Raw genomic sequence first — 270,622 nt, 5'->3', positions numbered from 1 at the left:
TCAGTGTAGTACTTGCTCTTTTGGTGTCAATTGGTGAAGAGCTTGATGACCTCTCAAAAGCGTTAATTAACGTACTTGACCATTTAGAATCATTTTGCGCAAAAACTGTAGATATTTTAGAACCATTTGACAAAGTACTTACAGACCTTTTAAAATCATTTATCAAGGTACTAGATATTTCAATATCACTTGAAGAATTTGAAGGGCTCTCAAAAATATTTGTCAACATTGCTGAACTTTCAGAAGCATTTTGAGCCTGAATTGTAGATATTTTAGAATGATTTGGTGAAGTACTTAAAGATCTTTTCAAGTCATTCAGTGAAGTACTTGCTGTTTCGATGTCACTTGGTGAAGAGTTTGAGGAGCTCGCAAAAGTATTAATCAGCGTACTTGACGATTCAGAATTATTTTGAACACTAACCATAAATGTTTTCACATCACTTGGCAAACTACTTACAGTTCTTTTAATATTATTTATCAAAGTATTTGATCTTTTAGAATAATTCAACAATGTGCTTAAAGTTCTGTCAGTATTACTTGGTGTAGAGTTTGGAAAGATTTTAAAAAGATTTGTCAAAGTACTTCTTTCAGAATCATTCGGTGAAGTACCTGCAGACCAATTAGTGTAGTTGTGTGTGCTATTTAAAGACTTCTCAGAAATATTTTGTAAAATACTAATTAGTTCTGAATCATTTATTGATGTACTTACAGATCTTTCTGAATTGTTCAAATCTGTAGTTGAATATCTTTTAGATCCAATTGTCAAAGTATTTAAAGGTATATTTAAAACATATGGGACTGTATATAAAGGCTCTTCAGAAACACCAGGTGAAGTACTTAACAATCTTTCAAGATTATCAGCCCCTTCAGAGGTTGTGTCATGATGCGAGTTTTCAAGTTCTTCACTTTTTTTTGAAGTCTCATTATCAAAAGGTGATTTTAATAAATGACTTTCAGAAACAAATAGATCTGTAGGTACAATTTCTCTTGAAGATATTGTAGAGTATGAATGATCTGTTGGCTCAGAATCAGTTATAATACTTTCTTCAGATTCTGGTGGGAAAGTCCTGGCTGCGGAAGGATTTTGGGAACTGTCAGTAACTAATACAGAAGAAGGGGACAAGTCATTTTTTTCCATAGCTATGCTATTAGTTAGTAGATGCAGTTCCACTTCTCCAGTACTGGAGATATATGTGCTGTCATATTGAGAATCATGTATCCAGCTTTCCGACGTTATGCTGTGGCTTGTCTGGTTCCTCTCCCCAGGCCCTAAAAATCAAAGAACATAAAACAATGTGGTCAACACCAAGCATCTTTTTGCTTTATGTATACATACATTAGGGTGGTAATATGTGAAAACATATTACAGCTTCAAGAGAAAGTACTGTTTCAAGATAGTTTAGACATAATGCAATTTTCCAATTTTTACTAAAGAGAACAATAAAGAACAATACAGAAATGAACAGGTCCTTCAGCCCTCCAGCCAATACATTTTGCTCTTCCATACTAAAATTTGTCTTCATTTGCAGGAACTGTATCCCTCTAGTCCCTTCTTATTCATTGATTTGTCTCGGTGTATCTTGAGTGCTGCTGTTGTGTCTGCTTCCACCAAGTCCTCTGGCAGTGCGTTCCAGGTACTCACCTCCTTTTGTGTGAAAAACTTGCCTCACATATCTCTTTTAAACAGTCCCCCCACTGCACCTTGAACCTGTGTCCCCTCCACATTGGGAAAAAAACCTCACACTAACCACTCTATCCATACTATTCACAGTCTTTCCAACTTCTATTAGGGTGCTCCTCAACCTCATGTATTCCAGTGAAAACAATCCCAGTCTATCCAACCTTCCTTAATAGTTAAATCCCCCATATTGGGCAAACCCTGGTAAACCTTTTCTGTACCCTCTCCAAAGCATCCACATCCTTCCGGTAGTGCAGTGACCAGAACTGTATTCAATATTCCAAGTGTGGCCTAAATAAAGTTCTATAAAACTGCAGCATAACTTGTCTCGTCTTATACTCAATGCACCTTCCAATGAAGAAAAGCATGCCATAGGCCATTTTTTAGCTACCTGCGCTGCCACCTTCATTGCTCTGTGGACCTGCACATCCAGGTCCCTCTGCATATCCATACTCCTAAGAGTTGTGCCATTCACTGTGTAATTTCCACCTGTACCTGACCTTTCAAAATGCATCACTTCACATTTGATAGCTTAAACTCCATCTAATATTTTTCTGCCCCGACTCCAACTGATTATATCTTGCTGTATTCTCTGACAATCCTCTTCACTATCCACAACTTCAGCAATCTTCGTACTGTCTGCAAATGTACCAATTAGACCAGCTACATTTTTCTCCAAATCATTTATGTAGATCATGAACAGCAGAGGTCGCACCCCAATCCCTGTGGAACACCACTAGTCACAATCCTCCATTCCAAAATGCATCCTTCCACCGCTAGCCTCCATTTCCTATGACTAAACCAGTTCTGTATCCATCTTGCCAACTCGCGCCGATACCATCTGCCCTCACCTTTTGTGCCAGTCTGCCATGATGGACCTTCTCAAAGGCTTTACTGAAGTCCATGTAGACATCAACTGCTTTTCCCTCATCAATCATCTTTGTCACTTCCTCAAAGACTCAATCAAATTAGTGAGGCATGACCTCCCTGCTCAAAACCACGCTGTCTGTCACTATTAAGTCCATTTGCTTTTAAATGCGTATAGCTCTTGTCCCTGATAATCTTTTCCAATAATTTCCCCACCATCGATGTGAGGTGCACAGGCCTATAATTTACTGGATTATCCCTGCTACCTTTCTTAAACAATGGGACAACACTGGCTAAAATGTTGGGATGATGTGGTAAATGGCAACTAAAATGCCAGCCTCATTGCCAAGACAACTCAGCTTATCACATGTTAATCAGCTCACTAAGAATGGATAGGCCAAGAAAAGGCAGGTTTCTGGGCCAACTGAGGCATCCCACATCACTAGAAGCCGCCGGTCATCTGGTTTGCTAAAGTCCATTGATAAGCCTAAGCCTTGGGAGTTCCCATGGCAATGTAAACTCTAATGTGACAGGCAGGTGGCTGTGATTCAGAAACTGAATATACTCCATGCCTGTAAGCAAGGCAGTAGTTAGGAAGAAGGTAGGTTGAGGCTTTTAAGTAGCCAATGATTGACCAGTTAAGGGCCATAATTGGTGGGTTGAGAAACTACCTGACAGATTCTCAGCCAAAACCTAATTGTTAAGGTAGCAAGAAGTAGGTGAGTACAATTCCAGGACCAATTTGCTTGATTATTTCTTCTCTCACTACCTCCAGAGAGGGGAAGATTTCACCCAGAATATAAAATATTAAAGAATTAAATAATGCAGAAAGTCATTATCAGATCAAGAATTCGTGAATTCATACCACTGTAAAATTTCATGAATTTCATTTACTATTTTAAGGAGGATTAAGATACATCCCTTGATATTTAAAATATGTATATTTTATATATTCAAAACAATTATTATGCTGAATAGCAGCTAAATTACATAAGAATATACGAAATAAGAGACTCTTCTCCACAATTTAATAAGATCATGGCTGATCTGTTTAGTTTTGAATTCCACATACCTACTACCATTGACAAAGTTTGATCTCCTTGCCAAACACAAAACTATCCAACATATAATCCCATTCCCACTGTCTTCTAAGGTAGAGAGTTCCAAAGTCACCCAACCCATGAGAGAAAAAAATCTTCATCTCAATATCAAAAAAGTGATCACCAATTCTGGACTGACCTACAAGAGGAAATACTCTTGACCACCTTTACAATGCCATTGAGGACCTGATTCAATCAAACTACTCCTTGATATTTAAATCCCAATGGAACCAGATCCAACCTATTAAATAAAACTTGCTCATTTCAAGTTAAAATCCAGCAAATCCCCTGTGCCCACTTCCAAAGCATTCACATCCTTCAGTAACTAAGGAGTACAAAACTGCACACAGTATTTAAGATGTCATCTCGCCAATACTCTTTATAACTGTAGCATAATATGCTTCCTTTAATGCTTAATTCCTCTCATGCTAAAGTGTCCCATTGGCCTTGTTGTTTAATTGCTGTACCTAATACTAACATTTTGTGACTCATGAGCCAGAAAACCTAATTCCCTCTGCAGATGGGAATTCTCCAGACTTTTCCATTTAAGTAAAATTCCACTTTTTCATTCATCATGCCAAAATGAACAATTTTATATTTTTCTGTATTATATTCCACTTGCCAGATTTTTGCCTATCCATTCAATCTATCTGTCTACAACCTCTCTGTCTCATGTACATCATATTTTCCTACCTATCTTCACGTTATCTGAAGATTTAGCATAATCCTTCTCTTCCCTCATCTCAGCAATACGTTAATTGTAAAAAGTTGAGATCCCAGCACAGACCCCTGCAGGATTCTTTCATCTCATCCTGCCAATCAGAAAAGATCCATTTCTGCATACACTGCCAGCCGGCTAATCCTCTACATTATTCCCTTCAATGTGCTTTTTATTTTCTTCAATAACTTTCTCATGGCATCTTACCATGATCCATTTTATTTCCTCAAAGTATTCTAAGAAATTGCATAAATGTAACTTTTGTTTGACAAAACCATAGTAACTTTTTCAAATTACCTCCTTTTCTTTCAGTATGCAGCAATAATCTCTTTAACAATCAATTGTAATACCTTCCCCAGAGTGGCCTAACAACTTAACTGGCCTTCAGTTTCTTTCTTTTCTCCTTCATTCCCTTATTGAATAGAATTGGTATATTTGCTATTTTCAAGTCCAACTAAATCTTTCCTAGATCTAGGAATTTTGCAAAAATAACATATTCACATCTACTACCTCATTATACCTCACTACCTCAAAATAGAGGGGAGGTGACAGCCTTGTGGTATTATCACTAGACTGTTAATCCAGATACTTGGGTAATGTTCTGGGGACAAGGGTTTGAATCCTGCCATAGCAGATGGTGGAATTCAAATTCAAGAAAAATCTGGAATCAAGAGTTTAATGATCATCATGAACCCATTGTTAATTGTCAGGAAAAACCCATCTGGTTTGCTAATGTCCTTTAGGAAAGGAAACTGCCATCCTTACCTGGTCTGGACAAAATGTGACACTAGACCCACAGCAATGTGGCTGACACTTAATTGCCTTCTGGACAACTAGGAATTGACAAAAATTGCTGGTCTAGCTAGTGATGCTGAAATCCTACGAATGAATATTTTTAAAAAATTAGCTACCTATTTAAGACCCGAGAATGAAGTCCATCTGGACTAACAGCCTTACCAGGCCACAATTCCATCAGTTTGATTGATTCCACTTCTATTGTGACTGTAGTTTCATTAATTTCCTCACTCCTTTAAACATCCTCTTTCACATCTGTTACTGGTGTGTAATTTAGTATCCTCCACGCATTCAAAGTCTTTGAAAATTTCTTCTGCCATTTCCTTATTATCTATTATTAACACCCCATTCTCACTCTCTAGAGAACCGACACTCACTTAACTTACTCTTTTACTTTGAAAATATCTGTGGAAATTTCTGCTATCTATTTTCACATTCCTAGCTGGCTTCCTCTTATATTCTTCTTTCTCTTGCTTAACTGTTGTATGATTCTCTGCCTTTCTTAAAATTCCATTCAACCTTCAGATGTGCTACTCATGTTTGTGCTGTTGTATGCTTTTTCAGGGTCCTCACTTCTCCTGCACCCCTATGTGATGTGAAGTTACTGTGAGTATTTGGTAATCTAGATAAATGTTCTCCATCACTGAACTACATATTCATAAATGACACAGTATAATGAAGAGAAGAAAAAAATTTTGAAATATTTTCTCCAAAACAAAACAGACATGGGAATGTACAACACATTCACATGCACAGACCTGCTGCTTTTTAAGTATGTATTCAAAACTCATAAAAATTGCTGACAAATTTATATGTGTTACAGGATAGAAAGCAATCCCTCTTCTAAACATACATATGAATACAATGGAAGTAAGAACAAAATCAGAAGCATGCTTAATCCTGCATTTATACACAATCTATGCCCAAGTTCAGGTGGAAAATTGTACAGTAAACTTCGAATAGCACCCTTTTAAAGTAGGAACAGTATTACTCAGTGTCATTAAATATAAGGTGAAGATCATCAACATGAGAAGTTGGTACAGATATTCAAATCACTGTGAAGCCAGTACACAGTGTTGACATGAATTCAAAATCATAGTCCAGGCTATCATGTATCGCTAGAGCTCCAGAACAATTTAAAAATTTCAAATAAAAGCAAACTACTGCAGATGCTAGAGATCAGCAATAAAATTAAAGAGTGCTGGAGAAACTCAGCAGCTCTGGCAGCATCTGTGGAAAGGGAAATGAAGTTAATATTTGGAGTCCATGATGACTCTGCATATCATATAACAGCAATTTGATTTTTAATTTGACAAACCAAAATTGATTATTATTGCATAGTTGTCAGTTTTGTGGTGGGACCAAAGAAAGTTTCATCTTGTGGCTAGAAAAGTTATCAGGGAGAAAAATGTCCAACTTGAAAAAGAATCAAGAACAAGAGGACACGGATTTAAAATAATTAGTAAAGAATGCATAAGTGATGTGTGGAAAAATGTTTTCACACAAGTGGTAAGGATCTGGAATGCACAGCCTGAGAGTGTGGTGGAGGCCAATTCAAAAGAGGCACTTAAGAAGAATTTGAAAAGGAACAATGTGTGAGGTTATGAGGCGAAGACACCAGAATGGCACTCAGTGAAATGTTCACTTAGAGAGCTGATGCATATGAGCGTTTGCAACAACTTGTCACAATTCAGTGATTCTATGGTTCTATTAAATTCCATGAAGTTTTGCTTGTCATCCTGTTCAGAATAAATAAAATGAATCTGTTTTACACAAAACAGATACTTTGTATCATATAATAAAAAGTTACATTAATATAAGCCATCTATAAATTACATGATTCTCTTTTGGCAATCCAACATGTACCTAAATGTGTTTTGTTTTACATTATTGCCAGAAAGCCACCTAGTTATAAATATTTTAATATTGTGCATGGGGAAGAAAAAAAACTTTATGGAGGGAGCAAACGCCTTGTTGAAGCTGATAGAAAGGTAGTCACTTTTGTGGGCCACATGACAAAATCGAGATTGTAATCAATGGAAGCTTGGAAGGTGCACTTCAGTAATTCAACAAAGCTCCTTAAACAGCACCTTTTAAACTCATGACCTGTATAATGACAATGGCAATAAATGCATGGGAACCCCACCAGCAACAATTCTCCTTCAAGCCATCACCATCCTGCCTTGAAACTACACCATCATTCCTTTGCTGTTGCAGCATCAAAATTATGAATCTTCTTTCCAAACAGCATTGTGGAAGTCCCTAAACCTTGAGGGCTGCAGCCGATCGAGAAACTGGCTCACCCCTAACTTCACAAGAGAAACTAGGGATGGGCAATAAATGTTGGCCTACACATCCATTCCCATGTCCCACGAACAAATCAACAAAAGAGCTCAATAGTTTTCACTGCACTAAAGAACAGAATGGGAAAATAGATGAAACTAGAAAAATAAATGTTAAAAAAAAGTGAATTGTTCTTGTACTTTAATCCTCTATATATGTTCTATTTGATTTCATAAATGTTGACGTCTAAATAAATTCACATGGACAAATTATTTTAGACCTTCGTGGAAAAATGTGATTCAACTGACATCTGTTGCACAGAGAATTTGAATAAAGTTAAAGTTGTTTCAGTGTTAATTTACTCTGGCCAGTTGAACAACCACCCCGTGTTTTAGTCATTCATCTGCAATAATGTGTGGGGAAATTTAGATTTAGGTTCATGAAAATAAATTTAAAAACCGCTTGTACAGTCTATGTTGCCACAGAAGGTGGCGCTCTAATGGTAATTCATTTATCAACAGACAGGAAACCTTTCCAGTGGACTGTTTTGAAAACTTACAGCGGATGTGGTAATTAGGGGTGGGGAACAATTGGCAGCAATAGGGGGTTAGGTTAACAAAAGCTCCAGCACTAAATATGGAGTTTACAAAGTGCAAAGGGATTTGAGATTTCCTTCCTATTGTTTGTTCTTACAGAGACAGTGATTAGAAGTCTTCATTAAAAAAATACATTCCTCTCATACCTCAGACCCAACAGGATCTACAGAAAAGCAACTCCAGTTCAGAATTCCTTGTAGTCTTCATGTTAAATTTGATAACAAAAGCATTAATTTATGTCCAAAGTTCTGAGGCAAATTGTTTTATCATTTCCTTTCTTGGTTTATCCTCAAACAATAATGGGGACCCTTTTACCTTTTATGAAAGTTGGCCCCTTACACAATATATCATTGGCCTTTGTGTCAGAGATGCAGATTGCTTCTGAGTTAGAGGGTTGTAGATTCAATTCCCTATTTCAGGTAGTTGTGGCTGACATTTCAGCCCAGTACTGATGGAGTGGTACAATGTGGAGGAATTATCTTTTGGATGAGATGCTAAACTAACAGTTGTTTCTGGTTGATGTAAAAAAGAATGTGGTATTATTTCAAAAAAGGGGAGCGAACTTTCCCCAGAATCTTGGCTGACATTTATCACCTCAGTCACCAAAAACAGATTATCTGATTATTATTATATTGTTGTTTATAAGAAATTGCCAGGTCAAATTGACATCACAACACCTTAAAATCTTAATTGGCTATAAAGAATTTTGAGATGCACTGAGGTTGTGAAAGATCATAGAATCCCTACAGTTTACAAGCAGGCCATTTGGCCCATCGAGTCTGCACTGACCCTCCCAAGAGCATCCCACCCAGACCCACATACCCCCGCCCCCCACCTTATTCCTGTAACCCTGCATTTCCCGTGGCTAATCCACCTGGCCTGCACATTCCTGGACACTATGGGCAACTTAGCATGGCCAATCCACCTAATCCATACATCTTTGGACTGTGGGAGGAAACTGGAGCACCTGGAAGAATCCCACGCAGACACAGAAAGAAAGTACTAATTCCATACAGGCAATTGCTTGAGGCTGGAATTAAACCCAAGCTGCTATCTTAATAAACCATTTACAATAAGATGTGTTAACATAGCTCCATGATCAAAGTTAAAACCCTCATGTGAAATATCTTCTCATTACCAATGTATCCTGTTCAGCACAGAAATGATCTATGGCTAGAAATGAGCCTTAGGTCTCTTAAAAGCATATGCAAGGACATAATAGGTGCGTCAGGTGCAGGCACCAGACATCTATTTTTGTTTATATCAATCTGCTGAATGCAGTATTTCTGGCTCATAGTCAATGTGCCCGTGCTGCTGATTATATTAGACTCTGAGGTATCTATTTCGCACTTGGTAAATGGCCACAATATTGTCAAACCGTTAGGCCCTTACTTACAAACATAGAATCTTGACCTTTTCTGTTTGCATAGTTAGTAATATTCTCAAGGACTTCTTCACTGCTTGGTTACAAGCAAATACTGTGCCAATATGAAAACATTGGTAGAAAAAGTAAAAGTTCATTAACCAGGCAAATGATATAAAATGATTCTGTCTTCAGGATGCACCACAGCAAATCATCAAGGCTTCTTCTGCAGCACCTCACAGACCCTGAACACCCACTACTTAGAATAACAATGGCCAACAGACACATGGGAACCCACCAACTCAAAGTTTCCCTCCAACCCACGCATTCCCTGGTTGTGGACATATTGTGTCATTCCTTCATCATTGCAGAGTCAAATTTCTGGAAATTGCTAGCAAATAGCACTTTGGGATTAACAGCACCACATGGACTGCAGCCCATCAAGAAGGCGGCCAACATAAGTTTTCTCAAAAGCAACTGGACACAATTGGTAAATGATCATCTTGCCAGCAATATCAATATCTGGAGATTTAATTCCAAAACAATTATGATTCCTTTTGTACAAGAACATTTCATTAATTATACACAATATCTAAATGTGTGAAGAATCAGAACTACTCTAGTATTAAATTTATTATACTGAAAGGAAGCTAATAGTTCTTCGAGGAGACAAACACACCCAATCAAAAAGACTTTCCTGTCATTGATCTGCAAGTTCTTTAGGCATTACTATCTATACATTTTTAATTGTTATAAGTTGAAGAAACATACTTGTTTCATCTGCTACACAGCTGGAACAGTAATGCAAATGAACCATGTTGCTGAATTGCTGTACATCCATGACAGAAAGAGAGAGAGAGACAACTGTTTAAACCTACACATAGACTTATGCCAAAAAGTATTATTTCAAGTCTATGCAACACATGGTTCACTCTCCAACAAGCTTGCCTCACTTTGTCCCTCTGGAATAGATGTCTAATCTTATAAATATCCCTGAAACTCCTGTAATTCAAAAACTTTCCCACTGGAAATAACATTAAAAATTAAGTAATGTAACAAAACATCTTTAATAAACAATTATTATTAACAGAGTCAAATAACCAAGCAGGAACAATCATTATGCATAAAATAATTCAATGAAAATATGGAAAAGCAATATACAACGAATCCTTAGGCTAAATATGTTTCTTGATAACCTATAAACTAAATATTTTTTCAACTGCAAGTTGGTTATTTGTTTATTACAGATGTTTGTAAACTTTAGTAATAAAAACAATTAACAAAATAAATGCTAAATCTTGTGGTCACTGGTTAGCTGAAGTCCTATGAGAACAGTGGTGTAAAGGAATTCACTAACTTATTGCTCAGAAGGTTGTAAGTGTTACGGAATCATACTTTTCATACTACAAACTTCTTATGATTACAATGTAATATTTATGTAACGGTTGTCTGTAATTCTGTTTTGGGAATGATAATCAAAATAAAGTATTTATTTAAATTGAATAAAGCATCTTAGAAGTCAAAGGAATACATAAGCTAATGTGGCTTGTGAAATGACTCAACAGTAGATTGTTTCTCAGTACTTGCACACCCTCTGTCAGAAGCTGCAATTCAAACTCACATGCTGTCACTTCACAAGAATTGCCTTCTCTCAGCCAGGTCACAGCAGGGTTACACAGCGAGGCAGTCTCTATTACTGGAGGTAGGTTGAGGCTGTCCTGTAGGACCCGCTGGCTGATTATAAGAGCACAAAAACAGTTGCTATGGCAATGTCCATAACCCAGCTCAAAGAGGAAGGGTGGGATAGCAGGCAATATTTTAGGAAGCTAAAACAGGAAGTAGAAAAAGAAATCCAAAAGATCTAAGGAAAACAATGCAATACATTGCCAAAAGCAAGCCTCCACCACATGCAAATGAACAAGCCCCAATTTTAATGGGAATTGTGTGTGCTCACAAGGGCTTCGCTACATGCCACCACACTTACTTTGGCAATATAAAAACCAAGCAAATTTAATTCCCAGGTCCTACCTGCATGCCACCAGAGAGCTGCTTTTCCAAAGTGTCAAGCAGGATTGAATGAAATTTTGGGTGGGAACTTACACAGTGTTCCTTAGGGATCTTGTTATCAATGTTTGCCAAGGCTGAGGGATTACAAAAGTTTTGTCTAAAATTAAGACAGAGGAAACTTCATGAGAAAGGTTGAGGCCACTGTATCATTGACTGTCTCAATGCTGTGACACATATTTGCAGCGGATATCCTTACAACAGATGACACAGCTCTGACAATGGTACCAAGCTGGGCCGGTCTAGATTCTGTGAATGCATTTTCTCATAGCATTTAATTAGCAGAAACAACAGTGGCTGTAAGTGTGGCTCGTCACAACTTGGTAGATACTGGTAATCAGACTGTGCTATCCAATGATCAGAAAAAGTTTCCAACTGAAAGATATTTTGAAGCCAGCAGTGGTACTGCACACAAATTTAAAGAACACAAAAAGATTTGGAAAGTATCAAAATTCATTGCCTATAACCTGGATATGACGATGAAGTTACAGCCTGTTGTAAGCAGCAGCTACATTTATCAAACCCACCTTCATCATCCCTCACTCTTTCTTGGGCTGGTACAACTTCAGAACGTGCACAAGGGGGATGGAGACACAGTGTTACAGGTCTGTGCCCCATGTTCCTGTATATCCTGTATATCCTGTATATTATTCCTGGAATAATAAGCCAGCACAAACTGAAAAATAGTGTTCAGTATTTCGAGAAAGGAGGAAAAGTTAAAAAAAAAGGCTGAAGCGACTCTGCTCAGTATTAAATAAGAAAATTGGAAAGAAAGGGTCAGTATGCCTGAGGTTTTTAGATGCCCACAGTGCAATACCAATAAAAGGCCAACATCACTGTAACAAGTAATCCTCACATTTTTACATGAAAAGGTTAGAAACTCCCGAAGTAACCATTATGTTTTATGCTCCATTTCTGCTGCCTCTGCAGCTCCTGAGCAAGGCTATTGACATTAGGACAAGCAAACATCTTTTCATTTAAAAAATGTAACTCTGCATGCTACTGCCAGCCAAGTGAATACTATTTTTCTGTTCATACTAGCTCATTATTCCAGCTTATGAGTGTGACACACAGGAAATGGAGCACAGACCTGTAATACTGTGCCTTCATCGTTTTGTGTACACCCTGAAATAGTACCAACCCAAGGAAGGATGAGGGATGACAGGGTCAGGTTTGACAAATAAAACTGCTGCTTACAACAAGCTGCAACTTCATCATCATATCCAAGTTACAGTCAATGGATTTTGATACTTTCCATTTTGATCATTTTGTGTTCTTTACACCAACGTACAGCACCACTGCTGACTTCAAAATATCTCTCAGTTGGAATCTTTTGCTGATCATTGGACAGTCAAATCTGATTACCAACATCTACATGATAAGGGAAGGCAAGGTTCTAGGTTTCTATGACATTTGTATATGACTCTTTAGTGTATTTGAGTCAAAAGGTGTTAATCACATCTAGTTCCATAAATGTACTATGCTTAGCTAACTTTAAATTTAAGAAAAAAACTTTTAAAATTCACAGGTCACATGGGAGAAGTTTGCACATCTGCAGAAATATCACATTTTACAGCATAAGTCTATTGAGATAGCAAACATGGCAATAAGAGTGGAATAATCCAAGGATGGATCTTTCTATGTGTTGTGGAATGTTCTGGCGTAATACCTTAAGTCTGGAGTTATTGAAGTCTTATTTGTTGCCATGGAATCTGAGCATTTCTTTTTAAAGTCAAATATTCTAAGTATGAATTATGACGTAACATGCAGTAACTGAAACAGAATAACATGAGAAAAGGAAAATTTAAAACATAATAATGTTATGTATTGAGGCAGGCTGCAATGAAGTTTAGCAGGAGACATTGAGAATTATAGGTCACTGGAGACTAGTTTCAGCACAGCAGGCAAGTTGTCAAGAGTTTGACTACATTCTGTGTGTGCAGGCATTGGTTTTAAGGCAGAATAACAAATGAGCCCAAGCTTTTCAACACACAGTTCACAAAACAATCTGCTATATGAATTATCAAAATTATGTGAGTGCATCTCTAAGACTGTGTGCAATAAATTATGTATTACCTCTTTTTTTTCTCAATCAAGAGAAAAGGGCATGACTGGCTGGGCCAGCATTTATTGCTGATCCCTAATCACCTTGAAGGTGGTTGGAAGCTCCATTCTTAAATCACTGGATTACATGTGTCTGCTCCCCTTGTAATTTTAGATGGTAGTGGTCATGGGTTTGGAAGTGGTGACTAAGAAGTCTTGGAGAATTTCTGCCGTGCATCTTGTAAATGACATTGCTGACACTGAACATCAGTAGTGGATGGAATGAGTTTTGTGCTTGTGGCTTTTCATCAAATTGGGCTTGAAACATTAACTTTGTTTCTCTCAGATGCTGCCAGGTTTTCAGCATTTTCTAGCTTTATTGTTGCTAAGCTAGTGCAGCTTGATAGCACTGTTGATGATCCATTTCATCATTTACTGATGATCAGGAGTAGACAGATGAGGCAGTAAATGGCCAGGTTGCATTGGTCCTGCTAAGTTTTGCATACAGAATACAGCTGAGCAATTTTCCACATTGCAAGAAAGATTCATATCCTGGCTGAGTGTGATAAGTTCTGGGGCATCTTTGGTACTGTTGCTAGAATATTGTTAGGCCCATAGCCTTTGCAGTATGTAATGCTTGCAGCTCTTTCTTGATAACATGTGGTGTTCCCCAAATTGACTGAAGACTGAAGATGAATCATTGACTTGGCATTTTAGGCGAAAGAGTATTACAAATGTTTCAGCTTTATGTTTTGCACTAATAGGTTGGGCAATCCCATAACTGATGACTGAGATGTTTGTGAAGTCTTCTCCTCCAGTTGTTAAACTGTCCACCAGCCCTAACTGGATGTGGCATGACTGCAGGAATTAGCTCTGATCCACTGGCTATGGAATCACTTAATCCTTGGAGAATGTGAGGACTGCAGATGTTGGAAAGTCAGAGTCAATAAAGTGTGGAGCTGGAAAAAGCACAGCAGGTCAAGCAGCATCAGAGGAGCAGGAGAGTCAATATCTTGGGTCAGGACCCTTCAACAGGTCACAGGCAGCATGGTGGTTCAGTGGTTAGCACTGCTTTCTCACAGTGCCAGGGACCCGGGTTCAAATCCACCCTTCGACCACTGCTCACTTGGAGCTTGCACATTTTCCCCATGTTTAGTGGGTTTCCTCTGGGTGCTCCAGTTTCTTCCCATAGTCCAAAGATGTGCAGGGTTAGGAGAATTGGACATGTGTTCAGCAATGTGTAGATTAGGTACATTAGAGATGGGAAATGTAGAGTAGTAGGTTAAGGGAATGGGTCTGGTGGGATACTCTTCAGAGGGTTGGTGTGGATGTTTTGGGCCGAATGGCCTGTTTTCACACTGTAGGGATTCTGTGATGAGGACTCCTGATGAAGAGTCCCGACCCAAAATTTGAATCACCTAACCCTATCTATCATTTGTTGTTTATATTGTAAAGCATGCAAGAAATCCTATGCTGTAGCTTCAGGAGGTTGACATTCTTTTCAGATATACTCAATGCTGTTTTGAAATGCCTTCTTATAATTTTCATTAACTAGGCTTGGTTTGATGGTAATGGCAGAATGGGGAGGATATGGTAAGCCATGAGATCGCAGACTGCATTTGAGTATGACTCTATTGCTGCTGATGGCCGACAGTACCTCATGGATGCCTGACTTGATTTGCTACATCTGTGTGAAGTCTACTCCATTTGGCATGGTGGTTTTGCCAATACACATGGAGGGTGTTCTCCAAAGGAATGGTGCAAAGGTCACTCCTATTGATACAAACAAGGAGAGATGCATTTTCAATTGGCAGATAATATATGTTTTTCCTTCACCATCCACCACAGATTCAATGTGGTAACTATACCTTTTAACACTTGAACAGTCAGTAATAGTACTGACAAGTTACTCTTGAAGATGGATGCTGAAGTTCATATCCCAGAGGATGTTCAGCACCCTTGCCACACTCAGTGCTTCCTCCAACTGATGTTCAACATGGAAAAGTACTGATTCATCTGCCTGGGTTGGATCTGCAGTATAGGGTAGTCAGCTGGAGGTTTCCTTCTCCTTATTTTACTAGATGATATATGTCTTTGTGGGATATGAAGTAAATGCCATAAGACTGCAAGGATTTCTGAGTCAACATTAAGGACTTCCAACTATAAACCACTGTGTTACCATGTCTGCTTGATTCATTTCGCTGGTAAGATAGGCTGGGATGGTGGTGTCTGTGATATTATTTACATGGTTTGATTCCACGAGTACAATTGTATCAGGTCTTTTCTTGAATAATCCATGATACCGCTCTGCCAATGTTGACATGAGACCTCATAAGTTACTAAGGAGGACTTTGCAGCATTGACTGGGCTCAGTTTGCAGTTTCAGTTTCCTGTGGCTGAAGTTAATGCCAAATCATAGAATTCCTATAGTACTGATAGAGGCCATTTGGCCCAATAAGTCTGCAAAATCCTTTCAAAAAGCATCACACCCTATTCTCATAAACCTGCACTTTATGGCTAATCCACCTAACCTGCACATCCCTAGACACGGCAGACAATTTAGCATAGACAATCCACCTGACCTGCACATCTTTGGATTGTGTGAGAAAGCTGGAGCATCCAGGGAAAACCCATGCAGACATAGAGAGAGTGTGCTAACTCCAACACACACAGTAACCCAAGGAACCCAGGTCCCTGGAGTTGTGAGGCAGCAGTGCTAACCACTGAACCACCATGTTGCCCAATGGCAGCATCCAGATAGCACATCCAGTTCCATTCTTTTGAGCTCGTTCAGTGGCTATACACAATTCAGTAGCTTTCTAGGCATTTCAGAGGGTAGTTAAGAGTCAACCATATTTTTATGAGTCTGGAGTCACATGTTGACCAGACCAGGTACAGGCAGATTTCCTTTCCTGAAGGACATCACTGAATCAGGTGGATTTTCAAAACAATCAATAGTGGTTTATGTCTAACATTAGACTTTTAATTCCTGGCAATCTGTCATAGTGGGATTCAAACCCAGGTCCTCACACCATTACCTAGATCTTTAGATTACTAGTCCACTGACAATACGCACTATGGTATTGCCCCCATAACTAGCAATGTATTAGAAAAATCCTATAGTTGCTTCAAAATAATTATTTTACAATAAAACAGAAACGTTTGCATACCATAATGGCAGAATTCTTTACAATCTGCTGGCAATGTTTCTTTTCTAATACAATAGCAGTATCAGTCACTATGTTTTTTTATTGAGGATCTGAATTCTAAGCTCTCCAGCATTTCTTCCCGGATCCCAATTTCCCTAGAATTCCTAGACTGGACAGACTTTGAATGGACATTTGTGGTTGGGGAAGGGGATAATATTTTTTGCTTCAAACATGAGTGGGTTGGAGTCACAGGTTGAGGTCAAAGTATTTAAAATCAGAATTAAAATCTGGTTTTCATAAAGGCAAACAGTAGCAGGTAAGGAGAATTGGTTGGATGAATGACAAATCTGCATCGTGAACAATAGGTGGTTCTTTAATCATGAACCTCTTTTGTATTCACCACTTGAAACTTAATTCAGGTGTCCTGTATTTGGTTAAACCTTGCATCTAAAGCCAGGTTGCTGGACACAGTGCCTTCTTAGGCATGGTCACCCCTGCCCATTGACCCTTTCAATCTCTCTGTGACCTCTTGCACAATACCACAGATCTCCCCATTATGCTCAGTTTACATCTCATAACAATCTCTATCCTTTACTCTGCATTTTTTTTTACTGGAGCATAACACACAAGGTATAAATATGTTGTTGTATCGATCAAGTACAGGGGAACAACAGCATTAAACTTAGCAGTCAAATCCATGTCAAGTTTCAGATTTATAGTGTTTCCACTCAAAATAGTCTCTGCTATATATGTTCTTTATTAAACATCTTAACTGTATATTTGCTTTTGTACTTCATATTAATTGACTTTAAAGCCAAAAGAAACTTTGTTCAGATCTTTAGCCAATATTACAAGTTCTGTGAAGGGGAAAGTATGCTGGCAGTGCTCAGCTTTAAGAAAGCTATCATGGGTTATTAGAACAATGGAGGCAGAGAAGAGGGAAAACATCCGTGCTATAAAAACACAGCAGCTGGAGGAATGTAACTGGCTAAGAGCCTTCAAGCTGAAAGAACTCAATTCCACTGGCTTGTGTTAAGGTATAATAACTATGCATACTAGTCACATGATAAAATAAATCTCCTTACAGGGAAAAGTGGAAACAAGTGGTTAAAGTGGATGTTGGACTGAGCCTAAGTGTAACCTTGCAGATGTGTCATTCTGAGTAGTATTTGTAGCTGACCTAATCTTCAGCCACCTCCTGAGCTGTTTATTTGTCCACAGATTAGTGAACCACCCTTTATGTCCACAAAGCAAACCGATTGGTTTGTTTAATTTCCCTAGCCATTACTTTCATGGGATGAGCCTCAAAAGTTTAAACAAACACAGAGAGAAGCATTCCACTAATATAAACATTCAGATCCTCAGAACTCTTTGCAATGAAGCACCTCAAAATGTATTGGGGTATGAATCAATTCAGCAGTAGAATGAGCTGCAGGTTGATTTAGTTAATGAAAGCCTAACGAAAGCTAAATAATCCACTTTATATAATTACTTATTGATGCAGCACCGTTATTTTTCAATGGCACATAAAGACAACAGCTAAAAGCAAATTTAAAATACATATTTTCTGTGCAACCAGACAAGCAAGACTTCCCTGAATTTCACAGTCGCCACAATTGGTTCTCCCACCACCAAAACCAATAAAACAGGCCTTAAAGTATTTATTGCATATGTCAAGACAGCAGCAGCTCACCCCAGAGACAAAGATCAGACCTGAAAGCAAGTTTCTAACAACCCTCAAGCCCCTTGGTCAGAAGCATGCTGTTTAGATTAATTTTGCCCCATATTATTTCTAATATTTAATTTACTCAAACTCTTACATTGGAAGATCCAGTTTCTTGTGCACTCAACAAATCATCAATTTTCCTTATGCTAGATCACTTTGAAGCAGTTTCCCTTCTGTCGAACAGTGGAGAACTGTTAATGAAATGCGTACTGATTCCTTGAATCACAGAAATTCATTTATGACTTGTGGTGCTTGTATTTACATCTAGCCAGCCAAAAACAGGCGAGGGAAGAAAAAAAACAGGTGGCACAATGTCACCTCATGATGTTAACCTATCTTGTTCTAATTCAATAAAAAAGCATAGTGTTCAAAGCCAAAACCACAGCAAACTGAGCAAACTTACAGTCTTTCACAAACTGAAAAGGGTGTCAAAAAAGAAGCCAAATAAAACAGTGGTCCCAAGAAACCTCTGCATGCCACAGACCTAAGCATTCACGATACTAGGCATGATCTGCTCACATTGGATAGAGGATGACAACCTGTTCATTTAAGACTCCTTTAATTGAATAACATCAATGTTTAACATTAACTTTTTTTTTAAAAAGTGCCACTCTGGCACTCTGCAGAACCTCCTGTATTCCGTCAGTAGAACACGAATAATAAAGTTAACTTTATTAGTACTATCTACTCTGATATCACACAACGGTTACTGACAAAATCAAAAATATTGCCTTCACCTGCAACAATCAAAAGACTGATAAAAGAAAGAAGTGAGGTGAGAACCTTTTCCTTGAAGTGGGTGTAAGGCAGTGTGAAGAGAGTTAGATAGAGTCCAAGATAATCTGTAACCAATTAAGAACCTTACATCTGTGCATGTCTCATGTCTGCACAATGTGACTTAATGTTGTAATGTTTCAGTTAAGCATTTTGTACCACTCCCCCATTAAAATGCACTGTGATCACATTAATTCTGAGTTTATAATGTTACCTTAGAAAACTACAATTACACAGCCTAGTTGTTTGGTGGTTTAGTGTCGTGTTAAACTGTCTGAAAAAGTTCTCAGTGCCTAGGACTCACATCTCTACAATTCAGCAAATAGGATTTGATGTCAATCTTTAATCTTTTTAACCTCTTCTTAACTTCAGAAATGATTTTTTTTCATTAAACTGTTCTTCTTTAATAATTGTATACTTCCTTGATTGATTTCAGATCTTAAAGTTGAAAATGAGACATGCACATTAACTTTTCTCTCACAGCCTTTCCCTTCCTTTCACCCTAGCTGTAGCTTCATATGGTTTTAGTCAGATTTGAAAGAAACAACTGCAGTTAACAGTCGATCTGTCATTCAGAAAAGTGGAAGTAAGCTAGTACATGTTCATCTTAATTTCCATCTTGCTCCATGACATCCCAGTGCCAACTATATTGATATTTTTCTGATTAAACACCCAAATCCTATTGTCACTGAGCTCCCATTAACAGATAGAACCCAGGAAGCACAATAACTCAAAGCTAATCTCTATGAAATGAAGGAAGTTACTCACAACTAGATAAACCAGTTTAACATCAGTGGAAACAGATGTTAAAATAACCAATTTTGATTATGAAGTATTCCCACACCTATATGTGACAACAGAGAAGGATTGTGCTAGCATGGAGTGCATCACCGTATCTGTCCCAATGCCTCCATTTCCCTTCTCCCTCTTCATTTTTCCTTTTTTTTCACTCCATAGCCCATATCTCACTCCCCATCTTTCCACATACCCTCATTCTACCTCCTTTACTTCTCCACCTCCCTTTTCACTTTGGAAGCTGGAGGAAGGGTAGGATAATTTAACTAACACCATCCTGTGCTTGTTTCCAACCCCCAACCCCTCTCTCTCTCTAAGAATTCCACCCTGTGAGAAGAAGGAAATAATACATAACTTATTTCCACTGGAACCCTTATGGCATAGGTCTTGACTGATGCTCCTTACAACCCAGAAGCTGTCAGGCTTCAAGTCACAGTGTTAGATTGGGCAAAGAAAATGCTTAAGTGGTGCCTATCAGATGTGATACAGTGAGCTATCTCACATAGGGGTGATGGGTAACTTGCCTCTAATAGGCATGTCCCTACCTTAGAACAAAAAAAGGGAAAATCCTAGTTTGAGTCTTTGATTAAATTAGCTTTACCAGTTAACTCAGTTGATTTTTGCATGTGGTACTAAGAATGTTAATTGTTAAAGGCAAAATCAAATCAGGTGAAGAACTACTTAGGTAAATGTCAATCTGTGCTTACCCTCTCACCCAACGAATGGTACTTGGCAGAAAAACTTAAGCCAAAGTTTGTGTGGAGTCACAGAGATTCTATCCTGTATCTAAAACGGCCCTGGAATCTGGGCCCAGATGTCCCAACCCATTTCTGGCAGTTCTATTTTAGTTCACTGGGGAGTGGACGTGTTTCACACATGAGGAAATGGAACCTAGCAATGTCTTTTGAGCTCAGTGCCGAGTTCAAACAGACCAAATTTTCATTGGAGCAAATGCCTCACCCTGTATTGTGTGACTTATGATTTTTAAGGAGACAATGATCATAAAAACTGAGAAAGGTGTGGAAAGTCAAGTTGTCAATTTATTTATATCACCTGTTCTTCAACTTTTGAAGAAACAAAAAGAGACAGCCTGTGTTTCTGAGTTGTAAAATACATTTAATAGTTGGCTTGTTGGCATAGGCCTTACAGTATTATTGTTGTTTTTACAATCTGTTATTATGACATTGCAGGATATGGGTGCTGAAAGTTCAGTTTGATTGACAGATTTATGAGGTTGTAAAGGGATAAACTGACATTGATGTGAGACTATGAATAAAAATTTTGTTTTTATAAGTGATGAAATACTTGAGATTCAAATGTATCAAATTAGCTTTTATTATTGATCCTTTTATGTAATATATAGTGAAGTCTACTACTAGTATATCATTAATTTATTCAACCATTATTTTAGTTCATTTAATCTCTGTATGCTTTTTTAAAAAAAAATCACTTGTAGGACGCTGTGTTGCTGGCTGGCCAGCATTTATTGTCTAATATTAGTTGCTCTTGAGAAGATGGCAGTGACTTGCCTTCTTGAACCACTGCTGTCTACCTGCTGTACGTTGATCCAGAATGCTGTTAGGAAGGGAATTCCAGGAATTTGGCCCAGCAACAGTGAAGGAACTATGATACATTTCCTAGTCAGGATGGTGAGTGAATTAGAGGGGTAGTTGCAGGTGGAGGTATTCTTATGTAATTGCTGCCCTTATCCTTTGAGATGGAAATGACTGTGGGTTTGACCATAAGACCATGAGATATAGGAGTGGAAGTAAGGCCATTCGGCCCATCGAGTCCACTCCGCCACTCAATCATGGCTGATGGACATTTCACTTACCCGCACTCTCGCCAGAGCTCTTAATTCCTTGTGGAATCAAGAATTTATCAATCTCTGCCTTGAAGTCATTTAACATCCTGGCCTCCACTGTGCTCCATGACAATGAAGTTCCACAGGCCGACCACTCTCTGGCTGAAGAAATGTCTCCTCATTTCCAATCTAAATTGACCCCCTGTAATTCTTAGGCTGTGCCCACGGGTCCTAGTATCCCCATCTGAGTTGTAAGTTTCTATTAGATCTCCCCTCAACCTTCTAAACTCTAATGAATACAATCCCAGGATCCTCAGCCATTCATCGTATGTTAGGCCTATCATTCCAGGGGATTATCTGTGTGAATCTCAGCTGGACACACTCCAGTGCCAGTATCTCCTTCCTGAGGTGTGGGGCTCAAAACTGGGCACAGTATTCTAAGTGGGGCCTAACCAGAGCTTTATAAAATCTCAGTAGCACATCACTGCTTTTATATTACAATCCTCTTGAGATAAATGACAACATTACATTTGCTTTCTTAACCACGGACTCAACTTGCAAGTTAACCTTTAGAGGATCTTGGACTAGCACTCCCACATACCTTTGTATAACGGCTTTATGAATTTTCTCACTGTTTAGAAAAATAATCCATGCCTGTATTTTTTTTCCAAAGTGCAAGACCTTGCATTTGCTCACATTGAGGTTCATCAGTCATTTCTTGGACCACTCTCCTAAACTGTCTAAATCTTTCTACAGCATCCCCACCTCCTCAGAACTACCTGCCTGTCCACCTAATTTTGTATCATTGGTGAACTTTGCCAGAATGCCCCTAGTCCCTTCATTCAGATCATTAACATATAAAGTGAACTGCTGCGGCCCCAACACTGAACCCTGCAGGACACCACTTGTCACAAGCTGCCATTCCAAAAAAGAAGCTTTTATCCCAACTCTCTGCCTTCTGTCAGACAGCCAGTCCTCAATCCATGCCAGTAGCTCACCTCGAACACCATGGGCCCTCACCTTACTCAGCAGCATCCCCTAAGGCACCTTATCAAAGGCCCTTTGGAAGTCTCAGTCAATAACATCCACTGGGTTTCCCTGATCTAACCTATTTGTTACCTCTTCAAAGAATTCTAACAGGTTTGTCAGGCACGACCTCCCCTTACTAAATCCATGCTGACTTGTTCTAATCCGACCCTGCACTTGCAAGAATTTAGAAATCTCATCCTGAATGATGGATTCTAGAATTTTATCTACAACCAAGGCTAAGCTAATTGTCCTACAAATTTCCATCTTTTGTCTTGATCCTTTCTTGAACAAGGGGGTTACAACAGCGACTTTCCAATCATCTGGGACTTTCCCTGACTCCAGTGATTTTTGAAAGATCACAACCAATGCCTTTGCTATTTCATCAGCCACCTCCCTCAGAACTCTAGGATGTAGCCCATCTGGGCCAGGAGATTTATCAATTTTTAGACCTTTTAGCTTTTCTGGCACTATCTCTTTTGTGATGGATACCATACTCAACTCTGCCCCTTGACTCTCCTTAATTGTTGGGATATTGCTCATGTCTTCCACTGTGAAGACTGACACAAAGTATTTATTAAGTTCTTCAGCTATTTTCTTACTTCCCATCACTAGCCTTCCTGCATCAATTTGGAGCGATCCAATTTCTACTTTTGCCTCTTGTTTGTTGCTTATGTATTGAAAGAAACTTTTACTATCATTTCTAAAATTACTGGTTTGTTTACTTTCATATTTGATCCTCTCCTTCCTTATTTCTTTCTTTGTTATCCTCTGTTTGTTTTTGTGGTCTTCCCAATCTTCTGATTTCCAGTGCTCTTGGCCACTTTATAGGCGCTCTTTTTTTCTATGATACATTTCCTGACTTCCTTTGTCAGCCATGGCTGTCTAATCCCCTCTCCTTGGATAATCTTTTTTTCTTTGGGTTGAACCGCTGTACTGTGTCCTCAATTACAGCCAGAAACTCCTGCCATTGTTGCTTTACTGTCTTCCTACTAGGCTCTGCTTCCAGTCCAATTTCATCAGTTCCTCTGACATGCCCTTGTAATTACCTTTATTTAACTGTAACACCATTACATCCAATTTGCCTTCTCTCTTTCAAACTGCAGACTGAACTCTACCATATTATGATCGCTGCCTCCTAAGTGTTCCCTTACTTTAAGATCTTTTATAAAGTCTGGCTCACTACATAGCACTAAGTCCAGAATAGCCTGCTCCCTTGTGGGCTTCATCACAAGCAGTTCCAAAAACCCATCCTGTAAACATTCTATTAATTCCCTTTCTTTGGATCAACCAGCAACATTATTCACCCATCCATTTGCATATTGAAGTCCCCCCTGATCACTGTGACCTTGCCTTTCTGACATGCCCTATCTATTTTCTGATACATTTTGCATCCCTGGTCCTGACCACTGTTGGGAGGTCTGCACATAATTTCCATTTCTTTTGCTTTTGGTGGTTCCTCAACTCCACCCACACAGATTCTACATCATCTGACCCTATGTCATTCAGTTTGAAAGGTGTTATCTAAGGATTTTTGGTGAATTTCTGCAGTATGTCTTGTAGATGCATTAGTGATGGAAGGAGTGGCTGCTTGTGAATGCGGTGCCAATCAAGCGGTGTCAAGCTTACTGAGTGTTGTTGAAGCTGCACTCATCCAGGCAACTGAGGCTGAAATAGGCCCTCCTAGTGCTGCATCCAAGCACCAAGTAGACAGCTTATTTTGGAAGTCTTGTATCAGGCAGGCTGACAATATGCAAATGCAATCCAACTCAGTACCTTGCACAATGCCACATTATGGTCAAAAAAGAGTGACACTAGAAAAGCACAGCTGCTCAGGCAACATTCGAGGAGCAGGAGAGTCGACGTTTCGAGCATGAGCTCTTCATCAGGAATGGATGAGCTCTTCATCAAAGATAAATGGAGGGTGGAGAGGATTGGGGGAAGGTAGCTAGGAATGCGATAGGTGGATAAAGGTGGGGGGTGAAGGTGATAGGTTGGAGTGGAAGGTGGAGCCGATAGGTGGGAAGGAAGATGGACAAGTAGGACAGTTCAAGAGGGTCGTGCTGAGTTGAAGGGTTGGATCTGGGATAAGCTGGGGGGGGGAGTTGTGGAGATGTTCATGTAGTCACTGCTACAGATGCAGCAGCCAATTTGCACACAGCAGTGTCACAATGACCAAATAATCTATTCTTACAATGTTGTTTGAGGGATCTATATTGGCCAGGGCACTGTGATAACACCCCTCTCTTGTCTTTAAAGTGCTATGAGATCATTTACATCCACTTGAGAGGGCAGATGAGGCCATAGTTTGTAATGTCATTTAAAGAGGACCTCTGGCCAAGCAACACCGATGTGTCAACCTTGACCTTTGGGAGGACTCGAAACTGAGAAACCCTAATTCAGATGAGAATGCAATTAACTGAGTTTGGCTAAAATACAAATTCTAAAGAAAGAATCTTTCTTACAAAATGGAAATGCAAATAAAGAGAAGAAGCATTTTAAATCCGCAATTTGACTGTTCATAATCATACTGTGGAGAAATTATCTGGAAGTTTGCATTCTACGATGCACTTCCAGTAAATTATAGTGTGATTGACTCATTGATAGCATGATGCCAAAGTTCCTGGGAACCTATCCCATCAGCCTCACTGCGGGAATGAGGATTCCATAATCACAGCTCTTCATCTATCCTGATAAAACAACTGGCTATGCCTAATGTATTAGATTAAAACTGTTTTGATCATTATTAAAATTAGATTAAACTGAAATGTCATGAGTGACCTGGCAGCAACTTGATTTATTGGTGCAAGATCAGTTTCTAAACAAAGAGTTTTCTGCTCAGCTTTGCCCAGCTAATGCAAAAACAATTATCTTTCAGATGTATTAGCTGGGCCAGAATGTTTCTTGTAAAATGGAATTGAATATATGAAAGCCATTTAATGTTTATAGCGATTCACTGATATCTGATCACTTAGAACTGTCAATCGTTAATTTTAACACAGTGTATTGATCAAAATTCACATCTCTTTTGGAATATATATTCAGAAATGCATTCACTTCGAAATGAATGGCTCAGGTAACAGTCTATATTTTGTTAAGGTCTATTTAAAATATTGGAACAAGTATTTGAGATCTTGCAGCTTTTTTTCAATTAAAATATAAGAATATCTGAAGAATTATTAAATAATTACTTCCTGTGGTCATGGGCTACATACTAATATCCCTACAAATAACAGACGCATGCTTTGAAATTAATTTGCCCACCAATATATAAAATTTATTACAGTTTTACAACCTTCCATTTTATTCAAGGTGTATGTTACCACATGCACTGCTCATATTACACTTTCCAGAAAAGAATAAAATAAATACAGATGTACGTTAAATTCTCAATGTTAAAAATACACTGGTCCAATAGGGCCAATAATACATCAGAACTGAAAGTATATGTCTGTCATTAGAAAGTAGTTGTGTCTTTCTAGAATCATCATCTGCTTCTCTATGGCACATTCTATTGTCACGATTCTCACTGTATTTTATTTCATTGCTGCTGTCTTGTCTGTGATCTATTCTATCCTCACTGCCATTACTGTTTTATGTAAAACCATAAGGTGTAGGAGCAGAATTAGGCCAGTCAGCCCTTTTGAGTCTGCTCAGCCATTCAATCAAGGCTAATATGTTTCTCAAGCCCAATCTCCTGCCTTCTCCCCATAATCCTTGATCCCCCTTACTAACTATCTACCTCTGTCATACATGATATTGACTTGACCTCCACATTCTTCTATGGCAATGAGCTCTGCAGGTTCACCATGATCTGACTGAAGAACTTCCTCATCTCAGTTCTAAAGTGTCGCCCTTCATTTTGAGGTTGAGATTTCAGGTCCTGGTCTCTCCTACTAGTAGAAATTGCATGACCATTCTATCTAGGCCTCTCAGTATTTTGTAAGTTTCAATTACATACCCTGTCATCTTTCTAAACTCAATTGGGTACAGACCCAGAGTCTCAACCAATTTTCATATGACAAGCCCTTCATTCCCGGGATCATTCTTGCAAACCACCTCTGGATCCCCTCCAAGGCTAGTGCATCTTTCCTTAAAACTGCTCACAATATTCCAAATGTGGTCTGACTAGAGCCTTATACAGCCTCAGCAATACATTGCTGTTCTTATATTCTAGTCCTCTTGAAATGAGTGCTAATATCTAGGATTCCACAAGTCCATTAGAGCTTCAGATTTCTGATGCCTTTCCCTATTTAGAAAATAGAATACACCTTTATTTTTTTCCCTATGAAAGCGCATAATATCACATTTTCCCACAATGTACTCCATCTGCCATTCCTTTGCCCTCTCTCCCAGCCTGCCCAAGTCCTTAATTAGATTACTTACAGTGTGGAAACAGGCCCTTCGGCCCAACAAGTCCACACCGACCCTCCGAAGAGCAATCCACGCAGACCCATTCCCCTACATTTACCCCCTTCACCTAACATTACGGGCAATTTAGCATGGCCAATTCACCTAACCTGCACATTTTTAGACTGTGGGATGAAACCGGAGCACCTGGAGGAAACCCACGCAGACACGGGGAGAATGTGCAAACTCCACACAGACAGTTGCCTGAGACAGGAATTGAACCCGGGCCTCTGTGCTAACCACTGTGCCACTGTTCTTCTGCAGCCTCCCTGATTCCTCAAGACTACATACCCCTCCACTTATATTTGTATCATGTGCAAACTTAGCAACATTGTCCTCTGTTCTTTCATCCAGATCATTAAAATAAATCGTGAATAGTTGTGGTCCCAACACTAACCCCCTGTGCAGTACCACTAGTCACCAGCTGCCATTCTAAAAAAGATCCCTTTATTCCCACTCTCTGCCTTCTGCCAGTCAGCCAATCCTCTATCCATGCCAGTACATTGCCCCCAATGCCATGGATTCTTATCTTGTTCAGCAGCGTCTCATGCGGCAGCTTGTCAAATCCCTTCTGGAAGCCCAAATAGATCACATTCACTAACTCTTCTTTGTTTAATCTGCTTTCAGCTCTATGATCTCTTCTAACCTAACAATATTCCCTTCCATTATAATTGCCTTCTCAATGGTCTATTCTGTACTCAGTATCATCACTGTTGTATATTCAATTTCACATACATCAATGTTCACAATCCTCACTATATTATGTTCCATAATCTTCATCCTCTCTGTAGTCTATCTCTATCAACTCATACATCCCTGTATTCAATTATCACACTCTTTACTGTTGTGTATTCTAAAAGTATTACAAAATTGCAATATTTTGAAGAATTACTTTAAAGGAATTCTGGGTCATGATTTCTTGCAGTAAAAATTCTAATCATATTACAAAAATGTTGCAGTTCTTCAAGCAAATATAGAAAAGGCTACCTATTAACATGTTTTGTTTGATTGAGTCGTTAATTAACTTATCTGATACACTATTACACTTAGTGTTTTGAAAATTAAGGTATTCCTTTATACCAGGCACAAACAAGATTTATAGATTTGTTTGATTTCCTGAATTCACTGTTGTGTGGCAAAACATTACAAAATTAAGATAAAGCATGAACAAACAGGCAAAAATCTCCTAAGCTGTATAATATTCCTACGGCTGAAATAAGTCCCATATGCCATGCAAAGCAACTAATTTCTCTGAGGGTGACACCAAGTAAACAATAGGTACAAACAGCTGTGCCAAAACAGGCAAGCTTCCTTCAATAAGGAGAAAGAGGAAAAGGAATGAATTGCAACAATGAGAGAGGAAGATTTTTTTTAAAAAGTATTTGTTCTATTCATGCTATTTGAAAGTATTTACAGCTTTGAGTTTATTTTTAACTGTTCATATGTGCTTGTTATCATCTTGGTGGAAAACAGTAACATTTAAAAGAAATCCAGTGTCCCAATTATGAGCTGAAAGAATTACTCTGCATGAGCTAATCAAAGCAAATTGTACCATCTTAGACTCTAGACCAAGGTATTTGATTCTTTAAATCATAAAGCACCATGGATCATCTTCCAGCATTTTGGTTGCCTGTTTAACTTGTCATGATGCTGAGATTCCTGCATGGCACTAATGACTGCTGCTATGCTGAGTGAAGGACTAGCACTGACACCTTTTGCATCCAAACCATTGTCAAAGGAGGTGTGTAATCACCTGCATTTGTCTCGGCATTATCATCCAGCTCAACCAAGATGACCTACTACCAATATCATCTGGATGGGAAGGTCATTAAAACTCAGTTGTTTCCAAGCAAAAACAAACTCATCCTCATGGACATCAATGACCTTCAGTTTGCGGATGACTGCTATGTGATGTTTCCCCCACATAGAACATGCATAGGATGCTCAACTTCTTTAATATCTCATATTTGGTGATTAGCCTCTCTTTAAACATTGCCAAGATAATGGTCCTCCAGTCAGCTTTCCTGAATTGATTGAGCATCCCTGGTGTCATCAATGTAGATGGGGTGGCTCTGGGGTAGGTGCAACACTTCCCATATCTAAACAATTATCTCTCCCAGGGACTACAATGGTGAAGAATCCAAGGTAACTGTGACAGTATTGCCTTGTTCAAGTGAGATAACAGTGACATATGGAAGTCAACATATACTGGTTTATAAGGCTGCTGTGTTGACCATCTCTGTCTAATGGAGCAAAATCTGCACTGCCGACTGACATCACATTACAATCCTTGTGAGCTTATACCAGAGGTGCCTACACCGAATCCTAGGGATCCAATGGGACAATACACAAATCAATGCAAAGATCCTGTAAGAAACTGAATCTATCAGCATTAACGTCCTCCTTCTGAAGAATTTCAGTTATTGGGAAAATGTTAGAGTCTATTATAAATGATGTAATAGCAGAGCATTTAGAAATAAGGTCAACATGGATTCACAAGGTGTAAACCATGTCTGACACATTTGTTAGAATATTTTGAGGAACTAACAAACAGGATAAAAGGGAAATCAGTCAATGCAATACATTTGGATTTTCAGAAGGCATTTGATAAGGTACCATATATTAGGCTACTTAATAAGAACAGAACCAGTGGTTAACCATGTTATATTAGCATGGATAGAGCATTGGCTAACTAACAGAATAGAGTTAAAAATCACACAACACCAGGTTATAATCCAACAGGTTTAATTGGAAGCACACTAGCTTTCAGAGCGACGCTCCTTCATCAGGTGATTGTGGAGGGCTCGATCATAACACAGAATTTATAGCAAAGATTTGCAGTGTGATGTAACTGAAATTATACATTGAAAAATTTTTCAATGTATAATTTCAGTTCCATCACACTGCAAATCTTTGCTTTAAATTCTGTGTTACGATCGAGCCCTCCACAATCACCTGATGAAGGAGCGTCGCACCGAAAGCTAGTGTGCTTCCAATTAAACCTGTTGGACTATAACCTGGTGTTGTGTGATTTTTAACTTTGTACACCCCAATCCAACACCAGCATCTCCAAATCATAACAGAATAGAGTGATGGTATAAGAGGTGCCTTTCAGGAGAGCAAACTGTAACTAGTGATGTGCCACATGGATCAGGGCTGGAGCCACATTTATTTACAATATACACTCATGACTTGGAGAGGATATACTATAGTTAAGTTTGTGGGTGACATAAAAATAGGTTGGAAGGAAAGTGGTGAGAATCCCTCAAAGAGTCTGTGGAGAGACATAGACAGGTTAAATCAATGAGGGAATATAAAGTGGAAAAATGTGAGTCTAGGCTTTTTGCTAGGAAGAATAGAGGAAGTGAATATTATGTAAATGGGGAAAGGTTGCAGAAATCGTACAGCACAGAAGGATTTGGGAGTCCTTGTGCATAGATCACAGAAGTTCAGCAGGTAACAGGAAAGGCAAACGTAATGCTGGCCATTATTTCAAAGGGAATGGAGGAGAAACATGGTGCAGTCTTGCTAAAAGATATTTGTCAGACAACACCTGGAATTCTGTAAACAGTTTTCCGCCCCTAATTTAAGGAATACCACACTGGCATTTGAGACAGTCCAGAGACAATTCACTAGGCTGATAATGGGTAATGAGAGTCTGTCTTATGAGAAGAGTTTTAGTAGATTGAGCTGGTATTCACTGGAATTTAGAAGAATGACAGGTGACATAATCATACAGGATCCTTAGGGGGCCTAACATGTTAAAAGTGGAGAGTTTCTTTCCCCTAATGGAAGAATCCAGGACCAGAAAGCTTAAACTCAGAATAACGAATCATGCAGTTAGGACAGAGAAAAGGAGGAATTTCCTCTGAGAGGATAGGCAATCTGTGGAATTGTTTACTTGGGAGGGTTCTAGAGGATGGCTCATTAGGTATAGTATTCAAGGCTAAGTTAGATAGATTTTAATCAGTAAGAGAATCAAGGATTACAGAGAAAAAGCAAGAAAGTTGAATTGAGGATTATCAGATCAGCCATGATCTCATTGAATGGTGGAGTGAACTCAATGGCTGAATGGCCTATTTTTTCTCCTTTTTCTTATGGTTTAATTAAGATAACTGTAAACATCTTGTCTCCACCGAGAAGTGCAGAAAGAGGTCACTCATTCTTTAGTAACCTTTTACTTTATGCCGTTATTAAATAATCAAAACCCATTCTCTGAATTGTAAGTACTCCAGGTTTGTTTACCTGCTCCTCAACAGCAGTTCTTATTTATCATACATTCATAAATTTCAATCTGCAAAGTAAAAGTTATATTAACTAAAGCAAATACTGTAACTCATAAAATTAGATATTCATGACTGCATTTATATGATTGACTTGTACTAAATATAGAAAGGACTCTGTTCTACCAATTTTAGTTCCAATGTAGATGATCCTATATTTGCTTACATTGACATCTAATTCCTTCAGTTTTACCCATTCACTTAGTCCATCATTTATTTTATAATTGGATGCTTCCATCTACATCGCTTTTGATATCACCCATTTCCTATGTCCTCAGCAAATGTTAGATGTCTAGTTTTCAATACAACTAAGTCACCAATTAATCCAGTAAATAGTTGAGGCCTCAACACAAATTTTTGTGGGATAACCAGTCACATCCTGTAAATTCCCCACTATTTCTATTATAACTGAAAAATAATATGGATGCTGAGATCAGAAATATAAACAGAAAAGTTCAGTCAGTGACTGGAAGCAAAGGCTGGTAGAATGGATCTTTTTTGGATTGAGATGTTGTTGCAGTGGTGTTCCCCAAAGGTTAATATTGGGTCCATTTATAGAGTCATAGAGATACACAGCATGCAAAGAAACACTTCAGTCCAGCTCATCAGTACAGACCAGATATCCTATATAAATCTAGTCCTATTTGCTAGTATTTGGCCCATATTGCTCTAAACCCTTCCTATTCATATATCCATCCAGATACCTTTTAAATGTTGCAATTGTACCAGCCTCCACCACTTCCTCTGGCAGTTCTTTATTACATGCACCGCCCACTGCATGAAAAAGTTGCCCCTTAGTCCCTTTTAAATCTTTACCCTTTCATCTGAAACTTGTGCCCTCTAGTTTTAGTCTCCCCTATCCCGGGGAAAACACCTAGCCCATTTACCCTATCCATGCCCCTCATGATTTCATAAAGCTCTATAAGGTCACCCCTCAGCCTCTGATTCTCCAGAGAAAATCGCCCCAGTCTATTCAGCCTCTCCCTATAGCTCAAACCCTCCAATCCTGGTGATATCCTTGTAAATCTTTTCTGATCCTTTTCAAGTTTCATGGCATCCTTCCTGTAGGATGTTCTTCTATAAATTTTCTAACCAACACACTCGGGTATGAAGAATATTATTTAACAGTTTTCAGATAATATGAAACTTAGTAAAAAAGTAAATAGAGTGTAAATATAGGCTTCAGAATGTCATTGACACTATGGTGAAATGGGTAGATGCATAGAAAGTGGATTTCAGAAAGGAGAATTATGAACTAATGCACTTAAGATGTTTGAGAAACTAATGTGGAAAGATAGTAAACTACAAATGCACATTTAATAAATGAGCGTTATCAGAGAACTACCTGTAATTTGACTGCAGGCAGTTCAGAGAAGGTTCACTAAATGTTCCCTGGTATGGTGTGATTATCTTTTGAGCAAAGGTTAGACAAGTTGGTACTCTACTCACCAGATCTTAGAATGAGAGGTGATCCCATTGAAAGATTTGGATTCTTAAGGGCTTGACCGGATAAATGCTGAGAGGATGTTTCACCTCATGGGAGAGTCTAGGACCACAGGGCATTGTTTCAGAATTAAGGAACACCAATTTAAGACTGAGATGAGGAAGATTTTTTTTCCTCTCAGAGGATTGTGAGTCTTTGGAACTTCTTGCCACAGAAAGCTATGGGGGCATATCCCCTGTGCATGTTTAAGGCTAAGATAGATAAATTCTTAACCAGTAGGAAAATCAAGAGTTACAGGGAAAGGACAGGAAAGTGAATAATGAGGAATGTCGGAGTCGAGAGTGTGGTGCTGGAAAAGCACAGCAGGTCAGGCAGCATCTGAGGAACAGGAGAATCAACATTTCAGGCAAGAGCCCTTCATTAGGAAAATTCTGCATCTGCAGCATCTGTAGTCCTCACTTTCTCCCAATGAGGAATGTCAGATCAGTCACAGATCTTACTCAAAGGCAGAGCAGATTCAAGAGGCTAATCAGGCTACTCCTATTTCTTATAATTTTATGCCCTCATTTTATGTACATTGCTGTACATTTCTAGGTTTCAATTATTTCTGTGATTCAATTGTTTTGAGACAATTTTCAGAGAATTCTCTGCTGTTATAAACCTGAATGTTTGTTTCAAGGTGTTGTCATGTTTAGCTCATAAAAATTAACACATGATGTATCAAACTTTCCAAGGCATGTTATCACTGTCAGAGTGCTCCTTTTCACTGAACCTGCCTTGGAGTATAATGTTCCTGGCATGAGTTTCACATCTAGACCTCCTGAGAAAGTTGAAGTGTACCTGAGCCAAGAATCTTCTAATGCAGCACAGAGTCAACATCAGATGCCAAACTATGCCCTCTATTTTACAGGTGGGATGAGGAGGATGTAGTGTCAGGTATTTGATTGAGGGAGTAAGGGGGCAGGCAGGTGAAAGGGTAGGGTGGCAGGTGAATAGGGAGTAGGGTGGCAGGTAGGTGAGAGGGTAGAGTGGCTGGCTTTCTTGAAAAGGGATTGCAACAGGGGTGTGGTCAGATGTTGGAAGGACTATGGATTTCTGGGGGCTTTGAGTGTGGGGATGTTTTGCATTGAAGGAACACAGGTATGTGTAAAGACAGAGATGAAAATGTGTTGCTGGAAAGGCGCAGCAGGTCAAGCAGCATTCAAGGAGCAGGAGAATTGACATTTCGGGCATGAGCCCTTCTTCAGGAAGCCTTCCTCGAAGAAGCTCCCTCCTGCTCCTTGGATGCTGCCTGACCTGCTGCGCCTTTCCAGCAACACATTTTCAGCTGTGATCTCCAGCATCTGCAGTCCTCACTTCCTCCTCAGTGTAAAAACAAGCAGTTAGTCAAAGAGCGGCCGAGTATCACAGATGTAAGTATTCAGATCAGTAAGTCAGAACCCAATTAAATCTCTGACTCTAAATCAAATTTGAGAGCCATGTCAGATACCATGCACCCATCGGAAGTTTGATCTTACTGCGCAATTACCACATAATCATTCTGTTGGGACTTCCAAGAGATCCTATGGTGCTTCAATCAGGGTAAGTTCACTCTCCAGCTATCAGAAGATCAGGGCCATTATCTTATAGTCTTATTGAATATAAATTAATAACTGAAAATTAATTAACTGGAATGTTCTTTTTTGAATTAATTTCAAAACTTGTCCCCTGAGCTTTTCCTCATCACACACGAGAACAGGCCAAAAACATTTGGCAAGAATGTGTACAAATTAAAATTTGCCGCCTGTGGTCCCGGAGCTGGAAGAAAAATGTTAACCAAAGTAGCGAGTTTTCTATGTGGCAACATAATCTATCCAGGAGCTTCTAATGAAATCCACCTGTTGGTTTTTAGACAAATGTCTAGTAAAATGGATGCATATATTATAATAAGCAATTCCCTACAGATCTGACTAAAATATAAAACAGACTGAGTGATTATTACAGCAGTGAACACACCCACTGATCCACATTGCAGTCAACTGTCAGCAAAAGTAACAGCAGCTTGCACACCCATCTGTAAAGTATCAGAGTTCCCATATCATTGTACACAATGCAGAAAACTGACACTGGGAAAAAAAGGCAAATGCCTCATGCCTCAATAGCATCTCCTTCAATTAGTCAGTGGAACCAGTGCCACCGAGGGTAATAATAAATGATACTGTTGCAATGAAAGGTCATTGGCCTGAAACATGTACTTGGTTTCTCTCTGTCTGACCTGCTGAGTTTTTTGGATATTTTTGGTGTCATTTCAGTTTTCCAACTTTTGGAGTAATTTTCTTTTGACCTAATGATACCTTATTATTTCCAGAATCACACCAAATACCTTTAAGGGAATTGATGACCGTAGTACAACAATGAGGAAGCAGTTCCAATCTGTGAAACATCTTTTTGTTTATAAAACTGCAGGTTCCAGCACTAGATCTGCATTTGGTACCAGAGAATATTCTCTTTGACCCGGTGAAGAGGACTTTGATTTGGACCAAAAAGCAAAACTTTAAAGCAAAAAAAGTGGGATGAGTGTAGATTTAGTGTACTTTTGATAGTACAGACTCAATGGGCCATTGGGCTCTTCTGCACCAGATGATTCTATGAAAAATCAGAATTAACAGGAAAAGCCTCAAAGTGCCACTTACATATGTTGCTTCTGCATCATGAGAACTGAGTTATACATCCACAAAAAAAATCTGCATTTCATGGTTTTCTCCCAAACGGGGATGGGACAATGGGAAAAGCTTTTTTGCTCTTCTTCAAATGTACAATTGATTTTATTTTATCTCCATCTGAAATAATAGTTAGGTTCTTCATTTAACGTTTCATCTGATACATGGCACCTTCAACAATTCCTGAAGAACTCCACAAAGACTTTGGTCGAGATCAAAGATGCAGACTTGAATTCACAGCCTTTTAACTGAGCATGCTACCACTAAACTGCAGCTGACTACTTAGTACGTGGTAATACATAAAGTGAGAATTGGAGAGATTGCAAGTTGTAAATTTTGCCATCAGAGATAAATGAATGATTGAGAATTAATGTTTTGTTTGATTGTCCTATATTTACAAATGAATACTTATAAATGTTATTAAATTCAATATTTTTGCAACATACCCCACAAGAAAAGCACTAAGAAAAAAAAGCATCACAATTTCCCTACAGCTCAATAACCTGCTTTTATCAATATTATTTGATATAACATGCACAGTTTTAAATAAAAAAGCATATTTTTAATTCACTGTGGAACATTCACTGAGTTAAAGCGAGGCTTTCCTCTAGCTCCCAAAGGCAACATAATAAGGGAGTGGTTACTGGATTACAATAGTAACTAAGAATTTAACAACTGTTAGAAGATTAAAATACGTCAGCACACTAATAATGGAGATGAGAATCTCCAAAAGCTTCTTTTGCTTTATTCAGCTTTGTAAGGCATTTCCATTATTACTTGAACCTGGCTGCTGGGAAGCACATGTAATAAGATTTTCTAATCTTCACTATTACAGTTAAACATGTCTATAATGATCAACTTTGAAACTGACTTTAGTTAGTTCTTTTTTGTAGGCATCCCCAGATTTACAAGTGCTTAATTAATTAGTTCACAACATAATTTATCTGTATACACTGCTTTCAGAATTATACGTAACTCTTTGAACAGCCTATGGAGTTAACTGAATTCAGGAAATATCTAAGGTGGGCCCAATGCATAGCAGTTGTGATCACTATGCTCTGTCAGAATCTTTCCTATTTGGAAACCAGGGTTATTGTGACTGCAAAAAGTAAATATAAGTCTTTTCTTAATAATAAATTGAAAAATTCAAGGTGATTTCAGACTAACCCTATATCTAGCCACCAAACGTTTGTTCAACTTTTCTTCAAGTACAAACCATCAATAAATAAACATGATTGTGCGGGTGATAGCACAACGTCTTTTCAATATGGTTAAGATTTCTGCTTCTAATCATTCAGAGAAATTTCAATTCTGTCTCTAATGGGCAAATGTTCTAAGATTTATACTAAATTGCCAATGTTACTCAGAGGGCTCACATTAAAGCTGAAAAATATGCTGATTAGAAGCAATATAATTATGGCATATGTCTCTGGACCAGGCTACGGATCTATGAAAAGCAAAAAATTGTTGTTCATACACTTTGCAGGACTTCTAGAAGCTCTTTTGGGTTAGGCCTTTATTGTGGAGTTATCTGCATTACAACAAAGAGCTACAGAACAATTGGTACTTCTGAAGTTTCAGGGAGATTCCATATTAGTCATTTCCTCACAATGATTATTGGTGAAGCATTTAAGGGATGTATGCCAGTTGGACTACTGTAACTAAGAATGATAGTTCCACTACATTAGCGTTTGCAAAGCTTGTTCCCTCTTCAATAGATAGACCAATCAACAAATATCCAGATCTTTAGATCTGGCTGAAATCTAGAGCTTATCTCTAGATTCATTTAAAATATTGTGAAAAAGCATAGACATCAGGATGAAAATGGTGCAAAGGGTGTAGATTCTGATGTCTGACAAGGAGTGACAATGCATTTCTAAGGCTCTAGCTTTCATTTGAGATGTTGGCTCCAAGATCCTGAAAAAAACATTTGTTTTGTGGGTAATACTATTATGTTAAATAAAGTGAAAACTTCTCTGCATGCCTTTGGATGGGAAAAATTTTCCTGTAGTAGAATCGTAGGTAGCTAGGATAGTGAAGATGTTTGGTATGCTTTCCTTTATTGGTCAGAGTATTGAGTACAGGAGTTGGAAGGTCATGTTGTGGCTGTACTGGACATTAGTTTGGCCACTTTTGGAATATCATGTGCAATTCTGGTCTCCTTCCTATCGGAAGGATGTTGTGAAACTTGCAAGGTTCAGAAAGAAATTACAAGGATGTTGCCAGTGTTGGAGGATTTGAGCTAGACGGAGAAGGTGAATATGCTGGAGCTGTTTTCCCTGGAGCAATGGAAGCTCAGATGTGACCTTACAGAGGTTTATAAAATCAAAAGGGGTATGGATAGGATAAATAGACAAAGATTTTTCCCTGGGGTGGGGGAGTCCGGAACTAGAGGGCATAGTTTAGAGTGAGAGGGGAAATATATGAAAGAGACCTAAGGGGCAACTTTTTCACACAGAGGGTGGTACATGTATGGCATGAGCTGCCAGATGAAGTGGTGGAGGCTGGTACAATTGCAACATTTAAAAGGCATCTGGATAGGTATATGAATAGGAAGAGTTTGGAGGGATATGGGCCAGGTGTTGGCAGGTGGGACTAGATTGGGTTGGGCTATCTGGTCAGCGTGGACGAGTTGGGCCAAAGGGTCTGTTTCCAAGCTGTACGTCTCTATGACTCTATGACCCTATATGAAATGAAAAGACCAGAAAAAGAAGCTGAAATGATGGGCACTCTGTTATGTTGAGGGTGTGGGCTTTTTCAGTGATAAACAGATCCTTCAACATAGCTACAACACCATGGCATCCCGACTCTTGTAGTCAGTTCCCCGACCAATAAAAGCAAGCATGCCATATATCTTCTTTACCACTTCTGTGGCCATTCTCAGGGAGCTATGGACTTGAACCCCAAGATCCTTCTGTATATTAATGCTGTTCAAGGTCCTGCCATTAACTGTATATTTTTCCTTAACATTTGATCTCCCAAAGTGCAGCATCTTACACTTATCTGGATTCAACTCCATCTGTCATTTCTCCACCCATATCTGTGAGTAATCTATATACTGCTGTGCCCTTTGAGAATCTTCTACGCCACCCACAACTCCACCAATCTTTGTGTCATCTGAAAACTTAGTAACCCACCCACCTAAGCTTATATATTACATACAGTTAAGGATTTTCCCTATGTTAGAGAATATTGACGGTCTTTTTTCCACAATCCTGATGTGTCTAGTAAAAGTCAATTTCTGAATCTGTGCCAATAATTAAATGTAGGGACAAAGGAGGCTAATAGTCAATCAATGCAGCACATCATAAAGAATATAAATCAGTTGATATCACATGTACCCTACAGGATTTAAACTGTTGGCGTTTTATAGCACTTTCTATTGCTTGTCACAACTTAAAATTGATTGGCACAAAAACTACTACAAACATTTTTAAATTTGGAATTTTGATTTGTATTCACTTCTTTCAGGAGTTTTATTTAAACTCTGGTAACTCAGGGTGTTCTCTGGTGAACTGATCATAAGGCTCCCTATTGGTAAGGGTCATCCTCTGTGTATGTGTTGCGACAGAAAAGCTTAAGGCTGTCAATATTTCAATTAGGGCTGTATAACGACAGAGCAACATGAAGTTTTCACACATAAAACGTTGGAACTCCGCCGACAACTTTATTCTCTCGTGAGCAAGATGAGAACAATGCATTAATACAACCTCCAAAGTATTGGTAGTCGCTTCTTCCCGATTGTTCAATGTTAATATTCAACGATTTCCCGCTCGAAACGCTTGCCCTAAGGAGATGTGAAGTGTACAGGGAGCTAAGAGAGGGAGTTTCTAAACAAAAGTTTACTTTTGGATAAAAACACGTGTAGCTGCTGCTGTTATATGCGGCGGTATTAGAGACGAGTTGGGCTGGGCATGTGAAGCGCACAGCAGAATGGAATTGTAGCTGCAGTGGGCACAGTGGGGGGGCATGCAGAGGGCAGGACTTACCGGCACTGGGCACCGAAGGTGACAGTCGGAGATCATCAGATCTCGAGCCCGGGGTGGACAGTGAATCCGTCCCGGGGCTGAGAGTCCTCCAGTCGGGCTGCGAGCTTTCCGGGAAACTCACCCCTTCCCAGCCTGTCTTTTTAGCGGTAGAATTCACTGGCAAGCCGGTAGAGTCTGCAAAGCCTGGCCGGTCTGGAGAAGGGGTGTATGATTCACCGTGCAGAGGTCTGAAGAGCAGCAGGAGCAGCAGCAGGCTGCTGGTGGGGTAAATCACGGCGCATGGTGCCATGATGATGATGTCTGATCGCTTCGGGGGTCCGGATTCGTGTGCCAAACACATACACCAACACACGCGCGAATGAAACGCTTGGGAGACAAATCCGTGCGTCCAAATCCCTCGATCTTAAACCTGCCTGGATTTACACAGTCGGTCTCGCATTCTCCAGTTAGTTCAGCAGCTCCACTGTAGATGTAATCCAAGGTAATAATCCATCTCGAACTAAAACTCATCCGGCTGCGTGTGAGTGAGTGTAATAGAGAGAGACAGGCTGGACGATTAGACTGACTGACTCCTCCTAGGGGTAGGTGCAGATCTCCAGTTGAAGCCACGCAGCTCAAAGTGAAGAAACCACAGACGTGCTTTATCACAATAAAGTTGCTATCTCATTCTCCTGTAGAGAGTGGAACGCTCTATTTCCAAGATACATCATCATCTTGAGTTGTAAAGTGAGTTTTCTGTTTTGGGAAATAAATACAGGTTCCTTCCTGTAAACTGAGCAGCTTTCCAGCATACATGAAATCGACATCATTTCTATCTAGATTTACATTGCTTCGTCGGTTTCTTTTGAACTTCAAAACTTAGTAACACATTGGACCGACTCAAATAATTTTCAAACGTTTAAGTGAACTTTAACTAAACATATCTTGCGCCATCTAAGAGCCAACGAACGTGGTTTAGCAAGTATCATTTTGCCAACTTTGCACAACGCAAGTTTCACTGTCTGCAATATTTTGCTGATGCTTTATTGCGTATTGTGATATATTCAGTAACTTTTTTTTTAACTTATGCCTTCAAAACTCTTTGCAAAGCAATTTAACCTTTGCTGTGTCCGCTTGAGAGTAAACTGAAAATGCAGCGTAACTATTACAGAAGGGCTGCTTGATTCAGCAGAAGACAACTTATTCATAACGAGAGCTCACTATTAAATTAGACATATGTGAGACTCTCACTTGGTTTTGGAACTAAAAAAAATAACTTTGAGTTGGATAATACAGCCAAATCCTTTTCTTTATTGTGTCCATCTAATTTTTCAACATCACTATGTTGACCTATTTGTAAAGACATTTAAGTTTGCTACAAGATCACAGAAAATGCTAATGCAGAGGAAATTGACTGTGACAAACTTGAAATTTGCTTGTGTTTGAATTTTAAATTTTACAGTTTTGTACTTTCAAATTGGCGAGTTATCTTGCAAATCTCATCAAATGCTTCACAAGACATTTTATCAAATAGGAATTCTCCTCAAAGCTGTTACAACAGGATAATCAAATAGGTTAACATTTACTGATTCATCCTTCCATTGTTTATAATTGAAATACTCAAACTGTATTCTAATCATATGTATATCTCAGCCATCTGGTCATGCTTAAGGTATCTTTGATAAATACAAATAGATAATATGACAGAAAAACGAATAAAGCAAAACAAAATCAGTGAGTGTTGCATATAATTTGCAAAGTCCTTGAACTGAACTTCCTTACAAACACAATTTTCAATGTCTTCAAGGATCAGCGGTCTGAGTTTTACTTAATTAAATTCTATAGATCATTTTTGTACTTTTGGATTAAGTGTAAATCTGTTTAAAACACACCTTACATTTAAAGTTTATGTCTGACATGAGAGGGATTAAAATAACTTTCAGGAATATGAAGGCCATTAAGCCTAATAAGCCAGTTACAGTTCTTTTGAGAGATTAACCTCACCTATTTACTTTCTCACAACGCACTGCATTCTTTTCCTTCTTCAGAAATGGTTAAAACAATAATGTTAAAACAAAAGGTCTTGGGATTATGCCCATGGTCCAATAAATTGTGAAATTCCTAATCATAGCTATGATGCATTGTCATATGAAGTAATAGACATTCATTCATTCCAGTTATAATGATCCAAACTGATGGTAAATACTCGACAAGTTGGACCCCAGAATAAAACCTGGCTTGATAGATAATGTATTCAACATTTGCAGTTGGTTTACTTGATGGTTAGTCATTGAAATATATTCACACAAGTCTGCAGTTGTACACAACATAATTTCAATTTATTATACGAGAAAAAGTTATACATAGAAGAAAGTTAAAAAAAATTAACACATACGTTTAAACAAAGTTTTAATCGGTTTCCCAATACTACCCATTACAGAGAGCCAATCACAAAGAACCATTATTCCTCTCTCAGATTTTTAAATCTTTTATGTAACTGGCCCTTTACAGTTTCTTTCTCCTGGACTGTTGACAATTCTTTGTTTACAATTTCATTCTGATTCCACTGGCATGAATCTCTCAGAATTCTGATAACCTAATCTCTTCCAGTTCTAACAATTTTTAGATTTCTAATTCAAGCTCTCCCAGCTTGGAAATTCCACAAACTTTTAACTAGTTCTCCTGAGATGAAAGGTTCCCCTGAATTGATGTGATTCTCCAGTTCAGATAAATTATTCTTCTTTTTGAACTGAACTCTATGTTCTCCTAAAACTTTGATCCTTCTGTTTTGAAGACAGAACTAAACTAACTGCCTTAATATGTTTACTCTGCCTGTCATAAAGCCAACCATATCAACATGTCATCTATTAACACAACAGAGGGTTTCCCAGGCACTCTACTTCGATCACACGCATTCTTGAAACAGATGTCTGTAGGTCACTGTTCAAATCGACTTTCTGACTTTACAAAAGTAAAGCTTCACAGAAGACTCTGTCTGAAAATCCAAAAATGCACAATGCATGTTTCATCACACAATGTAATCAGTACAGCTCTAAATAATCAACTTGAAGGAAATACAAAAAATACTTGAGAAAGCATATGAGAAGAAAGTTAAAAGATGAACATACCAAAATTATTATAATTTCTACAGGTGTAAATCTTTAAAAAAATTCTCCATCTGCAAGTAAAACCATAGCATTTCATAATTTTTCTGGAGTGCAGGGGGCTATGAGGTGACCTCCACCCTAGATGGTAGTGGATTAGGACGCATCAGCCAGAGCTTGTCTGCTCTATCTATTCCTTTTCTTTATTTTCTCTCTTCTGTCTTTTACTTTCTCCTCTTCTCTCTTCTTGGCCTCCAACCTCACTGCCTCAGATCTCCTGGCCTCTGAACTCCCGCCTCAGCCCAGACCAGGAGGCATCCTCTTGGCTTGACGTGATGTTCTCTCAGCCCGGCATGGAGTTCTCTTGGCCCGGTATGGCCTCAACATGGACATTGGTCTCACGGTGATTTCACAGCAATCTCCCAGTCTTGTGAACCTTGAGGTGAAGCCCAACGCAGTCTATAGTCAAGGCCCAGTGTACACTGGATGCTAGGTTCCAACCTGGACTTTTTTTTCTCTCCATTTTATATTTTATTCCTAAAATCTGCAATGGTGGACTTTTTACTTCTCTATTTTTCCAAGAACTGTAACCAAAGAAACTGTACCTAGGAACCTTTGTATCTAAGATTGTGCTGTAAGCAGCGACTTGTACACTTTTCACAGTATTCATTTGAGTACAGGTGACAATAAAGCTAATTCTAATTCTAACCTTATAGAGGTATATAAAACCATGAGGGGCATAGATAAGGTGAATTGCTAAGGTCTTTTCTCCAGGGTAGGCAAGTCCAAAACTAGAGGAAATAGGTTTAAGGTGAGTGGCAATAGATTTAAAAGGTAGCTGAGGGGCAACATTTTCTCATTGCAGAATATTCTCAAATTTTAATTACATGTTATCAATAAGTAACTGATTTAACACTCTGTTCTTAACATAACCATAGTACTCTGATTTAACAAGTGATCATATGAATATGTGATTCGTGTATAGTAATTACAATATTTTCAGGTTTTAATATCAGTGGTCACACATTTATGATATTGTCGTTTAAAATATTTCTTTCAAATCTATAAATGTCATGCTATTAATTATTTCATATCTTAACCCCAATTTAATTACTTTGGATGGAAAAGTACAAAGATTGTATTTAATTATTGGCACCTGTAAGATATAAAGGCTTTCTTTTATAGAAATTAAGGAAGTGGACCATGGAATCGTTGGTCATGACAGTATAAAATTGTATTCAGGCCATCCAGTCATTCAGTTCATCATCAATTATGCTACTTCACTTCATTGTAATGGCTGGGCTCAATATCTCACCTAAGACACTTCCACCGTTATTGTCAGCACTTGTTAAGATATGTAACCAAAATTTCAATTAAAATAATTTATAAAACAATATTCCCTTTATTTAAATTCCTTTGTTATGTTTTGGTTTCCATAGGTGATGAACTTTTTAAACAAAGAGAGTATCACCGTAGCTGTCCATCATTATATTTAATTAACCAGTAAACTATTTTTCAAGGATAATTACTACAGAGGTTAATTGCAGAGGACTTACTGCTGAGGTTAATTGCATATTTTTATCAATTCTAATTTCACATGATGTTTTGTTTATCACTTACCATTTTAAAATTAGTAACTGATTTGAGCAAACTAAAATAATCAGTGCAAAAATGGTATATATTCCCATTGAGGAGAATGTTCAAACTTGTACATTTAATACTTAGTGTTACATAGTAAAGACATGTTTCTTGGAGGAGATTGCATTGCAGGGATTGAATATAGAGATTCAGGTAATGTTAGAAACCATGAAATCAAAGCTGCTAACTTTTATCCAATTTGAAAACTGTCATTTTACCCTTGGAACCAACCTGCCTATCTATCATTTTTAACATAACCTGGACATTGAAATTCAGGAGTGGTTTATTCACATCTAGATTGATCTGTTTGCTCTAATTGCAGACTAGTAAAATAAAGTTAACTGGTTTTGGATGTAGGCTTGCTCGCTGAGCTGCAAGGTTCATTTCCAGGTGTTTTGTTACCTTACTAGGTAACATCTTCAGTGGGCCTCAGGCGAAGCAATGCTGAAACTTCCTGCTTTCTATTTATATGTTTGGGTTTCTTTGGGTTGATGATGTCATTTCCATCCAAAGCAGGAATTTTCAGCATTGCTTCCCCTGAGGCCCACTGAAGATGTTACCTAGTAAGGTAAGGAAACGTCTGGAAATGAACCTTGTAGCTCAGTGAGCAAACCTACATCCAAAACCTCAATCTGAGCTACAAATCTTCTCAAAACTCGCTAAAAGTTGCAATAAAGGCTAGCAATTATGATATGTAATTTTATTGAAAAACTGCTTTCATGAATGCTGGTACCTTAATTAGTTGAAGAAAAGTTTAGCAACAAAGTCTACAGGATCAGAGAAAGTTAGGGATAAGGGGGAGAAACTGCCAATCATTAAATAGTGATCATTCACTACATTCTTAGCCTTAGCAAAGATGCAAATCCTGTCCCAGATATTGTTATTACTGTGACAAACATTTGTATTTAGTCTACAGGAGAAGTTGCATTCTTAAAATATTTTTAATATAAACTAAATGAATGTCTCAAAGAATACAAAATGTATGTTAACCTTTACCATGAATTACCAGACATTAGGATATCACGTTAAAGGATTTCAGAGCTATTTTGCCCACATCTCCATTCCCTGTATACAGCTCTGCATCTTACTGGGTCAATTCCATAATCACCAAATCCTCTTCTGTCTTGCTCAGTAGCCATGTTTCATGTTTCACCTTGCATAGGGCAAACATTTGATTATCAGATCGCAATAACTTGAATCCATTCATTACTCAATAGCAACATGTATATTTCTCAGCAGATTTCACTGACTTGCAGTCTGGAGAAGATGCACTGCCTGGTTTCTTTCCTTCTAACCCAAAGTATATTGAGATGATAGTAGAATCTAAATGGGTAAAATTAACGGTTCATAATAGGTATCAAATAGGAAGATTGTTTTTCATCAACAAATTTCATTTAAATCACATTCAAACCTCCACAGTTTGTGATGAATTCCAAACTATGAAACTTTATCCCTCTCTACACCTCTTCAGCACGATGGATATCAACTCCTAACTCATTCAAGAAAGTTTACATTTGAAATTGTAATGGTGGTAGTTGTGAGGAAGTTTCTGATGATCTGTACATCACTGCAGATTAAGATACAAGAGATCATGGGAAAATCACTTTATTTTTGTTTTTAGAAATGTTCTGTTATTCAACAACAGCAAGTTGCATTTATGTAGCACCTTTGATTTATAAAAATATCCAAGCATACTTCACAGAGTGTCAGTGGTGTCACGGTGACTCAATGATTAGCACTGCTGCATCACAATGCCAGGGACCCGAGTTTGATTCTAGCCTCAGGTGACTGTGTGCAGTTTGCACATTCTCCCCATGTCTGTGTAGGTTTCCTCCCACAGTCCAAAGATGTGCAGGTTAGGTGAATTGGCCATGTTCAATTTCCCATAGTGTTTAGGGATGTGTGGGTTAGGTGCATTAGTCAAGGTTAAATATATTGTAGGGGAATGGGTCTCGGTGGGTTACTCTTAAGAGGATTGGTGTGGACTTGTTGGGCCAAAGGGCTTGTTTCCACACTGTAGGGAATCTATGAATGGTCATTAAACCAGAATGACTAAAGGCTTGGCCAAAATTGAATGTTTTAATATGAGTCTTAAAGAAATAAGGTGGAGAAAAGAAGGGGTTCAGGGCAGGAATTGCAGAATAGGTGCTTTAATCACTGAAGGCACATCAGTCAATGGTGGGCAGAGAAAGAGAAATGTACAAGAGGTGTGGGTCACAGGAATAACGAATGCTATAAGGCTGGAGAAGATTAAAAGGTACAGAGGATTGAGACCATGAAGGGAGTTAAACATAAGGAAGTGAACTATAAATACAAGCCACTGAAAATGTAGGTCAATGGGAATATGGTGAGAGAGGAGAAAGTGGTATAGGATAGCATATGGATAGTAGTGTTCCATATGAACTGAAATTTACAATTTTTGGAAAAACATTGGAAAGTCCTGACTACAAGAAGCTGGGAAAGAATTTCAACAGCAGATTGCTGAGATGGCGTTTAGGTATTTGATGCCATGGAGTTGAAGGTTTGTGGTCTTTGAGAGGAATGAAGGCAGCTAATGTAAGAGATCAAGTGCAGATAAGGAGTTTTGGAAATAGGCGAAAAGGCCCATGGAGAAGTGAGATGACTCCTGTTCAAAGAAAGAGGCATGAAAGTGAAGGTGAAACAAGGTGAGCTGAATGTCACTCTGTGTCTAAATTTAATTGAAGTGGAGGCATAAAGGGATAAAATTAAAGAGCTGAGCACAGATCATTCAGCATCAGAGAAGGGAAGGTCAGAGAGTATAATGAATACACAAGAGACAGGATTAGAAGAAGGGATGAGTCAGAAGGAAGAGGAAGGGAGAAAGAATCAAGAGGCATCAGCACCTCTGAATTTTGTTGCATTCTTTAACATCTTAGAGTCATAGAAATGTACAACACGGAAACAGACCCTTTGGTCCAACTTGTCCATGCTGACCATCCTAAATTAATCTAGTCCTATTTTCCAGAACTTGGCCCACATCCCTCTAAAAGCTTCCTATTCATATCTATCCAGGTGCCTTTTAAATGCTGTAATTATACCAGCACTCACCACTTTCTCTGGTAGCTCATTTCATACACACCATCCTCTGTGTGAAAATGTTGCCCCTTTCAAATCTTTCCCTTCTCACCCTAAATCTATGGCCTCCAATTCTGGACTCCCCTACCCTAGGGAAAGGACATTTCTATTTACCCTATTCATGCCCCTCATGATTTAAAAGAAAAGGAAAAATCTCCAGAGATTTCCAGATACGCTATATCTATGATAAAAAGGAAAAACTGGAAACAAAAAGTAGCACTACCATTGAACTGGACAACAAAGGAGATACGTCAGAGTACAATGGTATGGTTGACAATGGGAAAGACTGCAAAGAAAATGAAGAATGAAACTGCATAGTTACTGTAACAGATAATGTCACTTGTGATTTTCATCCAAGCCATTCAGTTCTGTGGCTGGTTGGAAACCTAAATACGTTAATTAGGACAAGTAAATATGGTATAAGTAGTTTTATTCTTCATTTTGAAAAGGGAGCTAAAACCAAAAGAAGAAATTTTGATTTTTAATTTTGTGGAATTATGATTCATTCTAGCATGTATTTGATATCTAGGATGCACAGATGTTTCATCACTTTGCAATTCAGAATATTAGAAGAGTTCAGAAAAGATTTACGAGGATATTGCCAGGGTGGGAAGATCTGAGCGAAAGGGAGAGGCTGAATAGGTCGGGGCTGTTTTCTCTAGAGTGGGAGAGGCTGAGGAGTGACGTTATAGAGGTTTATAAAATCATGAGGGTCATGGATTGGATAAATAGACAAGATCTTTTCCCTGGGATGGAGGAGTCCAGAACTAGAGAGCATAGGTTCAGAGTGGGAGGGCAAAGATATAAAAGGGACCTAAGGGACATTTTTTTTCATGCAAAGGGTGATGCATGTATGATATGACTTGCCAGAAGAAGTGATGGAGGCTGGTACAATTACAATATTTAAAATGCATCTGGAAAGGGTATATGAAAAAGAAACATTTAGAGCAATATGGGCCAAGTGCTGACAAATGGGATTAGATTCATTTAGGATGTCTGGTTGGCATAGATGAGTTGGACCAAAGGGTCTGCTTCCATGCTGGATATCTCTATTATTCTTTTACTCTGTGCCCTGAGTTGTACAGCATTCAATGGTAATTTTGAGGAGAGAAACAAGGCTTTTTAGCCATCCTTGATCCAGTGTAATACATGATCCTCCATCTTCCTTCTTTTGGTGAGTAATTATCATTAGGAATTTGAGCTATTGTTCTGTAGGAAATGCAGAAGATTGGTAAAAATCAGTGTCTCTCTCACAGAGATCTTTCAGTGATGGTACTGAATGCCTTCTGTATTAGCCAGTCTTTTGCCCAATTTTCAGGACAGACAAAGTACCAGTGCTGTTATCCATCTAGCTGTACTAACAGGGTACAAGCAAAAGAAAGTTTTCAATTGCAATTCTAAAAAGCAAGCAAATATGGAATGGGCATGTGGAATAGAATGCCCTGAGAAAAGAGCAGTGGTCAAAAGATTCTTCCTGATTAAGCAGTGAGTGCAGTGTTTTGCTCACAAATTTGAGAAGAGTGGTAGGCATGAAAATTTAATCAGACAAGAGTCCAAAATTGGGTGCTTGTACTGAGGTAAATTTTAATAATTAAGTTCTTATGAAAGTAAACAAAATAGGAATAGACGTGGACCATTAGGCCCCCTTCACCTGCTGTATCATTCAATAATGTCATGGCCGATTTGTTTGTGAATCAAAATCCACATTTCAATTCATCCCTGATAGCTTTGATTCCTTGACCTAACAAGATACTCAGTATCTGCAGTTTACACTAACTACAAGATGTACTGCAGAAATTCACCAAAAGTCCTTAGACAGCACCTTCAGAACCCACAACCAGTACCATTTGGACAAAGGCAGCAGATACACAGGAACATCACCATCTGGAAATTCCTCTCTAAGCCACTTACTATCCTGACTTGGAAGTCTATCACCATTCCTTCACTTTCAAAATCCTGAAATGCCTTTCCTAATTGCATTGTGGAACTACCTACAGCAGGTCAAGAAGGTAATTCACTACCATCTTCTCTAGAGCAACTTGGGATGGGCAATAAATGCAGGCTGAGCCAGTGACGCCCACATCCCACTAGTCTAGGATTCCCCTGAAAAGGAAACATCCTTTCCACCACCTTGTCAAAAACAATTATCAGAGTAGAATCTTAGGTGTGTGTCTCCATGTTCCTGCTATCAAAATGTATAGCTGTACAATACTTCACATTAAACATCATTTGTCACCTATCCACCCACTAGAGCAACCTGTGTGTTCTTTGAAGTTGTTCATAATCACTACAATAGGTGGGAAGGTAACTCATAACGAAGAAATAAGAACATTACAAATGGATGTGGATAGGTTAGGTGAACGGACTGAAATTTGGCAGATGAAGTTAATGTGAATAAGTGTGAAGTTATCTAATTCAGTTGAAAGAATTGAAAGGCAACCTATTATCTAAGTGGAGAAAAAAATATCGGAGTGTTTCAGAGAGATGTGGGTGTTTTCGTGCATGAATTGCAGGAAATGTGTTTGCAGTATAGGAGATAATAAGGAAGGCAAATGTAATTCTGGCTTTTATTACTAAAGGAACAGGGTATAAAAGTAGGGAGTGTGTGTACAAGGCATTAGTGAGATTATTGCAGAATTGTTATGGGGGATTTCAACACATAGGTAGTTTGGGAGAATCAGAATGGTACTGGACCCCAAAAAAAGGAATGCCTCTGAGATGGATTCTTAGAACAGAGCCTACCAGGGAGAAGGCAATTCTGGACCTGGTGTTGTGCAACGAACTGGATTTGATCAGGGACCTCAAAATAAAGAAGTCATTAGGAGGTAGTGACCATAATATAATAAGTTTTAATCTGCAATTTGAGAGGGAGAAAGGAAAAATCGGAAGTGTCAGTATTGCAGTTTAACAAAAGGAACTATGGAGCTATGAGTGAGGAGCTGGCCAAAGTTCAATGGTTCAATACCTTAGCAGGGATGGCAGTCGAACAACAGTGGCAGGTATTTCTGGGTATAATGCAGAAGGTGCAGGATCAGTTCATTCCAAAGAGGAAGAAAGATCCTAAGGGGAGGCAGGGGCAGCCATGGCTGACGAGGAGAGTTAAGGACTGTATAAAGATAAAAGGATGAAGTATAACATAGAAAGATGAGCGGGAAACCTTTAAAGAGCAACAGAGAATAACCAAAAAAGCAATACATGGAGAAAAAATGAGGTACAAAGGTAAACTGGCCAAAAATATAAAGGAGGATAGTAAAAGCTTTTTTTAGGTATGTGAAAAGAAAATAAATGGTTAAGACTAAAATTGGGCCCTTGAAGACAGAAACAGGTGAATTTATTCTGGGGAACAAGGAAATGGCAGAAGAGTTGAATAGATACTTTGGATCTGTCTTCACTGGGGAAGCCACAAGCAATCTCTCAGATGTAATAGTGGCTGAAGGACCTAGGGTAACGGACGAACTGAAGGGAATTTATACTAGGCAGGAAATGGTGTTGGATAGACTGTTAGGTCTGATGGCTGATAAGTTCTCGGGACCTGATGGTCTGTATCCCAGAGTACTTAAGGAGGTGGCTTCAGAAATCGTGGATGCATAGGTAATGATTTTCCAATATTCTATGGATTCAGGATCAGTTCCTGCGGATTGGAGGGTGGCTAATGCTGTCCCACTTTTCAAGAAAGGCGGGAGAGATAAAACAGGGAATTGTAGACCAGTTAGCCTGATGTCAATGTTGGAAAAATGCTGGAGCCCATTATAAAAGATTAAATTATGATTCATTTGGATAGCAGTAACAGGATAGGTCAGAGTCAGCATGGATTTACAAAAGGAAAGTCGTGCTTGACTAATCTTCTGGAAGTTTTTGAGAATGTAACTATGAAGATGGACAAGGGAGAGCCAGTGTACTTGGACTTTCAGAAAGCCTTTGATAAAGTCCCACATAGGAGATTAGTGTGCAAAATTAGGGCACATGCTACTGGGGTAAAATACTGAATTGGATTGAAAATTGGTTGGCTGACAGGAAGCAAAGAGCAGTGATAAGTGGGTCCCTTTCAGAAATGGCAGGCGGTTACCAATGGGGTATCACAAGGTTTGTGCTGGGACTGCAGCTGTTTACCACCTACTTTAATGATATAGGTGAAGGCATTAAAAGTAATATTAGCAAATTTGCTGATGACACAAAGTTGGGTGGCAGGGTGAAATGTGAGGAGGATGTTATGAGAATACAAGGTGAATTGGACAGGCTATGTGAGTGGATGGATGCATGGCAGATGCAGTTTAACGTGGATAACTGTGTGGTTATCCAGTTTGGTGGCAAGAACAGGAAGGCAGATTACTATCTAAATGGAGTCAAGTTAGGTAAAGGGTAAGTACAACGAAATCTAGGTGTTCTTGTACATCAGTCAATGAAAGCAAGCATGCAGGTACAGCAGGCGGTGAAGAAAGCTAATGGCATACTGGCCTTCATAACAAGAGGAATTGAGTATAGCAGCAAAGAGGTCCTTCTGCAGCTGTACAGGGCCTTGCCATCTGGAGTATTGTGTGCAGTTTTGGACTCCAAATTTGAGGAAGGACATTCTGGCTATTGAGGAACTGCAGTGTAGGTTCATGAGATCAATTCCCAGAATGGCAGAACTATCATACGTTGAAAGGAGTGACTGGGCTTGTATATACTTGAGTTTAAAAGGATGAGAGGGGATCTGATTGAGTTGTTTAAGATTATTAATGGTTTAGATACTCTGGAGGCAGGAAGCATGTTCCCACTGATGGGTGAGTCCAGAACTAGAGGACACAGCTTAAAAATAAGGGGTAGGCCATTTAGAATAGAGTTGAGGAGAGATTTCTTCACCCAGAGAGTGGTGGATATGTGGAATTCTCAGCCCCAGAAGGCAGTGGAGGCCAAGTGTCTGGATTCTTTTGAGAAAGAGATGGATAGAGTTCTTAAAGATAGTGGAATCAAGGGTTATGGGGATAAGGCAAGAACAGGAGACTGATTGTGATTAAGCCATGATCATGATGAATGGTGGTGCTGGCTCGAAGAACCAAATAGCCTACTCCTGCATCAATTGTATATTGAGACTGCACCTGGAGTTTTGTCAACAGTTTTAGTCCCCTTATTTGAAGAGGCATGTAGTTGTATTGGAGGTAGTTCAGAGAAAGTTGACTAGATTGATTTGAGAGAGGAGGAGTTTGTCTTGAGATATTGAGCTTTCAAGTCTATACTCTCTGGAGTTTATAAGAATGAGAGGAATTTTAACTGAGGTATATAAGATGCTAATGCAGGTTGACAAAGCAGATGTAGACAGGATGTTTCCTTGTGTGAGTCAATCTAGAATGAGAGATCATAATAGTGGAGGAGTGGCAACTTCAAAACAAAGATGCAGAGAAATGACTCCTCTCAAAGGGTTGTGAATCTATGGAATTCACTGCCCATTGTGCCATGGATGTTGAGATTTGAATAAATTTAATAAGGAAATAGACAGATTTTTAATTAGTAATGGGTTAAAGGGTTGGAGAACTGGCAAGAAAGTGGAGTTAAGACTCAAGAGCTGAAACTCTTGCTGCTGCGTTTTATATTTTCTCACTGTTTATAATGTTCAAAGCATTCTACTAACCACAAATTTTGAAATTGTGCCCTGTACACCAGGGTCCTGATCATTAATATATATCAGGATAAGCAAAGGTTCCAGCATTGAGTCCTGGGGAACTCTAATACAAACCTTCTCCAAATTTGAATAACATCTATTACCATTATTCACTGTTTCCTATGTGTGTTGTTACCCCTTTATGCCATGAGCCATGAACCATGAACTGTGCCCACAAATCCACTATCTGGTACTGTGTAATATGCCTCTTGGAAGTCCATGTATACCATATCAACAGCATTACCCTGATCAAACCTCTGTGTTACTTTAAAAAAACTCCAAGTACTTAGTTAAATGTGATTTACCCTTAAGAAATTCATGCTGGCTTTCTTCAATTAACCCACATTTGACCATGTGACTATGTATTTTGTCCAGAAATATTGTTTCTGGAAAATTCCTATTTATTGAAGTTACCTAGCTTGTTCTTGCATGCATTTTTGAACACTTGTTCAATTATTCAGTCCTCTAGCATCATCCCTGAGTCAAAGGAAGACTGAAAAATTATTGCGAGGGCCTCTGCAATATCTGTTCTCTCTTCCCTCAGTTTCCTTTGATGCATCTCATCTAATTCCAGCACTTTGTCACTGAAGTACAAGCTATCTATTCAATACCACCTTATCAAATGAAAATCCGTGCCTAATTTTCCTTCTTTCACTATGGCCTGGGTAATAACTTCTAATTGGTAAACACAGATGCAAAGAGTTCATCAATATCTCAGCCATCTCTCTGTCTCCATGTGTAAATACCTTTTTTGGTCCATAGTTGGTTCCACTGCTTCTTCTTTTACATTAGCTGCCAAACCCAACTCATATTCCGCCTTTGCTTCTCTTATTTACCTTCGCCAGCCCACTGAATCTTACATATTCATACTAGCTCTTGATTGTATATTCTACCTGAAATCTGTCATAAGCATTCTTTATTCTACTTTACCACAATTTCTACCTCTTTTGTCATCCAAGGAGCTTTGGATTTTCTTTAAACCCTATTTTTGCCCCATTATTTCCTTATAGGAAGTGCAGCTTGACTATACCTGAAACATCATCTTTTTAAATGTAGCCCATTGTTCAAATATCTGGAACTATTTATATTCATTTTAAGCTGGAGAACAATGAGATACATTCAATTGGTTTCATTCATAATAATGTTCTTCTTTATTGTTATTTTTCTAGAGTATTTCAGTTACTTGATCATGGATATAATGCACTTTAAAAGTGATTCAAAGTCTCTTACATTTGTAATCATTTCTATTCATTTAATGCAGGCTTTCTTTGTATTTGGTAACAATTGTAAAAATAATAATGTGAAAGGAAATTTTGAAACTAACATCCAGCAATTCTGGACCCAAGACAGAAATTGCTGGAAAAACTCAGCAGGTCTGGCAGCATCTGTGGAGATAAAACCAGGGTCGACTGAAGAAAGTTCAGAAGAAAGATCACTGGACCTGAAATGTCAACTCCGTTTTTTTCTTCACAGATGCAGCTAGACCTGCTGAGCTTTTCCAGCAATTTCTGATTTCCAGTATCCACAGTTCTTTCAAATTTGTTCAGCAATCCCAAAGTTAATATGCATTACATTATTAAATATTATTTAATGTTCTGGATTTTATATATTTTTTGCAATCAGTCCTACATTCAAGGCTGAGAGAGACCGATTTCTAATCATGAAGGGAATCAATAATTATGGGCAGAAAATTGAACAAAGAAAATTTACAGCCCAGGAACAGGCCCTTCGGCCCTCCAAGCCTGAGCCGATCCAAATGTACTGTCTAAACCGGTCGCCCAATTCCTAAGCATTTGTATTCCTCTACTCCCCACCTATTCATGCATTTATCCAGATGTATCTTAAATGAAATCTACCATACCTGCCTCTATCAGCTCTGCTGGCAACGCGTTCCAAATGCCTACCACCCTCTGTGTGACGTACTTGCCGCATGTATCCCCCTTAAACTTTCCACCTCTCACCTTGAAAGAGTGACCTCTCGTTATTGAATCCTTCACCCTGTGAAAAAGCTTGTCTCTATCCACCCGGTCTATAACCTTCATGATTTTAGAAACCTCAATCAGGTCCCCCCTCAATCTCCTTTTTTCTAATGAATATAAACCTAACCTACTCAAACTTTCTTCATAGCTAGCACCTTCCATACCAGGCAACATCCTCGTAAACCTTCTCACATCCTTTTGGTAATGTGGCAACCAGAACTGTACACAGTATTCTAAATGCGGTCGAACCAATGTCTTGTACAATGTTAACATGACTTGCCAGCTCTTATACTCAATACCCCGTCCAATGAAGGCAAGCATACTATATGCCTTCTTAACCACTCTATCCCACTGTGTAGCAACATTCAGGGTGCAATGAACCTGCACTCCCAGACCATTCTGCCCATCAACTTTTCCCAAGGCTCTTCCAGTCATTGTATAATTTGCTCTAGAAATAGTTTTGCTGAAATGCATCACCTCACATTTGTCTGGATTGAAAATCATCTGCCACTTCTCTGCTCAACTCTCCAGTCTATCTATATCCTCCTGTATTGTCTGACAGTCCCTTAAGCTTTCTGCTACTCCACCAAACTTCGTGTCATCTGCAAACTTGCTGATCATACCAACAGTGCCCTCTTCCAGATCATTTAAGTATATTACAAACAACAGTGGCCCCAACACTGACCCCTGTGGAACACCACTAATCACCTTTCTCCATTTCGAGAAACTCCCTTCAACTACATGTCTCTGTCTCCTGTTGCTCAACCAGTTCTTTATCCACCTAGCTACAACACCCTGCACACCATATGACTTCACTTTCTCCATTAGTCTACCATGGGGAACCTTATCAAATGCCTTACTAAAGTCCATGTATATGACATCAACAGCCCTTCCTTCACTTTCTCGAAGAACTCTATTAAGTTGGTAAGGCACAATCTCCCCCGCACAAAAACCATGTTGCCTATCACTGATAAGCCCATTATTTTCTGAATATAAATAGATCCTATCCCTCAGTACCTTCTCTAGCAACTTTCGCACCACTGATGTCAGGCTCACTGGTCTGTGGTTACCCTGAATATCCCTACTACCCTTCTTGTACAAGAGGTCAACATGAGCAACCCTCTAGTCCTCCGGCATCTCACCTGTATTTAAGGATGTCACAAAGATATCTGTCAGGGCCCCAGCTATTTCCTCTCTCGCCTCCCATCCAGTCCTGGGGATTTGTCCACCTTAATAACTCTAGCCTACCCAACATAGATTTCTTCATGCCAACTTGATCCAGACTAATGAAACTTCTATCTCTAATCTCAACATTCATGTTCCTCTCCTCAGTGAACATTGATGCAAAGTAATCATTCAGAATCTCACCCATTCTCTCAGGTTTGACACACAGCCTTCCTTCACTATCCTTTAGTGGACGAATCCTTTCTCTAGTTACCCACTTGCTTCTTATAGAAGAATAACATGCTTTGGGATTCTCCTTAATTCTGCTCGCTAAAGCTATTTCATGACCCCTTTCAGCCTGCTTGGTTCCTCGTTTAAGACTTGTCCTATTCTTCCAGGACCCGTTCTGTTCTTACCTGCCTAGACCTTATGTATGCTTCCCTTCTCCTCTTGGCTAGTCATACAATTTCTCCTGTCATCCACGGTTCACGAATCATGCTCTTCCTATTCTTTGCATTCAATGGGATGTGCCTATCCTGCACTATCTTTAACTTATCTTTGAAAGCCTCCCACATCTCAAATGTGGACTTCCCTTCAAATAACTGTGTCCAATCCACAGTTCCGAGCTCCTGCCTAATTTTGATATAAATGGCCTTGGCCCAGTTTAGTACTCTTCCCTTAGGACCACTCTCTTCTTTATCTACGTGTATTCTAAAACTTACAGAATTGTGGTCACTGTTCCCAAAGAAATCCCCCACTCCAACTTCTACCACCTGTCCTGGCTCGTTCCCCAGTACCAGATCCAATATGGTCCCTTCCCTCGTCGGACTATTGATATACTGCTCTAGAAAATTCTCCTGGACGCTTCTTACAAATTCTACCCCATCCAGACCTCTGACATTAAATGTATCCCAGTCAACGTTGGGAAAATTAAAATCTCCCATCACCATTACCCTACTGCCTCTACATCTTTCCATAATCTGTTACCTATTTGTTCTTCTACCTCACGCTCACTGTTGGGAGGCCTGTAATACAGCCCCAACAGTGTGACTGCACCCTTCTTATTTCTCAGCTCCACCCATAATGCCTCACTATCCAAGACCTCCATAGTTAGCTTCTCTAGCACAGCCGTGATATGGTCCTTGACCAGCAATGCAACTCCACCCTCCCCTTTATTTCACTCCCTGTCCTGTCAGAAGCATCTATATCCTGAAACATTTAATTGCCAATCATCATGCCCTTCCTTCAACCAAGTCTCTGTGATATTGAGTTGAGAATTATCACATCAGCTATGATCTGATTGAATGGCAGAGTAGACTCAATGGGCTGAATGGCCTACTTCTGCTCCTACATCTTACAGTGATACAACTGTCGCACTGAGTTAATAATCTTTCAGCACTTCCTTTCTACACCGTATCAATATGATTATTTTCAAATTTTCAGTAGCTTATGAGCGGTGACTACTGCTGCAGGGGAATTGACATATTTCAAATTTTGTCTGGTCTCCAGTTCAAGAGATTAGAGTAAAGGTAAAGATGCCATTGTCTTACCAGACCTTAGAGCTGCTCTCTGATTAGATAGAGATGATTGGTGGTGGTTTACCAGGAGGGTCATCATACCTCAGGGGAGCAGAGTGGTTGACACAATGGGACCTTCATGGTAACCGAAGTGGTGTGGGAATTTAATCCATGCTGATGAATCCAGCCAACTGAGCTCACCAACCCATAGAACTTATTTGAATATTTCCTTTCTTTGGTGGCATCATATATTCTTGCAGCTTCAGGTTAAGAAAGAAAATATTCGGCTTCGGTGCAAGGAATAAAGAGAAAGACATTTTTATCCATAAGAAAGGTTCTCTGCACCCAAACTGCCACAAAAACCAGGTTGTTAAAACCCTACTCACAATATGAATCCAAACATTTTTGTTAAAAAAAAAGGCTTGACAATGAAGATCTGCTTTCTTTTGACTCCTGAATTTTAACGCAGAAAATTAGGAGTGGCCAGCAATCCTGCCAAAACTAACGTAATGCATCCACTTCAGCACTACGTCATCTACTACTTGTAATATGGTTGGCAAAGATGGTAGAAAAATATGTCAGCATTTCTGTTAAAGTTACTCCAAGTATCTTGGCAAAAACCTGAATTAATCCATAATATATGTATACTTAAGGAAACCTCTTTTAAAAAAAACAAGTAAAACCATTCATACATTCACAATTATTAAAAATTTGCATATAAGTTAGCTGTATTCCTCTGCAGTAACGTTGTAGCTACCCTAATATTTCATTGAATCTATTCTTACTCATGTCGTTTGAAAGCAAATGTACTTCATGTAAACACACAGTTAAGTTTTACAACAGAATTTTCACAGCCTTTAAGGCCTGCCAACCAAACACAGTCACAAAAGAAGAACATCAACAGAGAGTTGAGATTCAGTTCAAATGACGGCTGAGAATTTCACGACTAATAACTGAGGAATGATGGTAGCGGTCTCTGGATGCAAAGTCAGCATTCTCTTCGGTTAATTGAGTTGTCGCCATACCCACTGTTGTAAATGAGGGTGTCACAATAATCTGTTTCTCATGTGGTGATCCTTTCCTGAAATCAAGAAATAGGTTGCGGTCAATACTTGATTATAAATGCAAACATAATATTTCAAAATCTGATTGAATTAATTTATACTGAGAGTCAGGATCAGCAATCTGTCCTGGAGCCACAAACAGAATAACAAAGCAAAGGAATGGTCAAGCAAGTAAGTTCTCAATTTTAACCTACAGTTCAGAACATCCAAAAGAGGGAGAGGAAGGTTGGGCACAAGTTGCACAGAAGCTGCTTTGCTGGCCCTGTTAGTAGTCATTTTAAAGTGGCTTTGGCAGAAGCTTGGAAAAAAGTCATGCTTCTCCTTTGTTGATGTTTCAAAACTCAAGGGGACCAAAATTAAGAAGATGGAAACAAGGAACAAGATATTTTAATTCCTTGTTGAAAACAGCAACACACATTCAGCAAAAAGAAAATCATGATTAAAAGGCATTAATTACTCTTGTTGATCAAAATAATTATATGAATAAACTTTCAGATACTTGATACCAACTGACTGGTTTATGCTTTATAAACACACACAGATGCTCACAATAATTTAAATGTTCTGACAGTTCAAGAGCAAATATTTTCAAAAAGCCTTCATCTTGTAATGTAGGCTAAGTAGGATTTTACAGTTTTGTCTGTTGTCTGTTCTTTAACACAGAATGTACAGTTTTATGAAGTATGAATAACAGGCACTGATTATAAATGACAGAGTTAAATTTCATATTTAGTAAAGGGTATTCTAAAAGTCTTGCAGAGATTGAATTCAATAAGTCTCCCTATTTTCAGCCATAACAAGGTTTAAATGCTAGAATACACAGCACAGAGCAAATAACAGACTTACTTATGTGGGAGCAACAAAATCTAAAGTGAGTGCACACTGGCATGAGTTTTATCTGACATTATTGTGAAGTGGTAACTTGGATTTTGACAGAAATGGGCACTTAGATATGAGACTTGACTGCTGGTGATTCTTGGTCAGGAAGTCTGTACATGGTTTAATAAGATGCTTACTAGCACTGATGTTGATCCTAGAATCTGAATACATGTGTGCCTGCGCACAGAGTCTGTTTGGGAAAATTGCTTGAGTTCCTAGCACCTGCCAGTATTGAGACACAGAGTTTAACTGCTATTGGGAAGGAACTTTCTAGAATAATGGACCTAAAATGCTTTTGGTTTGATTTGAGCCATTGTCTCCATCACACTTTTACCCATCAATAACCAGTTTTGTGTCCCCACTGCTCTTACCAATATTGTCATTCTGGTTTCTTCCTTAAACAACTAAAAGATGAAATTTCTGTTTCTGTATTCCAAGTGTGCACAAGAATAGACATTGGAAAATTTGCAGTTTCTCCATTTTTAAAAAATCTATTCAAAGGAATGGGCATACCTTGTTGAACACTTTTACATCTATTGTACAGATTTTCCACTAGAATTGTTTACAGTGTAGTTTGCAACGTTAAGTAATGACATAAAAATTACAATGTTTAAGTATGGACAAGGAAGTGACTTTTACTATAGATTAATATTCTAGCAAATGCCAATAACAGCCAACTGAAAATAAAATTATCACCTTGTATTAGGACTATATACTAGTTGATAACATAATTTTATTTTCCACTTCAGGCTTTAGCACATTAATTAATTTCTGTTGTAAATTGTAGCCGTCAAGTATCAGACCTCAGCTATTTGAGTGTGGAAGTATTTCCACTGTGAACAGAAATGGGAAAATACTCAATATTTATAGTGTTAAAAAATGTGAATCATCTGTTGAATGAATCTTGGAAAAATCACACTGTGTTTTAACTCAATTAAGCAACAGGGTGATCTGTCAAAAGGACTCAACCAGAAAATAAATATGCAGTGACAGGATTCTGTAAGGGAAACTCTGCAATAGAATGTTCTGCAGGAAATCTTCACATTAAATCCTAATTCCTATCGTTTCATCCTGTATTTTAATGAAGTTGTGGTATAATTTATTTTCTCATCTGACATCTCCACAGTACTATCTGGCATATGGAAGAAGCAGAATAAGAAGTCTCAGGGTAGCAAAGTAATTAACTGGCTATGCCAAAATGCTCAGGAATGCAATTACCGTACTACATATTGAAATTGTTGCACCATTTGAAGAAAGTGATAATGTGATACACAGTTGTTCACATGCACCTCTCTTTGAATCTAAATATCAGCTTCAAATTTAGCCATAAAATTTGCTGCAGGATTTTGTGTGTAACAAAAGTTGCAATGGATGCTGGTTTGCTCAGTTGGCTAGATGGCTACCATGTGGTTAGAATAAGATCTACATTGCAAAGTTTACTTCTCATTCCGTACACAACAGATCAAGAACCTGCTCTTGTAAGTGAAATGCAAATCACCACTACAAAAGCTGTCTAGAAAACAGCTCAGGTGAAGCATCAGCAGAAAATGAACCAAAGATCTTGATTACTGCAGAGTACATATGAAGTAACGAGTAAATAACTTTCAACAAAATAGAGTTAGGTTCTGAATAGTTTGTTTTCACATTTCTGCAAAGCTATTGCTATGAAACTCTTACAAACCTCCTTGACTCACTGTAGACGGTCCGAATCCAATGTAAAAAGTTGAAGTTATTCGCTAGGCCTGTGGAAAAACATTCAAAATTACAACTGTAGCAGAGAAGTAGATTTAAGAAAAAAACTAAAAGCTCATAAATTATAAAGTTGAGAGTATTCTCATCAGTAATAAGAAGCAAAATGATAACAAATGTAACTCAGTTGAAAATCCACTGTCGAACTCACTGCACTTGCTTCTGGGTTGTTCATGTTCCCTGCTTCCCCCCAAAATTCCAACTTTCCCAATCCACCTACACACCAACATGTAGACAACTACATAGAACATAGAACATAGAAGGATACAGCGCAGTACAGGCCCTTCGGCCCTCGATGTTGCGCCGACCGAATCCTACCTAACCTATACTAGCCCAATAACTTCCAAATGCCTATCCAATGCCCGCTTAAATGACCATAAAGAAGGAGAGTTCACCACTGATACGGGCAGGGCATTCCATGAACTCACAACCCGCTGTGTGAAGAATCTACCCCTAACATCTGTCCTATACCTACCACCCCTTAATTTAAAGCTATGTCCCCTAGTAACACCAGACTCCATTAGCGGTAAAAGGTTCTTAGTACCTACCCTATCTAAACCCCTAATCATCTTATACACTTCTATCAGATCTCCCCTAAACCTTCTCTTCTCCAATGAGAACAGCCCCAAGTGCCTCAGCCTTTCCTCATAAGATTTTCCTACCATTCCAGGCAACATCCTGGTAAACCTCCTCTGCACTCGTTCTAAAGCTTCCACATCCTTCCTATAGTATGGCGACCAAAACTGCACACAATACTCCAGATGAGGCCTCACCAGAGTCTTATACAACTGCAACATGACCTCAGGACTCCGGAACTCAATTCCTCTGCCAATAAAGCCCAGTACACCATATGCCTTCCTCACAGCACTATTTACCTGGGTGGCAACTTTCAGAGATCTGTGTACATAGACACCAAGATCCCTCTGCTCATCCACACTACCAAGTAGCCTACCATTAGCCCAGTAATCCATCATCTTGTTATTCCTACCAAAGTGAACGACTTCGCACTTAGCTACATTGAATTCCATTTGCCACATTTCCGCCCAGCTCTGCAACTTATCTATATCCCGCTGTAACCTACCACTTCCTTCCTCTCTGCATAGAATAACAACTGCAGAGTATTAAAGATCACAAAACTTATTTTGAGTACAAAATAAATCTGAAGACATTAAGTTTTATCAGTACCATAGGTTGTGTTACAACATTCAAATTTGATATATAAATCAATGGGAAATATGCAGTTTATTTTGCAAGTGTCTGTAAGTGATGTTGATGGTGGATCTCACAGAATAATAAAACTACACAGAGCTGGATTTCACAAAAGTAACCAACACTAAACTCAAACACAATACTATAATTTAAAAATGACTGTATTTTTAGGTGAGATGGAGGAAGGTTATTAACTGATCTGCATAATTCTTCATAAACTTAACCAGTTATTAGTATGCCTCAGTTTGTTAACAATCTATTTTCTTAAAGAAGGCAAAAGTTCACGACTTACAATTAATTCTGAAATCATACTAGATTTTTCTTTCCCTGGCAAGAAGATGCAATCATGAGCAGATTATTGAAAATCATGTTGGTTGAATAAAGATGTAAGAATGTGACTTAATACATGGCTTGTTTATTGCAAGTCACCATCTAATGAGAGGCAATTGGCTTCTATACAATTATCCTTAATAATTAGAAGCACTGAAATAAAATGCAGTGTTTATCAATAGCTTCTACTGGCTCCTTTGGTAATTGCTTACAATCAAGCATAGTTTGGTTAAATGCAATTTAAAACACTTTCAAGGTTCTAAACATTTATTTTTCTGAATTACATGAAAGTTTACAGACTCAATGCTCACTCTTGTTCACCGTGCACGATCAAGGTAACAACTGCTCCATACAAGTCCCTAGTTGTGTGATTGGCTAATAGTTGTTGAGAACGTTGCACTGTGACTGGTTCTCCAATGCTCAGCTCTGGCAATGACTTGGCATTTCATCCAAGTGAAATTTGTCTTTCTGTCATTTCACCTTTGTTTTGTCACTCATGCCTGTTATTATTTTTGTGTTCAGTGGTTTTGTTTTCAATATTAATAGAGCACTTTCGGTATGGAATGACATTTGTCTGTGCTGGAATACTTTCTATGTGTTCAGAAGATATTATCCTGGATTCAAAACTTGCTTTGTACACATCTATGTTGAATTTTGTCAAATCTTTACAGTCCTTTGACAATTTTCAATGCCACTTCAACTTTTCCATTTAACTTGGGGATAATGTAGAGACAATGCATGGTGTTGAATTTCCCAATACTACATGAAGTGACTAAAGTCTTCAGTCGTGAATTGAAAACATTGTTAATCATCACAATGTCAGGAGTGCGCAACAACTGAAGTACGCTTTCAAGCATATTCCAATCACATGGGTGGTCATTGACATCAATCAGTCTAACTCCCTGTAATCAGAAAATTAATTAAATGGTGACAAGATAATTCATTCCTGTGAGAGAAAAACTGTCTATTCAAAGCTTCATCTATGATCTGTTTATATGTCAGGTGTCACATGCAGCTCTTTAACCTGGTATTTGATACAAGCATTACACTAGCTCAAGTGGTCCTTTGCAAATGGAATTTTGTCCTTCATTGCTAAAGGGCTCGAGTTTAAAAGTGGAGAGGTAATGTTACAGCTATACAAGATGCTGCTGAGGCCACATCTGGAGTATTGTTGCAGATTTGGTCTCCTTACTTAAAGAAAGGATGTACTGGCACTGGAGGGGATGCAGAGGAGGTTCACTAGGTTGATTCTGGAGTTGAGGGGGTTGGCTTATGAGCAGAGGCTAAGTAGATTGGGATTATATTCATTGGAGTTCAGAAGAACGAGGCAGTATCTGATAGAAACACATAAACTTATGAAGGGAATTGATAAAATAGAAATAGACAGGATGTTTCCACTGGTAGGTGAGACTAGGACAAGAGGGCATGGCCTCAAGATTAGAGGAAGCAGGTTTAGAACAGAACTGAGAAGGAACTTCTTCATCCAGAGGGTTGTTAATCTATAGAATTCCCTGCCCAGGGAAGTATGTGACACTACTTCAGCAATTGCTTCGAAAGCTAAGGTAGATACTTCTTTGAAAAATAAAGGAGTTAAGGGATATGGTGAAAACGCGGGTAAGTGGAGATGAGTCCACAAAAAGGTTAGCCATGATCTTATAGAGTGGCGGAGCGGACTCGAAGGGCCAGACAGCCTATTCCTGCTCATAGTTCTTACATTCTTAATCTTAGTTCTCATACTTGGCTCATTATGCACTTGTGCCTTTGTCAGAGTAGACTCATATTCATGATGGCTTGCAAGGTTCAGTGTTATTTTTTCTCATTTCTTTGGAGTTAACAATTTTATTTCTTTTGTACAAGATGTCATGGACTATCACTTCCTCCATGTATGACTAACTACAAATACTCTCTTTTAGCAATAGTGTCATTGTTGTTTTCAGGCTAAACCTCCCACTTCTATTTCCTACAGAATTTGCAGAATTTTATCTTGCTATATAGTTTTCCTGAATTGAGCAAGACACTAGTACTTCACATTTGTCAAGCTGTCGCTGGAAGGTCTCACACAGTCTTTGCATCCTCAGCTTGTGATTCTACATCGGGAATATAGATCTGTTGATTTGATCACTTGATTGTGTGTCAGTTCTAGATGATACCTTTGCAAATGGAGTAACATCTTTTGTAGACTTTGGAACAGAGAGAAGCAGATTGAGGAAGAAGCTTTAAAGTGCTTGTGGTTGAACTCCACTGTCACTTTGTCTTACCCATTTGCAATTAAAGCAAAAATAATAACCAAGTACACTTTCAATGTAGTGTGTTTAGTCTGCATTAACACCTTGGATGCAAATGCAACTGGTTGATCTTGCTGTATCAGGGTTGTTTTAACCTGGTCTCACTCCTGATGAAGGGCTTTTGCCTGAAACGTTGATTGTCTCACTACTCGGATACTGCCTGAATTGCTGTGCTGTTCCAGCACCACACTCTCGACTCTGATCTCCAGCATTTGAAGTCCTCACTTTCGCCAAGAGTTGTTTTAAGTCATGTCTCACTGGCATCACATTGGAGGATGACTTCTTCATTGACATTGTAGGACTCAGCACTGACATCATCATAATTATTGTTTGATTCCAAAGAACTCCGTTTCTTGTTCTGTGTCCTTAGCAATGAGTATGCATTAAGATTCACACCCTGATGATAGATACGGCAAGATTTTTCCTTTAAAAATCCAACAGATTGTTTCTTTCATGTCTGATGGTTGCTGCATCTCTGCGCCTGCTTGAAATTTGTCAGGATCTAAGAGACATCCTTTTGCTGCGAGGACATAACTGATATTCTTAACTCTGGGCACTTTCAGTTACCTGTATCTTCCTCAGAATCAATTTTCAACTGGGAAGCTCTCTCTCTCTCTATTTCTCTCACACTCGAGTAATCACACTAGATTCTGATCATGATAATGTGATGGCTTCTTCCATTCTGTATTCACACACATAGACCATCCACAACAGCTTCTATTCCAGGAAGCTTATTCATTCCTGCATATTTCCTATAACAGTGCTTCTCCAGAACAATGGAAATGCCAAACGGCATGTGCAACTATCTGTATCTCTCAAATAGTAGCCGAAGGATGTAATTTGAAAATTGCCACTTTCATCCAGCTTTACAACTCACCATTCTTTACATCCTTTGCATTTGCTGGATGTGGCAAAATTGCTCCAATGATTGGCATGGGATAATGAGAGTCCTTCAAAGCTTTATTGGGTTCCTTTGGAACCATGCATACTTCAGTTTTCCAGGGACTTTTTTTTCTGCTGCTATCAAATTGTTAATGCAGTCTGTGTAAATTGTCAGTTACTTTTCCAGCTCTTATTTGTTTGGGCTCTCTTGACATTAGCATCATTCCATTCCTGACTCAGGCGACAGACTGTGTGGAGTTTGCACGTTCTCCCCGTGTCTGCGTGGGTTTCCTCCGGGTGCTCCGGTTTCCTCCCACAGTCCAAAGATGTGCGGGTCAGGTGAATTGGCCATGCTAAATTGCCTGTAGTGTTAGGTAAGGGGTAAATGTAGGGGTATGCGTGGGTTGCGCTTCGGCGGGTCGGTGTGGACTTGTTGGGCTGAAGGGCCTGTTTCCACACTGTAAGTAATCTAATCTAATCTAATCTAGTTTCTCTTCACCTCTTGTTCAATTATATAGCCTCACCCCTAACTTCAAGAGCTTCATTTCAAGTCCTCACCTTGAGCCACTTCACACAGGTCTGTAAAGCTCATAATGTTCCAGAAAGAACCAGTCTACTCAACACTTGTGGTTTGTTTCTGCAGTCATCAGTCTAACAATCATAAATCTTTCAACACTTTAGACCTGATGATGCTAACATGGTGTATATGCAAAAATGATTCATCAAAATCCTTGGCTGGTAGCTCTTCAGCGGCCATCTTTCTGGGCTTGTTTAGCTTCTTTCTGGCTGAACTGTTGGATCAAAGTGATTCAGTTTCTTGCATCATTGTTTTCCCCACACTGATCAGGCTTTCCTTCACTTCGTGAGATGACCTCTGCAATATTTGCCATTTAGCTTTGACTTTCCACAAATATCTTTTCTTTATTCCAATCAGTTGTTTTCATTTGGCCTGGAATATGGCTCAGCAAAATGCAAAGTCTCATCTGTTCTTCTGTACTCTACCTCATGACTGACAATGCTCGAGTTTCTGCACATGTTGATATTTTTTGAGAGTAAGTTTCTTGTCTCTCAGGTGACATATCTCTACAGCTCAATCTCTTGCAACTCATCAAATTCCTATCCCTGATCAGATCTTCTTTCAGTTGTTCAAACTCACATGATTCAGCTACATGTTTCAGTGTAATTACATACAGATCAACATTCTCCCTCTCTGCTTCATGTTGAAGAAAAACTGTTCCAAAGTAACATGAATAAAGGACTCAAAATAAGTCTTCAAAACCTGCAAAATCTCTCCTGTCTGACTTTTCTATTTGTCAGTGAGGTCTGAGTTGCACAAGTGTTTTTAACACAGTTCCCCCAGCACATAGCAGGGATGCAATTTTTAGAAGCTCAGGCATTTTTTTTCAAAAATTACTTCTGCTGATATTCCATAGTTTTAACTCCGAATGTTGGGAGGGAAAAATCCAATTCTATCTTGTAGACCTCTGTGACTCTTATATGAGACTAATTTAATGGTGAAAACTGATGGCTTGGGCAAGTTGGGCTGAAGAGCCTGTTTCCATGCTGTGAACCTCTATGGCTCTCTAGCTTTTCATTCCCACAACAGGAGATGGAAAATGCACCAATCTTTATAATGCACCTCATAATTCACATTGCAGAATGTATTTTTAACTTTTATTTTGTTGTTTCTTTTTGTAGCTGATTCTCTTACAGCTCTGAAGATCCATAAATTTCCAGTTGGCTGTTGCCTGCTGTGTTTTCTACACTACCTAGCTGTCCTACAAGTCTGACAATTCACATAGTTTCAACCACATCTCTCTAACATCATGTTTCAAATGATGTGTGCTTAATGGCTCCCATGAACCATTCACAAAGACACTTACAAGCAGAGTGCAGTAAGGTTACAGTAATGGTACAGTTGTATTTCTCTAAACAGGCGGTACCAGCTGATGCAGTGCTGTCACAAATGATACAAGCTATTGTAGGGATATCTGAAGGCCCTGCATCCAGAGGTTCATAACAGTGCCTGAAAGAGCAGGTTTGCAATATTTACACCACTTTACATTTGAGCAACAATGACAGATGTAGAATAATACATGGTTGCAAATTACTGAACTAAAAAGGAATACCAAAAAAAATGTAAGGTTATGCAGCTAAAATACAATCTAATGCAGCTAATTACAACATACCTGCTAAGTATGCCTCATTGGCTACAACACCAAAACACCTTTTTCATGAATGAATCTAATGCTGTGATCAGAGCCTTGTTGTAACTTATAAAGTTTAGCATGGAACCTTTTCTTCACAAAATAACATACACCCATATTATCTGATAAAGCAACCTTTTGGAATAGTCTAAATGAACTTTGTGTCACAGATCTGAAATTAACATTGTTTCATTCTCCAGAGCTTCTGACATCTGAGTTTTTCCAGTATTTTCTGTGTTTATTTTGAATTCCCAGGATATGCATTATTTTGCTTCTCTCTTCATGTAACTGGATATGGAAAATACACAAAGAGTAAGCTAATGCTTGATGGTACCATCTTTATCCCAAAATGGAAAAGCCCCCTTTGCAGCATGAGGGTCTCATTAAAAAGAAAATAAAAATTACTTCAGAATAATGAGAAATCTGCTCTCCTCAACACTTGTAAACATTAGTTGGTACTGGGCCAGAGCGACAGAAGGTGCAGCATGTGATTAGTCATGCAATTCAGATTTTAATGCATTTTAAAAAGCATTTGAAGTGATTACAGTTTAATGTAATTCTTTCATAGAACATGGTGAACTGGAATTTTCACAATAAACTAACTGTTACAGCTAACAGGTTAATTTTCCAACAGTAATTACGCATTTGTGGCAACTTTTAATCCTTTATTCTCTACAAGTTAAACTAGTTCTTGTGCCAGAAACAATGACAATTGTTCTTTGTTCTTTGCATGCAGCGTTTGATGAAACAATATCTTCCCTACTATAAGAGAAAGTGAGGTCTGCAGATGCTGGAGATCAGAGCTGAAAATGTGTTGCTGGAAAGGTGCAGCAGGTCAGGCAGCATCCAAGGAACAGGAAATTCGACGTTTCGGGCAGGAATGAGGAAAGTGTGTCCAGCAGGCTAAGATAAAAGGTAGGGAGGAGGGACTTGGGGGAGGGGCGATGGAGATGTGATAGGTATCACACCTATCACATCTCCATCGCCCCTCCCCCAAGTCCCTCCTCCCTACCTTTTATCTTAGCCTGCTGGACACACTTTCCTCATTCCTGATGAAGGGCTTATGCCCGAAACGTCGAATTTCCTGTTCCTTGGATGCTGCCTGACCTGCTGCGCCTTTCCAGCAACACATTTTCAGCTCTTCCCTACTATACTCAACAGAACAAATGAATCTCATTGGAAGTCATGTTGAATTGATTTGGAGAAAAATGAAAGGGATGAAATAAAAAGGTGATAAAAGATTAGTCACTGAACCATCTTATGCTAAATGCATTAATCCAACATTATAAATTTTATGACAAAAACCACAGAGAAAGTTACTTGAGACTTTGAGATCCCAGTGAGAAACATTGTACGCCAAAGAATGCATATTAAATTTAAGTTTGCAATTGATTTTTCAAGCATTAAAATTAGAACATTCCTGAAGTTCTGATATATGTTCCCAGCAGGTGAAGTTTTCCACCAAGAGTGTCAAGTTGGAAAATGACTCCAAGTATATTGATATGTGCAAGACTATCTTCTTCATTATTTCTGATCATGAAATGTTTATTTTCATGGTATATTTCTAGTTACGTAAAAATCCAATTACACCCAGAATAAAATCTAGCATTTGTCGTAACTAAGGTTGGTCTTTGAAATTCTTTTCTTCAGAAAACAGTGGATATCATTGAGTATGTTTAAAACGGAGTTAGATAGATTTTTGACCTATAAAGAAATCGATGGTTATTAAGGGCTATGCAGATATGCCAAGGTAAGGCCAAAACCAAATCAGTCTTGATCTTACTGAATGGTGGAGTTGACCCAATGTTGAATGGGCTGCTCCTGTTCACATATTCATGAAAAACATAAAATTGCAAGAAATGATTAAATGTGTAATATGTTATAAAATAATGTATAGTTTTTAAAAATATACTCACCAGGAGGAAGTCCTGGACTCATTTGTCCAATGTAAATGTAGATGAAAAATGCCACAGCAATGTTAATTAAAGCATAAATCCAGTGAATTACAAACATGATTACAATCGACACTATTGCCTATGAAAAAAATAACAAAATTAAATCAACTATAAAATGTCATGTCTTAACCTGACTCTTCAATTCTTTACTCAAAGAGCAAGCCTGGCACACAATTTCATAGAAATATTTCCAAAAGCATCATTAATATTTATGTGGACATTCAAATAATTTGCAGATATTGAATACACAATACAAATTTTGTTTCAATTAACATTTGATGAAAATAGTTGAACTGACTAAGCATTTTTTAGGAATCACTTTAATAAAATTGAACATATGTCAACCTATATTCAAATAAAACTTTGTTTTTTTTTTACCTTTCAGTCAATAATGTGCATGTATCCCAAATACATCACCCTGGAATTCTTGGTAAATGATATTTTTATATTCATTCAGCTAATTTAGATTTTGTGTTGTAACACTTATAAATATTGAAAGATCAACACAGAAGATCATCGACAAGTTAACCGATGTACAACTTCAAAGCAGAATATACAAGTAATTATTGAGCAAACATACAAACTTAAAAACAAAAAGAAATCCTGATGTACACAACATGAATTGTCTAGATTTTTCACACTTGCTGTGCTGTGGAATGTTTTGTAAACCAGAGAATCAATCTGACAAGCAGATTTCTGATCTGCTTTCACTAATTTTATTTATGACTGGAGTAAGAAAAGCTGCCTTGTTTGGCTGGTATCTGACACATTCCTTAATTTCCATCCTTGTTCCTGAGAAATAGAACATTCTATCACAATTTTACCATTCAGAAACAGTAAAATGTCAAAACATTTCAATGGGAAAATCTGGATTAACAGAGTGAAAAAGGAAAAAGCAAAAAGCAAGGATTTTCATAGATAACAATAGGAATATGGCATTGGGCAACTGAGAAATGGTGCATATCCTGAACAGTTTTATGATGATGCAAGAAGTCAGTGATTCACAAAAGTGTGGAAATCTTAAGGATAATATTCATCATAGATAAGGACATATGGAGAAATTGGGCCAAATTTAACAGAAGTGTCCATTTTTGAAAGCATTGATGGTATCCCTAGACAATGGAGGAGTTAACGGAATACAATCAGGGCTTCCGCGACTTGACAGTCATGGAACCTACCTCCAAATACTGGCAGCTCCAGAAATAATGACTCCTGCTGGTATTACAAACGGCCCAAACCAGCCATGTGGAAGGCCAATTTCTCTTTGAGCTGTTGTGTGTCTTGTCAGTCAGCTGTAGAGCTGGTTATAGACAACTGGTGAGTGCCCACCAATCAACCAGGCAATTAACAAGGCCTTCTTTTAGGGCCAAGCCCCCAGGAATGTAAGTCTAAATCAGAGGCTGGAGCTTGGAGGCAGCTATGGCTATTAAAAGAAGAGAATCCAGAGTCCCAGGATCGCAAAGGATCTTTAACAAAGGTAACCAGTTAGTTGAAGGAGAGAATTCTTGGGTTGTAGGATGCAGGGAGGAGCCCCAGAAATGCCCCCTGCTTTATGCCCAATCCCTCAAACTGGCACTGAATGCTTTTGACAGAGGTATCCTATCTCCCCAAAATGACAAGCTACCTGCAGGAAGGCAGCTTTTGATAGCATCAAATGAATACATACTCACTTGCAGTTGGGTTGATTTTTTTTAAAGTATGCAATTCTTTTGCAACTTGCTCAGAGATGCTACTATACAGCTGTGAAGAGGGTTTGGATTGACCTAGGTCTCCTGTGTCAGGGATAGGAATACTATCACTGGTCCATGGCAGCCATTTGCAATTGGGCTGACTCCAATGGAATGTTAAGTGGTCTTTACCTGATCATTTAAAGGCCACATTTCGAGACACAACAGAAAGATGTCAATGGGTCTTCCTGCCCAGAACTGAATTCTAGGTGGTGACGAAGAGGTGTGGATTTGGGTCCACCATCATCCTCCCTAATTATGAGCTCTCCCCATCTCCAAATCCACCTCTGCAGGAACAAGAGGATTTTGCCCAGAGATATGTCAGGTGGGCACGTCACAATGTGGGGACCAGGGGAACATTGTCAGAATTGGCCCGTCTATGAATCTTAGGTGCCCAATCAAGAAGTCAGTGCTCCACCCGCTTCCCATGAGCCTGCAGGGAGGACATCAGCTTTTACTGGGTGGCCTAAATATGTGGTGCACATGCCTCCCTTCAGAGAGAATGAGGTCAATTAATTTCCCACTGAAGGATTTCGATTGCCATTTGGACAGAAAGACCCTCCTTGCCTTTTCCCTTTCCCATCCCATCCTTGACCAGGAGGAATCAGGAAGATAACAGGTTCACCGCTTTCTGCCTTCCCTTCAAACATAGGAGGAAGTAACTCCTGTACTTCATGACCTACTACTTCATGGTTACCCTTAGTAAGGGATATGACTTCAGAATCAGCATGATCAGAAACCAATGGCAGAAATTTCAATTCTGAATACATCAATGGATAGCAAATGACAGGTTACCCCCGTCCTCCAACCTACTCTACTCGGAGATCACAAATGGCATCCCAAGAACCTATATAAACATTTCCTTTGTCCCTCAGCAATCCTGAAATCTGCCACTGTACCTTAGCCAGCCAACTCTGTATCTTTGGTGAAAGTGGACAAGTGGAGCTTTCCTATACTGCTCCAGGTAAATTGCATCTGATAAACACTTGAATGTTAAACCTGCAGTTTGCCAATTTACTTTCTGCAGGCAAATTAAATGATAGCAATCAGCAAATAATTTTGAAACTGAGGGCTAAAACCAATCTTTCAAACAGATGTGTCTTACTAACTCACTTCACCAAAGATACAGAGTTGGCTAGCTAAGGTACAGTGGCAGATTTCAGGATTGCTGAGGGACAAAGGAAATGTTTATATAGGTTCTTGGGATGCCATTTGTGATCTCCGAGTAGAGTAGGCTGGAGGACGGGGGTAGCCTGTCATTTGCTGTCCAATGATAGCAATCAGCAATTAATTATGAGGGCTAAAACCAATCTTTCAAACAGATGTGTCTTACTAACTCACTTTAAACTAGTGCTTGAACTCACTCAGTTAACAACTTCTTTTATTATTTCGCCAAGTTACCCCTGTAAGTTTACACATGACATTGGGTCATCCCTATCTAGAATACTCTGGACCGTTCTGAAAAGACATATTGGCACTGGACAATTTGCAGCATTTATTATTTAAAATCCTCCATTAAAATGAATTGGAGATCAGGTCAGGTCAGACAGCATCCATGAAGAGAAGTGTGGAGGGGGCAGCAGTTATGTTATAGTTGAGGTGGGGGTGGGAGGGATGTAGAGAGCTGGTGGTGAAAATATGTTGATAGTTCAGCTTAGGTGATTGGAATGTGAGAATGGCAGAACAATGCTGTGTCTCACTGCTAGCCTGGAAAGAACAGACAGTCCCGTGAGAGTGTGGGCAGGAGATAAAGGACATGGCGACAGAGAATGTAACGAGTAAAGCTAAAAGAAAGTGAAGAAATGGGTGTTGGTTCACACTTTGAAGAGTTGAACTCAATATTAAGTCCAAAATATTGTACAGTGCCTAGTCTGAAGATGAGATGTTGTTCCTCCAGTTTGCGCTGTGTTTCACTGGAGCATTGCAGCATGCAGAGAACAGACAAGTAGGCATACAAGTGGGACTTTGTGTTAAAATGACCTGCTGCAGGAAGGTTAGAGCATTGAACACAGAACAGTAGAGCACAGTACAGTCCCTTCGACCCACAATGTTGTGCCGAGAATTTATCTTAATCTAAGATCAACCCAACCTTCACACCCCTCAATTTACTTCCAGCCATGTGCTTGTCCAGCAGTTACTTAAATGTCCTTAATGTCTGTGACTCTACTACCATCGCTGGCAATGCATTCCACACACCCACCACTCTCTGCATAAAGAACCTACCTCTGATATCTCCCCATACCTTCCTCCAATAACCTTAAAATTATGACGCCTTGCGATAATCATTTCTGTCTTGGGAAAAGTCTCTGTCTATCTACTCTATCTATGCCTCTCATAACCTTGCACTCCTCTATCAAGTTACCTCTCTTCCTTCTTCTATCCAGTGTGAAAAGCCCAAGCTCATTCAACCTCTCTTCATAAGACAAAGTCAAAAATCACACAACACCAGGTTATAGTCCAACAGGCTTATTTGGAAGCTCTGGCTTTCAGAGCACTGCTCCTTCATTTCTGAAAGCTAGTGCTTCTAAATAAACCTGTTAGTCTATAACTTGGTGATGTGTGATTCTTAATGTTGTCCACCCCAGTCCAACACTGGCACTTCCAATTCATAAGATACGCCTTCCAATCCAGCATCCTAGTAAATCTCCTCTGCACCCTCTCTAAAGCACCTACATCCTTCCTATAGTACGGCGACCAGAACTGGACACAATATTCCAAGTGTGGGTCTAACCAGTGTTTTATAGAGCTGCAGCAAAACCTCCCAGCTCATAAGCTCAATCTCCCTGTTAATGAAAGCCAAAACACCATTGGCCTTCTTAACAACCCTATCAACTTGGATGGCAACTTTGAGGGATGTATGTAAATGGACTCCAAGATCCCACTGTTCCTCCACAATGCCAAAAATCCTGTCTTCAACCCTGCATTCAGCATTCAAATTCAGCCTTCCAAATGAATCACTTGGGGTCATGTTTCCACACACACTGGAGGTATCCTGCAAAGCAGTCACTCAATCTGCATTTTTTATTTCCAATGTAGAGTATAATGTGTAAATGATCAGTAATTACTGCAAAATTATTAGGAATATTTGCTTGCTGAGTCAGCCCAATGCAGACTATGAAAAGATAGTTAGTATCTTTGTAGGCAAGAACCATAGGACGTTTTTGAGCCAATCTGGACTGTATTCAAATTGACATCCCAAAGGTGCTAGGCTAAGCCAATGAACCACCCAATTCCCAAATGCAATATGCAGAGTTTTTAAAATGGTTCAGAAAAACATTTGGAAGTTTTGACAGAGCGCACAATCTTGTAGAAGATTACAGTTAACCACTAATCCAGATTCAAAGCTTAAAGAACTTGTTCAAAATCATGAATAATGAAGAAGATTAAAATAGCTGACTTTGGGAAATGTGAAAATGACACATTCAGCAAAAAAAAAGCAACAACCATTGAACAAGGTGGTAACCTACATGGTCATAAGATTTTTATGGGACATAAATACACCAATTATAAACAAGCATTTATGTCTTCCATAAAAGGGAAATCTTAACATAATCCATTCTGAAAGTGTTACATAAATGCTACATTTACTGTGCCATAGAATAGTTTCTACCAAATACTTACACCAAGTAAGGACAACCAACGATTGCAAAGTTTAGAATAAAATGATCTTGGCATCTTGTAAATCTCTGGTTCCTGAGACTTCTGCCTTTCAATGGAACCTACAGATCAGGAATAACAATATAAAAGTTATTTGACAGCTCATAATCCCTGATATTACACTTGTGTCTGCTATTAATAATGCAATTCTACTGAATGCTATCTTCAGTATAACAAAGCATAATGTTTTCCTTCATTGAATTTAAAATAGTTCCATCTTTCTTCACTTACAAGAAGATTAAAAAAAATGTTAATTTTCAACATGAAACAGTATCAGAATTGTCAAACAGTTAATAAAAATCATCTTTATTTCTATCGAACAATGTTTCTGAAATAAAGCTGCATTGATAGCTGGAATTAAAGAACAATAGTTACCCTCTTGCTCTGCATGCATCTTCAGTATAATCTTTGTGTCAAAGCATTTTCTACAGATTCACTGATTAGTCAGTGCCAAGTTGAAAACAGTAAATAAAAAGAATGGCGTATTACAGACTTTCTGCAACACAGGGTGTGTGGTAATGTGCATTTTGAATGACATCTATTACCTTTTGTCATTTTATTGCCAATTTTCCAACATGTGACATTTGGTGCCCAAACCACAAATGATTTAAATGCCTGAGCTGATGCAAAGTGACAATGGTGTATAACTGGAAGAAATGCAATTATTTCAAAACCTCCTAAAATTTCAGAGGTTTTCCAAACTGCAGTGGATTTGGTGATGTGCATCATGTAATGAAATATGAACTCTAACACAAAACTGTAGGATGTATGATCGGCAGGTTTTCAGGTGACACTAAAATTGTTGATGTGGTGAATATAGAAGAGGAAAGCCTTAGACCAAAGGATGATATTGATAGGCTTGTCAGATGGGCTGAATAGTGGCAAATGGAATTTATCTTGAAAGAGTGACGTGATGCATTTTGAGAGGGCTAACTGCATGAGAGTAAACACTGAATGATAGGCCCTAGAAACTATAAAGGTAAGAGAGACTTTGGTGACATGTCTACAAATTCTCGAAGGCAGCAAGACAGGTCGATAGCAAGTTTAGAAAGCAAGTAAGTGGGGTATTGATATTATTAGTCATGATATTAAATACAAGAACAAGGAAGTTATGATTGAGCTGTATACAACATTAATTAAGGCACAGCTTGAGTACTGTGTGCAGTTCTGGTTGCCACAACATAGAATGTACTAGAGAGGGTGCAGAAGAGATTCACATGATGTTGTCTGGGCTGGAGCAATTCAGCTATGAAGAGAGATTAAATAGGCTACATGATTTTGCTTAGAGAGGTTGAGGGGTTGGGGAGTGTATCTGGTCAAGGGGGGGATCTCATTGAAACTTACAGAATACTGAACAGAATAGATGTTGGGAAGATGTTTTCATTGGCAAGAGAGACTAGGTCTCGAGGGCACAGGCTTGGAGTAAAAGGAGAACACTTTAGAATGGAGGTAAGGAGAAACTTCTTCAGCCAGAGAATGTGAACCTGTGGACCAATTCATTACTGAAGAAGACTGTGGAAGTTAGGTCATTGAGTATATTTAAGACAGAGATAGATAGTTTCTTGACTGTCAATGGAATCAAGAGTTACAGGGAGAAAGCGGCTGAATGGGGTCGAAAAAACTTATCTGCCATGATTAATAGAGCAGACTCAATGGGCTAAATGGCCTAATTCCTGCTCCTATGTCTTATGGAGGTGTACAGAATTCTGAGGGTAGATAGGAAGAAACTTTTCCCCTTAGTAAAGGGATCAATAACAATGGGGTACTGTTTTAAGGTAAGGGCGAGGAAGCTAAGAAGGGATTTGAGGGATAAATGTTCAATTTGAAGATAGCAGGAATCTGAAACTCACTACCTGAAAGGGTGGTAGAAGCAGGAACTCTCAAGACATTTAAAAATTATTTAGATGAGCAGTTAAAACGTTTATCATACAAGGCTATGGGCTATGTGTTGGAAAATGGATTAGAACTTATGGATGCTTGATGACTGTCAATGGACAATATGATTAGATTAGATTAGACTTACAGTGTGGAAACAGGCCCTTCGGCCCAACAAGTCCACACCAACCCGCCGAAGCGCAACCCACCCATACCCCTACATTTACCCCTTACCTAACACTACGGGCAATTTAGCATGGCCAATTCACCTGACCCGCACATCTTTGGACAGTGGGAGGAAACCGGAGCACCCGGAGGAAACCCACGCAGACACGGGGAGAACGTGCAAACTCCACACAGTCAGTCGCCTGAGTCGGGAATTGAACCCGGGCGCTGTGAGGCAGCAGTGCTAACCACTGTGCCACCGTGCCGCCCACAAAATATGTGCCAAAAGATCTCTTTGCAAGCAATAAAAACTCCATGGCCCTAACTTTATGACTTCAGGGATCTCAGGTCACTGCCCTTTGCTCTACTAATGATTATGAATCATGATTTCCGGTTGTTATTGTGTCTTTAAAACACCAATCATTAGAACAGAACTGAGAGAAAATTTAGAGTCGAGTAAATGATGCTGGAAAAGCACAGCAGGTCAGGCAGCATCCGTAGAGCAGGAGAATCGACATTCCGTGCATAAGCCCTTCATCAGGCCCTCAACTCTGATCTCCAGCACCTGCAGTCCTCACTTTCTCCTGAGAGAAAGTTTAGGAAAACTTAATTGAAAATAAGTCATTTTTGTAATACTTTTTAAAATGAGGTTTTTTACAGCGGGAGTTTGAGAACCAAGATGCCTGGAAGAGTCAAGAGGGGTGCGCAGGACTCCAGGTTGATAGACATGGCAAGAAAAGTAAATATGAGAGAGGTTATTGAGGGAGAGAATGATGAGGACAGGATTTTAATTTTATAATGGAGTAGGAAACAAATATTGTTCATTATACTGTCCTCTTAATATGGTACCAGGTAAGGACAGCTACATCTTACACATTTTGGAGCTTATGAATTACGTTTTGGAATATAAGATTATAAGACATGGAAAAGCATTTCATAGCAGAGCAACCAAATTGGTGGAGGAATGAGAAGAATTGTACAGTTACATAGGGTGACATGGATCACTTGGCATACTATCAAACACTAGGATTGATTCCATTGCATTGTCTATATTGGAAATCCTCCAGGAAATATTAGGATAAAACTCTTGAAAAATATCAGCTAATACATCAATACACTGATGCTCAATTTGATTTATCAGTCACTCAGTTTACTGAGTTACTTAGTCAGGAAATTGGAATGAAGAGAGCATCTTTTGCTAAAGTATTTATGGCCTGTATTTATTAGCAACCAGTGAAAGTTTATGAGAGAACTTAGTTTGGCTTGGTAGATGGAAAAGAAGTCATAAACCTTCCTTAGCAATGGTATTGACTAAATCAGACAGACAGACATTAATTATGATTAAATTACTTACATTCAAAACTTAATTCAAAATGTTTCTACCCGATGTGATGTGATAGATCAGTGATTCCTGAGATAAGTTTCTAATATTAATTAATGAAATACTATCCTCAAGATTGCATAAAAAGCTGGAAGACTGATCAACTATTCCAAAAATAATTACCATATCCTTTTGTTTCTGTTGAATCATCTGTGTCTGTATAACAGTATTCTGAAGGCTCAATTATGTTGCTTTCAACATTGAGATTGGCTTCCACGACTTGAGGTACAAAAGGATTTTCCAAATGCTGGTGATGTCCTACATCCTGTCTGGACAGGTCTCCTGCATTCTGTTCAGGCATGTTATCTGCAAGCTCTGTCCCTGCAACCTGGTTGATGTCCTCTTTAAATGTTGCATTTGTGTTGTCAAGGTTCAACATAAAACTGTTTTGCAGTGTCTGTTTAGCAGGTACTCTTGCTTTTTTTAATCGGATAGATTGATTCACAACTTTTCCTTTATTGTTTTTTTCCACCTTTGCATTCCTGTTATGAGGCACTGTTTGAAAGATCTGATTCATATCTTTATTGAACTCAAGCAAAGATCCATTTGTACTTCCTTTTATTAGGCCAGTAGATCCATTTTTAAGTGGGCCTTCTGAGTTCAGCTTTGGTGTTAGTTTATAAGTGCTAGCATTTACTTTATTCCTTTCTTTTTCATTTTGCTGAATATCATAGCTCATACATACAGAGAAGTAAGAGTAATCTACCACACTGTAAGTCAGCATAAAGTTGATGGTGACTATTGGGGCAAGAATATTCACTTGTCCAATAAAGATAAATGCCATAGTCACAAGTCCCACAAGAAATATTGCAGCCACTGGTGTCTTGTTTGGTCCTTTCTGAGAATAAAATATAATTAAAAGAATTAGTTCTCTAACTTAGAACCAAAAAAGTACAAAGACATCATATGTTAATATTGCATTAATTGATACTTTTTTAAAAAATGAGTTATTGTAAAAAAAAATCAAACGCAAAAACTATATGCAAAAATCATTACTCATCATATAACGATGGCACAGTTGATGAAAATTACATCTGCACAAAGGAACTGGCTAGGTCTTGATGAAAGCTTCAAAGTTAGACTGATTCCCTGGAAATGTAACACAATTGCTTTCAAACTGAAATCAACTTGCTCAAGTTCATGACAGGACATGCATATGTTGTGTAGACTGAATATGCTTGATAAATAAAATGACCTACTTCATGCCCTATTTGTCTTCTATTCCTAAATTAGTTTCATACAGAGTGGAAAGTGGAAAAGAGCACTGATTTCTTGGATATAGACTTGAATCTCACACTAAAAGATGAAACAAAAGGGATTATTTGCCAAATTACAATCATTCAGCAGGGACCAGCATTTACAAGGACTGCTGGATAGGAAACTAACCTCACAGCTCTCAGATTTTTCCATTCACTAATGTAAATGTATAGCAAATCAGGAGCTATAAATTCCTGATTTGCTGACAACTATTCCTGGAAGTGTCTAAATGGGAATTAATTCTGAAATCTCGAACAATTACTGAAATTTAAGAATTTAATTTTACATTCAGTCAATAAGGCAAGAAATTCGTGTTGGCAATTTCTTCATTTGTCTCCCAAATAAGTGTTAGTATGATTAACTGAATTAAAGTATTCAAATTAATTTAACTTAGTGAATCACCAGCATTTCCTTAATCTCAGTTACAGGAGCTACAGTTACAACTATGCACAAACTCTAAACTTGTTATATAAATAGAAAATCAAGGCTTGATTTGACTCCAAAACAAAGCAAAGTGAGACAACCTCCTCCACACATCCTTTAACAGCATTGCTCCTGTTACAGTTCTGACTGCATTTGTACGTTAAAAGCAACATTGGTGTGAAACAGTTTTGTTTCACACCTACACAACAGTCACAGCATGACAGAATCTTAGGACACTCTAAACCCAACAGAAAAAAAAGAGAATTCAATGGGTCTAGACTACTTAAGAGTGACAATCCTTGGCAGAAGGCTGGTTTGCAGGTGCAACAGGTAATTAAGAAGGCAAATGGAATTTTAACCTTCTTTGCTAGAGGGATTGAGTTTAAAAACATGGAGGCTATGTTTCAGCTGTATAGGGTGTTGATGAGACCACACCTGGAGTACTTGGTGCAGATTTGGTCTCCTTACTTGAGAAAGGATGTACTAGCACTAGACGCTGTGCAGAGGAGGTTCACTAGGTTGATTCCAGAGTTGAGGGTGTTGGCTTATAAATAGACTGGGATTATATTCATTGGAATTTAGAAGAATGAGAGGAATCTTATAGAAACATGTAAAATTATGAAGGGAATAGATAAGATAGAAGTAAAAAGGATGTTTCCACTGGTGAATGAAACTAGGTCAAGAGGGCATAGCCTCAAAATTAGAGAAGATTTAGGACTGAATTGCGGAGGAAATTCTTCACCCAGAGGGTTGTGAATCTATAGAATTCCCTGTCCAGTGAAGTAGTTGAGGCTCCCTCATTGAATGCTTTTAAAGCTAGGATAGATAATTTTTTGAACAGTAAAGAATTGAATGGTTATGCTGAGAGGGTGGGTAAGAGGAGCTGAGGCCATGACAAGGTCAGCCATGACCTTAGTGAATCATGCAGCAGACTCGAAGGGTCAGATGGCCCACTCCTGCTTCTGGTTCTTATGTTCTTATGCATGCAGTTAGATTATTCTAATCTGGTATACTAGGAAAAAAGGAGGTCATATACACTTTAAAATATAATTTGGATAAAGGAATCTGGGATATAAATATACAAGGAAGTGTTTTGGAACAAATTGCAGCATAACATAGGTCAAAGTCTTTTTCTTTAAAAAAAAGTCATTGAAATTCATTACATTGTTTTGCACATTAATTTTAGTACTTGGAAGAAATTATAGATTTCAAAGTAAAAGATTATTAACATGCAGCTTTCCCATTTAGTTTAGGGTTTGACAGATTCAGAAGGGTCTAATACTAACTTTTGAATGAGAAAAACTTGCAAGTAGGCGGGGTAGGGCACTACTAGTGTTTACTGTGAGATTACTAAACGTCCAAAGTCATTATCCAGCAAAGCATGAATGGGATCCCTGTAGACTCTTCATTAAAATATTATATAGACTTCTCTATGTTAACAAATTAGTTACTTTTATGATATTTCTTACCTAAATACTAATAGCTTCTGTAATTAACTCAGTAATTATGACAAACATATCAACAGATTTAGTACAATGTAGCATTTTCATTCGATAAGCTTCAAAGTCAATTTACTTTGTACGTTATAATTAATTATGATGTGGCGATACCAGAGTTGGACTGAGGTGGGCAATGTCAAAAATCAAACACCAGGTTATAGTTCAACAGGTTTATTTGAAATTGCAAGCCTTCAGAGCTCAGCTTCTTCCTCAGGCATGGTATGGTGAAGAGGTATAAGACACAGTATTTATAAGCAAAAAGTTAATAACTTTAAAACTAGTTGCCCTTGTTGAATCCTTTAATCAATTATGAGGTAGATTGCTGATTAAATTGCAAAATCCATTTTCCTTTCAAAACTTTGTTCCTAGAGTGTAATTAAAGATTTTATCAAAGTACATGAGGTGATATTTCAGGTTAGACAATGTACTTTAGGTGTGAGGTCCCACTTTGAATCTGTCGATGGTGTTATGAAGATGTGGGTGTACTATACCTTTAATAGAGTTAAAAGCTAGCAGAACTACCTGACAACATCAAGTGTTCTCAACAAGATACAATGCAGCATGTGGTCTAGCAGTTAGTGTAGCTGGTTGTCTCGAAACAAATAAAAAATTGAATTTGGCCAATCGGTTTAAATTATATCCCAAAATACCAACCTCCAATCAAGCTTGAGTTAAGTATATTGATAATATAAAAAATCAACAAAACAATCCAATGCTTTGGTGTATAAGACCGGGGAAAATTGAACAGTTGAAAGAGAATTGCAACAAGTCCAACAGATGTAGACTGCTACTCAGAATTGTTGAGAGTTACCTGTCTATAGAAGGAGTTTGCACAGAGAAAGACATCGACACAAACCTGCAGAGCAAATCTGCAAAAGAGACAATTTGATAGCTGGCTGGTTTTGAAAGTTTAATTTTTTAAATAAATCTTAATCAGGGGTTTTATTGGATTCGTATTATAGAAGGGAAAGTAAAAGATAGGTTAGAGGAAGGAGTTGTAAATAGTTGTCAATTAATTATTCTCTGTTAAGGATGTCTCAGAGAGGCTGCAGAGTGTTCTCACAGGGGAGAGGGGCAAGCAAGAGGTCATTGTCCAACAACATAGGAAGGGAAAAGGTTGAGAAGGGAGACTACAGAGAGTTGGGCAGAAATTTAAAAAGAAGGGGCAGTAATATCTGGATTACTCCCATTGCTATGAGCTAGTGAGGGCAGGAATAGGAGGATAGAGCAGATGAATGCATGGCTAAGGAACTGGTGTATGGGAGAAGGATTCACATTTTTGGATCATTGGAATCTCTTTTGGGGTAGAAGTGACCTGTACAAGAAGGACGGATTGCACCTAAATTGGAAGGGGACTAATACACTGACAGGGAAATTTGCGAGAACTGCTTGGAGGATTTAAAGTAGTAAGGTGGAGGTGGGGGGGGACCCAGGGAGATAGTGAGGAAAGAGGTCAATCTGAGACTGGTACAGTTGAGAACAGAAGTGAGTCAAACAGTCAGGGCAGGCAGGGACATGGTAGGACTAATAAATTAAACCGCATTTATTTTAATGCAAGGGGCCTAACAGGGAAGGCAGATGAACTCAGGGCATGGTTAGGAACATGGGATTGGGATATCATAGCAATTACAGAAACATGGCTCAGGGATGGGCAGGACTGGCAGCTGAATGTTCCAGGATACAAATGCTACAGGAAGGATAGAAAGGGAGGCAAGAGAGGAGGGGGAGTGGCATTACAGTTGTGCTGAGGGAGGATATTCCCTCAGACTGTAGGGAAATAAGTGGTGACATCTTGCAAAATGTCCAGACTACAGAGGAGGTGGTGCTGGATGTCTTGAAACGGTTAAAGGTGGATAAATCCCCAAGACCTGATCCGGTGTATCCGAGAACTCTGTGGGAAGCTAGATAATTGATTGCTGCGGCTCTTGCTAAGATATTTGTATCATCGATAGTCATAGGTGAGGTGTCGGAAGACTGGAGGTTGGCAACCGTGGTGCCACTGTTTAAGAAGGGTGGTAAAGACAAGCTAGGGAACTATAGACCGATGAGCCTGACCTCAGTGGTGGGCAAGTTGTTGGAGGGAATCCTGAGGGACAGGATGTATATTTATTTGGAAAGGCAAGGACTGATTAGGGATAGTCAACACGGCTTTGTGTGTGGGAAATCGTGTCTCACAAACTTTCTCTTAACTGCTTACTCTCTGGCTCCAATTCTATAACAATATGCTATTCCAATAAGACACTTATTGAAATTACACTAACTTAACCTCAAAATGTCACAGTCTTTGTCTTCTCCACTGTCTTCAATTTTCCTGCTGATTATCTCCCTGGGTCATCTTCTTTCTTTTTACTGCGAATATGTTTCATATGAAAAGGTACCTTTGATAGAAAGTGCTTTTTAATTTCTTTGAGAGCAAGATGTTAGAAGGGCAACTAGCTCTCCAGCAGTTTCTCTCTCTACGGCAGAGGCTCTCTGACTAATTTTCAAAATGTCCACATTCTTGTACCTCCAACATCAGATCGTCTCATTGATTCAATGTTGGCAAAACAATAAATTAAAACTCAGTTGGGTTTTAATTTCCTGAGGCACAATTTAAACCAATTGGTTAACTTTGAATTAATGTCAAAATGGCAACCAAAACTCAGTTATTCATTTCACAGCCAAACATTATATATTTCCAATTTTCCAGTACATTCTGGGATTACCATCTAGTCACATACACAGGTACTTGTGATCTCTCAGTTCAGAATGACATTCTCTCTCTCAAAGATACAGAACTTCATTATTGTGGGTGTGCGTGCGTGTGTGAGAGAGAGCGCGCACGTGTGTGTGTGTGTGTGTGTGTGTGTGTGTGTGTGTGTGAGAGAGAGAGAGAGAGGAGAGAGAGATTAAGAGTGAGTGTTTTTGGGGGGGATTGGTGAGAGGAAATGAATTACTTACTGCAGAATTCCTAGTCTATGACCTGATTTTGTACCACAGTCTTTATATTTATTTTTGAATTTCTCATCAAAAGTAACCCCAGGATGATGACAGCCAGAAATTCACCAATGCTATTGCAATTGAATGTCAAACAGATATGGTTAGATTCTCCTTTATTGAATATACTAATTGCTTGGCACTTGTGTGAAATTAATGTTATTTGCCACCTATCAGACCTAGCCAGAATGTTGTCCAGATCTTATTGCATATTATCATAGATTCCTTCCGCGTCTGAGAGGCATGAATGGGTACACTAGGTTATCAACAATGAACATGATTTGAAGGTGCCGGTGTTGGACTGGGGTGGACAAAGTTAAAACTCACACAACACCAGGTTATAGACCAACAGCTTTATTTCGAAGCACTAACTTCCAAAGTGTGGCTTCTTCACTACTTGATGAAGAAGCAGTGCTTGAAAAGCTATTGCTTCCAAATAAACCTGTTGGACTATAACCTGGTGTTGTGTGCTTTTTAATAATGAACATCGTACTTCCAACCTTATGACAAAGGTGAAGCAGCTGAAGGATGGATGACCAAACAGCATGACCTGTGAAAATTCTGCATCAATGCTCTGGAATTGATATGAGCAGCCTCAAACATTGTGCTGTATATGCCTGCCTTTGTACTATATATGCCTCCAAAGAAAGGAGAGCTCCCCCAATCTCTAATTTACATTAATATCAATTAAACTAGGAGATATTAACGTCCTACTTGGTTAAATGCTGCATCAATATCAAAGGCAGTCACTCTCACCACACCTCTTCAATTCGGCGTTTTAATTATGTTTGGAGACAAAAGTGGTGAGATGAACTAAGTAAGAAAATATGTCATAGTTAACTTTTTCATTCCATCCTGAGAGGAAGAATCTGGTCTCTATCAATGACCCTTATCAGCACAACCAAATAATCACTACATACAGATTTTAGCTGTAATTTATCAAGATGTACCACAGCTACAAAGATGTTGGTAAACGATCATTTATTTTTATGAAAGCACACTCTGATCTAACACATCAGTCTGGTTGCCTTCACAGATGCTGCCCCATTTGCTGAGTATTCCAGCATTTTTATTTTATTTTGCAATTCAGCATCATGTTTGTTTTTATAACAGTCTTTCTCTTTAAAAGTTGCTTTTGGTCATTCAAGTTAAAATAACATAAGCAGTGTCTTCCTAATACCAAATCATTATTCAGTCTTCATTTATGTAAAAGCTTTTTTTTAAAAAGTTTTTTATACCTTAAATTGATGTTGATGCTAAGTTATCCAATATTTATGCATTACTCTGGCACTGTGACAGATTGAAATAGTTTAATATATCTGCATTTCATATTAATCATAGAATATATCACAACATCTTGCATATCAATTTTATTTTAGAAAATTCTGACGTTTTTTAAACAAGAAACTTTCATCTTGAGTAAGGTAATCATTCTATCAATGGGTTTAGGCTGATGGTGGATAATGATGTAACAATTACAGGTAAAAAAATCAATTAGCAGACAGCAGCCTTCAGTTAGGCAATAATAGAGCTGTGCAGTGATTGACGAAACGTGACTGAACCAGTAACTGAACAATGGGCTGCCTTCAAAACGGGAGAGGTTTTGGTACAGTTGAGGTATATTTCCCCAAATGGGAAAGGTAGAACAAACAATTTCAGAGTTTCGTGGGTGACAAGAGAAATGGAAACTAAGAAAAAAAGATATGCTTATGACAAGTCTAAGGTGGAAAATAAAATTAAGAACCAAGTGGAACATTGAATATTCAGAAGAGAGACAAAAAAAAAAGCAGGTAAGAGAAGTAATGAAGAATTATGAGAAAAGACTGTCAGCCAAGATAATGAGGCCATACAAATAATTAAAGGATGGTTAAAAAAAAGAATAGGGCCGCATAAACACAACATAATCAATGATCATATTTGATTTTTAAAAATCTCTTTAAACATTAGGTTCTTCATTTTGGACTGTACATAGGTCAATAAATTGAAACAAATCTTATACTACACACATGGAATGATATGGAGAGAGATACAATTCTCATTTAAAATAGTCAATATTTATTCAATTCAAGTAATGTATAGGTCATGTGTTTATTACTCTACATTTACATTCTATATTTTATAATAGTTAGAAATAGTGAATGACATTTATGAGTGGAGATTATTTAACTTTATAATATTTCATTTGATTTTGACATTGTTTAGTGTGAAACATGAACTATACAGATCGGACATGCTCAGAGCATGTCAGAACTCTATTATTTTGGGTAGCCAAAACATACATTTCGGTCTGATCCCAAGACAACTTTGTGGCAGGTCAGCCCCTTTGGAGGAGGCCAAGTGTACTTTGAGGGAGATCAGGTCATAGAGTCATAGAGATGTATAGCATGGAAACAGACCCTTCGGTCCAACCTGTCCATGCCAACCAGACATCCCAACCCAATCTAGTCTCACCTGCCAGCACCCGGCCCATATCCCTCCAAACCGTTCCTATTCATATATCCATCCAAATGCCTCTTAAATATTGCAATTGTACTAGCCTCCATCACATCCTCTGGCAGCGCATTCCATACACGTACCACCCTCTGCATGAAAAAGTTGCCCCTTAGGTCTCTTTCCCCTCTCACCCTAAACCTATGCCCTCTAGTTCTGGACTCCCCGACCCCAGGTAAAAAACTTTGCCTATTTATCATATCCATGCCCCTCATAATTCTGTAAACCTCTATAAGGTCACCCCTCAGCCTCTGACGTTCCAGGGAAAACAGCCCCAGCCTGTTCAGCCTCTCCCTGTAGCTCAGATTCTCCAACCCTGGCAACATCCTTGTAAATCTTTTCTGAACCCTTTCAAGTTTCACAACATCTTTCCGATGGGAAGGAGACCAGAATTTCAATATTCCAACAGTGGCCTAACCAATGTCCTGTACAGCCACAACATGACCTCCCAACTCCTGTATTCGATACTCTGACCAATAAAGGAAAGCATACCAAACGCCTTCTTCACTATCTTATCTACCTGTGACTCCACTTTCAAGGAGCTATGAACCTGCATTCCAAGGTCTCTTTGTTCAGCAACACTTCCTAGGACTATATCATTAAGTGTATAAGTCCTGCTAAGATTTGCTTTCCCAAAATGCAGCACCTCGCATTTATCTGAATTAAACTCCATTTGCCACTTTCAGCCCATTGGCCCATCTGGTCCAGATCCTGTTGTAATCTGAGGTAACCCTCTTCGTTGTCCACTAGACCTCCAATTTTGGTGTTATCTGCAAACTTGCTAACTGTATCTCTTATGCTCGCATCCAAATCATTTACGTAAATGACAAAAAGTAGAGGACCCAGCACTGATCCTTGTGGCACTCCACTGGTCACAGGCCTCCAATCTAAAAAACAACCCTCCACCAACACTTGTGGTCTTCTACCCGTGAGCCAATTCTGTATCCAAATGGCTACTTCTCCCTGCATTCTGTGAGATCCAACCTTGCTAACCAGTCTCCCATGGGGAACCTTGTCGAATGCCTTAATGAAGTCCATGTAGATCACATCTGCTGTTCTGCCCTCGTCAATCTTCTTTGTTACTTCTTCAAAAAACTCAATCAAGTTTGTGAGACATGATTTCCCACACACAAAGCCATATTGACTATCCCGAATCAGTTCTTGCCTTTCCAAATACATATACATACTATCCCTCAGGGTTCCCTCTAACAACTCGACCATCACCGAGGTCAGGCTCACCATATAGTTCTCTGGCTAGTCTTTACCGCCCTTCTTAAACAGTGGCACATTTGCCAACCTCCAGTCTTCCAGCACCTCACCTGTGCCTATCGATGACACAAATATCTCAGCAAGAGGCCCAACAATCACTTCTCTCGCTTCACACAGAGTTCTCGAGCACACCTGATCAGGTCCTGGGGATTTATCCACTTTAACTGTTTCAAGACATCCAGCACTTCCTCCTCTGTAATCTGGACATTTTGCAAGATGTCATCACCTATTTCCCCACAGTTTATATCTTCCATATCCTTTTCCACAGTAAATACTGATGCAAACGATTCATTTAGTATCTCTCCCATTTTCTGTGGCTCCACACAAAGGCTGCCTTGCTGATCTTTGAGGGGCCCTACTCTCTCCCTAGTTACCCTTTTGTCTTTAATATATTTGTAAATTTGGATTCTCCTTAATTCTATTTGCCAAAGCTATCTCATGTCCCCGTTTTGCCCTCCTGATTTCCTTCTTAAGTATACTCCTACTTTCTTTATACTCTTCTAAGGATTCACTCGAACTATCCTGTCTATACCTGACATATGCTTCCTTCTTTTTCTTAACCAAACCCTCAATTTCTTTAGTCATCCAGCATTCCCTATACTACCAGCCTTCCCTTTCACCCTGACAGGAATATACTTTCTCGGGATTCTTGTTTTCTCATTTCTGAAGGCTTCCCATTTTCTAGACGTCCCTTTACCTGTGAACATCTGTCTCCAATCAGCTTTTGAAAGTTCTTGCCTAATACCGTCAAAATTGGCCTATTGGATAATTGTTCTATTGGATTGTTAAAGTAAGCCGGATATACATAAAAAGTGCATAGAATAATTACTGTCAAGCTACTCAGAACCGTTAACACACTTGTCAAAGTCAGCTATCAAAACTGTCAGAAGGTCCTGTCAAAAACTATATAAAGGCTTTTACCATGCATAAGTAATTGGAAAAAATGTATTTGAATGTGTTAAAAAACTATGCTTGCTTGCTATTTCACTCAGACTATCAGCATTGGATTACTGCTGCATGATTGATTTCACAACCATCCAGTGCTGACACACGGTGCCTTCTGTTTCATTGTTTGATCACCAGCTATAAGTGTTTTTTACTCTTTGATGGGACTGTGATTTCCAATATTGTTGTACTTGACATGTTTGTAGTTATATGACTATATGTTGTTGAAGGAAGATAAATAGGCTTTTATGAATAAGTGTGTGTTTCACTACAGTGCAATCTGCAATACACACTTATCTAATTTGTGCAGGCATTTTGAAGTCTGTCTATGGTGGAGTTGGCAAATAAAGGGGAAAGTCTTGTGCTTTTGGAGACATGTGTTGATATGAGTTGGCATGAAGTTGGCTTGGAGGTTACAAAGGACCACTGGCTTGGATAGAAGGGCACAGCTTGGCATGAGGATTATAAAGTGTAATGAAGGGAATAGTTTAGCATGGGGATGTGAGGAGCAAGGGGCTGGGGAGAACCCAAGAGATGTGCGGCGCTGAAGGCTGGAGAATTCTTCTTTTATTCTTTCTTTTTTAAATACTGAATCCTTGAGACAGGTCTACTCATCAGCCCACCTCCACACCCACCAATCTTAACAGTTCTTCTACGGTTGACTGCCCAAACTTTTGAAAGAGTCACCTTCCCAAGAACCAAATATTAGAAGTACAGGCAGTTATTTTAAAGATTGGGTTCACAAAGTTGAGAGTTCTCCTGACCTGGTACACACAACTTGGAAATGAACTCAGAATAAAGTGATGAGATTTCCTAGGCGACATATCACAGGAAAATAATGTTACAAATATTATCAGCAGATATGCTTGCCATGTAAACCTGTAGACAAACATGACAAAATACTCCAAAGTCAACAATTTCCTGAATAAAATAAAAGACACAATGTTAACTAATTACATTCATATAATTAGAACATCAGGAAGGTGCTAGAGTACACTCTTAATTCTCGCACTCAGCAGTAAATGGAATACTGACATTGACAATTATTTATATTCTTGGTGATATGTGTTCTAATGAGTCACAAAGCTAAAGATCTAAGGTCTAATTTATTAGAAAGTCTACACCGCAATACACTGACTAAGAGAAATCATTTCCACAAAAGATTCAGAACACAAATGAGAAAGTGCTTGCTCTTGCTGACATCCAAATCGATATGGTACTGGCCTTCACAGAATACTGAGCGCCTTCTTCAAAAAAGACTTATTTGTCGGACTTCATGGATAAGCATCATCATTGCTCTTTCGAATGGAGCTGTCCATATTTACATGCTGTTGTGGCCACTTTCTCCTTAGACCAGCAGTGGAATGGTTATTTGGATAAACAGCAAAGCATCTTGGGATAAGTAACCAATATTCACTTTTGTTTTTATCAGCATGTTATGCAGGATATAGCAAATATTTTGCAACATTCTGCATAACAACTATATTGCCCAAAGACCAATGATCCTATGTCACAGCCACAATTTTTTTAGCCCATAGCCGATATTTTACTCTTTAATAACCTCAACACTTCGCTTGTGAAGTTATCTGCATAATGTACTTGCCTACATAATTCTGTGAATCTACAGTTCCCATAAACTATTTAGATTACTATAGTAATGGGTCATACTCACCCCACTGCCCAAGCACCCAAGGACGGGTATCACCTTTTCTTGTGCAATGCATTGAAGGATTCTAGGTGCACCATAAAGACCTCCCATGCAGGAAGCTAACGATGAAATATACAGCCCTAATAACCAGAGGAATCCCACCAAGGCAACCTACAACACAAGAATAAGTTCATGCTACAGGTTAACTATATAACTATGCCAAGCATTTTCTGTATCTCTTTGAATGGAACTCCATTGTTAGACACATAATTTGCGCACAATTATATGCAAATAAATTTGAACATGCGGCAAAATTCAAAGACTATCTGTCTCACAATAAAACATCATAAGAGCATTCAAGATTTTGATAAAGATGATTAATTGCCATTCTCTTTTCAAATATCATGGAGGCTTCAAGCTCTAACAATTTATATCCTAAAGTGCTCCATAGCAGCACTATAAAACAAAATTTGAAACTAATCCACAAAATGATATGTTGAACCAGGTGACCAATGGCTCAGTTAAAGAGAAGCATCCTTGTTGGACCCTTAAAGAAAACAAAAAGAGGTGAAGGAGGAGTGAGGTTTAGCAAGGCAATCCCAAAGCCTATAGCTGAGGAAGCAGAAACCATGGTCATAATTTGAAGGGTAATTAAAATAAGCAATGTTCAAAACTAAAACAAAGAACTATGGATGCTAGAAATCTGGCCAAGATTAGAGATATCTCAGAGGGTTGTAGAGCTGCAGAAGATCCCAAAGATTGGGAGGGACAGGGACATGGATGGATTTATAAACATGAATCAAGATTGCAAGATCAATGTGTTCCCTAACCAAGAGTTAATGCAGCTCAGCAAAATCTACAGCTCAGATTCAGGCAGAAGAGTTTGGATGACCTCAAATTTTAATGTGGGAGGCTGGTCAGAGTGCATAAGAATAGTCCAAACGAGACGCAAGAAAGACATAGATGAGGACTTCAGGAGCATGAAGCAGATTAGGACCAAAGTCAAAAACATTATGGAGATGGAAATAGGCAGCCTCACTAATGGTGCAGACACATGACTGGAAGTTCAACTCATGATCAAATATGGACTCAAGGTGTGGTTCAGCCTCAGGTAATAATGGGAAGGGCATAGTCAGTTGCTGGAGAATAAATTTTATAGCTGGAATTGGGGACAATGGTTTTAGTGTTCTTTCATGGGATGAGGGTGCACTAGCAAGGCCAGCATTTATTGACTATGCCTAAATGCCCTTCAGATGGTGATAGTGAGCCAACGTCTTGAATGAGCGCAGTTCATCTTGAATAGATGCACTCACGATGCTGTTCCAGATGGAATGCCAGATTTATGACCTAGTGATATGAAAGGACCAGCGATATAGTTCAAGGAAGAATGGTGTGTGATTAGGATGGAAACTTCCAGAATGTGGCATTCCTAAGCAAACTCTGCCCTTGTCCTTCTGGGTGGTAGAGAATATAGGTTTGGAAATGCTATTCGGTGTGGCTGGTGAGTTGCTGCAGTGAGTCTTTTAAGAGGTACATGTTGCTGCCACTGTATACAGCTTACCAAGTGAGTGAAGGTTTAAGATGGTTAATTGACTGCCGCTAAAGCAAACTGCTTTTTCCTGGATAGTGTTGAGAGTAAATCTACATCGGACATGTGGGAGTATTTCAAACGGAGTTGATAAGAGTTCAGGACTGGCACATTCCTGTGAGAATGAAGGATAGATATGGCAAGTTGTGTGAACATTGGTTTATCAGGGATGTTATGGTCATGGTCAGAAAGGAAAAGAAAGCATACGTAAGGTCTGGGAGGATAGGAACTGAGGAAGCCTTTGAAGTATATAAGGAAAGAACTTAAACAAGGAATTGGAAGGGCTGAAAGGGGTCATGAAAATTCATGAGCAAACAAGAGTTAGGAGAATCCCAAGTTATAAAAAGCAAGAGAGTGGCCAGGAAAGGGTTGGCCCACTCAAGGACAAAGTAGGGAAACTAGGTGTGGAGCCAGAAGGGGTAGGTGAGGCCCTAAATGAATACTTTGTGTCGGTATTCACCAAAGAGAAGGAATTGGTGGAAGATAATCTCGGGGAAGGGAGTGATGAGTTTCTAAGCCAAATTGCTATTAAAAAAGAAGAGATGTTGACAGTCATAAAAAAGTACTAAAGTAGATAAGTCCCCGGAACCTGATGGGATCTATCCCAGATAATTGAGGGAAGCAAGAGAACAGATTGCTGGAGCATTGACACACATCTTTGTACCCTCTTTGGCCATAGGTGAGGTCTGGAGAATAGCCAATATTGTCCCATTGTTTAAGGGTAGCAAGGATAATCCTGCAAACTACAGCCCTGCAAGTCTCATGTCAGTGTTAGGAAATTATTGGAAAAGATTCTCAGAGATAAGATCTACATGCATTTAGAAGCAAATGGACTTATTAGCAATAGACAGCTTGGTTTTGTGCAGGGGAGATCATTTCTCACTAACTTGATTAAGCTTTTTTGAGGAGGTGAAGAAGACATTTGGAATGGAGGATTGTGATTAGTGAATCAGTGCTGGGACCTCTGCTGTTTGTGGTCGAAATAAATGTAACTGGTCTAATAAGTAAGTTTGGAGATGATACAAATGGGGATGATTGGTGGAGTTATGAAAAGTGGAGAAGATTGTCAGAGAATACTGCAGGATATAGATCAGTTGGAGGCATGGCCAGAAAAATGGTAGATGGAGTTTAATCTGGACAGATGTGAGGTCATGTATTGTGGAAGGTCAGGTACAGATGGAAATTATACAGTGAATGGCAGAACCCTTAGGAGTACAGACATACAGAGGGATCTGGGTAAGCAGGTCCACAGTTCACTGAAGGTGGCAGTGCAGGTAGAAAAGGTATCAAATGAGGCCTATGGAATGCTTGTCTTCATTGAAGGGGCATTGAATAGAAGAGTAGATGAGCTATACTGTAGATCTACAGAACTTTAGTTAGGCCACATTTGGAGTATTGCATACAATTCTGGTCACCACACTATCAGAAGGATGTGAATGCTTTGGAAAGAGTACAGAAAAGATTCACAGGATGTTGCCTGGAATGGAGAAGGAAACTGGTGGATAGACTAGATTTGTTTTCACTGCAACACAGGAGGTTGAAGGACGACCTGATAGATGTTTATAAAATTGTGAATGGCACAGAGTGGAAAGTATGAGTTTTTTTTTCCCAGGGTGAAGGGGTCAATTATTACGGGACACAGGTTCAAGATGCAAAGGGAGAGTTTAAAAGAGATGTTGGAGGCATGATTTTTCACACAAAGGGTGGTGAGTGCCTGGAACGCATTGCCAAAGGTGGGGGAAGCAAACACAAGAAGCACCTGGACGAATACATGATTAGGAAGGGAACAGAGGAATATGGATCCTGCAAGTGAAGACAGTTTTAGTACAGAAGGGCAAAATGTGTTAGCACAGGTATGGAGGGCCAAAGGGCCTGTCCCTATGCTATACTGTTCTTTGTTCTTTGAGTCAAAAAGTATGGCAGTGGAAAGGATAGTAGGCCAGGCAGCATCTGAAGAGCAGGAGAGTCGACATTTTGGGCATAAGCTCTTCATCAGGAATGTTCTTTGAGTGCTAATCGAACAAGGGAGTAAGATTAGACCATCCAACTCCTCATTTCCCTCGATATCATTAAGTTCCAGAAATCTATCAATCACGATCTTGAACGTATTCCATGACTGATCTTCCACAGTTGGAGCTTCACTCATTTAGTTGAGTATAAAATATTCCAACTTACTATTATCTTGTACCTTGCAGATCATGGACTGACTTTAGTGATTCAGGAGACCAGTTATTTGTTGCATCATTTCCAGCCTCTGACTTGCTATTGTAGTCACAGCATTTATCTGGCCTTGTAGATTTAGACATGTGTGGTGTTTCCAAATGTTATTGTGAAGAGGTAGTATTTTAAAGTGTATTGCAAAAGGAGTAAGAATGAAATGAGAAAAAAAATGTTCACACAGTGAGTGGTTGGGTCTGGAATGCACAACCTGAAAATGTGGTAGAGACAGGTTCAATTGATGCATTCAAAAGGTCTTTGGATAGTTATTTGCCTGGAAATAATGTGCAATGATATGAAGAAAAGGCAGGATGTTGGTATTAGATAATGACACTCATTTGAATAGCCAGTGCAGGCATGATGGCCTCCTTCTGCACTGTAACAATGCTGTGATTCCGTGATGTAAATGAGAAACAGGAAGGGAATTGTTCAAGTTTAAATTTAAACTTGTTGCAGTCTGGAACAAAAACAGAAATTGCTGGAAAAGCTCAAAAGGTCTGGCAGCAGATCCTTCCTCAGAACTAAACCCAAAATGTTAAGTCTGATTTCTCTCCATAGATGTTGCCAGACCTACTGAGCTTTCCCAGCAATTTATGTTTCTGTTTATGATTTTCAGTATTCACCAACTTTCAGTTTTTATTTAGGAGATTGTATAAGTAGAAGAATTAGGTAAGAGAACTGGGTTCTGCCAGAGGCTAGGACGGAAGCAAGAATATGTTGGTGGCAGCAGTGCTGACATCAAATTCACAACACGAAGCTAAAGTCAGAAAGATGGAAGGCAACAGTGAGAATGAGCCAGGATGCAAAAATAGGATACAGATGCAGTGGAACTAGGAGCTATGGATTGGATGAGTTTGCATTATTAGCTCAGTCTATTAAAAACAATAAAATAGATTAGCATCACATAATATTAAGGTGGAGGTTCAGTGATAAGAATTAAGCCACAAAATTAAATGCTAAATTTAGGTTGACAAAAATAGCATCATTAAAAGTAAATCAATGTTGAAAATGGCATAATGGAAAAATAAGAATTGGTCAACAATCAAAATGAATTGCTACAGGATATGAAGCATTACATTTAAACAATTTTTATCATATGCAAGATCATTGACACATTTTAGATCCTGCTGACTTGAATAAACAAACTGCGAACAGACAAATGTAGAGGTTATTTAATACCTAAATATGACCAAAGCATTAAAATGTTAAAGGATATTGGTTACTAAAATCAAATGTACTTGACAGCAAAAACTAACATTTGCTTTATCCTCAGGTCCACAATTTTATTTTGTTTAAGCCTCTTTGATGATTGTTACCATTTTTTGCTGACCATGACTTTACTCTCACCAAGCTCTATTCATCCAGCTTGCTGGCCCATGTGACTCCCAGATTAGCAGCATCTCAAATTTTAAAATTTTCTGAAAATAATCCTTCCACGCCCTGATTTCTCCATAACTCTATAATTTCTTCCAAATCCAAGGACCTCCAAGATATATTTATATATTTAATTTCAGTCTCTTAACTATTCCTGATTTTAATGATGCCACAATTGATGTCTTCGCCTTCAATTCCAAAGGCCCTTAACAATCAAATTCCTTCCTAAGACCTCTCTGCAACTTTACCTGACTTATCTTCTTTAAGATGTTCCTGAATTCAAAATTCTTTGACCAAAGTTTTGGTCTAATATTCTAATATTTCCAATATTGCCTGATGTAGCTTGGTGTTGAGTTTTCCCTTAAAAGTTTTCTGTAAATAGTACAGATCTTATAACATTAAATGCAAGGTGTTATTGCTTTTAATGGTATAAGGATATAGTATGGACTTCACAAGCATTTCTGCCATTGCCTTAGGAAGTTGTACTGACTAGATATTACACTAGAGATTGAAGGAACCCAGTGGAAGCAAGTTTATGCCCTCAAAATTAAATATTTAGATAAAACCTTGTTCGTTTTGTAATATTAACATGCTGAATTGAACCATCTAGAATACTAAGGAAATTGACCACATAATAAAATATTGGACAGTTCTAAAAATCTTTTCATTCACACTGAAATGAGGAAACAGTAGCCAGTAATAGCTTAAGAAATTGCTTCACAGAATCTTGCATTAAGAACGTATTTCAATATTTGCATCACCATGGTAAAATTACATTAATCAGTTCAGGTTTCATATGAAAATTCCTGAAGCAGGAAACTTAGATTAATTGAAACAACACAGATACTTGCCTTTTCAGCTATCATGAAATCATATCTGAGTGCCTCCCTTGTACACACAGCTCCCAGCAAGAAAACAAACACTAAATATAGGAACCACCTGCAACGTAACAACATGGTATACAAATTACTTATTTTACATTTCAGCCCCTTAATTAAGTTGTATCTATTAAAAAAGTAAGTTATAATAGAAGTAACATGTCATGGTTTAGCAGTACAGAACTTGAGCATTGATGAAAAAGACACATTTTGTCCAAGCTATTTGTATTTTACACATTGGGATATTTCAAAAGGGGAAAGCTAAACTAAATTCATATTGTTTGAGAGGAAAATGTTGATTGATTGGAAAAAAGCTTTGATTGGTGGAGGTGTTGCCATACTGAAAGCATCAATTAACACTGATTGATAGTTAATAGCCAGGCTTTGATAATTTTAATCTAGGCAGGTTGGACTCTCCTTGGTCAGGAGATTGCCATGAGAAATGAACCAGCAGATAGCTGTCATCTATTTTGTTGAGTTGATACCAGCGCCAGTGTGTACATTCCTACTGTCTGCAAAGAACAGGGCCTTGTGCATTAATATACATAGCTCCCAGAACCCTGATAACATGCAACACTGTGAGCCTGACTGACAATCCTAATTCCCAAACCTAAATTGGTTGTCAGCATAATTCTTTGAACTTTCAGGATGTTGTTGCCCAATTGTAGAATCATATCTAATGTTAGTCACTGGGCTGAGATTTTTGCAGCCGCAGTTTGTTCAGGTACAGTTAGTATCTTGCTTGTTAGGAATAGCTGAAGGGGCACAGTGTTTGATATGATCCAGCAGTCTTTGGGCTGAATGATCTACATACATGAATTACACCGACATTGAAATTCATATACAACATTACTCATTTGTGTAATAGGCAGTCTGTATTGTTGGGCTAGAGAGCCACATCCTGTTCAAATACCTTGCTACTGCATGGTAAGAACCGGCACAAGCTAACTTTGCCTGTTGCTCAAACTGTCAAAATGCTTTATACTTCTAGACTAATTTGAGATAGACCGGGTATTTCTCAGGACCAACAGTGACCACTTTAGAGTCCTCCATGAGTTTACGTGATCATTAAGAAAGGATTTAAAATCAGGGTAGCCATTATCCTGCAGGAAAGCTTCGATCTACCCTGTTTCAACCTCAAGTTTTACCAGTGTACAAATGGCTCAGGACCTATTTATAATGTTTCTAATAAAGCGAAGTGATCCATTTACATTGCTTCAACAGATGATCACACCAAAACCATTTAAAATACAGCTACACTATAAACTCACTTAAACAGAAGCGATCAGGCAACACAATTCATGATGCCACTAAACACATAATAAATCTCTTTGACCACATACTAACTAAAGATGAGGAGTTTGTCCTTTCATTTGGTTTTAATTTTGGTGTGCATTCACTCCACATCAAACAGCAAGAGTTTGAACGCCGCCTAGATATCCCTCCGCTAACCAGTGTTCACTGAAAACAGCAATTTTCTGTCTAGCAATCTAGCATGTGCATATTGCAGGATTCCAAATAACTTGTCCAATTCTGACATGAAACTGGAATGTCTGGCAGATTGTGATGTCTCAAACCCAATATGGAACTATATATCTAAAGGAACTGTTATAATCACCCATGACATGCTCGAGTAGATCAGCAAAATTAACACCATTCTAAACGACATATCCAAATTTGTATCCATTAGACTAGCTGCTCAACAGACCAGACAGCCTTACTCAAAAGCAAAATCAAAAAGTTTACGGACTTGAATAAGGGCACTCAGCTGCTGGGTAACTAAGACGATAGGGTTTTTCCTCAGGAGTCATCGTACTGTCTGAGTTCAGATTGCCCAAAACACACAAAAAATGATGCCTTTTTATGCTTTATCTTTTTTCTGTTTTTTCTACACATGAACTAGCCTAATGGTCAAGTGAATGGTGATAACTAGCTTTGAGCAAGTTCTCCATTCATAGTGAAAGATTGCTTCGCATCTGCAAAGGATACACAGGGCTTGCATATTGATAGCAATGCAGTACCAATGCTCTTATTTAGCTCCACTAGCCTATTCACCACCGTCCAACTCAATTAAGCCATAGACATGCCCATCTCAGCATCATGACAATCTAAACCTGTTACCACAATATGAATCAGTCTTCACAGAAATAATGAACTCAGCAATTCACACAGTTGAGTTCAGATTTAACAACACCATGTATATCCAAATAGATAGATAGTGGATGCCCACTAGTCCAGCAAACATTCTTGTTCAGTCCCCTGAGAAATGTGTATTCAATGTAATGACACCTAATCTCTAATCCTTTGCATATTTCTGATAAGTGGATGATATATTTGCTACATTTGATTCTGCAGCAGCATATAAGAATTTCCTCCTGGCAGGCTCAAATTAGTGCATGAAATGGAGCAATTGAATAAGATCCCTTTCCTCAAAGTCCTAGTTGAAAAATCAGTTGGAGCACGGGGCCTCCACTATTGTCTATGTACCACAAACTTTACTGGTCAGTGTAACACAGTGGATTCTTACAGTTTTATGTTCTATGATTGACAATGTAAATAGGGCCTGAACCACTTGTTCACCAGTCAAGCTTGATACTGAAATAGAGCACTTCAAAGATATCATCCAGGATGATGGCTACCCTGATCAGACCATTTCCCATTATATAGCACACAAGCTTATGTAAAGCTCAGAAGTTAGTTACTTTTGGTCCTGAGAAGTGGTTAATCTATTGCATATTAGCCTGGAAGGTAAAGTGTCTCAAACATCTGAGCTAGCTATTTAATACAGTAACAACCAGCAGTTACAGGATGCAACAGCCAAGCCAAAAATACATTCTGCCTATCGCATAAATAAGTAATGCTGTACATGAGTTTCATTCCCAATCTAAGTTCCCTCCAATTTTTTTTTCTTCTTTTGAGTGAATCGCCATTGGCCATGTATGTCCTGACTTCTGAAACCTGGAGTCAATGCCAATTGTCGTGCACGGACCTTTGGAGTGGCAACACAACTATGCATCTTAGAGGGAACTATTGCCTCTTGTGTGATGCCAGGTATGTAAGTTGTACATCCCAAAGTCTGATGGATTCTATCAAATAGCATTGTCCCTTCAATCATTTGCAAAAGGCTAATTACTGACTATATTCATGCAGCCTACACCTGTAAAGATCACAACACAATATCGAATATTAGATGTTATCCTGCACTTGGACAACATTTGTTGGATAATCCTGAATGCACAAGGAATTACTCTGACAACCAATTTAGAATTCCAAGTCATAGAGTCACAGAGCTGTACAGCATGGAAAAAAAACCCTTCAGCCCAATTCATCCATGCTGACCAGATATCCTCAATTAATCTCTCCCCATTTTCCAGTATTTGCCTCTAAATCCTTCCTATTCATATATCCATCCAGATGCCTGTTAAATGTTGTAATTGTACCAGCCTCCACCACCTCCTCTGACAGCTGGTTCCATATACGCACCACCCTCTGTGTGAAAAAGTTGCCCCATAGATCACTTTTAACTCTTTCCCCTCTCATGTTAAACCTATGCCCTCCAGATTTGGTTTCCCCTTTGCTGAGGAAAAGAAAATATGTGGAAGGAAAGCAGAGTCAAGTCAACCTTACATTGTAACATACTTGCATGTACTGTAAGATACATATATTAGTACATAGGGCCTCGATCTTTGTAGACAGAAAAAAAACAGATGCACACATTGCTCCTGTTTCAACTGAACAAAATTGGTGAGTTATTTGCTGGTTCATTTCTCAGGACAGTGCTCTGACCAGAGTCAAGCTACCTGCTTTAAAATTTAAGTAAACCTGGTTATTAACTGTCAAATCAGCATCAATACAAGCATTTTCCATGGCAACTCCTCTACCAGGGTGCACTTTATAACCAATCTACACTCTCTTCTTATGCACTTTAAATGGAAGCTTTGCCCTTAAATTTGTATTGTTGCAAAGTGTCCCGAGTACAAAATGAAATGTTTCAACAAAGATGTCTTTCTCGAAGTACTATTTTGTCAATATTGAATTGAACACACAAACTTAATGCATTTAAGTGTTCATTTTATGATGATTAAATAATTAAGCACTTAATTGATAACGATGTCTTGATTTGTACTTTTCTGTAACCATTCTATTGTTGGAGGTTTGCAGAAATCAGAACTATTGCTGAAAAGACCAAGTTGATTGAAAGCTGAAAGAGTCCTTATGTGTTCAACGCTTTTTTAAAAAAAGAATATAACCTTCTATGTACTTTTTCCAACAGGTACTGAAGAGTTTGAGAAAGGCTAATGTTATTAGCCTGTTCAACTTTTGTGTTTGTGTGCGTGCATGCGTGTGTACAACACTGCATGTGCCAACATGTGTGCATTAACATTTGTGTACTTATGGATGGAAATGAAACATGAATATAGAAAATGGGAAGACTAGGCAATTCAGCCCTTTCAGCCTGCTCACCATCCAATATGATCATGACCATTCAACCATTCCCACGTTCTCCTCAGACCCTTTGATTCCTTTAGCCCCACAAACTATATGAAACTCCTTCTTGAAAACATTCAATGTTTTGGCCTCAACTATTTGCTTTGGCAGAGAATTCCATAGACTCACCATTCTCTGCATGAATAAATCTCTCCACATCTTAGTCCTAAATGACCACATCATATCCTTGGATTGAAATCCCTGGTTCTGAACTCTCTGGTCAATAGGAATGCACTCCCTGTCTAGTCCAGTTAGAATTTTATAGGTTTCTATGAGACTCCCCCCTGATTTTTCTGCTTTCTTTTTTAAAATATATTTGCATCGATTTCCTTTGTACATATTTCTGATACAGAGGTCATACAGCTCAGTTGTCTAGAAGGGTGGTTTGTGGCACAGCATGATGCTAAGAGTGTGGGTTCAATTCGCACACTTGCTGAGGTTACCATGAAATACTCTTCTTCTCAACCTCTGCTCTTGCCTGAGGTGAGATGAACACTGGTTAAATCATCACCAGACATCTCTCTCTAATGGATCAGCAGGACTATGGTGACTTTATTATATATTTATAGGAGCATTATATTTAATATACACTTTCATAATTTTTTGACACCTTAAATGCCAGTTTCCTTTGAATTTTAATTTGCCTCATCCTTTTAATCTCCACAACAAATAGTTTTACAACTTCACCAGCGCTGCTCTGTACTTACCAATTCTGAATTAATGAACATTTATTCAACCAAACTGAGCTAGGTAATTTGAGTGCTGCTGGGATCAGCACCAATTCACAAACATTTAACACTGCAACAGGCAGCACGGTGGCTCAGTGGTTAGCACTGCGGCTTCACAATATCAGGGACCCGAGTTCAATTCCAGCCTCAGGCGAAGTGCTGGTAGAGTTTGCACATTCTCCCTGTGTTTGCGTGGACTTCCTCTAGATGCTCTGGTTTCCTCCCACAGTCCAAAGATTTGGAGGTTAGGTGAATTGGCCATGGGAGGTGCAGGGTTGAAGAGACTAGGTGGGTTTGGAAGGGATGCTCTTTAAAGGGTCAGTGTGGACGTGTTTGGCTGAATGACCTGTTTCCACATTGTAGAGATTCTATGAGTACTGATTTATAGCATAGATGATAACCAGGATGTAGATATTCACCTCAAGCACAGTTTATTTTGAAATCAGAATATGTTAAAGAATAATAAATCCTTCCAATGAAACATCAATAGATAGTGATCAATATATATAGTAAGCCTCTCCCACCCGCCACAACCCTCTTAAATTAAAACCTTTTATATTGTTTCATTTTAATATTGGTCATTTAGTGAATTGAATTGAATTTATTGTCACGTGTACAGAGACATAATGAAAAGCTTTTTCTTGTGAGCAATACAGGCAAATCACAAAGTTAAGTAGCATAGATAAGAAAATAATAGGTGAACAGCAGCAAAAACAAAAACACAGATACAGGCTCAGTGGTTAGCGCTGCTGCCTCACAGCATCAGGGAACCAGGTTCAATTCCAGCCTTGGACGATGCTCTATGTAGAGTTTTCACATTCTCAGCCAAGAGTTTCTGAGTTCATTCAGTATTCTAACACCACTAGGGAAGAAAATGTTTCAAAACTGGCTGGTGCATGTTTTCAGGCTTCTGTACCTTCTCCCTGATGGCAGAGGTTATGGAAAAACATTGCCAGGGTGGGATGGATCTTTGAGAATGCTGGCGGATTTCCTTGACAACGGGTCTGGTAGATAGATTTTATAGATGGGAGGTTGGCCTTTGTGATTGTCTGGACCGAGTTCACCACTCTCTGTAACCATCTCCAATCTTGAATGGTACAGTTGCCGTACCAGGTAGTGATACATCCAGACAGAATGCTCTCGATGGAACACCTATAAAAGTTGGCAAGAGTATTCGCTGTCATGCCAAATTTCCTTAGCTGCCTGAGGAAGAAGAGACATTGTTGGGCCTTTGTAACCAGTGCATCCACGTGAAGAGTCCAAGAAAGCTTGTCGTGGATAACTACTCCCAGGAGCTTGATACTGTCCACTCATTCCACTTCTGAGCTGTGAATGTGTAAGGGGGCATGAGTAACATCTCGCCAAAAGTCAATAATGAGTTCCTTGGTTTTGCCAGCATTGAGAGTTAGTTTGTTCTCAGTGCACCATTTTTCCAGGTCTTCCACCTCCCATCTGTAGTCTGTTTCGTAGCCATCTGGGATTCCACTGACTATGGTGGTGTCACCAGTGCACTTGTGAATGACATTAGTCTGGTATTTGGCAACACAGTCATGGGTATACAGTGAGTACAGACGGGGGCTGAGTACACACCTCCGGGATGGGGGTAGTGTTGAGTGTTAATGAGGATGAAATATTGTCCCCAATCTTCACTGATTGTGGCCTGTGGGTCAGGAAACTGGATTCAGTTGCAGAGAGTTGGGCTTAGTCCAAGATCACTAAGTTTAGTAATCAGTCTCAAGGGGATAATAGTGTTGAAGGCTGAACTGTAGTCATTTGAGTAGGATTCTTGCGTAGCTAGTCTTGGTGTCAAGATGCTCTAGGGAGGACTGAAGGGCAAGTGATATGCCATCTGGCGTGGATCTGTTGGTCCAATAAGCAGATTGGTGTGAGTCAATAGTAGTGGGAGGCTGGAGTTGATTAATGGCCATGCTAAATTGCCCGTAGTGTTAGGTGCAGGGGTAAACTTAGGGGATTGGGGCTGGTTGGGTGCGCTTCGGCGGGTCAATGTGGACTTGTTGGACTGAAGGGCCTGTTTCCACACTGTAAGTAATCTTAAAAAAAATCTAATGCCATGACCAACCTTTCAAAGCACTTCATGACCGTCAAAGTAAGGGCCACTGGGCAGTAGTCAGTTAGACATGCTGCATGAGTCTTCTTAGGCACTGGGATGATGTTGGCCCTCTTGAAGCAGGTAGGGACAGTGGCCTTGTGCAGGGAGAGGTTGAAGATGTCAGAGAAGACCTCTTCCAGTTGATCTGCACATGCTCTGAGTGCACAGCCTCGTACTCCGTCTGGTCCCATCGCTTTTCTTGGATTCACACGAAGAAAAACTGATCTGACCTCTGTTGCAGTGACTGTTGGGATAGGTTCGGAAGGACTTATTGGGATAGGTGTCACCTATCTGCAGAAATCTGCTCAAAGCCAGCATAGAAAGTGTTGAGGCGATCTGGGAGGGATGGATCATTGTCTGCTATCTTGCACTGTCTCTTTTTAGGACCTGGGATATCATTCAGTCCTTGCCATAGCTGTCGGGTGTCTGGATCTCTAGTTTGAATCGGTATTGGCCCTTGGCTGTCTTAATGGCTCTGTGAAAGTCATACTTAGGTTCCTTTAGTTTGTGTTTTTATTTAACAGGTTCTGTATATCCTGGTTCATCCAGGATTTCGTGTGGGGGAACACCCAGATTGACTTCCTTGGTATGCAGTCCTCCACACACTTGCTGATAAAGTCTGAGACTGTGTTGGCGTTCTCGTCCAAGGTACTGTTTGAACATGGCCCAATCAGCTGATTCCAGACAGCACCAGGGTTGCTTCTCTGCCTCATCTGACCGGTACTGGACCTGTATCCGCGAGGGGGTCTCCTGCTTGAGCTCTTGCCTATAAACCGATGGAAGTAACACGGCATTGTGGTCGGAGTTGCCGAAATGAGGGCGGGGGATGGAATGGTAGGCATCTTTCACAGTGGACTCTTAATATAGTAGGCTTGTTTAAAAGTGGTTTTGTGTCATTTGAAGTAGCACCATGAGATCCAGTAAGAATTATTTTGGAGTGGTCTCTTTTGCTTGACTCCAGCCTTTACTGCTCTCTGACTCTCTATCCTGCAGCTGACTTTCTGGTACATGCCTTAAACCCGGCCTGTAAGTTGAAACTTCTTCTGCTGCCTCATGCCACTCATAGTGAGCATTCAAGAGGGAAACAATTATCTGTCGGAGAGTTGGGAGGTTGGAGTGTGAGAGCGGCAGAGGTTTGGCAGTGAGAGGGTGTTTTAGGGAATGGAAGAATCTGTGAATTTTGAAGGTCAGCAGCAAGAGATTGAGTTAGTGAACAAGTGAGCCTGAAAGCTCAGTGGTTGCTAATGAGAGGAAGAACAAGGGAACAGCAAACCTCAATTTTTAAAAAAAAGAGAGAGGAACATATAGCGATGGGGAGTTTCAAGAAGCAGCATGAGTTGGGAGCAGGAGGAAAGCAAAAGTTAGCAAACTACTTCTTTATTTAGACATGTAGCAGCACTACTGAATAAAAGACACATTTTGTCAAATCTTTTCATTGTCACTTGTCAAGCCAATTCACACAAAGTATCAATTTAGAGGGAAAACAACATTTTATGCTGTACAAGAGGAAAGTGTTGACTAGTTGACAAGTGGAATTTAATTGGTAGAGATATTGTCATGAAGAGTGCTCTGATAGATGTCCCTTTTACACCCTGTTTTACCTAAGACCAATTCTACACAACATGGACCAACAAAGTGGTTGAACAACTTGCTACAACCAAATTTGAGTACGTTTTCTACATATACAGGGAGGGACTTATTGATATTTGTGAAGACCATATAGAACTTGTATATTCACTGCACTGGATATAGGGATGAGATTTCCTCTGGCTGGGGGATCCAGGAAACGGGATCACAACCTCAGGCTGTGCAGGAAGCCATTTTACACTGAGATGAGGAGCATTTTCTTCATTCTATGAATGGTGAACCTGTGGAATTCTCTGCCATAGAAGGATGTGGAGACTAAGTCACTTACTTTATTTAAGAAAGAAATATATAAATTTCATGAGGTTAAACATGTCAAAGAATATGAAGAAAGAGCGGGACTTATTGTGTTGAGACAGATGATCAACCATGATCATGCTGAATGGCAGAGTAGTCTCAAAAGCAGTTTCAATGTTTCTATGACATAATTAATGCAAGACAAACAGCTTTAAAAATGTGCTCTTTTCCACAATTCTAAAAAAATTATTTGAGTTTTAAATATTATTTCATTTACCAATATAGCAGTTTTGCAATGTAAAGTATTTCAACTTCGATCATAATGTTTTAATGCTAGTTTTCTGATGACAAAGGTCCTCTAGAATTTAACTATAGCTTAGGCATTGTTAACGACTTGATTTTTCCCAATAAAACCAATGTTCATTTCAGGATCACAACAATGACATTAAAGTGATAACTCACTGTACCTAAATTTGACTACTTTGTTATTAAAGTCAGTAGAAAACATATAAAATAAACCCAGTATTGTAGTGAAATCTGAAGCAGCAGTCTCCACCTGAACAGATGATTTTCAAATGTGCTTTGGATATCCATGGCATCTACTCAACAAAATAAAATCTTTGACTTTTATGTGGTACAAAGTAGAATACGCAGTAATGTATGATCACAAAATTATGTCAGCATGTAGTTTCTGTGGTGATACTACTTTTCAACATGTATTAACGTGTTAAAGCTGCACAGTAAACCAGCCACCATTAAAGATCAGATCTGATCAGAAATAAAAATCAGATACTGTTTCCTACCACTTTCTCAAAATCAGTTACAATTACAATCAAAAGATTACAACTATTTACGAGTGCAAGCTAACATATCAACAGCAATCCTCAACATGACTGCCTCAGCTCTATGCAAGGTATATGGACTCTGATTGCCGAAGGAGAAATAATTACAATATGATGGTAGATTTGATTAGTACAATGTTGCTGACCTTCAAGAATAAGTGTTCAAGCTCAGAATATCCATCTCTGACAGAAACATTCACTGATTTTAATATCCTGTTTATTTTGGCAAGTTTGTGCTGGTGAGAATCCAGCACTGACTGCAAACTGCAATTCAGTGGACTCCATATTAAATCCAATATTCCATTCACAGTTGAGGTTTAGTTAAGAGACATGAATGCTTTCCCATCCACCAAGAACTAACGTTAGTCCAATTTTGGGTGTTATGAAGCATAAATAGCAATGCAAGAACACACAAATGTTCCTCTTGCTTACTGACATTTGTTTTTAATTAATCTTGTTTCATAATCTAAAAGCAGTCTTATGTTTTGAGACCTGAGTTTTAACTGAACGCCTTTAAAATTTCCACTAGAGATTATGTTTGAATTTTTAGAATTTTGTACCCCCTACTAGAAAATGTGTTGTTTTATTTTGAATACAAGTTTGTACAACTTTGGGATGCAACTACAGATAATGCAAAGAAAATTGTATTCTGTGGAGTCCACTGGAGCAGGCAAGATGGCGGGCATCATACTCAAGTAAGAACTGAGCAAAAAAGCTGCATGTCAGGCACACAATGACAGAAACATTGAGAGCAATTAGCTCAGCATCAAGGAACCAGCAAATGGGAAAGTCACCCATTAGTCACTATCATGCTGAATCGCACATAAATGAATTTCAATGAGATTTATTCTTGCCTCGACATGTATCAAACTCTCTAATATGCCTCTCATGCCTTCAGTTACTAGTCCAGTGTTAAAGCATGACATGTATGTGTCTTCCATGATCCACTGAGAGATTCCTTTGTGCTCTGAGGAGACTGAGTCACAGGCACTGCTTTGAACTTAAGACATTTTTTCCATGTAAAAAAGCTGCTGACTGATGCTTTTGGGGCAGAGCCTCAGGCAAGAAATTCAGAACCCAAAGTATTGGGTCTAAAATTTAAAAGTACAGGCAACATCCACTCCATCCTTTGGAACTAAAAGGGATTTGCCAGCTAGACGATGCATCTCAAATTTGCTGAACCTGTTGATGCCACAGGATCATTTTAATGCAATGGCAAAAGAATGTTCTCATTGGAAATATGCATTCCAAAATTCAATTTTAACGTAGGTTGACTGCCCTTATATATGATGACAGCCTTTGCCCAGATGATATCTGAGCTAGCCCTACCACATGATCCAGCACTAGCTCATGTCACCTACATTCCTGAGGGCTCTGCCATGTAAGCTGATTGGGGATCTGGCATGAATACATGGCAATGATTTCTAGACTTGCTGCAGGTATCACAATGAAATATTTGATGAACCTGATTCTAATAGTGGCTGAGATCAACAAATGAATCTGAGAAAACGAATTGGCTTGTCAAACCAGAAATTCCTCATATCTGAGCAAGTGCTCTAGCCACTTTGGATTAAAAAAAATTACAGTAATTTGTGTTTGAGTATTTGCATAAAAGGTGATGTATTTCAATCAACATCATCAACCAATGTTTTTATTGCCCTAATATTCTTTCTTGACCGATAAGAGCTTTTGGGTTCTTTGGAGGAAAAAATGGAGGCCTGGTAAACACCGAGACCTCTGTCATGATGTACCAGACTATCTCCCATTCGGTGTTGCAGCAGGGAGTGACTGCTGTACGTACGCAGTCTTTCTCAGCAAGTCACAAGATTCTAACTGCACTCTGCTCAGCATGCTGGAATCTGCTAACATTGGCTGGAATATTCCATCAGTTTCCTAGGAATGTTGACAACTTGGAAGTCAAATTTGCTAAACATTATTGATTTTGGTTCCCAGCAGCAGAGAGGCAGAAGCACTGTCACATTATCTATGGCATATTACCCTAAAGTTGTATATTTACATTTTTGGCCATCAAGAGGCACCTTCACAAGCAGATTTGCAAAGTTTGATCAGGTACATAAGTGCATATGAAGTACATAGGAACATATTGACCAAGATTTAGTTCAAAACAGGCACTAGCTTGCTTACTTGTGATTTTGAGATGCCAGTGTTGGACTGGGAGGTACAAAGATAAATATCACACAACAACAGGTCATACCATCAGGTGGTTGTAGGAACAGCACTCTGAAAGCTAATGTTTCCAAGTAAACCTGTTGGGTCATAGACTGGTGTTGTGTGATGTTTAACTTACTTTACTTGGAGAGCCTACAGGATGGCAGACTTTGCAAATGCAACCTATTAAAGGGCAAAATCACTTAATACGTACAATGTAAATACTTAAAAATTATTGGATTATTATTTCCAGGTTAATTTGATTTTAGCTTTATGAACACACAGTATGCTACAATTTTCTGATTATGGGAAAGGTTAATAGACAGTATTAATTGTTTGAAAAATGGTCACTACCAGCATCAAGCCATCGTATGGCAGTTGTTGCAAAGATAAATCTGAATTTACAAAATAATATTCAATGAATTAACAGCAATTCTAAAATCTATATCTGCATTGCATCAAAAATATATATATATATTAAAAAAACCATAATGTAAAACAACAATGAACATTGAAGGGCAGCACGGTGGCTCAGTGGTTAGCACTGCTGCCTCACAGCACCAGGGTCCCAGGTTCAATTCCAGTTTTGGGCAACTGTCTGTGTGGAGTTTGTACATTCTCCCAGTGTCTGCGTGGGTTTCCTCCGGGTGCTCCGGTTTCCTCCCACAATCCAAAGATGTGCAGATCCAAAGAATTGGTCATGCTACATTGCCCAAAGTGCTAGGTGCATTAGTCAGAGGGAAATGAATCTGGGTGGGTTACTCTTCGGTGGGTCAGTGTGGACTTGTTGAGCCGAAGGGCCTGTTTCCGCACTGTAGGGAATCTAATCTAATCTAAATGCACGCTCTGCTGTGCAACAAAGTGCGGACTTCATAAACCTGAAACTGAGCAGCGTAAATAAGGATAACATCCATGGAGGCCTGTCTCCGGAAACAGAGCTGGCTAATGTATAATTAGGTTATAACATGACAAACAATAAATGTTTAATTCATATAAAGTCAAATCCAACAGTCCAGAAGTCATTGTTGAAAGGTTTATGAAATGAATATATACTCACAATTCAAGAATCACTAATTTTCTTTTGAAAATTCACATCTAGCTTAGGTTGCTTTAAAGAGGCCACATTTTTACTATTCAAAAAACTCTATTTCCAAAGTTATGCCCATTGAATGCACACTCTTATGCAGCTAGAATTGACTTCAGTTCTCAGATTATCATGTTGATTGTATATAATTTGAGCATAATCAGTCACTAGGTTCATTTGATGCAGCTAAGATGTGGGTGAAGGATGCTAGCATGTTTTCTGCTTTGGTGTGCTAGTTTGTATCTCATTTCAGCCCACACTGCTGTCTGGTAACAATGTTATTAAGACAACCAAATGTAAAAATTTCCCCCTGTCAGTACACAGCCTCTCCATTGGCAAGTCCTCAGCTGTGTCTCCATACAGCAACACTTGGAAACAGGGCCCTCATAGTTCCGGGCTAGATCTTCAGAGAATCAGACCCCACATATGCAGGCCCATTGGAGAGTGCACACCTCTGGCAATCATGAACCAAACCACATGCCAACACCACCACCAACCCCCCACCATCCCCCACCCCCACCCCCACCCCCTCCCCACCCCCAACCCCTCCCCACTTCCCCACCCCCTCCCCCCTATGTTCCGAGATAAAGAGCAAACTACTCTGCTGAATAATTTCCACCTTCCTTGGTGCAGAAATACCCTTGGTATGTCTTGAAAAGTCAAGGTTACAAACTCAGAAATCTTGGAGCATACTAAATCCATCAATATTCATATATTGCAAAGTCAACACATCTTTGCTAGCTCAATTAAGTTCATTGGATGGATGACAGTTTTTTTTACCTAAAGAGTGTCTATATAATAAACAGGCCATTGGGTCATAACCTCCTGTGTGTCTGTTATAAGGACACTTACAAACAAGTTAAGAAGATAGTCAACGTTAACACTGACACCTGGGAGGCATCACTAACAGCTTTGTTCTCTTGATACTGACTGGAAAGGCTTTGAAATGGGTGAGTAGAAAAGACCAATTGATTGAGAAGAGGGCCCAAAGAAAGGGAAAGCAGCAAATAATGCATCATCTCAGCTCATGACAAAAATGTGCATATCACAGTGAGGTTCTTGAGCCACACAAGGCGATGCTAACACAGAAATAAACACCACAGTGCAGGTCATCATGTTACGAGACTGAATACTGCCACCATGATCAGACAATGATGCATCTTTGAAAAACAATTATCAGGTGTTTATTTCATTCACTAAGCATTATCACAAATGCTGATTTTGAATTTAAAACATTATTCAAATGCAAGAACATGGCACAAGTGTTTGTAACAGGGTCTATAATTTGTAAGTTAACTACAAGCCATGAGAACTTACGAGACGCCCAGAGCTGCTAGTGACCCAAGAGGGATATTGGATGCAGGTTTCTGAAGGTCTCCACTCATGTTAAATCCTGCCATCACACCTGAAGAAAACAGAAATCAATATTAATAAAGTAAAATCATAACTATCTTGTGGGTCACCCTAACCTCACCGAGCAACCCAACTGGGATTGTTAGTATAGCTACTACAGAATCTGTCCCCTTCTGCCTCATATTAACATTATCATTGTGAATATCTAGTTCATTGTTCATGTTAATACCTTCAAGGTAGTGTTTAGATTTTGGAAGATTATTGTTGCAAAAGCAAGTGATTAAAATGCTGGGCTTTAGAGACTATCAGCACATCTAAAAATTTTACAGGTTAGAAGGTAACTCATGTTTACTGAATAGTCAGTAAAGAAGAGATGGAGCTATAAAACATGTTGTGGGCTTTGTTGGAGACATTTAAATGATGGATAATTAGTTAAGATCAGTTTGAGAATCACGCAAAGCAAGCTAGGTCATCACTGAGATGGGTGGAATTTAGTATGTTTCTTTGGTTTCAATTGATCTGGGTCTTTGTTGGGAACATAATTAGACGTAAGAGCAAAAAAAACTCAATTTGAACTTTCAAGTTTGTTCTGCCACTCAATGAGATCATGCCTGAATTGACAATTCTCAACGCCACTTTCCTGCTTTTCTACATTATCCTGGATTCCCTTATTAGTTAAAAATGTCTACCTCAACCTTAAACATACTCGACAACACAGCTCTCTTTTCAGTTGCATGGTGGCTCTCTTGCAACTTACTGAGAGAAGTTAACCAAAACAAATGACAGTCAGAATTACACAGTAAGCAAAGTAAACACTAACTTTATCAACGATCATCAGGAAAGCAGAAGAGGTTTAATTTCAGTTTGAATCTTGTGAGGAACAGAAACAGCAAGATTGCCCAGTTGAAGCTAGTGGGAAAATCTACAATTGGCCACATGGTGTCTTACTTCAAAAGAAAGTAATCAGTAGAATAGCTTGGAGGGATACCAACAAACGATGGATTTTGCATTCACAGTCAAGAGATGGTAAATTACAGTTTTATCTCTTAGAATAGCTGGAGATGTGCAAATATTTCCAGAGGACTGTGGCATATTTGTAGGTAGTCCCTACAAAAGTAAATAGCTTTTAAGATTGATACGTCTTTTAAGTGAACTTTTGAGGAAAGTAAGAAAAGAACCTGAATGTATAATATTATGGACCAGATCAAACCCCTTCAAAATATATTAAGATAATCTAGATCCTACCTTGTTCTTATTTTAAACGTAGCAGATGCAATTTAATTAGTCAAATGACTCAACTTCAAGTAAAACGCACTTGATTTTTACACATAGGAAACATGTTAAACACAGACAAAAGAAAAATAAAAGAATTAGCTTAACTGTAACTGTATCGAAATGCTTAATAAAATATTATATTTTTAAATACTACTAACCAACTGTTACAATTAGTAACATTCCATAAACACACTCATGGCAAAGGCAAATTGAGGAAAATGGATTGTCCCACATACAATTCTAGGAGCAGAAAGAGAACCATAGCTTTTAGCTGTGACAGAGAGAGGAATAAGAGCTTCTACATCCAGCTTCAAGACCTCAGTAACTACTGAAAGCTAAAACTAAAAGTTCTGGTTCTTTGTGAGCTTGACCCTCACATTCTGGCTATTTCTATTGTTCCAACTTTTAAAAAGAAGTCCCAAGGGCCTCACAAGCGGTTTACTTTATTGGCTTTGAGCAAACTGCTATCACCTCTGTCTCAACCTTCCTTCACAAAAACACCAGGAAAAAAATACTAAAATCTGAAAGCTATAGTATCTTCACAATAACATATGCACATAATAAATACAAAACTTTGGTAAATGCTGAATTTATTCAATTATTTTATAAACAATAAATTGTGCTTTGTTTGAAATCAAGTTAAATCTTGTGGCCTTGTTCTCTTGATTAAAATGAGGTATTCAAATTTATTATTTTTTAAAAAACCTATTTACACTCTCTAACTCGGTTGTAAAAATACGGCTTCTACAATGCCCTGAGCCTCAGTAATTCAATTTCTTAAATTAAGTAATTGTAATCTGGACATGATATAAAGATGTTTGTAGCAAGCACATCCTAGAAAGCATCTTTGCCTTAAATCCATTTCTCTTTTCTCAGTCAGACAGACAGACAGACAGACACACACACACACACAAAATGAACTCTAGCATTACATACAACAAACCAACACACCCTAACAAATGAACACATGCATAATGATAGATGGTTCCCATGGCCTAAATGCTATTGGATTTAACCTGAGCTTTAATGTGAATTCTGCAGCAGACTGAATAGAAATAGACATTTGGAAAATGTGACGATTATTGAAGGAAACATCGCTCAAATAAAAATAAACAGGACTCTTCTGAGGTGCAACACAAGTATGAAGGCCTTGAGAATTATCTGTTATGACTAGGTAAAATACATTGTTATGGCAACCAGGAATTCAAGGCAAATTTTCATTCTCTGATAAAGAAAAATTCCTTTTGCATTTTTTGGACAAAATACAAGGAGGCAACAAATTATTATGTTCCTTCAGTCACAGTGACATTGACAACTTTAGGTTGCTTGAAGAGGAATTTCTCACTGGTCTTAAATTAGTGAAACACTCCACTTGACATTCTCTGTTGATTCATTAACTTTGAGAACATAAACACGTCTATTAACAGGCGAGTTTGATTAATTATGAAAAATAATGCATGATTACAATTAAGTCATAGTAATTGATATTTACTACCTTAACTACTGGATATAAATCTGAATTGCTGTAAACAATGTTTCAACCCATTCCAAATAGCAGCTAAGTAACATCTATTACACACAAACACATCTACTTGGGTTTTGAAACTGAATTTCAACAGAGGCAGAAAATTGGCTCAAAGCATATCAGCAGCCACTTTGCACCATAACCAAAACACAAAAGTAAAAGCTTCTAAACTAATCTAAAAGCCTGAAAGAGTTGAAGAGTAGCATAGAAATTGAAGGGGCATGCAGAGCTTCATAATTAGCCATTAACTGTAGCTGGATAGCAAGGTTACATGATGAACAATTACTTGAGACTTTGGCAATACGCCCTTGATTTTATTGATGAAGAATCCTTTCACATGCAAATCTGAAGTCCACAAATATCCTTGCAAAAGCTACAACCAAACCTATTCCAAATACAGAAGGTTTAGAATTCTCTTTGCTGTCTTTTGGAAATTGGGTTGAACATGGACAGAAAATGGGCAAATGCAGAGTGGGAGGTAGGGAATCTGAGCAGTGATCCCAGTAGCTAGCTCAATATTTATTTCTGCCTTTTAAATTGGAAACTGGCTGCAGCTTTCTCCTGCACTACATGCAAGTTGAGACAGAAATACAGGGCCTATTAATTTGCCTCATATTATTAATTCCTGTTGCTATCTCTGCCAACACAATGACTTCCTGTAGAAGGTTTGATATCCCTTAAGTTAATGCATGGACAAAGGGAGCCGAGCAGTGGAGGAGATTGTAGAATCATGGAATGGTAAGTCTACAAAGAGAAACCATTCAGCCTTTCGTGTAAAGAATGGAGAAGCACACTCACATTGTTCATTGATTCCTAATTGTAAAGATGTTTCATTGGGTGAACTTGAAAAACTGGACAAGTCAAGAAAGACAGAAACTAAGAGCAGGAGTAGACCATTCAGCAGTCTGAGCCTGCTCTAACCTTTCATTTGATCATAGTTGTTTCTTTATCACATTGCCATAATCCAGCTTTCTCCCCATACTCCTTGATGCCTTTACAATCTAAGGAAGTTATCGCTTTTTCAAATATATTCAGTGACTTTGCTTCCACAGCCTCTGTGGTAGAGACTTCTACAGGTTGACCAATCTTTGGGTTAAGAAATGTTTTGGCATCTCAGTCTTAAATGGACTACCCATGTTCTGAGATTGTGTCCCTGGTTCGAGACTCCCCCTACCAGGGAAAACATCCTCCCTGCATCGCATCTGTCCAATACCATTAGAATTGTGTAGATTTCAATCAAATTATCTCTCATTCTTTTAAATACAAGTGAATGCAGGCCCAATCTTGAGCCATCCGACAGTCCTGCGATGCCTGGTATCAGCTAAGTGAAACTCCATTGCTCTCCTTCAAATGGCAGGTATATCCTGTTTTAAGTAGAGAGACCAAATCTACACCAAGGCCCTGCATAATTGCAGTAAGACATCCCCACTTCTGAACTCAAATCCTTTTACAATAAAGGCTGGTATACTGTTTGCCCTCCTAATGCTTGTAGTATCTGTCTGTCTACTTTCATTGGCCCTTTATACATCCACACTTCCCAATATATCATCATTTATACAATACTCTGTTTTCTGTTCATTATGCTATAGAGTATCACGTCACACTTCAGCCACATTGTAATGCATCTGCCATGTGTTTGCCACTCACCATTGCCATCTGAATTACCACCAGGATTGCTTTTTTCTTCTTCCAACTTCAAATGTTGTGCTATTGCATCAAAGTAAGTCTTCTTTCCTCACCTTTGCTTGTATGTTTTTTAATTTCACCTTGTCTACCAATTCTTATATCTGGATCAGTGGTGCTGGAAGAGCACAGCAGTTCAGGCAGCATGCGAGGAGCAGTAAAATCGACGTTTCAGGCAAAAGCCCTTCATCAGGAATACAGCTGAATTTAGCTGTATTCCTGATGAAGGGCTTTTGCCCGAAACGTCAATTTTACTGCTCCTCGAATGCTGCCTGAACTGCTGTGCTCTTCCAGCACCAATAATCCAGAATCTGGTTTCCAGCATCTGCAGTCATTGTTTTTACCTACCAATTCTTATAGCCTAGCCTTAGTAAAGGTGGCACGGTGGCACAGTGGTTAGCACTGCTGCCTCACAGCACCAGAGATCCAGGTTCAATTCCTGCCTCAGGCAACTGTGTGTGTAGAGTTTGCACATTCTCCCCATGTCTGCGTGGGTTTCTTCCGGGTGCTCCAGTTTCCTCCCACAGTCTAAAAATGTGCAGGTGAATTGGCCATGCTAAATTGCCTGTAGTGTTAGGTGAAGGGGTAAACCTAGGGGAATTGGTCTGGGTGGGTTGCTCTTCAAAGGTTTGGTGTGGACTTGTTGGGCCGAAGGGCCTGTTTCCACACTAAGTAATCTAAACTAAATTTTTGTAAACCATTCAGGGATAAATCTTGCATCTCCTAAAAACTGCCAAAGCTATTTTAATCTAATAATGCACAAGAAAACTGGTATAATTTAGGCAGAAGACAACTTATTATTTCAATACAACACAGAGAGAAGTTTATTACCAAATTCACAGATAGTGGGCAACCTCTTATTGGATTCTCTTCCAGATGGCAATCTGTGATTTAACTCTTTTCATAGGAAACTAGTTATTAACCATTAATTAATAGATCAACCCCTTATTATTTAAATTTTAGGGACAACCTGTTACTAGACTGCAATTTGCAGATATATCTGTTCAAGCACCATAAGGAGGGATTCTATTATCTAACCTTCACTCTTGGGATTGGCTACCTAATAGAGGGCCAGAGTTAAGATACCTCCAATAACACAACTGGTTAAAATAAGGGAGAGGCTCAACATCTGTTATTCCCCAGTGTGGTATATATAATAAATTGCATTGGTAGGTCCAGTCTCAGATTATGGCAAATACAAACAAATAACATTGAAAAATGAATTACACATGTCATCTTACCAGTAGCAGTAGGAAAGAAAACACCAAAAACAGTGAAAAAATTTTCTTCCGGGCTATAGTCTGGGAATGTGTTGTTCTTGAGTAGTTCTTCACTATACCCCACAAATCCAAAATCTAGGGGATAATAACAGAAATCCACTTTCATTTAATATTTTCTGATCACCACAAAATTAAAAGCAAGTCCTGAATCTATAACTGATTTTATCTAAGTAATATCACGCAATCTCTACAGATTCCATGTTTTCAAGAAATGTTACATAACTTGAAGAAACAAGAAATGCAGAGTCACAACTCTGTCATGGATTTAGTTGGCTGAGTTACTCATGATAAAAAGGCCCAAATTCAACACTTGGTCTGTTGGCGTATTTCAGCTATTTCAACCATCAGAGTGCTAGATTGATCATAGTTCAATTTGCAACTTCTGGGGCATGGTTATTTTCTCTGCTGGAATTGGATACTGGGTGGAAAGAACTCCAGATTTAGCATTGATACCTGCATAGTACAATGCCAGGATTGGACAGAGTCAGCATAGATTTAGGAAAGAGAAATCATGCTTGACAAATCTACTGCAATTTTTGATGTAACTAGTAAATTTGATAAGTGCGAGTCAGTGGATGTGGTTTGCTTAGACTTTCAGTAGGCATTTGATAAGATCCCACATAAGAAATTAGCATGCAAAAATTGAAGTGCTGACATAGAGAGAGAACTAGTTGGCAGACAGGAAACAAAGAGTAGGAATAAACATATTGTTTTCTGCATGGCAGCCAGTGACCAGTGGGGTTCTGCATGGATCAATGCTTAGACACTGCCTATTCATGACCTATATTAATGATTTAGATGAAAGAACTAAATAGATGAAAAAACTAATATCTCTAAATTTATGGATGACACAAAGCAAGGTGGGATGGTGAACTGTAAGAAGATTTAGATCTGCTTCAGTATGACTTGGACACAGTGAGTGGCAAATGCAAGGCAGATGAAATGTAATGTGGATAAATCTGAGAGTATCTATTTGCTAGCAAAAGCAGGATGGCAGATTATTATCTGAATGGTGATAGATTGGGAAAGTGATAGGTACAAGACCATGAATATCTTCGTATATCACTCACTGAAAGCAAGCAGGTAGGTGCAGCAGGCACTGTGGAAGACAAATAGCATGTTGGTCTTCATAGCAAGAGGATTCGAATATGGGAATATGGTTATCTTGCTGCAATTGTACAGGGCCTTGGTGCGAGCACACTTGAAGTATTGTGTGCAATTTTGGTCTCCTTCTCTGAGGAAAGATAAAACAACAATAGTGTGTCATAGAATGCTATAAAATTGTGACAGGACTAGACAGGATAAATGTAGGAAGAATGTTCGCAATGATCAAGGAATCTAGAACCAGAGTCACAGTCTAAGGATATTGGGTAGGCTGTTTAGGATGAGATGAGGAGAAATGTCTTCACCCACAGACTGATGAGTCTGTGGCATTCTCTGCTGCAGAAGATAGTTGCAGCCAAAACACTGAATGGTCCCAAGGTGGATTTATAGTTCTTACGACTGAAGTGATCACAAGGTATGGAGGTAAGGTACTGAGTTTGATGATCACTATGATCATATTGAATGGCAGAGCAGGTTTGAAGGGCTGAGTGATCTACTCTGATCATATTTTGTGTTTCAATGCAGCAATTTGTTTAATATTTCCACTGGAAATGGCCAATTGGTTGTAATTGAATTCTCTCCCTTACATCGTTGTCATTCTAATTAAAGCATACAGACTGCAACAGTTAAGAGGATGGCTCACTGCTGCCTTCCCAGGAGCCATCGGGGATTGACAACAAATGCTGGCCAGCCAGTGATCCCACAAGATCAAAATCATTGTCAAGGATCACACCTGAATAACTGGCACCGTGGACAAAGTACCAGGGAAAACTGGTCCCTCAAGAACCATGCTCCAGTAATTCAACACCTTCAGGACAGAAGGGCGAAGTGGGTGGTTGTAAATAATTACAAAAAAACGAACCATGGTCAGTTGCAAGAAAGTAATATTTTCATAAATTCTTAACCTATATCAGTATATACATCAATTTATTTGAATTACAAGACATTGTCTGATCCAAATTTTAGATCAAGACACCTCAAGTCTTATGCATGTGAACAAATGATATCACAAAATAATTCAATTAGAATAATCATTAGCTATCTCACTTACAGTATGTTGAGAACTAAACCCATTTGTTGTATAAATTGTTAAATCAGATACTGACTAAACCAAAGAATCGCTGATTGATTGAAATTTTCCCTCTCAAGGTAAGTAACTGAAGAAGTATGACTTGCATTGAAACACATGTCATAGGAGCAGATGTGCTTTTGGCATTTTGAACCTGGTCTGCTATTTGAATTCAGTAGAACTAATTAAAAGTTAATCTAATGCCAACCATGTAACAAAACAGGTGATTCAATAATGTCCTTCAGGAAAGAAAACTGCCATCCTTACCAAATCTGATCTACATGGGATTTCAGGCCCACAACAATGTGCCTGACTCTTAATTGCCCTTTGAAATGGCTAAGAAAGCCATTTAGTTCCAGAGCAATTAGCAATGGGAAATAAATGCCAGCCTCGCTAGTGACACCCACATGCCATGAATGAATTTTTAAAAATTCTATTTTGTTTCAGGCAAGCAGTTCACTAGGGACCTGGTAGTTGACATCCAAGCATCATACTGCCAAAATCAGAAAAAATAGTCGCTAACACTTTATCTGCACTTGATTCTAGCACTGGCTTTGATTCATGGTTGATTTGGTTTAAAGTGAAGAATGTCTAATGAATCATTTCATGTATTTATATGTTTTGTAAAGATTCTGGCAGTCTATTAATAAAGTTTGATAAAGATTTTCCTTAATCGCAGTGAAAATGTCACAATTTTGTTAAAATAACAATGCAACTCCCACATATATCATCACCACAAAATTCTCCTACTGTTTGTTTTAACTTGCTGGCACTTTTATTTCTATTCTTTAATTCCAGTAACTACAGGAAAGGCCTGTGGGTGAGAGATTGACACATTCAGAACCGTCAGGTGAGACATCGTGTATTGCTCATAATCCTGCAATCTGTTTACTCAGTGTCATCTCCAACTCTGATGGGCTGTCATTGTATTCCTTAACAAATCATATGAAAAGTTACAATGTGAAGGTGATTATAGTGTATTTTTATTTTTCAATCAGAATCATTAAACATAAATAGTTTAATCATGAGCACAATGCTCTTTGTGGTAGCTTGGTATATTTATATAGTTAGCCACATTTCTTACAACAGCGACCACACTTCAAAAATACTTCAGTGACATCCTGAAGTTGTGAAAGTCACCAAATAAATAGAAGTGTTTCTTGTTTTTTTAATCTCAAGTGATGATGTCACTAAAATCAAATTGTTAGTTAGAAGCTATTCTAAGCATGGGTCATATAGAATTGCAGATTACTGCCCTCAAAGGAGTTCCATAATGGGTACAAATATGTGGAAGAAATAGGAATATATTAAAACGGATTGTCAAATGGGCACAGCATGACTAATAATAATTAAAGGCCAATATCTATGGGCAACCATTTAAAAGTAGAGTACCAGAAGATTGTCTGTTAGGGTTGCTCTGGTTTCTCATTGTTAAGACAAAATCAAAAGAACTTTTGTGTCAAAATGTCCAAATTGTGTCAAAACCAAGAAGGAGCAGTGAGAAAATGATGAACACCAATGAATGCATTCAGTTTTGGATTGGTATGTTTGATTAGTGAATGGAGAACTGGAGGTGCAATTCAATATCAAGAAATGTATGGTGAGGTTGGTCTGGATTAAGGGCTACGTAGGAACATACTTGAGCAGGAGGGAGACCTTGAGGTTTTACTGGATATATTACTAAGCCATCAACACAATGTTCTCAGCTGGTTTGTGGTGAAATGATCAATTAAAAAATTTAGAGAGATATCATTTTAAAACTGCATTTAGGCCTGGTGAGAAAACAATTGAATTACTATATGTAATTTTGATGTTTTTATTGCAAAAACAATTAATTATTGGAGAGCACTTGAAAAGTGGTGACATAGCAGATCCCAGATTAAAGTGTGATACATAAGTAATTTTTCCTGAAAAGAGAAAGCTTGGGAGGATGAGATAGAGATTTTCCTGAAAATTAAAGAAATTAAATGCATAAAAGCTTTTTTGTACTGTACAAAATTTAAGCAAAAGGCATATATTCAAAAATGAAGGCCAACAAAACAAAACAGTAAATGGTGGAGGAACTGTTTAAAACAAATAGTAGCAAATATGCAAATTGGTTTAAAGAAGAAATTATGGGATGTTGCACTTCAAAAATAGAATCCCGCTTTACTTGAAATGCGCCTAAATATTAGATGCCTCGATGGATATCCTGTCATAGAAGAATTGCATGTACCAGAAATTACCTTCTGTCGCTAATGTTTTATTAGATGCTAGTAGATTGATTGTGTCTTTAGACACTTGGTGATTTTTTAAAAAATTAATTCACAGGATGTGGGTGTTGCTAACCAGGCCAGCATTTACTGCTCATCCCTAATTACAGAGGGCAGTTAAGAGTCAACAACATTGCTGTGTGTCTGGAGTGACTCGAAGCCATCCTGCCTGTTTCTGGGTGGGAACAACATGTGCGATGTTTCCTAAGTTGCTTCCACATTAACAACCATTTAAAGACTGATTAAGTACCTATTTTCATCAAGGTTGTAATCTTAAAATTCATAAGTGACAAACAAAAAAAAGCCCATACATTTGGTAAATTAGTGTGGAGCATGTGTCTTTTGGAGTGGTTGCTTCATGAAGGCAACTCCGGCTAGCACCTCCCTATTACCCCCAACACTTAAACCCCACCCTGACACTTCAGTTCTCACAATCTTAGTTACCCTTCTGGCAGCAGCCACACCCTTCTCAAAGCCTACTGCCAAATATGAGAGCTGCCAGCCAACCAGAAGCCAACCTCTGCTGGGTTTTTGATTGCAAGCCCATGTCCATGGCTGTCCACCAAACTGCCTGATCAGAGGAAGGTATAGTGGGTCTTGTTCTGAGGAGTCAGTGCAGGTGTCTGACCAGCTCTGTTAGCAAGCAAGTGAAAGACCTCATGAAGACAGAAGATTCTGCCTTGGGTTTCTGTTATCAGATCACAAAGCCACCTCTTCAATCATAGTATTAGGAACTAAAAAGCAATTGCTGCCTTCATCAACATTACTGGTGCTATTGACTACAGCCAGGTATCTATCAATACGGCTTTGCTGAACTTTATAAGTTAATGCTCAAGTACTATGTGATAGCAGACATTTCAACACTGGTATCCAAAACTCATTCATCACATCTCTGGTAAATCCATCTGAGGGAAAAGGATTTACAAAAAGGAAACAAAAATGAGGGTTAAGAGACTAATCTGAAAATCCTTAGCTTTGTACTTTCTACTTACTGACCTTCCCTCATCCTCAGTTGATATTAATCAGCACCAAAGGCATTGCTGTATGACTTAAAAAGTAACTCCACAAAACTGAACTTTTGCAATGTATCCCAATTAATTAGAATGCAACATTTCAAATGTTCAACACTCAGATGAAAATCTAATTCTTAGAGAGTTAGGAATAATTTTCTAGTATTTTAAAATAGTAATGTCAATGACAAGAACATTGGTTTATTAGAAGTAATCTCTGGAAGATTCCAGAAGAAGATCTTATACCTATCAGGGATGCCCATAATGTTAAAAATCTATATTATTCTCAGGATTATTAACTATAGCAATCGCATATTGAAACACATATACCTAAAGACTTGCATTTTCCATCTCAATTTTTAAAAAAATTCTTTGGGGATAGGGACTAGTCTGGCAGACTACATCAGTTGCCATAAAATGGGGAGATGGTGGAGCAATGATAATTTCACTGAACCAGCGTCCAGAACCTAAGGCCAATGCCGGGGGATATAAAACCATAGAGCTGTACAGCATGGAAACAGACCCTTCAGTCCAACCCATAAGTAGACTCTTAACTGCCCTCCAATAACTAGGGATGGGCGATAGATGCTGGTCTAACCAGTGATGCCAAAATCCTGTGAGCAAATTTAACTTTTAAAAAGCTAGTGGTGAGGTGTTTGCTTAAAGTTTCTTTGTGGTGAAGGGGTTCTCAAAGGAGATTTAAACAAGGGAATTTCAGTAAACTGATCTAACGATAATTAAATAGCAATACGTTTGAGTTAGGATGTCGCATAAGCACGTTTGAGAAGATACTGTTCAAGCGACTTTGTTATTTCATTGAGTTGATGGAGTAGGTTGTAAGGGCAAGAGATACAATCAAAATAACTTCTGCAAGTTGCTACAATGCTGCAAACAATACATCAACAATATGCTAATCTAGAAAGGATGGAGAAAATCAGGGAAAAGATTAATCAAACTATCCTATCCTGGTTGCTGACAAGACTCCTGCATACTGCAGCTGTACCCATCATGTGTGCACCCAACACAAGCCTAACATTGCACATTGCTTATACAGTAGCATCAGCATGAAATCAGCATTAAAAATCAACATTCCATTCCTGAACTTGTATAGTTTACTGTTGATTATAATGCAGCTCTGAATATCTTACTACAAAATACAATTGGCCTGAATAGAAGTGTTCAGCAACATTTAAGACTGGGCTAGGCAACCTTTGGTGTCTCAAAGTAAAAAAGGATATGAGAACAGAGGGAGAATTAGATGGAGTTGAAGTCCAAGATTAGCCATGATTGCATTGGACAGCAGAGCAAGCACTTCAAGTGTATGGTCTACAATGGTTCCAATCTCATGTTCTTATGAAAATAAACTTTAATTGCTGGAAATGTTAAATTAATACTACAAAATTCATGGTCACCATATAGCTTTTCCAAGTCCTTCATAAGTGCATTATTTGATCTGGTAATGAGGATAAAAAGATTTCAGATCCAATTGATTACTTGGATTAATATTGACTGGGAAGGAATGAGAACTAACTTTATTGCAGTTCTTCTGGATTAGAAAGGAAGGCAATAAAGTAGCTTGGCTTTTATGTTCTCAATTGCTATTCAGTTATTTGTTGCACATGACACATGAGGGCACGAAAAGGCTTAAGATTCCACCAGCAAAGCTCAGTAATGAAACAGACAGTTGGCAAAAAAATACAAGAGGCCCATCAGTGCCTGTCAAATTTATCCTAAGATCCAAAGAAGTGTGCAAATTCCTTTCCATATTTGAATCCTTTCCAGCTGTCTGTCTCAAATTGATAGTGTGGTGCTGTGGGATGGGCAAAAGACATGGGATACATTACATTCAAGCACGCTCTTTCTTTGGGGTTTTAGATATAATTTGAGCTGAGGTTGAACTTTACAAATGAGTTGGCATTGCTTCATTGGAAAATTACATAACAAATATGGAAAAAGGGTTTCTCTTTCCCAGCACAGGCTTGTAATCACACTTGCAAGTTGTAAATAGTGTAATCTTTTAAAAAGAAACAAGATGAAGATAGCAATTAACCAGCACATTTTAAGTCACAATTGGATGTATTGTCATTTAATAAAAGCTTTGCATGTAATTTTGTCAATCTCCAGGTCAGAAGATAGCTTTAAACTTTGCATAAACAGATAGACCATAAAATCAATCGAACATACAGCAGTCCTTTAAAATGCTTCATGAATAATACACAGAAAAGAATTCAAGTCTTAGATCTTGCTGGCAGTCACTCCAATTCTTTTATTCTTCTTCTTTAGCTCTCAATACAGCCTGACAAAAGATTTCAAGTTGAGTAAAGCTACTGGAGCATCCGAAGAATCAGATGAATGGAGTCTACCCTCTGGACTCCAAGCAAAGAGTTAGCGAAGTGCATGAAAAAAGAATTACATTTCCATGGTTGGTAAGTTGGTCATATTAGAGAACATAAACACAAATGGTGGAAATACTCAACAGGTCAGGCATTTGAAGGGAATAGATAAGATAGAAGTAGGAGCATATTTCCAATGGCAGGTGAAACTAGGTCAAGAGGGCATAGCCTTAAAATTAGGGGGACCAGATTAAAAACTGAATTGAGAAGGAACTCCTTCACCCAGAGGGTTGTGAATCTTCAGAATTGTCTACTCAGTGAAGTGGTTGAGGCTTCCTCAGTAAATATTTTTAAAGCTAAGATAGATAATTCTTTGAACAGTAAAGGAATTAAGGGTTATGGTGAGAGGGCAGTTAAGTGAAGCTGAAGCCATGAAGAGATCAGCCAGGATCTTGTTGAATGGCAGAACAGGCTCAAAGGGCCAGTTGGCCTAGTCCTGCTTCTAGTTGTTATGCTCTTGCTTTCTGTGAAGAGAGAAATAAAACTGATGAGCTAGATTCTCATGGAGTCGGACAGGGTCTGTGGAAGGGTGAAAATGGCAGCCTGCACCAGATTCCAGGATTTCCAAATTAAAGCAAAATAGTGTGGATGCCGGAAACCTGACATAAAAGCAAAAAATGCAAGAGAAACTCATGAGAGGTAGCATCTATGGAAAGAGAAATAAATGTTTCAAATTGACATGACTCTTCTTTAAAACTGTTTTGAATACGAGTTAGACTGAACTGAAAACATTAACAGCTGCTCTCTCCACAGATGCTGCCAGACATACTAAATTTGTTCAGCACTTTCTTCTTTGGATCCATGATTCTCAACCCCATTCCTGGTATTTCTAAATTTCATCAGTGCCTTTTATGAATGCAGCTTGTCAAGGTTGCAGTCCACACTCTACACTCCTGACTTTTCTGGATCCATTGAGGGGATTGACTGTCATGAAAAAGACTAGTTTTTAAATATCACAGTTCACTGCACCTCCATGGTGTCATGAACAATAATCTGCATGAGACAACATTTTGAATGGAAAGTTGATATGGTTTTACTCATGCCCCTCAAAGCTTTACCCCTCCAATGGATATGGCCTTCAAGCCAAGGTATGCTTATTCATCAACCTCCATGGCTCTCCAAACCCTCCATGCCAAATATAATACTTTCCTATCCATTCAAATACTATTTACTCTCTGTAGGATCAATAAACTGTATAGTGACAATAGGATATGCTGAAAATGCTTTTAAAGATGTTCAGTCCTAACTTGCTAGTTTCTTTAAGGAAGAAAAACTCTCTTCACTACGGTTAACAAATGTGTCAAATATCCAGATTCTTCAAAATATTAATAGCATGAACTGCAAGCACTTGTTGTCGAAAATAAAATTGGCACCAGAGATCAGGCTGCCAGAACTGGCAATCAGGCAATGGTTTCCCTTGGACTCAGCTGTTTCAAGTGCTAATGGATATCTGGGCTGTCAGCCAAGGATGCATAATGCATACACAATCCAGTATGGATATGCAAAACAAAACCTTTAAAATGGGTAAGGAAATGGCCAACGTGGGATATGCCATTTACAAAGCTATCTTGGATTGATAAACTGAGTGGCGTACACCAAAGGTGAAGTCTAAAAAAAACTTGCATTTCTACATTACATTTAAAATGGTTTAAAAGAAAATCTAAAAGAGTTTTATAGTCCAGAAACATGATCAAATAAAAGTCTGAAGATGTGCCAGACAAGGATATTGGGCAAACAATGAGTTTTAAGCAATGTATTAAAAGGAGAGTGAGAGAGACATAGCAAGGCAATATTTTATGGAATTTTTTTTAGAGCTTAGGTCCAATTTAGATGAAGGCATCATTATCAAATGATGGAGCTAACAAAACCATATATGCAAAAGGCAAGAACTGGAAGAATGTGAGGATCTTTAAGAGAGGTGGGCAGCACGGTAACTAGCACTACTGCCTCACAGCACCAGAGACTCGGGTTCAATTCCCGCCTCAGGCGACTGACTGTGTGGAGTTTGCACATTCTCCCTGTGTCTGCGTGAGTTTCCTCCCACAGTCCAAAAATGTGCGGGTTAGGTGAATTGGCCATGCTAAATTGCCTGTAGTGTTAGGTGAAGGGGTAAATGTAGGGGAATGGGTCTGGGTGGGTTGCGCTTCGGCAGGTTGGTGTGGACTTGTTGGGCCGAAGGGCCTGTTTCCACACTGTAAGTAATCTAATAAAAGTAACCTAATTTTATTAGAGAAGTTTTAAAAGAGAGTTGGAAAGTGGCAAGACCTTTGAAACATGTTTGACAAGTTTAAAACTGGAGTGTAAGCTAATGAAAATCAGTAACCACAAGAATGAAAATACTTGCTGGGAGTTAGAATAGGGGGCAGCAGAGTTTTGGATATGCTCACATTTATATCCAGTGGAAGATAGTCCAAGAGAATATGGAATAAGCAAATCTAGAGGAACAACTGCAACGGTGAACTATGAAAGTAATCTGGATTGAAAAATTCAATGAACACTGGTTAAACAGATAAATTATATAAAACCATTATTCAAATCTGAAAATTGTCCAGGACTAAAATGGATCAGCACAACATTTGCAAATTCGTGAAATTACGCCAGATGAATTCTCGCATTTAAACCACATGGTAGGTTAGTTTAAGAAGGAGCTGAAAGATACCCCAGAGAAATAGATTTAACACTAACCAGGTCCAATCATTGTAAAGAAGCCTTAACAGTTCTGATCAGTAAGGAGGGAGAGATCACATCCAGAGTTAAAAACTGGCCTGAGTATCTCATTCGGGGAATTTGATGGCAACGTGAGAATAGAACTGGTAAATCTTTCTTTCCTTTCTCCATTTTAAAAGTTTAAAATTCAGTGGTCTAGTGAAAAAGCTTTATAAGGTAGCCAACTCAGCTGACTGAGAGACAGTTATCAGACTGAATAAGGCTTCAATACATGTTGATTACGATTAACCAATGTGAATCATCTCAGCTCACCCCAGCTCTGTTTAAGAAAGGGCCTGTTGAAAACACCATCAGTAAGCTTTGCACAGCCAGGAAGGAGAGAGCACTCCTGGAATGAGACACAGCCCAAGTGAGTTTATAGTCAGGGAAATTTGGAAGCAAAGTGGACAGCTGGTGCAGATCGGAAGAGGTACTTTTTGCTTGCTTTTTTTTAAAGGTCTGTTTTTGTTTGGCTCATAGTTTGTGAGGTCTATTTAACAGGATAAATTGAGCCAAGGATCAGGGCCTCGTGCAAGAGTGACATCACACGAAAACCACAGGTTTATTGGTTGGTGATAGCTCCTAATTTGACTATCTATCATGGATCTATGAAGGTAAATAGGAAACATTTACTAAAGAACCAGAATGAGATTTTTAAAAATTAATTTAAGAACTAAGTAATTAAAATAGAGAATGATGAGCCAGGTATTGTGTTTTAACTGCTTGATGTGGGAGTTGGTGGACCTCATATGGTTCACGGTAACAACATCTGTAGCAAGTATTGATTATTTGAGGATTTCCAGCTCCATTGATGAGATGGAGTCTGAGCTTCAAATGCTGAAAAATTGGGGAGGAGTAAGAGTTACCTGGACACTGCTGTTGAGGTGGCAGTCACACCCCTTACATTAACTACCTCAAATGGTCAGTGGGTAGGGACAGGAAGGTGGCAGTATGAGGGAGGCAACTAACCTAGGAGCTGAAAATGTGTTGCTGGTTAAAGCACAGCAGGTCAGGCAGCATCCAAGGAACAGGAAATTCGACGTTTCGGGCCAGAGCCCTTCATCAGGAACCCAGGATCTGGCCTGAAACGTTGAATTTCCTGTTCCTTGGATGCTGCCTGACCTGCTGTGCTTTAACCAGCAACACATTTTCAGCTGTGATCTCCAGCATCTGCAGACCTCACTTTTTACTCGAAGAACTAACCTAGGAGGTACTTCTGAAGGAACCTCAGTCCTTGAGCTTGGCCAATAGGTTTGAGATTCTTGCTGTATATGTGTGGTTAAAATTGGGTCTGTAAGAAGGATGAGCAAACTGGCCATTGCACGGTGGGACAGGGATTTATTCAACAGGGAGAAGAAAAGAGAAATGTAGTTGTAAACAGGGATGATATAGTCAGGAGAAGAGACATGGTTCTTTGTGCCTGGGATTGAGAGTCCTGAAGGCTGTGTTGCCTGCTTGTGTGCAGGTGAAAGCTATCTCATTTGGGGTGCAGAGGAATTTGGAGTGGGAGGGGAAAGATCCGGTCGCTATGGTCCATGTCAGAGGTAGACAGAGGAAAGAGGTTCTGCTGAGGCAATGTGAGCAGCTAGGAACTATGATTTACCAAAATGTTTACTACCTGAGCCATAAGCTAATTGGCACAGGTCAACAGGATTAAAGGAGGTAAACACATAGCTCAAAGATTGATGTGAAAAAACAGGTTAGACATGGAACACTGGTGCTCGCCAGAAGTTTAAGTTTCCAGAACAAGTAATATGACAGAGCACAGAAAGGCTCAAGAAACTAATGTCAGGCATAGCAGATAAGAAGGAGATAACTATGAGATGGGGGGCAGCCAATGCAGGACTGAGAGTGTTGTACTTAATTGCACACAGTATACGAGACAAGGTAAATGACTTTATAACACAGATTGAAGCTGGCAGGTACAATGTTGTGAGTATCACAGAGAGACATAGCTACAAGAGAATCAGGGCAGAGAACTAAATATCCAAGGATACACATCCTGTGAAAAGGATGGACCAATAGGGAGGGGTTGCCTTGTTAGTAAGAGCTGAAAGTAAATTGATAGCAATAAGTGTCATAGAGTTGGAAGGCATAGAATCTGTGTAGGCCAAGTTGAGAAACAGCAAAGGGATAAACAACACTCCAGTTTAGTCAAGATATGAGGAAGAAAATAAATCACAAGACAGAAAAGGCAAATATCAAATGCACTATTAGAAGAACCATGGGGTATTTCAATATGCTGGTGGATTAGGAAAAATAGGTTGATGGTGGTTTTCAAGAAGTCTAAGAGACTTTATTTTGGAGCAGCTTGTGTTAGAAACCACTAGGAAACCTAGATTTGGTAATGTATAATAAGGCAGACTTGATTAGGGAGTTTAAGGTGAAAGAGACTCGAGGGGTTAGCGACCATAATATTATTGAATTGACTCTGCAGTTTAAGAGGGAGAGAGGCTTGAATCGGATGTAAAAAAAAAATTACAATTGAGAAAAGGTAACTACAAAAGCATGAGGGAGGATCTGGCCACAGATATAGAGTCATCGAGATGTATAGCATGGAAACAGACCCTTCAGTGCAACCTGTCCATGCCAACCAGATATCCCAACCCAATCTAGTTCCACCTGCCAGCACCCGGCTCATATCCCTCCAAACCTTTCCTATTCATATACCCATCCAAATGCCTCTCAAATGTTGTAATTGTACCAGCCTTCATCACTTCCTCTGGCAGCTCATTCCATACACATACCACTCTCTGTGTGAAAACGGTGCCCCTTAGGTCCCTTTTATATCTTTCCCCTCTCACTCTAAACCTATGCCCTCTAGTTCTGGACTCCCCCACTCCAGGGAAAAGACTTTGTCCATTTATCCTATCCATGCCCCTCATAATTTTGTAAAGCTCTAGAAGGTCACCCCTCAGCCTCCGACGCTCCAGGGAAAACAGCCCCAGCCTGTTCAGTCTCTCTCTATAGCTAAAATTCTCCAATCCTGGCAATATCTTTGTAAATCTTTTCTGAACCCTTTCAAATTTCATATCTTTCTGATAGGAAGGAGACCAGAACTGCATGCAATATTCTAACAGTGGCCTCACCAATGTCCTGTACAGCCGCAACATGATCTCCCAACTCCTGTACTTAATACTCTGACCAATAAAAGAAAGCACACCAAAAACCTTCTTCACTATGCTATCTACCTGCGATTCCACTTTCAAGGAGCTATGAACCTGCACTCCAAGGTCTCTTTGTTCAGCAACACTCCCTAGGATCTCACCATTAAGTGTATAAGTCTTGCTTAGATTTGCTTTCCCAAAATGCAGCACCTTGCATTTATCTGAATTAAATTCCATCTGTCACTTCTCAGCCCATTGGTCCATTTGATCAAGATCCTGTTGTAATCTGAGGTAACCTTCTTCACTGTCTTCCCGCCTCAGGTGACTGTCTGTGTGGAGTTTGCACATTCTCCCAGTGTCTGCATGGGTTTCCTCCAGTGCTCCGGTTTCCTCCCACAAAAAAATGTGCAGGTTAGATGAATTGGCCATGCTAAATTGCCCGTAGTGTTAGGTGAAGGGGTAAATGTAGGGGAATGGGTCTGCCTGGGTTGCGCTTCGGCGGGTCGATGTGGACCTGTTGGGCCGAAGGGCCTGTTTCCACACTGTAAGTAACCTAAACTGTCCATTACATCCCCAATTTTGGTGTCACCTGCAAACTTACTAACGCACATCAAAATTATTTATGTAAATGACAAAAAACAGAGGACCCAGCACTGATCCTTGTGGCACTCCATTGGTCACATGCCTCCAGTCTGAAAAACAACCCTCCACCACCACCCTCTGTCTTCTACCTTTGAGCCCCAGTTCTGGATCCAAATGGCTAGTAAGACGCTGGAGCAGCAATGGCAGGAGTTTCGGGAGGTAATCTGGGAGGTACAGCAGAAATTCATCCCAAGGGTGAAGAAAAATGCTAGGAGCAGAATGAAGCATTCATGGCTGACAAGGGAAGTCAGGGATAGCATAAAAGCAAAAGAAACAGCACACAGTTTAGTGAAGCTTGGTGAGAAACCTGATTATTTGGAAACTTCTAAAAACCAGCACAGAATAACTAAGAAAAAGCAATTTTTTTGGGGGGTGTGGTGGTGGCAGAGCATGTGTGTATAGGACAGATGAAGTAGGAGAGCAGTAGCTAATAATATAAAAAGAAGATTGAAAGTGTTTGTTTTAGATATCTAAATTGTAAGAGAGGCAGAAAGAGAACATTGGACCACAGGAAAATGAGGTTGGAGAAGTAGTACTAGGGAACAAATAAATAGTGGAGAAACATCATCGATACTTTACATTAGTTTTCAGTGGAAAACATCAGCAGCCACAATAGAACTTCAAAATAGTCAGGAGGCAAAGGTGAGTGCAATGCATTTCATTGAACAGAAGGTGCTGGAGAAGCTGAAAGTTCTGAAGGTGGATAAATCACTCGGACCAAATGGACTACACTCCAGGGTTCTGAGGAGATAGCTCAGGAGACTGTAGAGGTATTGGTGATGATCTTTCAGGAATCCTAAGAGTCAGGCAGGGTCCCAGAGGCTGGGAAATTGGCTAATGTAACACTCCTGTTTAAAAAGGCAGAGAGACAAAAGACTGGAAACCCTAGGATAGTTCACCTGACATCGGTTTTTGGTAAAATTTTAGAGTCCATAATCAAGGATGAGATTACAGAGTATTTAGAAGTGCATGCTAAATTGGCCGGAGACAGCATGGCTTTGTCAAGGGGAGGTCATGCCTGACAAATCCATTAGAATTCATTGAGGAGGTAATGAGCAAGTTTGGCAAAGGAGAGCCAGTGGATGTGATCTATTTGGATTTTCAGAAGGCCTTTGACAAGGTGTCGCACAGGAGGCTGCTAAATAAGGTAAGAGTCCATGGTGTTTGGGGCAGGTGCTGGCGTGGATTGGCTGCCTAGCAAAGAGTAGGGATAAAAGTTTCTTATTCAGGACCTCACCGGTGGAATTTAGCAGACGGATAGTTGTGGTCCCAACACTGACATGTTAGACATTAACAGTCTGGACAAATGATTTGGAGATGCTGTTGTTGGACTGGGGTGTGCAAAGTTAAAAATCACAACACCAGGTTATAGTCCAACAGGTTTATTTGGAAGCACTAGCTCTCGGAGCATTGCTCCTTCATCAGGTGATTGATAAAGGAGCAGCACTCCGAAAGCTAGTGCTTCCAAATAAACCTGTTGGACTATAAACTTTAAAAATCACAACACCAGTTTAAGTCTGAACAAAGGAACTGAAAGCACTATTGCTAAGTTTGTAGATGATAGGTAGAGAGTGAAGTAATGTTGAGGAAGCAGAGAATCTGCAGAAGGACGTCAACAGACCACAGAAGGGTGGTCAAAGAAGTGTCAGATGGAATACAATTTGAGAAAGTGAAGTTATGCATTTTGGTCAGAAGAATAGAAGCATGGACTAGTTTCAAAACTGGGAAAGGCAACAGAAATCTGATGCACATGGAAACTTTGGAGTAGTCATTTAGGGTTCTCAAGGCTAACTTAGAGGTTCAGTTGGCAGTTAGAAAAGCAAATGTTACCATTCATTTCAAGAGGGCTGGAATACGAAAGTGGACATTTACTGCTGTGGCTGCCTAAGGCTCTGGTCAGACTGTATTTGGAATATTGTGAGCAGTTTTGGGCTCCTTATCTAAAGGAGGATCTTCGGCCAGAGGATGGTTAATCTGTGGAATTCATTCTTACAGAGGGTTGTGGAGGCCAAATGATTGAATGTATTGAAGACTGATGTTCTTGATTAGTAAGGGTTCAAGAGTTACAGGGAGAAGGCAGGAGTATGGGGTGAGAAACATATTGAATGTTGGAGTAGACTCAATGGGTTGAATGGCCTAATTCTGCTCCTATATCTTACGGTCTTAAGATCAAGGCCATTCAGCTGAAACGCTGGGTGGAACTTCCTCTCCCCCACAATACCAAGAATACTGTCAAGCATTATGACTTAATCAAGCAAGAGTCCAAAAAAGCAAATTCTCAATGTCAAATTAAACTTTCAGAATTTAGTCCTCCTACCTTAGATAACAGGATCACTTTGTCACGCTTCATGGCAAGGAGCCTATGTATGCATTTCACTCATTGCTTTACTCTTTGGAATTAACCTTCCTTTCCAATTAACCCCAACTGAGCTGTGCAACCTTCAGGAGCTTGCCTGCATCTACTCTAAATGGGCAGGTTGTGTGTAATATAAATCTGTATGTGTGCGAGCAAGGCAAGACTTTTTTCTGCGTGGAGTCTTGTTGGAGCTTTCCAAGGTGGAGTGTGATACACCAAAAGATCATCGTGACCTACCGAATTGATGAGGCTAATTAAAATTCAGATACCATAATCCTCTGAATAAACAGACAGCGGAAATGTTTTGATACAGGAGTCAAAAAATCACACGACACTGGTTTATAGTCCAACAGGGATATTTGAAACCGCAAGCTTTCAAAGCTCCAAAAGCTTGCAGTTTCAAATAAACCTATTGGACTATAGCCTGGTGTCGTGTGTTTTTTGACTTTGCTCATCCCAGTCCAACACTGGCACCTCCACATCATTGATACAGCAATATAGGGCTTCACTGGGGCTTCCAAAAGAGAGTGGGATAAACAAAAATGACTGCCATGAGTCTACATTTATTAGGCCAATGAAAATTTAGCTACTATATTTCCCTGGATCAAGGAAAGTCAAGGTCATTCTAGCTTTGATTGGGGGAGGATGCAGCAAGAGCATGTGCATCCCAATGGTCATGGCTGCAAAGTAAAATAGAGACAGGAATGGTCAAATGATATGGGAAGGTGATGAACAGTCATTGGGGCACTGGGAATGTTAAACAACAAGAGGGCATTCCATTGGTCAGAGGCAGACCTACAAATCAAAGTAGCAAATGCAAGTCTGAAAAGGAGCTCTTGATATTGACAAAGCATCACCCAAAGTGGGAGGAATAATTTATTTTTTAAAAGGGGAGAAGTTCAGGAATGGGAGGCCTTCTAAAGGGCTATTCCATTAATGAGTCCAGCTATTACACAAGACCATACATCTGCCTTCAATTCACAGTTAAGCAGAATGTCAACATTTTTCATACATTCCAATTCTGACCTCATCTTATGAAGGGCTGACTGAGATTACACTGTCTTCTGATTGACATCTTGTGATCATGAGACTCAATACCTCATCTTCCCCTTTTGACACAGCCTCTAGGGCAACAAGCAGTTGCCATATCCTCACACAAAAGGGAAAGGATGCGAGTAGAGGTTCTTGTGAGCATTAGGGGTTAGTTTGAGTTTGATTTATTATTGTGCTGTCAGGATAATAAAATGTGTATGGGAAAGGGTTTTGTCCAGTTTGAAGGAGGTCCTGCTGTAGTGCAAGCTCCTGTGAGTTCAGTGACAAGGACATGTCCTCTCAGCAATCAAAGTGACCTGTCATCAACCTGCATTCTGCATGAACAATAAAGGTTTCCACTCCCTTGAGGTACAAATTATTTGCTGCGACAACAACAACCAGATAAGGCAGGTCTGAGCTAGGTGTCCAGGAGGCTGGCATGACACATTCACCCTCGACCTCTCACAGGTGAAAGTCTCTTGACAAATCTAAGGATTGTTGCTGGGCAACAATGGATCTGCCCTCCATGCCTGCATAGAGACCAATCACATGATCATGTAAAATAATACTCTCTGGGTATTAGCAGACATGACACTAGCAAACACGTTAGATGCCATACTTTAAGTACAAAATGGAAAATCTCCATAAATGCTGCCAGACCTGCTAAGTAGCTTCAGCACTTTTGTTATATTTATTTTAGATTCCAAGCATTTGCAATATATTGTTCTTACAAGTAAGTTATTTACAGCAAAGTCATTTGAATAAGTCTCTCATGAGAGAATATTGGCTAAAGTTGAAATTCAGATTTGAAGGCAAGTTGTTGACTTAAAAAGAAATAAGTTGGGCAGCAGCATTCAGAGCAGGAATAATGAGCAAGTACTCACATTGGCAGGAATTGACTAATTATTTCCTATAAATTCTATTTGACCTCATCATATTTATTCCAACAAAACTGACAGGATAGAAAGTGACATTTCTAAGTTTGCCAAAAGCACAAAGATAGACACCAGTGCAATCTGTATATTTAGAAGCATAAAATTTCAAAGTTTTTAAATAGACTAAGTGAATGACAAAATTGTGACAAATGAACATAGGTTCACAAATAATTTTTTTCTACTTTCATCTAAAAGGTTATTTTCTAAATGCTGTACAATTAGAAAACATTAAGCCTGGGGCTGACATCATTAGGTTTGTATATATTCATTTTTAATTCCATCAATTGATTGAATACACTAAGACATAGGCACAAAAGTTGGCCATTTAGCCAAATCAAACTTGCCTTGCCATTCAATGAAATCAAGGCTAATCTGATAATCCTTAATTCTACTTTTCTGCCTTGTTCCCATAACCCATTACACTACTACTGACCAAAAAATCTGTCCATCTCAACCTTATATACTGTATACTGAACAGCCAAGCCACTATAGCATGCTGATAAGAATTTTACAGATTCACCACCCTTAGAAGAAATTCTTCATTATGTTTATCTTAACTGGGAAACCCCTTACTTTGGGATTATGCCCTCTGGTCCTAAACTTTCCCAAAAGGGTAAAGAATTATCCTATCAAGGCCCTTAAGAATTGTTTACGTGCCAATAAGATCATCTCTTATTCTTCTAAACACCAACAGGTCCATAAAACAGTTCATATATACCAGGGATCAACTTAATGATCCTTTTCTGAACTACCTTCAATGCCAGTAGATCTTTCATCACATAAAGGGACCAGAACTGTTCACAGTATTCTGGCTGACTAGTGTTTTCCATCGTTTTAGCAAAAATTCCCTTTTATTTTTACTGCATTCCCTTCAAAACAAAGGCTGATCTGATAATCCTTTATCTTTCTGATCATCTGCTGAACTTGTATGCTAGCTTTTTATGATTTATACACAGGGACTCGCAAATTCCTCTGAGTTCTTTCTCCATTTAAATCACATTCTGATTCTCTATTCTTCCTGCTAAAATGCTTAAGCTCACATTTTCCCACATTATATTCCACATGCCAGGTTTTTGCCCACTTACTTCACTTGGCTATATCACTCTGTATACTCTTATGTCAACCTCACTACTTTTGTGTCATCTATTAAGTTGGCTATAATGAATTCACTTACCTGATCATTACATGTTGCTGGTGCCCCAATATTGATCCCAGTGGCACTCCACTAATCACAAGCTGCCATTCTTGGGAAAAAAAACCACTCATCCCAACTGTCTTCTGTTGATTATTCAATCCTCTCTTCATGGTAATATGCTATCTACAACACTATGGGCTCATGTGATATCTTCCTAAATGCCTCTGAAAGTCCAAATATATTACATCCAGTATTTTTCCTTTACCTTGAACTTTGTTTGAAATAAAACATCTTTGTTAAGAAAAACACTGGATGGAAGCTTCCTAGCAATTGAACGTTGAGGATTGGCAAACTTTGGTAAAATTGCATAAGTTGAGAGGAATAAGATTCCTGACCTTGACAGCAGAATGTCCCATTTTCCAACCAAGCGTTAACTGGTGAAATGAGGTTCTTGTCAGAAGAGAAAGGTGCCAGTTTCCCTCTGATATGTCTAGAGCAATTGACAGGAACTGTGTGGGGCAGCTTCCAACTGTCAGCGATTAACTCTGTGCATGGCTGGGTTTCATAAATGACACCAGAACCCCAGGATGTCCCAGTAGTGGCCAATACCTCCCACTGTTACAAGAGGAGGACACAATCAGTACGGTGCCACTGGGGCATGGTGCACATGAAATGAGGTGAGTTTGGAAAGATAGTGAGGGAAAGTCTGCTGTGGCCCACAACTGAAACCCTTCACAAAGCCTGTCAAAGTTAACACTTAGCCAATATGAGGCAAAATTCAACCCATTGTCATTTAAACTGTTTGTACAAACACATGTCTGAAATGGTTCATAATGCCTGTATACCATAAGCACATAAGCAACTGTGTTGATGTCACAAAGCCTGCTAGGAAATGTAATAAAGGTTCTTAAATGACTGGAACCTAAGATCAAATCCTCTCAATTGACTCTGTAATAATGTATACCATATCCTTATGAAAGGCAAAGAGTTGCAAATATGTAATAAACAATGTCTTGTTTACTGCAAGAGACTTTTCTAGTTAGACCAGAAGCTGGCTAACCTTATCCAAACTAAACCAGATGGACCCGGAAGGAAAATATATTTAAAAGCTGGTAGCACCAAGTACGCAAGATGCCACCGAGCCTCAAAGCTGGCCAAGTTCCTTAGGGAATTTCATACCTAAACAACATTGCTAGGGAACTGATTTGCATTAAGATAGTTCATAGAACCTAAGTGTGATCTAACCTAGTTTCTGTATAGTTATTTTAATCATTCTATTCAAATAGTTTATGACACACATCCATGGCAGGTGGTACTTGAACCTAGGCCTCCGGGCTCAGAGGTTAGGGACATCATCACTAAACCACAACAACCCCTTAGATTGTTGAGTCTAATAGTAAGCAACAGATCTCTCATTAACAAGAATGGCCAAAAACAAAGTCTGCTCGAACCTATTATAAAAAGGTGGGCCAATGAACCTTCCCTTTCTGTTTCAATTACATTTCAATAGTTTCACTCATTGGGATTAAAAGATCTTCATTCATATGGGTTGCCTTTGCTCTATGCCAATAGCTAACTGTTTATGATCAAAACCACATCCGAGAAGAAATAATATCAAGTTGACCTTGTTTAGGGAGGGATCAATAATAAGCATAATTTTAAACTGAAAGGCAGGAGGTTTAAGAGGGGAGTTGAGGAAAAACATTTTCACCCAGATCTTCTCAAAACTTGCTAAGATGATGAGGTCTGAAAAGCAGTGGGTGGGAGGGTGGGGAACGAATTGGGGGAAGAAATCTCCAACTTTAAGATGCATTCAGGTTAATGGCCTAGTGCAGGAAAATTGGGTTAGTGTAGGTAGTAAGATGTTTCAGGTGTTATCGACTTGATGGGTCAAAGTATGACTCTAGGGGTGTAACATCAAGATAGCTTGCAGAATAGAATAATACCATAGCAGCTCACTCTCAACAGTTTTGTCACCTTCTGTTCTTATCTCTGTGACAGGTTGAAATACATTACAGATAGAGAATATTTAAAAACAAATAAAGAAACTTCAAAAACTGCATTCCAGGAAAATGGCTGATTGGACTTAAAAAGAGACCAGTTCCAGAAAAACAACCATCTTACATCAGTGGGTACACTGCCGAATTTCCAGATAACTAAGGGAATATCAGAACATATTCATCTTTATTGACTTTCAATTCCATCTAACCAAGTACTAATTTGTTCTGTTTGCTTGCATGCTAGTATCTGTCATGAGATTCGGTATGAATTTGACATTTTAATAATGTATATAATTCTGCACGTTGTTTTAAGACAATGAAACAAACTCTTTTCCACTCTAACTCGAGATCTGGCTAGCCTGTTTTTTCATAGATTTACACATGGTCGAGTACATAGTGATTAGAAAAGTGCATATTGTTTTAAAAGTTCAAACTCTGTTGTAGCTAATCTCCAGAATGAAAGAGAAGTATTTATTCAAGTTTCTGGACTTGGTTATAACAGGGTCCAAAGCACATATAAGAGGAAAATCAGGAGGGCAAAAAGGAGACGTGAATTAAGGAGAATCCAAAGGGAATTTACAAATGCATTAAGTATAAAAGGGCAACCAGGGAGAGAATAGGGCCCCTTTAAGATCAGCAAGGCCACATACATGTGGAACCACAGGAGATGCTAAACGAATAGTTTGCATCAGTGTTTACTGTGGAGAAGGTCATGGAGGACAGAGAACGTGGAGAAATAAATAGCGACATCTTGAAAAATGTCCATATTATAGAGGAAGTAGTGCTGGACATCTTAAATCCTTGGGACCTGATCAGGTGTATCCTAGAACCTTGTGGGAAGCTAGGGAAGAGATTGCTGGGCCCTTTACTGAGATATTTGTACAATTGATCACCACAGGCGAGGTGCCAGAAGACTGGAGGTTGACTAATGTGGTGCCTCTACTTAAGAAAGGCAGTAAGCAAAAGCCAGGAAACGATAGACCAGTGAGCCTGACATCGGTGGTGGGCAAATTGTTGGAGGTAAGCATGAGGGACTGGATTTACATGTATTTGGAAAGGCAAGGACTGATTTGGGATTGTCAACATGGCTTGTGCGTGGCAAATCATGTCTCATGAACTTGATTGAGTTTTTTGAAGAGCTAATAAAGAAGAAGAGGGTACGGCAGTGGACATAATCTACATGGATTTCTGTAAGATATTCAACAAGGCTCTTCATGGTATGCTGGTTAGCAACGTTAGATGAGGGTTGAGGGAGAACTAGCTATTTGGATATGGAACTGGCCCAAAGGTAGAACACAGAGGGTAATAGTAGAGGGTTACTTTTCAGACTGGAGGCCTGTGACCAGCGGTGTGCCTCCAGAATTGATGCTGGGTCCATTGTCATTTATATGGATAATTTGGATGTGAGCATAGAAGGTATGGTTACTAAGTTTACAGATGACACCAAAATTGGAGGTGTAGTGGACAGTGAAGAAGGTTTCCTTAGAGTACAATGGGATCTTGATCAGATGGGCCAATGGGCTGAGGATTGGCAAATGTAATTTAATTTAGATAAGTGTGAGATGCTGCATTAGACACTTAATGTAAGGTCCTGGTGAATGCTGCTGCAAAAAGAGACCTTGGAGTGCAGCTTCACAGCTCCTTGAAAGTGGAGTTACAAGTAGACAGAATAGTGAAGGCAGCATTTGGTACGCTTTCTTAATTGGTCACAGTGTTGAGTATAGGAATTGGGAAGTCATGTTGCAGCTTACTGGACATTGGTTCGACCACTTTTGGAATACTGTGTGCAATTCTGGTCTCTCTGCTACAGGATGGATGTTGTGAAACTTGAAAAGAATCAGAAAAGATTTACAAGAATGTTGCCAGGGTTAGAGGGTTTGAGCTACAGAGAGAAGTTGAATAGACTGGGGTTATTTTCCCTGAAGTGTCAGAGGCTGAGAGGTTGGTTAATAATCTGAGATGGCTGACACATTAACTGTACTGTGCATTTACAACAGAACTAGATGCTATTGATATGTTCTACGATGGCTGTTGTAGTCACTTCTTGTAGGTGATGATCATTGATTTCAGATCTGTAGGTGGGGTATAAGTGGTGCTTGACAAAATAGTGTACAGATGCAAATATACACCATGAACTGTTTTGGATTTTCTTTCACTGTTCTAAATTGTTCAATCTAAAAATCTAAAAAGAGCATTTTCGGAAGTTTTCCATAAGCAGCAATATGAAGCATCTGATTTTCCAAGGCTTTTTCATTGGAAGTTACAGAATTCCTACTGGTGCCTTCTTGGTAAATGGGAATTGGGATGAGTCAGTGGAATCACTGATTCACGCCACTCTAATTTTCCTTTGCAAAAATGCAGTTGACTTCAAATCGTCATGGCTACATATATTTACATATTAAATATATAATCTGTTTATCTCAAGTGCGTAGATGAAAAATATATCGTCTATAAACCAGAACATCAGTTGGCTGCTTATCAAACATTTAGGGCAAATCAAAAATCCTGTTAAATCAATGCGAAATTTAACGTTAGCTTGAGTGGCCAGCTAACATTACCCTTTATGGGCCTAATATGAAGTTCAAAAGATTAATTTCAGATTGGGTCATGAAACTTGAATAGCCTGATCCCTCATGTAATAAGGATAACAAAGAAAATAATGAATGTAAACCATTACTTCATGCACATATTCATCACGTCAAACCAACAATGTATCAACATTAAATTCAATCTTAATAAAAGACAGAAATCCATTACTACGAGAGGAGTTATAACAGCATCTTAAAAACATTTATTTCAGCAGATGTCTAAGAGCAATTGCTGGGCTCAGGATAGAGCATGATTATGAGATCAGTTAACTGATCAACTGGATGCAAAGCATTTGCGTGCGGACTACAGCTTGCAGAATATTTTGTTAAATTCATTACTCCTGTTCACAAGCTTAAGGAAATGTTGCCACAGCGTCAATATTTTCACAAGTATTGTTTGTATTCAATGTTAAAAAAACTGCAGCTCATTGCTCAGTAGTCCTCACCCATAAGATGCTGATTTCTGTGATCAAGCATTATTTTTCAGAAGAGAAGTTGAAAAATAGGGCAGAACAAAGCAGTTCCCAGCAACTTTATCACTGTTTGGAAAAATGCTTGCCCACCCAGATAAATGACGTATTTATCCAAAAGGAAGTCACCACCCTTCTCAAACACCATCTGTTTGTTCCTTAGCTGCAACTAACTGTTTTCAGATACTGACTAGTCTCAGTTGACAGCCAGCTCTCAGATTGGCTTCCTGCAGCAGGTTCAGTTTGTTTTTGTTTCTTATAGATGAAATGGCTACGCATAGTGGCTGAGCATCAGTTCAAGTTATGTCATTCTTAGCTTTGTCCTATGTCCTATCCTATTTTGGACAAGGACCAGTTTAGAATTGTCACTGTCATTCCTTTTTCTGGTCTTTAAGCATACTTATCATCCATGTAATGAGATCAGTCTGATTGGGTGAATATTTCAGGACATTTCAGAAAAAATACCTGATGTACTTATTAGATTAGATTAGATTAGATTAGATTAGATTAGATTACTTACAGTGTGGAAACAGGCCCTTCGGCCCAACAAGTCCATACCGACCCGCCGAAGCGCAACCCACCCATACCCCTACATTTATCCCTTATCCAACACTACGGGCAATTTAGCATGGCCAATTCACCTGACCCGCACATCTTTGGACTGTGGGAGGAAACCGGAGCACCCAGAGGAAACCCACACAGACACGGGGAGAATGTGCAAACTCCACACAGTCAGTCGCCTGAGGCAGGAACTGACTACAGTGCATCCATTTTCTGTTAGTTAAACCAATGAATTTCCTTTTTTCAGGTTAAACTCAAACATATCCAAATTACATCAACTTAACCAATTTAGGCTTAAGTTATGATTTCATGTGCAATGAAAGACCTTTCCCCCAAGGAATCTGAAATTCTGAATGCAATACATTTAATTTTTTTTAAAACTTTGGTTACAAACAATATATCACAATATTTTGAGGGAATACAATGGCACAATATATTGGAGTTGCAAGACGAATTGCCTCAGAATTAAGGACAGAAGGCCTTGTGTGTAGTCTTCAAAACCATGAGCTGCTTAAATTAGCCACAGCCTCAAAGGGAGGGATAATAAGAAAATCCTGAGAGGAAATTGCAAAAAGTCTTTAAGGGATAACACCTGTGTGCAGCGTCTGAAAGTCAGCTCTCGGTTTCAGTTTAATGTAGTATTAGTTTAGGACCAGCTGCTCTTTCAACTAGCAAGCTGCATAGGAACAAATCACTGCAGATGCTGGAATCTGAACTGAAAACAACAAATGCTGGAGATCACAGCGGGGCAGGCAGCATCCAAGAAGACAGAGCAAACTGATGTTGAGTCCAGATGGCTCTTCAGCAGAGCTGAAGTGAAGTGTGGAGGGATAGCATATATTCTATAGTTCAGCAGTGGTGGTCGGGGAATTGAAATGACAGTCAGTGGGACGGGAGAGGGGAGGACATGACAACAAGCTTGAGCAAAATGTTCAGTAATTGCGGCACTCAAAATAGACTTTGGTTTCCAATGGATAACGAGTCCAGCTCAAGGCATATTTAGCTGCTCAATTAGTAACCCATCTCCCATCTGGCCAATAACAATGTCTCTGGTGATCGAAAATGATCCTTTCCACCTGTTAAAGGAAATCCCACTAAATAATCTGAACCTTGCAACTTTCCATTTGTTCATCATTTCAAGAGCAATTTGGCTTTGAATTCATTCAATGGTGTTACCATCACTGAATTCCCCACTATCAACATCATTGGGGTTACCATTAAGCAGAAACTCAACTGGACTTGCCACATAAACACAGTGGCTACAAGAGTAGGTAAAGACTAGGAATCTGATTCCTGATGAAGGGCTCTTGCCCGAAATGTCGATTCACCTGCTCCTCGGATGCTGCCTGACCTGCTGTGCTTTTCCAGCACCCCACTCTTGACTCTGATCTCCTGTATCTGTGGTCCTCACTTTATCCTACAGACTAGGAATACTGTGGCAAGTAACTCATCTGCTTACTCCCCAAAGCCTGTCCGTCAACCATAAGGCACAAGTCAGGCATGTGATGGAATACTTCCCACTTGCATAGATGAGTGCAGCCCCAAAATCACTCAAGAAGCTTGACACCATCCGGGACAAGGCTATCTATTTCATTGGCACCACATCCACAAGCATCAGTAGCAGCGGCATGTATTATTTACCATATGCACTGCAGAAATTCACCAAAGATCCTTAGACAGCACCTGTTAAACTGATGACTACTTCCATCTCAAAAAAACAAGGGCAGCAGACGCATGGGAACACCACCACTTTCAAATTTCCCTCCAAGCCACTCACAATCCTAACTTGGAAATAAATCACCATTCCTTTACTGGCACTCGATTAAATGCTGGAATTCCCTCCCTAGCGACTGGTGGGTGAGCCTACAGCAGAGAGATTGCAGCAGTTCAAGAAAACAACTCACAACCACCACCACTTTCTCAACTACAACTGTGGACAGAAAATAAATATTTCAGCCAGCGAGGCCTACATCCCACAAGTGAATATATTTTTAAAAAGGCAGCAAACAGATGTTTATCTGATAAAGGACTGAAAATGAGAGATATTGAAAAACCTCATAATATGGCTCATGTATACTTATGTATACATCTATAAGACGACGTCTTGAGATTCTCTGAATCTGTTTACCCAAAAGTTATTTCAAATGAATCTGTAATACTAAAAGGCAAAATGAGACTTGGACCACGTGCTTCTCAAACTGTCTGAGGAAATAGGCTCCTTGGTATGGCAGAGTATAAGTTGTGATAACTCAATGATCCATTACAGGATTATTGTATTTGGTAAACTCTTCTTCTAACTGTAAAAATGTCAAGCATTTATCCTTAACTGGAAGAATACATATATTGCATACAGATTTTTATGTGCCCTTTTATTTCTTAATCATGCTATTAATAGTATCAACATCTGGAAATACATCAAATGAGAGAAAGTCAAAGCAAATATGACAAGTGCAGAATTCAGGTGAATTTTTACTTGTATACCTCACCCAAATGAAAAGGACATATTTATTGGTAAGTACCCTGTTATGACCACTTGATATCTCAAAGCCCTTTACAGTATTCTTTTTAAAGAGAAGTCACAGTTGTAATGTGAAAATGTAATGCCTGATTATATTTTCCAAAGGTGAACCACTAGCATTGAAAAAAATTTAGAATATTGAACCTTGTTTGATAAAGTTTTCCACAACAACCCTTATATATTTGTACACCAACTAAAATTTACAAGACACTTTCTTCTATTCTGCACATATTAGTTCAATTTGTTTTGAAGTCTCATCTCATCAGAAAGGTATTACAGGAAGCGGTTAACAGGTAACTTTATTGAATAATGCATCAAGATTAGATTTCTTACCTCCTAGCATTTTGTAATCTCTCTTCACAAAACCTGTTTCCTGCAGCAGCATTCCACCCAACATTAATGTTCAAGTGCTTCAATAAATGCACTGTATGGAAATTTTCTTCTGTCAAATACTTTCCTCAACCTCTTGTATAAAACCACAAAGGAAACCTCAGGACTGAACAAACTTTGATACAATGTGAACAGGAGACTTCCAAGACTTATCAATATGTTGCTACAGGAGTATGACTAAACTGTTAATGATGTTAGCAAACTCAACAGTCAAGCAGAATTTTAATTTAACAAGTGTTTAGTAAACTATATCGTTTACCAAAAAGATTTTTATATCTTCACTCAGACTTGACACTCCTCTCAGGGTAACATAGTTATCTCATCCAACTGGAATTTTAATTTGAATAATAATTTTAAGATTATGAGCCTTTGTTCATCAGCACATGAAATTTCTCTTTATTTAAACATCATCCAAATATCATTATAAAATTCTAATATTTCTTAACATTCTTCATTCCAGAAAATACAAACCTAGTTTATGATCTCACTTCATAATCTACCTGTTAGAGTGTTGGAAGCATTCTGGTTAATAGAAGCTGCACCCCTCCTAATGCCTATCTGTCTTTACAATGGTGTGGTTCCCAGAATTGTATAGAGTACTCCAGATCTGTTGAAACCAAGCTTTATATAGTTGTAGCAAAATATCTTTTTATGCATGTACTAACTCTAGTTATAAAATCAACACACATGAACATCAATAATGAGGAAATTAATGGGACCAAAGAGTAACAAACTCCCAGGACCTTACAGTTACCATCCAAGAATATTAAAGGAAGTAAAAGAACACACGTTAGCTGCCTAACTATAATCTTTCAGAGTTCCTAGATGCAGGAGTCGTCCCTGTGGATTGGAAAATTGCACAGGTCACTCCACTTTTTAAGAGAAAGGAAAAGGAAAATCATGGAATTACAAACCAGTTAGCCTAATATCTGTAATGGGGAAATTGTTGATGTCGATCATGAAAGATGGTGTAATTGAACACTTCAAAAATACTCAGTCAATCAGGGACAGTCAGCTTGGATCTATTACAAAGAGGTTATGCCTAACACACCTCATTGACCTTTTGAGGATGTGATGAAGATAATGCATAGCAGAATATCAATGGATGTTGTTTATATGGACTTTTAGAAGGCATATGGTAAAATTCTACATAACAGACGGTTGGCTAAGATAGAATCCCATGGAAGTTATGGCAGACTACCGACATGGCTGGGAAATTGATGAGTGGTAGATGGCAGAAAGTATGGATAATGAATAGGAACTCAAATACACAGGATCTATGTGAGGGCCTCAATTATTCACATTATTTGTTAACAACTTGGATAATGGTATAGAAAGTCATTTATCCAAATTTGGTGATGACACAAATTTAGGCAGCATTGTTGGAAGTGCAGATCATGGACTCATAGAATGCCTCCAGTGTGGAAGCAGACCATTTAACCCATTAAGTCCACACCAACCCTCAGAAGAGCATCACCACCACCCCCAACAATCCCACCCCCAACAATCCCCCCCCCCCCCAAATCCCCCTCCCCCCCAAAATCCCTTCCTTTCCCATGGCTTACCACAAATTCCTGTGGCATTATGGGCAACTTAGTATGGCCAATCCACCTAATCTGCACATCATTTGACTGTGGGTGGAAACTAGAGCACACGGATGAAAACCATGCAGACATGGGGATAACATGCAAACTCTTGATGAAGGGCTTATGCATGAAACGTCAATTCTCATACTTCTTGCATGCTGCCTGACCTGCTGTGCTTTTTCAGCACCACACTCTCGACTCTGATCTCCAGTATCTGCAGTCCTCCCAAACTCCTCATTCAAGTGGAACATGTATACTGGCATGGTCTGGTTAGGCTGATTGCTTTGTTTCTGTGCCACATATCCTGTACGATCCCAATTAAACGTAATTTACAGTCATAGAATCATTGAGATATATAGCACAGAAACAAATCCTTCAGTCCAATTTGTCCATGCCAAAAGAATATCCCAAATTAATCTAGTCCCATTCATCAGCATTTGGCCTATATCCCTCTAAACCCTTCCTATTCATATACCCATCTAGGTGCCATTTAAATGTTATAATTGTACCAGCCTCCACCACTTCCTCTGGCAACTCATTCCATATATGCACCACTTTTTGCTTAAAATAGTTGCCCCTTAGCTCCCTTTTAAATCTTTCCTGTCTTACCTTAAACTTAACCCCGCTAGCTCTGGACACCCCAACCCCAGGGAAAACCTTATCAATTTACCCTATCCATGCCCCTCATGATTTTATAAACCTCTATAAAGGCACCCCTCAACCTCCGATGCTCCAGGGAAAATCGCCCCAGTGTATTCAGCCCCTCAATTAATTTTTTTCAACACAGGAAGCAACAATCCATAGCAAGGTTCACAAGGTGCCACACAAAAACAAACAAACAAAATTCTGATCAAATAATCTGCTTTGGTGGTGCTGATTGAGGGAATAATATGTTGGCCAGGGCAATACTGCAGTTCAAGCCAGCTAATGTCAAAACATGCAGATGAGAAAAGGTACATGTGCACCAAAATACAGTCATCTGTGATATTTGACACAGTTAAAATGTGAGAGACATTTGTGTCAAAATAGTAATTCACCATCTTTCTTTTGGCTGGGTATAACTCCAGGTAGTAGAGAATTTTCATCTTGATTCTCATGAATTGTACTTTTGTTTGGGCTTCTTGATACCACACTAAGTCAAATGCTCCCTCAAAGTGAAGTCAAATCTTTGTAAACTTTAAGCCAATTATACATTGTTTGCACGCAAGGCATAATTACCACTACAGAGTTGGTTTGAATTTGCAATGAATAAAATAACATGCAGATGCTTCCTCAATGTTTACCATTTGGGTTTGGCTTCCTTTTCAACAATGGTCTCTGGAAAACACTTCCAATATTAATAACAATTCCACCCTAAAGTCAAAATTTTGAGAAGCTTAAGCTATTTTATAAATAATGATTTAAACACATACTTTATATATTTATATTAGAAATATTATTCATTTATCTCCCAACCAACAAAAATCTGCTCAGTAAATGATTCAAATTTTGTATTTTATATTCAGTCTGGAAATGGGTGTGTGTCATGGACTGCAACATCAATTAACCAACAATGGGAAATTGGATGATAAATGTTTACGCCAAGCAATGACTATCTTCGAAAAACATGAATCCAACATGCTACTTGACACAAGGTAGCATGACCACCTCTGAATTCTTCACGAACTTCCAGGGGATTGCCATTGACCAGAAAATTAACTGGTTTAGCTACATAATTGATGACAAGAGGTCAGAAACTGGAAATTCTGCTTATCCAACATTTATAAAGCACAAGTCAGAATTGGGATGGAATACTTTCATTTGCTTGAATGATTGCAGCCCCATCGTTTTTATAACAGCAATCAAGGGGAAAGAAGCCCAGTAAATCAGTGATCCATTCACAACCCATTCTGCATTCCTGTTAACATACAAAACCCAAGATGGAATTTTCATCTGAGCTCTAGAAACCCTGTGTGGCTAACAAAATGCACACCTGATCAACGTGTGGCCGTACAAGGCACTTACAACACACACCTGGTCAATGTGTGTCTGTTCATTTGTCTTTTCACACAGGATTCAGGTTCAAAGGGCATTTTTCAAGTCACAACAGAGTACATGAGTTACATAGGTGCAGGGCTGCCTCAACACAGTCTTCCAACATAGCAGCCAAATGGCTAATACCAAACCTCTACCCTCATCCATCCCATATCATACCTTGCCAACTTACACATTTCTATGGCCCCTCACATGCTGCAATGCCACCTACTGAGCTGAATGTACTAAAATTCACCCAAGCATTCATAATAAAACAACTGTCATAACCAAAGACATAGTTCCACTACAGACCAGATACTTCACTTTGAAATGGGAAAATGGGTATCTATCAATCAATGAAGGGGGAAAAGATGCAGACCATTTATTCTTTCCAACTTTGGTCTCGTGTCATTCCAATCTTCTTGTCTCAACCAGCTGGGTATAACCTATTTTTGTCAGGTTGACAGTTAAAGTCAAATGGTTCACCTAGGAGGAGGGAGGCGGTTTAACAGACCAATGCAGCATATTCTATATTACATCACCTCCTGTATCCACCATCTGCTAACCAGTCACAGATTATACAATCCATGCTTCACATGGACCCACATATTTACCTTCTGTTGGCCAATTACATTATTTTAAATTACAGAAACATAGCACAACATGGAAGGAGACCATTTAGCCAAATGAGTGCTAACTCAAATCTCAAAACAATTTCAAATGTACAAAAATGCAAGGTTGTCCATTTTGACCAGAAGAATAAAAGGGCAAATTGTTATTTAAATGGGGAGCAGATTCAAAGTACATCAGTGCAAAGGATTTTGGGAACCTTTGTGAATGAATCGCAGAAAGTGGGTAGCATATAAAAAGAAATTATTATAATTTCTTAAGAAATTATTGTAAAGGACTGAATTGTAAAAGTATTGTTACAATTATATCAGGCAATGGTGAGACCACACCTGGAATACTGTGTCCAGATTTGGTCTCCTTACTTGAGGAAAGATGTGGTGGCACTGGAGGCAGTTCAGAGGAGGTTCACTAGGTTGATTCCAGGAATGAAAAGGTTGTCATACAAGTTGTGGTTGAATAGCTTGTACTTTCTGGAGTTCAGAAGAATGAAGTGGGGGGAAATAAGATTGGTTGATACTAAAAAGAATTGGTAAGGTAGATATTGAACAGATATTCCCCTTTGAGCAAGAGGGCATAGATATAGTGAGAGAGGAGGTAGGTTCAATACTGAGATGAGGAAAAACTGTTTCTTAGAGGCTTTTGAATCTGTGGAACTCACTGCATCAGAACGCAGTAGAGGCAAAATCAAACAACGAAATAGATATATTTCTGATAAAAAACAGGAAAAAGGGCTATGGGGAACAGGCAGGAAAGCAGAGTTGAGACCAGGTCAAGATCAGCCACAATAATGTTAAATGGCGGAGTGGGCTCGAAGGGCTGAACTGCCTATACTCCCACTCCTAATTCCTACTTTCCTATATTCCTAACCTAATTAGTCCCACGCCTCAGCTCTTTACACACATCCTCCTATTTTCAAATATTTATCCAATTCCATTTTGAAAGCTATTATTCAATTGTAATAAAAATCTTCATATTGTCCTTGGTTCTGCTCTCAGTTACCTGAAATTTATGTCCTATATTATTGAAGTTTCAACATTTACAATGGTTTCACTTTGTTTAAAGTATTGAAGTTGTTCAATAGCAAAGACAATACTATCAAATCTCCTCAGTTTTCTTTGTTTTAAGGAGAAAGTTAACTAGCTTTTCACTCCATTCATATACCTGAAATCTGTCATCCCTGGTAGTATTCCAGTAAATTTTGCAGGTCATTCAATTAATTTATGTTTTTTGAAGTGTTGTAAACTGTGAGAAATATTGTGATTCAATTCAAAAGAACAAAACAGGTAGGCTGAATACATAGGCATATGGCAGGTGGAATTAAATGCAACTAGGACAAAGTGAGGACTGCAGATGCTGGAGATCAGAGCTGAAAAATGTGTTGCTGGAATTAAATGCAGTCAAGTATGAAGGTAGAACATTTTGTAGGAAGAACAAGGAGCAGGTAAGATTGAGGACGTAATTCCTGATTGAGTGCCAGAACAAAGAGAATTTTGGCTGTCGATACACAGACCATTGAAGGGAGAATGGCAGATGGAGAATGCCATTATAAAAGGCATTTGGGATCCTTAGTTTCTTCGCAGTATGGAGTACAAAAGCAAGGAACTTGTGATGAACCTTTACAACTGAATGGTTCATGTTAATTCTGATTCTGGACATCATATTTTAAGAGGGAGGTAACATTTTAAAAATATTTACACAAAAAGTTCCAAAGATGAGAAACTTCAGTTAGGTCATTAAATGAGAGAAGTCGGAGGTGGTCTCCTTCGAGACTGTGTGGAATGGAGATTGAATAGAGATGCTCAAAATCATAAGAGACTAGACAAGGAAGGTGCAGAAAAACTATTCGCATTGGCAAAGGATGGACAACAAGAGGACACCAATGTAATGATGAATCAAAAAAGGATCAATGACAACATAAAGTAAAATATTTCTCTGAAGTGATATTAGGATGTGGATTGCACTACATGAACCTCTGAAGGAGCAGATTGAAGATGTGGCTTTCAAAAGAAAGTCGATATGCACTTGAAGGAAAGAAATTTGCTTGGCTATTAGGAATGGAACTCGAGGAAAGTGGTATGGTCACATTGGGTCAAATGACAAATTCCACGCTCCAACCATTCCGAAATGCCACGTACCCAACAGTTTACAGCATCCTACTTGTGACTGCAGGAGGATGCAAAGTGGACAGTCGTACAATTGAAAGTGAAACCAAGTTTAATAGAGGAAAGATCAGTACTTGTAACAAATAGCAAGGTGGCAGCTCACCATCATCTCAAGGGCAAATAAGGATGGGCAATAAATGCTGACCCAGCCAGCAGCACCCACTCATGAGTGAAGAAAAAAAACTTACTTTTCCATCAATGATACATGCATATATTAAAATATAGCTTCCTACATCAATAGTAAATAAGAAAAGTTTATGAATAAATGGAAAGAATGAATTTAGCACATTTCCCATGTGAAAGGGATAGTAAAAATTGGTTCTTCAATTGGGGGGAGGGGGAGAACCAAAGCAATAGTGAGAAAAGGCTGAAGCTGGTACAGTAGAGAATTGGAGCAAGCAAAACAGTCAAGGCAAACAAGAGCTTGGAAGAGAATAAGGTAAGACCGACAAATTAAATTGCATTAATTCAATGCAAGAGACCTGACAGGTAAGGCAGATGAATTAATGGCATGTTTGGGAACATGGGACTGGGATATCATAGCTATTACAGAGACATGGATCAGGGATGCACAGGACTGGCAGTTTAATGTTCCAGGGTACAGATGCTTCAAATGAATAGAAAAGGAGGCAAGAGAGGAAGGGGAGTGGTGTTTTTGGTTAAGGAGAACATTACAGCTGTATTTAGGCAGGATATTCCTGGGAGATTGTCCAATAAAGTCATATGGGTGGAACTTAAAAATAAGAAAGGGATGATCACCTTGTTGTGATTGTATTATAGGCCCCCAAATAGTCAGCAGGAAATTGCAAAACAAATATGTAAGGAGATCTCAGATATTTCTAATAAGGGTTGTAATGGAAGAGGATTTTAACTTTATAAACATAGACTAAGACAGTCATGATTAAAAGGGCTTGGATGGGGAGAAATTTGTTAAGTGTGTACAATAAAACTTTCTTATTCAATATGTGCCTACTAGAGAAGATGCAATACTTGACCATCTGTTGGGAAGTAAGGCAGGGCAAACAACTAAAGTGTCAGTAACAGAGCACTTTGAGGCAAGTGATCATAATTCTATTAGTTTTAAAATATCTATGGAAAAGGATAGAAATGATCGAAAAGTTAAAATTCTAAATTGGAGTAAAGGCAATTCTGATTGTATTAGATAGGAACTTTCAAAAATTGATTGGGAGAGGTTATTCAAATGTAAAAGGCCAGTTGGGAAGTGTGAGGCCTTTAAGACTGAGGTAATGAGAGTTCAGAGACAGAATGTTCCTGTTAGTGTGAAACACAAAATTGGTAGTGAATGCTGGATGACTAGAGAAATTGAGGCTCTGGTCAAGAAAAGGGAGGCATATATCAGGTATAGACAGGTGGGAGTGAGTGAATCCGTAGAAGAGTTGAGGGTAGTAAGAGTATACTTAAGAGGGAAATCAGGAAGGCTAAAAGGAGGCATGAGATAGCTTTAGCAAATAGAGTTAAGGAGATTCCAAAGAGGTTCTATGCATAGATTAAGGGCAAAAAAGTAAATGGGAAAAGAATAGAGCCCCTTAAAGATCAATAAGGACATATATCTGCAGAACCAAAGAAATAGATGAGATACTAAATAAATATTAGACTTAAGAACTAGGAACTGGGAAATAAATAGTGATGTCCTGAAAAGAGTTCATATTAGAGAAGGGGTGGCACTGGTCGCTTAAAGAACATAAAGGTAGTTAAATCCACTGGACCTGTTTCCCAAATTTTGTGGAAACATAGGGAAAAGATTGCTGGGCCCCTCGAAGAGATTTTGTTTCATCGATAGTCACAGGTGAGGTGCCCAGAGAATTTAAGTTGCCTAACGTACTGCCATTATTTAGGAAAGACTAGAAGGAAAAGTCAGGGAACTCTATACCAGTAAGCCTTATGTCATAGTGAGCAAGTTGTGGGAGGGGACTCTGAGGGATAGGATTTATATGTATTTGGAAATACAGGACTGATTAGTGATAGTCAGTATGGCTTTTTGTATGAAAAATCACATCTCACTAACTTGACTGAGATTTTAGAAGAAGTGACAAAGAAGATTAATAAAGTCAGAGCAGGAGACATTGTCTATATGGACTTCAGCAAAGCATTCAACAAGATCCTTTATGCTAGACTAGTTAGCAAGGTTAGATCACATGGGAACTGGGGCGCTAGCCTTTTAGATACAAAATTGGTTTGAAGGTAGGAGACAGAGGGTGGTGGTGCAGGGTTGCCTTTTGGACTGGAGGCCTGTGACCAGTGCTGTGCTACAAGGATCAGTACTGGGTCCATTGCTTTTTGCCATTTATATAAATGATTTCAATGTTAGTATAGGAAGTATGGTTAGTAAGTTTGCAGATACAACAAAGTAGGTGGTGTTGTGAACAGTTAAAAAGACCTCAGAGCACAAAGGGATCTTGATCAGATGGCCAACAATTGGTAGATGGAACTTAATTTAGATAAATGTGAGGTGGTGCATTTGGTAAGACAAACCAGGTCAGATAATGGTAGGACCCCAGGGAGTGTTGCTGACCAAAGAGACCTGGGGTGCAGGTGCATAGTTCCTTGAAAGTGGAGTCACAGGTAGACAGGTGGTGAAGGCAGTGTTTGACATGCTTGCCTTCATTGGTCAGAACATTGAGTATAGGGTTTAGGATGTCATGTTGTGGACATACAGGACACTGGGGAGGCCACGTTTGGAATACTATGTACAATTTTGATTACCCTTCTACAGGAAAAATGTTGTTAAACTTGAGAGGGTTCAAAAAAGATTTACAAGGATGTTGCTGGAACTGGAGGGTTTGAGCTATAGAGAGATGCTGAATAGGAGCAGGCTTTCCCCCTGGAGCACTGGAGACTGAGAGGTGACCTTATAGAGGTTTATAAAATCATGAGGGGTATGGATAGGATAAATAGCCAAGGTCTTTTTCCCAGGGTAGGGGAGTTCAAAACTAGAGGTTGTAGGTTTATAGTGAGAGAAAAAAAAATTAGAAAGGACTGGAGGGCTAATGTTTTCACGCAGAGGGTGGTAGGCTTATGGAATGAGCTGCCAGGGGAAATGGCCGAGGCAGGTATAATTACAACATTTAAAAGGCATCTGGGTTGGTATATGAATAGGAAGGGTTTAAGAGGGATTTGGGCTAAATGCTGGCAAATAGATTGATATGTCTGTTTGGCCTAGATGAGTTCGAACAGATTGTATAACTCTGACTCTCTAACTGAAATTGCATTCAAAACTATTTTGTCGGTTTAATTGAATAACCACTTACTTTTACTGTGTAATTATTAACTTCATGTTTATCTTGGTACACGGAATAAAACATATCAGAAACATCAGTTTCGCTATGTACTTTAAACAAGGAAACCACCTCAGAAAGAACAGGGCAGGATAGGCACTCTCAGGGTCAGCAACTCATCATCGTCTGACAGCCATATCCTTCCTAACTATGTACTAACTGAAGCAGTTGCTTCTCCTTCAGTGAAAAGCAAACTAAAAAGTAAGCAGAGGAAAATAATATTAGAGTTTGAAAACAAAAGAAGTTTGAGGGACAAAGGCAAATTGAAAATCTCCTGCAGAAGAGCATTTCTTTCACAGCAAAGAATCACAAAATCAGCAACAACGGTCTCTTGATCAGCACTTCCTGTAAGCTGAGTTCACCAATAAAATTATACAAACATAGGAAATCAAGTTAAAGTAAAACTTCCAGTTTTTGAAAGTGGCATTTTGAGGGCTGGAATAATTTATTCAGCATAAAATAAAATGTGTTTTATAAAAAGCAAGTGATACATTTTCCTAGTGCTTGGTTGCAGTAGATAAGGTTGATCTTAATTTGGTTTATGTTTCTGCAGACATAGCAAAGCTCAAAAAATGTAGTCATGAAAGGGATGATCTGAACGACAGAGACCTCAGCTGGATTCTAAATGTATTGCCAGACCAGGCATGGTCTGATTGTGTAAAATTCGGATTCTATTGATTGGTCAAATACTGCACCACAATTGTCACTGCCCAACTATACAACTTATGTTCTAGCTTTTGTCACAGCCATTCCTGTAGGGATTCTATATGATTCCCACACCAAGGGCACAAATTATTTTGTTGTTTCCAAGCATCTACTGAAGCACCAATAGATATTTGAAATAAAGGCCTGGATTTTCTTGATCTTTGCAAAAGTAGTGAATGAGCCCAAAAATTGGAAGTCCCACCCCCTACCATTTTCACAGAATAAGGTGTAAGAATGGGGTCTGGTCACTGTTTTCTTTGCACATGCAATTTGCAGGAGCAGCTGCCCATAGGAATTAACATCAGCCTCCATTCTGGTAAGATTTCAATGATCTGGGTGACTGAATGTCAAGTGCACAGATTTGACCTGGTAGGAGTGTGTCTGAACGTTATGGGTTCATTTGGCTAGCTTGGGTACCTATTGGACACGTACGATACCCCTTTATAATTGGTAAAATGTGGCATAAAAAGTGAATAAACTCATTACCTGGTAAGCTCATTGGAGCTGTCAAAGATCTGTCAAAAAAGTGTCAAATGTGTCAAGACATTTAAAAATTCAGCCTTTTAAAACTTTTTTAAAAACATCTGGAGTGTTTAAAAAAATCTACAATAGACACATTACCTTAATCTCATTAGACAAAGCTCGTGAGGTCTACCCCTGGTAATATTGGGTGAGTTGGCATGGTAAGTCAAGGAGCAATCAGTGGTAGGTGTGGATGTGAGCTAACACTTAGCATGGGGTACAGATATAGTTTGGCATGGATGCTACAAGGATTACAGTGGGTATAGGATCATGAGGTGGGGAGGGGATTGTGGGCTGGTAGGATGTCTTATGCTTTCTCTTTAAATTTTGGGCATGTCACAGTGTTGTACGGCCTGACTCCTGGGGAGCTGCGATACCTTCAAATGAAAATTCTGCTTTCCACTTTTCTTGTCAGCGGGACTTGCAGAGCCAGGAAATGACCTTTCTTTTCCCAACCCAGGCTCAAAAATACAGTCTGCTATCTGAGAGCATCACACTGCAGTGATGCAACAGTACTCAACTAAGATTGTTTTAAGCAAGGGAAGGAAGAATAGGAGTGAGGGTAGGAAAGAACTTGTGAGTGTGGATACAGGAGAGATTAACTGACAAAAGTGATAATTGTACAAGTCAAAAGATAATAATAACGAGATAAATAAAGAGACAAACATTGATCTAGAATATGTATAAATGGCAACTACAGGATAATTTGCAAATGTTACTATGCCAATAAAAAAATGGCAGCAATGGTTTTGGTCTGACACATGGATTTCAATGTTGAGTTCAGAAAGCTGGAACGTGCATAACCAAAAGATGAGGTGCTGCATCTGAAACGTATGTTGAACTTTATTGAAGCACTCTCTGAGACTCATGGCAGAGAGGTGAATAGAAACAGGGCAGAGAATTAAAATGGCAGTTGACGGAGAGCTAAAGGCACACTTGCAGACTGAATTCAGGGCCCCACAATGTGTTTAGTCTCTCCAAGATAAAGGAAGCCCCACCATAAACACTGAATACAATATATTAATTCAAACAGAGTAGAAATAAACCACTGTTTCACCCAGGAGGCATGCTTAGAACCCTACACAGCAAGGAAGAAGATGCTAAAAGGACAAGTATTTTATCTTCTGTGCTTGCACGGAAATATAGCACAGAGAGGGAAGGTGGTGCTCTGATCAATTAAAGGGCAGATGAGGTTGGAATGAAACACAAGCAGAAAGGTGATGGGATGAGTTGATGTGCTTGGTGGTAGTATCTCTCTCTTCATTGCCACAGAAGGCTGTGGGGGGCCAGGTCATTGAGTGTATTTAAGACAGAGATAGGTAGGTACTTGATTGTCAAAGGGATCAAGGGTTTTGAGAAGAAAGCGAGAGAATAGGGTTGAGAAACTTATCAGCCATGATTGAATGGTGGAGCAGACTCAATGGGTTGAGTGGCCTAACTTCTGCTACTATGTCTTATTGTCTTCTCTTAGGATGTCCCTTGTGCTTTCACATTAACACAAAGTTCTTAAGTAACTGAACAGCCCAATGAATGACTTACAGTCTGTGTCACAGATGGGAAGATGGGATACCATGTGCTTTTATTTCTGACAATACTTGACTTTAACTTGCTCACAATGAGATTTGTGGTGTACAAAACCTTTCCAGATGCTTCCATCCACTTCAAGGAGGCTTTCAGAGCCCTTGAAGTATTTTCTCTGCCCATCTGGGGTTTGCTCATCTTATCACAAAGAACCGCAGTAAGCATTCCGTCTTGACAAAACAGGACACAAATTATTCCATAGAAATGTTAGGTGACCAAGGGTCTAATTTGAGGGAGGAATTGAAGAAAATCAATGCTAGCCAAAAAGAGTGAGAAATTAATGGGATTAAAGGCTGACAAGTCTGCTGATGACTCAAAACTAGGTGGGATTGAGAGTTGTGAGGAGGATGCAAAGATGTTTAAATCATCTTGAAACATGTTGAGTGAGTGGGAAAATATATGGATTACTTAGAGTTTAGGAGAATGGAAGGTGAGCTGATTGAGATGTCTAACATTGTAACAGGGCTAGATTGACTAGATGCAGGGAGGATGTGTCCCCTAGTTGAGAAGTCTAGAAATAGGGGACACATTCTCAGGATACAGGGTAGGCAATTTAGGACAGTGAATTCTTCACTCACTGGGTGGTCAAGCTGTGGAATTTGCTACCACAGAAGGCTGTGGAGGCCAGATCACTAAGTATTTTCAAGGAAAAGATTGATCTTTATGTAGATGTTACAGATATCAAGGGGTGTCAGGAGAAAGCAGGAGTATGGCATTAAAACACAGTATCATATTGAATGGGGCAGCAGACTCAAAAGGGCCAAGTGGCCTACTCCTGCTCCTGGGTTCCATGTTGCCTATTTTTGAAGCGTTAAATAGACAATTATTTCAGGAGTCTGTGTTGGACAAGCAGATAATGTGGCTAGGTCAGAGATGCTGATTGAATGTGGTCAATGCTTCATTGTTGGGATGTGGCGTGCACTTCCTGCTAATGGAATTGCAGTATCTTGCAGAAGCAACAATTGGTATTTCTCTGGAGTTATGTGGTGTGTCTTCTGCATAGATTGCATTTCAGTCATATAGGAGGCCAAGTATCACTACTGCTCTGTGGACCATGAGAAAGTTACCAGGTTTGAGATCTTGTTCTCAAAAGACATTTTGCCCCAGGCAACCACCTAGTCATTAATACTTTCCAGCCTCATCATAAATTTAATTAACAGGTGGAAGCCGGGGAAGAGATGTAGGATGCAATGTAGTAGTGTAATAGTGGCAGGCTGGTAGAGAGCCTTTGTCTTGCAATGTCTAAAGTAAAACCCATGCTCCTGCATGCCTCAGTGATAACATTGATAATGATTTGGTCTCCAAGTGCAGACATAAGCATTGCCTGTGTACTGTACTCAATGACAGAAGGGGAGCCAATCTTGGACCTGGCCTGCAGACACTCAAGGTTGACTAAGTTCCTCTTTGCTCTGTAGATGAGCTCCACTCCAGTGGGAACTGGCTGGGGGTGAAGTCAAGCATTGCAGCAAACTCAATCAAGATCATGTTAGTGCTGGCAGCAATGGAGGTGACTGTTGAATGTGTACTCCTTGGGATTGGAAGGTGAGGTCAAGGGGAACCCCATCATGGTTCGGGGAGGATCACCGGACACACATTAATTCTGATTTCTCCTCACAAATGCTGCCAGATGTGCTGAGCTGTACTGCAGCTTCCATTTTTTTTATGGTCCTGGGAGGATTCAGATGAGCTTTCCTTCCATGACGCCTTTCAATCATCCCAACAGCCCTCCATACCAAACAGCCTTCCTGTGCATGTCCTCTTATCTTTTTACCTTCTCCCATCCCAAATGACCCAAACAAATTTCAAGCTGAAATTGTTAATTATTTGTCTCAATTTAGTATACTGTATTCACTGCTTACAACAGGGTCTCTCTATACTTGGGTTAAGAGTGTGGTGCTGGAAAAGCACAGCTGATCAGGTAGCATCCAAGGAGCAGGAGAATTGAGGTTTCGGGCATAAGCCCTTTATATCAATAATGAGGCTTGTGGGCTGTATATATCACATCATCCTCCGCCACTTCTGCCAACTACAAAAAGACCCCACCACTGGAGATATATTTCACTTTCCACCTCTAGCAGTGCTCTGGAGAGACCATTCCCTTCGCAATTCCCTTGTCAGATCCACGACACCGACTCCCCACTCCTGGCACCTTCCCCTGCCACCACAGGAAGTGCAAAACCTGTGCCCACACCTTCCCACTCACCTCCGCCCAAGGCCCCAAAGGATCCTTCCACATCCAACAGAAATTTACCTGTACCTCCACAAATGTCATCTATTGTATCCGATGCACTCAATGTGGTCTCCTCTACATTGGGGAGACTGGATGCCAACTTGCAGATCGTTTCAGAGAACATCTCTGGGACACCCGCATCTGCCAACCCCACCGCCCCGTGGGTGAACACTTCAACTCCCCCAAGGATATGCAAGTACTGGGCCTTCTCCATCGCCAAACCCTTACCACCTGATGCCTGGAGGAAGAACACCTCATATTTTGCCTTGGGACCCTGCCAACCACATGGGATCAATGTGGATTTCACCAGTTTCTTCACTTCCCCTCCCCCTACATTATCCCAGTCCTAAGCCTCCTACTCAGCACTGCCCTCTTGATCTGTCAATCACCTTTCCCATCTATCTACTCCACTGTCCCCTCTGATCTAACACCTTCTCCCCCACCTTACTCCCCAACCCCACCCCCTCCCATTTATCTCTCAGCTCCCCAGCCCACAAGCCTCATTCCAGATGAAGGATTTATGCCCGGAACATTGATTCTCCTACTCCTTGGATGCTGCCTGACCTTTTGTACTTTTCCAGTATCACAATCTGATTTCCAGCATCTGCAGTCCTCTCTTTCTCCTATCTCCCTACACTGCGAAGAGCAAACACCAAATCAGTTAACTACTTTGCAGCACACTCCACTCACTCTGCAAATATGATCATGAGCTTCTAGCCACTTGTTATTTTAATTTGCCGCACTTTTGGCCCTTTTGCCTTTGACCTCTTACACTGCTTCAATGAAGCTCAATTAAGTTTGAGGAACAACTACTCACTGTTTAACTAAACCCAGTCATCCAAACTAATATTGAAGGTAATTTGAGATTATATCACTGTTAGTATTGATTCTGTCATGTCCATATACATGTATATTTCCTCTAGACATGTTTTGTGTCTTTACTCAATCCATTTCTCTCAGACTTTTCATCGTAGGATAGTCACTTTAGCAATTAATCTCTCCTGCCTTTGACACTTCCCTTTTTCATTCTTTCTTCTCTTCCCTTCTTTCTCTGCCTAACTGTATGCTTAAAATTTGTTGTAAGTTAACTTTTACAGTTCAAATAAAAGGTCATGAAAATTTAACTTTGCTCCACAAATGCTATCTGGCCTGTTAAGTATTTCTAATATGTTCTTCTATTAATTTAGATTTCCAGCGCTCTCCATATTTTGCTTTTCTACCAGTGCAAGTTTTGTTTTTTTTTAAATACGGATATTCGATCTTTTGGAATCTAAGACATGTACGTCAAAACTATTGAGCAAGGAACACTTGATTACGAGCACTGTCAGCCACACTACACAACAAGGCAAGATCCCCAAAACCATGACCCAATTCTACAGAACAGCAAGACCCCTCCATTGAATGCAAAGTACAAAAACTAGCCACCCTTCTTTTCCCAGAGCCTTGAAAATTACCAGTCTGGAGGGATTCCAAATGAGGCATCCTGCAATTTTCCATTTACTGTCCAAGCCAGAAATACCAAAGAAGTTGATAGGATGCAATTGGCATAAAGACCACGCCATAACATATGAATACAAGAAAAAGTGTTGGGAGAAATCAAACAGTCCATCTTCCCATTCCTTCCCATACAACCATGAATTTCCAGGGAGTGCCTCCCAAAGTGAGAAAAATACCTTAAACAAAAGGCAGTGGATACCACATCTTTAAATTTTTTTTAGGAAACATAGATAGATTCTTGATTACTAAGGAGATGAAAGATTATCAGGAATATTGAGTTATGGTTAAAATCAGATCTTTCTGAATGTCAGAGCATGTCTGAAGGGCCGAGTGCCTACTTTTGTTCTTGTTCACATGTTCAAGAATGTAGGAAAGGAGTCTTGGGAATTCCCCTCCAAAAGGTGAACTCAAAAGTTCCAAGAGAAAACAATGAATGTAATCAATTGGCTGCATATGGTGTAACAATATGAGGATGCAAAGGCTGCTATGCAAATATTATTGAGTTTCATTTACTTAATTCCAGGCACTGATTCCAATGTCTTAGGAATCTGATCTAGCCTAGCCACTGACCTGCAATTATACACACAACAATCCGAGAACAAGAATGTGAAAAAAGAAATATGCACACAAAGAGGAACTAAAGACCAGCTACCTGTTAAAAAAAACAGTACTGCCACATAATGAGAATACTTGAATTGGGTTGGGTTGACAAGGACCAGTTGGGAAGAAGATAGTCAGCCTTCATTTAATACATATAAATGGAATGGCTTCCAAAAACTCCACGAGGGGTATTCACCTCTGTGATTTCTGGAAAAAATGTCAGGAACTTTGGGCGATGAGATATATTGCATGGCTCACCATTCAAGCAGTCTTTCTGATCCCCATTCCCACTGGGACTGCTGCTTCCCCATATGATAAGTCTACTTTCCATTTCCTAAGAAATGGTGACTAGTTAGAGAAGCAACTGTCAATGTCCAAATGGAAGAAAGCTTCTTAGTGTGGTTACATCTCTCTCAAGACAGAAATATGTTACAAACAAAAACAGAAACTGCTGTAGAAATGCAGCAAGTTGGCAGCATCTGTGGAGAGAAAGTAGAGTCAATGTTTTGGATCCAGTGACCTATTTTCAGAAATACTTATTTGCTGAAAATCTCATACTCAACCAACATCTTCACTGGAAGGCATTATGCCAATTGTCAACTTCTAAGTCCCATGTTGGACATTAGCTGCTTACAGTGACAATTCTTGTCCCCTCAGTAACACCGGCAGGCTTGATCTTCACAGCAAGAGTCCTGCTGACAGGTCTAACTAAGCAAAATGAGACTGGGCTGAAGCAGATATGGAGAAAAGGAGTGGAACTACTGAGCTGACAAATTTTGTTTTCTGATGAAGTCTGTGTTTGCACAGGCCAACCAACAATGATTGACCATGGTACTGTCAGCAATTTAAACGATCAAGGCTAAACTCTTGTTAGCCTCTTAAACAAATATGAAAGAAAATAAATGCAACTGACAAACAAAAAGAGTGACAAAAGTAGGGGCCTTTAACTGTAGAAATAAAAGCTTCTTATTGAGTGACAGAGAAATTCCATGTCAATTTATTTTGTATAGACATGATATCCATGTCCCACAGGTATATACCTCATAATTTTCAGTCACATTGTTTATTTTGGATGGCATAACATGCTTGCTATTTTAATAGCATATATGAAACATCATGTAAGTAACAAAAGAAAAATTATATCCCCTTGCAGTACAATCAACCTTTGGAGAGAGCCATTGATTGGGACACAGGTCACACAGTGCAGGTCTATCTCTCTGAAAATGTTAGCACATACATAGTCAGGGTTTATCAAACTGTACACTGCTGCTGACAATGCTGAAAAATATATTTTCTGACCTGGGTCCAGGTGTGTGAAAGTACCAATAACAAAATCCATCGTAGAGATAGCCAGCAAAGCTAAAAGCAACAGTTGAAACCGAATGATCCATTTGACTCCTGCTAGATTAATTCCCAGTAATCCCAGCAGCACAGCAATAGAAATTCCCCGAACAGCCCAGATGTCACTGAGGTCCAACAAGTCAGCAATGGATTCTGCAAAGCCAGTGATATACATAGCACCTGCAACACACTGAAAGAGATCATTATTTTATTGCTATCATCAAAAGCACATTTTATTAACATTGTATGCAGGCTTTGTGATGTCAATAATATGTTAACGAGAATCATATGCAATTCATCCTTAATTAAGCAGTACATCCTATTACTTTAAATGGCAATATATGAACATGAGTCGACGTTGTTATTAATGTGTGAACTAGAATGTCGAAAGTCAGGTCTGGTTGGGCGTTACCTGATGCAGTGAGTTCAATTTTAGGTTACTAAAGAAAGTAAGTCAAGGCCTTGGAACAAGTGCACAAAAGACTTAAACAGCATAAATTATTAGGAACTTTTAACTTGTGGAGAGGCTGGGGTTATCCTTCTTAACATAGAGAAAATTTGATAGCTGCTCAAAAGCATGAATACTTTTCATAACACTATATAAGGAGAAACTGTGTCAGATGTGTCCATATCCAGAGGTTAGAGCTTTGAATTGATTAGGAAAACAAAAGAGATAGCATAAGGAAATATCATTTTGCACAAGAGTTCATATGCATCATCTGAATATGCAGTGGAAGATGTTTTGATAACAACACAAAAGAAATGGATAAATACTTGAAGGAAAATACTTATTGAGCATCGGGGAAGAGCAGGGGACTAGGATTAGGATTGAATAATGCTATAAGGGAACTGAGTCCAAAGGTGTGGCGCTGGAAAAGTGCAGCAGGTCAGGCAGCATACGAGGAGCAGGAGAATTGATATTTCATGCATAAGCCCTTCATCAGGAAGGACTAGATATGAGGACTAAGATAAGAAGTATATATCCTTGAAAAGTGTGAAGTTATCCACCTTGAAAGAAGGAACTAAAAATGCAGTATATCGTTAAATGGATAGAAATTGGGAAGTATTAGTGTCTAAAAGATCCTGACAGCCATCATTCACATGTCACTGAAACTTAATAAGGAAGCAAGAAATTTGGCGTGTTTATCACAGGATGAGTTTATTATAGAAGAAAAGAAGGCTTGTTTCAGGAGTACAGAGACTACATCTGGAATACAGTGCATAATTTTGCCTTAAGGAAGAATTTATTTTCAGTAAAGGGAGTGCAGCAGAGATTCACTGGACTGATTTCTGGGTTGGTAGAAATATTTGATGAGGAGAGAATGAGAAAACAGGACCTGTATTTGTTGGTGTTTAGAGAGATGAGAGCTAATGGGTCTGAAACTTACAAAACTGAGCAAGGGTGATGGGTGAGGGGGAGGCAGTGGCAAGTGGCTAGAACCAAAGAACACAGTCTCAGAATGATGACAAAATAGTTACAATTGAGATGAAGAGGCAGCACAGTCATCTATTATGTTCAAGTTGGGGATTAAAATATTTCTAGATACTAATACTATCACAAGATATGGGGACAACATGGGAATAGAATAGAATATAGAATACAGACATTTGTTGTCACTTGCATTTTTTACAGAAAAAAGTATATTGAATAGTATTTAAATCATCATGTACCAACACCGATATCAATAGGAAAAATCAGAGATAAGAAAAAAAAATTTAAATTAAGAGAAAGTCCACCTTAGTTAATTCCCTGTTTCTGAGTTTGGGAAAAGACAGTATTGTTGCAAGAGTGCACACTGGATTGCTGGAATACCGGGCCGGAAGACTGCACAGAAGCCACCATGGACCAATCTAAATGCTAATCCCGGGAGGGAAGACATCACAAAAATTACCCAAAGGATACCCAGGCTGCCCGATGCCAGGCCGAAACCACCTCAACGCTAAAGCTGCAGATGGCATTGAGGTTGAAGATCAACATATCTAGAATGGTGATGCACACCCTAGAGGCTGAATGGTTTACTCCTGCTTCCATGTTCCATGGGGAATTGTGAAATTGCGCTTGCTGGGAGCTGAAAGCTAATAGTGTGTTTCCATGATGTAACCTTTCTTTAATTCTATGGATGGTACCAATGGATAATGTACTTACTTTTACTGTTTGTGTATGTATTTAGCACTGCAGCCTAGCTCTAAGTTCTCAGCTCTGGACATAAATCTCAGCTAGGTGTATACTATATGTTTCTTGCTAACATTGAATTGTTTACTTAATTTACTTAATAAAGAACGAAGATAAAAATATTGAACATGTTTGTTCCTTTGATCTGTATAACATGGATATTGACAAAAATATGGGTACTATACTAAGGTATTTTTATTTTAAACAATAGTAAGCTCGGGCAAATACTAAGATCAAACTTTGTTAGGAAAGTAGCATCACGAGTACTGACTAAAGCAGTTTTTCTGCAAATAAACTTGTGGTTTAACAGTTGTTGAAGTTTCCCAGGTCTGATTTGAAACCCTATATTGGGAGAAAATTTCTGTGTGAATAATCCTCTTGCATAAAGGACTCACCAGTAGTCGATTTTATGTAGTATTACTGGGAATTCAATAGCAAACCTATGTAAATGACTAGATATCATCTACATTTGCACACTAATGAGATTGGGCCATCAGAGAGAGATAGAGAGGCAGTTTAACTAAAAGACTGACCGCAGTAGTCTTTGTTTCAGATACTCAATTTTCATGTTGTGGCAAATTATATTTTTACACATGCTATCCTGCTCTTTTTTATTTCATTTTCTTAAATTTGGACTTCACTTTGATTCCTCCATTCCAACAATTTTCTACAAACCCATAAGTGATCCAGAATGCTTCAGGTATTATCCCTAAATTCCAGACTAATCACTGCCATCATTTGGGAATATTGGGAGCTGCTGAGAAGGGAAAGGTAGCAATCATCATTCCTGTAGAATTCAGTGGTCAAATGCAATGTCCATATTTTGTGCAGAAATGCTGCAAAATCTCAGAATTGAGATAAACAGAATTCTAAAGGATTGCTAAGAATCACAACCACGAAGTCTGAATTACCTGTCCAAATACATAGAGAAATCCAAAGGTGCCTCCAACTTGACCTCCCAGAACTGTAGAAAGCATGGCATACACTCCACCATTTCCGAGACTGCACCTCTTCCATACGCCAATCCCAGATAGCACTGTCACCAGAGCAACCAAGACAACCAGGGTCACCATAAACATTCCCAGTAGGACGCCAGTATTTCCCTAAAGTTTAAAAAACTATTGTAGTCAGTCATTTGACACTAATCAGAGCTTTCATGATAAATTGAAGCATTCCTCAGCAACAGGTACATTTTGGCACAGAAATTACAATCGTGGTGGGAGATTCATTTTCCAGTTATGATGAGACAAAAGAATACACATTGACATTTAGACAATTTTGACTCTGGAAATTCTTGTTCATAATCTCCTGTTTCGAAACAGAGCAGACTTGGGTAGGAATCCTTGCAAGAGGGGAGATCAATGTTAAAACTATGCCTTCTTTTATAGCACCCAGTATGCTGCATTCCATGTTTAAATGTCTAGCACCAGAACTAGCATTTTTGGAAACTACTTTGAAAGGATAAGTACTTAAGGTAAGTCTGGAGGTAGGTCAACAGGTGGGCGAGAGGTAGATTGTAAGGTAAATGGATGAGTGTTCAGGGTAAGTAGAATGGTTGTGTCAGTTGGGGGTAAAGGTTATGTGGGGGGTGTGGGGGCTGTAAAATTAGGAAGGAGTTGGAGTGCTAAGAAAAGGGGTGGGGGAAATTTGGATTTGGGTTATGGATATACGGTGCCAGAGTGGTATTAGATCCAGCAAGGGGAATTCGGTGGTGATGGGCTTGGGGGGTTTTGGCTAGGAGGCAGTGTGGTTTGGTGAGATGGAGGGTCAGTGATGAGTTTGTGGTTAAGTTTAGTAGTTACTCAAGTGTTTAAGTTGATTTTTCATCCTTAGCTTTCCTGGATAACAATTTAAACTGAATCAGAATTTTTATAATCCCCCAACTTCAAAGGAAATTTTTCAGAAGATTCTAGACATGGGGTAATTGTCAATGGAATTTAATTTTTTTTAAACAATTCCCTCAGTGAACTGAATCAGAATATCTGCATGATCTCACACTCAACTCCAGTCTGTAGTATTCTACATGCTATTGTACACTATTCTAATTCTGTACCATTAACTTGATTAAAATCACATGAACTCTCCAACGAAACTTATGTAAATTTAGTTCCTTTAGTCATGGTAGTGCCTCGCTTTAGATGTAGATTCATTGACCTGCAGGCAAATAATTCTCCTTAAACACAACAAGGAAAATATAATCCATTAGTCAGCTTTTATTGATACCGAAAGGTAGTTAGCAAGTACGAAAGTGAAAGTGACTTACTTATACAGATTAGCCATCTAATTGAATGACGGTACAGGACTGAGGGGTTGAATGGCCCATTTCCTGTGTTTCTAATGTACATAGGCTTATGAGCACTATAGCCAGAAATAAAAGGTATTTATTCCTATTTTGACAAATGTAGAAAATGTCCATGATAATAATTGTAGGGAGAATAATATTTATAGTCCATTGTAACTTGATTCCTTACATTTTGACAAGAGGTCAAGTGATGTTAAATATTGGCTGAGAAGAAACATGTCACCAAACAGCAGCCTTCTTTTTAAAAAAAATTGCCATTCGTAACATTTTCCTATAGTGTTGCAGTCTAAATGGAATGTGAACAATAGCACTTGATTGGAAAGACAATCAGTTAAGTGCACTGTATCGAAAACATGTTGAAAAACTGGTTATTTCTAGTAAAAAGAAACGGAGATGTTTCGTTTCAACCAAAATCAGACCAGTTTTTGTTAAGTTTTCACAAAATGCTGTACAAAACATTGTGGATCAAGTAAAATCTATAACGTTAGAAACAGAATTAAGTATGAACACCAAAAATACCAAAATAATTGTTGCTAGGAGGAGTACATTGGAAGAAACTAGAATGAAAACGGAAGTGGGTGGTATCACACTGAAGCAATTAAAGTTTGTCTACTCTCAAGACAAATTATAACAGAAGATGGCACGTAATACAGAAGTTAAAAAGAGGTCAGAGATAGCCAGAAGTAAATTTGTGAAAATGAAGTACATACGAACAACAAAAGAGCCCAAGCTTGTAACAATGAAAAAGAAAACACATGCTACATGTTTTCCAATCCCCAGTTGCCTCAGAAACCTCAATAATAAGTAAAAATCAAAGGAAGAAAAATAGGGCCCTTTGAAATAAGCATGCTAAAGTTGCATTTAGACCATTAAAAATGTTCAAAATTGACAGAGCAAAAAAAATTAAAAAGGTGACAAAGGTGAAAACAGTCAATATTTCAAGCGTTCGATCAGCTTCTGGGGTCTCTTGTGGATAGCAGCAAAGACAAGGGTCAATCTGGACACACTTGGATGATAGGTGTCAAAGTGAGAATGTGTGAGAATGGTGCAAGACATGCAAGATGATTGCAAATCTGATACAAATAGCTGAAAGCAGCAACAACAGCAAACTGTACTTGGAACACCTCCAGCAGTTCTGGTCGCTATTTTATAGAATGATATTGAGGCATGAGAGAGGATGCACCAAAAAAAGATTTACAAGGATGATATCGGAACAGTGAGTCAACATATACTAGAAAACAAACAGACTAAATATCTTGTGTAAAAGAAAAGGCTGAATGATAACTTAGTTCAGATCTTTCAAATTATGAAAGGTTATGATAGAATGTTTCCATTGGTGGGCAAGAGTAAAACGAGAGGATATCAATATGAGACAGTGTTACAACCAAGATAGGAAAGGGACAACAATAAAGATTTTAGGGGAAGGGAGCCTTCATCTCAGCAGCGTACTTTACTTTTCAAAAGAAAAAAAAGAGAAGGGTAAGTTTGTTTCCCTTCTGTCCTGTGCCAGTCTTCCTGTTAGTTTAAAATCTAACTCAAGGGTTAGGTCACATGACTTTTGTCTTAGCGTTTCATAGACTCTGCATCTCCCAAAAACCAGTTACAACTGTAACATTTTAGCAACTGACAGTCACAGAGATGTACAGCATGGAAATGGACCCTTCGGTCCAACCTGTCCAACCTACCAGCACCCAGCCCATATCCCTCCAATCCTTTCCTATTCATATACCCATCCAAATGCCTCTTAAATGTTGTAATCGTACCAGCCTCCACCACTTCCTCTGGCAGCTCATTCCGTACCCATTTTGCTGTGAAAAGTTTGATCAAAATTCCACTACATCTCTATCTGATATCATAAATTAACGTGTTAGATGCTTATAGCCACCAATCATCAATGGGGAATTCAGAAGAAACATCTTTAATCCAAGGGTGGAGAGACTGTGAAATACTCTAGCACAGCGGATTGCAGAAACTAGGAGCACGAGTAGGCCATTCAGCCCAATGAATCTGTTGCGCCGTTCAAAAGATCATGGCTAATCCTCTTTCTCCCGATACTGCTCAATGCCTTTAAAATCAATACATTTATCTATTTTTTTCTTGACTATATTCTCACAGCCCCTTCAGCATTCTGTGATAGAGAATGCCACAGGTTTACTGCCACCTAACTGAAGAAAGTTTCCTTATCTCAGACCTTATATTCTAAGGCTGTGTCCCCTGGTTCTAACCTCTCTTAACCAGGGAAAAACATGCTCCCTTCAATGTAATATCCATTTAATATTTTATAAATTCCTACTTTGGAAACTGAATCAGTCTGACTCAAGATTGGGATACAGACAGATTTTAACCTCACACCTTAATGCACTGTCTGACTGGAGATGTCACTTTTTCATTATAAAACCTCAAGTTATCTCAAGAATGTGACTTAAAAGAAGTTCTGGAATTTACATATTCATGAACCAAAACCCGCAAACTACTCTAAAAGATGAAAAACTTAATAGCAATCTAGGTTTGTTCAATATATCATTTCAGTTGCATGACACTAATCTTTGCTATATATTCTGTGTTTTATGATCTCTTCCAAAGCTACCTGATGAAAGAGTAGTGCTCCAAAAGCTAATGCTTCCAAATAAACTAGTTGGACTATAACCTGGTGTTGTGAGATTTTTAAATTTGTCCCCCTTCAATTTGGTCAGTCCAGTTCTGTTAAAATTTGATACGTTCCAACCAATTGCATTCCCCCTTCATCCTTCTGAACCAGTGAATTCAGGCCCAGCCAAACCAATCTGGTCAGATGGGACAGTTCTGCTATCCCCAAAATCAGCCGAATGAACCTTTGCCGTACTCCCTCCATGGCAAATACATCATCTCTTCGGAAGGGAGGCCAAAACTGCTCACAATATTCCGACTATGGTCTCACCAAGGCCCTGTCGTTAAGGCAAATAGAGCTGATGCATTTACAGGAATGGAGGGCCATGCAAGTACAGGAAGATGAGAAAGGTTGGTAGAAGACTTGAGTAAAGCATCATTTTTAAGAAGTGGATTATTTCTGTAAAGTACATTCTAAGTTAGCTCTTGCCTATCTCTACCATTTCATCTTTTCGAAGACTTTTGGATTTCTTTTGTCATCTTACAGTTTTCATAATAACCCAGAAACCATGGAAAACCTTCAGTGTTCACGGCGTAATATCATTCATTACTGGCATAATCTCGGGTAATCGCTGGAATACAGAAAAATGAGAAATGACTTTATGGAAACATACTACATTCAGATGGGACTGACGTGGTAAATGTTGAAAGACTGTTTATCCTTGCGAAAGGGTATAGGACCAGAAGGAAAAATCTCAGAATAAAGGTTTGCATATTTTAGACTGGTGAATTTTCTTTCTGGTTGGGACAATTGCCCACTCTTAGCTGCCCTTGAGGAGGTGGGGGTGAACTGCCTTCTTGAAATCCTGCAGTCTCTATGCTGTAGGTAGACCCATGATATTGTTAGGGAGACAGTACCAAGATTTTGACCTAGTGACACTAAAGAAATGGCAACATATTTCCAAGCCTGGATAGTGAGTGGCTTGAAGGGGAATTTAGAGGTGGCAATGTTCCAACGTATCCAATGGCTTTTGTCCACATGTAGCAAAATGGAAGGAATCTTCACTTTCTGCCAGGTGATGAAACACCCAAGGTGACTCCTCAAAGGGAGATATTTAGCTTCTTCACCTATGGCTGTTCACAGGGCAACAATCAGCTCTTTCTGAAATAAAATGTCTGGGGTAGATGTCCCACATAGTGAGAGCTGCCGGGCAATCAGAAGTCTACCAGTGACATCACAGAGTGGCTATGGCTGATGCCAGAAGAATAACCAAGGTTGTGATTACAGGGTGTCAGATGAAGATGTTCTGCAGTTAGGGGTCAGAAACAGGGGAGACAGGGAGGTGAGAAACAAGACACAGCAGTGGCTCTCAGTTGCCAATTCACTGGTCTATAACCAGTCCCTTCGTTGTGCACAAATTAGTAACAATACAGAGATTCCTATTCCCAAAACAAAGGTAAGCTACACTGGTTTTCCAATCGGTTAGACCACCTCTAATTTTCCCACCTGGAGCTGAGAACAATGGAGGCTCAGGCAGGAAAATGTAATTAATTGACCACTTAACGGCCTCAACTGTCAGTAGGTAAGTTAGGTCGAGCTTGGACCTTTTTGTTCAGAATTAATTTAGGTGGAGATGGGAAGGCAACAGGATCTTGGGGTGCCACCCTAGCTGATTGCACTGCATTCCCAACTCCAGATGACTGCCTTGAGACCAGACGTTTCCTCACTTAGTTTTGCATAGAACTTTGACAAATATAGATCAAATCAAACACAAATGAGATTTATAATGCAACTCTTAGCCTGCATGAGTTGCTTTTTATAAAAATAAACCAATGTTTCCCCAAAAACTAGAAACCCAGCTGGTTTAGTCTGTCAGAGATGTAATAAAATTTATCCTAATAAGCATATAATAATTCAGGACTTCATCTTTAGCAACATGTCACAGAAATTTGGGTTCATAAATCAAAACCATAGGTAACAGAACCTAGATTTACAAACAATTTTTAATATTTATTGCATTTTGAAAATGCTTACGTTCAACTGAACAATAGGAAAGATGTGACATTAGATTAATGCATAACAAAGAACTAATGTCAATCATATCAGAATTATGCATAGATACAATAACATTAGAAAAGAAAGCAAACATGTATAATTCCAAGATTATTGAAGACTTGGACTTTCACCCTTCATACTACAGAAGGTGAGAATCAAGCATTCGTTTATCTTGCCCTTTTGTTAAAAATCACGAGGAAAAGTAATTGGATACTGGATGTAAAAATGCACCATCCAATCTATCATTATAATAATAGTGCAGGGAAAGAAGTTAATTATAGGAATACATATAAGAGTTCAAGTTACACAACATAAGAAATAAAATAGAATGATCTTTATTAGCAAGAGGAGTAGGCCATTTGGGTATGCTCCATTATCCACAAAGATCTGACAATCCTCATGATGACTTTTCTGCATTTCCCCTTGACCTCTGATTCCCCTACTATTCAAGTATCTACCTCAGCCTTAAATATACAGATGGACTCTACCCACACATCTCTCTGAGGCAAGGAGTTTCAAAATCTCTCAACCTTCTCAGAGAAGAAACTCCTCTCATCTCGGTCTTAAAGTGGTGCCCCTTTATTCTGAGAATATACCCTCCGTTCCTGGACCCTCTTGTTTGCCAGATGCTTTAAATATACAACAAATAGTACTAAATGAATTTTAGCAAGTAACGTAAGTGAATAAAACCATGTTTATGAAAACCATTTGCAAGTTCATGCAAAACAAACTAAACTTTAGTAAAATAGTCTAGAACTTTGATACTAATAAAATGAGTCAGCCTCAAATTATCAAAATTCAAACAAACTACTCAACTGTTTCTTTGTCAAAAAACTTATATATAATAAGCTTCTGTCAGTAACTTCTTAATTACATTGATGTTTCGATTTCTTCTCATTTTTTTAAATTGTTGTTACAAACTTTTAAGAAATGCAACATTAGTACACGTAAGAATTTTATACAAACAGATTAAATCGTCCTCTATCTGGGAAATTAAAACCCCTTGATTCAAAATTCAGCTTTTCCAAGTCACCATAGCTGTAACAGCTGTAGAAGCTAAGTACAGACTTACCACAAGCCATCCAGTTCGCAGGAAGAGAACCACTCCAAAGATATTAATCATACAAGTCGTAAATACTCCATCCCATGTTCCAAATAGCACTGGTTCCCAGACAAATATCTTAACTTTCCACCAGGGCTTAACATGGGACTGGGATACCTGTTTGGTGTATTAACATCATTTTACAATTAAATCCTAGTACATAATACACAGACATTCTACAAGACGAAGGATTTGGGCAGAAATCAAGTTAAGCTTGGCAGCTATTTTCATCCCAAAAGCCTTTGTAAATCAGATCAATCAATTAACATGTTGCAATATAAATCAGATTTATGAAGGAAGCAGGAATTTGCATGTCTAACTTTCTAAACTTACTTTAAGGTTTCATAGTTATCTTTCTTTAAATATACTCGTATATAATGCCCATCTTGGATAGAAAGTGGAATCAACCACGAATCAGCTCAGTAGCTGTCAACATGTGGAAGGGTTTTTAGAGCGGATTTTTATGAATGACAGTTTAGACAATGGTTTATAATATTGAGGAAAAAAATATTAAATACAATTTAGTTTTGAAATCTCTCTCATGCCCTAAGAGACCGCTGACCATGGACTTCCAGTGGAGTGGTCCACAATTATGCTTAGTCAGGAGCTTACCATTGCTTCTTGTAGCTTTGCTGACTAGGAAACTCTCCCTGTTTTGCTGCCAGCCATCAGGCAGACTGGAAGGTGTTCCAGTCTGATGACTAACTTCTTTGGTCCGGTTGGCACAGTAGATCAGTGGGGTGGCACGATGGCTCAGTAGTTTGCACTGCTGCCTCACAATACCAAGGACCAGGGTTCAATTCCACTCTCAGGCAATTGTCTGTGTGGAGTTTGTACATCCTGTGTCTGAGCTCCCTCTAGGTGGTCTGGTTTCCTCCCACAGTTCAAAATTGTGGACATGCTAAATTACCATGGTGTCCATGGATAAGCAGGCTAGGTGGATTAATCATGAGAAATACAAGGTTACAGGAATAGGGTTGGGGCTTAGGTCTTGATGGGATGCTCATCAGAGATTGGTGAGGACTTGATGAGTTGAATGGCCTGCTTTCACCCTGTAGGGATTCTATGTTTCTATGTTCTGAACATATCTTCCATGGACAACAAATATACTGAAGTGAATCATGAACTTGAAGCTTTTAGCACAAAAAGTAGGAATGCTACAACTGTGCCACAAGACCTCCACTTTAAAATCTAATCATCTAAATTAGTTATAAACTGTAGTCACAATGACATGGTTGAACTAACATCAAACTGCATTAAACATCTGTTACCCTCAAGGCATGTACTTTAGTCTACTTTTATTCAAAGAAAATTTTCAACAGATATATATTCACATGAATTATTATGCAGTATTTCATTTTACACACAAAAAAAGCTGTACTTACGCTTGTAATCCCATCAACAGTTGCAATTTTAAAGACCTAACATGCCAACATTTCCTGTACTTACGAACAGCTGATTTAGACTGTCCTGCATAGTGTTCCAACTTACATATAAATCAACTTGTGAACAGACTCCAGAACTGAAACCATTTGCAACCCGGAGACTGCTCTGTAAATTATGGGAATGATCAAAGCCTTTTTAGCCTAAAGTGATGAATATCTTAAATTATAACCTGAATTTAAATGTTCTATTTTCAGTTCATTCTAAGAAAACCCACTGTTAACAATATTTTCTGAAAACAATGAGCAATGTAAATTAATACTGTGAACCATAAAAATTACTTGGAAAATGTATGTAAATAGTTTGGATCAGGCCCTTGCTACTACATAGTGAACCATCAAAAAGGTTAAATGGTATTACCTCTTGTTTTCTGATCGATCTCGTGGCTAATCTTTTGAATCTTTCCCAGCAAGTGAGGATTTATGCAGAGAGTAAGTTACTAAATTTTCCAATGCCTGTATTGCTCATTGTAATTGGGTCTAAATGTGTACTGTATTTACTTTCAAAACAATACAAATAACTCTAAGGAAAAATGTACTCAAAAAATGTACCCACACACAGTAACTACAGAAATCTGTTGGTCAAACTTACCTGTGCAGCTTCATGGAAAAGTTCCTGCGCACATCCAGTACTTTTAGGTTCACAGGAACCATTTAGTAGTAATACTGCTTTATTTGTTTCACCTGAATTCCGTTTCAGATTCCAGCCTTCTTCCATTCTGTGGAAATACTGCAGAATCCAGCCAAATAGTAGAGGGTTATACGTGTCAACGCCTAGATTTGATCAAAGTGTCTTTTGTTTCATTGAAAAGAGGCCACTTCATTCTTTACTCTACCTTTAAAAAGAAACATATCTTTAGAAATTTAATCCATTGTTATATTTTCTTCAATTAAGAACTTGCTTCCAAAAGTTTCTTACTGCCGCTAATATGTTTTGTAAGCTGGGGTTCCACTTGACGCATGTTAACCTGCTCACACATTGCAGAAAATCTACAAACTGTGATTTACATAGAGAATATGCTTCTCACGGACGATGAGGTTGTCACCTTCCTGATAAAGGACTTATGCCCGAAATGTCAATTCTCCTGCTCCTCAGATGTGGCCTGACCTGCTGTGCTTTTCCAGCACCACACTCTCAACTCTGATCTCCAACATCTGCAGTCCTGACTTTCTCCTTGTCACCGAATAGGCAAACATCTAAATCCTGCACAAATGATTGGCTAATTAATCTATTTTAGTGCTTTTAATGAAGGAATTAAGAATACAATGAATTTTTAAAAAGGTCCTCTTGTAGGTCAGCAGTAGTATCCCTACCCCTGAAGCAAGAGTCCCAGGTTCAATTCCCACCTGCTTTAGAGAGTGTAATGACATCTCTGAACAGGTTGATTAAGAATATGGGTATGAGAAAAACAGAGGGCTCTTGCGGTGTGGTGGTAATGTTAGGAGATCCCAGTTCAAGCTCCCCCTGCTCAACAAGTCTGTGATAACATCTCTGAACAGTTTGATTAGAAAATATATAACCATGAAAGAATCTGTTTCTTTTTCTGTAAAGGACACAAGATTTCATTCAACTAAATAAGTCTTAACAACTCATCCAAAAGAAAGTGAGTGTAATAATTATGTACTGCAATGCCAGTTTACATTTTGCATCATGGAATGAGGCATGAACCCATAATGTTCTGATCCCAGTGTGACAATGCAACCAACTGAATCAGATTGAAATGATAAATATTACATTTAAAGACATTTTCCTCTTCAAAGCATTTACCATTAAATGCCATTGAGTATAACCAATTTGAAAACATTTTTCTTACTTTAAATTAATTACCGGCACAGTTTATGATGTACTGTTCTTACTCACGAGAGAAAATTTTATCCCTCTACAGAGCTTATGATATGATTAAACTGCTGCAAGCATATCAAGATGCTAATAAAATTCTAAAGCATAATCGAAAAGCTGGGGAACAAATTCTGTGTTCATCGCACAGAAATATCTTTGAGATGTATAAACTATAATGAGTTTATTACTTGTAAAGTAATTTGTAATTACCTATTGATTAACATATATTAAAGATTGCAGGGCAGATAATTTGCGGTGACTCAGAATGTGGGAACTTCTGGATGCGGTGTTCTGAGGCAAACACATCTGTAGTAAGTGCTTGTGATTGCAGGAATTTTGGTTCAGAATTTTTGAGCTGGAGACCAAGCTACAGACAATGCAGTACATCAGGGAGGGGGAAAATTACCACCTACTTTATTGTAGGTGGTGGTCACCCTCTTTGGGTAGTGGTCAGGGACAGGCGAGTATGGTTACAAGTGAAGTCGGTAAGGAGACCCAGAGGGCAGGGCACAACTGCCACAGCTTTTGCAATTGTCTGACAGGTTCGAGGTATTCTCTGTTTGTTTTGGATGACAGTGAGGGCTGCAGGGGTAACAAAGGTAACAGACTGTAATCCCAGAAGCCACAGGAAAGGGGTGCTGTAAGAAGGAATTAGATTAGATTACTTACAGTGTGGAAACAGGTCCTTCAGCCCAACAAGTCCACACCGACCCTCCAAAGAGCAACCCACCCAGACCCATTCCCCTACGTTTACCTCTTCACCTAATACTACGGGCAATTTAGCGTGGCCAATTCACCTAACCTGCATATGTTTGGACTGTGAGAGGAAACCGGAGCACCCGGAGGAAACCCACGCAGACAAGGGGAGAATATGCAAACTCCACACAGACAATTGCCTTAGGCGGAATTGAGCCCGGGTCTCTGGCGCTGTGAGGCAGCAGTGCTAACTGCTGTGCCACCGTGCCGCCCTTGAATCTAGTGATAGTAGGGGCAAAGGATTATGGTGAAGGAGATTGACACTTTTCTCTGCAGCACAGAGCAAGAACTGAGACAGTTGCATTGTCTGTCCAGTGCAAGAGATCATGGTGTCTGCTCTGGGCTGCAGAGGAACTTCCAATAGAGAGGAGGGAATCCAATAGCTGTGGCCCACATTGGTACCAATGACTTAGACAGAAATAGGAAAGAGGTTCTGATGAGTGAATACAAGATGTTAGGTTCAAAATTAAAAATCAAAAACTCAAAAGGAATAATTTTGGATTATTTTTGAGATGCTAGCAAATTGTCATAAAATGAATAAAGCTGGTATGGGGGAAGTGAGTTCCAGTTTGTGGGGCACTCGCAACAATCCCAGTGAAAGTGGAATCTGCACCAGTAGGACTGGAGTTCTCATTAAATACATACTTAAAGCAGAAAAAGCTTCAAACTGAACATGGTGGATGAGGGAGTAAGCTTGGATAAACGTAACAAATCAAGGATTACAGTTGATTTTGTAGGGTAAAATACTATTGTAGAAAATGTAGATTAGAGAACGGCAAGAAGGGACAAACAGAACAAAAAAATAGAGAATAAAGCAGCAATAAACCAAGACTAGATACAGATATGCCCCACTTTTCAAATGTTCGCTTTACACTAATTCGCTTTTACAAAAAACCTACATACCTGTTCTCGCAAATACAAAGAGGATTTTCCCTTTTATGAAAAAGCGCACATAGCGAGAGTGGCGCTGCCAAGTGCCCTTCCAGGACGTGTTAACAGATGACCCTCTTCCCCTCTCTCCTACACCCCAGTCTCCTACATCTCCCACCACCCCAACCTCCAACAACTCAGCCTAACCTACCATCATCACCACCACCTTAGCCTTCCAGTGTGGTCACTGTCTTCCCAATTCTAGTGAGAGAAACTACACCGTACATACATTTCAACTTAATATAGGCTGCATATTTATCACATCATTCCTGCTTTTACCATATGTTAATGTTAGTTTAGGTTTGTGTTATTTGGTGTGATTTGGTTGGTTATTTTTTGGGACTAGAAACGCTCAAAAAATTTTTCCATATAAATTAGTGGTAATTGCTTCTTCACTTTACGCCATTTCGAATTACAAAAGATTTCATAGGAATGCTCTACTTTCAGATAGTGGGGGACACCTGTACTAGAAAGGTAAAAGGTAAAGGCTCTGCATCTGAACACAGGTAGCACTCATAACAAAGTTAATGCATTCATCGTATGCATTGAAGTGAAGAAATATGATCTGATAGCCATTTGTAAAGACCATTGTTTTGGACAGTGGACTAAAAATGGAGAGACACTTCTTTAAGCTAAGTAAACTGTGCAACAAGATGTTTACAATCCCTAAAAACATACTTGGAGCATATTCCACACATTCAATGTTGCCTTTTTCAAGCAGTGAGGGAGAATGCTCGACAAATTGGCATCGTCTGTGTGTGATCACACCACCTACACTCTGTAGTAGCAGTGTCTACTATCTACAGGACATACTGCAAAACCTTGCCAATGATCCTTAGGCAGCACCTTCCAAACCTAGGACCGCTACTATCTAGAAGGACAAGGGCAAAAGATACATCAGAACACCATCACCTGCAAGTTCCCCTCCAAGACACTCACTACCCTGAGTTAGGAATACATCATCGTTCCTTCAATGTCATTGGGTCACAATGCGTTAACTCCCTTCCTGCCTAGCATTGTGAATCTGCTTACAACACATAGACTACAGTGGTTCAAGAAGGCAGCTCACACAAACTTCTCAAGAGTAACTAGGGACGGGAAATAAAATGTCGGTCCAGGCAGTGATAGCTGTGTCCCATGAGTAAATAAAAAAAATGAGCAGACCCAGTCATGTTCCTAACACGTGGACTGCTTTTGCCTTCTTTAATAAAAGACTTCCATTCTGTATTCAATGGATTTGTCCATGTGCAATGTTGCCTTGTGAAATTTGCATATATAATGGCGATATTATTGCAACACAGGGATAGCAAATTAAACCAAATCAACCTCATTATCACTGGATTTACAACACTCATAGGCACATAGGATTACATAACTTGCTTGAATTCTGAAGTCACTGGTATATGCAAATAGTTTTCACAGACCACTGGGGACTTTTAATATTTTTTTACAATTGGGATTCTTTTCTCAAAACCTTTAACAAGTTGATGACTGATGAATAATTCATTAGTTTGGAGAGAGGATTGACTAAGCAACAGGGAGCAGACAGTCAGGATAAATATGTCTTTTTCGGGTTGGGAAGATGTAATCGTGGGTCCCAGAGAGGTCAGCCCTTGAATCCAATTTTTTACACTCCATTTTACAGACTTGGATCCAGGGATAGAGAATCCTATAGCCAAATTTGCAGATGGCAGCCAGAGAGGTTGGAAAGTAAGTTGCAACAAAGAAATGAGAAATATACAAATGATTATGAATGGAGTAGGTGAACGGGCTGAATTTTGTTAAATGTGGATAAGTGTGAGGTTATCAATTTTGGTTCGAGGATTAGAAAGGCAATTTTTATCCTAAATGGAGTGAAACTTCAGGGTGTTTCCACACGGAGGGATCTGGGAGTTCTTGTGCATGAATCAGAAAAGTACAGCAGATAATAAGGAAAGCAAATGAAATATTGGCATTTATTGCTGATTATATAATATACAATTCAAAGGAGGTACACTAGATTGATTCCAGTGATGAGGGATTTGTCTTACGAAGATAGACTGTGCTGTTTAGGCCTACACTCTCTGGAATTGTGAAGAATGAGAGGAAACCTAATTGAGATATACAAGATGCTAAGGGAGGGGACAAAATAGGATGTTTCCACCTTCGGATAACCTGGAACAAGATGTCATAGTTTTAGGATAAGGGGAAGCAGATTTGATCCGCTGTTGGATCAAAATTGTGGAACGTCCTTCACCTTGGATGTACCAATATCCCAGAGATTGCTGTAGTTCATGAAGGCAGCTTTTGAAAGTGCCTTGCTAAGTTCCTGCATTGTATCTCATTGACAAAACATACTACTGCCACTGTACGCAGTTGTGGAAGAAGTGAATATTGAAGATGGTGGATGGCTTTGGAGAGTTGAGAAGTGTAGTATCCACTGCCTACAGTCCATTTCTTGATATCACAGAGTGAATTGAATTGGCTAAAGACTAGCATCTGTATTGTTGAGACCTGAGGAGGAAGTAGAGATACATAATTTCTGGCTTAAGATGGTTGCAAGTGCTACAGCCTTGTCATTGCATTAATGTGAGAAAAGCTTGAGCATCAGCATTTAATTCCAGTAAGGAAATGGATTTGGAATACAAACTGGATTATTAAATTTCCTTATAAAAATCATTTCTAAACTGCCCCTGGCATTGGCCCTGACAGTCAGATGCATCCATATTTCGTTTTTTAAAGATGTAAAATGGTGGCTGTGAGCAGAAAGATTGCATGAACTTGCTTCACAAGGCCACCTAGTGGCTATACCTTGTGTTACATTGCAATTATTGAAGCAAAATTGGGAATTGGTGACATAAAAGTTAAAGATGGAAATGATGACGGAAAAGTATGACAAACATTTGTGCACAGCATATTATGCAAAACAGATGAGGCCAGATTTTGTTGTCTCCAGAGAGTCAGAGACTGGACATGCCTTGACAAATGTGCTATGAGACACCGTGAAAATCCCAATGCACTGACTGCACAATTTTCAATTGGCAGTTACCTAGTGTCTGGAACCTTCTGAAAAAGTCACCAACATATGAAGGCTCAAATTTACTTTCCTTAATATTTACACAGGAAAGATTAGATAGATTTAAACCTGTTTGTACTCCTGGCTAACTCCGTCAATCATGAACCCTCTCACCAAACACTCAATTCACACAGAGCCCACCACCACCTCTCATATGCGACCCTGGCACATACTATCTATCCATCACCCAATATTTGGCCCAACTGCACCATATCCATAGCATCAGCAAAAATATTTGGACTCAAGAAAAATTAATTGTCCCAATTTATTTGAAGGTTCACTATTTGAAACTGCCCACTGTATCTACCAAATTGAAGCTGTGAGATTTTTGAAGGAAACCAATAAAAGTATAACATAAACTTCTGAAATCTATATCTATATGTCTATAAGTTGTAGCTGTATGCTCATGGTAAGTATTATCAGATTGCAAATGCCCAACTGCTCTGCTGATTAATGTTTTTTTTGTTAAAAGAAAGAAATAGGGTGTAAGAATGTAATACAATGCTACACTTTTTTTCATTGTTAATAGCACAAGCATATGCTACTACATTACAAATCAATCACCCCTAAGAAATCTAACTCTGCAAAAAAATGGACATCTTCCTAGACAAACACTAATTCTAAATGTTTTAATGTGAGATAATTAAATGCTTATCCATACTTCTCAATCATTCCACTAATATTTGAAACATATTTGCAACTGAAAAAGTACAGACATCTAACTTTGTAACATATTGTATTAAATGACTTGCAGTACAATATAAATATCACTGAAATGCAAGATAATTGTTTGCTATCAAGATAAACTGTAATGGATTCAAAAGCTAAGCAGATAGCCAAACGTCTACATTATCTCTCAATCTGAAGGTGGTTAGGTTTTTGAGGGGGGTGGGGGGGGGAAACAGCAAGAGAATGGGGGATGTGGGGGGAAGCTACCCTAAAAATGATCCTTTGCCAGATGTTGACTGCGTAAGTGTAGAACGCATTAAAGACATGGCTGCTGCTTGGTATGATAAAAGCAAATGTTATTAATAACTCATGGTATTTCACAGATCCTCATATCTTGTCAAGCAAATCAGAACACTGAATAAAAATGTCTTTAGGTACTTCTCAAACTGGACATATATAAATGGACACTAGACCAGGAGGGAAAAAAGCATTGATTAACAAATTGATACTAAAATAATTACCAACAAAATCTATACATGTACTTGGACATTGCAGTCTATTGAGGAAACTCGAAAGAGCTAAGGCGATTGAAATGGCAGGCCAATGGGAGAAAGTACATAAAAAGACCAGAATCTGAGGGATGACAGATCCAAAAGGGATAACAGGACTGCAGACAAGGGGCAAGATCGTGGAGCAACAAGGATTCTGAATTGAACACATTTGAGTAGAAGTAAACAGAGCTACAGGTAGTTCTGGGATAATGCACACTTTGGTACTGCGATGTGGCTATAATGTCGCTGAAGAATTAGGGAACGAAATTTTCAAGAACACCTAAATCCTTTCACAATAGCACGATTCCCCTGGGGATCAAATTGCGTCCTTCATTCTGCACATGCGTCAACATCTCCACACTGTTCTGCGCCTGCACTGAAATCTCTATGACATTCTGTGCCTGCGCCAACATCCACACCATTCTGCACATGCACCGACATCCACACCATTCCACATATACACAATGTCAGCGCTGTTCTACCATGTTAGCACCAGTCTTTATGCCGCACAGGCGCCAATGTCAGCTGCCGACAAAGCAGCTTTCTGTGAGAGCAGCTTTCTTACATTTTTATTACTGTATTATGTTAAATTTACTTTTGTGTTGTTAATAAATATGATTCCAACCTTCATTCAGGCTGTGCTAGACTTTTGGGTGATTTTTGAGTGATCATGAGTGATATTTTTGACTGCTCTACCCCAACCCCACTTTTCCCATAGACCCCATTATTTCTTTTAAGCGATTTTGCATTAAGTGAGGTTTTGTTGGAACGCAACTATGGTTTTATAGGAGAATTACCAGTAGTTATAGAGTCAGAGAGATGTACAGCATGGAAACAGACCCTTCGGTCCAACCCATCCATGCTGACCTGATATCTCAACCCAATCTAGTCCCACCTGCCAGCACCTGGCCCATATCCCTCCAAACCCTTCCTGTTCATATACTCAACTAGATGCCTTTTAAATGTTGCTTTCATACTTGAAACACCACTTTTTTCTGGCAGCTCATTCCATACATGTACCAGCCTCTGCGTGAAAATTTTGCCCCTTAGGTCTCTTTTATATCTTTCCCCGCTCACCCTAAACCTATGCCTTCTAGTTCTGGACTCTTCGACCCCAGGGAAAAGACTTTTTTTTTTATCCTATCCATACCCCTCATGACCACTTTAAGGTCACCCTTCAGCCTCTGATGCTCCAGCGAAAACAGCCCCAGCCTGTTCAACCTCTCCCTACAGCTCAAATCCTCCAACCCCGGCAACATCCTTGTAAATCTTTTCTGAACCCTTTCAGGTTTCACAACATCTTTCCGATAGGAAGGAGACCAGAATTGCATGCAATATTCCAACAGTGGCCGAACCAATGTCCAGTACAGCTTTAACATGACCTCCCAACTCCTGTACTTAATACACTGTCCAATAAAGGAAAGTATACCAAATGCCTTCTTCACTATCCTATCTACCTGCGACTCCACTTTCAAGGAGCTGTGAATCTGCACTCCAAAGTCTCTTTGTTTAGCAACACTCCCTAAGACCTTACCATTAGGTGTGTAAGTACTGCTAAGATCTGCTTTCCCAAAATGCATCACCTTGCATTTATCTAAATTAAACTCCATCTGCCACTTCTCAACCCATTGACCCAACAAATCAAGATCCTGTTGTAATCCGAGGTAATCTTCTTCGCTGTCCACTACACCTCCAATTTTGGTGTCACCTGCAAACGTACTAACTATGCCTCTTATGCTCACATCCAAATCATTTGATATAAATGATGAAGAGTCGTGAACCCAGCACCAATCCTTGTGGCACTCCACTGGTCACAGGTGTCCAGTCTGAAAAACAACCTTCCACCACCACCCTTTGTCTTCTACCTTTGAGCCAGTTCTGTATCCAAATGGCTAGTTCTCCCTGTATTCCATGAGATCTAACCTTGCTAATCAGTCTCCCATGGGGAACCTTGTCGAACACTTTACTGAAGTCCATATAGATCACGTCTACCACTCTGCTCATCAATCCTCTTTGTTACTTCTTCAAAAAAACTCAATCAAGTTTGTGAGACATGATTTCCCATGCACAAAGTCATATTGACTATCCCTAATCAGTCCCTGCCTTTCCAAATACATGTACATCCTGTCCCTTAGGATTTCCTCCAATTACCTGCCCACCTCCAATGTCAGGCTAACCGATCTATAGTTCCCTGGCTTGTCCTTACCACCTTTCTTAAACAGTTCCACCATGTTAGCTAACAACAGTCTTCCGGCACCTCACCTGTGACTCTTGATGATACAAACTTCTCAGCAAGGGGCCCAGCAATCACTTCCCTAGCTTCCCACAGAGTTCTAGGGTACACCTGATCAGGTCCTAGGAATTTATCCACTTTCAAGACATTCAGCACTTCCTCCTCTGTAACTTGAACATTTTTCAAGATTTCACTATCTATTTCCCTACATTCTCTACATTCCCTCATTCCCTACAAAAGGATAGACCAGATCTAAAAGTTGAAGTTCTAAACTGGAGGGAGGCTAATTTTGACTGTATTGGGCAAGAACTTTCAAAGGCTGATGGGGACTGATGTTCACAGGTAAAGGGACAACTGGAAAACGAAATGAGATAACGGGAGTCCAGAGAAAGTATATTCCTGTTTGGATGAAAGGAATGGCTCATAGGTATAGGGAATGCTGGCTGACTAAAGAAATTGAGGGTTTGGTTAAGAAAAAGAAGGAAGCATATGTCAGGTTTAGATAAGATAAATCAAATGAATCATTAGGGTATAAAGGCAGTAGGAGTATACTTAAAAGGAAAATCAGGAGGGCAAAAAATGGACATGAGATAGCTTTGGCAAATAGACTTAAGGAGAATCCAAAGGGTTTTTACAAATACATTAAGGACAAAAGGGTAACTCGGGAGAGAATAGGGCCCTTCAAAGATCAGCAAGGTGGCCATTGTGTGGACCTGCAGGAGATGGGGAGATACTAAACGAGTATTTTGCTTCAGTGTTTACTGTGGAAAACGACATGGAAGGTATAGTCTATAGGGAAATAGATGGTGATATCTTGAAAAATTACAAAGGAGGAAGTGCTGAATATCTTGAAACACATAAAAGTAGATAAATCCCCAGGACCTGTAGTTACAGAGCATGAAGTCATAAATGAGTAGGGCAATGACAGACATGCAAAGTACGAAAATAGATAACTCCCTTGCGCCAGATTGGATTTATCCTCGGATTCTCTGAGAAGCCAGGGAGGTGATTGCACATCCTTTAGCTTTAATATTTAGGTCATCATTGTCTACAGGAACAGTACCAGAAGACTGGAGGACAACAAAGGTTGTCCCCTTGTTCAAGAAAGGGAGTAGAGACAACCCTGGTAATTATAGATCAGTGAGCCTTACTTTGGTTTTTCTGTTGGAAAGGGCTATAAGAGGTAGGATTTATAATAATCTAGAGAGGAAACCTTATTTAGTCCTTTGAGATGGTGACCAACCAGGTGGATGAGGGTAAAGCAGTTGATGTGCGTCTTCAAGGTCAGTTATGAATCTTGCTGGTTGCTTATTTTTCTTCGACGAACTCCAGTGTACAGAGACATTTGAGATCAAGCAGCAGAGGCAGTAGCTATGAAGGTTCACTCCAGGGTCAGACAGCAGTGAGGGTTTCTTTCTCCATTGATCCACTTCCCAGCATGTGGGCACTGACTTTGTCTCCCTTCTTCCTTTTTTTAAAAGTGCTGTTTTTAAAATCTTTTTTCCCCCAAAGTACCAAAACAATGCAACAGCTCATAAAAACTTAATTACTGCTCCTAGAATTTGAGAAATCAGCTCCAATGCTGAAAATACCTCAAAGAAAAAAAAGAGCTTCTGCAGCCACAATTTTGGGACATCATGTTGCAGCTGTACAGGACATTACTTAGGCCACCTTTGGAGTATTGCATGTTTTGTCAAATGTGTGCAGGACGGTTTCCTGACACAGTACGTAGACAGGCTGTCAAGGGGCAAGGCCATTATAATGCAATTAGGCAAGATTTAGGATGCGTAGGATGGGGAAGGAAACTGCAAGGGGTGGACACAATTGAACTGTGGGGTTTATTCAAGGAACAACTGCACGTGTCCTTAATAAGTATGTACCTGTCAGGCAGGGAGCAAGTTCTCAAGCAAGGGAGCTGTGGTTTACTAAAGAAGTTGAAGCTCTTGTCAAGAGGAAAAAGAAGGCTTATGTTAGGATGAGACATAAAGGCTCAATTAAGGCGCTTGAGAGTTACAAGTTAGCCAGGAAAGACCTAAAGAGAGCGCCGAGAAGAGCCAGGAGTGGACAGGAGAGGTCATTGTCAGATAAAATCAAGGAAAACCCTACGGCGTTCTTTAGTTCTATCAGGAATAAAAGAATGACTAGAGAAAGATTAGGACCAATCAAGCATAGTAGTGGGAAGTTGTTCGAGGAATCAGAGGAGATGCGGAAGCACTAAATGAATATTTTTCATCAGTATTCACACCAGAAAAAGTCAATGCTGTTGAGGAGAATACGAGATGCAGGCTACTAAAATAGATGGGATTGAGGTGCACAAGGAGGTGGTGTTAGCAATTCTGCAAAGTCTGAAAATAGATAAGTCCACTGGGCCAGATGGAATTTATCCTAGGATTCTCTGGGAAGCCAGGGAGGACATTGCCGAGCCTTTCCTTTGATCTTTATGTTGTAATTGTCTACAGGAATAGTGCCTGAAGACTGGAGGAAAGCAAATGTTGTTCCCGTGCTCAAGAAGGGGAGTAGAGACAACCCTGGTAATTATAGATCAGCAAGCCTTACTTCAGTTGTGGGTAAAATATTGGAAAAAGTTATAAGGGACAGGATTTATAATCATCCAGTAAGGAATAAGTTGATTAGGGAGAGTCAACATGGTTTTGTGAAGGGTAGATCATGCCTCACAAACCTCATTGAGTTCTTTGAAAAATTGGATGAGGGTAAAGTGCTTGATATGGTGTATATGGATTTCAGTAAGGTGTTTGATAAGGTTCCCCATGGTAGGCTATTGCACAAAATTCGAAGGCATGGCATTGAGGGTGATTTAGTGATTTGGATCAGAAATTGGCTAAAAGAAGACAAAGGGTGGTGGTTGACGGGAAATGTTCATCCTGGAGTTCAGTTACTAGTGGTGTACCATAAGGATCTGTTTTGGGGCCACTGCTGTTGGTCATTTTTATAAATGACCTGAATGATGGCATAGAAGGATGGGTTAGTAAATTTGTGGATGACACGAAGATCGGTAGAGTTGTGGATTGTGCTGAAGGAACATAGGTAAGTTGCAGAACAGGGCGGATAGGTGACAAATGGAGTTTAATGCAGAAAAAAGTGTGAGGTGATTCACTTTGGCAGGAATAACACGAATAGAGTGTACTAGGTTAACGGTAAGATTCCTGGTAGTGTAGATGAGTAGAGAGATCTCGGCGTCCATGTACATAGATCCCTGGAAGTTGCCACCCAGGTTGATAGAGTTGTTAAGAAGGCATACAGTGTGTTAGCTTTTATTGGTCGAGGGATTGAGTTTCAGAGCTACGAGGTCATGCTGCAGCTATACAAAACTGATGCAGCCGCATTTGGAGTTTTGCGTACAGTTCTGGTCACCACGTTATAGGAAGGATGCGGAAGCTTTGGAAAGGGTTCAGAGGAAACTTACTAGGCTGTTGCCTGGTATGGAGGGAAGGCCTTATGAGGAAAGGGTGAGGGACTTGAGGTTGTTTTCATTAGAGAGAAGAAGGTTGAGAGGTGATTTAATTGAGACATATAAGATAATCCATGGGTTAGATAGGGTGGACAGTGAGAGCCTTTTTCCTTGGATGGTGATGGCTAGCACAAGGGGACATAGCTTTAAACTGAGGGGTGATAGATATAGGACAGATGTCAGAGGTAGTTTCTTTACTCAGAGAGTAGTAGGGAAATTAAATGGCTTGCCTGCAACAGTCGTATACTCGCCAACTTTAAGGGCATTTAAATGGTCGTTGGATAGACATATGGATGAAAATGAAATAGTGTGGGTTAGATGGGGTTCAGATTGGTTTCACAGGTCGGCACAACATTGAGGGCAAAAGGGCCAGAAACGGGGTTGTAATGTCCTATCTTCTATTTGCCTTTGCTATTAGACCACACCACTTCTATAATTACCATGTGTAGCAGTATTTAGCATTAATATATAATAGCGTTACTTTGAACTCCATGCCTAAAGACAGTCTTGACTTTGCCTTCTCCTTAACTAGTCTGTTTGAACTCAAACTCAGTGTGATATCAAACTACATGATAAAACTGGAGCAAAATAAATGGAACAGAATTTTAAACAAGTTAATTAACTGAGGGTGAAAAATGAAAGGTGAGGAAGAAAAAGTGCTAAAGTAGTCAAATCCAGAAGAGAGGAATTCATACCCAAGGGTTTTAACAGAGAACAGAAATCCTGCAAAAAAATGCCAACTTGGAATATAATTTGTGAACAGATCAAAAAACTCATTTCAGGGTTCATCAGCAGGCAAGATTATTAATGGTCTGGTTAGGAAGGGATGAGAGGTTAGCAGTAAGGAACCATGAGTGGGAGATCTGGAACATAGACTTTTTCAATGTTAAATTGGAGGAAGCGCAGCTCACCCAGAACCTCAGAGGCACTCAGCGATCAAAAGGTCAATGATGGAAATCATTACTCAAAAGTATTTCAGTCATATCTGAATAGAGTATTAAGCAGCACAATTTCAACACCATTTGAATTATCTACCGTCAGCAGAACAAATCCAATATGGTGTTTCACTGCTCAGAGGTCCCAAGGCACTTTTACAGATCGTTACTTCTGTCATTTTAAGAAACCAGACTAATTCACCATGGGCACTTGATATTAAAAAGTTAGGCAAACTGTCTTCTGACAGACAACATCATTTGCTGTACAACTTACGACTTGTCCAGAGCTCTACACACTATGATTATGGATGAAATAGAGACCAAAACAAAGTTAAATAAAAACATTTCTCAAGTGCCCAAGTTTGGTTGCAAGGTGTATGCAATACACCTTCCAAAGGCAAGCAAGTGCCATTTGCACCCGTCTTCCTCTCTGCCCACTAACACCCACTCCCCCTAAGCCCAATACCACCAAGGCCATGGAAAGAAAATCCTTGTGCTTCTCCTGCTTCTGGACTCTGCATCTCCCACCCAAGCTTGTTAGCATTTAATGATCCCTTTACATCTTTCAGGGGTTCAGAATTGGGACCCATAGTCATAGCGGGGTCAAAACATTTTATATAGGTTCAACAGTATGTTTTGGGGTTTTCTACTCAATGTCTTTGTTTGTGATGTCCAAAAGCTTCAGTTTCAAAATGATATAGTTTATCACAACGGCTTTTGTCAGATAATTGGTTGTTCCTGTTATGCGGGTGTGTGGTACTGGAAAAGCACAGCAGGTCAGGCAGCAACCGAGGAGCAGGAGAATCGAAGTTTCGGGCATAAGCTCTTCATCAGGAATGAGCAGTCCTCACTTTCTCCCTGTTCCTATTATGTAACTAGCTCTGCTCTTTTGAACAGAGAGCAACAATATCCAAAGGGATGGAACCACACAACAAGCACTGCAAACAATAATCCCATATGCAAATGAGAATATGTTGAACGTATAATTATATATTCAATTGTTGCATGATTCTTGACTTCATTTCCAAGTTTGAACGTGGTAAAAACATTTTAGGAAATTAGCATTATTCACCTGCAATACTGTGCTATTTCTTTGCAGACAAACAGGCTTTGATAACACAACTAATATACTTTGCAACAAAATTTTTTTTCACTTTAAATTAAGACTGAAACTTACAAGACCCAGCAAGCAACAAATAACTAGAAAAAAAATAATGCAGAAGCTGGAAGCAGGTTCAATTCCATCCCACGCCTAACGCTTCTTTTCCTTTTTTACTAACTCCTTTACTAAGTGATGCATAACTTCTTTAATCAAGTTTGCATACGTGTATTTAGGCTTGCACAATACCAGAATTAGAAAACTTCAGCAATATTCTCAATGATCATCATCCCTTCATTAAATTTAAAGCTGAAACACACAAGGCAAGGATTAATTTCCAAGATACCACAGTATTTAAATTGACACAAGAAAACAATGTAAATTCCATGTTTTTTTTCATTTTCTTACATTTTTAACTGACTGAAATGAGAAAAGAACAGTTTTAAAACCAAGAATTGCTGGAGGATTGATGCATGTTTTGAAAGCAAATTATCTGACAGTCATTGTAAATATTGTTTACAGAACTGCTGGAGCGATGGGCTGTGTAAATGGAGCTTTTGTTAGCAAAATTTTTCTGTGGACTAGTGACCAGTTATCAATGACAGAGGCCTTCTGCCTGTCAACGACCATATGATTCATTCTCAGGTAGCTAAACAGCTTGAGGCTATAAAAAAGATAGAGCGAAATCTTCAAGCTTCCCCTGCTTGGGAATTTACTCTGTTCTCTGCAATAAAAGCCGTTTTAATCCTAAAGAAACCCAGACTTTTTTGTTTCCTTCAGTTGCTGGAAGTCTAGACTTTTATTTAATACATCAGAGATGTTCGATTAGTGTGAACCAGCCCTTGTACCTTCTGAAAATCAATGAAAACATCCAGAGAAAGATCAAGAAGCAGTATTCTGATCAGCATGAAAACCAGCTCAGCAGATCCGATAAACAGAAGACCACTGAACGGCTTTCCCAGTTTTCCCTCTAACCATAACAGCCATGATTCTTCTTTTCCTGTGTGTCCCTTTATGTGTGTAATAGGGAATGTATAAAGGGTTGGAGTTTTAATTGATAGAGTTCCATGCCCAAGATTCAAAATTATTTACTTGTAGCTAGACCTATTTATTTATAGAATTGTTAAGTTCAGAAATATGGTCTGAGCTTTCTGTCAACCTGGGTCTGAAAATCAGGTAAACTGGGGAAGTTGATATACTTTTAAAAATCATTAACTTTTATGATAACACAGGGAATAACTGTTCTTGATTTGCAGTGGGCTACCCCAGTGAGATGTAACAATAGGCAAAAACTAAGAAAAGTTGTTTTTCCAAAATAATTGACATATACTTCTCCACACAAAAGATGATTACCCCAAGCACTTTGCACTCATTAGATAGTTCCAGCTAGCGCATTTCCATTGTGTATGCCAAAAGTTAGAAATTTTAGCTAAGCATGTACTACTCTTTCACTGCATGTCAGATCTCAATCACAGATTTAATTGATGATTCTCACAGCATTCACTATAATAGCTTCTACTTTTTTCCCCCAGATAGTAGTTCCTGAATACAGAAAGTTTAAGCTTGAGATTCCACATTTATTTGCAAGTTTCCAGGTAGCCGGCTGTTCCTTTGTTGATAGATTTAAAATTTTCTCTTCTCTTTGAACTCTTCCCTCCCTTTTACTGTTATGGACCAGGCCAGACCCCCTCAAAATATTTTTAGAATGTAGCCTAGACCCTAACTTTTTCTTATTTTAAAGGGAGATGTGAAGTGGATATTTCAGGGATGATGCCACTGGTCTAACCACTCAGCTTTAAGCAAAACAGAATTTATTTAAACACTATAGTCAAAATATGGACAAAAAAGAAAACAGAATTTAGAACTTAAGTATTGGAAAACTTAATCAACCCGATATAGCAACTTAACTAAGGAACTGTTCCATTTCAGTAATATCCTATGAACACATCGCCTGGCAAAAGGGTAAATTGAAACACAGATTCTTACTGGCAGGAGAGAACAACATCCAAAGAGATTTCAGAGAGAAAGTCATTCAGAAATCATTCACTATAGCTTGCAACCTTTCTCCAGCATCTTGTGACTGACACAGCTAAACTAAACTATAATAAACTGAATTGGGACAACTGGCCACTCCCCTGCCATTGTTAAACGGGACTATTTCTAGACTCTTTGGCACCTTTACATCCTCTCTTAAAAAAATAACCTTGTTAAAGTGACAGTTTCATCACATTCACAAACTCCTTCCATCTTTTTCCCTGCAACCTTCCCAACATCCACTCTTGCCATCCTTGCAACCAACTCCTCCACCACCCCTCACCTCCTTACAGCTTTCCTATCTGCTCCACCTCCTTTGCAGACTCCATCCTCGTTAACTCCCTTGCCCTAACATGAGCCCACCCAATCCCCTTTACTAGTCCAGAAGAGCTGCAAACATTGTCCAATCCCAGCCACCACAGCAGATAGAACATTTGGACCTGACTAAAGCAAACCCCTTAGCAGACTGAATAAAAAGCAGTAGACAACTCCATAACCACCTGCCTTGATTTCAATGTTCTTTCCCAGCCCTGCCCCGTATGTAAAAGGCTTCCAAGCTGAAGAATCATGGAACGTAGCCAAAGACAACTCCAGCTCCCTTACAGTAACTCCCACACTGATTCTAATTACTTTCCTAACTGATCACCATTTCTCTCTTCACTGGCTCACCAATGAAACCATTGGCACCAAGTTCAGAAGAGAAACAGTCTTGATTGGAGGAGCAGCTCTTTACCAATTCTACTAATGGGGAGACTTTTCTCTGACTGGTTGAGTAAATTCTCTTTGGTTTGGGCCTAGTTTACTGAGCTGCCTTTCAGAGGGCCAGTGGCTGCACAGAAGAGACAGAGTGTGGCCAAGGACAGCTTACATCACCCAGGATGCATCCTGGGTGCAGTGCTATCAAAGCCAGGCCTCACATAGGCATCGGCCCTGGTAATTAGTACTGTATGTAATTCTGCCCCAAACACTATCACAGCGGCCCGTGAGCATCTGTTCCCACACAAGTTTGGAGTTTCAGATACTGCATTGCTAAAAGTACATGTCTGAAAAGTTTTATTTATTACACCTAAACAATTTGAGGATATTCTAGCTGAAAAAATAAATAAGTAGTGGATTTTTGATCAGGTAGGTGAGGATGAAAATTCTGTATATGGCAAATACGTAGATTATTATTTGGCTTAAAGTTAAGTCACGTTTCAAGTTCTCTTCCTCTCAGCATTTTGGGTATGCCAATACTACATAGATTGCAGTGGTTCAAGATGACAGCTTACCACTTTCTCAAAGACAATTAGAGGATAGGCTATAAATGCGAACTCAGCAAGCAACACCCACAGTCCACAACAGAATAAATTTGAACAAACATTCCTGCCTATAAATTTTGTGATTTAGATCTTTAACATTACTGGTAACTCAAAATTAGTCATTGCTTCTATCAGGCAGTCAACCCAGTACAGCTTCTGTCATATAGAACATAGAACAGTACAGCACAGAACAGGCCCTTCAGCCCACAATGTTGAGCCGACCATTGATCCACGTATGCACCCTCAAATTTCGATGACCATATGCATGTCCAACAGTCTCTTAAATGTCCCCAATGACCTTGCTTCCACAACTGCTGCTGGCAACGCATTCCATGCTCTCACGACTCTGTGTAAAGAACCCGCCTCTGACATCCCCTCTATAGTTTTAAGCTAGTTGCAGGAAAGTATGACCCCTTGTGTTAGCCATTTCTGCCCTGGGAAATAGTCTCTGGCTATTGACTCTATCTATGCCTCTCATTTTCTTGTATACCTCAATTAGGTCCCCTCTCCTCCTCCTTTTCTCCAATGAAAAAAGTCTGAGCTCAAAAAAGTCCGAGCTCAAGCTCGGATATACATCAAGCACTTGCACCACCTCAAGACACTGTCTGGAATTAGACAATTACAGTATAACGGAATTGATGCCAACTTTCATCAGTAGCTTTCCAGGACTGAACTTGAAGTAAAAGGTACATCATTCAGTTATGCACAACAAACAACAGACAGCAAGTATATTCAGGACTTTAAACAAAGAGGCCAAATGGGTATGCAAGATGTAATTTTGCAGAATTATTCTTTCTCCCTACTTATTAAAGATTCAACTTCCCACCATTTACATACATGCTTATTGAGGATTTATGTATTCAAATGTCCATCTGCTACTACCCAACTTTCCCCACTTCCTTGCTACCCTTGTCACAGTTGTATTATTCAACTTCAACACTGCTGAGATTGATGGCAATATCAAAGACCAACATTTAAATTAGAAAGCTTCCTTGACTTTTACAATGCATTCCTTATGAGATAAATGCATTGAGGTATCCAGGGAAACATACAACTGATCAGCTGAAAAATTCAACTTGAAACTTGCTTGTGTGGTTAATTATGAATGATTTCAGACATTTTGCTATATTTTGGTATCAACAACAATTAACATTTATATAACTCTCGTCATAAACAAACAAAGCATTTCACAGAAACTGTCATAAATCAAGTTTATACTTTGAGCCACATTTGGCAATATAAAGGCAAATAGCCAAAAGCTTAGTCAGAGTCAGGTGCTAAGGAGGATGTTAAAAGAAAAAAAAAGGGAGGAAAAGTATCAGACAAGGTTAGGTAGGCAAATCCAGAGCTTAGAACTTTGTCAGCTGAAGCCATGGCCACAATGGAGGAACACTTAATATCAGGATGAGTAAGAGATTAAAATTAGATGAGTATAGATATCTTTGAGGATTATGGATTGAAGGAGATAACCGAGACATCAAGGAGCTTGGAGGGATTGAGGCCCAGGAGCCAATTTAGGTTAGACACCACAGTGAGTGAGTGGAACTTGGTGTGAGAAAGGACATTGCCAGAGGATTGGATGACCTCAAGATGCAAAAATTAGAAATGTGGCCACTCACAAAGATGTTGAAATACTCAAGTTTAAAGCTAGCAAACAGATGAATACTGTAAACGTTTCAGCAGCAGATGAGATAAGACGGGCTAAAGTTACAGAGATGAAAATAGGTGATCTTACTGATGGTGCAAATATGTGATCAGTTGCTCAGTTGGAACCAAATGTGACATGCATGTTACAAACTACCTGGTTTATACTTAGACTATTGCCAGGAAAAAGGATGGAGTTAGTAGCTGAAGAATGGAATTTGGAGAGGGGACTAAATACAACAGCTTTAGTTTTCACAACAGTTAATTGCAGCAAATTTCTATTCATCTGGTTCTGGCTATCAGATGAGCAGTCTGTAACTAGCAAAAGTGAAAAAGTCAAAAGAGATGGTGAGGTAGAGCTTGGTATCATAACGTATATGTGAAAATTAACGCTGTGCTTTTGGATGATGTTGATGAGAAAAGATGTGAGTGACCCGAGTTAAAGTTCTAGAAACAGAAAGAAAAATCATTTTAAGTAATACCCTGGAGAACAGCCATGTTTAAAACAGAAAATTCAAACACTGCATGCAGTTTTGGTTTCTGTATTCAAGGATGGATGTAAATGAATTGGAGATGTGGTTATCTACTGAGGAAAGTTTAGATAATCTGGGCTTGTTTCTACTGGTGTTCAAAAGAGTGAGGGGTAACTTGATTAAAGTATCTAAGAGCCTGAACAATCTTGAAAAGGTGGGTATGGATAGGATGTTTCCTCCTGTGGAAAAGTCCAGAACTAGGAATGACTGTTTAAAATCTAGAGGAGCTCCATTGAGGACTGATACAAGTAGATTTTTATTATCTCAGAGGGCTGAATGTCTTTGGAACACTCTGCCTCACAATGTTTTGGAGGTGGAATCATTGAATATGTCTTGCAGCAAATGGTTCAGGTGTGGAATGTACTGCCCGAGTGCGTACAGGAAAGAGGTTCAACTGAAACTTCAAAAGGAAATTAGATGGTTACTTGGAAAGAGAAAGGTACACAGTTATGGAGAGAATTGCACTAAATGAAATGCTTATTTGGAGAGCTGGTACAGTCACAATGGGCTGAATGGCTTCCTTCTGAGCTGTAAGAATTCTGTCAAGTGAAAATTACCATAGCTGATAAAGTTATTAAAAAGATTGAAAGCAGTGAAGTTTTCTCAGTGCTTGTGTGTTCAATACAGAATGGAGACTTTTAAATGTCAGGTGGGCCAAGGAGTGGCAGATGGAGTTAAAATAAATGTGAGGTACTGCATTTTGAAAAAGCAAATCAGGACACAATTTGTAAGACTTAATGGTAAGGTCCTGGGGAGTGCTGCTGAACAAACAGACCTTGGAGCACAGGTTCGTAATTCCTTTAGAGTCACAGGTAGACAGGATAGGGAAAGAGGTGTTTGGTACACTTGCCTTTATTGGTCAGTGTTTTGAGTAAAGGAGTTGAGAGGTCATATTGTGGCTGTACAGGACATTGGTTCGGCTACTTTTGGAATACTGCATTCAATTCTGGTCCCCCTGCTATCGGAAGGATGTTATGAAACTTCAGATGGTTCAGAAAAGATTTACAAGGATGTTGCCAGGGTAGGAGGGTTCGAGCTGGAGGCTGAATAGACTGGGGCTGCTTTCCCTAGAGCATTGGAGGCTGAGGGGTGACCTAATAGAAGTTTATAAAATCATGATAGGCATAGATAGGGTGAATAGCCATGGTCTTTTCCTCGGGGTAGCGAAGGTCAAAATTAGAGGGCACAAGTTTAAGGTAAGAGATAAAGATTTAAAAGAGACTGAAAGGGCAACATTTTGACGCAGAAGGTGGCACCTGTATGGAATGAACTGCCAGAGGAAGTGGTGGAGGCTGAAATAATTACAATGTTTAAAAGGCATCTGGAGGGGTATATGAATAGGAAGGTCTTAGAGAGATATTCCAGCTCAGCACCGTCCCCATGACCTGTCCTACCTGCCTACCTTCCTTTCCACCTATCCACTCCACCCTCCTCTCTGACCTATTACCTTCATTCCCACCCCCATTCACCCATTGTACTCTCTGCTACCTTTCGCTACCCTCCTCTCTGACCTATCACCTCCATCCCCACCACCATTCACCAATTGTACTCTATGCTACTTTCTCCCCACCCCACCTCCTCTCATTTATCTCTCCACTCTGCAGGCACCCTGCCTCTATTCCTGATGAAGGGCTTTTGCCCGAAACGTCAATTTTCCTGCTCCTCGGATGCTGCCTGATCTTCTGTGCTTTTCCAGCACCACTCTAATCTAGACTCTGGTTTCCAGCATCTGCAGTCCTTGTTTTTACCTTTAGAGAGATATGGACCAAAAGCTGGCAAATGAGACCATGTTAATTTAGGACATCTGGTCAGCATGGACAAGTCAGATCAAAGGGTCTGTTTCCATGCTGTACAGCTCTATGACTGTGCAGTAAAAAGAATGAGTGAGATGCTTAAAGGAAGTGGAGTACAGGGAGGGAAGGTCAGGCCAAGATATAACTTTGTGTTAAGAGTCACACCATCAGAGCAGTCTTGGCAGAGCACATGGTAAAATGTATGGCCAGATGGGAAGCTTGATTTAGAAAGAAGTAGTCATCATCCCTCAACTAAGTTTCTCTCAATACTTTTATATGAATTCAGTCATGTATAACAAATTTATGGATTATAAGTGCCTTATACTAAAGTTAACAGGTATTCTGAAAGAGGAGATGCAGATAGAAGCAGCAAGGGGTTATGTGCTGCCAGTGCAATATTGGGCTGTTTCAAAGACATTTACATTAATTTTGGGGGGGGAGGGGGGGGGTTAAGATTTCAGATTACTGAGACACCTGGAAACAGTGGACCTGCACAAGATGTTTCCACTTGGAGAAGAGAGTGAGACCTTGAGCCTCAGGGTTAACAGATGACTCTTCAGAACTGAAATGAGGACGATTTTCTTCAGCCTGAGTGGGATTAATCTGTGGAACTCATTGTCACAGAGGACTATGGTGGCCAAGTCATTCAGTTTATTCACTACTGAGATAGATAGGTAAGGAGATCAAGGGTACAGGGAGAAGGTGGAAGAATAGGATTGAGAAAAATGATTAAATGGTGGAGCAGACACGATGTGCTGAATGGGCTAATTCTGCTCCTATACCTACGGTCTTACAGACTATCATTCTCGTCTTTGGGACTGCAGAAGGCCTATCATTTATAATGAATATCATTCATGACGAATATCATTTTTGGAAACAGGACTTGACTAGAACAAGAAATTGCACTGTTAATAATTAATGGTCAAAATGTACAGGAACTCTTGACTATATTCTCCAATCTTTTTACATCATACTTGTAGTGTAAATTGCCTATTTTTACTTAAAGAGAAGTACATACCAGAAATGCAATAAAGCAAAATTAATTACTCATCATGACCTTTTATTTAACTTATCTTACGCTAATCTGCCAGAACTGCTGCTTCAAAATAATTTGAAAGCATATTCTATTAAGAATGCACCCGTATATGATAGTACAGGAACATCACGTTCCCTCATGCCTGAATCAAAAATGGTTACTAGTAGGTACAGCAAGTAATTAGGAAAGCTAACAGCATGAAAGGCAATGAATACAAAATTAGGTTTTAATGCTTCAATTATTCAAGGCACTGGTGAGACTGCATATTAAAAACCATGCACATTATTAGTCACCTTATTTAAGAAAGGATACAAACGCATTGGAGGCACTCCAGAACACAATTATCAAACTAATACTTGAAATGAGAGGGTTGTCTTATGAAGATTTGACAGGCTAGGCTTGCAACCACTAGCGTTTATAAAAATGTGAGAGGTGACTTTATAAAAACACATACACCTGTCAGAGTTGAGAGTCTGTGAAACTCTCTTCCTGAAAAGGTGGTGGTAAGCAGAGTCCTGGAACATATTAATCGCAGAGCCAGATAAATTTTTGTTCACCTCAGTGTTTAAAGATTATCAGGGTAGTGGGAATGCAGATTTGAAGCTACAATCAAATTAGCCATAAATTAATTAATCATTGAATAGAAAAGTAGACATACTCCTATGCACCATGGGAAAAGTGATCCCACTGTTATCATTAATGATGTGACTGGAATGGAGTAGTAAACAGGGCAATCAAGATACATGCAGGATTTTTTTAAAAAATCAGTCTTGGGATGAGGGCATCACTGGACAGGCCAGCATTTATTGCCCATCTCTAATTGTCCAGAAGATAGTTAAGAGTTAGCCACATTGCTGTGGGTCTGGAGTCACATGTAGGCCATACCAGGTAGGGATGGCAGTTTCTCTCCCTGAAGGTGAAGGACATTAGTGAACCAGATGGGTTTTTCCAACAATCTGCAATGGATTTATGTCACCATTAGATTCGTAATTCCAGATTTTTATTGAATTCAAATTCCACCATCTGTCGTGGCGGGATTCGAACCTGGGTTTCTGGATGAACAGTCCAACAATGATACCACTAGGCCATCACCTCTACCTAAGGAATTGAGTACAATCACCTTCTGTTAACATTTCTGATTATGGAAGAATTCATGAAATGGCTTAGCTTTAAATACACATTGGTATAACATTAAAAAGGTTGCTTTTCATGGTTTCAAAGTCTCCACAAAAAAAAACTGTACCTTTTCACATTTCAATTTGAAAATATTTAAGCTTTGCTGTTACAGTTCAGTATTTTAGATGTGGTTAGCTCACCAGTGTTTCACTATTTTAAAGGAGCAAACTGCAGATGATTTGAAAACATTACAGGCATATTATAATTAAGGAGAGAAATGCACAACTGAAATAAAACCTACCCTGTTATTATTCAATACTCCACTGTGCTGTTGTATCGATGAATGTTCTGCAGCTGAATCTTTTGTTCCTTTCAGAGGCAGACAGCATATTTAAATAAACTAATTAATTGTGCAGCACCTTTCACATAACAAAATGAGAAAAACAAAAAAAAATAAGGAATTGATTGAATATATGAGCAAATAGTTTTTTTAAAAAATAAAAATCAAGAGAAATTAGCAGTAATGAAAAGTAATTTGAAGAATTCCAATACTTAAAGATTTGGTATGTAAAATTCTGTCACCAACTTTAAAAACAAAATTACCAGAAACTAATATAGAGCAAACCAGAAAGTCAGAAAAACAGAGGACAATGAGATATATTTTTAGAGGCATAATGTAGAGAGACTGTGCAAGGGTTTGAAGAAAAGGGGCAGAGTTAAGTTACGAAGAGAGATGATGCAAGTTAGCCCTCTTTCCTCTACACTTTAGAAGGTCAAGGGGTGATCTGATCCAAGTCATAAGACATTAACAAGAATAGACAGGTTAGATAAACTATTTCCACTGATGGTAGATTCTAAAACTGGAGGTAATTGTCTAAAAATTAGGGCCAGGTGCCTTTTTTTAAAGGGATATGAGCCATAGGCAGGTATATGAATAAATATCAAAAACAACTGCAGACTGTTGACAACTGTTAATCAGAAATAAAAAAAAAACAGAAATTGCTGACAGCAGGTCTGTCAGACTGTGTGGAGAATGATCCGAGTTAACATATCAAGTTAGACCACAGATCAATCACGATCACATTGAATGGTGAAACAAACTTGAGGGGCTGAATGGCCTACGTCTCAGTGATAAACTCTGAGTTCCGATGACAGAGACCTTGAAATTTATGGAGATCAGGGAGAGTAGGGAAATTTACAGCTACAGATGTGCAGGTCTGGACATAAGCAATGAATTACTTTTTCTGAATGAATAAAGTTTATTGTGAATCTGGGAGGCTGGCAAGGACAATGTTCAAGTGTTTGAATCTTGAGATGGCAAAACATCGGAGTGTGAAATAGTGGAAGATGGGCAGGTAATGGTGAACATTCCAGGTAATGGTGAACATTCCAGTCAGATTGTAAGTGGAAAGAAATGCATGATAAGTCCCGGTCAATAAACAAACAGCACCAGGACCCGGGGGTTAGGAGTGGTGGAGAACAGAAAACAATGCATGAAAGAAGCATTAATTATTGATTATAAATGGCAGTTGAATTTACCAATTTAGATGACATCAAACTGCTGGAACAAAGATGAGTCAGCTTGTGACAACAGAGCCCTAAGGCTGAATTACTGCTTTCAACACATCCACAGAATGAAATGTATTGGCTGTCAGCAATGCAAGCTGTTATAGGAAGAAAAATGTCCCAAACTAACTGCAATCTTCCTTTATTTTCACTGTATACTGTACACAGGCTTTGAAAAGTATTTCCCACTAACTTATTAATGTCATTTCAGAAGTCAATATCTAAAAATCAAATGCATTCAGATATTATCTGACATCTTGGTTATGTTCAGTTTGGCAAACAATACTTAGTTTTCTATTATTCTTCCGAATTAATTGATTGTTCCTCCTTTTGCAACAGTCTGCACTAAGTTCCTTATAAGACCCAAACACACCAAGCATGTCAGAAATCAGGGAGTGTACAGTACTGAGTATTGTAATCTAAAACTCTGTGGTTTGCACGATTAAGCTTTGCAAATATAATCTCTTTCGAAGTAGAGAATTATACAATATCGATTTCATTAAAACACATCCTGACAAAAAGAATACTGCATACAATTTCCCTCCCTCCAGCAAATAAACCTCCCGGTACCTTTGTTCTGTTTTAGGGAAGGCAGTGCCCCTTTGACGTTCCCCTGCCAATCGAATCTGTTCGAGATTTACAGGCATGGGATAAATTCTGGAACATGACTTGGCTGGCATTAACTGCAGCGCAAAGTGCCAGCAAATAAAAAGCAACAAACTTTCTGCATCCGGATCCGGGTAACACCTTTTCTCACTCCCTTAGTAAACACAGTTTGAAGCGTTCTCAAAAGGAAAATGGGAAAGTTGGTGACCAGTAAAACACGCTCCATATATACAAAGTTGGCTTTCACTTACCCCTATCGAGACGGTCAAACTTTCAGAACTCTCCCTTTCTTTTGACCCGGCGAACGTCGCCTCGGTTTTCTCCAGACGGGAAGTTTAATTTAGAGCAAGTGCTTTAAATTCTGAAATGAGAGCTACAGAAATAAGTGCGGTTCTGCCTTTTCATTTCTTGCTCGCTGCCGTCCGGCTCAATCTGCTGCTTTCCGCTGAATTCGTTAAAAACCCAGTGGACGCTCCAGGAAGCCGATCAGAAAAGGAGAGAGGTTCCTGTGAGTTCAGAGCCACAGGAAAGGTATCAGCAGCCCCCGAATGGGATCATTTGCCAGGGCAGCCTCTCACTGCTCTGCCTAATGCTCCGTTGACTGCCACGTATTAATTTGCCAAGAACCTGGCGACTGATTGATAATTGCAAGTGTTCTTTTTTAGAAAAAATATCGAGCATTTTAAGCTTGACGGCCGGCTGTCTCGATAGTTTCAGATATTTAACAACACGCACGGACCTACACACACAGTTTGTGCAGCCCCACGACTGACTTAGTCGTGAACTGCCCGGAGGTAGCCTGTGTCGATACCTGTGGGATTGTGAGCACTGGCTTGAATGAACTCAGTTCGGATATTTTGGGGACTGGTAATCCACATTTCCCGATACCGTTTCTTTTCCTAAGTCGGACTTCGTGTAACATTGACAAGAGAAAGCAAGTGAGTCAACCTCAAAACGGTTGCCTTTTCCAAACGCGACTACTGAAGGCACGACCCAAGCGTTTGAAATACGTTCAAACCCAGTCCTCCAATTGACCCTTAAAGCTGCCTCTGTTCTTAGAAATATGTACAAGGAAGTAGCTGTCAGTCTGATGTCACCACACCTTCTAGTTAAACTGGCCTTGCAACTAAATCATGAGCTCCATCGTACCGTCAGAGTTGGGGTTAGCCCTGTCAAACGTAAAAGGCAAAAATAAAATGCAGGCACAACCCAGGTGCCGAGTACAGCTAACAGAAAAAAGAATTCGATGTTTCTTGTCGCGCCCGAGATTCATTGACCTAGGGACATAAGGGGGCAGACTAAGTCCTTTGCTGAATACGAATCAAACAGCATTAGAGAGAGGAAGGAACTGTAAATATTCGAAAAGAGCTGGGGCTGGAGCAAGGGATAGAGTCAGGGGGAAAGGGGAGGAAGATTCCACAGGACAGTAAATTGTTGCAACTTGAGATCCTTAATACCTGAAAGGAAGAAAAAAAGTTTCTCGTTAAAACATTGTCGGAGCCAAAGAATGAAGTGGAACTGTATATATATGTGTGTGTGTGTGTGTGTGTTTCGGGGCGGGGGTGTACAGCTCTGAGATAGCCTGAAGCGCGTGGTACCCAGTGTGGATCTCAGGGTTCCACTTGCACCCCTGTCTGAGGAACACTGTACGTCAAGGGGATAGCTGTTGTGATGCTGGGTGGATTGGAAACATGCAAGATGAAATTTCTGTGGAATCCCCGTGGGTAAATCTAAGCCAAGTAATGCTTTCCTTACATTAATCCCAAAATACACCATTTGGGACACCACTTCCATTTGGTACTACCACTCTTCACTGTGCAAGCACAGAAAGTGCATCCTCCCATTTACAACTTACAACTCTAAACCCATGTCACATACTTATTTTTATCAAAAGACATTGTTCCCATTTCAATGACACTACAAATCAAGGTGACAAAACAGTCTCCTAATCCATTATATTACTGGAGCACCAGTGTATGTTTGGAAGGTTATTCACTGGAAAATTGTATAAAAATACCACTGTATTCATTACTTCATTTCCTGAAAAAAACTTGAATTTTGAAAACTAGGCTTATTTTTATGCAGAACATGGTCAGTAAAATTACAAATTGGCATTCCCAAAAAGGGCATCACCAATTTAAAAAATACACTCAATGATCATGTAAATTCATAAAAGTTTTGATACTAATTCATGACATTTTGCAAATAAAAATAAATGTCCTATGTCTTGATTTCAATCAAAGGAAAACATACAGGAAAAACATCTTTGAACCGTGATTAAAAAGACTGTCACAGATGTGGAGTCAGATGAGAACAAGTGGTTTCAAACACAAGTGTTACAAATCCAAATATTTTCTTGCAAGCAGAATTCTTCAAAATTTGGTGCATTCCCCATCCTTAAATGTTGTCACTCATTACCATGATTTAATTAAATAAAGACCAACAATAATAACGTGTTTCTGAACATTTATTTATAACTATGCATTAAAAAGACTCTTAAAGACAAAAATGTGATACTTTCAATTTCTCTCATACACAGTTTAGAAAGTACTGTATATCGTTTGATAACTGTTTAAAGCATATTGTAGGATTTTGCTTTATTACATATCTACACAGTATTTGATCACACATTGCAAATCAACCTTGCTGTATCAGTATGCACTACTGATAAATCCATTCCTCAAAATGTTTGCACACCAGAATTTAAACCCTGAATGTTAAGATACTGAAGTTAAATGAACAAGTTTTATGTGGGGCGAACAAAGCCTGACAGATTTGCTGACACTTATAAACACAAAGTCTCCCATTCAACTTGATTGTGGAGTAGTGAACAAATGAACAAAAGAGGGTAAATATTTTTGTACATAGGCTGTGCCCAACAGAATTTGTAACAAATTTAACTTTTACAATATACTACAAAATTGATCTCTCTAGTTAACACTTCTACACGAATAGAAAAGCAAGCTTACGTATAAAAATGACCAGTGTACTAAAAGAGACCAGAATAAACTTTCACTTGGCAAATCCATCTCTGTATAAATGGCTAACATAACATAAAGTCTATGCAACTGCTATTATAAATTTGATGCGGTTTTACCTATGTTAATGGTTATCCATTTTGCTGCTCTGTATAGATATGCAGTGTCAATCTCTCGGTACTATCATAGATGGGAAATTAGTGGACAGCTGTAGTCTAATTATGTACATAAACTAAGCTTTAGACAAAATAGAGTTAACATTTGGACTGTATTTCTAGAATTTCCACTATACCAGAATATCAAATAGAATTTCAAGTTTACCCTCTGCCATAGTTTAAGATTCCCTTCCCTTTCAACCCCAAGTTCAACAGAAAAATAAATTGTCTAAGTAATTATACAAGAAGAAGAGTATTTTCCTTAAACATTGTTTCAGTTTAATCAATTTTTGATCTTATGGTTACAATAAATTACTTTGTCAGGTTTGCGCTTTGTCCCCATCCTCATCCAAAATCTCAACAGTTCATGCGAAAATACTGGGTCATAAATGAAAACAAAATAATTTGCACATTAAAATAGATATTTGCAAAAATCCTGCATCAATACATATAACTTTTCATTCTTGGAATGCATTTGTTTCAATAAAAAGAGCCATAAAAGTAAATATTGAATGAAACTATATTTGTAATCAGTGAAGATTCAATTATACACTAAAAAGTACCCAGGCCATTACCAGCTTAGATCACTAGATCAACTGTAAAGAATCACACTAACATGTTGTCTATCCAACACATTGGCAGTTCTATTAGAAGATACTTTAATGGATATAATTATGTAAAAACTTCTGAATACTATAAAGCTGAAATAAGGTTTTGGATTGCAGGTTGAAAATCATTTTACTGTACATTCTCTCATATGTTCTATTGAAAGCATTTTAAAAGTGCAGGTTTTAACTTTTTTTGAAAATACATTGTACATGTTATTCATTCTGAAGTATGGTAAAAAGAGCAATGCATTTTTATTATGTATGCTATAAGCTAGAATAAAAGCAGGGGAACTGATCAGACATGGTGATTTTAAACACATTTAAAGGGTATAAATCACGTGAAATCATTGAGACTTAACTGCTTTTTCAGTTATCATTAATATTGGTAGGAATTTACAAATAACTTATTGTACTGATTTGAAGCAGTGTTCAGTGCAAGATGACTTTCATGGGCAATAAAATGTACACAGCACTTCAAAACTGTGCTGCGTCACTGTTGTAGCAGTACAACATTTTATTATGACAATACTGCAGTTGCCTCATTTGTTTTTAAATAATAGTATTGGATACCACACTGATGTAAATTTCAAGGTTGAGAAAAAAAGTTAATACTTAAAAACATATAATTACAAAGTAAATGTGACTGCTTAATGTAGACCAATTATCATTTACCCCAAAATCTCAACTGAAACATCCTTCACATTTGGTCCATTCAGTGAAAACCTACCACATGTAACTAGCTCAATTACAAACTAGGCTTTAAATCTGGGCTCTGCAAACTCAAATATGTTAATTAAATAACCACAGATGCTGGAAATCTGAAATAAAAACAAAAAAATGCTGGAAACTCACATTCAATCTGACATTATCCAGAGAGAGAGAGAGGAGAGAGAGAGAGAGAGACACACACACAAAAAGTTAGCATTTCATATCTGATGAAAGCTCACAGACTTGAAATGTTAACTTTCTCCACAGATGCTGTCAGCAAAGCTCTTTCCAGCATTTTCTATTTTTATTCTGAAAAACTCTCATGAACCAGAGTCAACATTTCTCTTGGCCTTGCTGTCATTATGAACACAATGTGGAGAATTCTGTGCTCATTGATACACTAGAAGTTTGTACATCTGCTGTAAAATAGGATAAGTGTTTCTTTTTGCTAACAGCAGTATGTTTCTTTGGGTAGCTAACATTGTTGAAAGTTGGAAAAGAGGATAATTAGGTTGCCAATATTTGATTGGTGGTTTCCCACAGACAGATTTGGAAAAGATGAAGAAAAGATAATGGACAGCAGAAACAGACATGAGCTTTTCTGAAATGTACCACTACACATCACACCTGTAACTACTGCATACACACAATGCTTTAGTCTCAGTTAAACTCCACATGGGCATAAAGAATTTATATTTTTATAGTACCACATTACATCTATCTCAAAGCGCTGCATGTCCAATGTATTAACTTGAAGTGCATTCACTATAGTTATATCAGACATTTATAAATTTCAAAAAGGCTATAACGGTATTCAAGAGTTCCGCTGGACATCATTTACCATAATTCCTCCTCCTTCCTCCCTTTGTCATCAGTAAATATTAGAATGTTTCAAACGCTACAAAGACGATATAAATATAAAAAATATAACATTTACATCTTTGGTTGAAACATTCTTAAAGCAAGCCATGGAACTCGAGGGTTGCACTGATCAGTAACATATCCAAACCATACAAATCGCAAGAATTTTGACCAATGCTGTCACTCTCAATGTGAAGAGGTTTTGCCCCAAACCAGTGAATAAATTGCCGACTCTAAAACAATATGCTGGCTATTGTATTTCTCCATATTAGAAGAAAATGTAATAGTATGCAAGAAAGATTTTTAATCACTGACTCAATTGTAGAAAATTTGTTAAACAAGTATTTGTATCATGCAATTGAATAGGAAATTAAAATCTTCAATAGTTAATCCAATCTTTAAAACTTATCATGCCATAGCATACAAAATCACATTTACAGAACATTTAATAAATCAGAAACATATTTTGTAGGATGACAGATAAGTTTTATGATATAATTCTGAAACATTGCTGTGCAGACAGAGTATTTTACAGATAATGGAGAGATATTGCAATATAAATTAACAGGTATATTTTCTACAAGGGAACATAAAATGGTTTTATACACTAAGCATACAAAAATAGGGATATAAACTATATCTTTTTAATAAGGCAGCCCAACATCTTGAAGAGTTGAAATCGGCATCTCATATCTAGATAAGTTTTAAAGCACCCTTTGTGCTTAAACCAGTCCTCACTGACTTAAATTCCCACATGTTCATTCTAAAATAAATAAAATTTCTTTTTTAAATTCATGGTATAAATATAATGTTCAGTGGATAACTGTGGAATACCATTTTGCTCCCACTCATCAATTCTGTGGGCTTCCTCACAGGAAAAGAAGATGCAAGTTAGATCAAAATTATGTTCCAATTACTCTAAAATATTCTTCTACATATAAACAAACAAAATGTTTAGTTTTTGTTTATGAACTTAGTAAATCAGAGGTGAAAAGTGCATAAATTTAAAGAAAATCCAAATAAACCAACAGATTTGTTTGGTTACATCCTTCAAATGGAAGTGACGGATTTTTTTTCCTTTAGAAAGTGCCAAAATACTTGGGGCATGCCAAAAGGTGAGGCAAAGCAACAGCATCAGTGTTAAACAACAGTTACCCCTGCCACAAGACAATAACCTTGGACATGTCATGCATGGCTGAGGTATACAAAGAAAATATGTTTTTAAACAGTGTCACACTGGAGTGCAATGGTGTTTTGGCATATGAAAGGCCTAGTTTATGATGCTTCTGCATAAATGTTTAAACTGAATCAAAACTGCATTGACTACTGATTATACAGCACTCCATCCTATACAGAGCAGCACATAATACAAGAACCGTCATTTTGAAGTGCTAGCCTCAATTACATTACAAAGATTACAGCTTCCTACTATCCAAAGGCCTGACTAGCTGCAGCATCTGGTGAAGCAGTCATTTGAGCTCTTCCTTCTGGCACACTCACTAAGGGAAATTCTGAAAACTCTGCACTACCCCCACGTACTCTTAAGTTTACTTGTCCATTGGCAGCACTGTATGGAGGAGGCACACCAGCCCTTACATTCTGGTACTGAGCTCTGAATGTCTGCTCAAATGTGCCTATTTGATAGGCCTGATGGACAGGCTGAGCTTCTACCTTCTTTTGAGATGTCATCTGATCCAAGAATTCTTGTGCTGAGACAGAACTATGATTTGTCTCCTCGCTTGAAAAAGAAAAGGAGTGTTGGGACTCTCCAACCATTAAACCATAGTGAGACTTTTCAGATGTTGTTCGCAATGGTGAATTCATGCTTGATCTAAAGCCACGTTGCATTGTCATTGAAGTCATGGAAGAAAACAATGGTTGACTTGCAAGGGAAGGACTGTCAGTTCCAAAAGTAAGGGTCTGATTGGGTAAATATGCATCATTCTGACTTGTTCTTTCCAAAGCTTGCTGGAGAAATTTTGAATATTCATGGAGCATACTGGCTTTGTCTGAAGATGTTGATTGAGAACTTGCACTAGCTCTCTCGGTCTGGGCAACCTCAGCAACATCTGAAGTGTTTATTGACATGCTTGATGCCACTTCTGTATCAGCCACACTAAAAGCCATTTCATGCTGTCCATTTGCTTTATGAGAGTAATGGTCTAAAAGAGTCTGCAGCACCTCATCAGGAATTCCACTTTTGTCATGACTGTTCTTTATTTCAACAGTCAATGATTGAGAGTCCAACATAGATGCTGCTGTACTTTCATCAATGACACTAGCCACAGCAGCCTGGGTCACAGATGGCTGTGATGCTATCTGGCCTACATTCAGGGCATATTCTCGACTATTATTACTTGCTGCTTGCAAATAGCGCTTCTTCTTTAGAAACTGCATTGCATCGTCATAATTGTTACTGTTATGCACAGGTTTACTAGGAACCTCCTGTAAGGAATCTACCTGATCAATGTCATGGTTTCCCTCAGAATCCAGAAGACCTGGTTTATCAATAAGTTCATATGTATATTTAGTAACTTTATTTTCTTCATATGTGGATAATGCTGACATAGCCTGACTTGGTTCCAACTCTAGTTTCTGACTTCTTTTACTGCTAACTTTCTTGATGACCAATTTTGGCGGATGGATATCTCCAACTGTACTTTCTAAAGGGTCACCACTGTTAGATGAATGTGGTATTTCAACAGAGTATTCAGTCACCATATATTCATCCTTCACTTTTGAAGCAACGCTATACAGTGACGAGTAATCATTCTCAGTTTCATCTTTTTTCTGGTCTAATTTTTCTACCGCGCACTCTTTATCAGCAAGAGGAACAGAAGACCTGGATTTTTCTCCTGCTTTTTGCTTCTTTTTCCGTGGTATTGGATTATCTTTATGTTGCAAGGAAATGCTTGGATCTTCCACCTCTCCTCCCAATTCACCCATCTTCAATGCACACTTCAGTTTTTTATCTCTGTTTTCATGGCACATGCGTTTATGTTTTAATACACGATCAGTTCTGGAGAAATACTGAAATAATCACAATATTAGGGTCAATTCCATGGATCAACATTAAATTCTAATAAATGCAACAAATGTATATTCTCTACATGGTTCTTTTTTTAAAAGCATCAGGCTCTAACAGCTGTAGAAAAACAAAGCTCACAAAAATTACTTGTATCTTAAAATTGTCACAGACCACAGTTTACAGATATACAACAACAACTAGATTGATTATGGACTGTTGCATGTAAAATCAGACACACTGCAGACAAATAATAAAAGACAGACCAGGAAGAAACATCTGCACCTAATATAAATTGGACAGATTGGTTATGCCAATAGATCTACGAGTTCTAGTTTTAAAATATTTCCTGAAAGTAACCTTTCATGTGTGGCAATAAAACATTAAATGCAACAATCTCAGTGAAAAGGAAATTAAGTTGAAACACAAGGAAATATATTTACTGAGCTAACATTGAGCTTACATGACAATATGAATAACTGATAGTAGTTAAACACTTCAAAAGAGGCATCAAGTCAAAGCTATTCACCTTGAACTCATCAGGACAATAAGAAATTAAACTTGGAAAGAGAACAGCAACTTATGCAGCATGAGCAGAGGTGCATAGTGGCTGGACCATGGTCAGCATGAAGCTGCAGCAGGGACTGTTCGTGTATTTAAATATTACACAAATCAGTGAAGAACAGAATCTAGCAAATAAAAGTTCCTGACTTTTTTTTATTTTTTATTAAAAAAATGCAACATTGTACAATTGTAGCAGCTAAACTGGGATATGAAATTACTCAGGAAAGCTAACTGAATTAATATTCTGCAAACTGATATGGAGTTTACACAAATTCAGTTATCTTTGAAGTGAAAATATACAATCGTGGCCACAGAAGTCAACAGTGTACAAATTTCCAACTGTGATTTAACAGATTGTTGCTATTCATAGTTGCAAATAAAGCAACACAATTTACACTTTGATGGAGCAGAAGCATGATTATTATTCATTAATCTATTCTGGATACTGTTATAATTTGTAAGGAATGGACTATCAATCATAATGTGCCTTTCACATCCTTTGCAAGTCTTTGGAACTGAAGTACCATGGAATATAAATGCAGCAGTGCAGCTCCTGCATAGTATTGTAAGAAAGAGAGTAATTAATTTACATACAGGATTTAGCAAACACCAATTAGGGCTAGACTAGATAATTTTTTTTTAGATTAGATTAGACTTACAGTGTGGAAACAGGCCCTTCGGCCCAACAAGTCCACACCGACCCGCCGAAGCAAAACCCACCCATACCCCTGCATTACCCCTTACCTAACACTACGGGCAATTTAGCATGGCCAATTCACCTGACCCGCACATCTTTGGACTGTGGGAGGAAACCGGAGCACCCGGAGGAAACCCACGCAGACACGGGGAGAACGTGCAAACTCCACACAGTCAGTCGCCTGAGTCGGGAATTGAACCCGGGTCTCTGGCGCTGTGAGGCAGCAGTGCTAACCACTGTGCCACCGTGCCGCCCCTAATCTCTTTATTATTCACATTGGTTAAGGGTAGTTGTTGGGCAGGGACTAATATTTCCTCTGCTCTTCTCCAAATGGAATCAATTACATCAATCAGTTTTTTTGTTTTATTTTGTGGGGGTGGGGGAGAACGAGGAAGAGTTAGTTTAAAGTTTTCTCAGATGTGACCATAAAACATGGCAGTTTAGCAGCATTTCAGCCCAGTCAGTCTGCTGCCATTCACTGAAATCATGGCCAATCTGATCATCCTTAATTCCACTATCCTGACTTCTCCCCACAACTCAATTTCCTTTCTGATTCAAATTTTGTTTATCTCAGTCATGAATATACTTAACAACCCAGCAACTTTAGCCCTCTGTAAATTCACTACCCTTAGAGAGAAAAGTTTCCCCCTCGTCTCGGTCTTAACTGCATGATCCCCGTTATTCAGATTATGCCCTCAGGTCTTAGTCTCTGCCAAAAGGAGAAACCCTTACAAATCTTACACGTTTCAATAAAGACTCCTCTCATTCTTCTAAACTCCAATAAGTACAATCTACTTAACCTCTCCTCATAAGACAGTTCCTCCATATTCATAATCAACTTAATGCCATCTCTGAACTGCCTCCAATATTTCCTTCGAAGAGGAGATCCAAAATTGTTTACGGTATTCTAGATGTGGTCTGACTAGTGCCCTGCATTGTTTTAGCAAGATCTCCCTATTTTATACTCCCTATTTTTTACATTTGCCTTCCCCATCACTTGCTGAACTTAGATTTGTTTCATGCATGAGAACTCCCACATCTCGGTGGCTGCAGCTTTCTAGTCTTTCCCCATTTAAATACTGAACTCTTCTATTCTTCCTGCCAAACTGCATAACCACATTTTCCCACTCAATATGTCTACATTGTACTGCAGACACTGTATCATCCACACACTTGGCTTCCCACCATTTTTGTGTCTTCTGTAAACTTGGTGATAGTACATAATTAACTGTGGCTCCAGCACTGATCCCTGTGATACTACATTAGTTACAGGTTGCTATTTTGAAAATTATCCCTTTATCATAACTTTCTGGCTTCTATTAGACAGCCAATCCTCTATCCATCTCAATAACATATTCTTCCCAAAACCATAGGGTCACATTTATGAAGTAGCCTTTGAAGCAGTAGCTTTTTGCTTGCCTTTTGGAAATCCAAATACATTACATCTACTGGTTTCACTTTATCTATCCCACTTATATTATTGCTGTTTAGAACTCTATTAAATTTGTCAAGCATAATTTCCTCTGATCCTTTGCACCAAAAAGACAACATTTCTAACAGTGAACACCATCTGAGTACTTCAGTAAAGTGCTCAAGCATCTGGAGTGAAGTCTGAACTCAAAACATCTGAAACATACCTACACAGAAATGTAGTCAAGCCAGTGGTAAATAACTTAGCAAATCAATGACTAAATATTCAAGACCAATATCATGAAGACTTAGGTAGAGTAATCAGCTAACACCTTGAAGGCTTTAATCATTTGTGCGGCTTGGAGAGGAATTTATACTTCTCTCTATCCCTCATGGCCTGGGTTTTTATTGCTTTTTCCAGGTAACTCCTATAAAACAGGATTGATCTCAGTTAATTCATTGATACTTACCACACTGGAGACCATTCCGCTCTCATGTCTGTGCTGGCCAACAAAATCTGACTACACTAATCCCATATTCCGTTTTGCCCATAACCCTGGAGCCTGTGGCAACCTAACTGAATATTTATTAAATGTTACAAGATTTTTCCATTCAACAACCCTTGCAGGCAGAAAGTTCCAGACTCCCACCACACTCTAGGTTAAAAGATTTATCCCCAACCATCATCTCTACCTTCTTAGCTCAAATCTGTGCCTCTTACTAACCACCTTTAATGAATGAGAACATGCATTCCTACCATATTCCATCCCATTCATATCCTTCAATATTGCTTAACCTCTATCAAGACTTGACTTATTGCTCCAAGGAAAACAACCCCGCCTGTACATTCTTCCTCATTTCTCAGACCCTCCAGTATAGAAATTATCCTGGTAAATATGTTTTGAACACTCTCATGCAATCACATTCTTCCTATAAGGTGATGAGACTCCCTTAACCATCTTATCTAGCTGCCCTGCTACCTTCAGGGATCTGTGGATATGCACACAGGAAGGTCTTATGGACCAAACCTCTGCATGAATGATCAGAATGATCACTGTATTGTTTTTCTTCCTGTTTGTCACATTCATAGGTTGACAGTAGTGTAACATAGTGGAAATGAAAGGTTACAAAGAACTAGATGAAGCAATTCTACAGAAAAACGCAGAAAAGACTGGAATAATGAAAATTCAAATAAAAATCAAAAAAGTGGAACAGCACCAAATCAAGAAATTAAACAATCCAGAATGCAGAGAAGGGAAGATATAAGGTATCAGTCCACAATCTTTCAATCTACACTCCAAGGAATGCAACGGTGCAAGAAAGCAACTCACACCCACCTTCTCAAGGACAATTAGAGATGGGCAATAAAAGCTGGCCTAGACAGTGATGCTCACATGTTGTGAACAGATGAAAATAAATCTTTTTGATGGTGAAACTTGAAAGGGTTCAGAAAAGATTTACAAGGATGTTGCCAGGGTTGGAGGATTTGAGCTATAGGAAGAGGCAGAACAGGCTGGGGCTGTTTTCCCTGGAGCGTCGGAGGCTGGGAGGTGACCTTATAAAGGTCTACAAAATTATGAGGGGCATGGATAAGGTTAATAGACAAAGTCTTTTCCCTGGGATCCGGGAGTCCAGAACGAGAGGGCATAGGTTTAGGGTGAGAGGGGAAAGTTATAAAAGAGACCTAAGGGGCAACTTTTTCACACAGAGGGTGGCACATGTATGGAATGAGCTGCCAGAGGAAATGGTGGACGCTGATACAATTGCAACATTTAAGAGGTGTTTGGATGGGTATATGAATAGGAAGGGTTTTGAGGGATATGGGTTGGGTGTTGGCAGGTGAGACTAGATTGGGTTGGGATATCTGATCGGCATGGACGGGTTGGATCAAAGGGTCTGTTTTCATGCTGTACATCTCTAAGACTCTATGTAATGATGTAACTTAGAAAAAAGGGATAACCTCTGATGTGCTTCCCAAACATTTTCCCAACATCTTCCATTTTAATCCAGATTTCATGCAACTTTAGAGTAAAATGTATGTGCACATGTATGCACCCGTGCACACACATGGTTGGTACTGCTAGAAATAGCCAGGTTTCCCTCAAAACAAGCAAAGATACATCCCTCTACAGACTGACTGCAGCAGCAATCGGGCCTTAGAGTAGCCAATTATTCCACACTCACTTACAGGGAAAAAAACATTTAAATGGGCATCATTGCGGACAAACTCAGTCCAAGTTCCATGCTGCCATTGGTTCCTCGGAGCTCAAATTCCCAAACTCGAACTACAACCTCACTCGGTGTCACAACATATAGTTTGGGGGTCTCCTGTTTCATGAAGTTGATATTCATTTGAACTTGTTCAATTCAAATGATCTGATAATTACAAATCTTTTGAGCAGCAAGTTCCCACTGTGTTCATTTCACCTTAATTTGTATTACCTAATTCAAACTGTTGAATGTTTTGTGCTTTATAAACAGATTTTGAAAGATCAACGACATATATGATTTTTCAAAATGCATTTGACAACATGCTGCATAGGCAACTCGGTACTAAAGTTAAAGCACAAATAAAAGGAACATGGTAGATTGGACCAAAGGACAGAAAACAAGATATGTAGTAAATGGAGGAACAACGATCCTAAAGTTGAGTCTTGAAGACAACAATATTCTATAGAAAAGTCACAATGTCCTCAAGACATTATCTGTTTTTCTCTCTCACAGATGCTGCCAAACCCACTGAGGTACTCCGTCATCTATCGTATTTGCTTTTATACCAATGTTTATATTCTTCCGAATCAAGAAAATCTTCACTAACCACTGCAAGTAATTACCTTTACATATGCCTAATATCATTGTTAATATGTGTTAGAAGTGGAGCTTTTTAATTTTGAAAACTAAATTTCAAATGTAGGCTGAGTAGCAGATAAACCTCTGGTAAACTCTAAACAGTGGCAAATTGCATCCAAAATAAATACAATTGAAAAATAAGCTGTATTTGCTGGACAGTAAATCCGTGATACCGATAGTGGATCTTTTCTAGCTAAAGAGCAGGAGATGTGATATGTGCAGTTATTCCAGTAAGAGTTAAGTTATTCCTTAATTCTGCAAAAGCAGACGAAAGTTTTGGAAATTAAAGGCAACTGCTTTGTATTCCCATTAGGGTTCTGGTAGTGCACATCATATTGCTATGGAGATGGATGGAGCTTTTTGAGATTATTTGTTTTAAGTTAACTCTATGAATTTAAATAGAATATATACAGCAGGCACAATCGGTTAATACTTGGAAACTAAGAGACTCTGTCAGCTTTGGGTCTAATGTAGCTTGTAGCTACATTAAGGAATAAAACCAAATATCGGACTCAGGATCAGGAATAGACCATGCAGTCCTTCAAGGTTACTCTGTCATCGAAAAAGGTTGGATCTAATATGACTACGGTCACAACTTTACTTTTCTATCTGCTATAATCCTTGACTCACTGATGTATCCAAAATCTAACTCTGCCTGAAAAAACTTTAGTGACCCAGCTTCCATTGTTTTCTGTGGAAAAAACTCCAGACTCTCAATCCTCTGGGAGAAAAGACTTACTCTCATCATGTTAAAAGCAAGGCCTCTAATTCATAAATTATATCATTCAATTCTTGTCTCTCCTAAAAGGGGAAATATTCTCTCCTAATCCATCCTATTAAGTTCTCTCAGAATCTTGCATGTGTGTCAATAAAAATCACCTCTCACTTTTTTAGAATTCAATGAGTTAAAGCAATTCAACATCTTTTTTTAAATAGATAAACTCTTTATCCCAGGAATGAGTCAAGTGAACCTTCTCTGAACTGCTGCCAAAACAATTACACTTTTCTTCAACGAAGGAGATTAAAACCTACATAGCTTTCCAGATGTAGTTTCATAAAGGCCATCTGTTGAAATACTGTCCCACAAAGCAGCAGAGGCAGAATCAATCAATAGATTCAAGAAATAGATATATTTCTGATGAAAACTGGGTTAAAGGGCTATGGGGAGAAGGCATGAAAATGAGGTTGAGACCAAGATAAGATCAGGCTTGATCATGTTAAATGGTGGAGTGGGCTCAAAGGGCTAAATAGACTACTCCCGCTCCCAGTTCCTATGTTCCTATCTACAAGGGCAGTAAAAAGTTTTTATTCTTATTTTCCATTCCTTTGCTATCAAATCAAACATTCAATTTGCCTCCTTAGTTGCTTGTTGTACCTACAAATGAATATTTTGTGATTCTTGTACTAGAATACCCAGAACGCTCTGAGTTCAAGAGTTCAGTAACTTCTCTCTAATAGTACGCTGCATTTTTACTCTTCCTGCCAAAGTAGGAAAGTCCACATGTTTCCACTTTATATTCCATCTCCCAAATACTAGCCAGTCACTTAACCTAGCTATATTCCTTTGCTGACTCTCTACTTTCTTTGGAGAACATACTTTCTCAACCATCTTGTTGTCATAGTCAGAGTTGTACAGCACAGGAACAAATCCTTCAGTCCAACTCGTTCATGCTGACCACATACCCTAAACTAATCTAATCCCATTTACCAGCATTTGGCCCATTTCCCTCTAAACCCCTTCCTATTCAAATACCTATCTAGATGCTTTTTAAATGTTGTAATTGTACTAGCCTCCACCATTTCCTCAGGCAGATTATTCCATACACACACCACTCTGCATGAAAAAGTTGTCCCTTGCATCCTTTTTATATCTTTCCTCTCTCAACTTAAACCTATTCCCTCTAGATTTGGAATAGAGTAGAGTAACTTTGTTTGTCATTTCTACCATATACAGCTGGTACAATAAAAACAAGACAGCGTTCCTCCATGATCAAGGTGCTAATATGAACACAGAGAATACACAGGGCAGCATAAAGTGCATAGAAAAGTGCAAAACATGCAAGACAGCACAATAATTCCTGACAAGACAAGACAATAGGCACAGCAGTGGACCCTGGGAAAAAGTCCTTAGCTATTCATCTTATTCATGCCCCTCACGATTTTATAAACCTCTGTAAGGTCACCCCTCAGCTTCTGATGCTCAGCGAGAAATAGTCCCAGTCTATTCAGCCTCTTCCAAAGCTCAAGCCTCCCTTCCATCCACCCACCCCCCCCACCCCCCACTCCCACCACTCCCACCACCCCCACCCCCCACCCCCAAACCCTGGCAATATCCTCGTAAATCTTTTCTGAACCATTTCAAGCTCCACAACATCCTTCTGATAGGAGGGAGACCAGAATTACACACAATACTCCAAAACTGGCTGAGCCAATGTCCTGTACAGAACCCACTCTACTCACTATTGTAGACTTTAAAAAAAACTAGCCACTCAGCTGCTCCCCTGCTGTGATCTCCCCACACAGGTAAAGTTGGAATGGGGAAAACAAATCTTTGAATTGTGCTGGACCAAGTGTCCTGGTCAAATGAGTAACTAACATTGTAGAGAAATCTTTAAACTGATTTGATGAGTTGAAGGTTTAGACAGAAGAAAACTGGGCTTACAAAACAAGATATGTCAGCATTATAAGGCAATCATTTTGATAATGATATCCAGAATTGGACAGGAAAGCACAGAGTGTACAAACATAGAAAAAATATTAGTATATACGGTCAAAGCAGGGGAAAAAAAAGGTAAATATCAAAATTAGTGTTGCTCTGCATTTGAATACACGTGGTATTTGGAACAAAATAAATGAATTATTGGCATAAATACAGGTTAATGGGTATAATATTATAGGCATTACATAGATATGGTTACAAAGATTTCCAGGCTGGGAACTAAATACCCAGGAGTTTGTGACTTTTCAAAAGGACAGGCAGGAAGAAAACGTGGTGGGGTAGCATTGTTCGCACAGAATGGATTAAGTACGATAGCATGACATAATGTTGAATTAGAAGATGTAGAATCCATATGGGTGAAGGTAAAAAATTGAAAAGGGAAATATGCCACTGGTAAGAGTAGTCTATAGGACACCTAACATTAGAAAAATGGTGGGATAGGGAATAAATCAGAAGACAATGAGACATGTAAAAGCGGCAGCACATGAATCATGAGTGACTTTAATTTTCGTGTAGATTAGGGTAGTCAGATTGGCAGAGCTAACCACGAGGATTTATTCATAACATTCAGGACAATTTCCGAGAACAGTATGTTGTGAGTCCAACCAGGGATCAGGCTACTTCAACTATGGCAGTGTTTAATGGAACAAGTTTAATAAATGATGTCAGAGTAAAACATACCATTGGAAACAGTGACCATAACATGGTAGAATTTAGCATTCAATTTCAGAGGGAGGAACACGGATCAGAAAAAACTTTGCTCAACTTAAATGAGTACAGAGTAAACTGGAGTTTAGCAGCAAGACTGAAGGAAAATGGCAAACATTACAAAAATGTTTGTGGTTCACAACAAAGTGAGACCTCATAATAAATTCTGGACAGCAGTGAGATATTTTTGTGTTGATGCCAAGAAAAGTGAATAAGCCTTAAGAATTCTTTAAGGCAGAAGAACTATTGAGGGCGATAGAAAGTAGACTTGAGTTTATAGCACAAGATTTTGTAAATTTTGGTGCTAAGATAATAATTCTTGCTTTACTTCTTTTTCATGTGGAAAAATGGGAAACTTTGCATCATGGTTGTGTTAGTTTATTGCTGTTGTTTTGGATTTCTTCTTTAAACGCTATGGGTCCCTAACTAGATCGTAATGCTATGCTTAAAAGTATAAAGTACTTTGGGGCAATAAAAGACCCCGAAAGTGGAAGATAAACAGATAAAAGTTTGTGGAATCCAACATTTTATCGAGGAATAGGACAGAAAAGAAACTGACAGAGAGAGGAGGAGGAGAACTTCTTCAAGGTAGGCATCCTTGCAAGAGGATTCGCAGTAAGGTTAAAATCAACTCAGCAAAAGTAAGGACGGCAGATGCTGGAAACCAGAGTGGTGCTGGAAAAACACAACAGATCAGGCAGCATCCGAGGAGCAGGAAATTCCTGATGAAGGGCTTTTGCCTGAAACGTCGATTTTCCTGCTCCTCAGATGCTGCCTGACCTGCTGCGTTTTTCCAGCACCACTCTAAACTAAACTCTGGTTTCCAGCATCTGCAGTCCTCACTTTTGCCGAGAAAAGGAAATGGATCATGTGGAAGTAAAAACAAAACTGGTTAAGCCCCAGTTGTAAAGTGTTTTAGGCATTCTGCTTTAGAAAATATATCAATGCTTTGGGCAATACAGACAGATTGAGGCAGATTTATCAAGGATGAGAAGCTTAACTAGTGAAGAGCAGTAAGAAAGTGAAATGCTTTCAAAATGAAAGAGAATGATGTTGTGGTTCTGTTCGCCGAGCTAGGAGTTTTTCTTGCAAATGTTTCGTCCCCTTTCTAGGTGACATCTTCAGTGCTTGGGAGCCTCCTGTGAAGCGCTTCTGTGCTGATTCCTCCGGCATTTATACTGGTTTGAATATACAGATTCAAACCAGTATAAATGCCGGAGGAATCAGCACAGAAGCGCTTCACAGGAGGCTCCCAAGCACTGACGATGTCACCTAGAAAGGGAAAGAAACATTTGCAAGAAAAACTCCCAGCTCGGCGAACAGAACCACAACAACGAGCACCCGAGCTACAAATCTTCTCACAAACTTTGAAAGAGAATGATATTACAAAGAAACCCGAAAGATATTCAAATTTTCAGGGATAAGTCAAGTTAGGTAATTTGGCTTCAAGTGAAAATAACAAAAGGGAAGACAGATTTAAGATCAGCCCTAGCATTTTGAAGAAAGATTGGAAGAACTGTGATTTTTCAAATGCAGGCAGTTGTTAAGTCACGGAAATCCATAACAGCCACAACACAGAAGCTACTACAAAAGAAACACAAAATATTGCATACGTTCAGCAGACCTGGCAGCATCTATGGACAGAGAAAGAGACTTGATGTTTCAAGTCCAGTATTACTCTTCCTCAAAACTGAAAAGAGTTCAAAAAACTGAAAGTGAACAAGAGTTATTCTAGACTTGAAATGTTAACTGCTTTTTTTTCCCCAGATGCTGTCAGACTTGCTGAGTTTCTCCATCACTCTCTACAGTTGTTTTGGATTTCCAGGAATAATTTGCCTTTATTATGAAAGCTGTCACTTTGGTCCAACTAGATCAGGGTTCCAAGGAAGGGTCACTCGACCCAAAACTTTAACTCTGAGTTCTCTCCACTGGTGCTGCCAGACCTGCTGAGCTTTTCCAGCAATTTCTGCTTTTGTTTCAGATCAGATTCCTCTAATATTCCCAATAACATTTATTTACCCGTTCCCATTTCCTCCTCATCCACTTACCCAGTTTTAACATTAACCTGTAACCATGGTAGTGAATTTCACTGCCAAAACATGATTTTAAGAAGTTTCCAAAGTGCTCTCTCCCTATACTTTAGTTTTTAAATATGGTCCCTCATTCCAGACTTTTTGTCTTTTGTTCCTGTTGCCATTTTTCCAACTGATGCTTTTGAGTTTTTGAAATATTTCTATCATTAACATCTGAAATATTTTTTCACATCTGTACTTCCTCATATGACTCAGCAACTTTATCATTCTAAATGGAAGGCAAATTAATAAAAAGCTGTTCAATCTGGACTGTACTCTAAACCTAAAGTTTCAAGGTTATTCTCAAAGGAATGGAATATTCCTTCAGAAGGATACAGAGTGAAGTGAAATTTCTAAATATTTGAAATTAGGGGAAAAAATAGACCACAGGAAAGAACAGGGAAAGCACCAGTATAGGTATGATAGCTTAATGGCCACATTATGTGCTGTAAAATTCGATAATGAATCTGGGCATCAAACACTTGACAAGAAGTACTCTAAGTTCCCTCTTACCTGGTGGCAGTATTCACACTGATATGGTTTCTCTCCACTGTGAGTGCGCTTGTGCCTCTCCATATGATATTTCTGTATGAACCTCATGTCACATTCATCACATTGAAATGGTTTTTCACCTGAAAACACCATTTACAAGTGGTTACATTTGGTCATTTGTTGATCTATTATTTTTACATGACTAAAATGCTCATTATTTTTTGAATAACGAAGACTGCAATATAAGTTGCAAGCCAGTAATCACATTGATTTTGAAAGAAACATGCACATTTTTGAACTATTTCTACAAAATGGAGCCCTCTAAATTCTACCAAAGTTGAATGCCCTTTCTTACATCAAAAAAAATAAGCATCAGCAGAGTAACTGGAAGCACCAGAACCAAGTTGGATCCTCTGTTCACTTGCTTGGTATTGATTAACTAATACATTAAATAACTTGTTGAACTTAATGTTGAGTGCCATTACAATAAATGCACACTTGTAATCATTGTGCTACCTGAACTAAAATTAAGCTTCTATAAAAATTTGAACTATCGGAGATGGTTAGCTAAAATGTCAACTAGAATCTATGCCTGCCAAATAAGGACATTATTTATCTAAATAGACAAAAAAACTTCTACCTAAAGAATAAACTGTTACTTTGTCAAATATGTGCAGATGTAATAAGGAACAAAAGGAAACTTGAGGCTCACTGCTCTGTGTAAATTGGCCATATATGTACCGGCAAACCAGTAAAAAAATTTTGCTAAGTAGTTCTCGTCTCTTGCATGCACCAATTAAGACTGAGGTATGTATACGAGATTAATTACAAGTTGATGTTCTGCATGGCTTTATTTGTACTGATGTACTTAGTGCATCTGTCGGTTCCATAGACAGGTGCTGAGAAAGGAAATGTGGCTGTGGTAGTGAGTCTGTTTGAGGACGTGGCTGAAGAGCTTCAGGGCAGAGGAGATGACCTGGGGGGTACAGTGAGAGAGGGACTCACTGAGATCCTTGTACAGGGAAGAGGAGAGCTTCTTCAAGGAAGGCATCCTTGCAAGAGGATTCACAGTAGGTTAAAATCAACTAGGAGAAAGTGAGGACTGCAGATGCTGGAGATCAGAGCTTAAAAATGTGTTGCTGAAAAAGTGCAGCAGGTCAGGCAGCATCAAAGGAGCAGGAGAATCGACGTTTCGGGCATAAGCCCTTCTTCAGGAATTCCTGAAGAAGGGCTTATGCCCAAAATGTCGATTCTCCTGCTCCTTTGATGCTGCCTGACCTGCTGTGCTTTTCCAGCAACACATTTTTAAGCTCTGATCTCCAGCATCTGCAGTCCTCACTTTTTCCATAGTGCATCTGTCGTTGACACAACCATTCCTTGGTCACATGTATAAGAATGACACCAGGTTCTCTCTCTGCCTTTCTGGATGCCCATTTAAATCCTCTTCTGTTGGATGAAGCATAACTTCCTCTAATTAAATAATGGGAAGACTAAAGCTATTATTTTCCCTTCCGAACTTATGACTCAGGCTTAAGCAAATATTCACAATGCAGATTCTGACCCCCCTATCTTCTGTCATAAAGGCCACTTATTTATACCTCAACAGTATTTCAAATCAAAATCATTTATACCTCCTTTGCTTTATCAATTAAATAGTCATAAAGTCATACGGCAGAGAAACAGGCCCTTATTAGTGTGTGCGCAATCATGTCTCAAAAATCTGATTGAAGAGGTGACCAAGAAGATAGATAAAGGAAGAGAGGCAGACACTGTTTACATGGATTTCAGCAAGGCATTTGACATGGTGCCGCATGGTAGACTGGTTAGTAAGGTTACATTACATGACATCTGTGGAGAGCTAGCCAATTGGATACAAAATTGGCTTGATGGTTGGAGACAGAGTAGTAGTAGAGGGTTGTTGGTCAGACTGAAGGCGTTTGACAAGTGGTGTGTGGTGAAAATCAGTGCTGTGTCCAGTGTTCTTCATCATTTATATAAAAAAGTTTGGATTAGAATATAGGAGGCATTGTTAGTAAGTTTGTGAATGACACAAAAATTGATGGTATAGTGGACAGTGAAGAAGGTTTTCTGAGAGTAGAATGGGATCTTGATCAACTGGGCCAGTGGGCTGAGGAATAGCAGATGGAGGTTAATTTAGATAAATGCAAGGTGTTACATTTTAGTAAGACAAACCAAGGTAGGAGTTGCGCAGTTAGGGGTTGGGCCCTGGGAAGTGGTGGCAAACACAGAGACTTAGGGGTGCAGGTACACAGTAGATAGGGTGGCGAAGGTGGCATTTAGCACACGTGTCTTCATCAGTCAGAGCACTGAGTGCAGGAGTTGTGACATCATGTTAGTCATACAACATATTGGTAGGGCCACGTTAGGAGTACTGCGTTCAACTCTGGTCGCTCTGCTATGGAAAGGATGTTATTAAACTGGAAGGGGTGCAAAAAGAATTACAATGATATTACCAAGACTGGAGGATTTGAGTTATAATGAGGGACTGGATAGGTTGGGACTCCTTTACCTGAAGCATAGGAGGCTAAAAGAATATCTGAAAGAGGTCATATTAATTGAAGGTCATAGATAATAGCAAAAGTCTTTTTTCCAGGGTAGGGGCGTTCAAAGCCAGAGGGCATAAGTTTAAGATGAAAGGGGAAAAATTTAAAAGGGACCTGGGGGCAACGTTTTCACAGATGGTGGTGAGTGTATGGAACAAGCTCCTGAAGGAAGTGGGAGAGAACAGTAAAATTACAACATTGAGAAGGCATTTAGGCAAATACATGGATAGGAAAGGTTTAGAAGGCAAATAGGATCAGTTCAGTTTAGGAACTCTGGTCGATATGGACAAATTGGACTGGAAGGTCTGTTTCCATGCTGTATGTATCTGTGTGTCTGCCACATCAGAACTTGGCTACTTTAATTAATTGCCCATTCTATCTGCTACCATTCTTATATTTTACTTCATCCAAAACATCACTGCACAACCTTCTATGCACATTGGCTCCCATGCACCACTCATTGTATTATTCCTGCATTCAAGTCCCAAAAGAACATAGAACATATAACAGTACAGAACAGGACCTTTAGCCCTCAATGTTGTGCTCACCTTTTATCCTACTCTAAGATCAAACTAACCTACATACTCTTCATTTTACTATCATCCATGTGCCTATCCAAGAGTCGTTTAAATGTCCCTAATGTATCTGACTCTACTGCCACTACTGCAGTGCATTCCACCCACCCACCACATTCTGTGTGAAGAACCTACCTCTGACACCTCCCCTAAACCTTCCTCGAATCACCTTAAAATTATGCACCCTCGCGATAGCCATTTCCCCCGGCAAAAAGTCTCTGGCTATCCACTTTATCCAAGCCCCTCATCATCTCGTACACCTCCATCAAGTCACATCTCATCCTTCTTCACTCCAATGAGGAAAGCCCTTGCTCCTTCAACCGTTCTGCACTGGACATGCCCTCCAGTCCAGGCAGCATCCTGGCAAATCTCCTATGAACCCTCTCTAAAACTTTCACAATCTTCCAAGAATGAGTCAACCAGAACTGAACACAATAGTCCAAGTGTGGTCAAACAAGGCTTCACTGAGCGGCAGCGTAACCTCACAGCTCGTAAAACTCAATCCCCCTGCTAATGAAAGTCAACACACCATACGCCTTCTTAACAACCTTATCAACTTGGGTGGCAAATTTGACGGATCTATGGACATGGAACCCAAGATCTCTCTGTTCCTCCACATTGCCAAGATTCCTGCCTTTAACCCTATAAACTTCATTCAAATTCGACCTTCCAAAATGAAACACTTCACACTTTTCCAGATTGAACTCCATCTGCCCCTACAGTCCAGTTCTGCATCCTGTCAATGTCCCGTTGCAATCTACAACAGCCCTCCACACTATCCACAACTCAACTAACCTTTGTATCATCGACAAACTTACTAACTCAAGTTATTTATAGAAATCACAAAGAGCAAAGGTCCCAGAACAGATCTCTGCGGAACACCACTGGTCACCATGTTCTGGGTTGAATACTTTCCATCTACTACCAACTTCTATCTTCTATGGGCCAGCTAATTCTGTATCCAGACAAACAAATTTCCCTAAATCCCATGCCTCCTTATTTTCTGAATGAGCTTACTATGGGGAACCTTATCAAATGCCTTGCTAAGATCCATGTACACCACATCCACTGCTCTACCTTCATCAATGTGTTTTGTCATATCCTCAAAAAATTCAATAAGGCTTCTGAGGCATGACCTGCCCCTCACATAGCCACGCTGAATATCTCTAATCAAGCTACATTTTTCCAAATAATCATAAATCCTGTCTCTCTGAATCCTCTTCAATAATTTGCCTACCACTGACATGAGACTGACTGGTCTGTAATTCCAAGCATTACACTCATTCCCTTTCTTGAACATGGGAATAACATTTGCCACCTTTCAATCATTTGGTAATACATCAGCGGACAGTGAGGATGCAAAGATCATCGCCAAAGCTGCAGCAATCTCTTCCCTTGCTTCCTACAGTAACCTTGAATATAGCCTGTCTGGCCCAGAGGACTTATCTATCCTATGTTTTTCGAAATGTCTAAGCACATCCTCCTTCTTGATATCAACCTGCTCGAGCAAACCAGTCTGTTTCACGCTGTCCTCCCAATGACAAGGTCCCTCTCACTAATGAACACTGAAGCAAAGTATTCATTAGGGACCTCCTCTGACTCCAGGCACAAGTTCCCTCCACTATCCTTGATCAGCCCTACCCTCACTCTGGCCATCCTCTTGTTCCTCACATTAATGAGGGATGCCTTGGGGTTTTCCTTAATCCTATCCGGCAAGGCTTTTTCATGACCCTTCCAGCTCTCTTAATTTCATTCTTCAGTTCCTTCCTGGCTACCTTGTAACCCTCTAAAGCCCTATCTGATCCTTGCCTCCTCAACCTTAAGTAATCTTCCTTCTTCCCCTTGACTAGATGTTCCACAGCTCTTGTCATCCAAGGTTCCTTCACCCTACCATTTCCCTTGCCTCAGTGGGACGAACCTATCCAGCACCCACAGCAAGTGTTCCCTAAACAACCTCTACATTTCTTACCTGAGAATATCTGCTCCCAATTTATGCTCCACAGTTCTTGCCTAATAGCATTGTGATTTGCCCTCCCCCAATTAAATTCTTACCCATACTCTCTACTGCTTCCCTACTATCCCTTCCATGACTATAGTAAAGGTCTGGGAGTTGTGATCACTATCACCGAAATGCTCTCCCATCGAGAGAGCTGACACCAGACCTGGTTCGTTGCCAAGCATGAAATCCAATAAGGCCTCCCCTGTAATTGGCCTTTCTACATATTAAGTCAGGAATCCTTCCTGGATACATCTGACAAAATCAGCTCCATCTAAACTATTTGCACTAAGGAGGTTCCAATCAATATTAAGGAAGTTGAAGTCACCTCTGACAATAACCCAGTTACTTCTGCACCTTTCCAAAATCTGCCTCCCAATCTGCTCCTCCGTGACTCTGCTGCTATTGGGGGTGTCTACAGAAACCCCCCGATAAAGTGACTGCTCCTTTAACCTGTTTCTGTCTTCCACCCATAATGACTCTGTAGACTAAACGCTTCTCGACCACCTCCCTTTCTGCAGCTGTTATACTATCCCTGATTAGCAATACTACTCCGCACTCTTTTACCTCCCTCCCTATTCCTTTCGAAACATCTAAACCTTGGAACATCCAACAACCATTCTGTCCTGTGATATTCAAGTCTCCATCTTGGCCACAGCATCGTAGCTTTAAGTACTGGTCCATGCTCTCAGTTCATCACCCTTATTCCTGATACTTCTTTTGTTTAAATAGATACACTTCAACCTATTGCAGTGACTGCAACTTTGCTGTATCAACTTTCTGTCCTTCCTCACAGACTGTGTGCACGCTGAATCTACCTGTTCACCAACTACACCATCTGATCTGCAGGTCCGGTTCCCATCCCCCAGCAATCTAGTTTAAACCCTTCTGAAGAGCTCTAGCAAACCTCCTGGCCAGGACATTGCTGCCTCTCCAGTTCATCCTCCCTGTACAGAACCTACCTTCCCCAGAAGGTGTCCCAATGATTCACATATCTGAAGCCCTCCCTCCAACATCAGCTCTGCAGCCATGTGTTCAGCTGCACTCTCTCTCTCTCTGTTCTAGCCTCATTAGCCCATGGCACCAGTAGCAATCCTGAGATTACTATTCTGCTCGTTCTGCCTTTTAGCTTCCAATCTAACCCTCTATATTCACTTTTCAGGTCCTCACCCCTCTTCCTAGCTTTGTCTTTGGGATTGTTGTGTACCACGACTTCTGGCTGCTCACCCTCCTCCTTTAGAATCCTATAGACTCGATCCGAGACATCCCTGACCTGACACCCGGGAGGCAACTTACCAACCGATATGTTTTGTCTTCTTTTCTCTTCAAACTCTTCCAGCTGTATTACGCAGTCATCTTCCCCTAATAGTTTTCTAATTCCGGTCACTTATCACATCTTCCCTACTCTGCATTCCATCATTGGTGGTGTCTTTGGAATGCTAATACCTTCCCTAAACAACCCCTACACTCCATGCCTCTACACTTGCACAGTCTCCTTTAGAGCCACCTCTCTAACATTATCTTCATTACATTATCTTCATTAGCTCAGCGTCAACTGTCTTCTCATGCACCTGTGAAGAGCTTTGGACCATTCTCCTATCACTGAAGACATCAAGCAGCCAATCCAAGCAATTGACGAGTAGCAAAGGCACCAGTGGCTTGAACAATATTAAAAATATATACTGTTGATCAAAATTAGGCCAGAATTTAAGGCAGTGGATAAGTTCAGAGTTTACAGTTTTGCCACTATTTTTTTGAAAGAACATTATAAGGCAACAGAAAGTATGCAAAACGAGTGGGCAGAAATGCTTCTCTTAGAAGTGTTTAGCAGTTTCTAACCAAACTTAATCCTTAAGTTTCATTCTATTTCCTCTTGAATTTGTGATAGGACAAAGGAAACCAGCACAAATGGAAATCAAGAAGTACAACCTAGGGCATGCAAGTGTTCAGAAGTCAACAAAAATATTTGCCCTTGAACTAAATATGGCGCATCTTTAATCCATATTAGATAGACTGAATTCAATCATACTTACCAGTATGAATTTTCTCATGTCTCTGCAATAAATATTTTTGAATGAACCGCATGCTACACTGGCTGCACTGATACGGCTTTTCACCTTACAACAAAAAGAAAATAAGTTTAAAATCATAGCAGAATACCATATTCACAGAGAAAAAAACATTAAAATAAAATAGAAGATGTCAAAATCCAACATAATATAAAATCGATTTAATCAGGTACTGTAAGTACTGGCCAAAATCGAACTTGTATATAATTCATAAACCAAAGGGCAAGTTCAAGGTTTACCAATTATATAGAGGATCAAACAAGTTTCCAAAACATTGTATGTCCAATATTTCGCTCTTCTTCAGTGTTATATCTATTATTACAAATTACGTATTAATACCTGCATGAGATTCATATATGGAATCAAAACAATTTTAAAAATTGTCAACAGTTTGGTATAAAATAATTAGTTGTTCACCAAGGGACAGGAAAAAAACAAGGCTACAAATAATAATTAGATTCAATCAAATGTAATAATTTGCATTTAAAACAATTATTATTGATCTTGCACTTTAGTGTAACAATATGTTACATTAAATGCTTTACTTCTTAAATATTAGGTCTAATGTTATGCTCTAATTTGTGACACTGAGCCATATGATAGGGCAGGTACTCAAATTCTTAATCAAAAGTTAAGTTTCAAAAATGGTCTTAAAAGATGGAAAAACAGATGGATAATTGAGCAATCATCACAAAAGCAGAAATCTTAATAGTATGACAATATGGTCAAATAATGAACATGGAATCAAATATGCAAACAATGTGGTTCAGTCTCAATCAGTAACAAGTCAAGTGTGGGGTGCTGGAAAAGCAAAGCCGGTCAGGCGGCATCTGAGGAGCAGGAGAATTGATGTTTCAGGCATAAGCCCTTTCCTAATATTTCTCGATTCTGATCTCCAGCATCTGCAGTCCTCACTTGTTCCTCAATCAGTAACAAGAAAGGGATAGTGCGGAAACAGAGTTTGTAGAGGAAAGCAAAGATAATAATTTGGGTCTTTCCAATATTTTGCTAGAGGAAATTTCTGTGCATCCAGTAATGAGTGTTGGACCTTGGAGGGACAATGGTAGTATGTTAAAGCCAGCTAACATCAGCACACATGAAAACAATATGAAAACAAAAGCTTTGCTTTCAGGTGAGTCATTGTGCATCAACATGTGAATGAAAAATAAGAGGAAATTAAAGAGAGGTCATTGGAAGACACAAGAGGTAACGGTGAATGAAGACACAGCATTACAACAATTGGAAACTCAAGAATGAAGCCAAGCAGTGCAGACTAACTCAGCTGTGAAGACATTACAAGTGAATTATGGCTTAATCCTGTCAATGGCTTCACTGGGTGAGAAGGATGAGGTGAGATAATTTATATTTGTCACAGTAATTTGGGATATAATAAGATTTACATTCCATTGACTGCCCACAGCCTTCAATCGTGTACTGAATTTTTGTCAGTAAAAAATTCAACAACGTTTTGTATATTTTGAAAATAGGATCTAATGAACAGCTTTATATGCAGCAGACCAGGTATACCTGTATGGATGAAAACATGTCTTTGTAAGTGGTAATTGGTACGAAAGGCAGCATTACAGTGCTCACAGATATGAGATTTCAGGCATTTTAGCCCAAGTGATCCATCTTCATTTATCGTTAGAATCTGAAGAAAAAATGTGTGGAAATCCAAGTTTCAATCTTATTCCAACATAGAGCACATTAGTCAAGTTACCAAACTATTCATTTTATGATAAACAACAGATATGGAGCTAAAATTCAATGTCAACATTAAATTGAACGCAAGTGAATTTTGACAGGCTTTCTTTTCCAATAAACATAATGGGAACTTAGGGCTGAATAGTTGACAAGGAAAATATATCTATCATTAGGTAACAAAAGCCAAAGGAAATAATCTACTGAAACTTAAATCATCAACGTTAAAAAATAGAATCATTATGCATAAGATTGTGTATTATAAACTTTAAACTGTTTTTCCCTCCTTAATGTACCAAGGAGGTGTGGGTATTTTGCCCACAGATATCCGCAGCTCTTAATTCCTCAAGCAGCACTTTACCCATCAGATAGATCCACAAGTGCACGTCTTCATGGTGCCATTGAGAAAATTGACAAGCCCAATCTTCTTATTCAATGTTGACACCTGCAAGTTTCAGCACATGTCACCTGGAAAATGACCAGGGATTGGAACTCTTGCTGAATTCTTTTGCTTCTTCATACAAGGGCGCTGTAACACCTCACAGCTCATATCTTCCTAATGAAAATTCTCACTGGGAACTTGCTCATTACATTTATACCATCTCACAGAAACAAAACTTTCAAACCTTGCTAAACAAAAACATTTTATTTTGAAATTCTCTTTTCATCCTTCCTTCTGCTCTGATCTCACTGTTGCATTTGAGAATTTTTACATAAAGTTTCAACTTGGATTCAACATATGCATCCACTCTCACAGGGAATCTTTACGAAAAACAATAAGTCACTGAATGAAGTGATATCGAGAGTCAAAGAGAAATCACAGGCCTCTCTCGCCGAGCTAACTGCAGTACCACATGGACAAATATAATTTCAGCTGCTTGTAGCAAGTCAGCACAAGAATATTAACCTGACTGCTCAAACTGCAAATACACAAATTAGTTTAAATATATAGAAAAGATGAATAATATTCAGTACAAACTATGTTTACAGAAATTTTAAAAAGCATACTGTTTTCTAAACAGGACAGCAAAATCACTTTCTCTGCACCATCTTTCAAATTAATTAAGCTTTTAAAAGTGGTCACTCACTTTGTATATTGAGAAAGTTATCACTAAGGCCTGCGTTTAGCCCAGTAGTTGGCTTCCAATTCACTGCTGACTAGATTAAAGCCAGCTACATTTTTGAAATACAGTTAAAACCATTTATCTCAACTATATTACACGTAGAGTTAAAATTAGAACAATAAAATGGTTACAGCACAGAAGGAAGCTATTCAGGCTGTTCGATCTAGGCCAGAACACTGCAAAAGCCACTCAAATAACCCTTTCCCTGTTGCCCAGTAAATCTTCCCTCTTTGGATAATTATTCAATCCTCTTTTGAAAGTCATGATTGAATCTGTCTCCACCATTCAACCTTGCACAGGGTACTATATACTAAGTACTTGCTGCATGAAGTGCTTTACTTGATGCTGCCTCTGGTTCTCACTTCAATCACCTGAAATCAAAGACTTCTGGTTCTCCAGCCCTCTGTCTCTGGGACCAGCTTCTCTGCATCTGCTCTGTCAAGACTGTGCATGATTTTGAACACATCTATCAAATTTCTATTTAAGCTCCTCTTCACCAAGAAAAACGACTCTAGTCCATCCACCTAACTGAAATTCCTCATCCCTGTAAGCATTCTCAAAGTTATTTTCCACAATGCCTCCATATCTTTCCCAAAAAGAGGTTCCAGAATTACACATAATACTCCAACTGAGATCAAACGTCAAAGCTAGAGGCTAAAATTTAGAAAGTAAGAATATTAACCGGGAAAATGTGAGGTTGCTCACAGAAAAAAACTACATAATCAAATTATTATTTACATAGGGATAGCATGCAGAGTGCTACAATACAGAAGGATTTGGATGGCTGTGTACTTGAATCACGAGGAGTTAGCATGCTAACATGGCAAGTAATTAGAAGGCAAATTGAAATCTGGCCTTTACTGCAAACAGGGATTGGGTATAAAAGTAGGGAAGATCTGGTCTCCTCAAGGAAGAATATACTTTCACTGGAAGCTGTTCAGAGAAGGTTCATTAGACTGACTGCTAGGAGGAAAGGCTTTTCTCACAATGCAAGTTTGAGCAGGTTGGGCACTTGCTCACTGGGAGTTTAGATGATTGGGAGGTTCATTTTACTGAAATATGTAAACAATGTAGAGGCTTGATAAGGTAGATGCTGAAAGAATGCTTTTCCTTATGAGATAAACTAAAACTAGGAAGCATGTATAAAATTGGGGATGAAGAGTAAAAGTTCTTCTTCAGCAGTTGTTGGGCTTTAGAATTCTCTTAAAGACAGCTGTGAAGACTGAATCATTGAATACACTCATGACGAAGTTACAGATTAATCATTGACAAAGAATTGATATTATAGGGGACAGATGGGAAAAGTGACATTAAGGCAATAATAAGATCAATGGTAATCTCACAGACTGGTGAAACAGATTCAATGAGCTGCATAGTCTACTCCTTTCATATGTTTTACGATTATTAATACAGAGGGTCCCTGATTTACTTAATAAATCCATCTTACGAATGCTCACAGATATGAATGTATACAGGCATGTACTTTTAAAAATCTGACATACAAACATTTCCCGTACTTACAAAAGGCTGCTTCATATTGTCCTGCATGGTGTTCTGACTTGCAAACAAATCGACATGCAAGCGGACTCAGGAACAGAACCCGCTCACAACCTGTGGACTGCCTGCATATTTCAAGAAGAGCAGAGGTTCTAGTACTGACCCCTGGGGATCTATCACACCCCAAACTGAAAAACAACTGTTCACATCAGTTTCTGAAAACTCAAGACTGTTTCATATTCATGCTGCCAGTCTTTTATTCCATTATGACTGGTTTGGTTCAATGACAGTGTCAAATACCCTGGTTAGATTCTTTGTGAAGTAGAAATAATAGCAATCCAAACCTCACAAGCCAAAGTGTTCCTGAACCATGAATCTTGTTCCCTTGTCTGTAGGTGTGAAAACTAGTTGGAAAACATTTATTCTTTATAAGTTGCATTGTTATTTACCTTAGATGGAGAACGTTGCTTCCGTTTCTTCTTCTTTTGCAAATCTATTGGTTCCTTTTGTTGCCCTTTATCTTTCTTCAGTTGTCCAGCTTCATCAGCATATTGGATTTCCTGTTTCACATTTACCTTTAGAATGACACAGTGGTTCAGAAATTAAATTGATTTCAACTATCATAGAAAATTATTCCACCACAGTACAGCATTAATGAAAGTTACTGCAGCATATGCCTTCTGCTATTGAAATGTGAAAAGATACTGCATGTTTGAGGGAATTATATAGTTTGATAGCTTTTGACTGAAATTTAACTAAGGATAACATTGCAAAAAATATGATAACAGTTGCTGTCTAACCATCCATTTAACTCCACAATTCTGAAACAGGAGAAAATGATAGCAATGAACCAGGTATTTGGGCCAAAGTAAATGATGGCACATAATACTGTATCAAAGTTATAAGGACCGCTTAAAATGATTCATGTTAGGAAATGCTGAAAACAAATCAAATAAATCCAAAGAAAGGTGCAGTCCAGAAATGTGATATCTGTAATGAGAAAAGGTAGGTGAACTGATATACTGCACATTTTTGTACTTTGTTTTCCAATTTCCAGCACCCCTTGTTTTTCCTTTATATTTTACTCATTCTGTAACATCCAATTCCATCTAACTTAGAATCATAAGAGTCTCTACAGTGTGGAAACAGGCCCTTTGGCCCAACAAGTCCACATCAACCCTCCAAAGAGTAATCCAACCAGACTCTGTATTTACCCCTGACGAATGCACCTAACCTACACATCCCTGAACACTATGGGCAATTTAGCATGGCCAATTCACCTACCCTGCACATCTTTGGATAGTGGGAGGAAACCAGAGCAACCGGATGATAACCCACGCAAGACAGAGGGAGAATGTACACAGACAGTTGCCCAAGGTTGGAATCAAACCCAGGTCCCTGGCACTGTGAGGTAGCAGTGCTAACCACTGAGCCACCGTGCGCCCTAACTTAATTGAAAATGCCTCGCATTCGTCATCAACTCAACCCAATATGCTTTTTCTCCCTCACAAATAAGACCAGACTACCATCAACGCAAACTATATATACTCAATGTATCTATGTAATGTTTGGTGGAGGCTTTTAAAATAATTGGTCTGTAAGATGATTCAATTGAGCTTGTGTCCACACTGTGTTCAGTGAATCAGACATGCATTTTATGTGTGTCTCTCTTCTCGTCTACAAGAATGGCTCTAGGAATGAAAACCGTCTGCTATGAGGATGGAATGAAGAAGCTCTTCTTGGAAGACAAGGCAGCTGAGAAGAGAGGTTTTCAAAATCATGAACCAATTGGATCCAGTAAATAGGAAGCAGCTGATCCAATTTGTAAAAGCAACAAAAGGAAGAACATTTGTTTAAAGTGATGGGCAAACAATGCAATGATGATGGGAGGCAAAAAAACGTTTTCACACAGTGAGTAGTTAGAGTACAGAACACACTGCCTGGAAATGTGATGGAGGCAGGTTCATTGCATTGGATGATTATTTGGGTAGAAATGGTGCTTAGGGATAGGGGGTAAAAGCAGGAGATTGGCACTAGGTAATGGAACCGGTGCCATCACGACGAGCTGAATGGCCTCTTTCTATGCTGTAACAATTCTGACATTCAGTGACTGTTAAAGATGATAACAAACTAATTGCAACATCAAATATTCATCAGTATGGATAAAAGAAATTTCAGTCGTAACATGTCAAAACAAAAACTTCCTGGGTTCCTAATGATGCTAAGAAACTCAGTACAACTCAGTTAAAGAATACTTTCTCATTTGTCGTAGTCACATCATTCTAGCTTGCAGATATTATTAGGCAAAGTGCCAGCATGGTTTCTGGCAAGCACTTGCGGAGCGACATTTCAGGTTTTAACAAAAACTGGAGGCAATGGTTTATGCTACTTCAAGACTATTATCTTCATCTGCAGCTGTCCCAATGCTCACCTGACTGGCCTCCTATCTTCAATCCACTGTAAGTTTAAGCACATTCAAAGCAATGCTGTCCACAAACTAACCATATCACTGAACTACCTTCAATCGCAATTTAAAATTCTCATCTTCTTATTCAAACAATTCTGCAGGCTCACTAATCCACATTACTGTAGTATTATTCAACCCTCCAAGTTGTCATGACTTCTGCACCTGTACAATTCTGACCTATTGCACTTTACTAATTTCCACTGGCAGTCATGGATTCAGCTGCCTGCATCCTAAACTCAAAAGCTCTCTCCTTAAACCTTTCTCTTCCTTTAAGAGGTTCCTCAAACCTACCTCCAATATTTTTTGTTATCTGCCACATTTAGGGGCGGCATGGTAACTCAGTGGTTAGCACTGTTGCCTCACCAGGGTCCCAGGTTCGATTCCAGCCTTGTACGACTGTCTGTGCGGAGTTTGCACATTCTCCCAGTGTCTGCATGGGTTTCCTCCCACAGTCCAAAGTTGTGCAGGCCAGGTGAATTGGCCATGCTAAGTTGCCCATACCGTTAGGTACATTAGTCAGAGAGAGATGGGTCTGGGTGGGTTACTCTTCAGAGGGTCAGTGTGGACTTGATGGGCCAAAGGGCCTGTTTCCGCAATGTAGGGAATCTAATCTAATCATTCTCTCCTATTTTGGCTCATTATCAATTTTTATCAGATTATATTCCTGTGAAGCAAATGGGGACGTTTTCTACATTGGTAGAACTGTCAAGTTAAGTTGATGCTAACCTGGTCTCAAACTGAAAGGTTACTCATGGGCAAGAAATCACTGATTTTGTTTGATTTTGACATTGATATAGAGGACAGTTATTGATCTAGCAACAATGGAATGGAAATTACATGCTACAGACCAGTGTTTTTGGTGGGGAGGTACATAAAATAAAAGTGTGCAGCCCACTACCTTACCACCCACTCTCAAGCACGTCCCCTATAGAGGGAGCACAAACCAAAATCAGCAGCTCACCCACCAGAAATAAATAAGGACCAACTTAGCAGGTTAACAGTTCAACTAACCCCAATATTGCTCTGCACACACCATAACACAATTGGTGTGAGCAGACAGCTGGGAAGGGAAGTTTTTTTAAATTTAATCACGTGTGGGTAAAAGTGAGTAAATTGTTTGGAAAGTAACCTTCACATATCGGGGGCGTTACCCAGAAGATAGGAGTCATGCTTTCTTCCTTCCCACATGGAACTTAAAATCCATCACAGTACGCCTCCTTCAGGTTTCCCAAGGTGCCACACCTATTATCCCTTACTTCCCTGGGTTTATGGATTGATTGGGGCCTTCATCCACAGACTGGTTGTAGTCTCAGCAGCAGCCATGCGGGAGCTCTAGCACTGTCAACACTACAGGAGCCGCTGGCCAGTCAGGTTAGCTGGGAACTCCAGAGGGTGGGGCATCCTCCCGTCCAGAATCCCCTAACAAAGCTTGCTACAGCTCATTTTAACTGTCGGGCAGGCTTGTTCAGAGCCTCTCAACAGCCTGTGACTTTCCATTCTCTCCCCTTCGGCACCATACTTTGCTGGCCATTGTTTCATACAACCTCATGTGTAGAACTTCACGCAAAGTGTATTAAGCACCTTTCTGCCATTCAAGTACATGACTGCTGACGTATGTCACAGCTCCATTCATACCTTGGTTGCATATTCCTAATACCATGACCTAACAGGGAAGGACGTATACACATTGGAAGCAATTAACAGAAGTTTACTCAACTAATAACTGAAGTGAAAACAAATAACTGAAGAAACTCAGCAAGTCTGGCAGCATCTGTGGAGAAAAAACAGAGATGTTTCAAGTCCAGCAACCCTTCATCAAAATCTTCAGACCCTTCTGAAGGGTCAATTGACCCCAAAACATTAATTCTGCTTTCTCTCCACAGACAGTGCCAGACTTGATGAGTTCCTCCAGTTATTTCTGTCTTTACTTTGGATTTCCAGCATCCGCAGCTCTGTTTTTTGTTAGATGGAATAGTTGTCTAATGAAGAATTGGTTTGTATACAAAGGTTACAAAAGTAAAAAGATGGCTTGACAGAAACAAAATCTTGAGGGATCGAGAGAGGATGGAAACGAAAAGATTGTTTCCCCTTGTCATTGTTTCAAAACAAGAGTACACTTAAGACTGAGATGAGAAGAGAGAAAATTGTTTCTCAAAGGGCTATCTTTTGAACTCTCTTCCTCAAAAATGGAAGCACAGCTTTTGCATATTTTTAAGGTAGAGGGATGAAAGTTCTTGATAAAGACGAGGGTGGATGGAAATCTGGAGTAATTAGATCAGCCATCTTGAATGACAGAGTAGCCTACTCCTAAAACATGTGTTAAATATTACAACAGAATATCAAATTAAACTTAAAAGTTAACTCTAAAAGCCAGTGTACCATGAAATTAGATCCTTCATTTTCAGAGACAGTGAATTCTCCAGACTCATTTGAGTATTTAATAATAATAGTGAGTACTATACTTTATGAAAAATACCTAATAAATAATGTTGTGTGCAAAACATGGCAACATATAAAACAAAAGCAAACTTTTTTTCCCCTCTCCCAGGAAGTGACAGACTTGGGAGACCAGGCAGTCTTCTCCTGCTCATCTTTTGTATACTTATGCCCAAATAAAGCAAGAAGAGATTAAAACCACTGATAAAATTCTTGCCATCGCTAAGAATGTACTGTTGCCAAACCGCGTTGCCTCACATGGAAATAAAAGTTAAGTAAAATGGTACCACTTACATTTAATTCATACGATAACTCTTGAGGGAGTCTTTCATGTCCATCATTCTCATCATCATCATTTTTAACTGTTTCCTCATGGATCATTAGTTCATCATGTGAAATAAGCTCCTCCTGTGGGAGCGCACTTTCCTGCAAAGCAGTTTCTTGTTGGAGAATTTCTTCATGAGAGATTTCCCTTTCTTCTAATACGGTTTCCTGTGCTCCTATATGTACAGAGGACTGATCCGGGACTCCTCCCACCACAACCAGCGGTCTGGAAGACTGCATTTCATTTATACTGCCACATTTAAGAAAAATCCGATCAAGCTTGTCTTCAATATTCATTCTTCAGCAGAACTTTTCTAAAAACTAGAAGACAACATATTTTGATAACTCATTAGCACCAATAAAAAGTTACCGTGACCATTATATATTATTACATAAAAGATCAGAATCATTGGAGCTGAGCAACTCATACACTTGCTTTCCACTGCATTTATTACTTCCTGATTCGACAACAACCATTAAGAATAGTGTGTATCAGTAATTTATTATGTTTGGCATTCAATATGTAAATGGATCCACATGTGAATGCAACATATTATCAAGACATTACTACGAACACTTAATTAATTACTCCCTTTCACTATTGCCACCAGTACAATGCAAATTAAGGTCACTTATTTTCCATTCTCAAAATTCAACTTACTGTTCTTTTAAAAGGGTCTTCAAACTTATCATCCTAATTCAGTTCTTTACATCTCTTCCATAAATGCCAATTCAAGCTTCTTTCCATTGTGTCGATCACATTGAAAATATTTCACCTACAATTACTAATGACGTTCTGTGACTATTAACGTGTTGCCGAAATAAACACAACCTAATGGACAGCATTAACTTTTATACATGACCCACAACTTGTTTGTGAGTCGTTCTACAGTCTAGCTCCAGATACTCATCCCATTCCTAAATCAGCTCCTCTCCTACCATGGGAGGCATCACTCCCACTGTGTCCTAATAATTTCTCCAAAGTCCATTGTAATTCTATGTCTATACTAACCTACAATAAAAAATATCCATAGTACATTATTAGAACACATATATAAGATTGCTTTTCACATGAAGTTTTCTATAAGCCATAACTTGCTATTTCAACATCAGAAATACCAAATCTATCTTATTCTGCCCATCTGATAATTTCAATTGATTGCACAGATTGAATATTCAGTTGTCTCCTTTTCCACCTCCTGCTAATCTAATCTCATTCTGCAACCTAAAATTGTTATCTTTGGTTATATAAATATTTCAGTATGGAGGAATTCCAGAGGCAATCTACACCATTCCCTTGTTATATTTGATACTCCAAATCAAATATGTTGGCAAAAACATTTCTAGTTCCTTCTTCAAATCGAGTACATTTTCTTGTTTCATCATCTGTGCAAATTACAAAAAAAGGCATGCACTTTCTATTTTCTTCTGTCATCTTTAAAGGCAGAATTTCTTTACTGTTCCCTTAACACACATTCCAAAATGATTCAAATTATTCTGACACTCTGCAGATCATGTTCTACCCTGTGCAAACAGCCAAATACTCACCATGCCTTAACAAATTATTCCCTTTCTACTGTCTGCAACAGAGGAACATTTAAAATCTGCTTCCTCACTGATGCTTCAACAAGCATTACGAGATCTATGTATTATCTTATAACCTCCTCTCACTGCGCTTCCCCCTCTCACCCCACTCTACCATTAAAGTGATATACCAGAGGTACAGTTGATAACTCATGCCCTAGATGGGTGCGTTCTCTCAATACTACCTCCTGGGCATTCTCCAGCACAAATTGGCTTTCATTGTTGAACAAATATAACATGTTATTTGTGCTAAAAGAAGCTTTGAACCATTGTGCCTTTCAGCTCATTACTCTTAATCAGATAAGTCTATTCAGCTTTCTACATCTTCCATCTCTCCTCAAACTTTACCTCTTTTAGCAAATTTTTGGTCACTCCTCTGAAGGTTGTTCGCACAGTCTGTACAGTATTTACAATTTCCCTTTAAAGCAGCCCTAGATGTTATATTACATGAACACCGCTATGCAAACATAACCAGCAGTCAGTACAAATCAAGAGTATTGTAACCAGATAAGATCAACCACATGCAATTCAAGTCTATTTATACATTCAAAATATTCAGGTACATGTACTTCATTCACACTAGTATTTCTTAGTCACCAACATATATGGCTTTATATAAATTTCTTGACAGCAAGTAATTACAAAGGGATAGTTTTAGTGTGGCTATCTTATCGGTGAACAAATTCCATTTAGAATACGAACAACTGTCAGAATCAGTGCCAAGATAAACACAACTTAATGGGCAGCAATAAACTAACGTATATACGTGACCCACAAAACTCCACAACAAGCATCTAAGCAACTCTAAACGTCAAAAAATGTGTACCTATTGTTCAAACTCAATTTCCACGGCATCTGTACCAAGGTATCTTTGCACCTAAGATGGTGCCTTAAGTGTTGACTCACAAACTTTACATTGTCACATGTTCTCACATGAGAACAAAGTTAATTCAATTTATCTGTGGTCCAAAAGTTAACATGTACGAAGAACACAATTTTAATGAATAATCTGCTTGGTAAATTTCATTCTGTAAGTTTTTTAAATTATAGATGAAATTACAGCATACAGCTACAAGTAACTGTAATACTAAAGCAAGTTTCACACATCTGACAATGGCATTCATAGAGTCATAGAGATGTACAGCATGGAAACACACCCTTCAGTCCAACCTGTCCATGCCGGCCAGATATCCCAACCCAATCTAATCCCACCTGCCAGCACCCGGCCCATATCCCTCCAAACCCTTCCTATTCATATACCCATCCAAATGCCTCTTAAATGTTGCAATTGTACCAGCCTTCACCACTTCCTCTGGCAGCTCATTCCATATACATACCACCCTCCGCATGAAACATTGCCCCATAGGTCTCTTTTATATCTTTCCCCTCTCCTCCTAAACCTCTGCCCTCGAGTTCTGGACTCCCCAACCCCGGGGAAATTACTTTGCCTATTTATCCTATCCATGCACCTCATAATTTTGTAAACCTCGACAAAGGTCACCCCTCAGCCTCTGACGCTCCAAGGAAAACAGCCCCAGCCTGTTCAGCCTCTCCCTATAGCTCAGATCTTCCAACCCTGGCAGCATCCTTGTAAATCTTTTTTGAACCCTTTCAAGTTTCACAACATCTTTCTGGTAGGAAGGAGACCAGAATTGCACGCAATATTCCAACAGTGGCCTAACCAATGTCCTGTACAGCCACAACATGACCTCCCAACTCCTGTACTCAATACTCTGACCAATAAAGGAAAGCATACCAAACATCATCTTCACCATCCTATCTACCTGCGACTCAACTTTCAAGGATCTATGAACCTGCACTCCAAGGTCTCTTTGTTCAGCAACACTCCCTAGGACCTTACCATTAAGTGTGCAAGTCCTGCTAAGATTTGCTTTCCCAAAATGCAGCACCTCGCATTTATCTGAATTAAACTCCATCTGCAACTTCTCAGCCCATTGGCCCACCTGGTCCAGATCCTGTTGTAACCTGAGGTAACCCTCTTCACTGTCCACTACACTTCCAATTTTGGTGTCATCTGCAAACTTACTAACTGTACCTCTTACGCTCGTATCCAAATAATTTATGTAACTGACAAAAAATAGAGGGCCCAGCACCGATCCTTGTGGCACTCCACTGGTCACAGGCCTCCAGTTCTTAAAAACAACCCTCCACCACCACCCTCTGTCTTCCACCTTTGAGCCAGTTCTGTATCCAAATGGCTAGTTCTCCCTGTATTCCATGAGCTCTAAGCTTGCTAATCAGTCTCCCATGGGGAATCTTGTCGAAGGCCTTACTGAAGTCCATTTAGATCACATCTACTGCCCTGCCCTCATCAATCTTCTTTGTTACTTCTTCAAAATACTCAATCAAGTTTGTGAGAAATGATTTCCCACGCACAAAGACATATTGACTATCCCGAATCAGTCCTTGCTTTTCCAAATACATGAACATCCTGTCCCTCAGGATTCCCTCCAACAACTTGCCCACCACCGAGGTCACGCTCACCGGTCTATAGTTCCCTGGCTTGTCTTTACCACCCTTCTTAAACAGTGGCAGCACGTTTGCCAACCTCCAGTCTTCCGGCACCTCACCTGTGACTATCGATGATACAAATATCTCAATAAGAGGCCCAGCAATCACTTCTCTAGCTTCTCAGGTACACCTGATCAGGTCCTGGGGATTTATCCACTTTTAACCATTTCAAGACATCCAGCACTTCCTCCTCTGTAATCTGGACATTTTGCAAGGTGTCACCATTTATTTCCCTACTGTCTATTTCTTCCATATCCTTTTCCACAGTAAATACTGATGCAAAATATTCATTTAGTATCTCCCCCATTTTCTGTTGCTCCACACAAAGGCTGCCTTGCTGATCTTTGAGGGGCACTATTCTCTCCCTAGTTACCCTTTTGTCCTTAATATATTTGTAAAAACCCTTTGGATTCTCCTTAATTCTATTTGCCAAAGCTATCTCATTTCCTTCTTAAGTATACTCCTACTTTCTTTATACTCTTCTAAGGATTCACTCGTTCGATCTTGTCTATACCTGACATATGCTTCCTTCCTTCTCTTAACCAAACCCTCAATTTCTTTAGTCATCCAGCATTCCCTATACCTATCAGCCTTCCCTTTCACCCTGACTGGAATATACTTTCTCTGGATTCGTGTTATCTTATTTCTGAAGGATTCCCATTTTCCAGCCGTCCCTTTACCTGCGAACATCTGCCTCCAATCAGCTTTCAAAAGTTCTTGCCTAATACTGTCAAAATTAGCCTTTCTCCAATTTAGGGCTTCAACTTTTAGGTCTGGTCTATCCTTTTCCATCACTATTTTAAAACGAATAGAATTATGGTCGCTGGCCCCAAAGTGCTCCCCCACTGACACCTCAGTCACCTGCCCTGCCTTACTTCCCAAGAGTAGGTCAAGTTTTGCAAGTTTTCTAGTAGGTACTTCCACATACTGACTCAGAAAATTGTCTTGTACACACTTAAGAAATTCCTCTCCATCTAAACTTTTAACACTATGGCAGTCCCAGTCGATGTTTGGAAAGTTAAAATCCCCCACCCTATTATTCTTACAGATAGCTGAGATCTCCTTACAAGTTTGTTTCTCAATTTCCCTCTGACTATTGGGGGGTCTACAATACAATCCCAATAAGGTGATCATCCCATTCTTATTTCTCAGTTCCACCCAAATAACTTCCCTGGATGTATTTCTGGGAATATCCTCCCTCAGCACAGCTGTAATGCTATCCCTTATCAAAAAAGCCACTCCTCCTCCTCTCTTGCCTCCCTTTCCATCCTTTCTGTAGCATTTGTATCCTGGAACATTAAGCTGTCAGTCCTGCCCATCTGAGCCATGTTTCTGTAATTGTTATGATATCACAGTCCCATGTTCCTAACCATGGCCTGAGTTCACCTGCCTTCCCTGTTAGGCCCCTTGCATTCAAATAAATGCAGTTTAATTTATTAGTCCTACCTTGTCCCTGCCTGCCTTGACTGTTTGACTCACTTCTGTTCTCAGCTGTACCCATCTCAGATCGAGCTCTTTCCCCACCATCTCCCTGGATCCCACCCCCCACCTTATTAGTTTAAATCCTCCCAAGCAGTTCTAGCAAATTTCCCTGCCAGTATATTAGTCCCCTTCCTATTTAGGTGCAATCCGTCCTTCTTGTACAAGTCACTTCTACCCCAAAAGAGATTCCAATGATCCAAAAATGTGAATCCTTCTCCCATACACCAGCTCCTTTTAAAATTCTACCTAACTCTCTGCAATCTCCCTTCAGAGTCTCAACCTTTTCCCTTCCAATGTCATTGGTTCCAATGTGGACAATGACCTCCTGCTGGCCCCTCTCCTCCGTGAGAACATTCTGCACCTTCTCTGAGGCATCCTTGATCCTGGTACCAGGGAAACAATGCACCATTCTGCTTTTTCTCTGCTAGCCACAGAAACGTCTGTCTGTACCTCTGACTACAGAATCCCCTCATACGATTGATCTCTTGGAAGCCGACATACCCCTCGTTGCATTTAGAGCCAGTCTCAATACCAGAAACTTGGTTGTTCGTGCTACATTCCCCTGAGAATCCATCACCCACTACATTTTCCAAAACAGCATACCTGTTTGAAATGGGTATATCCACAAAAGACCTACGTGCTGACCTCTCTTACCGTTCCTGGAGTTAACCCATCTATGTGAGTATATCTGAGACTTACCCCTTCCTATAATTGCCATCCACCACATACTGTTGCTGTTGCAAATTCGTCATCGCTTCTATCTGTCTCTCCAACTGATCCACTCGATCTGATAAGATTCGCATCCAACAGCATTTATGACAGATATAATCCGCAGTAACCCCTAAACTCTCTTAAACTCCCACATCTGACAAGAAGTACATATCACTGCAAAGGCCATTTTTGCTCCTTCACAATCTACGGACCCAGAAAATAACACCGTCTTATTCCTCTCCAAACGCTGCCCCAGGCTAAATTAATAGCTATGGTTTATATTTTAAGTTTAATCAAGAGACTTATCTCCAAAAACATATAATCAAGAAAGAATCCACTATACTCACTACTGCAGCCTTTCTCTTGGGACAGACTTAAAACAACAATTAACTTATATTGATTCTGTGCTGTGAACTTTGCTCAACAGTTCCTCCAAGATTAGTTGTGAATTTCACTGTTTGTTAATTTTCCCAGAGGCACTCCGAAGTCCAGCGATACACGAATTCAAACAGCAAAGGTGGTAACTGTGCAGGTTCTCTCTCTCTCTCTCCTGCACTGTCCTCACCATGTGCTTCCTTTGTCTGATCTTCACCCTTTTAAAACTGCTGTTGTTTTGACTTTTTTTTTACCAAGTTCCAAAACAATGCAACAGCAAATAAAACAGTAATTGCTGCTCCTTGAATTCAAGGAAATCACCTCCAACACCTAAAATACCTCAAAAAAAAAGAGCAGCTCTTACAGCCAGAAATTTTTCCCATCCTCCATCTTGGATTACCCAGAATTTGTAGCAAGGCAGAGAAAACTAATTTGGTGAATGATAGAAGACTCAGCAATTTCCAACTGCTCAATACAGCTCCAAAAAATAAAACTGTTAACTCTGTATTTGACCTTTTATAAACAAAATACAAGTTTCAGTTCTCAGGTGTTCAAAATTGCACTGGCCTTCTGCACAACATCGTTGAATTGTTGCACATTACGGAAGGTAAATGCAAAAGTCTGTACTTTTCAGTCCTATGGCTTATGCACTCAGGATTATTGTAAAACAGCAATCAGTATATATCTCAATCACAGCTACTGAGATTTCTTTAGAAAGAGCCTGTACCATGGATGCAAGTTTGCTCGCTGAGCTACACATCTTCTCAAAACTCGCTAGTCTGTACTATCTCCAGCTTGTCAGGCATGGAATCCAATAAAGAGTCCAAGCAAACACAGAGAATGATGGAGAAACTCAGTAAGTCTGGCAGCATCTGTGGACAGAAAAACAGAGTTAACGTTTTGAGTCTGGTATGATGCTGCTTCAGAACAAAGGCTTCTCCTGTAAGAGAGCCCCAAACAAGCGATGGATCCTGAACAGGGAACATTGAGCATAAAAACAAAACAAAAATTCTTTCGTTCCAAAACATAATTTTTCTCCTTTTCTCATGTCAAGTTCTTATTCAACTATCAACCATCATAGTTAATACCATAAGAGTTATTGATAACAATTTTAACAGAAGCACACAAAAACAACCAAAAATGTTTCAAGTATTCAAATCCGATAACTACTAAAAACAAACAAATATTTAGGTAGTCAGAAATTCCAAGTATCATATGTACAGCTACATTAACTGAACACAATGTTGCAATATTTTCTCACCTTTTTGCAAACCAAGTTAACACATTCTGAGATGTGTTACGTTACAGTGGGTTCCTAAAGCATCATCAGTTCTGTAAACCACAGCCCAAATGATCAATGAGTGCACTGCAGCCAGTGAAGAAAAACATTATTTGAAAACTTACACAATTTTCACAACGGTATTAACACAGAAATCAAAAAAAGCCAAAGTTCCTTTTAACCGTAAAAACTCAAATATAATACTTCAAAAATATTTGTTTTTAGCAAATTGTGTGCTCTATGCAAAATATCAGTGCTGATGTCTAAATCATGTTTTTTTTTCGCTTTGATGACCTCGCATTAGCATCCTTCCAATATAGAACGGATTTTTTAAAAAAGTCATGATTGCTCTAAGACCTCAGTGTAAAGGTGACAGTAACTTAATATCAGATTCCTGTCAAACTGCAAAGCCTAATAGTCTGAGAACACGAGGGAAACGCCCGTGCACGTGGCTTGGGATATAGAACAAAGAATAGTACAGCACAGAATAGGCCCTTCAGCCCACGATGTTGTGCCGACCACTGATCCTCATGTATGCACCCTCAAATTTCTGTGACCATATGTATGTCCAGGAGTCTCTTAAATGTCCCCAATGACCCTGCCTCCACAACTGCTGCTGGCAATGCATTCCAAGCTCTCACAACACTCTGTGTAAAGAACCCGCCTCTGACATCCCCTCTATACTTTCCTCCAACCAGCTTAAACCTATGACCCCTTGTGTTAGTCATTTCTGCCCTGGAAAATAGTCTCTAACTATAGACTCTATCTATGCCTCTCATTATCTTGTATACCTCAATTAGGTCCCCTCTCCTCCTCCTTTTCTCCAATGAAAGAAGTCCGAGCTCAGTCAACCTCTCCTCATAAGATAAGCCCTCCAGTCCAGGCAGCATCCTGGTAAGCCTCCTCTGAACCCCCTCCAAAGCAACCACATCGTTCCTATAATAGGGCGACCAGAACTGGACGCAGTATTCCAAGTGTGGTCTAACCAAAGTTTTATAGAGCTGCAACAAGATCTCACAACTCTTAAACTCAATCCCCCTGTTAATGAAAGCCAAAACACCACATGTTTTCTTCACAACCCTGTCCACTTGGGTGGCCATTTTAAGGGATCTATGTACCTGCACACCAAGATCCCTCTGTTCCTCCACACTGCCAAGAATCCTGTCCTTAATGCTGTACTCAGCTTTCAAATTCGACCTTCCAAAATGCATCACCTCACATTTATCCAGGTTGAACTCCATCTGCCACCTCTCTGCCCATCTCTGCATCTTGTCAATGTCCCGATGCAACCTACAACAGCCCTCTATACTGTCAACGACACCTCCAACCGTTGTGTCATCTGCAAACTTGCTGACCCAAACTTCAATTCCCATCCTCATCCAAGTCATTAATAAAAATTACAAACAGTAGAGGCCCAAGGACAGAGCCCTGTGGAACATCACTCACCACAGACTTCCAGGCAGAATATTTTCCTTCTACTACCACTCGCTGTCTTCTGTTGACCAGCCAATTCTGTATCCAGACAACTATGTTCCCCTGTATCCCATTCCTCCTGACCTTCTGAATGAGCCTACCATAGGGAACCTAATCAAATGCCTTGCTGAAGTCCATATAGACCACATCCACAGCTCGACCCTCATCAACTTTCTAGTCACATCCTCAAAGAGCTCGATAAGTTTGTGAGGCATGACCTACCCCTCACAAAGCCATGTTGACTGCATTTAATCAAGCCATGCTCTTCCAGATGGTCATAAATCCTATCCCTCAGAATCCTTTCTAACACCTTGCAGACGATAGATGTGAGACTTACTGGTCTGTAACTGCCGGAGATTTCCCTATTTCCTTTCTTGAAGACAGGAATTACATTTGCCTCTCTCCAGTCCTCAGGTACAACTCCAGTGGAGAGTGAAGATGAAAAGTGCAAGTGGCGAAGCAATTACATTTCCCTTTTCCCAAAGCAGCCGAGGACAAATCTGGTCCGGGCCTGGCGACTTGTCAATCTTAATGTTTGACAAAATTTTCAGCACATCAGCTTCCTCTATCTCTATCCATTTCAGCATGCACACCTGCCCTTCAAAGGTTTCATTCACAACAAAGTTCATTTCTTTCGTAAAGACAGAAGCAAAACTCATTTAGGGCTTCCCCTAACTCCTCAGACTCCACACACAAGTCCCCCATGCTATCCCAGATTGGCCCTACTCTTTCTTTGACCATTCTCTTATTCCTCACATAAGTTAAAATGCCTTTGTGTTCTCCCTAATCCGTTCTGTCAAGCCTTTCTTGTGCCCCCGCCTGGCTCTCCTCAGACCATTTTTAAGCTCCTTCCTCGCCTGCCTGTAATCCTGTAGAGCTGAGCTTGACACTAGTTTCCTCCACCTTATGTAAGCTACCTTTTTCCTTTTGACGAGAAGCTCCACCGCTCTCGTCATCCAAGGTTCCTTTATCTTACCACTTCTTGCCTGTCTCAGAGGGACATATTTATTCATCACTTGCAACAACAGTTCCTTAACCAGTCTCCACACGTCTATTGTGCCTTTACCTTGGAACAATTGCTCCCAATCCATGCTTCCTAACTCATGTCTAATCGCATCATAGTTTCCTCTTCCCCAATTAAATATCCTCCCATTTTGCCTAATCCTCTCCTTCTCCATAGCTATGTAGAATGTGAGGCAGTTGTGGTCACTATCACCAAAATGCTCTCCCACCACAAGATCTGATACCTGTCCTGGCCCGTTTCCGAGCACCAAGTCTAGTATGGCCTCTCCCCTCGTCGGCCTGTCAACGTACTGAGTTAGGAAACCCTCCTGAACACACCTTACAAAAACAGCACCATTCAAATCTTCTGCTCAAAGGAGGTTCCAATCAATATTGGGAAAGTTAAATTCACCCATTACAACAACCTTACTACGTCCACACTTTTCCAAAATCTGCCGAGCTATGCTTTCTTCCATCTCCCTTCTGCTATTGGAGGACTTGTAGTAAACCCCTAAAGAGGTGACTGCTCCCTTGCTATTCCTAATTTCCACCCATACTGACTCAGTAGGCAGATCTTCCTCAACAGTGGAAGCTTCTGTAGCTGTGATACCCTCTCTGGCTAAAGGCTAAAAGACAAAAAGGCTAAAAATGCTCAGCACATCAGGCAGCATTACACTGTTTAAATTTGATACCTTACTGTGTAGTCCCAGTGTGGTGCCATGTTGAACTTAAAGTTCACCATTTTCTCACCCTTGACCATCAGCAACTCCAATCCCTTCCCATCACTAAGTCTTCCTCCTACTCTTTATGTCTAGCCACTTCGCCCTTAAACCAAGGCTTTAACTTCAAACTTGGCCTGTGCATTCACCCTGGCTATCTTGCCTAAAACCAGTTTCTCCCTGCACTTTCGTCTTCTCATCGAGCAGCTCTCTCAACCAGCCTATTCCTTGATCAATTCAAATACTACACTAAAGATGATTTTCCAATACCAAGCCTGGAAAACTTGCATTTGTTTTAAAGCACTTATATGCTTCATAATGCAACAGCCAGCTGACATTAATCCCCTAGACTTATATCTGAAGAACAGCTATCTGGCCAAAGTGCCTAAGTCTGTCAGGAGGAGGTTGCATGTAGGGGGAAGAGGGCCAGTGCAGAATGGTGTCCACAGATAAAGGTAACCACTACTTGTTGAGTTTTAACATTTGAAAACATTCACATATGTATTGTAAAATAATTTGTAATTCATAACTTAAATAAAAAAGCATTCTTTCAATTTGCTAATTCATAGAAAATATTTAACAACACAAAATCTTGCATACCATTGTGATGTAATGTGAACTTTCTTCCATTGTGCCTCAGAACGATAATCAATCGAGTCTGTTCAGTCCTATCGGCATAACAGAGTAATCAGAAATTAGTCACTTGTGCCATTTCACGGTTTTCGAAAAGAATCTAAGAAACATTTGAATAATTTTATTTACACCAAATGGATGCTCCACAAGCTGTTAAAAATACTGGACATACTCAGCAGGTCAGGCAGCATCTGTGAAGAGGACTACTGACATGTTCTCTTTATCTTTTCACAGATGTTGCCTAATCTGCTGGGTTTTTCCAACATTTCACGTTTTTATTGATGAAAGGTAAAAGTGTTTTGCATTAGATGGCAATTGTGCAACATCATTACACATTAGTTTGCAATCATCTTCATTCCTCACTATTTGCACATTGTTCTGGCGTCTTTACATTTGAAATAATTACATGAAGGAATAAATGGCCATACTCCTAGGTTTTTCACATTGCTTAATTCATTGCTAAATTGTGACGTAGTGACCAGGGATAGACATGCTAGGTGGATGAGCTATGGGAAATGCAGGGGTAGGGTGGGGAGGGTCAGCGCAGAGTCAATGGGCAGAATTACCTCTTTATGAACTGTAGTGATTCTATGATTCTAATTATTAAGTAATTCAATATTTTAAACTGGTGATATTTGAATTCAAAGAAAAGCTGCTTTAATGGACCATGTAACCACTGTCAATTGTTGTAAAACAAGAATCTAGTTCACCAATATCCTTAGCCAATGACGCCAACATCCCATGATTGAATAAAAAGGATTCATAAAGCAATTAAAAGCTCATATTCCAAAATGAAGCATACAAATTGCCGCTGTCAGGTCATCTTTCTGCCTTTGAAATTAATTATATCAATATTGGATCAGCTGGAAATTTGTATGAAGGAGGATACTTAACTCTATTTGTAGTTCTTAAAATGCTACCTCCCGGTGGAAAATGTAGAGTGAGGGAAGCTGTTTGTGAGGCAAAAGGAGGATAAGTCAGGAAGTGATGAGCATGTCTGACAACCTTAAACAGTGAAGGGATATGCTACGTTAGACTGGTAAACATGCTGATGTTGCTCTGAATGAGATATTGTAAACACTTCCCTCTGACAAGCATGGATTCCAACTGTTGTATCTCCTCAACTATACTTGGACAGGAAGTCTGTGCTATTGATGTCATTGATGTGTGCCTGGAACCGGAGTTCTGCACTCACTGCACCCACAGATATATAAGTGGTGCCACTGGTGGTTATACTTCTAAGGAGTGCTTGCTCCATACATGTATTTTCCACTCTAGTTGCCAGTGCTCGGTATTCTAGCCTTCACTCCACTCACCAGCCCGCTTGGGGAACAGTGATGGAGCAGGGTAGCGAGCTGAAGGTAGGCAGCAAGGAGTTGGAAATTGGGATGGACAAGTGAGGCTGTGAATATTGCAACCCCAAAATTTAAACAGTATTGATTCAAAACAACTGAAAATACCTCCTTATATCAGTTATATTCTCTGATACAAGAAGCTACCTACTTTGTCGCTGGCAGTGAAGTCAAAGGTACACAACTACATGGACAATTAGTGTGGTCCCTCTTCCCAACACTTCCTCACTCTGCAGCCTGTTCTATCCAACAGCTTCCAGCAACAGCTAGGGTCCCATGACCAGAATGACTGAAACCAGCTGCAAATCATTATAATCAGTGAAGATTTGGGCTCCACCGCTCAAACTCAATGACCTGAACCCATCTGTTAAACCCATGGCATCTTTGGTGTCTCCTCCATCTACCTGCTCAATCCCACAGCAGCACCAAGCACAAACAGTGGGGTGAATGATTGCTGCTAGGTGTGGGCTGGCGTGAAGCTGAGTGACAGAGATGGAGGTCTGGCTCTGGCTGCAAAGGGCTTCCCCATTCTGCAGTTTGTGGTTTGCCTTTCTGGACAGCCCAGAACTTGGGAATCGCCATGAAGCATAGAAGATCAAGGTCCAGCATGGAAACAAAATTGGAAAACATTTCCTACAGCAAAGTCAGAATGGGGTAGAAACTTCTCATCACTTTTAGAGTTAATGAAATCCATACTGGATGGCAGGCCATTAAATAGTGCAGACAAGAAATGAGATTACTCCAAATATTTAGCAATGAATAGGTGAAAATTAGTTTGACAAATAAGGTTGCTGCAGGTTACCACCAGGAGATTTAGTGTTAAATTTGAAACCCGAGACAGTCTTATTTTCCCCCTCACAATAAAGAAAGCAGTTATGGCAAAAATATGAGATCCATCCACAAAAATTATCATGAACATTCATCCTGCACTGAGAGCTAATAAGATAAAAAGCTAAAATACTCACCTGAAATTTAACCTTACATATAAAAAATTCAGCAAAATGTATTTGTGGGCAATTGCAAGGTTGCAGGTGTATCTCAAGGCTGCTTGGGGGATTTACATTTACAGGGCTGAATTTACAAATGAAAGTGTGCAAGGTCACATTAGTAAAACAATTTTGATCATTACTGAACACAACTGCTTAGACAAGTTATTGTGCCTCACAGTTCGACTTAAGTCATGATAGATTACTTAATAAGGGGCTTTCAAACAAAAATGAGGTTTTAACTATTAATACAGGAATAGTGACTATCCAGAAAGTTTGTGGACACTTGGTCAAATGTAAAACTCAAGATATAAACTCACACTGTCATGGAATCTACTCCAGTATTGAAGTTATTACTTCCAAGAAATTCTTCTTGATTCCAAAAGCAGCCAAATGAAATATTTGGGATATCAATCCAGCATTAACTGTACATTCCACAATACCACTGAAACACCCATCTTAATACAGTAGGCATTGCCTACCCCTCACATTAATTACAAATTCAAGCAACCGAAGCCCCATTTACATATGTTAAGCAAGCATCCCTGTGCAAAACCAAAGAGTGCTAGACTATCACAATTTCAGGTCAATGTGAAAGATGCTTTGGTCATAAAATATAAACACCAAACACCACAATGTCCTCCTGTCTGAGCCAGCATTTCCTGTTCAGTGATAACTATTCCAATACACAGTTACTATTTTTCACTCCATCATTGTTTGAGGGACATAAAAGACACAGAACAGCCTGCAGTGGAAATGTCAATATACCTTACCATATTTTCACCACCCAAATAAGTTATTATATTAATGCAGTTGTTTTCTCCACACTCCACAAAATAGACAGTGCTATATTCAGGATAAAGAGAAAGGAATGAAACTGTTTGAACATTAAAGCAAAGACACATAGTGAGGATGTGGACTGATGCTCCATGTATTAGAGACCCTTTGTCGGAGCAGAGCAGTGAATGAAGACAAACGCAGACTCACTCACGCTCTCTCAGAGATTGGTGTTTTCATTATGCCTTACTTGTATTTCATGTTTAATATGTCAAATCTGTGGATTTTTTTTCAATGTTTTTGTTGTATATGGAACTTTTCACCCCTCCTTATTCTCTTATGCCTGCATCATTTTACTGCTAATCCATTTTAATGACAATGATCTTTTGTCTAGTTATACAGTTTACATAAACATGTTAAGCCTCTGTCTTCAACAATTAATTACATTGGCATGCCACCCCCTCCTCTCTTCCCCTCATTGACTAAAATACCATTTTCTCTCAGCCTTCAGTTGAAAGGCTGCACATCCAATTATCAGACCTTCCCCCTCCACTTAAGGAATACTGATAAACCTATAAATTTCTGACATTTTCTAGATTTTGTTCTTGCCTACCATTACAAATTACAAAACAAAGTAGTTAAGCCCAAATTATTCACATAAAATGTTTCAAGACAGATTCTATTAAAAGCTCATTATTTTGGAGTTAAAATTAGAGACAGCTAGTGTCATATTCTCAAGATTGCTACCAAGTGCCATAAGGTAACATTCCAAAGTCAGGTTGGAAAGATTTTACTAATTTGTCATGATACAGATATCAATTGTCTCAGAAAATCATTCTTTTCTCCACCATTAGAAAGTTTTCCATTTTTATTTCCCAATCTCAGGTTGTTAAGATGCTTTGCAACTAGTTTTGAACTACAGTTTATTAATAAATATCCCAGCGATGGAAGCATAGCAATACTTCAATAAAAAGTTAAGAAGAGTAAGACACAAATATAAATGTGACACGAATACAATAATCATCATTATGGTCCAGTTATGATATACAAGTAATCCATTCACACATTTTAAAGAGGTATTATTATGATTTTATTTTAGAAGTATCAAGTTAATAATGGAGACAGCACTTTAGATGCACTGGGACCCTTTTTATACAGTGCTCAAATGGAATACCAAACATCATTAAAAAGACCTTAGAAATCTCATAGAAATCCCACCATTCAGATTGTCAGTATTACTCATCAGCCAGAGTTTACTGCACTTGTATTTCATTTAGCTGTGTTGTTTTTAATCAGAACATCTTTATTACCAATTCGACTAGCTCACAAAAGGATGGGACAATAGGGTAGATAAATATATTACAACTGGTAACTCAAAAGTATCATGGCCTGCTTATGCAATAATTAATAACTGGTTGTTTCTTCTCCCTTGCCATTAGCACAATGAACCTATTCCTGTCCTCATTTGACACTTACTCTGCAGTTGAGTTTAACATCTAATAACAGGCAGCCAATGTTTCATCTAAGGTAAGCATAACGTGAGAGGGATCCTACAGACTGCTTAGAAGATAATGTGCATTGAGGTGAACAGGTTGTGCACAAAAATCAAAAAATTTTGAAGAAACACTGGTGGAAGTTTTGATATTTGTCAGCCTTTATCCAAGGGTATGTATGGACTTCATCAGTGCAGAGACTGGTTCTGGATGTAGGTTTGTTTGCTGAGCTGGAAGGATCATTTCATCACCCTACTAGGTAACATCTTCAGTGGACGTCTGGGCGAAGCACTGCTGATAATTCCTGCTTTCTATTTATATGTTTGGGTTTCTTTGGGTTGGTGATGTCATTTTCTGTGGTGATGTTGTTTCATTTCCTGTTCTTTTTCTCAGGGGGTGTTAGATGGGGTCTAACTTGATGTGTTTGTTGATGGAGTTCCGGTTGGAATGCCATGCTTCTCGGAATTCTCGTGTGTGTCTCTGTTTGGCTTGTCCTAGGATGGATGTGTTGTCCCAGTCAAAGTGGTGTCCTTCCTTATCTGTATGTAAGGAAACGAGTGAGAGAGGGTCATGTCATTTTGTGGCTAGTTGATGTTCATGTATCCTGGTGGCTAGTTTTCTGCCTGTTTGTCACAGTTCTTGCAAGGTATTTTGTAAATGACATTAGTTTCTGTTTGTTGTCTGTATAAGGTCTTTCAAGTTCATTAGCTGCTGTTTTAGTGTATTGATGGGTTTGTGGGATACCATGATGCCAAGGGGTCTGAGTAGTCTGGCAGTAATTTCCGAGATGTCTCTGATATAGGGGAGTAGCTGGGGTTTCTGGACGTGTTTTGTCTGCTTGTTTGGGTTTGTTGTTGAGAAATCGGCGGACTGTGTTCATTGAGTACACATTCTTTTTGAATACACCACAGAAGTGATTTTCCTCTGCTCTGCATAGTTCCTCTGTGCTGCAGTGTGTGTGTTGCCTCGTTGAAATAATGTTCTGATGCAGTTTTGTTTGTGGATGTTGGGATGATTGCTTCTGTAGTTCGATATTTTGTACATACATGTTGTTTGGGTCCGTGAATGACCCCTTTGTCATCACTAAATGAAGCAAATTAGAGGAAACTTCAAGACCATCAATAATATCCTTACTGGCATAAAATTCACTAAAGAGGAGGAAATGAACAATAAACTGCCATTCCTAGATGTCATAGTAGAGCGACAGCCAATGGGGAACTTCAAACCAGCATCGACAGGAAAACACCACAGGAAATGATGTCACAATAGGAAATGATATCACCAACCCAAAGAAACCCAAACATATAAACAGAAAGCAGGAATTATCAGCACTGCTTCTCCTGGAGGTCCACTGGAGATGTTACATGTAGGTTGACAAAACATCTGGAAATGAACCTTCCAGCGCAGTGAGCAAACTTACAGCCAAAACCTCAATCTGAGCTACAAATCTTCTCAAAACTCGCTAAGAGATTGGTTATTGCGAACCATCCCAAGATTTTGCTGATTCGCATCACACTGGGGAATTACCCACGAAGATACCAGGAAAGCTTTATGATCAGAGACAGAGTTGGGAAAAGGAAGGGTTGTGCCTTCTGCTCATTATTCCAGGTAAATTACAAAAGAAAGTGCCTTGAATATATTTAAATTCATTCAGTGAGCTAGTAATTTGGTGATTATTGTGTTGGCTTTCATTTTAATTCCTTTGTTTTTTTAACAAATGCTAAAATACAAAAGTCCATAGTTATATCTTTGCCAGCAATTTGAAATCCAATGCAGACAGAAGAATGCAATAACAACATCTTAGGGGTTACTAATTACCAGAAACAGAACTGGATTACCAATATAAATACTGTAGTTACAGGAGCAGGTGAGAGGCTAGGAATCTTGTAGCAAATAACTCACTCCTGACTTTCCAGTGAAAGCGCAACCCTATACAGCAACTCTTTTGGGGCAACATGGTGGCTCAGTGGTTAGCACTGCTACCTCACAGCGCAAGAAGCCCGAGTTCGATTCCTGCCTTGGGCAACTATCTGCATGGCGTTTGCACATACTCCCTGTCTCTGGGTGGGTTTCTTCCAGATACTCTGGTTTCTTCCCACAGTCCAAAGATTAGTAGGTCAGGTGAATTGGCCATGCTGTATTGTCCATACTGTCCAAGGATGAGTAGGTTAGGTGCATCATTCAGGGGAAATGTAGAGTAATAGAGTAGGGGAGTGGGTGGGATACCCTTCGGAGGGTCAATGTGGACTTGTTGGGCCAAATGGCCTGTTTCCACACTGTAGGGATTCGATCCAAGAAAGTGATAGCAGGAGTAGGCCATTCAGCCCCTCAAGACATCCATGCCATCCATGAGATCATGGCTGATCTGCTACAGGTCTCAACTCTGCTTTTATATCAACTGCTCATTACCTTCAACATCTTCATGTTTCAAAAAGCCATCCACATTTTTAAATACTTCAACAGACCCAGCCTTCACAGCAGAATTTGAGACCCTCTGGGAGAAAAAAAATTCACATCTCAGCTTTAAATAAATGCCCAATATTCTGCAACTACGTCTGCTACTTCAAGGTTCCCCATGAGTGGGGACATCTTCTCAACAGCCATTCTGTCAAAAACCCTCAGAATCCTGCAAGTTTCAATATGATCAGCCCTCATTCTTCTAAACACTAATGAATAGAGTTCCTGTTTAGCCATTCTTTAGTCAACTCCTTCATCATAAGAATAAGCTTTGTGAATATCTTTTGAACTGTCTACAATACCAATACAGTCAGTTCTTCATAACTGTTCTTGTGATGGGTGTGTTCTTGTGCAACCCTGTTATAGAAAAAATGTGCTTTAGAAACAATGCTTAAAGTGTTGGTGCCACAATCACATTACAGCCAACACACATTTTAAAAGTTTGCACTGTAGAAACAGTGCCCCACAATTTGTCAATCGCATTACAGTAAATTTGTGTTGATGAAACCCAAGTTATAACAGATTGACCTGTCTATTCTAAAATCAGATGCCCCCTCACCAACAGCCTGTGCAGCTGTAACAAGGCTTCATTATTTTTAAACTCCAATTCCCTAACAATAAAAAGCTAAAATTGCACTTTAATTACTTGATACACCTGTACCCTAACATTTTGTGTTTCATGCACAAGAACACCCAGATCTCTATGTGCTGCACCTTTTTGGAGTATCTCTCCATTTAAATAATAGTCTGCCTTTAGATTCTTCCTACCAAAGTTCATGTCCTCGCAATTTCCTACATTAAACTCTATCATGTTTTTGCCAACTCGCTCAACCTATCTATATCCCATTGTAGAGATCTTATATGTCTTCATCACAACATGCATGCCTTCCCACCTATTTTGCTATTACCAGAATAACAGGATACATTACACATACTGTCATGCTCCAAGTCATTAACATAGGTGATAAAAAGGACAGACTCTTGTAGCACTTCCAGTCTTTTCAATCTGAAAAAGACTCATAATCCTGACTCGGTGTGTTAACCAATTCCCAATCCATATTAATACATTATCCCTGTCTTGTGAAATAATCTTTTGTAAGATACCTTTTCAAATGCGTACTGGAATTCCAAACACATTACATCCATCAGTTCCCCTCTGCTTGTTATATCCACAAAAAACTCTACTAAATTTATCGAACATGACTTTCCCTTCATTAAACCATACTGACTCCGTTGAATTGCGCTAAGTTTTGTTAAATGTCCTGCTAACTTTTCCATACCAATGGGCTTCAGCATTTTGTCAGCGACAAAAGTTAGGCTAACTGGCCTAGTTTCCTGATTTCTGACTCCCTCCCTTCTTGAACAGGGCTGTTACACTATTACACTTCCGATTCTCTGGAATCCTCAAAGAGTTCTGGAATATTTCAACCAATGTCTCCAATAGCAGTCATATACTTTGTCCTTCGTGATTAAGTACTCCCCACTCGCCTGAATGAGTGTTCCAAAAATACTCAAGAAGCTTGACAGCTTCCAGGACAAAGCAGCTCATTTGATTGATCATCCACAAAAATTCATTTCCTCCTCCACCAATATACAATAGCAGCAGTATGTACCAACTACAGGATGAAGTGCAGGAAGCAGAAGGTATATTCATCAGTACTTTCTTTTCCAACACTAATACAAGGAATGAAACCGAATGAACCACTTCTTTTGCAATTTATGTTCTGGCTACTTCATAATAAGAAGAATGTTTTTTTTTTGCTTACTTTTGATAAGCACATCTCTTAACTACAAAATCTCCATAACTCGAAATAAAACCGCTACATTTGTCACTACGTGCTTTAACTTCATAGCAATATTATCGTATGTATTCACTTTCCATTCACACAACATTTTCAGATCAATTCTTAACTGCAAAAGAACCAGCTCTTTCTCAATTTATTCAAACATAAATTGAATTGGGCGGCACGGTGGCTAAGTGGTTAGCACTTCTACCTCACAGTGCCAGGGACCTGGGTTTGATTCCAGCCTTAGGCGACCATCTGTGTGGAGATTGCACATTCTCCCCGTGTCTGCGTGGGTTTCCTCGGGTGCTCCGGGTTCCTCCCACAATCCAAAGATGTGCAGGTCAGATGATTTGGCCATGCTAAATTGCCCACAGTGTTAGGTGCATTAGTCAGGGGTGAGTGTAGGGTTAGGGGAGTGGGTCTGGGTGGATTGCTCTTCGGAGGGTCAATGTGGACTTATTGGGCCGAAGGACCTGTTCCCATACTGCAGGGAATCTAATCTAATCATCAGCTTTGCAGTTCTTAGTTTACTTAATTCATATTTAGTAAGTAAACATAACGTCCAAAATTGAGATAAGAGAAAAAGGTATTTTAGATGAAGAGGTCATGTCTTCCACATGGGCAATTACAAAGGTTCCAAATAATTTTTCGACGTGGAACTATCACTGGGCAAACAGCATTTATGGCAGTCAGCACAAGTGATAAGGTCACCCTAACAAAAAGAACCATACAAACTTCAGCATTACAGACCACCTCTCTTGGGAAAACACGGCAACCACAGGCCCATATGCAAGAAAGAAATTTGGTTCAGCAAAATAAACAGCATCTACACCAAACGTGCAAAATCCAATATGTCAAGAGGAAGTCGGATGATGGTGCAGTTGGATAACTTTTCCCCCCAAGCACCAACAGCAACATGAACAGCCAATTCTCTGAATATCTATGACAATTTACTTATGAGGGGACCGACTCATATACTGCTTAGATATAGTCAAACAGAAGGAGTGTGCCACAAGTCAGCATCTTGACACTGCATATTTCCATAAGTCCTGCACCATTATGCCTGGAGAACCACAATGTTACAGTCCTGTTAATAAGTACTAATGTGATTACAGGCATTGAAAATACAAGCACAGTACAAAAGCAATGATGTATATTCGTGAACCTCACTGTTTTGGTCTCAGCTGGAGACAGACTGGCAAAACTGGGGTCCATTCCCCTTGGAGAAGGGAAGTTGTGGGTTGTGATTAAATGTAGGGGTGCTCTAAATCACAAGGATTTGCATAGAGTAGACAGGGAGAAATTGTTCACATTGGTTGCAGGGTTGAGGATCATATGACACTGACATAAGGTTACTGGCACATAAACTACAGGTGAGCCCTAAATACCAGAGGTGAGCTGAGGAAAGGTCTTTCCACAGTGAGTGGCCAGACCTACAAAGCACTGCCTGACAGCGTGGTGGTAACAGTGGCTTTCAAAAGGGAATTATATAATTGTACAGAAGAAGAGTTTTGCAGACTATGGAGAAAAGGCAGTGATGTTGGGCTAGCTGAGTTGCTCTTACAGAAACGTGCAATGATCATAGTGGGCTGACTGGTCTGCTTCTGTGCTGTAACAGTTTGATGATTCTACATGAGGGAGAAGGGCATGAGAAGTAGTTTAGTCATGGGGGGGGGGGGGGGGGGGGAGTTTTACAAAACTATAAACCAAAAATATATGATAGACATTTCTTAACTGGCTATTTACCAAAAAAAAAATCAACAAATGGCCTCTTCAACACTCTTGTTGGCTCTGGTGTTGAAATGTCGCTTAGTCATCTTTCTTCTCCTGGGGCATTTAATGCTTTTTGCCTGGTAGTCAAACCTCTGTATTTCATGAAACATAGCAGGCAATGCTGATGAAACAACCCACTTAATTTAGTTTATACAATTAAAAATTTTGTTTCCCACTTTGTAACCTTCATTTCATTACAGCAGTTCAGGTTAAGGTCCAGTCTCACTACAACTTCTCCCACATGGCGATGTTACTCCAGGCGCTCTGCTTTCCTCCCACAGTCCTAAGATATGCAAGTTAGATTGGCCATGCTAAATTGCCCCGTAGTGTTCAGAGGTGTGCAGGTTAGGTGGGTTAACTATGGGAAATACAGGGTTACAGGGATAGGTGGTGTGCTGGGTGGATACTCTTCAGGGGGGTCAGCGCAGACTCAATGGGCCAAATGGCCTGCTTCTGCACTGTAGGGATTCTATGCTTCCAGTTTATGCAGAGATACAATGGGCAACAGCAGTTTATTCAACAAGCCATCAGAACACTTTGCATGGCCAGGAAGGAGAGAGCACATTGGGAGTGAGACACAGCCCAAGTGAGGATATAGTCCAGAGATTTTGGATCAGATGGGAATTCAGTGCAGAGCTGAAGATGTGCGTTTTGCTTATTTTTTCTGGTTCATTGTTTGTAGATTTATTTTTGAAACGGGATTAATTGAAGTCCAGGATCAGGGGCCCACAAAACAAAGTGACATCATCTCAAAGTCGTAAGGACAGTGTTCGGTAACAGCTGCTACTTTGACTATCTATTTAGAGGTTACTTTCAGATTGAAGGTAATTAAGGAAATACTTACAGGTTACAAACTGAACAACCAGGAGGTTTCCTTTTAAAAAAATAAGAACCAAGTAAATACAATGGAGATGCAAATAAAATACAGATGCAGGGTCAGGTGATATGCTGTACCCGTATGATGTGGGAGCTGGTGAACCCCATTGTGGTTCATAGTGACAACATTGGTAGCAAATGCGGTCTGCTTGAGGAACTCCAGTTCAGAGTTGTTGACCTGGAGTCTGAGAGTTGAACACTGCAACATATTAGGGAGAGGGAAGAGTTACCGAGACGCTATGTTTCAGAACATAGTCACACTCCTTAGATTAACTATCACGAATTATGTCAGGGCCGGGGTAGGTGGATATGACTACAAGGGAGGCAGGTAGAGGTATACAGGGTGCAGTGTTGAAGGAGCCTCAGCCCTTAAGCTTGTCTAAACGGTTTGAGATTTTTGCTCCCTTCGTGGATGACAGCAGCAGCTTTAGGGAGACTGAGCAAACTGACCACAGTACCATGGTACAGGGAGCCTTTCAACTGGGTGGGGGTAGAAATGCAGTCGTAGTCAGGGATAGTACAGTAAGAGAAATAGACAGTGTTCTCTCTGGCCAGGATTGAGAATAAAGGCTGTGTTGCTGACCTGGTGTCTGGGTTCAGGATATCTCATCTGGGCTGCAGAGGAACTTGGGCTGGGAGGGAAAAGTTCCAGATTTCGTGGTCCACGCAGGTACCAACAATATCAGTAGAAAGAGGAAAGAGATTCTGCTGACAGAATATGATCTGTGCTAAATTAGAATGCAGAACCAAAAAGGTAATAATTCCTCTCTGTATTCTTTAGTATGACTGGAATGTTCAAAGTATCTTCAACTTTAAAGAGTGATGCAAAATATCTGTTTAGCTCCTCCCACAACTTCCTAATTCCCCACAACACTCTCTCCAGACTCATTTTCTAAGGTGTTCATTTAGACCTCTCCAACTTGAAAAAGAACCCCTTATCCCCACTTGCTATTTCCTGCCCATGAGCCAATGCACTATCATGCTGACAGATTACCTCCAATACTGTGGGCTCTTATCTTACAACGTAACCTTTTGTGAGGTATCTTGTTGAACACCTTCAGAAGTCCTAATATAGTGCATCTACCAGTTCCCCTCTATCTACTCTGATTGAGACTTCCTTTAAAAAACAACTCTAATAAATTAGCAAACATAATTTCCATTTCATGAAGCCACACTGCTTGATTAGATTATGGTTTCCAAATATAAAAGAAGGGAAAATTCTTACTACAACTGTACAAGGTGCTAGTGAGATCATATCTAAGGTACTGATGGATTTAGTCCTCTTATTTAAAGGGAGATTTCATTTCATTGGAGACAGCTCAGAGAACATTCACTAAAGTAACCCTTGGTATGGAGGGACTGTCTTATGAGCAAAGGCTAAACAGGTCGGTGCTCTACTCACTGGAGTTCAGAAGAATGATCTCATTGAAACATATTAGGTTTCCGAAGGAGCCTGACAGGGTAAATGCTGAGAGGAAGTTTCACCTCATGGAAGAGTCTATGACCAGACGGAATAGTCTCAGAATAAAGAGTTACCAATTTAAGACTGAGAGGAGGTGGATTTTCTTCTCTTAGGGGCTGGAAGTACTTACCCCTTCACCTAACACTACGGGCAATTTAGCATGGCAAATTCACCTAACCTGCATATTTTTGGACGGTGGGAGGAAACCGGAGCATCCAGAGGAAACCCACGCAGACACGGCAAGAATGTGCGAACTCCACACAGACAGTTGCCTGAGGCGGGAATTGAACCTGGGTCTCTAGCTCTGTGAGGCAGCAGTGCTAACCACTGTGCCACCGTGCCACCAACAAGTCTTCTTCTGACTTCTTTTTGAAGTAAACAATAATTACAAGTGGCTGCATACCTTTTGTGTTCAAAGTAAAGTATGGCAATGCCATCAAATGGATCACTTTCCACTCCAGGCAACTCGTGTCAATATCTAGAGCTCACAGAGCAAGTAAAGAAGAAACAATCACACACTGAGCAATGTTCCCTTCTCTATGCCCCAAGAATGCCCCTGCTACACTATGGTAATTACAGCAACTCCTCAAGACTGTTCAATTAAAGCAATTAAAGTAATATGATAATACAATTCAGAGCACAAAAAGTCCTCCTTTAACATTTTATTTACATTGCTGAATTTGAATTTGGATAATTCATTTAGTTACCATTCTACTAATAAGTTTCCAGTATCTATTGTTTTTTTTCACAGAATCATATTATTATGGTGTTTAATGTGGCCATTTAGCCCATTGTGCCTGTAGTAGCTCCATTACGGTGTGTCAATCTCCTGTCTTTTCCCCAAATCGCTCCAAAACCATTACAATCCAAAATGCCATTTAATCCCCTTTTGAATGCCTCAGTTGAAGCTTACTCTACCACATTACCAGGCAGTGTGTTCCATATCCTAACAACTCACTGTGTGAGAACGCTTTCTTTTCTCACATCACACTTGTTTTATTTGCACATCATTTTAATTCTATTCCCTCCACGTGTTTCTTCTACAAGTGGAAATAACTTCTGTGTCTACTCTGTTCAGCTCACTCAAGAATTTGAAAATCTCAGTCAGATCTCCTCTTGGCCACCTTCTCACCAGAGAGCACAGTCCCAACCTCTTCAATCTGCCAACAGTTCTGATGAAGAAACACTAGACTTGAAATGTTAACTCTGCCCGCTTCTAAAGATGCTCCAAGATCTGCAGAGTTTCACCAGCAATTTCTGTTTTTGTTTCTTTAATCTGTCCTCATATCAGTACCTTCTCACTCCTGAAGGTATTCTTACAAATCAGCTTTGCATTCTTTCCGATGCCTTCACATCTTTTCAATTCTATGACATGCACAATACTTCTGATGAAGTCAAACAATAATTGTTCAAAATCATTTCCTTCTTTTGCAATCTCTGCCCTTTTTAGGAAAGGAGAATTTACATGCTTTATTTTCTGCTCTTTCCATCTGCACAGCCTATTTCAATGATATGTGCACACATATAGCTACGTCCTGCTGCTCCTGCACTACCTTTAGAATTGTATCCCCTGCTTTGTCATCTGCAAGCTTGGAAATTGTCCCATGCACACCAAATCCAGATTATTTATATATATCAGGAAATGTAGAGGTCCTAATGCTTCACTACAAACCTACCTCCATCCCGAAAAAAAATTCATCGACTATTTTCTATCTCTCAGCCAATCTTGTATCCATATCCCATCTTTACCATGGTCTGTAACCTTCCTCACAAATCTATTGTGAGGGACTGTATCAAATGCCTTCTGGCAATCCATGTGTGTACCACATCAAAAGTTTTATCCTTGTTAACCCTTTCCTTTACCTCCTCAAAAAATTCCAGCATGTTAGTTAAACATGATATCCCCTTTAGAAATCCATGCTGTCTCTTTGTAATCAACCCATCTTTTTCCATGTGACTGATTCTATGACAAATAACCGTCCAAACATTTCCCCAGTACCAAAGTTAACCAAACAGGTCTATCATTGCTGGAATTATCCTTACAATCTATTTTGAACAAGGCCATAATGTTGGCAATTCTCCAGTCTTCTGGCACAACCCTAGAATCCAGGGAAGACTGAAATACTACGGCCAGTTTTCTATCCTTCAGTTTTCAATTTCTAGTCTCACTTCCTTCTAAATCTTGAATGCAAGTCATTCGTTCAGCTTTATCAACTTTAAGGGCCAAGAACTACCCAAGACTTCCTCCTTATTAATTTTTATCCCTTCTAGTGACAGTTTCTTCCTCTGTCACCATGGCATGGGCAGCCCTCTCCACTTCTGTAAAAGCAGATGCAAAACATTCATTTAAAACCTCAGTTATGCCCCCTGCCTCCATCTATCAACCCCCTTTTTGGTCTCTGATGGATACCATTCCTCTCTCAATCACTCTCTAACACTTTATATGCTTAAATGCACATTTAAATGCATGATCTATCAGTAGACTTTTGTGGCATTGTACGATGAATGACAAATTAGGAGCAGTTTTGGGCAGTCAGCACTAGATTCAACTGGCCCAAACTTACCTTCTAGTGGCCCACAGTAAATTAAAATTATAATCTCAGTTGAAAGGCCAGTATTTAAACTAGATATTTTTCCAAAGGCAATTACTTTTAAATCTAAACTAAGACATTACAACTTGTATTACTTAACCGTAAATATAGACAGTAAAACTAAGAGGTTAGCACATAGCATACTAACTGTACAAAGAAACAAGAACTGTGTACGCAGTACTGTATTTGGATTTATGCAGTTGCGCAATTGTCAATTTCAGCAGTGCAGATATTTTATTTATATGTTAACTTTGAATTAGATAAGATGTTAAATCTAGGCCCCACATGGCCAGTCAAGTAGCTGTAAAAGGATCCATGGCACAATTCAGTAAGAACAGGAATGTTATTCTGGCTGATAAGCTAACATTTACATCTCAGATAATATCAAAAGCAAAACTGCCTTAAACATTATCTCATTACTCCTTGTGGACTGTACTAAAGCACAGTCTACTTTTAGCTTTTCCCTACATGAAGGCAGTGACTGTTTCTTAAACCTATCTTACCCAACTTGTAAGACTCTATATTAATGCAAAGTATTTAGAGTTAAAATTGTCACATGTATGCAATTAAAGTGAGTCTACTTATTTCAATTGTGTGAGAGAAGTCAACATTGACCATGCAAATAATTTAATGACAATGGAAATGAATCAAGACTTCAGAAAAATTACACATTCAGGACATTGTCTAGCATTGATTGGCTATGCTAAATTGCCCCGTAGTGTTCAGGGTTGTGCAGGCTAGCTGGGTTAGCTATGCTAAATTCAAGGTTATGCAGACAGGGTAGAGGGATGCTCTTTGGAGAACTGGTGCAGATTCAATAGGCTGAATGGTCGCTTTCTACACTTTAGGGATTCTATAATTCTATTACCACTTTTCATAAATATTCACTTATGTAAATAGTCTCTTCGACAGCAATTTGTTACTTCAGTAACAAAGAACAGATAATGTGGAAAAGCTATTATCTAATGTTACACTTACATAACCAAAGGCAATGAATGTTACTACATAGGACATTCCTGACCTTCCAATTCTGTGCTGAGCCCTTTTTATACTATTGCCTCTCCTGTGGTTTGGATACAACCCTTATGTTCAAATTTGGTGGCTAATCGCAATTAGGTGAAAATTCTACCAATCATACAGCACAGAAAGAGGACTTTCAGTCTGTGTGCCTACTACACCAGATCTTTGACAGATCTATTCAATAAATTCTACTCTTCTGCTCTTGCCCCTTAGACTTTCAGATTTTGCAAACACATAATTATGTCCATTTAAATTACTATTGGAACTTCTTTCATCATTAATTTAGGCAGTGCTTTCTAGATTCTCAAATAAAATTCACTCAGCAAAAAAAATTTTTCTTCTTTTGCAAATATTGTCAGACCTGTCTCTTCTGGAATATTGACTGGGTATCTTCTGGGTAGCTACAAAACCAGTAAAAAGGTTTGCCACTATCTATTCCATCAAAACTCAATGATTTTGAATACGGTACCTAACAAAACTCCTCCAGTGTACAATCCCAACTTCTCCGATCTTTCAACATTACCGAAGCTACTTAACCTTGGGTACAATTGTAATAGATCACCTCTGAATCCTGTTCAAGGCCTTCACATCTCAGCCCCAATAAAGAAAAGAACACAATACTCGAGAGGAGGCCCAAACAGTAACCTCCACAAGTACAATCATTACTTGCTCACTTTTACACTCCGTGTCTCTATTAATAAATAGAAGTATCCCTTAAATCTTACACAATCCTATAAGCTTTTAAATGGTCTCATCAAAACCCTACCACCAAAAAAATGCAATTGCAAACCTTGATATTTCTGTTCTTGTATCGTGAAAATTGTGCCATTTAGCTGATTTTTGCCTTGCCTGATTCATCATGCATCACCTCACACTCCTCCACAGTAAATTTTAATTGCCTTGTATACGCAATGACACGATCTCTTTAATCCCATGGGATTCAATGTTGCAATTGAGTCTAATAATTTTAACAAGATGATCAGAAAGTTGCTGTTAAAATGAGAACACATTTCTGCTATCTATAGTGTGTTATATTATTTGAAGAAAACGAAGGACCCCATCTATTTATTCTATGGTCTCCGTGAAAACAAAGATACGATGGCAGTCTCCTAAACAACATTTCATTCTCAACTAAAAGAAACCTACCCATCTATCTGACATATGTGGACAAATTAGCTGTCAGTTGTGCTTTGCAGAGCATTTTGCAGACACATCCGTTTGGGCATTCTGTCGACAACGGAGGTGAGACCAAAACTATGTGGGATGTTTTCAAGTTACGTGTACTGAAAACCCTAAAGTTAACTGTTACGTGCAAATCTTTTATTGTAACAGTTCAACAGGAAGCTAAGGTCGAAGTGAGAACGTTCGTAGCACTGTGCTCCGTTTAATGCGTTTAAAGATGTTTTTTAAAAAAGCACAGGATGCTCCTCGCTGCCGGGTTGAGTGATCAGCTAATGTTGTGCCTCGTTGCCAGTGGGATCGACGAAGGCAAACTGGGTCCTCCAGCTGTTGCTCAGGTTGACGGGGGATCGCGAGCTCGAGCTCTGGGCCATTACAATGCTTATTGTGACATCATAAACAAATGTAGCTGGCTCCTGGAAGACCAATCGCTGCTCTGGAATGTGCAGTAACATTGTGAAGCGCGGGGAGGCCCATTCACAAAACTCCATTCATTTCCCAGGTCCCAAACAATCCAGTCAGAGACCAGCACTGCCCCTTCCAGACATAAATAGAGAAGAGGAAAGCCTCCCAGGTCCCTTTGTGGGAGCTCGGGCCTGTACTACACAAGCAGCGCAGTTGCTTCGCACTCTACCCCGTCGGTTTATTTCCAAGCGCTGTACAAAATCCTCAAAATTCAACTCGGGTGAAAGAATTTAGTCACCGCTCCTCTCCACATACCTTTCCCGGCTGCACTGTTCCTTCCGCTTAACTTTTTTTTTCTTCTCCAATTCTCTCTCACACCCTCGTTCTGTTTTCAGATTCTTTCATGATGGCCGCTACCCACAAAGCCCTGAGATGGCAGCTGCGCATGCGTTGCTCTGCTTCCCTGTCCCTTCTGAGTAGAGGCTTTTCCTGGGCGCCGTGAGCTCTGGGAAACACTCCCTCCATTACAACATTCTAACAGTGAGATGCAACAGCCTTTTTAGAGAGTATCTTTTGTTTAAGTTCTGCAATTTGAATGAAATATGTAAGATTTTATAGCACTGGTCAATATCACAAAAGGGGAAAAAACAGAAAGTGCAGGAGAAAGTCGACAGGATTGGCAACATTGTGTCGGGAGTTGTGTTTGAACTCCAGGTATGACTTCTTCAGAACCAATTCTGCAACACCT

At 39.2% G+C, this 270,622-nt stretch overlaps 2 protein-coding genes across 7 annotated transcripts; both read right to left on the bottom strand.

Annotated features, from left to right (window-relative positions):
* Window positions 1–54,271: 54,271 nt before the first annotated feature.
* slc12a8 (solute carrier family 12 member 8) lies at window positions 54,272–204,357 on the bottom strand. Of its 4 annotated transcripts, none has more exons than XM_060827162.1 (15): window positions 203,578–204,357; window positions 201,456–201,573; window positions 176,753–176,996; window positions 174,689–174,835; window positions 167,584–167,775; window positions 164,458–164,689; window positions 118,030–118,143; window positions 112,270–112,357; window positions 97,624–97,711; window positions 91,618–91,764; window positions 79,210–79,924; window positions 75,630–75,727; window positions 70,243–70,360; window positions 61,346–61,406; window positions 54,272–58,802 (listed from the first exon to the last, which is right to left on the bottom strand). In XM_060827162.1, the coding sequence occupies exons 3-15, from the start codon at window positions 176,876–176,878 to the stop codon at window positions 58,637–58,639; spliced, it is 2,292 nt and encodes a 763-aa protein (XP_060683145.1). In that variant the 5' UTR covers window positions 176,879–176,996; window positions 201,456–201,573; window positions 203,578–204,357; the 3' UTR covers window positions 54,272–58,636. The 4 variants fall into 4 exon arrangements, with proteins under 4 accessions (XP_060683145.1, XP_060683147.1, XP_060683148.1 ...); XM_060827164.1 differs by having other exon boundaries at window positions 176,753–176,992; XM_060827165.1 differs by having other exon boundaries at window positions 201,456–201,523.
* A 4,749-nt stretch (window positions 204,358–209,106) lies between these two features.
* znf148 (zinc finger protein 148) lies at window positions 209,107–270,296 on the bottom strand. Of its 3 annotated transcripts, XM_060827159.1 has the most exons (10): window positions 270,190–270,296; window positions 265,083–265,157; window positions 251,684–251,751; window positions 247,872–247,976; window positions 239,897–240,247; window positions 235,149–235,274; window positions 231,905–232,028; window positions 230,342–230,425; window positions 223,195–223,313; window positions 209,108–211,666 (listed from the first exon to the last, which is right to left on the bottom strand). In XM_060827159.1, exons 5-10 carry the CDS (start codon window positions 240,221–240,223, stop codon window positions 210,065–210,067), a joined length of 2,382 nt encoding a protein of 793 aa, XP_060683142.1. In that variant the 5' UTR covers window positions 240,224–240,247; window positions 247,872–247,976; window positions 251,684–251,751; window positions 265,083–265,157; window positions 270,190–270,296; the 3' UTR covers window positions 209,108–210,064. The 3 variants fall into 3 exon arrangements, with proteins under 3 accessions (XP_060683144.1, XP_060683142.1, XP_060683141.1); XM_060827158.1 differs by lacking the exon at window positions 265,083–265,157; XM_060827161.1 differs by lacking the exons at window positions 247,872–247,976; window positions 265,083–265,157 and having other exon boundaries at window positions 209,107–211,666.
* Window positions 270,297–270,622: the final 326 nt, after the last annotated feature.

This window comes from Hemiscyllium ocellatum, chromosome 7, assembly GCF_020745735.1.
Source record: "Hemiscyllium ocellatum isolate sHemOce1 chromosome 7, sHemOce1.pat.X.cur, whole genome shotgun sequence".
NCBI classification, from domain to species: Eukaryota; Metazoa; Chordata; class Chondrichthyes; order Orectolobiformes; family Hemiscylliidae; genus Hemiscyllium; species Hemiscyllium ocellatum.
The sequence above is the reverse complement of the archived record's forward strand: the minus strand, read 5'-3'. Positions and strand labels throughout refer to the sequence as shown.

Excerpts from the sequence above, each read along its gene's own strand:
- slc12a8 (XM_060827162.1), bottom strand. The coding sequence starts at position 176,878 with ATGGAAGAAGGCTGGAATCTGAAACGGAATTCAGGTGAAACAAATAAA. Across the intron at positions 164,690-167,583 it reads TTCTCTATGTATTTGGACAG|TGTGTTGCAGGTGCTATGTA; the intron begins GTAATTCAGACT and ends GATCTCTTTCAG. Across the intron at positions 79,925-91,617 it reads TTGGGTGCTTGGGCAGTGGG|AAAGGACCAAACAAGACACC; the intron begins GTGAGTATGACC and ends TTTTATTCTCAG.
- znf148 (XM_060827161.1), bottom strand. The coding sequence starts at position 240,223 with ATGAATATTGAAGACAAGCTTGATCGGATTTTTCTTAAATGTGGCAGT. Across the intron at positions 235,275-239,896 it reads AGTTATCGTATGAATTAAAT|GTAAATGTGAAACAGGAAAT; the intron begins GTAAGTGGTACC and ends GTCATTCTAAAG. Across the intron at positions 232,029-235,148 it reads AGCAACGTTCTCCATCTAAG|ATTCTAACGATAAATGAAGA; the intron begins GTAAATAACAAT and ends TTTTTTCTTCAG.